Genomic DNA, 288,358 nt, shown 5'->3' on the forward strand with positions numbered 1-288,358 from the left:
GTAAAATTTCCTGAAAGCAGTAGCCTTTGTGAGTGGTCGTTCGACGAATGCACCAGCAGAGGGAGGACCAACAACAACCGAGTTTTTCATCCTCGATTTTGTTGAAAATCCTTCGGATTCCAGCTTTTTCTGTTGAGTTTGATGCTTGTGCATGATTGTGGAGTTCGTCTTCAAGGCAAAAGACCAAACTTAGGTTAATTCTTTGTTTCTATTTGACACGATACGCGATTGCAATCCGGCGTGACTCGATTAGATTCAATGTCTGTTCACTTCGGATCCCGTGTGTTGTTACGTTAACGTGATGCGAATGAACGTGGCTTTACGATGCTTCGCCTCCTCAGCGATCCTGTACTAGTGGATTGGCGTTGTGCGTGTAATGTAACCAAAGCAGAGGCCGAGCTGGTATCATGGTTTCGCACCGACCGTATCGCTATTGTTGAAGGCAAACAGTGAGGATGTTGCCTAGTAACGACACCTCGTTCGTAGTATGGTATTTTTTGAAAAAGTTTTTATGCATAATATTTAGTACATTTTACTACTTGATAAAAATAAAATAGATTTTCGTATTGATTAATATATTTGTATAAATTACGATTGAAAATGATACATATTTTGATTAAAATTGTGAATAAAAACAACAATTACGAACATATAAACAACAGCAGAAGGCGGTACTGTATCTGGCCCAGCGCATGTACGGAGTTAGTAGCCAGTGGATCCGTTGGAGCAAAGATTATTATGGTGGTGGGAGCAGAGAGTAGCCAGTGATATCCATGTGCCATAATAATGCAGGGTAGCTCCTTTCCCTTCATTAATTTATAAATGTGAGCTTAGAGAATGCATTCATCTCTACATTACTAATAGACACAAAATCCGTCTGTCCAGATGATTTTTATAACATGAAAATTTTGATTTTTACGGTCCTCCTTCGGAGGGGACTTCTTGAAGCCAGTCTTTGCGGAACATATCCAAGGGGAACATAACATCGAATTACCGACGACAAGACACCGCAGACTGATCTTTCGGACATTATCAAACAGCTGTCTAAGCGGTCTTGCTATAGGGCCTATAAGTAAAGCAAAATTTCAACTTCAGTTTGCAAAGGGAATGTCTTATTCTTTACATGTTGAAAGATAGAGCTTCTATTTTGTCTTGATAATCGTGATATTTTGTCTTCATTGTAAAACAAGGCAAACAAAAGAAGAGAAGAGAGAAAGACAAAATTAAGTTAAGTGGCATCAGAGTTCACAGATTAAAATCCACAGCGAAAGCTAATTACAATATCAATCTGGTACATAATAACAGCGTACATAGATAGATGATAGATAGATAGATAGATAGATAGATAGATAGATAGATAGATAGATAGATAGGTAGATAGATACGGATAGAAATATTGGCTCAATTCATGATTATGCTCTCTAATGTATCAAGCCATTCTTTACCTAGCACAACGAAACCATAAAATCTGAAACAAAGATTTTTAATTACCCTTCATGATACCGCAAGCATTAAACCTTGTGTAAAAAGCAGACGTGTATCTTCATTATATCTCTGATCACAAGGGAAATGCTTTTTAAGTATTATATTATATATTATATATTACATATTATATAATAATAATAATAATAATAATAATTATTATTATTATTATTATTATTATTATTATTATTATTATTATTATTATTATTATTATTTTGTTGTTGTTATAATCATTATTGTTATTGTTATTCTATTATTATTATTATTATCATTATTATTATTATTGTATGCAGATTTTGTATATAGAAACTAACAGTTCACATGAGATTGATCTTCATGAAAAAAAATATAGATGACACTTTTATATGTTGTGATTAAAACTTCCTTCATCTGTTTCTCTCTATTTGGCCTCGAGACTGAACGAGGAGTGTTTTGTGTGATAACTTCGCACCGAGTATCGATTTTCTCTCCCTCCCTCCCTCCCCCCCCCCCCCCCCCCCTCTCTCTCTCTCTCTCTCTCCGGTGGAGTGCGTATAATCACAATGCAATTAAACTGACACAATACGGAGTATATACAGTTGTAGTGCACACCATGATATGGTTTCTAAAAGGACATTGAAATGTTTTTGTCGTTGTCTCACGGTATTGTTATGACAAAATGCTGACCGTATGCGTGCCTGCATAGGGCATGGTGTTGCGGGGTTGGCGAGGGGGAGGGGATGGACGTGGTCCGGCAGCAGGGTTTACGCGGGATCAGAGGCGCTCCAGACTGGGTCTATACTGTCCCTTACGTAGATGACTTCTCAAGAAATACTACACTGGCAATATTACTTGAAGGAGAATGAAACCCCAAAACATATTATACAAACCTGTTTACTATGTGAATTGAGGGGATGCAGCTTACATATAACATCAGCTAAGCTTGAGGAAAATGGGCGGAAAATCCGTTCAAAGTTATTACACTGGTCTTATTTAAAGCTTCGTACGTTTTCCTCAAATTTCACTCAATATGTGTTTTTCTCACCAACCCCTTTCTCTCACTCTCCCTCTCCTTCTCTTTCTTTCTTCCTCTCTTCCTCTCTCATTCTTTGTTTATCTGTCTCTCTATGTTCTTCAACTTGTTAAGTACATCTTAATGAGTAATCTTTTTCGGATGATGTTCTTGCCGAAGGTTAATTCGTCAATCCGAAAACGCAAAAGCTAAGGTTCGTTATTCCGAAACACACACATTCCGTATGCCGACGTTCGTTAATCCCAAACTGAAATAGGATTTCTTAATCCGCACTATTTTAGTGTTGTTATTACGAAGCTTCGTCATACCGAGGGTTGTGTGTTTATTTGGTTGTTTGCTTTGGGGTGAGCTTTTATTGATTACTACCACAATGTTTCCAAGACTATATCTCACCTGAACTTTTACATCAAAACACACACCCACCCACACACCACACACTCACACACGCGCGCGCGCGCGCACACACACACACACACACACACACACACATTATACACTTTGCTTTGTAGACGATTAGGTATAGACTGTTACAATCATGGTTTATTTTGCATTTTAACTCCACATATTTGGATTTTGATATTGTACATACAGAACGGAACATTTATACATAATCAGTTGTATTTCTTATTGTTTTTGTCCATGACAGCTCTATCTCACATTATTGTGCTTATGTACAGTATCGTAGTGCAGTCTGAACTCCAACCCAAACTTTAAACGCAGTACCAGTGAACAGGGTTGTACCCAAAGGAGGTTGGGTGGGGAGGGAGTAGCAGGGGCAGGTACCAGAACGAGTTTCAGCGGGAATGCCTCTTAAACAATACATGCAGGCAAGTCTAATACTACGTATACACCCACCGTTTATCAAAACAGATACGTCGCATAACGTTATATTAATCAGGTAGCAGAGAAATGTACCACTCTGTTTATCATTATCAGTGTTTCTTTTATTCAGTTCTTAACAGTTTCATGAAGGTATAGAGCAATATAAAGATGTTGTTCCTTTGCTGTTGTTTTTTATTACCTCTTCTGATTGCATAGTTTTCAAATGCTACTTTGCTAATTTAAGTTTATAAAAGATCAAATTGGCAACACAATTAAGATGAAGATGATCACTGTTCGTGCGTCTTTCTCGTCTGACGATTGGATAATTTTAGTGTTTTTCATTCTGACCTTATGCAGATTTTGAAGATAAAATAAGTTCCATCTAATCTCATTCTAAGTGTTAGAAATGCAGTCAACTGATGAGAGTTGTCAATTTAGTGATGACAATTTAATGATAATTTCCAAATTTGAATTTTCAAAAGGACTTGCTGGGTCAGAACATATACATTTAGAAGAGTTATGGCAAGTTTACATTTCCGCCTTTTACAGAAAATTCTATAACGCGTGATGAATATCGTTAAACACCACGAGAAGTAGGCTACTAAGTGTTGTCTATCAATGACATCATGCTTCACACTACAGTTAAGGTTAACTACGTTCAGTACACTTTAAGCACTTGGCAAAAGACATGTAGGGCCTATATGAGATCAACTCGCGAATCGTCCATAATTATGAACATACGACAGTGACATGGAAGGCCCTATTGTACCTTTTACGTCAATTACCAGGTACATCATATCGCCACAATCTTTGTTATTATCAAATGAACACAGAAATTTATACACAATGCTATAGACTGATCCAAGGGCCTCAAAAAGTCACAAAGGAATCACTCATTATCATAAATGGTCACATTCTACACAGAAACATACTAAAACAGCTTCGGATTTCGGTTAACAGAATAATGTCTTGATTTGAAGTAAACATTTTGATTTACCGCCACAGAACAAACTCGAACGAGTACTGAAACATTTTCGTATTGACATTTTTTAATTATATCGTTCGTGCATGCCCAATTAGTACAACATCTAAAGATAAGACCACGTTTAGACCGCCTTTTGTTTGTTTTTTTTTCTTTCTTACAGAGGAGATATATTTGAGTCACACGAATATATTCTATCATGTACTTTTCAGATATCGTTGGAAATATATTGTTTATGCAACTTTGTAACTTCGTCGTACCATTGTTAACCTGCAGCTACTATACGTTCGTCATTCAGCGAATTAGTAGGCTACCATTCACGGCTTTGAAAGAAGTGCAAACTTTAAAGATAAAAAAAAAATATGATAACTTATACTATGCGTATAATTCTATCCGCTTGATTTCTGTTTTGTTGTTGTCGTTGTTGTCCTGCAGCTGACTTGGCATTTTTTGTCGATACTAAATTTTGTTAAAACTGGTCACTTGTCTGTGCTGCTGAATCATTGTATCTTAGGACCCTGAAGAAGAACAACTCATGCTGATCAAGCAACCCTGAATAAATATTGTTTCAGTAAAATGAATAAAACAAAAACGAAATATGGTAAGTCAGGATAGCAATGATATACTGCTACTTAACATTCACTTGAACTTTACGTCTACTACGTGATGAAGTTGTTAATGGCGATGTCCTCAAACATTACACCTCTTTACCGGATACCTCTTATCTCTTGGCGCATGTATCACGAGAGATCGAGAGATAAGAATCCCGCGCAACCTTGGCATTGATACTGATCAAACTGTGAAGCTACAAAGATACAGTGGATCATTAAATTTCAAGTGTCCCACGTTAAAGGCATCAACCTCTATTACATTGCTTGACATGACAAGAACGGTTGGTAGCATGCACGTGTTTGACTGACAGGGCGCTTTATTCACAGCTTCCCGTTTCAACCGAGAGTGACGTAATTAGCACTTTACCGCGATTTTCCCCTGTAATAAGTGACGTTGATTGCTCCTTTTATAATGGATCACTAACCAACTTGATTCTCTACTGCGTTAATAGGATTAGAAGGCTGATCCTTTAAACTTTACATCTGGGGCATAGTTTATACGTTCAGAGGGTGTGGAGCAAAATTAGAAAGAACATGCGAAATCGTGTCAGTCTAAATAGGCCTGCCATCTATTCATATTGTAGCCTATGTAGGCATACCTTATCTTTTACCAAAGTCTTTTCCGGACAACCAGAGTGCTTGCCGGAGGCTTGCCCGACTTAGTGACTTGATGCATATATGTGATATAATATGTTAAAAGCGCAGTTTAGGAGTGGTAACTGTACTTAAAATGCAGCGAATATGTGCAGGGGGCGGGGCAAAGATTTGAACAGATTAGTTTAACAGGTCCATTATTCTACACCCTCACTTGGTCTATTCCACGCCTGGGTAGGCTAGAATACCCCTATAGATAACAATGAAACCATGCACTGCTGAAATTCTCTTTTCAATTATTCCCACTGCGGATAAGCGTAGAATGGCATTATGAATACAATGTGTGATCTATTACTTGTCTTTGTCTGCTCCCAATTCGCCTAATAGCCGTTCAGTCTCAACCCACAAGGTCTAATCCTGTTTCATCTACAACCAGTTCGTCTAATTATTATTTTTTTTTTTGGTTATTTTAGTCCAATAGCCGCTTAGCCTATAGTCATCAGTTCGTCCATACTTCCAGATGGGCTAATACCCACGGTATAGTAGACAAAATGGGGGGGGGGGGGGAGGAAAGTGAGAAACAAGTAGACGAATTGCAATTAGACTATCTGGTCATTAGACGAAATGATGATCAGCCAAACCGGGCATTATACCAAGTGAGGATTGGACCAAACGGGCATTAGACAAAATTGATAGTAGACAAATTAATGGGTTTAGCCGTAGTGACGTTAGAAGAACTGGGAAGTAGACCATCTGGCAGTAGACCAAGTGGCAATCCAGAAACTTTCTTCTCTCAATACGCTGTCTGTCCATGCCGCAGAAGTATATTGTATTGTAACATAGTAATGTAAGTCCATGCCAACATTAAAGCGCGAGGGCCTTTTAAAGGGTCATTTTCAATCAGGGTCGTGCGCGAAAATGCATAGCTCGAACAGCACCCATCTCGGACTCGAAAACCGCCATTCTGTATCCAGCGACATTGATGGACGAGCCCCACCTACGTTGGTCGAGCAAACGTTTCCGAATAATCGTTGCTTCCATTGTTCTCGTTGGAAATCAGTGGTTGCTCCCTCGCTTGGAAGTCACATCGACAAAATAAGTGTCAGCCACTCATTTAAAAAACAAACAGAGAAAGAAACAAACGACAAACTATAACTACTTTTTTTTTCAGAACTGAAGTATAACTTTGTATTTTTGCAAGTATTCATTCTTATGTTTATCGGTTTCATTTATCTTTTGCAAAGTCGAATGTTTATGATTATGATTGTAATTCCTGATTTATTTTGCGTTATGTTTTGTTGGAAAAAGAAGAATGAAAATAATTGAATTGAATTGAATTAAATTGAATTGAATTGAATTGAATTGAACAGAAATGCTACCATGTATGCAAAGACTAGACATTAGTTTTTTTGATGCGGATGTAAAGTTTAAAATCACAACGTCTAGCCTAACTGCAACAATGACGCAAATACATTGTATCGGCATTCTTTTGCGTGTGAGCATATTATATCATGCAAATTAGGGCTAACAACAACCAGTGCAATTATTCTGTGGTGGGAATTCCACCAGCGGACCACTTGTAACTTGCATCATTGCAGCTCAAAAGAGTACATGCAAGACGGATGACAAGTGACTGAAAGGTTGATGCAAACATTTCCATTGGTATACCTGTACAGATGAGTATAACATACACTGCAGGGCCGGCGCAGCCGTGGGGGCCGTGGGGGCTCGGGCCCCCACACTTTTTGTGCACCATACAAAGAAATACATAAGGTGTCATCACTTTGGGCCCCCACACTTTTTTCAACCCGGAAGTACGTAAGTGGCACTAAAATAGAAATAGATAGAGATCTTGAAGTATGGCGGCGGTAAGGTTATGTGTTGTTGTTTTTTTATAACACCCGAAAATGGGAGGGGAGAGAATGAGCTGAGGCCCTTTTTTTTTTTTTTTTTTTTTTGCTTGTCAGCTGAAGAAACCCTGAAGTGGACGGGGAGAGATGAGCTTACGACTTTTTTTTTTTTTTTTTTTTTTTTTTTTTGCTTGTTAGCTCATGAAACCCGGAAGTGGGCCCATAGGCGTACCCAGGATTTTTTAGAGGGGGGTGTTCAGTGGCGTACCGTGGGTCAAGACATGGGGGGGGGGGCGCACCTCATGGAAGCAACATCAGAATTGCATAACTGTACAATTAAATGCGAGCGAGCGGAGCGAGCGAGCTTGAAAATTTTGACATTTTACAGTCCCCAAACTGCCGTTTTTATATGTATATAATTATATATATATATATATATATATATATATATATATATGAAGAGTTTGTTTGCAAAAACCGATAAGTCCATATTTGTCAAATGGAGATATTTACCATTAAAGGTCAAGAAAAATAAAGAGAATAAAAAGAAAATTTCTGCTTCTTTTGACCATAACTTCAAAAATGTACCTTCATAATGTAGTGACCAATATATCATTTAAAAGGTATTATTTTGTACTTTATGGCAGAGACCGTACTTCAAAATCTTCAAAAATGGGCTTACCGGTTTTTGCAAACAAACTCTTCATATATATATATAGTATTTGCTTTGGAAATTAAGGGGGTTGCACCGGGTGCAACTGCTGGCAGTTGCTGGCAGTAACATCAAGAGAATGACATAACGATTAAATGCGAGCGAGCGAAGCGAGCGAGCTTAAAAATTTTGACATTTTAAGTCCCCAAACTGCCGTTGGCAGCTATATTTTTTCGCTTTAGAAATTAAGGGGAGGGGGTGCACCGGGCGCAACTGCTGGCAATTACTGACAGCAACATCAGGAGAATTGCATAACGATAAAATGCGAGCGAGCGAAGCGAGCGAGCTTGAAAATTTTGACATTACCCCGAACTGCCGTTTGTAGCTATATTTTTTCGCTTTAGAAATTAAGGGGATGGGGCGCACCGGGCGCAACTGCTGGCAATTACTGACAACAACATCAGGAGAATTGCATAACGATTAAATGCGAGCGAGCGAAGCGAGCAAGCTTGAAAATTTTGACATTTCACAGTCCCCAAACTGCCGTTTGTAGCTATATATAATAATAATATGTATATATATATATATATATATATATATATATATATTTGCTTTGGAAATTAAGAGGGTTGCACCGGGTGCAACTGCTGGCAGTTGCTGGCGATTAAACGCGAGCGAGCGAAGCGAGCGAGCTTGAAAATTTTGACATTTTAAGTCCCCAAACTGCCGTTGGCAGCTATATTTTTTAGCTTTAGAAATTAAGGGGAGGGGTGCACCGGGCGCAACTGCTGGCAATTACTGACAGCAACATCAGGAGAATTGCATAACGTTAAATGCGAGCGAGCGAAGCGAGCGAGCTTGAAAATTTTGACATTCTACAGTCCCCAAACTGCCGTTTTTATATGTATATAATATATATATATAATGATATAGCATTTGCTTTGGAAATTAAGGGGGTTGCACCGGGTGCAACTGCTGGCAGTTGCTGGCAGTAACATCAGGAGAATGGCATAACGATTAAATGCGAGCGAGCGAAGCGAGCGAGCTTGAAAATTTTGACATTTTAAGTCCCCAAACTGCCGTTGGCAGCTATATTTTTTCGCTTTAGAAATTAAGGGGAGGGGGTGCACCGGGCGCAACTGCTGGCAATTACTGACAGCAACATCAGGAGAATTGCATAACGATAAAATGCGAGCGAGCGAAGCGAGCGAGCTTGAAAATTTTGACATTACCCCAAACTGCCGTTTGTAGCTATATTTTTTCGCCTTAGAAATTAAGGGGAGGGGGCGCACCGGGCGCAACTGCTGGCAATTACTGACAGCAACATCAGGAGAATTACATAACGGTTAAAATGCGAGCGATCGAAGCGAGCGAGCTTGAAAATTTTGACATTTTACAGTCCCGAAACTTCCGTTTGTAGCTATATTTTTTCGCTTTGGAAATTCGGGGGGGGCGCACCGGGTGCAACTGCTGGCAATTACTGACAGTAACATCAGGAGAATGGCATAACGGTTAAAATGCGAGCGAGCGAAGCGAGCGAGCTTGAAAATTTTGACATTTTACCGTCCAAAAACTGTCGTTTGTAGCTACATGTATATATTTTTCGCATTGGAGGGAGGGGACGCCCGGTGCGCCCCCTGGATCTGCCACTGGTAGTCAAGGGTGTCGGTTTATGTTCATGATTTGGGGATCCGGTATGACCAGCGAGGGGGCGTCGAAGTGACCAAGCGGGAGAAGGATGTCCATAATCTGCACTTTATAGAGAGCATCCCCTAATTTGTTTGTGTTTGTGAGTGTGTGTGTTTCATATAGATGGAAAAGTTAGGAAATAGCCAAGGTCAAGTCTTATCATTGGCAATGCAAGGCATAGACTAGTATGTAAAACAACACTGCAAAATCAATGATCAAGCTTTGATAGCATAATAATGTGTACAACCTATCAAACATTGCGCAACATTGCAGCGACTCTTTTTGCCATTCCGATATTCTGAGTACACTGCGCACATCCTGCTTGCATTCAAAATGCCAACCAGGAATCACGCTGAATCACAATCTTTTGTCGTTTCCGGGCTTTTTGAACAATGTTATACCTCTTTAATTATATGGTTAAAAGAAATCTTAGAAAAATATCTTCTTTTTTTTCTTGATCATCCCTTCATATCGATTTCAAAAGCAGTTTACTAACCCGTGAATTACCATTTTCGTAGGTTTTTTCTTTCTTTTTTTTTTTCCTTTTTTCTTAATCAGCGGATAGGGGGGGGGGCACGATGGGGGGGGGGGGGGCACGTAGTTACCCCCGTAGTTACGCCACTGTTCCTAGACCTAGATTTCTAATGAATTTTAGGCGCAATGAAGTCATCCAACCACAATTTGTAGACTCACACTCATTTATCTTTCAGTTTTAACTTTCAGTCATTGAAAAGATTCATATCTACTATTACTAAAGGTTAACCAAGTCCATGTGCTATTACTAATTACATTGAGTAGCAAGTAACTTGCTACTCCCAGAGCTTCCAGAGCTTGCTGCTTCCAGTAGGCTACTTTCTGACTGTACTTGGTATATAGTCAGTGGCGTATCTAGGGAAAACGGCGCCCGTGGCAAGCGCGAAAATTGCGCCCCTAATTTCTGAAAAAGTATTCAACCCCAACCCCATCCCGGTAGGGACTTTAAAAAAGTCCTCATGATAAATGCTTTTTGAAGCACTTAAGAGGGTTCTTTTGAGGGTGATTTAAATGTATAGGCTACCCTAAATTTTGATATATTTTGGCGAGCGAGCGCAGCAAGCGAGCCGAAAATTTTTATATTTCAGCTTTATACATAACATGGAATTCTTGTCATTTTTGGTTATTAAATCTTCGAATTACAATTCTAATCATAGTGACAGCCTTATAGATAACGATTTGTACCAACAGTGTCCAACCCCATCCCGGTAGGGACTTAAAAAAAGTCCACATGATGTGCTTTTTCAAGCACTTATATAGAAGGGGTCTTTTGAGGGTGTTTTAAATGTTATAGATATTGAAGAATTTTGGCGAGCGAGCCGAAAATTTTTGTATTTCACCTTACAAAACATGGAATTCTTGTCATTTATGGTTATTAAACTTCGAATGACAATTCTGATCAAGATATAGTGACGGTCTTATAGATAACGATTTATACCAACAGTGTTCAACCCCAATCCCATCCCGGTAGGGACTTTAAAAAAGTCCACTTGATATGCTTTTTCGAGCACTTAAAAGGTTTTTTTTTAGGGTGATATAAAATCTGATAAATTTTGATAAATTTTGGCGAGCGAGCGCAGCGAGCGAGCCGACAATTTTTGTATTTCACCTTACAAAACATGGAATTCTTGTCATTTTTTGGTTATTAAATCTTACAATATTCTAATCAGGATGTATTGACGGCTTCATAGATAACCACTTTATGCCAACAAACTAAGGACTTGGAAAAATACTCTGAATTACTACGAGTGCCAGTGAGTGAGCCGAAATTTTTATATTTCCACGTCATCATTACGTTTTGTTCTTCTTGATTTGTTTTGTTTTTTTGATAAATTTTGGCGAGCGGGCGCAGCGAGAGAGCCGAAAATGTTTATATTTCAGCGTTACAAAACATGGAATTCATGGAATTCATGTTTTGTTTTTATCTTGTTTGATTTGGTTTTCTGCCCCCCCTTCTCCTTCCCCCCGTCCGGGCGAGATTTTCTATTTTCTTCTTCTTCTTTTTTTCCTCGTTTTTTTTTTTTTTTCACGTGCCCCCTTCCCCCCCCCCCCCCCCATACGCCACTGTTGGTAGTTGATACTACTGACTTAGCATGCAATGTGCATATAATAGGCTGCAGCGCAGCATGCATTGTACACACATAATATTACGCATCATACACAATTTACGGTACCGCGTACGGTATAATACCGGTAAACGGTGATTATTATGCGCAATGTATCTTCGCGATTCGATCAGAAAGCAAAGCAGGGATCGGGAATGTCTACTGTTTGCGCGTCAGCTTCGCGCGCGGTGCAGTAACGTAGTATTAACACGTACTGTACACGAGTTCTTTAGTGCGTATGATATTATGTAACTCCATAATGTATCATCATCCACACAAACAGCTACTACAAACATTAAAACAAGGAAGAGAGAGAGAGAGAAAATGAACGCAAAAGAAAGGAAAGGCGGAATTCAAAACGGAAATAAAAGCGGTAAAGACAGCTTTTCTTTCATTTGTCAACATCTAAGCATTGCTGAAGAGGGGTGTTGAATAGCTCAAACACCTCCCTTTTGCCCAAGGGGGGTGTTTGAACACCTTAAACACCCCCCTTTTGGCAAAGGGGGGTGTTTGAACACCCAAAACACCCCCCCTCGGTACGCCCTTGAGTGGGCCCCCACACTTTTGAAAACACTGCGCCGGCCCTGCATTGTACAATGCAACATTAATTAAACTCTTCTCTTTACAGGAGATATGAAAGAAGATGGAGAGAAAGGAGGAACTATATTCTTCCTCAGCAAGAAATGTAGGATTATGAAATTCAACTTACTCACACTTGTACAGAGATCGCACCATTGCAAATTTGATACCTTCAGCATGTACAGCAAGATACATTAACCATGTTAACAGAGTTCAAATCAAAGTACATTATTTGCCGTTATATAACATTCATAATTAAATAGACACACACAAAGCAGACAGCACATACGTCAGTTCTATCGAAGTGTTCGCTGCTATCCATAATTGGATCGGTCCATTTTGATCGATTTTCTGTAATATAGTCGCACCATGTTTGAGTCCATATGGCTCCAATGCCACGTTGTTGCCATGGTGATCGAACGATAATCTCTCAGCTCAAGAAGATGCTCTTGATCCACACACATCCAGAAAGGGGCTCTTTATTCATTGATCCTACTTCTCCCTTTTAACTTAAAACCTTGTGTTCATCGCATGTTGCAGTCATCAATGATCTAAGCTTCACTTCACATACTCAGAATTCAAATCATCATGGTTGTATAACAGATCCAGTCATCGTCTGATCGTTCCTCCGTGTTATCACCGCTCGCTAAGAGACCCCGCATGTGCTGTCGTTTTTACTTAACTATTGCTACTGTACATGCGCGCGTCGAGCAGATGGATTTGAGCTGTGAATTCCCTTTTCAAGAGGCGCAGGGCCTTGTCATCCACACCATAGTTTACTATCATTGGCAACTGGACGTAGCGATGTATTTCCCATCCACAACCATGATTTGCCGGGGAAAATAAAAGCTAGCGGATGTTTCTTTCAAATAATGTCCTTGGAAGCAGATTTCAAGTTCCTGTAAGAATACGGGCAAGAAGAGTGGATGATGTTAATTGCATAATGTCACATTTTAGCGTACTAGTAATAATTTTCCTACAGAGTCGACATTTTTCGTTCATCATAATTGTTATGACAAACGACTTCATGAGATTATTCAAAAATAAGAACAAGATATCGATTATTATACAAGAGCCAAGACCAACAGTGGTATTTCGACACATTTATTTTGATAATATAGCTCGTATTAACGAAACATGGTATTATTCTATAGAGCTGAAAAAAAAAAACATTGATAAACGCAACAAAAGCGTAATGATAGCAGTTCCTTCGAGTGCAAATAAAAACAAACAGAAATTCCGACTTGAGGCGCACGTAATTCACAACGAATAGTTAACCTTATCTGCTCCTTCCTTTGCACTTTGAGCATTCACACGACAGGATGTAGCGGTAGGTTGCGTACAGCCTCTCGTTGCCCTGGCAACGGAGGAGGACGGCCTTCATGATGGAGACGTGGTCCTGGCAGCTCTGGCAGCGGTACCTGAAGGGGTTCCGGAGGTGGCTCTTGAAACTGACCACGGGGTCGGTCGACGAGGAGGCCTCGCACTGACCGGAGCAGCGAGACATCAGTACGATCTAAAGGTAGGGGGGGGGGGGGGGGGGAGGCGCAGAGAGAGAGGGAGGGAGAGAGAGAGAGAGAGAGAGGGAGAGGGGGGGGGGGTGATGGGAGGGAGAGAGGGAGGGGTCGTGATTGGAGGAAAGGTAAAGAAGAAATACGTGAAGACGTTATGTCAAGAACTCTTGAAAAGTTCAATAATATGTTCATGTTAATTTTGATGATGACGATTATGAAAATGACAACCGTAACGTTGATACAAACAGGCATTCATGATACTTAAAGTAATTTGAAATGATATTTTTATAACAAATAATGACAATTATTATTATTATTATTATTATTATTATTATTATTATTATTATTATTATTATTATTATTATTATTATCATCATTATTACATGTATTAAATTATCATTATCATCATCGTGATCATCATTATATTCACTGTTATCTTCATTATCACATCATTATAATTACCTAATTTGTATTCTCGTTATTTACTTGACTAAGCAGTATTACTGTCATCAGCGTGACAATTATTTGATATCAGTGTCATTGCAAGTGATAACGGGATGATGAAAACTTGACGAAAACGAACACAAAAAACAAAGAAGATGTATACTACGAAGAAAACAAAAATGGCCTGAGACGAGGACGGAATATTATGCAGTGGAAACGTGACACAGAAAAATTAGAATGGAAATCATTCGAGAGATATTTGAGAGACAAAAACCAAGTTGAACACAGAATTTAGCAGTATCAAAGAGAAGAAGAAATAGACTCTTATTGAGTCTAAGGAATTTTTGCCTAGTAAGTGAGAAAAAAAAAACCAAACAAACCAAGCATTTCAAATGAATGATGGAGATGACGCCTGCATGCACGCATCGAAAAGTTAATCGAACTAATTTTCACAGATAAACAGATACACATAGATCCAAAGCCATCCCAAAGATATGTGGACATAATTATGCAATAAATGGATATTGGCTGCAAAGTGTCACCTCAGACATTTTAACAACAGTCCAGACATCGATGCTTGCGACTGTTGCTCGTCAAGTACAATGGCCAACAAGTGGGTTTGACTTGGCGCGAATCCCAGGCGCAGTTAAAATGTGGAAGTTAACAAGAAGCAGCGGAAAAAAAAGAAAGACACAATACACCGCGTGTTTTCCATCCGAGTACTGGATCACCATGAAACAAAGTCAATGGTTTGTGTCTTCGTAAATCATCACTGTCAAACTCGACTCAAAATCCAACAACAAATTATTCCAATAGGCGATGACCTGTAGGCCTACTTGATTTTTTTTTCAGTCCCCCCTCAACCCCCACCCCCTCCTTCAAACTGTTTGGACCACGGTATTCATCTTCTTTTGATGACAATATATAGAATAGTCTGGATTTCTTGCAGTCGTCCACGGTGAGATTAGATTCTACACAGCTAATTGGACCCCAGTGTGAGGATACATCGGCTTAGTCGATGACTTGATCAAATTTGGAAGCGGGAGTATACAGTTTCGCACCATCTACATAAGCACATAATGAGGATACGTGCTTTCGCCGTCTCCTAAGACGGACAAAATGTTTGGAGTCGAAAGTGCATAGACATCTCAACCGCTGGGAGTTCATCCGCTTCTTATGTCTTCCGTCTATACCGACGACGAAAGTAAAAAAAAGAAATGAAACAATGACAAAAAAAGAGAGGAAAATAAATAAAATGCAAACACACGAAATGAGGAAGAAAGGGCAAAAAAAAAAAAAAAAATGCCAGACATTGGCGGCATTCCTTGTAAATTGATTTCTGGCGGTCACCTCATTACCTTGGGCACACAGACGCCCCATGTGTTCCGCCATTTTGTGATGCGTGCACACAATGATTTAAAGGGACAGTTCAGCCCTCTTTTGCATATACTTCCTTTTCATCTATGGACAATCATTTTCACAAATGTAACTGTGATTCAGTTCAGCCACGAAATAAAATGTCTCTTTAGTTTGATTATATTCTTCTGGAAACATTCATGTTCCCCGGGTAAAGATTAAGTAATGTATAACATTTCTCTTTTATTGTATTTGATGTCTTAAACGTATTATTCTTGTTATGTGTGTGTGTGTGGGGGGGGGTTACAGTTTATTTCTTAATCACACTTTTATTTCTCTATCAACAGAACCCTTCTTGTAGGCACTTCTCGAAATATTTATTTCATCCATTTAATTCCTCTTTACCTTTAATGTGTACCGACAAACAAAGGTATTATGAATGAGCAGAAATGAAAGTGAAGGTTTTTTAATCTTATTCTGGCCATTAGCATATTGATCCCGCGGGACCGTCTACTATGGTGGCGATATCCGTACCATTGGTCCATGCGTTTCGTCTCTGAACTGAAAATGTTTGAAAACAGTTTGCGCAAGGGTGGCGATACAACTCAAACGATGTTTCCCCCTTGGCATAAACCCAAGCAATTTCCGATTGTGTTTTCAGCCAGCATCTATGATATTTGATTTGCTTTTTTTTTTCCAAACTGCTCCGAGTTCCCCTTTCTCTTAGCTTGTCACTTTGTTGTTAAACTTTCGTGATGGAATGCGAAAATAAATTGCAATTCGGCAGTAGATTAGTCTTTGGGAATTAATCCGGAAGGGAAACGATGATAAACACGAGGTTGCAAATCAAACACTGATTCATCAAACAAAGGCTCGGTTACCCTCGTCGTGAGGGAAATGAAAAACAGAGAGAGAACGAGAAAAATATGAAATCATTAGCACAGTCAAAGTCATTGGAGCGACATGTTCAACAACTCGCAACGCCAAGGCTCAACAATGCCTGGAGGATATCAAACAGTAGGGGGCGTGATTCAAAGTGACGGGCGACACTGACGCATTGCAGCTATCCTGCCCGGTCGCAAAGTTCACTCAGGGAGGGAGATGGACTGAAACACACACAACAGCAAATAAGTTAAGTACCTTTGTGTGCTTGAACTATATCAAACCGCAACCACGGTAATGTCGTTCCAAAGATTTACTCTTTAAATTGACAACGATCACAGTTCCCTCATTTTCTCCTTTCGACCGTTGGAAAGAAGACGTGACGAACAGCGCTTACCCATCTGAAGAAACAAATTTAAGGCAGAGCGCCACCTGTTGATGACATTCAAAGACACCAGACAACACGTCCTCCCATCACTCGTCTTCAATTTAGCGAACTGACATTTTGACAAATAGGCGTTCTTTTTTTCCCCACACATTGAATGTTTATAATCAAATTTGCTTATTCTTCCCCATCTCCCCTCAAGCGTCTCCGATTACAAATTCACTTTTAGAGACGTCTGTGTCGTGTAAATAACATGATAGAATGTCACGATGACAGTCACACATCAAACTTGTCACTTTTTTGTGTTTTGTATGTCCCTCATTTCGCGCAACAATTTTATCCATTTTAGGTGAACACACCAACACAGACAGACAGACAGAAAGAGACCCTGGAACCGGCACACACACTTACACATACCTACACATATCTATGCACAAACACTAGTAAACTATGGTAATCGAGAAAAACTTGCGTGACGATTCATTACGACTACATAAAGCATGTACAGGAAAGAAATTCTTTCGCTAATTATTCCAGCCTGCCAAAACAGTGAAGGCGATCCTGTCAGTGGCTCGCAGTCTATGGAGGCTTCGAGACTTGATATAAATCATGTGCGTGTCATAAACTTGTCATCACCAGCATCGTTAGTACATTATTGTCTGGAAAATAATGCTCACATGATTAAAACCACTGGTTGACAGAGGCTAACAGAAAGTGGTTACCATCATCGGAATGTAGACGCGAATTCGTAAAGCGTGATCGCAGCGGGTGCGAGCGCAAGTTCGGCAGCGGGATAGTTTTGCGGCGAGATTATTGTCTACACGGTCCTCGCACGGAAAAGAAAGACAATACTTTTTCGTGACAAATCATAGAATTGCCATTGTCGATCTGGGAGGTGGAAAAAGAGAATAATTCCCTGTTGTCAACATTGTCACTGAACTCTGTCCGCAGGAAGTCACGACTGGCTGTCGATGTTTCCATGCAGTTTTGGTTGTTATTTCCTATACGCGAGCACAACCTCGGGTGTCAATGGGGGGGGGGGGGGGGGTAAATTCACGAAGTTTTTTCCCCTCGTGGTTAACGAGTTCATGATGCAATATTTTTGCATTATACACACTGCACGCTTTCCCCTATTGTAGGAGACGGAGTAAGCGCGTAACTTAAAAGCTATTCACATTTTCCGTTCTGCATGCCTATCTATTTTCACTGGAATAAAGTTTATACATCCCTTTGGAAATACGGCCATCCTCACCTAAGTCGACCTCTCACAAGCAGAAAATCTGGCTAGCAAGTCGAAGAAAAATTTTACCCTGATATAGATATAAACATGAGTTTGAATTCTATTATGTAATTCGAAAAACAATGTTACTTTTTCGATATCAGTAATATCGTTGTCAATGTTAGCGTATAATACACGAAATTCCTTCGTAGAAGTATCGCCGCATTTCATCTATAAATAATTATGTAACCATGTATCCAACCATGAACTGTAACTGTTAACCTGTACCTCGGTGAGAAATATTTTGTCATGCCTTACTGATCAGTGATCCAGGTGAACTAACTTTATGTAAGTCTTTAGTGAAAGCAGACATACCTCTCTTTTCCCTTCCTCCTTTCTACTATCCTATCTCTACGTAAGTCATCCCTCCCTCCTTATTTTTTTCTATATAATGTGTATATATTTCTATATATATGTATTATGTACGAGGGCTGCACGCAAATCAAGCCACGCTTAAGCTGTAGCCCTACTATATTATTCGTTGTATACGCTTGTATTACTGATACGTTTCTGCTGTACATTGTGTAAAGGCAATGAAGAAAAAATATTCTGTTAACAAGTGATGATTATGTATATGTATATGGCTCCAACAATGTATGTATACATGTAATACATGTACAATTGTATATGTTCATGTACAATGATAATACAGGAATCAATAAATCAATTCAATTCAATTCAAATCAAATCAAATCAAATCAAATCAAATCAAATCAAATCAAATCAAATCAAATCAAATCAAATCAAATCAAATCAAATTCACGTAAATCGAAGTATTTGATTTTCCCGTTCCTTTGATTTCGACTTAAGCGAGGATGACTGAATTACCATTATCATCATCACAATCATCTCCATCGTTTGGTTGTTATCATCATCATCATCATCATCATCATCATCATCATCTCTCGAATTTCTGTGAAAGCGATAATTGATGTATGATTGTATGTCTGCATGGGCATATGATTTATTGGATGTATACTTTGTATACACTGTGTATTTACATATACCTTTTGTTGGATGGAAGTAAAAGCAACTGAAAACAAATGAATTGAATTGAATTTATACTGATGAATACTCTGTTCTTGTGCTGTTCCAGTGACTGTGCTGTTCCAGTGACTGTACAAACATACACCCATGTATTTCGTATAATTATACACTGCAGTGCGGACTTGCTGAAAAGTAGCTGCAAGCTGAGAGCAAGTGTTATAAATATAAAAATACTAGTAAGCCAAAATAGCTAAACCATAAAACCGAACTCAATAATAATTTCAACTGCACTGCATACAAGAGAAGAATCAAGCAAAGAGATTGATTACAGTGAGTAAAATGTGACATGAAAAAAGTCATAGGATTTTATTAAGTTCTTTATAACATGGTTTCACTGAACGGTGACATAGGTCGTATGCAAATTACATACTAGTATCGTGTGATGCTGTCAGTGCCGACGGAACTCTCCATAAAGAGTTGATTGCAAAACGACTCAACTCCATTCGTATTAATTTGAGATAATGCTTGCGATTAAAACTGCAATGTTAAAAAACAACGGCAAATAATTAGAAAATATGGGATATTCTCACTCATAACTTCAAGAGTTTTCCTTGTTATGTAATAAGTGAGGCATCATTAGAGAGGAAAAGTTTCATTTTGCTCCATCTGGATGGACTTAATGGCATAATACTATAGTGGATAAGACTCCCGACTCCCGACTACCGATCGGAGGACCCGAGTTCGAATCCCGCCCAGTGCTTACGTCCTTGAAAAGATGTTTTTACCCACCATGCCCCTCTCGACCAAGGTCTATAAATGGGTACCTGTGGCTGGCAACGCTAAGGTAATGATAATGGCAGGGCCCTCTGGTAGAGCAGTGGCAACACTCACACTGAAGAGGGTACCCTGGGTAAATAAGACAGTGTCATTATCATTATTATTATTAAAATGTTTAAAAATAATGCTTAACCCGTTTGCGATCGAACTCTTCTTGTGATGAAACGACAAGCGTGTATTTTTTGTCGATAACTTAGGAACTACGACCCCTCCCTTTCAGAAACAAAATCATCATTGCCAAGTTCAATATGCTTTATAGATATTATAAGGGGAAAAGCACAATACAATGCTGCATCATTAGTTATTTGCAGACTTGATTCAGTAAAGATCTGTTTGTAGGTCTATGAGAAACCTCTGAGGCGATGACACAATTATGAAGTCAGTCATTTGATTTACATAAATCTTGTTATATTAACCGATATTACTGTTTTGTGAAAACGGTAGTGAATATTGTATCTCTGGTGTGTGGATTAGTCAGCAGTAACCCTCTTACGTCACAATGGGATGTTGCAACTTTCTCAGAAGATGGATCTCTATAGGTGGGATTCCTGGTGTGGGTTTTCAACTCAATAAAACGTTAATAATGCAGTACTGTTAAGTGTGATGGTTTTTCAGGATACAATTCAATCTTAAGTCAATTCAATTTCAATTCTATTCAACTTATTTCAATAAATAAAAGGAAATATACAAGCTGATAAATACAAGTCATTAACTGTTAAACGTTTTGAAAGAAATACGGTAACTATGGGAACGGAACGGAATGGACTAAACGAAGTCACTGGGGGCGGGGGGGGGGGGTCGCTAATACAGTGTCCGGGATCCGGAGAAAGTTGAACTTCTTATGTTTGATCTTGCACCAATATCACCAATTTTCTTTGGTATGATACTAAAGTAGTTGAATTTACTTTTGCATAATCGTGCCATCATATTAAATAGATTGTAAAAGGTGAACGACGATATCCTATTTCTGGTCTACTCTGTATCTTGTCTCAGATACACCTAACACTTAAATAAAATGATGAGAACTATTTCCTACGCTTTTGAGACGAGGGGAAGGAGTGGGGTATAGGCTTGTCGAAATCATGAGGAATATCACCATCATACTCCTATCACCCCTTCCTACCTCCTACCCCCCCCCCCCCCCACCTCAACAACATCACCACCATCTTGCACTACACAATATTCCCTCCACCCCACTTCCCATCATGCGTGTTTGGCCCGGTCCACCTGTCGTGGCGTGTAACCATTAGCCCGGCTGGATATCGGGCCAGGGTAAGAGACCGGGAAGTCTCATAATAGCGGGGAGTAAAATAAGTCGAGGGAAATGTGAAAGAGTCACATTATATTTCTCTTTCATAGTTCCTTAAAGACTGGAAAATATGAGTGAGACCAACAGCGGGAGTACTAAGAGACAGACGGATAGACATGGGGGAGGGGGTGAACGAACCGTAACAGCTGTTAGGAGAAGAAGAATGTATAATGTAACTTCCGCAGGTATTCTTCACTATTATCCTCCTATATTCGCCATTTAATACTACTAAGGAATAGAATGACGAGTGTACCCTTGCAGGTCTTGTTTGCCTTCTCAAAGTTAGTTTGACGCGATACAAACTTCATGTAGATATTCAAAAAAAAAATAGAAATGTGAGGATGAACATGCGATCATCACGTCATACACTTCAATCTTATAAAAAGTTGACGGGGAAAAAAAGCACAAAGGGTTAAGCGAGGTAAAGTTAGCCATGACTCCTGAAGAAGTACACGTGAAGGCAAGTGTACGAGAAATAGAAATGAAACGCACGAACAAACGAGCAATATCATTCATGTGAAGTAAGATAACGCAACTTGGCAGTTGGGATCCGCATTTGTCAGGTACACTTGCGCTGACTGTTAAAAAGTTCATGTGACAGAATTTGAGGCATTACTCTACTATATAGTCCTAGTTAAGTACATTTCCTCGTAATTTACAAAACATCTAGAAGCCAAGAACACGTATAAAGACATTATAAATATGACTTTGCCTCGATGTGGACGTAATGTTGACGTGAGTTTACATATGCTAGAAAGTGCAGATGGATCCTGATTGAACGCGAAGGTCTAAGATTAGGGAAGCAAAAAGAAGAGAAGGACGCATTTGTCCTCAGTCCCATATATTCTAATCCTCGTCATCTCAAGTCCTTGCTGAGTATTGATTTATGACGAACCGATAATGTCTCTCAGACTTTATTGATGGAGTGAACCCGGGTAGCATTTTGTTTCGGTTTGACTTCTCGGATCAGGGATAAACCAACATTTCAGTTAGGCAAGCATGTTCCATCAATCTCAGTGATGGATGGTACAAACAAGATTCAAAATTACAAGTTATAACAAGGCCCATTCTTTTCCAGAAAATGAGTGTGTGTATAGTCCCGCACAATTTTTTCTTGACCTTTTAGTGCCTGTTTCCTTAAAGGGAACGCAAACCCAAAGAGTAATGTGGATTGAGTGAAAGCAGCAACATTAGTAGAACACATCAGTGAAAGTTTGAAGAAAATCGGACAATCGATGCAAAAGTTATGAATTTTTAAAGTTTCGGTGTTGGAACCGCTGGATGAGGAGACTACTAGAGGTTATGACGTATGAGTGGACAACAATACAAAGAAACTATAAAGAAAATCAACAGAAATTCACTTTTCTAGCATTATGAAAGAGCACTTGACTAGCCGCTTTCACAAAGCAGGGGGAATAATTGCTACCCTTAACATATGTCAGTATCAAGTTGATGGAATTTGTCATTTTCATGAAAAATGATTTTTTGTGGAATTTTCTTTATATTTTCTTTATATTGTTGTCCACTCATACGTCATAAGCTCTAGTAGTCTCTTCATCCAGCGGTTCCAACACCAAAACTTTAAAATTCATAACTTTTGCATCGATTGTCCGATTTTCTTCAAACTTTCACTGATGTGTTCTACTAATGTTGCTGCTTTCACTCAATCCACATTGCTCTTAGGGTTTGCGTTCCCTTTAAATAGAGAAACAAAGGTAATAACAATCCATCGTAATACAAAATGCTGCGTGTTTTCTACAAACACACGTACACACACACACACACACAAAGAATACTGCTAATTATTAATACCACCATACAGTATTAATCATCTAGAGCTATACGCATGCAAGTCTAAGAAAAAACATCTTTTTTATGGAAAGAGATCTTTTAAAATTCGACGATCTTTTAAAATTCGACAAGCATGGTTGAAAGACTATAGTAAATTCTACGATGACATACATCTTGAAAAGGTGCTATGGAACTTATATCATGTGAATGGATTGTTCGATTTTCCTCAAACTTCACTGATTATGTTCTTCCATTTTTTTCTACACTCACTGAATTCACAAAGATGTACGGGTAAGTTTCCCTCTAGGACAGAAACACAGATTAACAAAGAATTATTTTTTTTTTTTCAAACTTGCAGTTATTATTATCATAATGTGTAATGCAAATATCACGAATATGTGTCAATTTCAACAGTGACTTTGTTTGTTTTCATTTGAACTTTATTTCTCACTCCATCGCCTTTTTGTTCTTATAGTTGGTGTAGGTCCTAAATAAATTGTTGGAATTTTAACTTCTTGTAACGAATGTCCAAAACCTCCCATTGATGACAAATACAACATCAACTTTTACGCGTTAAATTATTCACACGCAATCTATACATTGTTACAAGTACCATGTAAGTTATGATATCTCTCGGGTAATTTGAAAAACTATTACGTACCAAAGTGATGATTCACATAGTTTGGGTTGGAACCAGGTGCAAGCCTGGGTTGGAACCAGGTACAAGCCAAGCATGGTTAGCAACAATATAGGGTTCACAGATATTCGGGCCATAAGTGAGGTTGCGTAGAACCAGTGTCCATGACGATGATGACTCACACTTTCAAAGTGGTGAGCCACGCCCCATTATACCTGATTTCGAACGATGAGAACGTGTGCATGATGACCATGGGCGTAAATCCCGGGGGGATGGGGGGGATATATCCCCCCTGAAATGGAGGAGGGGGGGATGGCCTGTACAATCATCCCCCTGAATTTGAGGATAAAAATGGAGGAAGCAGAAATGTGATTGTAAACAATTTTGACATAATTATTGCATGACGTTTGTACGCCGGCCTTCAGACAGGTAACATAGCTGAACAGTATTCTATCTTGTAGGAAAATGTATACATAATTTTCTCAAGCGCTCGCTCGCTTCGCTCGCTCGCGAAGAAAGTAACATCGACATACAGTCACTGTAAGGTATGGCTCAGACGTTGACAACGTCAAATAGTATAGGCCTACATGTAAACATGCTATGACGCGAGTAACTGGGGACCATCTGCAAAATATGTACGAAAAACAAACAAACAAACAAACAAACAATAACAAAAAACTATATCGTCATAATTGAACCCCCTCCATTTCCTGAATCATTCCTGAGAAACGACAGTGACTGATTATTCAGTCAGGATACATCTATGGGCATTCCCAGGGAAGATCATGGGGCGTCAAATCTATCTCGGGGGGGGGGGGGGGGGGCAAGGGCATGTGCCCCGCCCCTTTGGAAGTGTTTAGGCAGACAAATCATTTATCCCCCCAAGCAATTCCCGAGATGAGGACAAATCTCGAACCTTTCTTAATGGAAATTGTCCAAATATCCCCAGAACTATGCACCAGATCGTTGTATTGCAATCATAAGCATGCAAAAGCTCCGCTATACAGGATCCCTCTCGATAAACTTTGTACACTTTTGACATTGACGTATATATCCCTAATTCATAATGCATGCAGCAGATCTTTCACTTAACAAAAGCACCCTCATATGCAGAGGCGTCGATCGGGGGGGGGGGGATGGTTCTCCCATAAAAGCGGGACAAACAAAAGCGAAAAATATAGCTACAAACGGCAGTTTTTGGAGTGTAAAATATCAAAATTTTAAAGCTCGCTCGCTCCGTTCGCTCGCATTCAACCATATGCCATTCTCCTGATGTTGCTGCCAGTGACTGACAGCAATTTTCGGCCGGTGCGCCCCCCTCAATTTCCAAAGCGAAAAATATAGCTACGAACGGCAGTTTTGAGACTGTAAAATGTGAAAATTTTGAAGCTAGCTCGCATTCAATCATTATGCCATTCTCCTGATGTGCTGCCAGTGATTGACAGCAGTTGCCCCCTTAATTTCCAAATCGAAAATGTAGCTACGAACGGTAGTTTTGGGACTGTAAAATGTGAAAATTTTGAAGCTCGCTCGCTTCGCTCGCTCGCATTTAATCATTATGCCATTCTCCTGATGTTGCTGCCAGTAATTGCCAACAGTTTTCGCCCGGTGCGCTCCCCTTTATTTCCAAAGTGAAATAATACAGCCACAAACGGCAGTCTTTTGACTGTAAAATGTCAAAATTTTCAAGCTCGCTCGCTCCGCTCGCTCGCATTTAACCGCTATGCCATTCTCCTGATGTTGCTGCCAGTGATTGCCAGCAGTTGCGCCCGGTGCGGCTCCCCTTAATTTTTAAAGCGAAAAAGTATAGCTACAAACGGCAGTTTTTAGACTCTAAAATGTCAGAATTTTCAAGCTCGCTCGCTCCGCTCGCTCGCATTTAATCGCTATGCCATTCTCCTGATGTTGCTGCCAGTGATTGACAGCAGTTGCGCCCGGTGGCGGTCCCCCTTAATTTCCAAAGCGAGTATAGTTATACGAACGGTAGTTTTTGACTGTAAAATGTGAAAAATTTTGAAGCTCGCTCGCTTCGCTCGCTCGCATTTAATCATTATGCCATTCTCCTGATGTTGCTGCCAGTAATTGCCAGCAGTTTTCGCCCGGTGCGCCCCTTTATTTCCCAAGCGAAAAAATACAGCCACAAAGGACAGTTTGGGGGACTGTAAAATATCAAAATTTTCAAGCTCACTCGCTTCGCTCGCTCGCATTTATTCGTTATGCTATTCTCCTGATGTTGCTGCCAGTAATTGCCGGCAGTTTTGCCCGGTGTGTCCCCCTTAATTTCCAAAGCGAAAAAATACACCACAAACGGCAGCCTTTGGACTGTAAAATGTCAAAACTTTTAAGCTCGCTCGCTCCGCTCGCTCGCATGTGACCGCTATGCCATTCTCCTGATGTTGCTGCCAGTGATTGACACCAGTTGCGCCCGGCGCGGCCCCCTTAATTTCCAAAGCGAAAAAGTATAGCTACAAACGGCAGTTTTTAGACTGTAGAATGTCAAAATTTTCAAGCTCGCTCGCATTTAATCGCTGTCAAATAGCGGCCATTCTCCTGATGTTGCTGCCAGTGATTGACAGCAGTTGCACCCGGTGTGCCCCCTTAATTTCCAAAGCGAAAATATAGCTACAAACGGCAGTTTTTGGACTGTAAAATGTCAAAATTTTCAATGCAAAAAGATTTATACCCCCCCCCCCCGTTGCTTCGCTCCCTCACATAACCGCTCCTCCTATAGGTCAAATCCTGTCTACGCCGGTGATAGGCCCCATTATTTAGTAGGCCTTCACAGTGATGTCGCACAGGCGGAGCAAGAGCTGAAATACCACGATTTAGTCTTTCATATTATTATTGTGAATATTTCATTTTCTTATTTTTCTTTTAAGAAAAGAAAAGAAAATTTTCACCAAAAGTGTGCACCAGCTAGATCGCTGAATTTCAGGTCTGAAAATGCAAAATCTTCCTCGTGTGGGAGAGGGATACCCCCCCCCCCTACACACCCTCCCCCCGTTCGGTCGCTCCGCTCCCTCTCACAGATATTTAAAAAACAAAAAAAAAAAATGTCTTCATACTTTTAAGGTCTGATTTTCCGCGAAAGTCATCTGACAAGCAAAAAAAAAAGGCAACAAGAACAAAAAGTCTTCATATTTTTGCTGCCACTTTCTTCCACTTTATGTTTCATGCAAAAGAGTGGACATCCGGTCCCTGTAAAGTGTGTGTGTGTGGGGGGGGGGGGCACCAAGCTGCTTCCCCCCCCCCCCCCCCCCCCGTCCGGTTATGGGCTTGTAATCGTGGTGATGGTGACCATCCCCCCCACTCCTCAGTACGGATTTACGCCGTTGATGATGACAGATAGAATCTGACTGTTCGTCACGAAACCTACACTATAACCGTTCCTATATTGATATCATCTTTCTACTGTATAAATGGCCGATTTATGCTATTGTTGCTGATCAGTGATTTTCTATAAGATATTTGGTTCATTACGGTTTGGCGAATGATAAACGATGACCTCTCAACGTTACGACCAAGATGACCGGAAGTGATTGAGGAACGCGATGTAGAGCAGTAACTTGGTATGTGTTTTTTTTTTTTTGTGTGTGTGTGTGTGTGTTCATTGCGGTTTGTTTGTTTTTATTGTTCCATAGTATTCCACATCTTACAAGTAGGCCTAAATCAGGAACATAATAAGAATTGAATCGGCAAATTGTTGAATACAACAACAATTAAGAGAATTAATACAGTCATGTGAAAAATGAGGAATCTACCTAGAAGCATTTGCTGTACTTGTAGTGCTACAGATTCCCAGGAGCTTATGTGAAGATTCCCAGGAGCTTATGTGAAGACTAATTGAAACTTTTTTTTTATTTATGTTTTATTGAAAAATTATACAAAATCACACTATTTACAACATTTATACGATTAAAATAAAACAATCACGGAACAATGTAGAGTAATTGTTTAAAAAAGGCAGAACTATAAGATACGAATCAGATCTTGTTCAACGGCGAAGTTCCGAGATGGGGAAGGAAAATAATAAAAAACAAACAAACAAACTGAAGAGTGACCAATTATACTAGTTGAAACTTAATTCGAGACTTACTTTTATGCACACTTAAACTGTACACTTAAATTGTCGAACATTGATTGTTCGATTTTGTTGAGTATTCAACTGTTGTTTGATATTGTTAAGATATCCCTTGTACTGATGAAAGGACAGATTTCTACTGAAGGGATTTATCTCAACACAGTAGGAGTATACCTGTAAGTCTTAAAATAAAGGTGTGACTGCATGTGCTAAACTTCGAAACACCTGCAACAAGACTAACGGCTTGCTCCCTCGGAGAGTTTACGAGAGTTATCAATATAACCCCGGAAAGTGCAAAAGCATAAATCGGCGAGATTTCTATGGCAGTAGACACTATATAGATGACGGATCACAGGAAGACATAAATATGACTATTTGTCAACAGAGACTGCAGATGCTGTTGTTTATCGAAATATATCTTTTCCGTACGTTCTGGTGACTTCTGTTCACCTGTTTGGGGGGGGGGGGGGGTAAGAATGCTCCCTTCGAGTAACCTAGAGGATTACCGTAAATTTCTAGAAAGATAATACATATAGTTTAAACGATTCCACGTTGATTATGTTTAAAGAAAATTTAGCTCGTTATTTACGGTTTCACTGATCTCTCTGCGTTCGCTAAACCCTTGTAGGACTATATTTGAGAAAGCCTTGAGCTCTTTTCATTCCTCACTTCTACTAGCCTTTTGTCAAGGCCCTCTCGCTGTATGGTGAAGAGAGCCCAGCTGAGTGGGGTTGCGCGAGCCTCGCGCTGGCGCGCTCTGCTGGGCTCGCTTCGCTCGCCCATTACAGCGAGAGGGCCTTGACAAAAGGCTACACTTCTACCAAGTTCCTCAAAAAAGGGAAACTTGGCGTCATGTGAATTTGACTTGAATGATAGGAGTCCATAAGTCCCATAGACAGGACAGTGGCAGAGCATAATTCAGACAAGTAATAAAATATTAATATTGATTCCCCCCCCCTCCCCTCCCTGGCCCGGGAACAATATAGCTCGCTTTAGGCCTTCGACGCGAACGCTAAGACGACGTCTCCTCCGGTGGGGTTGGACAATGAGAAACAGCTGTCATGTATATAGCGCATGTGCAGAACACTTTCCCCCCACCTAATAGCGTCGTCTTAGGGCTCACACCTGTAAATAAAATGGAATGTCCCAGACCCCTTCACAAATTCGTACCAAAGATACCAAAATAAATGAAGAGAAAAATTTATTAAAAAATCAGTGATGCAGTTTGGCAAAAGAAAAAACTGAATAGCTGTAGATACTGAGTATGAATTCCTCTATACAAACTGCATTTTGGTTGGAAAATGAAAGCTTTTCTGATGGAATTTGAGGGGACTATATTTCATTGGCTGCGTGTACCGAAAATAGGTGATTTTTTTGAGTGACGAGAACTCGTAGTCTGGCTTTGCGGACCCTTGGACAGAGTTTGAGCCGGAGAACCTGCCTTGAAAATTTGATGGATGAAAGGGTATATCTCACTTATTCAGGTTAGTGAATATAAAACACCTCATTTCTCCCAGCTATTTTACAGATTTTTTTTTTTTTGGAAATTTGAATTTTAACACACGTCTCTATGGGGAATTATTTACCCGTGTGAGCCCCTTAGCGTTCGCGCCGCAGATCTAAAGCTCTCTAATGATATCGCGAAGAGAGCCACTTCAAATGAGATATGATGATATATGTCATAGCTGAATCACAACTTTTCAACCGGAATGCGCATGAAAACTTCCTAAAAAGTCATTTCGGGGATCAGAAAAGCAGGGCAACTCACGACTATTTATTCCTTCAAAGAAAATCATCAATTCTAATCCAGTATTAAATGTTCTACTACAGAATGAGCTAAGTATAGTCATCACTTAAAAAGTTTCACACTGAACCGTACACAAACCTGCACTGAATTTCCTTTTTTGTCATGAAATCAAAACGAACAAGCTGTATCATTTGCATCAAATCATCGCAATCTTGTAATAATCAAGGGATGATGACTGCCAGGGGAAAGGAAATTGCAGTTGCCAAATCATCGATCAGAAAAACATGACTGTAATCATGTTTTGGGTACATATCAGCAAAGAATGGCGCGGTGCTGATGACACCATTATACGTTGACTCTTTCAAATTGCGTGTACGTATTCGATGAAAACAAGTGCAAATTAAGTGAAATCCCATGACGTTCTAGTCACGTGTCCAATTTTTGTGAAACTTCCGTCAGTCAGTTCGTCATAATATCTATACCTCCTACAGGTTAAAGGTCTTGTTTACCTTTGGGAGCAGTGATTTAAAACAAAAATATTTAAGATATCACTTTTGATGCATATGTGTAGGTCAGTTGTATCACAAAACATCCTACCACTTTAAATTTTTGCAATGAAGTCTAAAATATAAGGAGATATTACTATTTTTCTTATTAAACCATAACTGTAGACGGCTTAGTCTGGAAACATTTTTATTATAACTATTGTTCACATTTTGTATATTTTGTATCAAAATTTTACATTGGTTGTTTCTATTCCTAACTCACATTCTAGAACTATATTTTGAAGCACTAATGCTGGGTTTTTGTTTCATCTGCAAATGGTAAATTATGCCTTTAAGGTCAAAATTCAAAACGATTTGGAGTAACGCTTTCTTAAATTACACTGAGAGTGATGTGGTCACAAAGAACATTCACATGTAAATGACATGTGAGATGAGTGAAATCCTTCAACTATATTAGCCAGTTCACAATTAGCTCATGTGCACTTTGGTACAAATCAGGACTACTTTCTTTCTCAGTTGGTTAGGCACTTCACTCGTTTTGAAAGCGGCATAATGCATAGTTTGTCAAACTTATTTATAGAATTCAAACTCATTTATAGAATCCATTTCCAAACAAAGAGTGAGCTACATAATTATAGACCAGATTTGTTTTGTTTGTTCATTTCCATCTGAGAGATGGTTGGATAGCCCATATATATATTCAGCTACGTTAAGCTGGTCTTCCATGGGGTCCAGTTGGATGTGAGGTGGGACCACTTCACCGGGTTAAACCAGGGAGGTGGAAGAAAGGTTCCACCTCCCTGGTTAAACCAAGGAGGTACTATAGCATCTGCCTAGTACCTCCTTGACACCCTGCTCTTTGCGATGAATGAATGAGGCGGGATCTTTTACGTGCATGAGTTGTTACTCTCTCATACATGGGACCTCCATTTTATGTCCTATCCGAGGGAAAGAATGTTTTGCCTCTTGCTAGAGGGGACGGTATGCTTACACACAACATTGCTCAGTCCAGATTCGGGTTCGAACCCGGGCCGCGTGATCGTGAGCAGACGCGCTACCGACTGAGCCATCTCACCGCCAGAATGGTCCTTTTGTTGTCATTTCGACAGGCGACCACTTTCATTGTTTTGCACTGAATGCATCAACAACCCTTTTCATTTGATATTGCTAGCCAAGCTGCCATGTGGACGTGCTGACAAATAATCAACACATCACAGATTATCTCAAGCCCTGTTTAAACAGACACTACCCAAAAATGTCGAGACAACGTCCGGAGAACAAAATGCCTCGCCTTGGGTAATAAAACCACAGGGGTATCGTTCTAACATCAGACACACACCAAAAACCTTCTCCGGGTAGGTTTCCATGAACAACCTTCCCGTTCATGCGCGAGGTGCTGTGGTTACAATCCATGCAGATGATCGGCGAGTGGTTTGTTTGGACTTTTGAGCATGCGTGTTGAGTGTATGAAAGGAATGTGAACAGAAGATTTTGTCGGAGTAATGTCGAGGTAACGTCGGGGTACTACCCTATAGCTGGCTAGAACACCTCGACTTTGGCAAAGTTACCGCGACAGCGTCAGAGCAACATTTTGCGGGGATGGTTAAAAAAAACAGAAAGGAGATGGTTCGGACGTTGTCGCTGTAACTCTGGTTTGAAATTCTCTGTTAAAACGGGGCTATGGGTGAATTTAAAAACCAACATGCCTGATCGTACAAACGATTCCTTTCTTCATCTGCTCATGCGCAAAGCCGAACTGTGAACTGGGTTGTTGAAATCAGAACTCAACGACAGATGTGAAAGAAGTGTGTCTTTGCATAATTATTACAATTACCATCGCACATATGCAATTGTGTATAATACACACACACACATATCCACACACACACACACACACACACATATCCACACACACGAACAAACAAGCCCTGTTAGTGTGTTCGCTGTCAGCGGCAGAGTTTATCAAAGGTGATAATTCAGCTTGAAAGGGAATCTCTTTAAAACGAACTGGATTCTTGAAGAAGTATATATTAGTGTTTGTTTGTTCATGTTCTTTGTGTGTGTTTCTTATACATGTCCCTGTAATTGACTTAAGCCATGTTAGCAGTTGATGAAGCAAACACTCAATAGATTTTAGCTTCTCAGTGTTACAACCGAAACGTTGGCCTGATAAAGTGGGATCTTTTTGCCTTATAGGCCTTATATCACATTCACAAAATTGCATATGTCGCCACTCAGCCCACTTAAAGAGCTAGAAATGCACATGCATTACACTGATACAAAGCGTAATTTTCACACAAAATGATTGGTGATAACTTGGAAGGATTGCACATGAGAGCAGCAGGACAGAATGTGAAGAGATGCGGGAGTCGGTTTGTGATGTTAAGGAAAGCTCATTTTCCCCACTAAGTGAAAAGCACAATAAATGAAAAACAGATACTGCGCGATTATATCATTCCGTTTGATATTTCAATTCAATTCAAATGCTTTTATTTTCATATAAAGTAACACAACAAGGTAATATACACAACGCTTACATGAATAAAAAAAAATCCACATAAATTTCAATAATACATAATACAATCATAGTAGTTTTGTCTTTATATTTCGATAAATGAACTAAGTAAGCAAATAAAGTTATATTGTTTAGAGCTGTATCATGGAAAAGAGGTATCCACAACAGAAGCGAGGCTTGTAAATGTTGTGAATTACTCTGGAAGATAAGAAAGGGCATCTCAAGTTCAGTATTTAAACACTCCCATAGATTTGCAGTTCCATAAAATGGCATCATTGTAGAAGAAAAAAAATATATGAAAATAAGCAAACCTATAAAAGATGGCAAAAGTAAGTCTAAAAACAACACTGCAAATGGCAAAATGAGTTTTTCTGGTTTAATAAAAGTTGTATTTGCTGGGTGCACCATATTCCAGAAGTTCATAGCCAACCACGTTGTACGATCCATCTCTCTCTGTTCCCTCTTTGTGTTAGACTTGACAACGGTTCAGGAAAAATAGTTCACGTCACCCTCCCCTCCACCGCGATTTACTGGCGTCTCCGGAAGCTATACCGAGGCACTTGGGGGAAAATTAATCTCAGGGAGTTGTCTTGCGTGCTGGGTTTTTGAGACGACAGTTAACATCATACAAACCATGTGTCTCCCTCCTGTATGATATTGCTCGCAATAATGCAACGATTCGACAGGCGTAACGACAACAAATTTAAAATCGACAATAAGAGCAGCCCCCTCACTTGTGTCAATAAAACCTCCAAATCAATAAAAGGCAGTATTAGAGTGATATTACCCGTACTCCGCCCATTTTGAGCATTTGCTGATCCGCAAAATGATGTCTCGCGCACACGCTGCCTGTCAAATTGAGACAAATGGACGGGACTAACCACGATAAAACGATGTGAACGTGGAAATCCCTGCACTGCGTAAACCCGTAAATGTACCAATGTGGCTCGATGGATGGATGCCTGGCTCTCAGGGAAAATGGCGCAGGGGCGCTCGTGGCACAATCTGCAACCTCGCCCAGAATGCGCCACAGATAAAACTACACGTAATTCCTAAATTCATCTTCTATACGACCTCGTTAATGTACATGCCCGTGTCTGCACTATCCAACATCCTATACAATTGTCGTTTGTCTTTTTTGTTCTCAATGTCACCAAAACTTCCCTAAATAAAATCATGGCATAAGATGTTAGTTCTCAAAAGAGAAACACAAATTAAAGGACGACAAGAGTACATCGCAGTGAAAGATTTGGGGGACGAAATGACGATAAAATCCAGCTGCGATCTTACTTCGTGAGCTTTCAATGAACGCATCGCTTTTTATGACATATATGCAGGTTTCACTAAACATATAGATAAAAGAAAGAAAATAGAGACGGGGAGATATAAGATTATAACTGAAATAGGAATCGTTCCAAGCTTTGGAGGTTAGTCTGCCATGGAATGTTTCAAAGTATAAAGGTCTGACGTCATGGTGGCACATTTTGTTCCCCTTCGTACTACCAACTTCTCAGTCATCCACAAATTCTTGTTTGAAATGTATTATATTATGAAAATAAATATGACAGCACATTTTAGTGTATGTACTCTGTAACTCTTATTTTTTTTTCTTGACTGATCTTTTTTAATGTTTTGCGTCAATTACTTCATAGCTATAAATAACCTTAACATTTTTTCCATATTTGTGTTGACTTTTCAAGACAAAGTTAGAATAAGAAGATTGGAAGAATTCAAACATACACTATTTCAACGAAAGACAAAGTCACTAAAAGTTGGTAAACTATATGTCTTGAACAAGGAATGTATTGTTACCATTCTCATCATTTAATACATTTTCACTCGTGATTGCTGTCAAAATATTCAAAATATTCTAATTAGCCGAGGATCCCATTGGCTGCTTGCAACTCTTCATATAAATATACTTCTCAATAAATACATCATTTTCAACAACAAAAAATATAAATGCATAAACATGATATTATGCAAACAAAAACAACAATATACATAATCTAAATATAGGTCTGAATCATACTCACAATATTGTAGCTGTATAAAAGCAAAGATGCGTGATATGTATATATATGTATACAATATATATAATATGAGAATGTGATAAAAAAGGGTTTTTTTATCACATTCTCATATTATATTATGTATATATTGTATACATATATATATATATATATATATATATATATACATATATATAAGACTATAGAATATTCTTTCTTATGATAACTTTTAAATAGAAAGTTCTCTATATGGATAAAAGTTGTAATGTAATAACTAATATGACCTTTAAGATAGGGATTATTAGTTACTGGATAAATCATCGACAAATAGTTAAAACATACATGTAGGCCTACTTTGGTGACAGCCTCACCTTCACACGATACAGTGTCCCATCTCTGAAGATCTTAAAAATTAGGTTTGCATTTGTGCCTTTGTGTTTGTGTGTGTGTGTGTGTGTGTGTGTGTGTGTGTGTGTGTGTGTGTGTGTGTGTGTGTGTGTATGTGTTGATCTATATCTACAACGGATTACTTTATTAATGTATGATTTGAATCAAATAAGGAGGTCAAGGGGGAAAGTGTGTAATATATCGCAACAACATGAACACACGTGGGTACCCTAATAGATTGATTACAGCGTACTGAATGAAATGCCCCAAAATCGACCATGAAACTATAAATTGTGCATGGTCCGAGATCGTTTAGCAAAACACGCGATAAAAAAAAAAAATACATAGCGCACCAAAAGACATACAAAAAAAGCATGTTTCACCCACTGAACTCATGCACTCTCCCGATGCCTCGATGATGACAGAAAGTTGGAACAAGGAGGTATACCTCCTTGGTTGGAATAAAATCCTGTCAGGTCCACCACCTGAAAACTGCTACAAGTATATTCAATCTTAGTTAAAGGAATATAAACTTTACATGGACATGTGATGTATGCATATCGAATAGAAGACCGAAGATAATTCGATGAGTTGTTTTCATTATCACCAGTGTTTTCGTTGCAGTGGATTGTCAAGTTTATGTATAATCACACAGGCCCCTATGTCTAAGTGTATGCGTACGTGTTATATATATATATATATATATATATATATATATATATATATATATATATATATATATATATATATATACATATATATATATATATATATATATATATATATATATATATATATATATATATATCGGGCCTATATTTTTTAGATTTATTAATCTATTGGTCTTAACGCATTTTGAATCAACTGTCAGTCGAAAAAAATTTTGTTCCCGTCAAGTTTCCCAGATACTCAGCCGCGTTCTCGGAGCAAAACGTCTGACGCCCTACATATTTGTCAAAACGAAAATAATTGTTTACATCAAACTTTTCGAGAAAACTCTATATAGCTTGCATTCAAAATGTCGCGAAGATGTTCCTGACGAGAGCTTCGGCACGTTGTCATCACCGCCTCGCCAGTCGAGCCGGCCGGTTATAGGCAGACCGTCAGCATCAGCATGCGACGCACTCGCTCAACCCGCCTCAGCTCACGGACGTCCGAAAATAAACACGCGGATCAACCTCGTGTATTGTTATTGTTATCCGTGACGAAGGCTTCAATGTCTAGAGCTAATATCAGGGGCATTATTTTGGCAAGAGAAACATCGAGAGAAAAAGAAATACCACAGAGGAGATGAGCGAATTGAAACCCCGGGCGATCGATGATACATGACTTTGTTATCACACGCTCGAGTAGAGTGACAGACGACGATTGATGGTTACTGATGTCGCGATATGTCGGATACTCGATACTGCGATATTACAAGTAGGGCCAGTTCGTAATGATCAACAATTATACCGTGATGTTATTACGCACAGTGATTGTACCAATTCTTCACAGAAACATTGAATTTGTCAAGACATTTAAGATGCAGAGAGCAGATGAAATACTCGCAATTCCCTCAAAGTTTCTATCAAGATTCCTTGTACAGTATATACGTAAGTGATTGCACTCAAACGATCAAGGGCGTGTTCATCGCAGCGTGAGTTGAACGTTTGTTGAATCGTGACGTCATCTACACAACTGTTGGAACAAAGATGTTCCTTCAATCTATGACATACGAACGTTATCTTCGCAAGTTCAGAGCATGGCGCTTGGAGTTTCTGTTATAGTTAAGATGCCTCAAATGTTGATTTGACTTGATTTGATTTGAATTCCCATTTAAGAGTTGAAATGATTAGCTTTTGAACATGAAAACAGATCACCTCGCAACTCTACCAATGATTTCCACTTCAAAAAACAAAGCTTCACTAGATTCTCTGTCCAGAACTGAAAGAAAAACAAGAATGCAGCATTCTTCTCACCAATACAGCGCGTACGAGTCATATAGCACTGATGCGTTGACATTACATGTGAATTAATTACTAAAACATCGATTTTAAGTGTCGTGTTTGATAAACCAATGGGTGAGTTGTGAGGTGATGACATCATCGTGTTGTGTTTGATAAACCAATGGGCGAGTTGTCAGATGATTACATCATCACCTCATACCCAAGTTTGAAAATGTAATAGGCTAGTTGCGATCAGTATCGTTCTTTCGTGCATATCGCCTGCATCAGCAACTTTAAAGTGATGGTACAGTTTCGGATGAGATGGGACTTCAGATTTCCAACTTTTTTGATGAGGATTTTTTTAGATAATGAGAAACCTTTTATGAAATTTGAAAGGGCATACATTATTCTAAGAGGAATTCAAATATTATATGATAAAAATTGGTTTTGAAATGGCTGAAATATCCCCTCCCCCCAAAAAAAAATAAAAAATAAAATAAAAGATCGTAATAAAATGTGGGACCCTTCTTTCATTTGGATCGCTTTGTTTTACGTTGTTTTGGATATCTCAGCGATTTTCAAAACTTATTTTCATCAAATAAACTTTGAATTCCTCTTAAAATTGTATGCACTTTAACATTTCATAAAGTGGTTTCTAAGTATCTCACAAAAATATTATGCTATCCCTCTAAACTGTTTTGTTTTGAATGAAACCTTTCTCCCTGTTTACTTTATATCCATACGACTTTAACAGGGGATATGATGGAGTTATGACCAACCCACTTTTGTTAATATTTTACGAGTAACTCTGATTAAGAGTTGGTAGCTTAAGAACAGTGTTGGGGGCTGGGTGGCACAGAAGTTTAACATAATAGGGAGCTTTAGATTTTAGACGCGCGGACGTTCAAAGAGAAAAAAACATGGTCTGAGCGTGCGCAGTAACTTGACGTGCGCTACTGCGCACGCTCAGACCATGTTTTTTTTTCCCTTTGGACGTCCGCGCGTCTAAAATCTAAAGCTCCCTAATAATGCAGTGGATACACCGGCGGGCATGTCAAGATTAAAATAATAAGAATGATTTTATGTCGAAATCAATGGAGGAACATGCAATACAGAACCATTCTAATACTTTGTCATTATAAGAGGCAGTTTATTTCTCCCCCGATTTCTGCACAATCTAATCCGACATTCATCAATAATTATGACACACACACACACACACATACACACACACACACACACACACACACACACACACCCACAAAACACACATAATATATGAGATTAAAACCTAAAATGGCATTATTATATATATATATATATATATATATATATATATATATATATATATATACACATATACACATATACATACATACATACATATACAGACACACACATATTATTTGTGCATTTGAAATTACGACACTTCCTTTGACTCGAACCTGTGTTACATCATTACGAATCAAATAAATCAAAAACCTCTGGACTGCAGTAAGTATTATCAAATGTTCATGTGCGTGAAAACATGCGTGAAAACCTCCCATGTAGCGGAAGTTTGGAGAAAATTGCTGTTTGAGTAACAATTCGTGACTCCCGCCGTTTCGGTGAACATAGACAGTAAAAATCATACCAAGATATCATTTCCTGGGTATGTTCAAACGCAAATTGATGTGACACAGTGTGAATCTAGGATAGCTGCACCACTCTCTTCCCATTTGAAAGGTGCTTCCTACTTTTCGTCATTCGCATCTTTGTCATTGTTCGACAAAATTTGTGACTGAAATCATTCATGACGGGCCGATGTTCCCAAAGGAATACTGACACATTACAGAATCGTATGTTGCGGTGACAGTGTAAGACGGTGTATTGACTATTCATAGGCCCGAAACTTGCTGGTACACTGTATCTAACGATCTGTGACAGTGGTGTCGTATAAAAACAATCCACGTTGTTTGTTTGTTTTTTTTTTTTTCTATTGCCAAAGAAACAATCAAAATATCAGAAAAAAACATACGAAGTTCAGTTGAACTTTATAATTGGACAAAAGCCCGAGCTATGGCATTTTAAAGTTTGAAGTCAGTCATATTTTCAATTTTCGCATGGTATCGGGTGTAACCACACATTCAAAATAGATTAGGATATTCTTTTAGGTGTAGTTGCTTCACATCCCTTTACTTTACTTGTTCGAAAACAGCAAAAAGCAAAACAAAACATACTGTGGCAACTACAATCAATAAGTCTTGAAAGTGATAGTTGCTACGCTATTCAAGAAAAAAAATATATGCCTATACAAGTCGTTCGCTTGCTTATCATTTCAAAGCATTTGTTTGTATTAGGTCATGAATATTCAGAGCATGTTTTAGTTACACAAGTTTTATTCAAGCCAAATGTCCCAAAAAGAGAACTAAATATTATGTAAACACCCCACAGGCAGAGATATGTGATGAATATGCTGAGAATATTTTAGTTTCACCACTCTTATTCAAACCAAATGTCCGTAAAGAACTGGTATAATGTAAACACATCAAAGCAATATCTCTGATTCTAAAGCAATTTGAGAGCACGTCTCTGACAAAATGATGTTCCGAAGCAATTGATAACAGACCCTAGTTACTTAGTAAGCCGATGTTATATACTTGTACATATCTATTTTGTTGTACCGGTATGTTTAAACATTTGCATAACTTATGAAGCTGTGCATATATACACGGTTTACACTCTAAATGAATTTCCTTTTGTGTGCTGCAAGTGAAAACAAACGAAACAAACGATAACAATCTCATTTCGGTTTGTATCAGACACAGCTACACATACATACATACATCCACACACACAGACACACACAGACACACACACACATATGTTTATCATGTGTTTATATCATATTGTTATTCGTCAATATGTCTTTTTACAATTCAATTCAAGTGATTTTATTTGCATATAAAGTAATACAAAGCAATATACACAACGCCTACATGAGTACATAATACTTTACGGAAACTTTGAATCACATTTTTTAGAGATGTCTAATGCAAAAGAGTCTCATGTTTATTACTATTATTGTTAACAGCATAGGTAGGAGTTATCATTTCGGATAATCATGGAATAGTACAAACAAAATCATTCATTACAAGCCACCATAAACACAAATAAAATGTCAATTAACTGAAATATTCATACAATCAGCACACATTGTGCATTTTTATGTGTCGATCTTTCTCTGTACAGTATTTATAACGTGATATCATCACTTTGTAAACAAGATATAAGTCATACAAGTCGGTATAATACTGATTACCTTTTTTTAACTCTTTACCAGTGAAAGTGGGGAAAAAAGTCATTCTGATTATGCAAATCTGATTAGATTCATTTTATGCTACGTGCGAATTGATTTTTTTTTGTGTGTGTGTCTAATTTCTTTACACATTAGTTCCATTAAGATAATATGGTATGATTTGTTTGATTTCTTTCTTTGTTCTTGTTGTCAATTTCAATGTCAAATTTGTCAATGAAATACTTTTCCTCATAAGACATTTAAATCTATGTCCAAAGTTTCTCCATACGTACTGTCAGTCTATTGACTGACGTATTTGAGTGCATGTAGACTGTTTGAGTGATAGTGGTGTGCGTTTTCAGGGAATGCATCGTAGTTTACTGTCACTGTTATCATTTTATCATGGTAATCATTATTTTATCAGGGAAAGTGAAAATTTAAAATAAAAATCAATCGTACCTTTGATTGACACGCCTTCCTCGGATGCGATATCCTCTCCGTGTGGTAGTACCTCATGCACTTGGGACGATCTCCCGTCGACGACGACACCGCTGACGACGGCGTGTGCGACGTCGTTGCGGAGATGAGGGAGAGGATGACGATGGCGAGGGAAATGAAGTAGTACGTTGCCATGGTAACGCTGCGGGAAAATTTCGGACGAAGGAGACGTCTGCAGTGTTCCATGGCACTGTTCATGTGATGGGTCGATTAGTCAGTGTGTCATCGGCAGTGATCGATATCTCTCGATAGACATTTAGATTTATTGCGAATGCATTTGCAGATGGGCAAGAGGTGTCAAGGAGTTCGTCAATCAGGCGATTAGATAATCAAGGGCACGGCTCCAAATCGTTTCTCCCTGACTGCTTGAACTGTAGTCGCGCCCGTTACTATGGTAGACCAGAAAATCGCCAATAAATGAGTTGCAATATTTTATGTACGGTGACTTTGTAGTTTGACGACGTAACTTGGCGCAAAGTTGGAAATATCAGGAAAAGTCACATCTCAATCATTGTAGCAAAGACCACACTCTTGCGGGATGCCGTGGCGAAAACTATCGTAGACATTTCGGCGGACGCATAACAAAAGCAGGAATTAGCACCTCGAAGCAGCGCCGGCGGAAAGTCGGACTGGTCGTCGGGAACACGTGTGGTATGATCTTTAAGACTTCTGCGACATTTACATAATTATGTCTGCGTTCTCCCTCAAATCTCTTTTATCCTCTCCTCTCTACTGTCAAATGTGGCGCGTCAAAAGGACTTCTCTATTTCGATAGCAATCGCGGCGTACTCTCTCCGGATGGCAGAGCGAAGTTTTCGTGACAACGTTCTTGCGTTCTTGGCCTTCTTACCGGGAGAGTGTCAGTCGGTTGACGGCGCAAGGTCGAAACGGTGCCTGGTTCGACCACCGCCTGTGCTCATTCCGGTGGAATGACGAGAACTTGTCCCTTTATATACGCAGGGAGATGCAGAAGAAGAGAGAGTGTGTGCGTAAGAGTGAGTGTGTGTAAGAGGAAGAGGGGAAAGGGAAGGAGAGAAGAAAAACAATAACAACAACAACAGAAAGCAAGAAAAGTGTTTCTGACTGTAGTCTTGTATAGAATAGGGAGTATTCCGGGGACTACCTTTCCCAAGTTACGGTATAAGGGAGTGGGGAATAGAAAAGACAAATCGTGGCAGCTGATTGTCGGATTTGAGTGGGGAGAGATAAAGACGTTCACATTCTTCGAGAGTTTTCCTGGGCAGCCGAAGAATTTTGGCTGTTGTCGAGAGAGTTTAGGACGAAGAAACGGGAGCGAGGACCACAATCCGACGTGTAGCTGAGATGAAATGATGCGAGCAATTTCTCCTGACAGTTTGCTATGACTGAAGAAGGAGGGGGATTCAAGCTTCCGGATCCCTGGCTCGCACGCACAGTTGCGCACGTACACACAAACACACAAGTGCGCAGACAACGATGTCATCTCACGTATACGCAAGTTCATTTGGCACGATCGTAGGTATTTATCTTTGACATAGTTCTACCACAACGCCATCCTAACCATCATCATCATCATCATCATCACCACCATCACTATCACCATCATCATCACCATCAATCATCATCATCACCATCATCACCATCATCATCACCATCATCATCATCATCATCATCATCATCATCATCATCATCATCAATCATCACAATCACAATAACCATCGTCATCATCATCGCCATCACTATCATGATCCTCACCACATAATCATCATCAATATCGTCGCCATCATCATAATCATCATCATTTTCATCTTCATCATCATTATCATCATAATCAAAGATACCATAGATACCTTACATAGTTTGGCTTACTACACGACTGCACATTTTGATTTGATTTGTTTTGATTTGATTTTCTGCAACGTACACATAATCATGCTTTGATAAGTGTTAACCTACAAAACTGCATATGACATCATAAATCAAGGGAACACTATCATAATAATAATGTTTATTTTGAAAATACAAGTGATTTTACCCTTGCCCTGATATGCTCACGCAAGCAAAACATGCATGGAATGTTTAACCAAACCTCTAGTGCCTTTGTGAACTTTTTAAGTGTTTTTTTTTATCCTACATTTGGGACACAACTGTTGCTGGTGTTCTTCGTCGTAAACACAACATGTCTGTCACGTTTTGTTCCCAAATCTGCTATCAACACCACTCACACTCGAACTCCCCTCTCTCCATCCCTCTCTACCTCTTTCCCTTTCTGATATTGCATCATTATTATAAAAAAAAAAATAACTCATCGCAAATCCCCATGAGAGCATGACCTGTCTGGCAGAATCGAAGTTTGGTTTGTGACATAATTCGACAAAGTTTTAAAAAGTTCTTTCACGAGACCATAACATTTATGTAACCATTTTTTTTTTTCGACCTTAAACAAGGGCCTTTTATATGAATGAGCAGGCGACAATACAATATATCAAAACATAAATGTAAATAATGTTGCACATAATCATCTTTGTAATGTTCCCTTCTCCATTCCTCAACCACAGTCCAATGATAAGAGCCTATCGTCTTTATCATAAACTTTGACCACTGATAATGCTATGTTTTTAGAGTTTTCTATTTTATCTTCAATGAAATTGACATCAAATTACACCATCAATTTTCACAATCGATTATTGCTTGGTCAATTTTAAGTCATCATCTAGATTTCTTTCCCTTTGTTCAGAGCAGTTTACGCCAGTAAAAAATATGCATAATATGTACACATAAGATGTATTCATCTTGGGTGTCTGCCAAATAAACTTTTCTCTTGATTCCATGCGGATGAAATGTCAAGGATCCCATTGGCAATGGTGACCCTTAAAGTAGTCATCTTTGTAAAATTACTGTATCTATCGGGTCTCTATATAAATCATAATTATCTGGAAGCATTCCAACATAATCGCGTTGCAACGCGTGTCTTGTAAGCATATAAGAACCCCTTTCACACTGGTAAAATAAGTTGGAGCTCATCGTAGCCATGCTGTGCGTCCTACCGGACGTTTCCTGACTGCGCGCAAGCGCAACACAACTTCACCTCGAGATCTGATCACTGTTAGATAAGAATAGCAACCCATAGATATTCTTATTATCAATAGTTTCCAAATGAAAAAAAAAAAACATTCGAAGAATTTTATACAAACCTTCCTATTGGGGCAATGATTTAAGAGATACGCGATGAAAATTGAATAGCGTTCATGCAAAGATCCACGCTTATCTTCCGCATGTGACAGACGTCGAAGTCACATTCGCGCCTTTTTTTTTCTCTCGGGGACAGACGAGTAACTGAGTTGGGTGACGAAGGAAGTGGAAGGCGTGTGGGAAAGGATATTAAATCAAGTTGACCGACAGCTGATGGTAGAACGGTCGTCTGCTTGACGATTGGAATCGACGTTGGCAGAAAAAAAAAAAACCCAAAACAAAACCTTAAAGATATCGACCCTTCTGGTGCAAGACAACAAAATAAATGTGTATACGTGTGTGTGTGCCAGCTGGAATGAAGAAGGAAATGGGTGGGTGTCCCGGAATTTGGACATGTTCTTACAGTAGAATGACATTCATTGCATTGAACTCGAGATGAAGTCTGGTAATAACTTCCCCAAAATGAATCATAATTATGTTCACTCTCTGCCAATATGTTGCTGGAAGTAGGTAAAGAAATTACATATGGGAATTAAGCATATGTGATTCGAACAAAAATTGAAACTTTGTGTTATCTGTGCAAAGAATCTCAGTCCCAGATGCCATATGCAGCAAAACCCCACTTTTTATCACATTTTCACCTGTAGAGGGCGGTTGCCTTAAAAAGAAGAATTTTGTCTGTCGAACGAGGGGAAGAAACTGCTTGGAAAAAACTATAAACACTTGCCGTCATACTCTAAGATTTAACCAAAAAAAAAAACCCAACAAACATTCAAACTAAAAACTGCTTCCTTCTTAAAAATACACTTTCATTTCAGTCGACTTAATGATTAAAATATCATTGTTGCAACTTGCGAGATTAAGAAAAAAAAATGGAAAAGGGTTTCATAAATTTGCCTGTAATATTTTGTTTTTTAATGAAAAATATGCATCATAATAGTCAAATCATTTATATGATTTTGATACTGATTTGATTATCGTGATCAAATAATGTTGTGTATAACCAAACAAAGAGAACAAATAACTTTGCAAAATCTATAATTTATAAACTAACAGACAAAGACCCTCCCTACACACAATAATGTACAATCGTATTAATTTTTATTTGTCAAAACTAACAGGAAGTCACTGCACGTACATTAAGGCGAGGGGATGCAGTTTTCCTTTCATGGCAATGTAATGCTTTGCCAAAGTTAGAGGCAGCAATACCCCCTTAAGATGACATTGTACGAAAAGAGACAATCCGAATTCGAGCGGATGAATCTAACTTGCTGTTTACTTCATTGTCTGGCCAAACTTCCCGCAGACAGCTGTAGGCCCTAATACATGGGGAGTCAGTAATGCGCAAGACGGAATTAAAAAAAAAAAGTGCGACAGAAACAGGGAGAGATTTTATCTTCTTTTTTTTTTTTTTTGGGGGGGGGGTACTCCAAGAAAGAGCGTTGCGTCGATCTGTCATCAAAACTATGACATGTTGTTTGGGGATAAAGCCGAATTATGTAGGTAATCTTGGCAACTGCTTCATGAGAGGAAAAGGTATGACATTCCCTAAATTCTATTAATCTTGAATATTTAACATTTATTGATACACACTCTGGTACCGTAGGCGCAAATAAAAGGATCCATAATATTATACATGTATAAAGCTTACATATCATAACACAACGTGATATCAAAGATTACTAAATCTTTGAACCATGCTGATGCATGGAGTAAATTCACCAATCTGAGAAGAGCGTCTAATACATGCAGCATAAAAATGAGTATGATCACTTTGAGTTACCCTGTGCCCGCCACTGTACGTGGTCCTGTCACAGATTTTTCAATTTAATTTCCTATTTCCCTCAAACAAAAGGCGATAGACCCCACTGAAGATGAGAAAACTCTCTTGGGTTATTGAATTATTAGTTCATGATCATACCCCCTTATTGCATTGATCATGGTTACCTATCAAACCCCTTACTCGCGATGAGAGTGTCGCTAGTGGCCGTTTGACCTCACCACTCCCCCTCCCCCCTCCCCCCTCCCCCCTCCCCCCCCCCCCCTCCCCCCTCCCCCCCCCCCCCCACACACACACACACACCAATAACGACATTACAAGATGGGCCTCATGCCCTAAACGCCTGTTCCAAAGGCTAGATTTATTTTCCGTGAGTTGTGTGGACTGACCGGTGCGGTGGGCTGCGTCGTAAACTAATATTTCATGCTTTGTGTTGCCATCACAAAGTCTGATTTATTCTCTTTTTTAGTCAATATGGCAGCTCATCTCAAGAAACGTGCGTACGAAGAGTTCAGCCAAATTATACAGGTAAATTAGCAGGACTTTACAAGGAGCAACCATAACAAATAATTTACACCACTGCACTCACAAGCACTACAATACTCTATAAGGGTCCCACATATTATGATTGGTGTTAGTTACTTTTAGCATGCAGTAATGTGAGATTAAGATAGTCTTATTCCTTTAATATGTGTAAATCGTTGATGCTACCTGTGCACGTGAGAAGACTCTAGATAAAGTGATACACCTCAGCTAGAGCCAATTTACCTTTGTTTCATGATGAAAATATTGTAAAATTAAATTATCTACTGTTTTCACCTTCAAACATACGTCAAACGTGACCAAGCAAAAATAACCTTGCGTCCTTGACCTTGGCCTTGTCCTTGTCCTTGCCCAGTGCCCAACAATCAAATCAAAACTCTTTCCACTAGAAACCCCCCTCACCAACAGTGCTCTCGAATTCACTTACGGCTCTACGCGCCCTCTCCCAGTCAGCGGGAAATTTCGAGCTTTCGTCACAGCCGTCAACAAGCGCCTTGTGGAAGCTCAGTTCCATGTTGTGCCCGGACACTCATACTCAACATCTCTTCTGAGTTTCAACACAGCATTTGCACTCGGACTCATGAGATTCCATGAGTAGCTCTCACAGCAAACAGTTTCAGCTTGTCACCTGCAGAACAGACAATATGATACAGGGGGTCATCTTTTCTACCGAGGCTCATAAAGCTTATAAGGACTGGAAGTTGGAACAGCCTTCCAGAGGAAGTAGTGGCTGCTCCAACCCTTATTTCCTTATTTTAATATTGATGCATTTTGATCTAGAGGGGGTCTATATGTTTATCAAGGATCAGCAAGTAACAAACCATCTTTGCCATTTATTGGGCACTTTCTTTTTTAAAAAGAAAAAGAAAAAAAAATAATTTGTACAATGTAAATATCAGTTTAGAAGGTCAATGCAAGACAGGTCAGGTTTGGTCTGCATCCCTAGTGCAGTGCCATGATAATCAACCTATTGATTGTGGGCATCTTTGGCAAGACCAGACAAGACAACATGATGGTAATAAATTGGTATGATGGCCATTGCATACCACATCCTGATCCACGTCCACATATGCCATAGCCACGTGATCCAGCCATGAACATTTATTATGAACCACCTGGAATTGTTTAAATTTTAAAATCTACAGTAAATTCATAGTGATATAGATCTAGTATCACACATCCCACTTGTGATTTATAAATCACATACTAGCTCTAGGTGTTCCAGATGGCAACTTGCTTGTGTTTGCTTGGAATAGATAAGGCCTAGATGAGGGTTGGTGTGAATCTGAATTTTATTTACTCAAATGCCATAAATGCATCAAATCTAATTAAATGTACAGGAGGAACCCAAACCACCACCCATCAAAGTGAGACTGGTGACCCGTCCACAAACTAGTCCAGTACTTCTCGATCTGCAGAGGGCCGGCAGCTCCCGGGAGGCTCTCAATCAGCTCTTGGAATTTGAGAATCAGTTACCAGTCTCTGCTGAAGAAGCAGGTAGGAGAAACTATGTTGCTAGCTAGACAGATACAGTTGAATCAACATCAATTTTGAAAGGTGATTAAATCTTTTTATCCCCGTGCATTCAGCTTAACTTGCCAGGCTTTTTCATCTACATCCATTAAAGGGTGTGTACAGTTCTGGTTGAGGTGATGATTTAGCTTTCAACATTTTGTGAGATATTCAGAAACCACTCTATGAGATGTCAAAGAGCATGCAGTTCTAAGGGGTATCAAAAGTTTAGAAAATCGGTTTTGAAATGGCTGAGATATCCAAAAACAAGGTGAAACAAAGAGATCCTAATAAAAGGCGTGGCATGTTGCCTTTTATTATTATCACTTTTTTGGATATCTCAGCTATTTGAAACCCAATTTTCGTCAAATAGATGTTGAATCCTAAAAATTATATGCTCTTTCATATTTCACAAGAGGTTTCTCATTATCTCACTTAGGAATGTTCAAAACATGAACCCCCACCTCAACCAGTACTGTATAGTCCTTTTAATGCATCCAAACTTGACCTAGTAGTGAATTTAGCAAGCCTGTGCACTGAGGTGTTGCAATGTTTCTGAGTTCTACAGGAAGGCCAGGGTGACACAAAAGGGATTAGGTAATCTCTATTCATTGACAGTTCATTCCCAGATATCTGTGCCAATGGTGGAAAATACCACTTGAGCGTGTGTGGTGATCGGTGACAAAAGGCAAAGTAAAGGTTAGAATTAGTGGAAAGCAGATGCTAATGCTAGCATTTTAAAAAAAAAATCTTTTATGACTGATCAAACTGATCTCTTTCCTAACATGCAGAGAGTGTCATTAACACGCTATTTGAACACTACAACAAAGAGGAAGGAACCCATGTCAGGTCAAAGATCGTCGCCCTCCTTGGTCACATCGCCAGGCTACCAGGGGTCAACGCCCTGCGCATAGCCAATGACCTGATGACGCTTCTCTCCTCGGAAGGTTTGCACGCTTTCTCTTGGAAGTTTTTGTAACTTACAGTGTAAGACTGCAGGAAACTTGTTTCCATGGATACATATTCAAGCTTACTGGTGATGGAGATGATGATGCTATTGATGATGGTCATCACAATGGAGATGGAAAATGATCATGTTAAGTTGTGTTAGTTTTTATTGTTAATTAGTTTCATGATTATTATGATATGATAAGAATGACATTGATGGGGGATGCTATGACAATGATTACAACAATGATGATGATGATGAAGTGTTGAGATGCCTGCAATGAAACATGTTCATAGTGAAATTCGTATTCTTGTGCTAGCAATTCCGGATTCGACATGTCATAGATAACACATGTCATCTTACCCATCAACTCATACTGCATTCTTGAGCTTGATCTGAGGTATGACTTTGCCATTTATTGTCTCATATCATATATGAAATGCAGCTCAGTGCATTGTAGAATAATGACAGAAATAGAAACAAATAACCACCTAGGTCCCCCCCCCCATCAAAAAAGAAAAGAAAAGAAAAAAAGAGATATGTATACAAAACAAAAGATTCAGAAAACCTTGTTTCCATAACAAATCATTCAGATTTATTTTCATTCTATTTCAGAAATGAATCATGATGTATATTCTTTCTTTGTTATGTGTTTACTTTTAGCATCCCACAAGGTGAAAGGTCAAATATTCACCACCTTGACTGTGATTGGACGGGCATTACCCTTGACCTCGGAGCTTCATCGTCAACTTGTGCAGCTTGCGCAGAAAGTGAGGGAAAACCTAATTCAAACTGTTCTCAATGCTTGTTTCTCTCTGATCCATTCGACACAAGATCGGCCAGAAAGATGATTTATTAAATTTTTGAAAAAGGATTAGTGAAACAAAATTGAATTGTATGAATCCTTTCTAGAAAAACAGATACTGGTAAATGTATTTGCAAGTACATTTGTTATTACCATGGAGTATATGATGGTCATCTACCTCTCCCATGCAATCTTATTGACACCAACATTTATTAAATTTGATCATATATTATGTTTGTAAAGCTTTGGTTTCATATGACAAATTTTGCATACTAAAGGACAAAGATGTGGCTAGTCCTGAATATTTACAACAGAATTGACCTCTGTACTTTGAATGATATGTAAGAATCTAATGCCCTACAAATGACAATTAACAAGACCATGCAAAAATCAGAATCAGGGTACACATCATTTAAAGGTTATCGCGTAACGCAAGTTCTTTTCAATATGTCAAATATTCTTTTTTTGCAAATGGCATTCAGCAGTGCCACTGGTAGTCAATATATTCCATTTGGTAGATACAGTAGATACTTTGGATACCTCGACGTCGGATAAGCCGAATATCACTTACCTCGGGGGCAAAATGAAAGTCCCGATTGTTCCTATGGAGTTTCCGTGTATTCGCGTAGCTCGAAGAAATAACTCGAAGTTCGGTTACCTCGAAGTGAAATCTACTGTCCCGATCTTAATTAACTTATTGTTTTTCCCAGCATGTAGCTCGAATCGAATTGCAACATCACTCAGCATCTCCGATTAAGCGCGCGTGGACAGCGAAAAAGATATGTCACACAAATCTTTTCACACTCGACTGTAAATATTCCCGACCAGAACAATCGCGCGCCCACAGAAATACCCGGTACACAGCTGACAAGAAAAATCCCCAACACCTACCTACACACGTACATGGTATGCACATAGCACCCTTGCCAATGGAATGCTTACGATAGCACTACGCTCTGCCCATCATCTTCTCTTCTTTAACCACTGTGTTTTAATTCTTGATCATGATAGTCATACCGCGCGCGTAGATTTCTAAACCGTCGTGGCGCACCTGCGTAGGTGTTGGGTGTTGACAGTTTTATCTTTGGCATTAATCACGGTCCACTGTCCAAACATCAATCTCCTGCGTAGTGCCTTTTTTGAACTTTTTTTTTTTTGCCTTTCACGAAGTATGTTTCATTTATTCTTCCCCGAGAACGCAAGCACTGATTTTTTTTTTTTTTTCAGCAATGCGATTATGAAAATATTGTGGAATATGATGTGGAAGTATAGGCCGAGCATAATAAAGAATAGAATAGACAGGGCTCCAAACTAACTTTTATCGGGCCACCAGTATCACTGATCTTTATTTTTTGGTGGTCGAATTTACTCGAAATTAAAATTAGAAAATCCAATCATCTTATTTTGTGTTTTAAGATTTAGCAAATATGGCGTATAGATTATTATAAAAGTTGATGCCTAAAAATTTAGGTCAAAACTTACGTTTGAAATGAAAAAGTGGGAGCATTTGCCGACATCTGTTAGCATCCGGCATTTGTTTTAGCATTGTAAAGAGCCGAAAGTTACCGTTATTCATTTCTTATTGTAAAAGCAATCATCCAACATTTATTAGTCTGTTAGCACCTTACGGAGCCGAATATTGCCGTTAATCATTTTTAAATGTAAAAGCAAACAACCGACATTCATTTTAGCATCTTACGGAGCTGAATGCTATCCTTATCCATTTCCAAACGTGAAAGCAAACATCCGCTATTTGTTTCAGCATCTAACTGAGCGGATTAATACCGTTAATCATTTCCAAATGTAAAAGCAACAATCTGTCATTTATTTTTTGCATCGTACGAAGCAGAATATTACCGTGATTCATTTCAAACATACGACATTTTGTTTTATCATCGTACGGAGCCGAATTTTACTGCTGTCCACTTCCGAAAGTGAAATGAATCATCTGACAATATTATTTTATCATCGTACGGAGCCGAATGTTACTGTTTTTCATTTTTAAACGTCGAAGCTGACATCAGACGTTTATTTTACCATCAAACGTAGCTGAATATTACTGTTATTCATTTCGAAATGTAATAGCAAATATCCAATACTTTTTTTTTAGCATCATATGGGGCAGAATATTACTGCTATTCACTTTCAAACATGCCAAACGTAAAAGCAATCATTCGAGATGTATTTTAGCATCTTCCGGAGCTGAATGTTATTGCCATTTACTTTCGATCGTAAAAGCAAACATCCAGCATTTATTTTATCATCGTAAGGAGTTGAATGTTATTGTTACTCATTTCCGAACGTCAAAGCAAACATCAAACATTAATTTTACCATTGAAAGCAGCTGAATGTTACTGTTATTCATTTCGAAATTTAAAAGCAAACATCAGACAGTTATTTTAGCATCGTATGGAGCAGAATGTTATTGGAACTTCCGAACATAAAAGCGATCATCTGACATTTATTTCAGCATCTTCCGGAGCCGAATTTTATTGCTATTTCCTTTCGAAAGTATAAGGAAACATCCGACACTTATCTAACCGTCGTACGGAGTTGAATATTGTTCTTCATTTCCGAACGTCAAAGCAAAATTAATATTCGACATTTATTTCAGCGTCTTCCGGAGCCGAATGTTGTCCTTAATCATTTCCGAACGCAAAATCAAATATCTGACATTAGTTTTAGCACCATACGGTGCTGAGTCTTATCGTTTTTCATTTCCAAAAGTATGAGCAAACATCCGACATTTATTTTAGTATCTTACGGAGCCGATTGTTACCGCTATTCATTTTCAAAAGTAAAGGCAAACATCCGACTTTTTTGGTGGCGCGATAGGGCCACCAAAATCTTCATTTCTGATATTCTGATTTCTATTCCGATTTTCATTCAATTCATTCATATAAAATATCGATTCAATTCCAATTGATAAGCATGCAAACAATCGGTAGGCACTGTAACAGATACCATGTTGAACATCGATAAACGTCGGATAAGTCGAAGAAAATTCGACGTACGTACGCGTATCTCGAATTTCGCGTATCTCGAATTTCACGTACCTCGAACCATTTTCTTCAGTCCCGACGAATTCAAGGTATCCGAAGTTGACTGTACATATTTTCATATCTCATGTGTAGAAATTGGAAAAGATTATGATCCCGTGCCTGTGTGCTTGGTAGAGGAATGTAGTGCATATCATTATGTGTTTGCTAACAAACAAGACGTAAATTGTATTTTTTCTGGGATGTGCAATTGTTGCAAAATATTTCATTTCAATTTTGACAAATCAAAAGTAACATATATTCACCACATAGATTGAACCATTTAGCAACTTTAACATTTCAATACAATACAGGTAACTTGTATGTGTCTTCATGAAATATTCTGTCGTGTATACCATGTACATTTACACAATGTCACAACTTCTTTTGCTCCATGTAGCACTTGTCAGATCAGAATCATGCTGTTCGCTGCGCAAGCCTCAGTCTGATTGGTCAGCTAGGGATGTTTGACAGCAAGTCAGCCAGCTCCTCGGGCAAGAGCAGCAAGGAGCGGCGGAAAGGCCAGCTGCAAAGGATGTTGGGAGAGTTCACGAGCGACCGAGACGCGAGGGTCAGAGAGGCTGCCCTTCAGGCAATGGTATGTAGCAGAGGACTGCCATGGGAAATGTTTGTAGGAATGCTTCTTATTCTTTCCAAGGATTTAATCTCCATTAATTATCAAAAGCAAAGACTAATATTGCTACATTGATTTAAATCTCTATATAGTCAAATGCATCAGATGTAGCTATCAATACTGTTACTGATTGCTCTTTTTGGTGTCTTGTGATGTAGTATGGTAGTATGTCATTCTCAGGTGTTTGCAGAATTTATGACTTGATTGTTGGTAAATTCTGAACAAATGAAAACAGTGACATCAAAATGATAAAATGATGAAATGATCAAAGCCCTTTCAGTTGCACACCCAAATTAAAACAGTGTGTCTGCGAGATTGAAACTTTTATACAGTAGTGCAAAGGTTGGTGAATTTTATGTCACCAATCGCTTTAGATATGAAAATTGCTAGATTCTCTGTGCAAAAAGTACAAGATCTGATGGCAATCTAAAAATATGTCTCTAACCAACAATTGTCAAATCTGTGATGCTAGGAAGAAGTAATATGACTATGAGAATGCAAACTCTGTAATGGGCATGAAAACTTTTTTTTTTATTGACAGTTGTCATTGCATCAGCGTGGCCAGAAGCTAGAGCTTGACCTCTATCAGCAGGCAGTCAGATCTCTGGCTGATGACCACGAGGGGGTTCGCCTCGTGGCCCTGAAGCTGGTCTGGGTCCTGGGACAGGTCTACCCAGACGAGTCGGTGTCAGCGCCAGGATCCAACGAAGAGACGCTGCGACTTGTCGACGATGGCTTTGCCAAGATTTGCGAGATGGTGAGCGGATGATGCTGTAAAACCAGAAACTTTTGTGGCATGACACTTTTGTGAATTGGGGCTGACGACCTTTTTCCCAGCATGAAACTTTCCCAATGCAATTGTGTGAATTAAACCTTTTACATGTACTTTACTTGTGCAAATCTTGGCTTCTCACAAAATTTTTGAAAGGTTCATGCACACATTTTTTTTTTTTTTTTTTTTTTTTTTTGTGTGAATTTGGGCCGATGGCCTTTCCCGGCATGAAACTTTCCCAATGCCATTGTGTAGATATAAAACTTTCTCATGCACTTTACTTTCCCAAATCTTGGCTGCTCACAAATTTTGCGAAAGTTTTCATACACACAAAAATTTATGGTTTTACAGTAATCACATTCAATCAGACTTTGTCTGTGGCACACACTCAAGGAAAACAGAAAATGTGACCATCTTAAAGAGAAAGAATGTACAAGGCATGAAGCATTTTGAGAAATTCTGTTGTCTGTAAGATCTTGTATATCTTAATGCAATATATTTAGAGCTGTTTTCGCTTTTGGAATTCTGTGTGCCAACTGATCTTACACAGAGTTAGCACACACACACACACACACACACACACACATGAGATACTAAAGTCCCACCTATTCATTTTGCTGTTACTCTCTAGGTCACAGACCTGTCCTTGAAGGTGAGAGCTGAGGCTGCAGGGCTGCTCGGGTCACTTCACTCAGTCAGCACCAAGTTCCTGGAGCAGACCCTGGACAAGAAGCTGATGTCGGGCTTGAGGGTAACGCCAACCTTTAGCATCTCATGTGTCAAAAGTTATGATGAGACATTGCTTTGTTTACTTTGGTTCAATTATTTGTTAAGGATCATCAATTGCAACCACAGTGGAATGAAAATGATGAGGGCTGGTATTTGTCTTTTGGACATTTGTATTAGTCCTGGGGTCCATTTCATGATGTCATCACATAAAAGTCTTTATATAAATCTCAGAATTGCTAAAGTCATTCATATGAAGCTTATGAGACATTCACATCAATTTAATGAAATCTGTCTTATAAGTGTGTCTTATGAACAAAAAGTCTTTATGAAATGGACCCCAGCATACCTTGCTGTAAGTGATTGTTAATACAAGCCTGATAAGACCCGGTTGTTCAATTATTCAACTTTAGATGAATAACAGCTCTAAAAGGTCTTATGCAGAGTTTGTTTGTTTGTTTTTGTTGTTGTTGTTTTTTTTTTAAATCGACTTGAAATTCAGTTTTGAATACTACCCAGTGATAGTGCATCGAATCTATCCAGTAGACATTTTCAGCATAGGCTAGCGTAATTTCATTGATTCCTTTCATGCAGACAGCAAAAATACAAACAAAAGCTCTACCCCATCCTCGCCACTCACATCTCGCTTAAGCTCTGGCAATCCAAATGTGAAACAGGACAGTAGTGGTTATCTGCTGTCTTGTACATTTCTCTGAATAGTATTCCTTGGTATGTCACATTGAGCAATCTTTGAGAGCATAGAGATGCAATCAATGGCAGTAATAATTATGTGCTGTAAAAGCATTGTATTATGATCACTCCCGGGTCAGAAACTAAAACAATGCCAAAAGAATAGTCAAGCAAGCTATGGCTAAATGCATAGACATTGAAAGTATGAAGAAGAATGAGAAAAATTTCTTTTAGTTTGATTTTCCGTCTTGCATAGACAAAAAAAAGTCTGCAAAATGATCCTTATCGTTTTCATGTGAAGTGAACATTTTGTCTTTACTCTGAGAATTGTCATTTTAAACTATCTTTGTAGAAACAAAATGTTTCCCAGAAGGCTGTAAATACTGTGTTTCCTCCTTCTTATGTAGAAAAAGAAATCTTCCCATGAGAGGCAGAAGGAGCAGTACGTCTCCGGCGAGTGGTCGACGGGGAAAAAGTGGGCCGACGATGCCCCCCAGGAGGACGTTAATCCAGAGACCGTCAGTCTGATCAACTCCGGAGCGTGCGGGGCGTTTGTTCACGGCCTGGAGGACGAGTATCTAGGTGAGATGAGAACACCCCCTATAGTAGGAATTCTCCTTGACCTTTGACCTTGCTGTATTTTGTTCTAAAGCCTTTCAAGTGCCACAGTTATGTAAGTGCAAAGTGCAAAGGTCATGTACACTTGCATAGACAGGAGTGTCATGTTTATGAATACTTGTGTGGTATATATGTATTTTTTTAGAATCATACACTGTAGCTAACATAGTGTGCACAATATGCAAAAAAAAAATGCACAGGTGAGAGTGGGTGTAATAATGATGATGCAATGCATTTGAGGGTATTTACATGTGCATAGCATTATGAATACCTGAGAGTGTGCTGCATCTTCACTAAACCTGTGCATTATTTGTTTTATAAAATGAGTCCATGAACTATCACATCAGCTGGTAAGATTTTGTATGCAGACAATGGTGTGAGTCAAAGTGAATGTTTGGGTTCGTGCCATGTGCATATCTAGCTTGCTGCATAGAGCAATCGCTAATCTGCCAAAGAATAACACACAGTGCGGTATTTTTTATTTCATTTATTTATTTATTTATTTTTTTTGCTGCACACTTTGAGCACTCCATTGCATTTAGGGAAAAAAAAGAAAAGAAGAGAGCATATGCGACTCATTTCAGTGCTTCTGATAGGCTACATTTTAAAAGTCATTTTATGATATGATATATGAATGATTATGAGCATGCTTTGTGCAAGAGAGGCAGTGGGAGGAACTTCATGCCATTGGTTGAGCTTTTGCTAAAAGTCTAAACGGGGTGGGGGGGGGTGAGCATCTTATCACTGTCTTTATAGAGCATGCGGCATTAAAGATTCTGTTTTCTGTCACAATATATTGAAACTAATTTCTAATTTCCTTGCTGTGCTCTGTTATGAGTGCCATATATGTTTCTTCTATGGGGTGACAAAAGTTTGTATCTCAAATTTTGGTGAAAATCCAGTTTTTTTTTTGTTCTCTCTTTTGATTAATTGTCAGACAATCAGTTCAGTGATGTCTTGTCCAAATCTCAGCTGTCTTGCCCCAAAACTGAAGTCCCCATGGCATGTAAAAGGGGGAAGGTGATCCCATTTATTATAGTGCTTTGACTGCCATGTTTTTTCACTCTCCTGAACATATGACAGCTTTGAGATATGAGGTTTTGTCGCCCCAACAGCGATATGCTTGTATAAGCAATGCTTTGGCAAGGAGCAAAAATTCTTGTGCAAGATCTGTAAGTCTTCCAATATATTTTGGATCCACTAGAGGTGAGATCGGCAGCCCTCGATTCCCTGTGCGAACTCGCGGCCCAGTCCCCATCCTTCGCCATCCTCTCCCTCGACTTCCTCGTCGACATGTTCAATGACGAGATCGAGACCGTGCGGCTCAACGCCATCCACAGCTTGCGGAAGATCAACCACCACATCAAGCTCAGGGAGGACCAGCTTGAAATCATTCTTAACGTGCTCGATGTAAGTCATGGATGTTGCCTCGGGCTCTGGGATCTTGTTGCTTGGTTTAGCCCCTGGACAATTATCCCAGACCCTTGCCCCAATCCTAACTCTATCCTAATTTTGAACCCAAATCCTGACCCTAACCTATATTCAAGCCCTAATCCTAATCATAACTAATCCTTAACCTAATCGGTTATCCTATCACTAACCAGTTTTAGCCTGGTGGGGGGGGGGGGGGGGGGGGGAGTGGGGGTTAATTTCCTGATATGTGTTTCCCATCTGAAGATTTCACAAATTAAAGAACCCAGTGGTGTGAGGATTCATGGGTGGCCTGATTCATTCGCTCTCCACCGGCGTACATTTGAAAACCACAAATGGCACTTGTCAGTGAATATGTGCATATGTGCATCAAAGCGTATGCTCATTGGTAACGGTCAACTCCAGTCAAGATTCTTCCGCTTTGTGTGTACTTACAAAGAGATCAGTGATAAAATTGTACACAATTTGTTGCAGGGATTCTTGAATATATCCGAGCTGGGTCAGAGTCATTCCATGGTATCCCCATGCCAACAGGTCTTTAGGAAATCCGGATACAAGATTTATGAGTTCACAGTAATAATATGAAACTTGTTCCTCCTCTTCCATCTCCTTCACTTCTCTTTCTTCTCCCCCCCCCCCCCCCCCCCCCTTCATGAGACTGGAACACTACATGTGCCTGTTGCTTCTTTCTCCTTTTTTTTTCTTTCTTAGTGTTTTCTCATATGACATAAGATGATGTACTTAAGCTACATTGATAGACATTGATAGTAATGACCCGCATTCATTTCAAGACAGACTGCACACTGTAGACACTGAACATGTTTTTCAGTTTGTATAACCATGTCTAGGCTAAGGCCATGACCGCTGTAGTGTTACGGTTAGTGTTTTGAACAAAAATGAATTCAATAAAACTAGGGAAAATATCCACCTCAAGGCTAGTCCAATCATAACACGATTGTTCGTTCATGTGACACCCCTGACTGTTCTCTCCATTGCTCCACTGTGGCAGGATTCGTCCAAAGAGATTCGGGAGGCGCTCCATGAGCTGCTGTCCTCCGTCTCCATGGAGACCAAGTCCTGTCTCCACAAGGCCATGATGTTCCTCATCAGGAACCTGAACAAGTATCCGACCGACAGACTCTCCATCTGGAAGTAAGACCATCTACTGCTTCACCTACTTTATATCTCAGAATGATTTTGAGCTGTTTCTGTTTTTTGTTTGTTTGTTTGTTTCTCAATTTTGGTTTGCCGTAATTCATTGGGGCTCACATTTGTTCAGTATGAGAAAGTGGAGGGCCTCTGTGTTGATATTATCATTTTATCTTGGCATGTCATGAGCAAAACATTGAAGTTTTTAGTGACGAGCAGTGCACATATTGATAGCATGTCTGTACAGTTTCTTTATCAGTCTGAGCGGCCAGACAGCAGAAACAGTTAACCTAACATTTGTGATGACTTAGTAGCTTCATTTGGTTTGTTTCAAAATAAAACAAATGTGATAGCATTTCCCTAGATATTGAATGAAGGAGGTGCTTCACATTTCTTATCTCATCAATTTTGTAAGAACATTTACCACTTGATATATATATATAGAACAGACTCAGAGAAGAATTATTTTTCAGGAAAATTATAGAAGCTAGTAAAATTTGGAATAAAAAGGGAAGGAAGGAGTTGGCAACCACTTCAGCAGCCACTGCACTGTTACAAATCACTGTGGAGCCAATGATATGTTCCATAAAATGTTTTTCCTGCAAGTCAAATGGCTGTAAATCTCTATATAGAACTTATGATTTTTTTTTTTGAATGCAATTTCACTACTCTAATCTTATATTTACTTTCATATGATATATTTCTTCTGGAATAGATTGTTCCTGAGTGAAAACTTATCCAAAGAGTTGATTGTATTTGACACCCCCACAGATGTCACTAACATTCAATTGTACTTTGCTCATGCAAATCTATAAATGTTTCTTATTTCTCGTGTTCCATGAATGTGTTTAAATATATGAAATTATGTTTAGACCATCCTAAAGACAATCTGTTCCCATGTTTTTTTAGTCAAATGTTGCGATGTTTTTATTCACTTTCGTTTTGCTCTTGTTTCTTGCTTTTATTTTGTTCTTACTTTGTATGACTGTCAGCCTTTGAACTTTTCTCCAATTTTCTGTCTCAGTTGCCTGAAGAATTTGGGAAAGGCTAATCCAGATCTCACACTGGCCCTGGTCCCAGAACTCTTGGGGACGCATCCTTACTTTGACACCCCGGAACCAGACATGGACGACCCAGCTTGTATCCTTGATCAATCTGTTTATTGAGCTTATGGTTCATTGGTGGCATACCTGCCTTCATATAGTACATTCCTTAACCTTTACAATGTATTGTATCCTCTCTAAATCACCATAAATGGCAATTTTGCAGTGCTCTTTGCAAGCTAGAAGAACATTGTATACCATATCACCTACAATCATGACTTACAGCCCATGTCAATGCCTGCTTCAGGACAGTAGTGATGAACTTTACTGTTGTAAGTTGTAGCCCAAATATTTTTCACCATTCTCATCTGCCTACCTTTGTAGTTTGTCTCTTTCATCTGTGGATAATGTCATATTTGTTTTGTGCTGTCAGTGGTCTGTTTTGTCATTGGGCAAATTAAAGATAGAAAACAATAACTAGAACTATCTTCTTTGGCTGGGAGTAATCTTATCCTGTGATGATAATGTTGTATCATACATTCTTGTACAGTACAAAGCATTTTAAGTTACAGGACGAGAATATCAAAAAAGATCTGTCCTCCATTTTATGCTGGCAGTGAAATGGAGCGTGTGACTGCTCTGCTACTACTTCTTCATGAAGAACTCCCTTCCCAAACTATAGTTAACCCCTTGCAAATCAAGCTCGAGATGAGCCCTTCTTAAAGAGACATCGCAAAGGGAGTCTCACATCCGAAGGGTTAACCTGTATGAAGTGACGGAAGCATCACTGGTATTATATGTTTCCTTAGCTTGCGTTTGATCACCAGACATTGCCGTGATGATCATGATCCTGAATTCTGCAGTGAACTCGCCGACCATGTCAGCTCTCTTTCCGGAGTACACCTTCAGACACTACGGGTACCTCAGGGACTCCCTCCCTCATCTCGTCCCAGAGGTCGAGGTGAGGATTTTATTAATTAATTTTTTTTTTGGGGGGGGGGAGGGGGGCTTAGATTAGGGAATTAATGATGAAGTTGGGAGATGTTCAAAAATTGAAGAAGTTGATTAACAAGCTTCTTTTGTAACTTGCATTGATGGTGATGGTGACGATGATGATGGTAGTGATGATGATAGTGATGACGATGATGATCATGGCGATGATGATGATGATGATGATGATGATGATGGTGGGGGTGATGGTGATGATGGTGGTGATAATGATGATGGTGGTGTTGATAATGATGACATTGCTATTGGTTATGGTATCTTTGACTATCATTATGATGATGACAATGATTATGAAAAAGATGATGATGATGATGATGATGCAAGCAGTGAGAAAAATGGCGATGATCAACAGGTATAATCATAAAAACGATAAATTTGACATAAAATAGCTAAAACCATGCTTTATTTGGGCCTTGGGCTTTGCCTATCGTCAGTTCTCTTCATAGTGTGAACTCTTGACAATTAATGATGATAGTGGTTTTGTGTCAAATTGATTGATCATTTACATCTCCATCACAATGTTGGTATGATGATAGAATTCAGTTGAACAGGTCTTTATATCATGTAGTACTTTTTGGCCCAAATTCATGAAGGTGGTGTAAACGTCTTTAAACTTAAACCATGGTACAAATTTAGACCATGGTCTAAAATAAGCGTGAAATAGGCGTACCTTTGACATGTGCGTATCAATGCGTGTTTGTTATTGGACGTCTGTTGGTGTACGCAATCTGTCAGTCGTATTCACGCAGAAGAAATTTGCAGAAACCGTGGTTTGAATTTGTACCACCTTCGTGAGTTCGGGCCTTTGAGTCAACCATGCAAAGAGATATATGAAAACACTGGAGTAGGTATAGATATTACACTATTTCTTCTGATGTAATGATTTGTAAAACTCTTGGCTTTGCAACAAGCATCATAAAAGACTATCCTACATAATCACTCAATATTTAGCATCTGATGGCAGCTGGGAGGAGGGGTGTCCACGGCAACAGAAGCCCACCCGCAGAGGAGGAGACAAATCCCCAAGACTTCCTCAGTCAGACTCTGGAGAAGCTGAAAGGTCTCGACAGCCTTCCCAACGCCACAGCCATCAACGTCATGCAGCTCACCATAAGGTAGGGGGCGACCTTTGACCCCTGTGCCATTGTTACTCAATCCTTCCTGAATATGACTGCGATAATGCACTCGAACCTGCTGCGTTTTAGGAGTCAGAAGTGACTATCCTGATGTTATGATCGCCCTGTTTCGCAAGAGAGAAAGGAAAATTAATTTATCAATAACAGTCTCTTCAGTTGTCATGGAAACAGGGTACACTAGATGCTTCCTTCATAATATCTGCAAAGTTGTATCTAATGCATTTGGGCCCTGGCAGCAATAATGCGTCTCAGGTTTGATGATTTCTTTTTTGTGTGTGTGTGTGATGAGGGAATATCGTTGGTTGAGAATGATGAGTGCATTAAGTTGCCTCTAGAGCCATAGTGTTTGAGGCAACTTAATGCCCTTCTCATTCTCACCCAACGATATGTACATATGAATCCACGCAGATTGTTTGAATTAGGGAAGAATACATGGAAAGCATCTGGAAAATTTGTCACATCTAGTGTGCGAGGTATGTTTTGAATTTACTCCATTCCAACCTTGAAGAAGTTTGATCACAGACTGAAGAATGTTCACTTTTTGTCATTGTACGCATGAAGTTTATTGAACTTGAGGGGATGTTGAAGGCAGAAGGAAATCCCAAAGTTTCTACAGCTTAGTCATGTTATGAAGGGTTGAAGTGGGGATCTAACATTTGCAGGGCTGTGATTCTGAAGTATATCGACGGGATGTTTTGTTCTCCATTCACAGAGATCTGCAAAGGATAAGTGAGCTTGAACCAAGGCTAACAGCCACAGCAGAATTCTACTCTATGTACATTGAGTGCCAGCTTACACTTGCCAAGGTAAGAAATACACAATATCTATCTATGTTTCTTGTATATTCTTTTCTTTCATTGTATTTGAATATCCAATAGAGTGATGACGTGGAATACCTATGATGGATTGATAGAGAACAGACCCTACTTCTTCATATTTCTCCAAGATTGAACCAGTCGAATCCTTTTCTAAATCCCTGACTTTCGAGCTTTTACCACTCATCAACACTTTTGCTGTCCCTCAAGTAAGACAACAACAACAACAACAACAACAACAACAACAACAACAACAACATGAACAACAACAGCAAAATATGTAACACTATTGTTGGTGCCGAGATCATTATCGGTGTTGGTTTTGACACACAACACCACAATTCCACCTTGCCACAGGCCCTAGGTTGTATTACTAACCTCGACAATCAGCAGGGTGTAGGAAGTACTGTAAGTTTGGCATCCATTGTGCACCCTCCAAATATCATCTCATCCATGTGCCTAATTTCATCCTTTTTTAGCTCTGTGTATGCCATCTACATAGTGATCTCTAGTGTTATTATATGGGGGACTGTGTAGAGGAACTTTTGGTGCAACTGTTGTGGAGATGTGAATATTCATGATACATTTGAATAAAATCCATGTAGAACTTTATATCCAGATAAATAGTGCAAACTGGCAATGAGTTTTGTTAAAATCTTTTATTGTTCTCTATTTATCAAAGAGTGATTTGTCGTGGAATATGATGCTACATGCATCATACCCAAAATGCAAACTTGTGACTCCCACGATTCTTTTCTCTGTAGGCTTTGAGCGGAGACCACTGGAATGTGCCCGCCATGCTCTGCCCACAGCAGAGTGCAGAGACCGCCCTCGCAGCCGCCGAGAGGGTAAGGTTCAAAGATGATGGGAAGTTTGTGATACTCTTGTCTGACTTCATATTGGAGTGAAACACTTCGTTAGTTTTACAATGTGAAGCACATAATTTTTTTTTTTTTTCTAAAGAAAGCTTTACACATTGGAAAATGCATTATACATAGTTTTTTGTTGTTGTTTTCTTATTCAAATCTGATTACCTCACCATGACAATTCATACAGTACAAGAGTAAGTGAGTTGTGGATCTACGAGGTAACCACACGTGTGAGCTGGTCCGCCGACCCACTATCCAAACAAGGAGATGAAAACCATGAGAGAACAGAACATACAAAGACAAAATATAACTTTGTATGTTTAATTTAGAAGCCTGTATTATTTCAACTTATTTTATCTGAATAATATGTTTGTATGCTTATCTACACTTATGCGCTACATCCATGGGTATGCCTTATTGAATTTCTATAGTAATGCTATCCAGGTTCCTGCAATATTTCTTGTATAAATCTGTTAATTTGGACACATTTGAATAAAATAAATAGATATGTTTTGTTGTTTGGACAATATGATTGACACACATGTTCAAATACAATGCCATGAGACACATACAAGTGGTATGGATGCATGTTTGTCTTTTAGCTTTAACCTCTGACCTTTGACATGTCACCCGTGCAGGTCATCGACCTCAGCTACCGGCTGCAGCACTTGTACCTGGGCTGCAGCGAGTCGGAGCTGGCCCAGGTGCAGCAGCTGAGGCTGCGGGCCTGGGCCCTGCAGCTGGTGGTTCAGCTGAGAGGCAGCGGGGGCAGTGGCAGCGGTGGAGCATCGGCCAGTAAACTGACCCAGCGGTTCCTCAACAGGGCCTCTGCCATGCAGGAGTGAGTTTCCATGGCAACCGCCTCACCAGAGTCTAATTGATGCATTTTGTTGATGTTTTATTCCCCAGTAAAATGATGCAGGCTGTCTAATGGGGAAAGCTGCAGTGCAGCTTTTAAAAACCTGTGCAACTCTGCATGTGACATGTAGTAACATAAATTAAAGGCATTATTTACCATTTGTAGATGAAACAAAAACCCAGCTTTCAGTGCTTCAAAATAGTTCTAAACTGTGAGTTAGGGATAGAAACAACCAATTTACAATTGTAATCAGTATAATCAGTTTAAGTTTACTTGTTGAGTATACAAAATGTAAACAAAAGTTATGATAAAATTGCTTCTAAAAAAAAAAAAAAAACGTCTGCAGTTATGGTTTAATTGAAAAGTAAGAGAAAAATAGTGATATCTCCTTATATTTAGGCTTCATTGCAAAATTTTTATATGGTAGGATGTTTTGTGATACAACTGACCTACACATATGCATCAAATGTGATAACTCGAAAAAGTTTTTGAATCACTGTGCCCAATGGTAAATAGTACCTTTAACATAATCTGTAGAATATCATTCAATTCACAGCTTCAAAATGTTAACCAAACAAGACTTTTAATTACCCAAATATTATGAAGAGGCTTATGACACACACACACCAGGCATTCATCCATGTGAAAGAATAGTTTGTATATTGCCTTAAAAGGGAGCCATAAAGAATGGTTGAGTATGTCATTTGCCAGGAATGTAGATGAAATTTCGTGAAAGGTGGGATGGCTTACAAAAGAGCAGACATCCTGAAAAGTTTTGGAAGTGCACAAGTTTGGTCCTTTTGGGCTAGGATATGCGAAAACTCAGCATATATATCAAGATTTGCTTGATCCTTCCCAGAACATGAAATTGACCCGTGGCATAAACATGTGAGAGGTGCAGACATTGCCTGTAAAACATAGACAGACATCCCGATATCGAGTTGCCAATTTTGTGATCACTCCCATAGTCTTTACATTGCATGATGAAGACTTGCATTAGGCACAGAAAATCAGTTACTAATAATCATAATTATCTTTATATGCCGTGGTGGTGGTACTGTTAATTCAAGTTTGTCCTCGCTAAATTTTCAGTGCTACATATCAAATTACACCAGCATGATTTATGAATATACAAACGTGAGCTCTCATCCATGTAGTTAAGTATTAGTGTTTTAATGTGGTCATGGCATTTTCCGCAGGCATTTCATATCAGCCGGCATCTCCCCCGACTCCTTCACGAGGGCGGTGTTCTCCCAGGTGCTAAAGTTATCGGCAGCCCGCCATGCCATCCTCACCAAGTTCCTCCAGCCCCTCCTCCTCCACAACCGTGCCCCGCCGCTCTCCCTCGCCAACACCCTCAGCCTGGTCGCAGCCGACATCCACGAGCCCACGGGGGGCAGCGACAACCCCATGCGCTTCACGGCCGGCCTGACGCTCGGCGTCTTCCTCGACGCCAGCCTGCGCAACGTCAGGGATCTGGAGCGGATCCGCATTGAGGTATGGCATTTCCATAGCAACAGTCTTTCAGAGTCACGTCATACATTACAGTACACGTGCATATGCCATGTATTTAACCAGCCTGTAATTTCTCACCAATTGTGACTTCCCGACAATTTTGTGTGTTGTTGAATTCGCGATCATTGAGAAATGTATGCATGCTCTTCACTCCTATGTCGGGATCAGAGTTAATGCTTTTGTGTTTTGTAAAATTTTCAAATGGCACCTGACTTGTGAAATTCGTAAAGATAAAAGCCCCTTGACATACTGTATATGGTGTATACAGTATATCAATGAATGTAGCAATTATAGACATTCTTTTGTTTCTCTACCTCAGACAAGGAGATTGGCATATATAAGTATGTCAGTTGAGGAGCAGAAGGTCATTAATGCAGTTGATTGTGTGCAGTTATTAACATCCTTCTGCCAGAAGTGAAGAAAAAAAATTCTTGCTGGTCTTCTTCTTCATATCATACACTTTATGTTTTTGCATTAACCGGGACAAAGCACAATGGTTAATATTATTCTTCTGTTTTCAGAGTGTGTGTGCATGTATGTGTCTGTCTGTGTGTTTTTTCAGTGTTTCACTGTGATATATTGCACATTGATCAGTTTGTTTTGGATTACTCAGCTGATTTATGTGAAACGATGGACATGAAATGACTGATTTATTTTCTCTGTGCATACTAGATTTGTAAAAGGTTAATCTGCTTTTATATTAAATTGTATTACTGGTATGATAATTATGGGTCTAGGGCAATTACCCCCTGGGCAATTACCCCGCACCCTTCCCCTGGCCCTAATCCTAATCCTAATCCTGAACCTAATCCTATCCCTAACTCAAACTCCTAACCCTAACCCTAACCCTAATCGTTACTCTAAGCTTACCACTATCCAGTATTTAGCCGGGGGGTAATTGCCCTCTCGGGGTAATTGCCCGGATACGAATAATTATATGAAATAAAACCAAAACTTAGTGGGAAAAAAAAGGTGTGTTTGTGTATTGTGTGTGCTGGGGGAGGGATGTTGGATTAACCATGTTGTTATTTACAATACACTCATTCAAAGACACACACACACACACACACACACACACACACACACACACAAACACAATGTATGCATGCATTTAACAAGTAAATGCAAAATTAAAGGCATAATTTACCATTTGCAGACGAAACAAAAACCCAGCATTAGTGCTTTAAATAGTTGTAAAATGTGAGTTACGGATAGAAACAGCCTCTGTCAAAATTTGAATCCATATAATTGATGTTAAGTGTTGTTAAATACACAAAATGTGAACAATAGTTATAATAAAAATGTTTCCAGACTAAACCGTATACAGTTACGGTTTATTGAGAAAAACCCTGATATCTCCTTATATTTTAGGTTTTATTGCAAATATTTCATATGGTAGGATGTTTTATGATACAACAGACCTACACATATGCATCAAATGTGATATCTTGAACATTTTTGAAATCACTGCTCCCAAAGGTAAACTGGACCTTTAACATGTGGAATTGACTGTCTCTCATTACACACAGGTGAAATTTCCAGACTTCCAGACCCAGGTCTTCATGCCGAGAGCCAGCGACTTCAGGGTCCTGAATGATCTGCGACATCGAATGATGACAGAGATCTATCTATCTCACAGCCTGTGGTCAGGTAAAAATGATAGCTAGGATATCCAAACTTTCTTTCAGACTTTGCTGTTAGAGCACTTCTGTCCATATTAGAGGGAATTGCCTCCAAATAGCATTCTGTTATTAGTCCACGACTCTTCCATAGCTTTCATCTATTTGTTCATTTTTTATTTCAGGTTGTGAATCGTGTTTACTACATACAAATTTTCCGAGCACCAAAAAAAGAAAAAAAAAAAGAAAGAAAAAATTGTTTTGATGTGATATCGTTGTACTGTTAAATTTCTTTTTGTTTACACTCTAACTTTTATCTATTTATTTATTCAGTCTTATTTAAAAAGTGGGTAGTCTTTTCAGAGCCAAAAGGCCTGCTTTAAAAAATGAGCCCTGTTAACATGAATATACAATACAGATCGGAATCTGTTATTGAAAGGTTACAACAAGAGTATGAAAATGTTGACTTCAGAACAGACCTGTTTAACTTTATTCTCCTCAAGATGTGCAGTGGACATTCATAGATGATGAGAACCAATCTCAATTTTACTTGTGTCGTCTTGTTTTTCTTCATTTTCCCCTCAGAGCCATGTCAGGTGGAGATCAGCATCGTTATGACCTATGACCCCAACGTGTTGGGCCCTTCCACTTCATCGTCCTCCAGCAGCGGAGGGACCCTGGCCCTGAGTAAACCCGTCAAAGTTTACCTGATGCCCAAGCCTTCAAAAAGATAGTGAAGCATCGGGCTCATATTTTGGACAGATTGCAAGTGATATGTTCAGGGGGGTGTTTCATGAAACTTTTTGTCTGTGATTTACACCGACAACTGTTAAAAGCTACTGAAATCCTTGCGTCTGATTGGCTGATAGCAAATTTGTCGGTGAAAACCTCCGACGAACTCGTTGATGAAACGCCCCCCTGATGTAATTTGGAGAGACTATTGTACAGAAGAATGTCGCTTGATCGTTTCTGTGCATTTCCTCAAAATTTGCTGGTCTGCGATTGTCAATATTAGCCACCTGCATACCGTCTCCTAACGCCCCAGTCAGCATCAGCATCAGCCAATCACAGAGTGGACGTGTTTGAAGAGGACCCTGTCGTCATGGCGACATGAACAGGAATGGCCATCTCCTTTTTGTGCTTGAAATAGCTGTGTTAGAGCCGGATTTCTTACAGTATTGCAGGAATGAGTACTTGGTATTTCCTACTTGCAGCAGACACTGCTACCAGAGTAGATGAGCTGAGAATGGATAGCACTAATAGTTGAACATTTTGTAGTCACACTCTTCACTGAGACCTAGAGGCTGCAATACAGTGAAACGAGGATTGTTCATGTGCATTTTAATTTTGTGAATTTCGCGAGAGCCAAGATTTGTGAAATGAAAATGCATGCGAAAGTTTTTGTCTGAACTTTATATGTTGAATGCCAGTGACAATTCACAAGGATTTCATGCCACAAAAAAGACCATCAGCTCCAATTTGCAAAAATTTCATGTCACGAAAAAATCTTGCTTTACAGTATTGAGTATATTGGTGATGGAGTTGTAGGAAGGTTGGGGAGTTTCCAGTTTCTCATTTTTTTTTTCTATAAATCAGCAAGTGAAAACTGGGTCATCTTCCCAAGCTGCAAAGCAGGGTATATAGGAGTCTATGGTGCAAGTTCATGCATGCACAAATCGAATGATGTGTGTGTCGGCCACTATCTGTGTTCAATGTCTTTAATCGCATTAGACATTGTGGACTTCTGCCTCAAAGGCCCTCTTGCACTGAGTGCTGCCTACAAGTCTTACACAATGTTGATGGACTTTTGGGATGTTGGATTAATCCAAGACATAACCTTTGATACACAAACATGTGGTGTAACAATGGACCATAATATTGTGTTTAAAGGATGTTAGTAATGGTTTCTCTGTGAGCCAAGGATATGTTTTACACACCAAAGTGTAAGAATCACCTGATGAGGGTTACTGATGTGCACGACTTCTGTTGTCCTACACTTTAATTACACAACACTCTACACCAGTCCCGACACCCTTTACCAACATCGACATTCATCCTCTACACCTTCAACACCTCCAGCCCTTATACTCACATACATGTCCTCTTTCAATTTGCAAACTCACCTACATGTACTACACAAACACCATCAACATCCCCAATCCCTGTACTCATATACACCTCTTCTTTCAATCTACACACTTACTCGATACTCAAACACACAACACCGATTCCACTTACACTTTACCAGTACCAAAAATGAACATCAGAAATAAACTGAAATGAGTTTGAGCTATGTTATCATCAAGCAAAGCTAACATGAGCTTTACTGCACCAGAGTTTGTGCAGTACCCAATGTTCCCCATGTTTTCCCCCATTGTGTCTGCATAATTATACCAATCGTTATATGAAACATGTTCTGATTATGTGTCATCTGAAAAAATGACAGAAACTATTCTTTGCTACAGTGTGTACTGTACAATGTGGGAATGTCATGTGCAGATTGTATCAATTGTAGGCATTTACACATGCAGAGTGTAAATTTTGTCAGCAAATAAATTCTGTAACACCAAAACCACCTTTTGTGTCCTATTTCCATTGTTTGCGACTTTAAATTGGCCAGCATCATGCTTAAGATGAGAAAGAGTGAAGTCTGGGTCAGAAAAGCTAGATGTAAGTTGACTGCCTCTAAGCTGACGATTTGGCATAGCCGAATTGATATAAAAGTATTTACTGCATTTTTTTTCTTTGTTCCGATTACCATGTGTAGTGGCTACTATAAAGTTTCCTCTCTAACAAAATAACAATGACATGAAAACAGAATTAAATCCCACTTCCATCATTGCAATGAAATGTATCACAAAGACATTTGTAAAATTTGACTTTCATTATTATTTTTTCATGTTTTGTTGGTGTTTTTATGTAGGCAGTATTTTAACTCCACAATGACAATACAAGTGTATCCAGATTCCGAGAGAAAATGTTACTTTTTTTTAATACCCTGGTTGCGTACAATTGGATAAACCCATTTGCATTCAATAAGCATCCACGTAACACACAGGCACATTCATTTAAAAAAAAAGAGGAAAAGTTGTAGTCAACTTATAATCACAAGTAAAGTACTTCAACTTGGCACAAGTGCAGGTAATGACAATAATAGATTTATTATTACAAACCTAAAAAACAAAAAAAACAAAACTTATGACAAGAAAAGAGTATGGTGTTCCTGGGGTCAAGGTGAAACGGTCATGGTCAGCGTTTGATATGCTGTGTCACAATTTTGATGAAGTAAAGGTGAATCTTTGACAAGAAATTTGATACCAGGTAAAGAGATAATGAACACAAAAAGGAATGAAATGCATGTATAGTCCATGCATAATTTTGTAAAGTTATGATGCCTTGTATTATGATTTGTATTCATCTGGCTGCCAAGGAAGTAATGAATGAATGAATGAAGTAACCAAGGTAGTAACATCTTTTACTGCCCTCTGAAGAACTAGACTTTGAAGATAAAGTGCCTTGCCTAGGGGCACTACTGCCACATTCGAACCTCGGATCTCAGCTTGACAGTCATTTGTCTATTCCACTGAGCCATGACAGCTCCTCCTCTCCCCCCCCCCCCCCCCCACCCCTGCTCATTTGCAAAATGCTGTACATCTTGAATAGCTGACAGCAATTCTTTCGATGCTCATCCTCCAAGTTTAGTCAAATCTGCAGCATAATGCATTTGGGTCAAATGCTGGAGACATGCCATGGCACTATACTTGACACTGTGACATCATTGACACTTACATAATAGTACAAACGAACATCATAGGTAACATTTGACGCATGTAGCCCTAAATGATAAAAATGCTTGGAATGTTCTTTAATTCAAAAAGGTTTTCAAGGTGATATGATGACCATCCACACAATTCCACATATCGAGTTATGTAGTACCCTAAAAAAAAAAAATAGAGAAATTAATAATAATCTTGATATCTTTTTAAAACATGATATTTACAGTCAATGCAAGAAATCACACAAATAAAATAAATAACAGTTGAAAAAATACGGAAGCAACACTGCACATGAATCGACTGGCCCAAGAATAGCCACAGGGAAATTACTAGAAATTTCTAACTCAGGTTATTTTCCTCCAGTATCTTAATGATCCTAATTGAATTTCAAGATGAATGGCTTTGTGCTGACTGTATCCTGTGTGGAGTCCTGGACAAAATGTTTTGAAAGAAAAAGTGAAAGTAGTGATACATCATTTAACCCTAAAAGGGCCAGGGGGGGGGGGGGGGGCGGAATCCGCCCCCCCCTCGACGTTTCGCGTTATAATTCTGTAACGCGAGAAGGCCTCATCGCGAGGCTTCTTGACTTTCTTCGTTCAAGTCTCACGCAACTTTTGAGACCAAATTTGCAACGTCCGCGCATACTTTTGCGAAGCCACGCCCATTTTTGTAACGGAATGTCGCTCCAAAACGGGCACAATTTTGTGATTTTGTGTACATTTCCTATGGAAAACAGTGCTCTTTCATGAAAGGCATAAAACCTGATTATTTTTACAATTAATCACTTTCATTGATTAATTTTGTGCTAATTATGGTAGAAAAGTGGTCAGTGACAATTTCCAATGAAAAAAACAAAGAAAAAACAAAAGTTGAAAAACAAGGAAATACATAAGAAATTCTGAAAACAATAAAATACATAAGAATTGAAATGAGTTTTGGAAGCTTTTGTGATGTACAATTGTTGAATATGCTAAAACAGATTTACAGATCAAAAATTAGACTCTCAATGCTTTTAATTAAGCTAAAATATCACCTTGAGCTTAATTTGCATAATTAATTAATTAAAATTAGAAATTGAATGTTTCAAAAAATCTTATAACACAATCTTGTAGATTATGACGCGGGTCTCACGCATGCAAAATTTCATCGCGATCGCACCATCGATGGCCGAGATCTCGGGGGGGGGGGGGGGGGGGGGGGGGGGGGGGGGGGGGGGCGGAATCCGCCCCCCCCCCCCCCCCCCCCCCCGGTCTGAGCATAGCCAAAAAAGCCCGGCCCCTTTAGGGTTAAGGGGAAAAAAACAGCTGAGGAGTACTGTGGAAGAGGCAACACACACCACATAAGGCATTTTCACATCAGCCCGATAAAAATCCAAGCTCGAGATATTTTCTGCGATTGCAAATTAGCGCGCTATTTCATTTCCTATTCACATCAGCCCGAAGAGAATTAGCTCAAAATTTCTTCGAGCTAATTCGACAGCTGAGCATGCATTAACAGTGTCGGGTATACCAGTAGAGCGCGCGCTTTCAAAAAAAATTACCCGCGTGATCGCCATCACACACACTAGGCATGGTAATTTCTTGAGGTGATTTCACATTATCAATAGCGCGCTAGTTCGCAAATTATCCCGCTATTTCTGAAATCTCCCGAGTTGGACTCGAGAAATGCTCTCGATCAGAGCGATAAAATTAGCGCGCTAATTTGTATCACATTATCAAATAGCACGCTATTTTGTGATCGCGTTAATTTCCCAAGTCAGAAAATAGCGTGCTATTTCGAAACATCGGGCTGATGTGAAAACACCTATAGTAACTGCTGATTTGAGCAGCCCAGTGGAAATATGTTTGATATTTTATTTACCGACCATCAACAAAAAAGATATACTAGACACTGGGGGAAGAACCGTGTGAATGCAAATTCACATTCCAAAATAAATGCTTTTCATTGCAACTAGTCTTCTCTCAGTAACTGCATATGTGCTTTCTTAGCTGATTTTAAAATCACAGAAACTCTGACCCACATGAAGTGAGATGCTATTCTGGAGGAAATGTGAGGCTACATCAGGAAATAAGCCAGTTCCTAATCTCATGTACACATTGATACAAATGACCTTTCTTTTTTTTTCTCAATTGGTTAGGCACTTCACTCATTTTCAAAATGGCATAATGTACAAGCTTGCCCGATGAAAACAATTCATGGAATTTATGTTCAAGCAAAGAATTAATTTGTGTTGAGACCAGGTGACCAGAATAGTCCATCAGTTGACAAAATAGCAGGCATCCATATTGTTTTGTACTGAATGCAATAACAACCTTTTTCTTTCGGTACATATTGCCAAATACCAGGCTTGCTGTCAGGTGGATGTGCTGGCAAGCACCATTTAGATAAGGATCACAGGAATAATCACCACCTCACAGATGCTTATCTCAGTGAATTTAACAAACCAAAATGCCTGTTGGTACATATAACCTTTTTCTGCTAATGCGCAAAGTGGAATTACAAACTGGTCTATACAAGGGAGTCCTTCCTTCTCTCTTGCAGGTTCTGCATGTGCAGACTTGTAGTTTTTCCTTCTTGCCACTCATACTACTTGGAGCTTACTCTCTCATAATGTATCCTGTAACACAAGGCATTACTGCAATACCTCACAAGGTGTATTACGCTTGTATTGCAATACCCCAAAATACATCTCAAAAGATTTCCAATCACGACAGAATTTCCATCTGAATGTCACATCGGCATCTGGAGAACCAGGGGTGGGGCTGTCATCATGTGAAGATGCCGCTGCCAAAGAGGTGGTAGAAGACAGTGACATGGCGCTTCAGGGGGTCGATGACGAAGTACGCAAACGTCTGGCGGTGGTCTTTGTCGCTGGGGTAGAACTGGTAATCATCTTTGTCCTGAACAGAAGAAAAACCACACATTTTTTTTTTTTTTTTGGTTTTAATTGATTAAAATGATAAGATAAACACATTGGGCTCTGATCTAGAACCTGAGGAGAGTATGATCGGGTATGTGACATAAGCATGTGATAAATATGTTATAATGTCCCAGAATTTAACCTAGCATTTGAATGCTGTAGATTCCCAATTAATATTAATATCAGATGAAATTTATAAATGAAAAAAACTTATGCAAATGCAAAAAACAAAACAAAAAACAAAGTATGTATGGTCATATTCCTTGGCACAACACTAGAAATGCATAATTGTGATAGAAATATATATGTTTGAAAATATTGGTTCAAGAATAATATTCTTGAATTGTGAAGAAAATTATTATAATTATTTTGAAACAAGACCCAAAATGTTGCTTTGACGGTGCATCTATCTTCAATTCATCCAGTGACTTTCACATGAAATGAAGCCCAGTATACAAAGAACTACACAACATATTTCATACTCATATTGTCTGGGGGTGTACAAATTGGAACAATACAAAAACATAATGAAAACTCTGAACCAGTGGCGTATCTAGGGGGGGGGGGGGGCAAGGGGGGCACGTGCCCCGGGCGCCACTCCTTGGGGGCGCAAAAAAACGCAAAAAAAAAACGAAGAAGAAGAAGAAAAAAAAAGGAGAAGAAGAAGAAAAAAAGAAAAGAAGAAGAAGAGGGGAAAAAAAAAAACTCGCCGGGAAGGTGGGAGCAGAAAACCAAATCAAACAAGATAAAAACTAAACATAATGATGACGCGGACAAAATGACAATGTTTATTGTGTTCACACAAAAATTCCATGTTCTGTGAGCTGAAATACAAAAATTTTCGGCTCGCTCGCTACGCTCGCTCGCCAAAATTTATATAAAAAAGAAGGTAAGAACAAAACATGATGATGACAAAATGACAGTGTCTATTGTGTTCACACATGTAATTTCATATTTAGCAGGCAAAATGTTTCACGGAGCAGCGGCTGCAATTTCTTTCGTTCTGAAGCGATCGCCAATTGGATCAAAGTAAGGCGCCAACGGTTTTGAACATACGGGGTGGGGGGCGCAAAAAACCCGAATCAAACAAGATAATAACAAAACGCAATGATGAAATATACAAATTTCGGCTCACTCGCTCGTACTAATTTAGATTATTTTTTCAAGTCCTCGGTTTATTGGTATAAATCGTTATCTATAAGGCCGTCACTATTATCTTGATTAGAATTGTAAGATTTAATAAGCAAAAAATGACAAAAGTTTCATGATTTGTAAGCTGAAATACAAAAATTTTCGGCTCGCTCGCTGCGCTCGCTCGCCAAAATTTGTATAAAAAAGAGAAGAAGATAAGAACAAAACGTGACGACGACGCGGACAAAATGACAATGTCTATTGTGTTCACTCATGTCATTTTATATTTAGTAGGAAAAATGTTATACGGAGCAGCGTCTGCAATTTCATTCGTTCTGAAGCGATCGCCGATTTTATCAAAAGAGGACGCCAACGGTTCGAACATACAGGGGAGGGGGGCGCAAAAAAAATCAAAAAAGATAAGAAAAAACCGCAATGATGACACAGAAATATACAAATTTCCGCTCACTCGCTCGTACTAATTTAGAGTATTTTCTCAAGTCCTCAATTTATTGGTATAAATCCTTATCTATAAGGTTGTCACTATAATTGTGAGATTTAATAAGCAAAAAAATGACAAGAATTCCATGTTTTGTAAGCTGAAATACAAAAATTTTCGGCTCGCTCGCTCCGCTCGCTCGCCAAAATTTATATTAAAAAAGATAAGAACAATACGTGATGATGACGAGGACATATACAAATTTCAGCTCACTCGCGCGTACTAATGTAGAGTATTTTTTAAAGTCCTCAGTTTTTTGGTATAAATCGTTACCTATAAGGCCGTCACTATATCTTGTTTAGAATTGTAAGATTTGGTAAGCAAAAAATGACAAGAATTCCATGTTTTGTAAGCTGAAATACAAAAATTTTCGGCTCGCTCGCTGCGCTCGCTCGCCAAAATCTATCAAAATTCATTACATTTAAATCACCCTCAAAAGATCCCTTTTAAGTGCTTGAAAAAGCATCATGTGGACCTTGTTTAAAGTCCCTACCGGGATGGGGTTGGGGTTGAACACTTTTTCAGAAATTAGGGGCGCAATTTTCGTGCTTGCCCCGGGCACCATTTTCCCTAGATACGCCACTGCTCTGAACATTGCATATACAAGGCTTACAATGTCAAACCATGCAAGCACATACACAAAGAAAAAAACAGCAAATGTGGACTTACCCAAGCTTTCACTTTGAAAACACTGGATGTTATTCTCAACTCTTTTGTAGAGGGATCCTTCTGCACACTGTGGGGTAGAACAAATAACACTTGGCAGGGTAGGAAGCTATCGTTAGCAGAAATTATAAAGTTTATGTAAAAGCTGTACAAAGTAATTTTCTTCAAAGCAGAGAACACGAGCATGAATACTAACCACACCACAGGGAGAGGGAGAACACATGGAGTTTTTTTGAAGACTTATTTTTTCAGCAGCAGGGAGGCAAATGTACTTATGAATAAAATAATTTTCCTTTGATTAGCATGGTCAGAGCTCTGATAGTGGAAGTTTGCCCCCCCCCCCCCAAAAAAAAAATAAATAAATAAATGCAGGTACATACATCAAAAGAGTGCAGATTTTCACTCTTAGAACTTGATGTGTGTTGAAATTATAGCTATATCTTTTGTAGTTTCATGTAACATTCATTTTAAAACTTGGCAATTGACAAACACTTTGGCACTGTGTCATCAAGAAACTTCTTTCAGTTACCATTGCCAATCAAAAAAAAACAAAACAACCTCAACAAAACAAAACAAAAAACCTACAAACAAACAAAAACAAAACGAAAACTCACAGTTGATAGGTTGCTGTCTATCTGTTGCCAGATAAGCTGCAGGTTATCTATAGATGTTTTTATGAATAGTATGAGCTTTATAAGACAGGAGACTGGGAGTGAGTCTACAAGAGACACAACCCTTGACCTACCTAACGAGTTCTTTGTACAGCGACTTGGTGGTGTCCAGGTAAGGCGTGATGCTGTCCTCGTACTGGCACACAGCTCCTCCCAGACACAGGTGCTGGAAGAGAAGGAAGAGGAACTGCTCTCGCTCCGTGTCGGAGTAAATCTCGTAGTTATCCGAGTCCTCCAGCAGTATCATCTGAGCAGCAAGGAAGAGGAATAAAAGAAATCATCTCTGAGTGAATGATTGCACAATAAAGGAAAAGTAAATAATGAAAGTAATTTACATAGCAAAACATACATTGCTGAACAATAAGAGTATGGATTATTATTGAGGAGACCAAAAATTGAAAATAATGAAATATACATTTTGTAAGAGATGTTATAAACAGACAGGAAAGATATGAATGTTAGGTTTGAGAAAAATTAGTGCAAGAGAAGAGTAAGCAAATTCAGCAGATTTGTTTAAGAATTATGCAAAAATATGAGAAAAAATGAAAACAATATACATGACTGTCAACACACAATTTTTTTTTTAATATAGTGTCTGATAATATCAACATTTATAAAAAATGTTTACAGCAATGATAACCGTATAGCAAATATATACCCTCATCAAATGGGATGGGGCATCCAAGCAAGATGTAAGCAAAAAAATTAAAAAAATTAAAAAAATGCTCAAACATAAAAATGCTTTTGGCACAGAATTTCATACACCTGACATCAGAGAATGTTAACTCGTCAGATGTTTGATCACTGCAATGTCTTTACATGATTTTTGCTTAATACTAGCTTCATTGATTGGCTATTTAAGTTGTTGTTGTTTTGTTTTTTTCATCTACAAGGATGACATCAAAGCAAGCAATCTGAGGTATGAGAGGTGGTTTGATGAAGGTGATGATGAAGATGAAGATAATGATGATGATGAAGATGATGATGAAGATGATAATAATGATGAACAGCATTTTTACAGCACCATATATCTGTGAAACATTCAAAGGCACCTGGCTCTCAAAATCACATATTCACAAAGTTGCTGGGGATGAAAAAAAAAGACGAAAAAATTACACAGGGGTAACATGAGTTTAACAGGGGTTCATAACGGTAACAGTCAACAGAAAATATTTCTTCACCTTTCGAACTTCATCTGATATGGTGAAGTCTTCGTAGAACTCGTCGAAGCACTTGACGATCCTGCCCCCCTCTCTCACAAGCCCCTCCTCCTCAAGGCGGTCAAAAAAGTTCATAGAGGTCACGGAACACGGAATGGGCGTGGCTTCGACTTTTTCAGCGGTAAAACCTATTAGCAGCAAGAAGAATGAGAGAAGAGAGATATATGAAGCAGAGGATGAAGATAATAATATCTCAGTTGTCAGGAAAAAGATTTTGATGGTATGAACATGCATTTTGAAAATTAAAATAAAGTTTAATAGAAAATTCAGCATCACCAAGACTTTTGGTGCATACAACAACAAATTCTGTACAATCAATCTTTAGTTTGAGTGGCAATGGGTAATACATAATATAAATATTGATAGCAAGTATAACGTAATATTACAGGCAGTCAACAATATACATGATTATAACATTTAAGATTTGTATTCACCTGTTGGTCCCCAGGTACCACTGTCTGACAAGACTTGGAGTGTTGCCATGACAACAGGGTCTTGGAAGAAATCCTGCAAGACAAGCAAAGAGAAAACAAAATATATAAAAAAATAAAAAACAAACAACAACAAATGAACGACTTACAGCTAGATAACCACAACTATTCCCACATAAATGGCAACAGTATGCACTGGTAAACCTTTACATCATAAGAGGAGTAGGCACCTACCGTACCAAATATGCATACAATTGCCTCCTTCCATTGATGATGGAAGGTTCGAATAGCAACAAAACATGCACTCTGTACAGGTTTGAAAATGACGGCCATCTGTTGTAAGCAGAAAGTTCATAGTGCCTTCATATCACTTTTGAGATCTGCTGAAAGCACATCCATTCTGCAAATGAATGTTTCACAGGGGCGGATTCAGGAATTCCGTGAAGGGGAGGCGCAAATATTATTTCTGGTGCTACTTCTGGGTTTCATCTCCTTTTTTTTTTCTTTTTATTTCTTTTGTTTTAACAGCAAATAAAGAGGGGGCGCCCCCCCCCCCATACACCCCTCTCTGGATCCGCCAGTGTTTCACGTGCATCATAGACTTTCAATTCCTACAAATTTCTGTACATGCAAAATGCTTATAAGAATTAATGTTGTACATGCATAATTGATTAAATGCTGGTGGTGCCCCTGGATAATCATGGAGATAGGGTTCCATGTTTCATCTTTTCGCTTGATCTTGCCAGAGTTTGGTCTCTGTGAAGATGATGAGCTGATGAGCGCTCCCTTACCAGCATGAAGTCATCCTTCTGATAGACTTGGAAGAGCTGGTCGTAGCTGAAATACTGCACACAATATCGCCCCTTCATTCCCCTGTGTTAGAGATTTGAGAGAAGATCATTGGAGGGCAGAACAAAGATGCAATTAAACTAAAAGGTCTTTCTTAGGACAATTAGTGTAGAACAGTTCCAACCTCTATCCACATTTATAAGTAAAGCAAAGGACTATAATAGTATTAGGAAACATTCTCTTTTTCCAATCACACTTGAAACATTCTATTCACTTCACAGGACTCTTTCAGGACAAGCTCCAGCCAAAAGACAGCAGACAAGAAGGAAAAAAAAAAAAAAACCCAAACAATTTAGGGTCTATACATCTTGTGAAATGTGAGACATCATGAACAGTTATGTTCGATTTCCCAAATAAATCATAGGCCTAGTGTCTTGTTTTCCATGTTTTAACAACTGGTATGGTTGAGGGGTCTAGATATCGCGCACGAAAATTTGAAATGCTCTTATAATAGAAGTTATTCCATAATCGTACCTGAATTTCTCAGTGAATATCACGAAAATACAGAAAATTCACCTCCCAGAATCTCCTGATGATACGATGACGGAGTAGTGCGCTGTCGCCGTTTGTATGTCGGACTTTTTTTTATGCGTTCAATTTCTCGGGGTATGTGAAGATCGCGCAGCTGCCCTCTGTAGTTTCATGCGTGAAAGTGTCTGCCCTAGTCCCTCTGCGGCTGTAACGTGCGCAAGTTTTCGTAGAATATTTTTTCACTTGATATCAAATTTGTCCCTGTTAAGCAACAGCAGTTTTACCTAACTTGTGTATATTATTGTTATTATTATTATATGTGTTATTACTATCATTACTATTATTAGGCCTATATGTGTTATTATTATTATTGTTATTATTATTATTATCATTTTTACTATTATCACCACCACCATCATCGATCATCATAATCATCATCATCATTATCATTTTCATTATTATTATCACTTCCACCACCATCATTTTATCATTCTTATTATCATTATTTTTATCATTGATATTTTCATAATCGTTACTGATTTTCATTTATAAAGTTTTCTTACAATATTTCTAATCACTAAAACCAATAATATACACGTAATATAAAATGGAAAAAAGTAAAATATGAACATATATTTTGTGTGTGTGTGTGTTTGTGTGTGTGCTCACCCATTCGTCACCCTCTCATTTTCGTCACCCATTTGTCACACTCTCATCTAATTTGTCTTCTTCAGTATCATTATGGCCCTCCCCTGTCACAAATATATCACAAGTTAGCGCAAGAAATCACAAGCAAATTCAAATTGAAATCACACTTCAACTTCGATAGACTGAAATATTTATTCCTTTGCAATATTATAATCGTTGTGTTAAAATTTGACTTAAAACAACAGTTATTAACAGTATTTCAGCGTAGCTGGCAGTATACATTGTTCTTGTGTATGATGACGTCACGTGGTAAACGATCGATCGAACAAATTACGAATTCTATCAACTACGAACGAGACAAGCGAGACGACACGTCTAGGCTACAACATCCTTAGAACAGATTTTAAGGGAAGGTAGGTTTCCCCAAGGTAAAAAATTGGAAATTTAGTGGAAATTTTGTTGGAAATTAAAATTTCTTACCTGCTTCCTTCTCATGTTGAGCGGTAAGTCAGGTATGTTTATTCCATGGGCGTATCGGCAAATTTTGCGCTTAGTCCTACGCGTAATATCGCTTGCTATACGCAGTTACGCTATGCGCGATCATTAGGTCCCTGCGCGAGACCTAGTACCCTTACTATACTCATGAGTTATGGTTGTGTATCTCTGCATATTACCAATGCTGCTACTTTAAATCATGAATCGTTAGGAAATGGAGGAGATTTTGATTTCTCTTTACACTATAAAAAGAAAAAAAAAACCTGCACCAAGTTTCGACCTCCCATGACAAAATCTGGTCAAATTAGTCAATAAATGCGAGGCATTTATTTTACTTATTAGCTTTGGCCTCTCATTTAAGTAGATATCTACGAACAACAAGTTACCTTGAATAACAATAACATCCACCATTTATATTCACCAAAATTAATTACAGAGGCAAATAATTACCACTTCATCAGTAGGTCTTTCACGTCTGCGTTCTTCAGTGTCTGGCACTCCTTCGCATCGATGTTCATAAAGTTGAACTTTTTCTCTCGTTTATTCACGTCGCTGGAAGCCATATTGCTCGCGATTACATTAGACTTGGAGATCTCCCGATAAATCTGAACACACTTGCACTCGAATGAGTTACGAAGTGAAGGAAACAGAAAAATATCGGAGGCAAACAGAGTGAAAAGATCTGGCCAACCCTGCTGTCTGTGCTGGGTGTACTGCCGTGAAACTAGGGACGCTATCCAACGTAAACATCAACGCTCCGCCCGCCGGTACGCAGGCGGTAAATGCCGGAGCTGTCACCGTTGCATTCTCGATCCCGCTGCATGCAAGACACATGCATGCATGTGTCTTGCGGATCTCGCGGATCTCGCGGACGGTCGTTGCGTTGTGTCGAGTTGCAACAGCGCCATCTTGTGGTAAAATAGGTGGTAACAACGAAATAGAAAAATCAACTTTATAGATTGCTAAAAATTGAGAAAACGAAATTTCGACATGCCAGCTCTTGTCCAAACAGGTGGTGTTTTCCTGAAGGTTGCTGGAATATCAGGAGCTCTAGCTGTTGCTCTTGGAGCATATGGAGCCCATGGTAAGTAGTCTGTGCGATTTGCGAATCCTCCTTTCCTCGGTCCCACACGTTGCTCTTTGTGTGATGTCAATTATGGTTGCTCACATTTATGCGTGTGTTTGTGCGTGCATCCGTAAAATTACTAAATTCTAACCCCGGGCCGGCGCCGGGGTGCTCCTTGTACACAGTTGTCGCGTTCGGGCTGGTTGCATTTACATCCGTACATAAGCTAAACGGTAACATGTAACAGGGGCAGGGTAGATTTCTAGATCTACTATTTGTACTAATCACTGCTAACATGGCTAATGACAGTGTCAGTAGTAATCAGTAATAATAGAGCAATGTCAATTTCAGGATCAGGCAATAGTGACCAATGGCAATGCTCCAGTCCAAGCAACATATTTTTTATGAATGGCCTGAATAAACCCTGATGACAATCAAATTCAAAACTTGTGCAAATGAATGAATGAAATGGACTGATAATGATATTGAATATGGTATTGGTAGATGCACCCGTTTTAATGTTAGGGTTCGGAAGCCAGTTCGGAGTTAGCCCATAGCATCGGCACTTTGGTCTGAATGACCTTTCTTTGTTCTCACTATCTCAGTCGGTTAGGGGCACTTCACTCGTTTTCAGAGCGACATAAACAGCTTTACGTAACGATTTATGGTATTTGTTAATCCTGCTCTAACAAAAAATGAACTTACATTAACCAGACGACCAGAATTGCAGAATGATCCGTCATTTAACACTTGGGAAAGGATCCATTTCATTATCTTGCATTGAATGTATTAACAATCTCTTTGGATTGGACTTGGATTTGGATTTATTTATTCAATACTTCATAAAAACTATACAAACAGAGAAAATACACAACACACAAGTACAAATACATATACATTAAAATTCACGTCGTCGAGTGTGCATAAACTGACATGTCTGCAATGGATACAAAATATAAACATCAACATAAAGAATTATGAAGCATTAGGAACTTGACAGGAAGGCGGAGCCTTATATGAAGCCAAGTCCTGTAACATGTACCAGATGGATAACATATTAATTACAAAATTACAAACAGCAGCACAAAAAAAAAATAGACACACAAACACATTAAACAAAAATATATATATGTATAAATAATCTTATAATAAACATTTTCTACACTTGTACGATACATTTATTCTAAAGATTGTCTGTCACTCAAATACTGCTTCAATCTTTTTCGAAAGATGGGTTTTAAAAATCGTAAAAGTCCGACCTGATTTTATTTTCTCTGGTCACTCATTCCATATTTTTGGTCCATTATAGAATATTGACTTTTGATAAGAGCTTAATCTTACAAATGGCAAGTGATAATTAAAAAAGTTTCTTGTTACACATGTATGTACCATGGCTATTGAGCTTATAAAGTAATTTGTTAATAATACAGGAAGCATATTATGAGAACATGAAAACATAAATATTGCACTTTGATATATATATATACATATAAATATTAAGAATTTTCAAATGATCAAATATCGGCATTGTATGAGCACAGCAATCGCTATGAGATACAATTCTGATTGCTTTCTTCTGTAATTTAATAAGCCTCCACATATTTTGTTCACTACAGTTTACCCAGATTTGTATACAATAATTCAAATAAGGCAAAATTAGAGAATTATACAATAATACTAAAACTTCTTTTGGATACGAATGAAATCTATACAATAAACCAATATTTTCTTAGTTTGTTGCAGATACCATCAATGTGCTGGTTCCAAGACGGCTTTTCATCAATTATTACACCCAAAAACTTAACATATGGAACACATTTGATAAAAACATTGTTGATTTTAATAGAAACAAAATCATCATGTACTTTTTTGTTTGAAAATAACATAAAATTTGTTTTATTTATATTATTAGGAATGAGCTTATTTATGTCTAACCAATAAACCATCTTTTTTAATTCACTTGCAAATTGTTCCTGTAATATTTGTATATCAGAATTGGACATGAATACACTGGTGTCATCTGCATAATAAACTTTAAACAATCAGACACATTGCATCATTAATGTACAGAATAAATAGTAAAGGGCCTAATATAGACCCTTGTGGAAAACCACACTTAATTGTCTTTTGTTGAGAGTTATGACCGTTAATTGATACATATTGTTTACAATTGTCCAAATAACTTTGAAACCATTTATATACAACACCTCTCATATCATAACAATGAAGTTTATCTAAAAGAATGTGGTGATCAAGGGAATCAGAAGTCTTACCTAGATCTAAAAATAATCCGATTGTTATTTGTGTTTCTTCGAATGCATTCCATACTTTGTAAAGAAAGTCAAGTAATGCATAAGAATACACAATACTTTGGCCTAAACTTTCTAGTGATCTTTCTAATCTTTCTATTGATATTGCCAAATACCACTTTTGCTGTCAGGTGGATTTGCATGCTGGCAAGCAGCATTTATAAGGATTACATGAATAATCATTATATGATAATTACAATTAACACAGATGCTTATCGCAGTGAATTTAAAAACCAACATGCATGTTGGTCTGAATTTGCTTTTTTCTGCTCATGTGCAAAGTGGAACTGCGAACTGGCTTATATGACAGATATTTTAGAGTTCAATGCTTTTCTATATTCAGATAAAAATGAGGTGGTAAATGCAAAGGACACTAAACACCTTATGAAGAATCACGACAACATTGCTGCTTGCTGGTTAGGTATGGTAATGTCACTACAGTACTATTAAATGTAGTTTTATATCCAAGCAAATGGATTTGCTTGGATTGCATTTTTGCTCAGAACAATAACAGCATGCACATGGTGGGTTGAAAGAGAATTTGTCATAGTACCCACGTCATACCAACAGCAAGGTTCTGCACTTATTGTATCGCACTTTGACTCTAAATGATCAAACCAGAATCAACACTCAGTGATTTGGTATTCAAATTTACTTGAGTGATTTGATCTGAGTGGTTAGAATGTTATAGCTTGTGCAGTTTTGAAGCAGTATGCTCCATCTTGACTTTAAATCTTTGCTTGGATACTGCATTTTAGTGCTGGCAACATATTATGAATATGAAGAGGTCTAAAGTGTTATACATTTTTGTCTTCCATTCTTGATGATTATTACAGGACACTCGTATCTGTCAACAACATGTACCATTTATCCAGATGTATATCGTCACTGGGGCGACAAGACCTCGTATATACAAAATGTCAAATGTTCAGGAGAGCCAAAAAATCATGGCAGCCAAAGCACTGTAGCGAATGGGATATCCTTTCCTTTGCCATGCCGTGGTGGCTTCATCTTTGGAGTAAGACAGTTGGGATTTGTACAGGACATCACTTAACCCATTATTTGACCATTGATCAAAAAAAGCTATTTTCACCAAAATTGCAGATACAAGGTCTTGTCACTTCAGCGACGATATGTTGCCGCAGAAGTTGTTTACACATGTTTTGAATCAGTACTTTTAACTACAACTTCAGCATGTATGAGCGCTTTTTGGCTCTATTCATAGTTTGAATATAAATTTCCTGATCTAATTTTCTCACCAGGAATGAAGGGACAATCTCCTGACGTGAAGCATGTAAGTTTGTGAGACATCCATAGTAAGGAATTTTGTTTAAATTCTCTCACAATTTTCAGTAGGAAATTCAGATACCAAAAAATAAAGGAGTTGATATGATCTTGTGGTACATTATTGACTTTTTTGTCTTACTGTATGTCTGTGTTTTACGAATACAGTGGCAACTCCATCTGATATAACAAAATACCTGATGTAATTTCTCCGTTCTCAATGAATTCATTTCCTTGTTTTGTATTATTTATTGACTACTGATACATGTATAACAAAATATACAGGAAAAAAAAATGAATTGGTCCCAAGAATCTTGTTATACCGAGTTTCCACTATGACCAGATGTCAAAAACATTGCCATATTATGTCTTTTACAAAAGTAAATCCAAGTATTTCATTTGCATATCAAATGACCAATCCGAATAGTTGATTTGATATTCGTTAAGCCATATACATGTAGGCCCTAATCATTTTTTGCGACATTGAAGTGTTCTATATTTTTATGCCTCCGCCACGAAGTGGTGCCGGAGGCATTATGTTTTCGGGTTGTCCGTCCGTCCGTCCGTCCGTCCGTCCGTCCGTCCGTCCGTCCGTCCGTCCTTCCGTCCGTCCGTAATGAATTTTGGGCAATTCCATAAATTCGGATGTACATTTTGAACACATTAATAAGCTGCCAAACATACAAAGATTGAGAATTCATATGAAACTTTTTTCTGGCCATGATATGACAAGTGATTAGTAGAAAACAATTAACTATGAAAAAATTATGTCAAGACCTCAGTGACCTTGGAATGATTAAAAAATAGCATGTGTTCGGACGTACACAGAAAAAGTGAATTTTCTGACTTCATAAGTTCAGTCACAAAGTTCTGTGAAGTATGCAATATTTTTCTAAAAATTCACATTATATCAGTTAAAGTAGATGTGAAATGATGTAGAAATGTAAAAAGAATTAGCAATTTAAACAATTAACATGGAAATTATTATGTTTGTTTTTTGTTTCGGACGTACAGTTTCGGACGTACATGACCGCCGTTTCGGACGTACACTATGTACACCCTCAACAACACTTATAATAAATGCAAAAAGAAATTTGTTACATAACTATTATTCATCCTAGGCCCTTCTCAGATGATAGCACTTGTCTATCATGTCAGCATTACCAGTGTAAATGAATAAAACCTCTTCAGAACATGAAAAATACTGTATACATAGGGTCTGTGCATTATCAGCTGCCTTAATACATGTAACAATATTCAGGCATGATAAGTACATCATGTATATATGTACTTGTATTACAGAACCAGAATTCTAATATCAAACTTTGTGATTATAACACAAAATACAGCCTAAAAACTTACTGGCCAGAACAACAGAAACACATGTGTTGCAATCTGTAGGTAACCAATTACTATATTAACTATAGACACATTATATTTCTGTTTTTGTTTTTTTTTTCACAATGTGATAAAGGTACAAAATAATGTACGGTCAACGAAGTACTGTACCAGATGCATTTATTTACAAATAAGAGTAAAAAAATAGGCCTGTTTTGCCAATATTAGAATTAAACCCTAGTCTATATTAAAGCATAATGCAGTTAGTAAACAACGACCTTTACAAATATGGAAAAAATAATAATCAAAAGAAACCATTTGCTGATTACTTTATGTTGATTCAACAGTTAGTACATGTATTGGACCAGAATATTTTACATGAATTGTTACTCTGTTCTCAAGACTCTCTGAACTTACAATAAAAAGAGCAAAGCAAAAATTGCAAGGTCACATTCAATTTATGAGTGATTTATGTATAATTGAACACAACATTCAGTGTAATTTAAACATTATGGGTTCCTTTTTGTGAGACAAGCTCACAGAAACATGCATGGTAATGTACAAAATGTATGAAGAAAGTAACATATGGGACAGTTTTGCATTAGGCTTGGAATATTCTGGTAATCAAAGGCCTTTTGATGTTGTTTTTTATATAGAATATTAGATTGAGTGAAATGCTATTGAGTACCTGCTAAACAATGGGCTCTATGCAGTGTACTTTTGTTGCATAATTTATTTCATGGAAAAATCTTATTCACTCTGAAATACTTTATTATTATAAATCACTAACACTATAATAACCATTTTTATGGCATGACCTGCTCCAGTACTCCTTCAGCAGCAACATCAGTCTGTAATTTTCAAATGAATGGTTAAAGCGCATGAAGGTAAATCACAAATTAGACAGGGCTGCACACTAACCCATTTTTTCTACTGGTCGGACTGGTCTGTCAGACCAGTAGGTACCCAGTTTTTCCATCTTTTACTGGTTCATTCCTTTAAAAAATTACTGGTCCGACAGTAATTTTTACTTGTCCTGGAGACCATCGGACCAGTGCCAGTGTGCAGCATTGAATTAAATCATTAAATTAAAAAAATATGATATGACATAGATACAGTAGACCATGAAACCGATTTTGAAAGAAGACAGGATATACATCATAGCTTTGTCAAGAAAATTGACAAAAGGTTTAGGAACTAACCAAAGTGAATTGAACATTGTATGTCTATGAGGTCTTAGGTCGTAACGATGTATATCATATTGTTGTCTAAATTGCAGGCTGTGTGTCCATTAATCTGTAATCAAAATGCATGAAGATGCAGATGATAACGTTATGTTACAAGATTAGGATTGTAAACACCAGCTGACAAAAATGGTAGGAAACTACATTGTAGTATTGCAATGTGAACGCAAGGTGATAAGAAGCTGAAATACTCAGTCTTAGCCAAAATAGGAGGGTATTTCATACAACAAGCCACCTTCTCTGCTCTATGTCCCACAAGTAAGCAAGTAATCAATATCTGTCCTTGTAAAGACACATTGCCTAAACAATGTTCTCAGAATTTTGTACTACGATGACATAAATGGTACCCTGGGGTACCAGAAAAAAATCGGCCATTTTAGGGCTGTACCCTGGGTTACCAAAAAGTGGAAAATTAATTTTTTTGTGTGTGATTAATTCTTCAACATTCAATTATGGCCATTGTTCTTGTAAAAAAAACCCTCTTCATCCTGTAGTTTTCTCAATTAATCCCTGAGCCAGCAGGGTCATAATAATGCCATCTGCCTCCGCCTTATCCCAGGTGTCACTGGCCTTCTGAAACACCTCCAGAACATCGGCGGCCCCTTCCTTCCCCAACTTCCGAGTGGCGCGAAGCCTCGCGTTTTCCAGCCTCTCCTCTCTGGAAATTTTCCTTCTTTTCCGGCCCTTTCCTTTCAGTGCGGCATAGCCCCCATCACCTGCTGGCATTTTTGCAGCTTGATCCTAATTGCGAAAGGATATTTTGTTCGGCACAAAGTGCACAAAGCTTACAAAATTACGGGATCGAAACTACGTCTACGAGATCGTAACTTTGGCACAGCTAGCGGGCTATTATAATAGTGCATGTAGTCAGTGCATGAAGCACTATACTGAGTATCGCACCGTACCACGGGTCAGTACAGTGCGCATACGTAACGCAGTAACTCTGCGGTTGTACTCGAGTGAACGTGAGATGGCGCTACACAACGTGGTACCCCGGGTTACTACGATACCCCGGGGTAGCGCGTGGTGCATCATATGACCATTCCCTACTGTTGGTGGTTTTCATACATTCCACAGTAGGCAACTTCAAACCACGCTTTCCGTTCAGCCTAACTTGTTTGTGTGCACACATACATGGACAGAATTTGTTTATTTAATAAATAATTAAATTTTATTGAATATTAATTATAAACCTACTTATACAAGAGGATTAGACACAGAAATGTATTCCTTAAACATTTAAGCTCAATAGGATTGTTTTCAATGGGTTCCAGAGCACAGTAAGAAGTCAACATGAAAAGTGTTTCGGACGTACATAAAAGTTGTTTCGGACGTACATAAAAAAGTGTACGTCCGAACACATATTTTTTCATTAATTAGAGATAATTACAAAATTCTAAAGTTACACATTTGAAAAGCAACAAAAACTTGCTTTGCACTGAGATTTTGTAGTTTACTAGCATTCAAGTTTTTATGTAAGATTAAAAAAAGGTGTTTTTTTGTTTCGGACGTACATTGAAATAATGCATAAAATAAGAGTAAAGAAGACAACATAAATTGTCACTTTCACATTCCCTACCCTATGGATATGGAAAAAGTGATTCATTACCTTCATATTTAATGATGTAGTGAGTTGAAAAGTTTTCTTTTCCTTCACATAAAATATCAAATGAAACAGTGGATTATAAAAGTGGTTCCAGAGCAGTTGTTAAATGGCTTCATTGAAATCACTCCTGTGACCTTGACCTTGGTTAAGTGCATTTCTAATTTACATTTTTGAACAGTTTAAACAATTCCCATCAAAATGATATATAATTTGTGCTGATAATTTCATTTTGAAAAATTGACCCTCTGGTTGACAAATTTATGGAATTGCCCTTTTATGGACAAGGTAACTATCGAAACTTGTTGAGGTATCCTAATGAAACTTGGCATGTATGTGTATTAGGGGGTGAAGTTGTGCCTATCAACTTTTGGGTGCACATGCTCAAGGTCAAAGGTCAAAAGGTCAAGGTCAAATACATAAAATTTCACTATTTCCACCATATCTATTGAATGCCTGAAGATATTTTCTTGAAACTTAGTGTATACATGTATTACCCAATTAAGATTCTCTGGTGAAAGTTTGGGTCATGAGGTCAAAGGTCAAAGGTCAAAAGGTCAGGGTCAAATACATAAAATTTCACTATTTCCACCATATCTATTGAATGCCTGAAGAGATTTTCTTGAAACTTAGTGTATACATGTATTACCCAATTAAGATTCTCTGGTGAAAGTTTGGGTCATGAGGTCAAAGGTCAAAGGTCAAAAGGTCAAGTAAAAATATTAAAACTTCTTTTTTTTCTCAGTACCTTGGAAAATTGTTCAAGGTATCTTCATGGGACATAGTATATACATGTACTGACTGGAAGTGATTATCTAGAGAATGTAGGGTTCATGGGGTCAAAGGTCAGGGGTCAAAGGTCAAGTGCAAGACTTCAAAATTTTACTATTACCCTCATATTTATGCAATGCCAGCAGGGTTATTTTTTTTTACACTTGGTGTATGCGTATAGACCTATTGGGAAAAATCATGCATTATGGCGGAGGCATACCAGTCGCCAAAGCGACATTTCTAGTCCAAAATTGAATCGAGAATGAATTCATGTAAGAAGGATAGAATGCGAACCAAAAACAACAGAAGACATAGCCTCTGTATAGGCAAATGACCATAGAAAAAAAAAATGTTTGCCATGGACTATGAGAAGGTGTACCATCAATACTGTAAAACCAGAAATACATGTATTCAAGGCATGAAATTTTCACAAACTGGGGCCAACTGCCTTTTTGGCGGAATGAAATTTTCACAAATTGCCACTAGCATTCAATGCATAACCAACGCCAAGTGCAGACAAGAACTTTTGCGAATCTTGGCTCTCACAATATTGGCGAAATTAAAATGCACAGGAAAAATTTCTGGTTTTACAGTACTTGTACTGGTACACAAAAGGTGCACAGTCAAAAAGGCTGGGAAGGAATTCTTAGATCAGTATTGCTAGTTCATACATGTGTATTTCAATAAAGTTCAAAAGGTGCACAGTCAAAAAGGCTGGGAAGGAATTCTGAGATCAGTATTACTAGTTCATGTGTATTTCAATAAAGTTGGACTGTATTGACCAATTTGATGTTTCATCTCTTCCCCCATTTTAATCTCTGGACATCTCAGACATTTGACACAGGGAACCGCTACCATTTCCTGCACACACTGGCACTGTTGGCTGTTCCCATGTCAAGGAACCCAACTCTTGTGAGTGAGATACAAAGTACAGTACTTGTATTAGCTTGATATGTTGTGATTTCATACCAAGTCTATGATATAGTGGACTCCCGTTATAACGAAGTCCTCGGGACCGGCAGTTTTCTTTCGTTATATCGAAATTTCGTCATAACAGAACAAATAAACGATTAAAAACATAGAGTAGATAATGTTGTGGTCTGAATTTTTATTTTGTTGTAACCGGAAGTTCATTATAGCCATTTTTGTTATAACAGGAGTACACTGTAATGACCTTGTGAGTGAGACTGCTTCAGCTAGGTATAGATATACACATACTTTTATTTTAATGCAAAGTCTTACTTGCACATATAGGAAAGAAGGCATTTACGTACCGGTATAATGGAACATGTTTCAGAGAGAAACAGCGGAGAAAATAATTCAGCTGAACACACACTCCCACACATCTGATCGGTGGATGGATGAATAAACTGTAGATGGATGGATTTGATATAAACAGGAAGAGAGAGACAGGCTGTGTGAAGAAGGAACGGGAGATTTGAACACATTTCCCTTTGCAGACATTGACAGGAAAATGTGTTATGATTGATGAAGACGTGGACATGTTTGTTGATTTTGAATTGAGGTGTATAACAACCCATTTGCCATTAAAGGACAAGTTCACCTTCATTAACATAAGGATTGAGAGAATGTAGCAATATTAGTAGAACACATCATTGAAAGTTTGAGGAAAATCGGACAATCCGTTCAAAAGTTATGAATTTTTGAAGTTTTTGTGCGGTCACCGCTGGATGAGAAGACTACTGCAGTGTATGATGTCACATGCGTACAACAATATAAGAAAAATATAAAGAGAATTTCACAAAATTTCATCTTTTGAAAAAAGTACACTTTCCCTTGACTCGTTACTGACATATGTTATGGGTAATATTATTCCCATTGTCTTTAGAAGGAGGCAAGTCAAGTGCTCTTTTATTATACGAAAAAAGTGAAAATATGTTGAATTTTCTTTACATTTTCTTTATACTGTTGTACTCATATGACATCACGAGCCTTAGTAGTCTTCTCATCCAGCGGTTCCAACACAAAAGTTTTAAAAATTCATAACTTTTGAACAGATTGTCCAATTTTCCTCAAACTTTCACTGATGTGTTCTACTAATATTGAAGCATTCTCTCAATCCTTATGTTAATGAAGGTGAACTTGTCCTTTAATTACAGTGTAGAAAACTCGTATCATCGTAATAAGCTCCCTGGGAGGAAGACCCTTCAAAAACTTTTTTGATTGCATCAAGATTTTGTCACATCCAGGTGATAACAACAACAGAGAGCAATTTTGGACTTCTCAACTACATTGTATAGTAGAACTTTAATGTGTCATGGTGAGAGGCTTATGTACATTGTACAATCACTGTTCCTTACAATGAGTCTACTATACACTGTGGCCCGAATTCACGAAGGTGGTACAAACAAAACCATGGTCTAAACCATGGACAAAAACCATGGAGCGCCAAGTGTCGCACGGAATATTTCGTTACGAAATTGGTCATTTCGTCGACAAAATGACTGTTTTCGTTAACGAAATTATCATTTCGTGGACGAAATGTTCATTTAGTTACAAAATGTTGTCATTTCTTTACAAAATAATCATTTCATCAACGAAATGACTGATTTCGTAGCAAAATATTCCATGCGACACTTGGCGCTCCATGGTTTTTGTCCATGGTTTAGACCATGGTTTCATTTGTACCACCTTCGTGAATTCGGGCCTGTATGTGTATATTAAAGGACAAGTTCACCTTCATAGACATGTGGGTTGAGTGAATGTAGCAAGATTAATAGAACACATCAGTGAGAGTTTCAGGAAAATTGGACAACCCGTTCAAAAGTTATGAATTTTTGAAGTTTCTGCTCAGTCACGGCTGGATGAGAAGACTACTATAGGTTGTGATGTCACTTGAGTACAACGATACAAAGAAAGTATAAAGAAAATTCAACATATTTTTCACTTTTCTCGCGTAACAAAAGAATACTCGACTTCTCTCTTTCAGAAGGCAAGGGGAATAATATTTCCCTTAATATTTGTCAGCAACGAGTCGAAGAAATGTGCGCTTTATTAAAAAAGTAAAGTTTGGTGAAATTCTCTATTTATTTTCCTTATATCGTTGTACGCATGTGACATTACCGCCTATAGTAGTCTTCTCATCCAGCCGTGACTGAGCAGGAACTTCAAAAATTCATAACTTTTTAACGGATTGTCCGATTTTCCTCAAACTCTTAGTGATGTGCTCTACTGATATTGCTGCACTCACTCAACTCACATGTACATGTATATGAAGGTGGACTTGTCCTTTAATAAGGTTCCAGCACGTTGTTGAAAGGTGTGGAGTATCCTGAAAAATGAAAAATCTTATTGCTGGATCACTAGTTAGTTTGTCGCTCTCATGTAAACATTGCACAATTGGAATCTCATGATGACAGACTCATTGGAATTGGAGAAATCACCTTGTTAAATCAAAATTTTGTTCTACCTTGGTTTGAAAACTAATAGAATACACAAATATTTACTGTGGGGCAAGAAATATACAATATGTAATAAACATTGTCATGTACAATGTAGTTTACTTTTACACAGTAAAGAATGCACCTTTCTTGTTTTGCTCTCACCAAAACATCACTTTGTCCTATAAAGATTTTGTCATATCTTGGTTTGTAGAGGGCTAAAATACAAAAAATACTTTAAGGTTTGGGCATGAAGAATTACATTTTTGCAACACAGTGGACTCCCATTATAACGAAGTCCTCGGTACTGGCAGTTTTCTTTCGTTATATCGAAATTTTGTTATAACTGAACAAATAAACAATAAAAAGACATAGAGCCAATGATATTGCAACCTGGATTTTTATTTCATTGTGACCGGAATTTCTTTATAATCGTGTTCGTTATAACGGCAGTGCACTCCGTCTGTAATTCTCATATCATTTTTCTTTTACAATGTATAATGAGAGTGGACTGTTGAGAAATGCTATTTCCTTCTTTTATACTTTCCTCCCAATGCATCAGACTGGAAGTCTCATCTCAATAGGGATGCTCCTATTCTCCGGTACCTGCTACTTTTCAGCGTTGACAGGAAGCACAGCCCTGAACAGACTAGCTCCTATTGGTGGTCTAACTCTGATTGCAGGGTGGGCTTCCATGGCTCTCTGAATGCTCCACCAAAGTTGGCCGTTTTATTTCCACTTTAAGGTCATTCAAGCCGGAAAATAACTGCACGTTCAATCGCCATTGCTTTTTCAAGGGTCTATGCCTCATTCTGGTGTATGAATTTCATCTGTTTTTCAGGGGCGATGGTGTTGTATCTTTGAAGCAAGTCATGTAGCAGTGCGTTCAGTCACTCAGAACCATTTGTGTGTTTCAACAGATTTTATGCACATTACATGTATTTCAAAACTAATTTACCAATAAATTCTGTGCAAAGATAGGAAAATGAAAAAACAAACAAACAAACCCCTTTACTTTGTCTGATTCAGTACAGTGTATCCATGACCACATTAAGAAATGCAGTGGTATTTGAAACAAGTATTGCAACGTAGATACTTGTATCACTATAGGAATAAGTGGCCCAGACCAGTTACACAGCACTCTTACACTAGCAAGTGTTCATAAGTACACTGTGGGTGGCATGTGATCAATTGAAGTACATACACTGTATATGTACATGTACATGTACATGTACATGTAATAATATACTCAGCAAGTGTTTTCTGCTGAACCCATACTTGTATTTTAGATGAACTGCAATGGTGTCATTCTCCTTTCAAAACGAGTGTGATGGACAGTTTATCCCCATGCATATGCCAGATCATCTTCACGAATATGTAATCGTTGATGAGTGCATAAACCATTGTTATGTAGACCATCATCAGCCTGCTCAAAGCAAGCTCTTGAGATGTTATAGACTTTATCATCAGTGTGTTCTTGTTGATCTGAAATGTAGATGTAGATAAAGACTTTTCTTTGAAATTATAACACTTTGGTATGGGCCGAGATCCAAGACTTTGTGTGTGAATCAAGCTGTCATCTCAAGCAGAAATATCCCTGTGTCCTTTGGATGTTTTCTTTACGCAGAACTGACATGTGAAATGTCTGCTTGGTGAAGAGGGGGAGGGGAGTTGATCGACTGAAAATGTGTTATTGTAGAACACATCCAGCTGAGAAAAATAGTTTTTACGTTGAAGACATCCATCTCAGAAAAGCAGTGTTTGCGCTCTGTGAATGTTTTACAAAGATGATTTCAAAATACATGTACTGTATGTTTGTAAACAAATCTGCAGCACTTTGGTTGTTGCTGTTCTTTTGAGAAAAGAAAAAGAAAATAAATTCTGTTGTGAGCCAATGGCTGCTGCTATTGAAGATAAATGGCTGACAGCATGTTGTTACACAATTACATGTATTACTTTCTGTTTAGAATGAGGTGTTTAACAGCTATATCATAATAGATCATTCAAAAATGAAAAACCAATTATTTATAATTATCCCCTTCCAATCCAGTTACAGCTGTGGTGACAATATTTTTTTTTTTCCTTTTGAAAGAAATTGTACTTATAAGACTTTTTTTTTTTTAAAATAAAAGAAATGTGTTTATTTTGCAGACTCACACACATCACAATAACTTGCCAAAGATCTTGGTGGTGAAAACAATATGACAGGTTGGTTTTGTTGAAGCAAGTAGAGTGTAAATGTAACACCAGAATCATTGTTCTTTTTAATGAAGAACTCAATGTTTGTTTTAGCAATACAACTGTCAAATGTTTCTATCTGAAAGCTGTGTAATCTATACTGACGTTTAATTTGTAGTTTTGCTTTGTTTTTAGGAGAGCAACAATCATTTTTCACCCGATTGTTTCTCATAACTACATGACTGTAAGCTGTAAGATACATGTAATACAGAATACCAGTGTGAAGCTGTAATGAGTTACCCTATGATGCCGAGTAGCTAAAATTGTATGTCCTTTTCTCCATGAAGCTAATTTCCTTATACAGTACAAGTACAGCTGTATTTACAGACTTCTAAAGGAGTCAAGGACATTTTTTTAAAAAAACAAACCCGCTTTTGGTGTTTCCAAGTACATGTATTTCAATCAACTGTAAGCAAGTTCTGTTTGGATTGGGTGGATTTAACCTCACACTCCTGTTGTAATTTAGGTCATAGATACACTGTATCTTCAGTGATCATCTTGTACAACTAGAATGCCTCAACTTCTGGCCCAAATTCCTAATACTGATTGTATAGCAATTGAAATGACTGTTTATTACATGTACCTGTCATGTTAGGCACTTGACCACTTGGTTGGAAAAGTATAATTTTATGATTTACTTCCGATATTGTACCATGTTTACTAGTGTACCATGTTAAGAACAGTATTATGTGTTTTGTAATGACATTGCAATTTATTCCTAATAAAATGTTTTATCAAATGTTAAATTTGTCATCGTCTTGCTTTTGTTTGTTTTTTATTTTTGCTCTGACATTCACTTAAAAATTAGTGTACACTTACGTACAAGTTACTGTACAGTACTGGGGAAAAAGGTAAAGATACGAGATTGAACACACAAGCTCAAACAGTATGCACATACAGTGGAAACTCTATAGAAAGAGATCTGATGCAACATGGCACCTGATATAAACAAACTAATTTCTGTGGTCCCCAAGAAAATTTTTGCTTTATTTTGTATTGTTTATTGTCAACTGATATAACAAAATATCTGATAAAACAAACAAAATTTTTTTTTGTCCCAAGGACCTCGTTATAAACGAATGTCCACTGTATGTAGTTTTACATTCACACATCTGAATCAATTTATTACACACACACTCACACATGCATCAATTCAATCAAGTAAACTTTCTCTCACCACACTACAGTATATCGTCTATTGAGAATGATAAGGGCGTTAAGTTGTCACTAAACCCATAGTGTTCAAGACAACTTAACGCCCTTCTCATTCTCAGCCGACGATATTGTATTGTTAAAGGGATGGTACAGTATTGGTGGATATGAGGATTGGGCTTTTAAATTTATGCAAGATAACGAAGAAACCACACAATGATGTAATACAGAGCATAGCATTTTAACAGGAATTCAAGTTTATACATTTGATGAAAATCGGTTTTGGAATGGCCGAGACATCCAAACACAAAGTAAAACAAAGTGATCCTAATAAAAGATGGGTCCCATCTTTGTACATGTACGTGTATTAGGATTGCTCTGTTTTGGATATCTCGGCCATTTCAATACCAATTTTCATCAAATACATGTTGAATCCCTCCTGGAATTACATCCTCTTTTATGTTTCATGAGAGGTTTCTTGTAATCAGAATTCTCACCAAATAAATGTTAGAAACCTGAAATTACATCTCAACCAAAACTATATTACCTCTTTGAAGGCATTTAAACTGTAAATATAGTGTACTTCCATTATAACAAACATAGTTTCAACAAAATTCTCATTAAAATGAAGTAAAAATTCAGGTCCCAAAATTATCATCGATGTGTATCTTGATGAACTCTACTATTCGCTTGTCATGAAATTTTGATACACCTGTACATATAATGTACGTCTGCATATTAAAACAGCCCTGAGGGTATTGTTATAATGGGTGTGCACTGTATCATCTTTTGCCTTTTTGTTACAACTTTGGTACTTGTATGATTTCATTCACATTAACTGATTTTTTTTCTTAATCTTGTATATTTCAATCAAAATATTGACATGTCATTGAGGCAAGTCTTTAATACTCTATTGTTTTCTCTGTATTCTGTGACATCGCCTTGTTCATTTTCCAGCAACACAGACTAATAAATTATACCATCACTGATTAAACAACCTGTAATACATGCTGTATCTTAAAATGTAGAAGTCCCACTTACAGTGAACACATAAACATGAACAATGTATTCAACAAAAACACTTGATTTGTTTGGCATTGTGTGGTCACAATGTAAAGACATGGGCATTGCCAATTTTATTAAAGAAACATACAAATCAAAAAACAGAAACACACTGATCATCATTCTTGCTTCTCCCTCATTCTCTATTATCCAATCATCACGTTAAAATCAATGTGTAAAAACCATAATGACTTTGTTCAGTCAACCTTGCAACCATGCCTAAACTAATCTATTTGGACTGAAGAAATAGCTTCAACTTAGAGAAAATTTGACTTCAATGAGGGATTAAAATCAACAATATAAAAAGATGGCTTGAAAAGACATTTGACTTGGGCAACTATTCGACTTATGTGATGTCAACTTAATAAACAAGGGTGACTGTAATTCAAGTTTGTTTTCATGATTTCTTTTTTATTTTTCTTTAGTCACAAGAAGATATCTTGCAGCATGTGTCCAAGTACATTTGTAGGTTTAAGAAAACAAAAACTGTTCATAAAACTGACAATTGTGCATTACACTGTATATTGTACACTGTATGATCACATAGGATAATAGTGTGCCTACTGTCCCAGACTGACTTAAGTCAAAGTAAGTGCCTTTTTCCATGTATTCATTTTTAATGATGAAGTTAACCTGGTCTCTGATGTGAACCAAAAATATACAATCGAAGAGTTTGACTGCAGAAATGAAATAACTCCATTCTTGTTTATTTGAGATATTTGCTATTAAAAAAATTTGTGTGTACCTTCAAAAATGATCCTTGTTTATGTAACAAGGGTATATTTTGCTTGATCTAATGATGAAATTATGTTAATTAAAAATTTTAAAATATGGTGTTAATTCCATTTTGCGATCAAACTCTTAATTTCAAGAAGCTGATATTTACTTTGGAATGTTAGCTTTCAGATAACATTGATGACAATCAGAGATGTAATTACCATCTTTACATTCACAAAAGATGAGTGCTTCAATTCCATGCAGTGGATTAAGGACTTAACACACAGGCTGCAGGAGACTGCCAAAACATTACTGTAAAAGTGGAAATTTTTAGCGCATTTGGCATGACCAGATAACAAGTGCAAAAATAAAAGCATGCAAATACTTTCACTTGTTGTATTTACCACTACATGTATGTAATATCTTGATTCTGCCAAAATACAAATATGCAAAATTGATCTCACTTGGCAGAGTGCAGAAAACCATGTTTTACAGTACATGTTACCTGTCACTACACAGGCCTTTTAAAGTCACTGAACACCCACTCACTGGGCCACGTATTACAAAGCATTGTTATCAATCATAACTCTCCCAATCAATAGCAAGTTTGCAACTGATTTCAATTCCATCTTTAAAACCAACAAGAATTGCAATTGATATCACCACAGACTGTTGGGACTCAACTGATTGCAAATACAAATGTCAAAAGCTGTGATTTATTCTAAATAAATCGCAGGAAATAAAAAATGAATTGCAAATTTTCAATTGCTTTTGGATTTGCAATCAATCAGTCTTTTTTCCCATCAAAGAGGGTATCATTTGATAGAAGAGATAAAACTCTTTACCATTGAGGTAATTTCAAGTCAACTGGGAATTCAGATTTGTAATACATGTACAAAATTACCAAACTTTGGTATAATGAATTGAGTGCCCTTGGTAAGCTTTACAGAAGGGCATACATACCGGTAATCTTTTCCTCTCAAAATGTGCAGAATCTATATCTTATCCTTATTAACGTTCACAATTTCCATGACCACTATGATTGAAGCAGATAGAGATAGGACTCACAGAACAGCATAGGTGGGACTAAATTCTGATCATTGCAAGATGATATTCTGTGATACCCCATAACGAATATGACAAAGAGTTTTTCATTTTCCTTTCAAACTAATTTTTATCACAGGTACTACTTGATTTGGGTGTACAGTTCTTTCCACCTGCGGCATGGAAAAACATCAAATTCAAAACCACAGGAAAACAAGGTCTTGACTACAGTGCTGTAATGATAGCAATTCTGTTGTGTCAACACAAGCAAGTCCTGTTTTTGAAGCAGTAAGAACTTACTGTAAAACCAGAACCATTTGCGACATGAAACTTTCGTGAGTCAGAGCTTATGGCCTTATCCCCAGCACAAAATTTTCGTGAGTTGTCAATAGCACCCGATGCATTGTGTAGAAAAAAAAAAAACCTTTTATGTGCATTTAACCTCCGCGAATCTGGGCTCCATGCAAAATTTGCAACACTTTCATGTATAAAAAAACTAGAAATGTCGCTTTGGCGACTGGTATGCCTCCGCCATAATGCATGATTTTCCCAATAGGTCTAGATAGTACATGTGGACAATGTGTGATTACATTTTCACAAAAATAGGAGAGCATGTATCTAGGGATTTAAGGACTTTAACTCGACTTTGACCCATTCATACATTTAGGCATTGAGTAATTTTCAAGGTACAGGTGTGGAGAAAAAGTGCAATTTCTGAATTGAATAGTAAATTGTTAACATTTTCATCTGGCCCTTGACCCTAAAATTCATAAGATAATCACTTTCAGGTAGAACATGCATAATATGTACTAAGTTTCAAGATAACTTGAGCCACTTCCGAGATATGGAGGAAAAAGTTAGTTCAGCACTTTCACTTGATCTTTGACCTTTTGACCTTTGAGGCAAAAAAAAGAAGAAAAAAAAAACTTTCCAGAGAATTTCTATTAGGTTACACATGTATGCATACACCAAGTGTTAAAAAAAATAACCCTGCTGGCATTGCATGATAGGAGGGAAAAAGTAAAAATTTGAAGTGTTGCACTTGACCTTTGACCCCTGAACTTTGACCCCATGAACCCTACATTCTCTAGATAATCACTTCCAGTCAGTATATGTATATACTATGTTCCATGAAGATACCTTGAACAATTTTCCAAGGTATGGAGAAAAAAAAGAGGTTTTAATATTTTTACTTGACCTTTTGACCTTTGACCTCATGACCCAAACTTTCACCAGAGAATCTTAATTGGGTAATACATGTATACACTAAGTTTCAAGAAAATATCTTCAGGCATTCAATAGAGATGGTGGAAATAGTGAAATTTTATGCATTTGACCCTGACCTTTTGACCTTTGACCTCATGACCCAAACTTTCACCAGAGAGTCTTAATTGGGTAATACATGTATACACTAAGTTTCAAGAAAATATCTTCAGGCATTCAATAGATATGGTGGAAATAGTGAAATTTTATGTATTTGACCTTGACCTTTTGACCTTTGACCTTGAGCATGTGCACCCAAAAGTTGATAGGCACAACTTCACCCCCTAATACACATACATGCCAAGTTTCATTAGGATACCTCAACAGGTTTTGATAGTTACCTTGTCCACAAAATTCATTACGGACGGACGGAAGGACGGACGGACGGACGGAAGGACGGACGGACGGACGGACGGACGGACGGAAGGACGGACGTACGGACAACCCGAAAACATAATGCCTCCGGCACCACTTCGTGGCGGAGGCATAAAAACTGTGGTTTTACTCTACTTAGCTGGAAGTCAAAGGAACACTTGGGCTTGAATTGTAAATAACCGGAGAAAAAAATCTAAAGCAACTGCGAAGTCTGATGTATCTCTCTTCAAGTGACAACTGCCACACAACAGCCTCAAAACTTCTCTCAGAAAACACGATACTGTTCTCACAAGTATGGTTGCTCAGGTGTCTGCTTGCAACGGTTGATAGTAACGTTTTGCGAGCTCACCCACCAGAAAGGATTCGTAGCTGTCGAGCTCTTTGTGCAGGTCCGGAGGCTGGCCGCGAGTTTTGGCGTTGAAGAGGCGAATGACGTTGACCGCCTTGAAGGCTTCTTCAAGAGTTGGAGAGTCCTGAGTCGTGTTCCATTCAAGCTCGCCATCATCTGAATCCCCATTCACAGACTGAGAGTCATAGGGGCTCTGTCTTTGGTGACACTCATCATCATTGTCCACTATGATGTACTCCTCCAAGGGTGGAAGACAGGGATGCAAGTTGGACAGCTTGTCCCACAAAATTCTGAAGTCCCTGAGCTGTGCTACCTTCTTATCCAATTTGGGGTCCGTGTGGGGAGCTTCCTCATCTGGTGCAGCAGGGGCTGTGGCTGCAAATCCCGCACTTCCGAAGACCTCAACGATTGCCTGGGTGCTGATTTTGGCCCAGGAAGATCTAAGGGCAAGGACTGCATCAAGGAGGTCCCAATGGAAATGTTTCTTGCTCTCTGTAGCCACAAGGAGTCTGGAAGAAAGAATGAGCCTGTAATTCAGCTTCAGCGTGTGAATTATTCCCTTGTTCATTGGCAGAAATTCAGCCGTCAGGCAGTCTGGCAGTAGGACCAATTCAATGTTCTGGAGTTCTTCTACCATATGCACCGGACAAGAGGCTAACACCATGGCAATTTTGCGGTCCTGGCTACCCATAGCACTGTCCATTTTGTACAGCCACTCTCGGAAGAAGGTTTTAGTCATCACAGCTTTCTGGTATGCCTTGTAATCAACGGGAAGAGATTGTACATTCCTGAATGAAGAGGGGTTCAGTGTCTTCCCGATGACATACAGTGGCATCTTGTCAGTGCCGGCCATGTTTGCACACATCAGAATAGTGATGCGCTTTCTGGCTTTCTTGTTTCCATTGGGACTCCTCTTGCGATTACAGTACTTCCCTGGTAGCAGTTTCCAATAGAGACAAGTCTCCTCGCAACAGTAGATATCAGGTGGGTTGTAACGTTTGAATAAGTCCTTAAGGACTTCTTCATTCCAAGCAATGACATCTTCGTCCTTACTTTCATCCTCTGTGCTTGCACAGCTTGGGGTTAAGATACCGTATCTTTTCATGAAGCGCTTTACCCACGCAGGGCTTGGCCAAGTCTTGTGTCCAAACTCCTGTGCGAAGACCTTGGCCTGGGCCTGCAGTGCTTCGCCTTGTGGGGACGCACCTGTGAACAACTCCTGCTGGCGGACCCACATTATGAGGACTTCAGCCACATCATCATACACCCCAGTCTTCACCCTCATACGGGTCCCTTGCCATGCCTCATCCGTATTTTCAAAGGTCTTGATTATTTTGTCCCTCTTCTTAATAATATCTGCCAGGGAACTTTGTTTCAGATCAAATCTGGCTGCAACGTCCTTCCTCTTTGCATGGGGGTTTGCCTCCATAAATTTTATGATGTCATATTTCTCCTTATAGGACCTTGACGTGATCCGTCTGGGAGCCATCTCGGCTCTCACTGTTTAATACGTTGGAAGTAAAATTCAGTATGGTAGAAAACTCAAGATTCTCTTTTCAGTTCTGTGTACTATCACTAAACCACACCTATGTTGGTAACTTGCAAAATCCTATTCCTGTCATGAAAGGGGGGGGGGGGATATCTGCTAGAGTCCACTGACTATGGGGCCACTCATGTCCTTGCCTTGGGCCCAATTTTTGAGACCTTTTACCTTTTAGAACAATGACGCTCTAAATTATCAAAATGTCCCAAACATCAGTAAAGAAAGAACATCTCAGAACTTTTGCACATTTCTTGCACTCTTTGGGACCAGATCCTGCTTAAGAACAAAACAAATTAAACTAGAATAGACACTCAGATATATGAAAGAAGGAAAGGCACAATATACAGATAAACGAATATTTGACACAGTTCAATCAAAACATGATCAAGTTAAACTCTCTTTGAGTGTAGACAGCAACTTTCTGGAATACTTTGTGCTCTGATAATCTGTTCAATTTGTGGCAACTTTAAACCCCCTTCTTCCCGTTGGGATCATCTACCACCAGTTCTCCGGCTGAGAGTCAATCCCTCTTCTGAGTTCGGGTTGGATTGTACTGCAACAGACGATACATTGACACAATGCCAAAGAGGAGAGTGAAGATGAACCACTTAGTCCTAGCTGATCCTGAGATTCCTTTCATCCTGTGGAAAATAAAAAGACACAAATAACCGGTCACCATGAAGCAGGTTATTCTATAGACTGCAGAACCCTGAGGCTACGAGATATAAAGTTTTTATGTCACCTATGAAATAGAAATACTACTTGTAACAATTCTGATGGGCAAGACTTCAGATGAATACGACAAGTGAAGATAAATGTCTGAATTTCACATGTACTGAAAGTGTCTCGAAAAAAATTTGCGCTGAATGTAATATGAGAACTTTTATTCCAGTAGTGTAACCATCCTACTTGTGAAACCCTTCTATTATAGCAGTAGGGATATGAAATTTGGGGAAAGGATCAGAAAATGAATTCAACCTGTGTAATTTCATTTATGCAACACATTACTGATAATTCTCAAGAATACATGAATACATCACATGTGGAAATAAAGCTCACTCATGCACACACACACACACATACACACGCACTGCATATAACATGTTAATATATGGCTGTGACTTTCTTCTTCATATGAGGATTTGTCTCCATGAAAATATGGCAGATATAAATGCAGCCTTGTTTAGTCATACTTCTGGGCCATCTTAACCTTCAACATATACTTTGGAAATATGTGAATAAACATACACACTGTACACATCACAATAAAAGCATAATATATTGCTTCTTACCCCGCCAAGTAGTAGGCATAGCAACCTTCCAGGACATGCATAAATATTGCTGTATAGCATCTATAGAGAAAAGGAGAAAGAACAATATGAGCACTAGAAAGCATAAAATTATTAAACACAAGCGCAAACTTCAAAATGAGTGGCTGAATTGTAAGAAATGTTGAATAGTTGAATCATGTCCCACATAATCAAAGTATATGTATTCAAGAGCATCACAAGAAATACAAAATAACAAAAAATATACATTAATTATCAATTATCTTCAGAGGAAATTCATTGTCATACTTGTTGAAAATTTGTCATTTAAATGGAAACATACTGCTTTCACTTTAGAATAAGGATGACATGAGCAGAAAAAACAATACTCAGAAAAACATAAAACATAATACATGTACATTATACACTGAACAACGATGAGCACATAGCAGGCTCAGATATCCCAATTACGCAGCAATGTAATTCCCTTACAATACCACTTGCTCAACAACTTCACCTAGAGCTATAGAATCTGACTGCTTTCTTCTTTTGATCTGCTTTCTTTGAGCACCAAATCACACTGTATACGCCAAATATTTCGCGAGGTTTTTATTTTCACGAATTTCGCGTGTCAGCTGCTATTCGCGAAATTCAAAACACGTGAAAATATTGACTCTGATGCCGATATGAATGTGACGTATGCTTACACATTTCTCCGTTCAGTACAGGACTCCACGATCGCGACTTTTAAACCACTCGCGAAATTGTCGGGCAGACCAGATTCGCGAAAATTTAGACTCGCGAAATATATGGCGTATACAGTACATTCTTATGTGTAGCTGCTATATTATCGTTCTTGTTCATTGTGATTTTGTATGAATTTTGAAAACGGTCTTTACGCATCACCCCAATCACTATAAATTCTGAAACTGTGTACACAGTATGGTCAATTTACAACTCTAGGTAAAAAAAGCACTCTGCATCCTTGAGGCTCTGTAAAAATAACATGAAGTCCAGAGGAAGAGATTTTGCTCACATTGCTCGCATCACAACCGGTTGCTTGTAGGCAAGGAAGTACGCCAACTCACTGATAGGACCCAGGTAGTCATATGGCACGATATCTCGTTTGAAGGTACACAGCTGCACAAATAATACAGGGGTTTTAAAAGTGAAACTGATCAACATAGCCATTGTTCATGTTTCTACACTGATCTTGTATGTATGCATGCATCCTGCTTTGAATCATTTACATCACTTCACTTCTTAAGACTCTTTTGTCATAAGGATATAATATTATAAGCTTCAACGTTCAACTCAAAATTCCTACAGTGCTGTAAATCTAAGCACAAGATGATCTTTCATACAAAGACAAAAACATATTTTCTGGCTAGAGTAGAAAACATGGACATAGAACCACTCGTATTTCGGAGTAGTAGAATCTAGTAGTAGTAGTACCCCGTAGTAGTAGTAGTAGTAGTAGTAGTAGTAGTATCAGTATTTGTGATCAGATTATTCTTTATCGCTAGTTATTTTTAAAAATGGCATCTGGTCAGGTAATAGACCAATCATCATGCCTAGCTTGTTTGGTGGTCTCTCGACCTGTTTTCACTGTGACGTACAGTCGGTGATGTACAGTCGGTAATAGGGTCAACTGACCATACTTGTCATTACATAAATACATGTACTACCAACCGTACTGTTTATAATAATAAGAGGCTAGAGGTCACGGAACAGGAGGCAAAACTATCGGTCTAGTCAGACGTCAGGTGATGGTCAGACGAAAGAAGTATTTAAGAGTCTACTACTTGTCTAGTGTCTTCAGAAACTGTAGAAAAGCCCACAAAACCTGACATTTATCCCCAGTATGGCTGCAGTACTGACCCATAAACACACGGACAGTAGAGTCGAGAGAACTAACAGTATACACAAACAGTAGATGAGATCGATAGTGCAGATTTGCAGATATTTTGACATACATTGTATAAATTAAACTTCTTCTTCTTCTTCCTGGTGAGTGACTGCAATGAACATGCTGATTATTTCGTCACTTTGTCAGGTAGGCAGGTAGGTGGACATTGCACGGTGCAGTAGATTTTGAGTACCTAATAGATAATCCCAAGAAATTATAAAGGTTCATTCATTGAAATACACTGTAACTTTAATTTAAGAAACAAGTCAACTGAAGGTGAACATTACGATATAATTTAACTCATTAAATTTTGTAAGATAAGTTTACGAGAACATCATTATTCTTCATAGTTCTATCGTTAGGTGCTCGACAAGACAGGTGCATACAGGTACAACTACAAAATTGTAATCATAAATACACTCAGGGTCTAGTAACTAGGCCCTATCCTATTCTGGTGGGAATTAATGGTAGGGGCCTAAAATCTGAGGATCCGAGCTGAATAAGTTTAATTCAACAAAAAAATTACAAACATATCTGCCTAACCGTCGCTTAGCTTACCACAGTTAGAAGGAGACCTAATGTAACTGCAATCATACCAATTACATTCGGATATACAAAGTAGTTTGTCTGCTTTACTGACGGCATTTTGTCGATCAATTTGTTGGTGGACTGTTCGGAGTAAGAACTTATCAAATAGAACTCACGGCAAAGGAAATACGTCGGACTGAGAGGAGTGAGACGTGGGACAGAATGAGGTGGTTCGAGATCTAGCTAGGTGCGTACCGTGGCTTCTGACCGAACAGCACGGGGCAGCGACTCCACGCCGGAAGTTTCCATGAAATGCTAGCCTACGTGTACGTACGTACTTGTTGCTTGTAGTATATGGACAAAAGCTGCACTTGCAGTGAGCGCGCCTATTTTCCACTGCACGCTCAGCTTTGAAGTTCTAGTGCCCGCGAAAAGGCTGTTTCTATGTCCGTTTGATTAAGAAATAATAAATAAAAGAAAAATATATTAATAGAGCAGTGTCTGGCTTAAATATTCTGGTTGTTAAAGAGAATGGAAAACGCCACTAAGCACAAATCAGCAACAACAACATTTGATTGTTTTTGTTTTATATCTAAAGTTGTACTTTCTTTCTTCTTCTCCTCCTCCTTCTTGATCTTCTTCTAATTCTTCTTGTAAATCGCATTGCCCTTTTTCATGTCGATTTTTTTTTCGATTTTTCAAATGTTTTTTTTTTCTTTAACCCTTCATTTTCCCCACAACTCCGGCGTTTCCCTGTTAAAAAAAAAAGAAGATATATATATATATATATATATATATATATATATATATATATATATATACATTCCCATAATGATATTTTAAAGTAAACATTGTCAATCATAATTGCATGCTTTGTGCAGGACATGCTGCCTATAGGCACAAAATCAAGAAATATCTGAAGAATACCGGATGTCGTTTGAGCTATAAAAAAAAAAAAAGAAAAGAAGAGAAAATTATGGAAAAGGAGGATCTATACAAACCGTCTTCTCTTCGATCGACAAACAAAATTTGACTTCAATGTAAAGTGTTAGGCTGTGTATATACGCCATATTTCGTGAGTCAAAATTTTCGCGAATCGGGAATTTCCGACAATTTCGCGATTATCTAGTCCTATACTGAACAGAGAAGTGTACGCGCGTTGCGTCACATTCACATCGGGATCAGAGTCAATATTTTCGCGTGTCTTTAATTTCGCGAATAGCACCTGATTCACGAGCTTCGCGAAAATAAAAACCTCGCGAAATATTCGCCGTATACAGTATATCCATGAGCCTTTACAATTTTCAAGCAAGCAAAGAAGCTGCTAATTCTATTTGGAAATTGTAAAACTCAACTTAAAGGAATAGTTTTGGTTAAGATGGGGCTTCAGATTATTTTTATCTTTTATGAAATAATGTGAAACTACAAGTATAAACATTTGGCAGAGCGTACAATTCTAAAAGGAAATCAAAGTTTGTTTTTTAAAAAAAAAAATTGGGTTTTGAAATGGCTGAAATATCCAAACATAAAAGACGCAAGGTCCTAATAAAAGTTGGACCCAAACTTTCAAGACCAGTTTGTTTTCGAATATTCGATTTTCATTGAAACCGATTTTCATTGAAACTTTGAATTCCTCTTAGAATTGTATGTGCTTTCATATTTTACGAGTGCCGGGTTTCTCATTATCTTTATATAGGCTTATACCAAAAAGTTAAAAACCTGAAGCCCCATCTCAAACTATCCCTTTAAGTTCACTAAGTGGCACTTCTGTAAAAAGGTTTGTCAGTTTCATTAGCGTGGAAGCTACAATGATACCTGCCTGGAAAACGATAATACTGATCAGATATCATCTAGACAACACTGGTGTTCGGTGACCCGGGGCCACTAAAACTGGATGTTGGGGCAAGAAATTTCCAGAATTTAAAGGCTCACTTTGGTGGTCAGATATCGGGCGCCTAGATTCAAAATGGATTTTCATGTTTTCGTTTATTTCAGATAACTCCGTTTCTTTTTCGGGCCACAATTATATTCCAAAATCATAAGGTCTTATAGTGGCCGGAACCACCTGAGAGAGAGAGAGAGAGAGAGAGAGAGAGAGAGAGATAGAGAGAGGGGGGGGGGTAGCAGCCCTGAATATACGCAGTATATGGGGGAACTATTGCCCTTCGTCAACCCTGATACTAAATTAAAGCCCTAACATCAAAGGCCTATAGGCACCTATACAACTTACATAAGATACTGAAACTTCCAAACACATTATACTGTACAGGTTTACATTATCACTAGACTCCAAGTCTTGACTGAGATTTTCTTGAGTTCTAGAAATTCATTATTTTTATAAAATTTATTTAATCATTTTTACTTATGTGTATGCATCATTTAATTTATTCACTCATGTATTCATAATTATCTTTATATGTGCACTTCAGTGATCCATTAATCACTTCATGTATTCATTCATTCAATCCATCAGTCAGTCTTTGTTTGTTTGATTTTCTGTTTGTTTGTTTGTTTGTTAATGTTGTTGTTTTGTGGGTGCTTTTTTTTTTGGGGGGGGGGAGTGGTAGGCCTATTGGTTTTCCAAAGGAAAGGGCTTGTATATCGGGATGTCGTAACGTACTAAGGGATCGTATAGTTTGGTTGAAACCTAATTTCAGGTTTCTAACATTTTTATTTATTTATTTATTTTTTGTGAGAAAATGAGAAACCTCTCATAAAATATGAAGGAGCATGTAATTCCATGAGGAATTCAATGTTTAAGCCCTATTCATTTTGATGAAAATTAGTTTTGAAAGGCTGAGAAATATCCAAAACTATGGGACCCACCCTTTCATTCATTACGATCGCTTTGTTTTATTCTGTTGTTGGATGTTTTAGTTGTTCCAAACTCGATTTTCATCAAATAAACTTTGAATTCTTCATAAAATGGTATGTTCTGTACTATTTCATAAGTGTTTTCTTGGTATCTCGCAAAAACCTTAAAACCCAATTCTAATCTCTACCAATAATGTACTATTCTTTTAAATCAAATACAAAAAGGTCTTGTGTAAATGTTCCTTTGTTTTTAGGTGTGTTTGATTTTGTTATGTCCATTACTGGAGTAAAATCACTGAAAAAAAAAGTCTTTTCAGGTTTGAAGTCCATCAAATAACAGAAAATTTTTATTCGCCGGGCAACGAGTTATTCTATAGATGGCCGGACGATGCATCTCACTAGGGAGTAGATATATAATAAAGTCTGAAACAAGTTCCGATACATTTGCTGCCTACGCACGTGAAGTACCTACATACGGAGTATGCGACAAAGACTACACATGAGATATGTGACCGCACAAAATCGTCCAATCACGTTGCTCCGTGAACGTGCATTCACAAACAAAGTTACGCTACCACATCAAGACGCGTCGAATTTGAAAGCTCGAGTGAAGTCGCAATCCAGAAAATGTTGCGGAGTCCATGTTTCCTGCGGAAATTAACCTTCTAAACCTCAGAAACGTGATACTTCGTCATCTGAGGTAGGTATACACACGCTTACTCTGTGAATGTTTAATCTTAAAAGCTCAGTCTGCCATAGTTTATGTCGTATGTTGTGACTAACATTCACAGAGTTGAAACCCATTAGTAATTTACGTGTCAATACCCTACTACACATGTTGTACGTGCAGTTAACTACCAAGACGACAGTAGCAGTACAATTGCAATGGCAATGCCCCTCGCCCTCTGTGATCCCACGCGTACAATACAGTTCATGTAGGGCCTGACAGTAGGCCTACATCAGTAGCACTCAATACTGTCACGGGTCGTAGAGTATAGTGTGAACGCCACGGTAGACATCACATGATGACAGGGTCACACTGCATTGTATTTTTTGTTGTACAGACAGAGCAGAACATTGTATGGTCAGCCCTTCTAAATCGAGGGCTGACCATTGACAATATGTCCCAAAGTCTCAGCTCAGAAGTCAGATAAGTCTCCATGACACTAAAGTCAGAAGCTTAAAAGCCCACCACCATCCATGGCGTGATGCGTGAAGAGACGGGGGATACCATCGCATTGGTCTACCACTCTACCACTCAACCAGTACGGTATACGCGGTGGGCCTAACGTTAGGCCTTTACAAGTGCTGGAGAAGAGTGGTGAGGCCCTCGCTTCGGCCCGGGATGCTCATGGAAGCCTCCTCTTCTGACTTCACTTCTCATCAATCTCACAATAGCATCTGACATATAGGGGTCTAATTATAAATAAGCAAAGAAAAGATCATCCCGGCCCGGGACCGCTCACTTGATTGGGGGGGGGGGGGGGGGGGGCGCTCCTCCTGCTCCGGAATCCTAGTCCTAAATAAGGTCAAGATCCCTCTTCCTCGTGAGCACCCACATGTTTTTCCCAGCCATGCTCTTGACGGACTTGACCAAAAGATCGGTCTGTATCTGTCCGTCGGGGAATGGTCTCTGGTCTCGCGGAGACTGCGTCTGGCTTCACGGATCCCCTCCGTGGACAGCGTTAATGGCAAAATATAAAAGAGTCCTCCGGACAGACGGATCTTTCTGTCTATTGTGATTGACGGACATCCCATCCCCTGCCTGTTCACTTCTGATCCATCTCACATCTGACTTATATTATTAATTGCCACAAGTTCGTGTGAGAATTTTTAGTTTGCACACACATGCCCAGTCTCCATGCTGATAGAAAAGAGTAAACAATTCTGTTTGTTTGTTTTGACAAAAATCAAGTTTTAATCAGCTGATGTGCACCGACCCACCGAGCATAGGCGCCAGCTGGTTTGCTCAATGCCGAGGTGCTGCCTGATCTGACTCCAAATTTTCATGCTTTTTTCTGCGACTCTCACCTCTTCACCCACAAATCAGCCCCATAAAACTGAGTGAAGTTCGACATTTTATAAATATTCATAAGGAGAAAATTAAAATCAAAAGTAACCCGTTCTTTTGTACTGGTATTCCAAATTACTATTCCACACCAAGGGTGATAGTGTAGAGTCTAGTTTGGTACTCAAATTTGTCAGCAAACTAAAACACTTTGTAGACACATTACAGGTTACAGGTTTCTTCATGAATTCTGCCATCCACCAGCCTATTGATCTACTGTAAAAATGGATATTTTTGCGCGACTAATTTTTCACGCTCAGCTGGGTAAGATGAGTTTTGCATGATTTTAATTCTGTGGAATAAGTGGTGGGATTGATGATTTTGATTGGTATCACTTGCATTAATCTGACTCTGTATTGGAGCTTGATTTAAGGCAGTTATTTGGGAGATTCCGATAGCACTAGCACCAAAGTTGAAATCACCCAATGTTACATGCAGTTTGTTTAGATGTGAGTAACACACACATGCTATGAAATAAACTGGCATTGTATTATCTTTCATATAAATTATCACATCTCTTATAGCAAGACTTGTATATTTTCATCATTTTGATACCAGTTTTCCTTTAAATTGCTGTTTCGCAGCAAAACTCCTTTCAAACTGTCGAGTAGAAGCAACTTTCAAGAATGTTTTTGTCCATGTACGATATATTATATGTTGTAACATCATAGTCATAGCACTTTATAGCAGTAACCTTGGGACCGCAAATCAACTTTTCCCTATTTTTTCTTTCTATGACAGCATTGACTTGAGGTATTGGAGGCAGTTTGTAACTTCTCACAAAGGTAACAACCTGGTGGTTGAAATCGCATCTTGCTAGCGTCTAGAAGGTCACCTTCATCATGCCACTCATGAGGAGAAATGGAGGGGGAGTGTCTGCACAGGTAAACCTACTGACCAGTGCAACTTCTTTCCATGTTCAAGGTAGCTTTAACCCATTGCGGACGAGTCCCGAGTATACTCGGGCAGGTGTCTATGGGAAATGCATGTTGTAGCAAAATCAGTCCGTCCTCAACAGGTTAATGAGTTAAGGCACAAACCGGAACATGACCAAGAAAGTTTCATAAAAAATTTGATTTGAACTGTAAAGAGATGGTATAGTTTTGGTTGAGACCTAACCCCCAGGCGCTCCTTGTACACAGTTATATAACGCTTCATGTTCGGGCTGGTCGCAGTTAGTTGAGTCCTGGCTTCAGGTTTCTAACTCTTTTGATGAGATAATGTGAAACCTCTTATGAAATGTGAAAAGGCATGTAATTCTAAGGGGAATTCAATGTTTATTTGATGAAAATTGGTTTTGAAATGGCTGAGATATCTGAATTAAAGCAATCATTAAATCCTAATAAAAGGTGAGATCAACCTTTAGTTAGGATCCCTTCGCTTTGTTTTACTTTGTTTTCTGGATATCTCAGCCATTTAGAAACCAATTTTCTTCAAATAAATGTTGAATTCCACATAGAATAGTATGCTCTGTAATATTTCAGAGACGGTTTCTTCGTATCGCACAAAAAGTTAAAAGCTCAATCCCCATCTTAACTAATACTGTATCCTCCCTTTATTGAAGGCAGAAATAGACATGGGTACTTTAAGTCTAGGCCGTGGTTCCCATGGATTATGTAAATTTTGAATGGGTAACATCGATGCACATGCCAAACAAACACCCAATACTGAACGTTCACGATTTACACCCTCATGTGCAGGGTATGCGTATTTTGCTCTTGTTTGAGACCATATGTACTGAAATCAAACCATACATAGTTTGGATATGAATTTCCTTTGTGAAGTCAAGTCTAAAAGTTCCACATGTTTTTGCAAGGTGAGTATTTATAGGATCTCATACACAAATGAACAATTTTTCACATACCATGTATCGTTCATTCTGATGTTATTTCCATTACATTTGCTTCTGCGACAGTTGCTCCCATGAAATATCTGCATACTAAGCCAAACATACATTGTAAATTATACCAAAACACATAGTCCTAATCCTAATCCTTACATCAAACTAAACTTAAAACACTATCCCAACCCTAACCCTAAGTGCTTGGAAAAAAATAAGACCAGAGCAATTGTCACAGGAGCAAATGTCGTGTCACCGTTATTTGCTTATAAGTATGTAATTATTTCTGTCATATTTCTGTCAAAGTGTCCTTGCATCTAATATTAAAATATGTATTATATTTGACCCTTCAGATTCGGGAAGACAAGACACAGATGGTCACTCGAGCCAAGAGGAAATCAAGCGAATTGGGCCATAACTTCCAGGCACCGAATAAGAAGAGGGCAGCCTTTGGTGACATCACTAATGTAAGTTATGATTTTAGGGAATCCAGCATTACAGCATAGCATGTGAATGGATTTCTGTCGGTGTCAAAGTCACGATTACCTGTCAACGTTCTGTGACATTGTATGTGGGGAAAAAAAAGCCATGCTTTGTTGATAACTGCAATTGAGCCTGTATTAGGGACATACCATGATCTACTCACATTTACAGTTCATATGTATTGGAGAATTCTATATTGTGTGTATGAACCAGAAGTAGACATCATGTGGAACTGAATGGCACTGGGCACCGTTCTTCAAAGTTGTCAGCCCTGACAAGTTGTCATTCTCTGACAATTACCGTGGTAATAGTCATTGACCAGAGCTTCTCAGCCAATCAAAACAAAGGATTTTGCTGACACTCTAAAAGAATGACAACTGGTAGTAATCTCTGGGGTACCATTATTGAATATCCTGCAAGCTTTAAGAGTAAGAATGTGAGTACAATGAGTTACCATGACAACTAAAAGTCTGAGAGTGTGAAACAACTTAGTGCATTGCATTTCGCAGCCACTTTCCGGAAGGTTTGTGCATCTGTGCATGTGTGTATGTGTTTGTGCCACGAATTCATGTGTATGACTGTCTGTCCGTTTATCTGTGTGCAGGCGTTAACAAGCAAGAATGTGCTCGGGCCGGCCAAGAAGGCGTTGACCAAGAAACCTCCGATCAAGTCCTCCATTCCCGTGAAGGCATCGTCCAAGCTGAAGGAGAATGCCACCTCGAGGGAGCAGCGTATCCAGGAGGAGACACAGCGGGCAGTCAAGGAGATTCTGCCTGAAAGTGACAAGCCAGAAACGAGGTAAGATAGAGATGTCTGTACAGGCATCTGCGAGCAGGAGGCATGTAGAATACTCTGAGGTCAAATACCAAAAACCTGCATGAGACAGCTATTTATATTGTGTGAGACCTGAAGATGTGTGACAACACAATTTGTTCACATGCTTGCTTTGAAACTGTCAGTACACCATTGTGAAAGAGTCTTTTCTGAAATTGAGAGTCACATTCTATCTGATTGTTCCAATCGTAGGTGGCAAACACTGAAAGTTCATCATATAGGTGACACAGTATTTGCTCTGCGACAATTGCTACGGCCTTATACAATTGTTACAGCCTTGTTTTATCCAAAGACTTAGGGTTAGGGCAGGGCCGCACACTAACCCATTTTTTCCACTGGTCCGGCCTGTCAGTCGGACCAGCAAGTACCCGGTTTTTCAATTTTTTACTCACTGACCACTCCCATTTCTGAAAAAGTTACTGGTCTGACAGTGATTTTTACTTATCAGAACCATCAAACCAGTGCCAGTGTACAGCGTTGGTTAGGGTTAGAGTTGTGATGGGATTTTAGGTCTAGTGTGACGTGAGGTTTAAAATTAGGGTTATGTTTGTAGAAAGGTTAGTTGCCTTTATTAGCATGCAGATATTACATGAGAGCAATTGTCACCAGAGCAAATGCCATGGAACCAATTTTATACTTCACGGGTGTAAATATTGGAATGAGACCATACACGTTCTTGTGTAATTACAACATTACTTTTGCTCTTGTCTGTAGAAGTTTTCATTTTGTGCAAGCTTGGCTCGATGAAATTCAATGCATTACTGGTTTTTCACGCATTTAGCAAATTGCCAATGTCATATCTACTTGCTTCTCTTGAGAGTTGTGAATGATTACTACGGCATACCTCCCATCACTCTCCTTCTTCAAATTGACTTTCAGCTCTGGAAGTTCTCTCTCTGTGGAGGAACTGAATAAGAAGAATCTAGCTCAGGAGTCTCCAGCTACAGAAATCAAAGATGCGGTAAGTAATTTTTGTCTGCCATGTCACTCTTGACTTATGGATATGTTGTATACACCATGTAGTTAGCGAGTCTAAATTTTCGCGAATCAGGAATTCCCAACGATTTCGGAGTGTTTAAATTGGCAATTGAGGAGTACAGTACAGTGAAACCCCGTTATAACGAGTTCGGTTATAACGAGAAACCGCTTTGAACGAGGTGATCGCGTCGGTCCCGTTTTCCTTTGCATGCAAACCTATGGCAGAACGAATCGGTTATAACGAGTTCGGTTATAACGAGATTCCGGTTATAACGAGGACAATTTCGGTGCATCATGATAAAGAAAAACATAAGCAATTTGATCGGATATAACGAGGTTCCATTTCTTGACTAAATTGTCGCTTTCAAACACGCGACAAACGAAACATTGAAAACCGAATTCACGCTATCCACGTCTTTTTCCCGTTTTGCAGAGAACCGTTCCTTCCATTTTTTCTTCTAAACCACGCAATAAGACACAAGAATGCCTTCCGATGTTCCTACTGAATTATCAAACATAATCATTCGATTTTCTTTTTCGCGAGATACGCGTGCGTGATGAGGCGAAAAAAAGATAACGCATTCAAAAACTTTTCATGTAGCGACACCTGTGGCCAAAAATGGACAATTGAAATGCGTGTGCAACTCATCATTATATCCTTTCCGTTTTTAGTTCCGAATTCCAGTTCTTTTGCTGGTTAGCAAATATGAGTGTGTATATGATTAAAGCCGAAATAATTAATGAAATCATCGCGATCCCGCCGAGTGACAGTAGCGTAAAATTACTAAAATTTTTTGAATAACGCATGTTAACCTACTTAATCGGTGTTCAGAAAAAGAAACAAACGCATTTATTTACTATTTAGTATTTATCTGATAATTCAAATATGAGTGTGTATGATTGAGGCCGAAATAACTGGTGAAATCATCGCAATCTCTCCGGGTGACCGTAGCGTAAAAGATAGTTGTTCGGAAATAGAAACAAACGCATTTAACAGTTCAAGAACGGAATCGATGTAAAAATCGCGAAAAGATTTACGGAAGAAATTAAAGAACGCATTTTTAATCCCTTTGGGCGCAACGATCATACATTGTACAAAATTACAGCCGAAATGATTCATGAAATTGTCGCATTCCCGCTGGGCACTAACAGCGTAAAATACCTCACAAGTTAACGGTAAACACCGCATGTATGTTACCCTGAAATCATCGCGATCTCGCTAGGTGAAAGTAGCGTAAAAAAGTTGAATGACGCATGTTAACCTAAATCAGAAAAAGAAACCAATGCATTTATTAGTTTGAATAGATCTGGGTTTGTTCATTATTACAATTTTAACGCTGCACTTCACAAAGACGACTTTTCTTTCTTTCAGAAAGGTCTACCAGGTAAAGATTTGCGTAAAAAGGATCACAACCTTCCACATTCAATCCTGTCGCATATTTTTCAAGAACGGATGTACAAAACGCAAAGAGATTTTTGGGAAGAAAATAGAGAACGCATTTTTAAGCCCTTCGGGCGCAACGATCATACGTTGTACAAGATAACAGCCGAAATGATTAATTAAATCATCGCATTCCTGCTGGGCACAAACAGCGTAAAAATACCTCGCAAGTTACGGTTAAAACAAGGCCTGTATGTTACTCTATCTGCGCTGGTGTTTAGAAAAACTTCACAAACAAGAATTATTACAATTAAGATTTAACTCATTTCAGCCCCTACTTTTTCGTCTAATTCACAAATAATTTCCCTTTATTCTCTCAATAATAATGATCCATAATTGTGTAATAACAACGCAAAGGATGTCCTTAGGTTTCATTTATGGGTATATGATGTCGTGCTTATGTTTTTCTTTGTTTTTTATACGTACGGATATAATGAGGTACCGGTTATAACGAGGTAATATCGCCGGTCCCACGGACCTCGTTGTAACGGGGTTTCACTGTATACTACATGGAGGAATGTATGAGTGCACGTCACATTCATGTCAGGATCAGAATCAATATTTTCGCATGTCTTTAAGTACGCAAATAGCATCTGACTCATGAAATTTGCAAAAATAAAACCTCGCGAAATATTCAGCATATACAGTAGATGACAGTTGAAATGCCGATCTTCCATTACAGTACTGCACGTGTTCAAAGCATCTTTACAACATGACCATCTGATAATGATCAATGTTTCCATGTCATGTCTTTACCACTGAGTTGTTACAGAGTTACATACCTCCAGACTTTGCACAATGTATCTGTACAAGTATAATCTAGCATAAGACTATAATCTACATGTTGAACGGATACTGCTGAAGTCATTATTTTCTTCTTCTTTTTTTTTTTTTCATCAAGTACAGTTTGATGTTTATAGGACATAATCATCACTATTCTACAGACAGAACTGAAACAAGTAACTTTTTTCCGCGAGTCACAAAGTTCACAAGGATTGTTGTCTTTGGTAACTTCATCAGTGCCTTCAAGCTAGATGAGATAATCTTCTACCAAAGTGTGTATTCCTGTTGATTCTTCACCCACCAGGTGGCAGCCATCTCCCTGGACTCCAGGGAGACCGATGCGGACGAAGATGACGAGGAGAAGGACTACGTCGACATCGATGCAGAAAATGAAGGGGACCCACATCTCGCCCCGACGTACGCAGCACACATCTTCAAGTACCTCAAAGAAAAAGAGGTTGGTCTCTGTCACCTACCCTAGTGACTCCCAATGTGTCTTCAGGCATGGCAGCATTATGTCCTCATTGTTACAAATATTTCCTCCGTTTTACTTCCTGAAGATCAAATGAAACATTTAAGTGCCAGTGCAGTATTGGTAACAAGATTGCTATTCGTTTCCACCAAATATTGTAGCAGGAGAGTTTGTACCGACAGTATCCAAACAACTGTATTTTGTTGACACCGACAGACCAGGAAACTATGAACAAAATGCCCAATGTTTTGTAGCAGCCATTTATTCTGAATAATTCAACAGAGATGTGGATATATTGAGCCAATAATATGGCAGTCCTTTTACTCTACTGTAAAAGTGGAAATTTTCACAATATGGAAATTTTTGGCATTTTGCACAACCAGAAGCTAGTGCGAAAGTAAAAGCATGCAAATATTTTTGCATACCATATGTTCCAGTGATTAATGTTCTGATTTTGCAGAATTAAAACTCACGAAATTCATCTCAGCCCAGCCGAGCATGAAAAATTACTCACGCAAAAATATCCACTCCTACAGTATTCCAGAAATAAATGCACAAAAAAAAGTATTCAGTAGCCTTGGCACTTCTTGTCTCATTCACCTCAAGGAATCAAATAAGATCGAAGACTACTTTGACCGCCAGACGGACATATCCCGTCACATGAGGGCGGTGCTTGTGGACTGGCTGGTCGAGGTGCAGGAGAACTTCGAGCTGAATCACGAGACACTCTACCTGGCAGTCAAGCTGACCGACATGTACCTGGCCAGGGCCACGATATCCAAGGACCTTCTGCAGCTTCTTGGCGCTACCTCACTCTTCATCGCCTGCAAATATGATGTAAGTCCACAGGGTAATCGTCATGTCCAAGGATGGAGTACCTGTGTGTTGCTCTACAGGGGTAGTCTTGTAGATGAGTTTATTTAATGACTAAGTTTCTAAAATGAATTGACAACACAAAGATCACTCTTCCTGTACAACATGGTGGTCATGTAAAATTTCTCCTGTGATTCGCAACTCTATGGCCCGTATTCTGCTAAAAACTTAGACTCGAGTTTAAACCCACGCCTGGGTCTAAAGTGGGTTTTGGGGGTTTAAACCTGGGTTTAAACCACCAGTTTAGACCCAGGTTTAAACCAAGGTTTAATTGGTATTCTGCTAAGTCCAGCTGTGGTCTAAATAGGGTTTAAATTAAACCTACCCAGGAGGAGGTTTATTTCGAGTTTAAATCGAGTCTACTTACGATGACTGGTAAAGGTACCAGCACACAGATCAATGCCAATGGCACAAAACGAGTGGCTGGCTGGATACAGCAGCAGCTGCCTGCAGCTAGCTTGCCGGCCACACGTGTGTACACACGAGATACGCCTAAGAGACTACGTACTAGATCTAGTACTTGTACACTTAGAAGAGACTCGAATGTTAGAAATACTAGTCCTAGTACTCCCTGTACTAATAAGTATACGTTAGTCTAGACTTTACGATGAAAATAACCTGAAGACTAGACCAAGAACTCAATGTAGGACTAGAGCAGAGGGTAGAGCCCGAGGTCGATTTGGCATAGATAATCTAGATAGATTAGATCGAGAACCTAGATCGTAGGACTAACGTTAGGACTAACTGTTAGGAGTAGGGTCCTACTAACGTTAGTAGAACCTATTCGAATAACTAGAGTACATTATTGTAACGTTAGGACTAATGTTAGATCTATTAAAAGTTTAGGTTAGTGTGGTACGGTAGGTAAAATCTACTTCTAATAATGATATCGAGACAGGGTTGATATAGGCCTAGATCTATTTCTAAATTTTAGAATGGTTTCCATTTTTATAAACTGACAATCTTAAGAGAAAAGCTTTTATTCAATTTCCTACCTCAAAGCCCTGGTTTGATCAATCGCCAATCCATTCCGAACTCACGATTCAATCGACATAAAAAGCCATGTCCCATCCAGCGCACACAGCAACCGTGCCGCCGGCCGGCACGGCGCGATGGCTCTGCTGGTACTGAGCATTCAAAGCTAGCTAGCCAGGAATATAATAGCGCTACGCTATACGCTTATCATGTATCCTGTGATGTGCGTCGCACACGTACACAAACTGTACAGTAATGTACAGTGCTTCACGAGTCGTCGCAAGCAAAAATACAGCATGCCCTTATTCGACATAAATACCCGTAAAAACTATTCAAAATCCAAGAAATTCACGCTCATGTGGCTGATACACTGCCAATAATATATTTAAGTGGATTTGTGGAGAGAAAAGTACTCAGAGAGGGAGAATTTCTTCTTCCATTGAGGGCACCATGGTGGCTTGACCAAAGATTATTTCGGGTTTAATTTAAACCCGAAATAGACTTGGGTTTAACTAAACCTCGCTAGCAGAATACAAAATTAAACCTCGGGTCTAGCTAAACCATAGGTGAGTCTAAAATGGGTTTAAACCTTGGTCTACAGTAGAATACGGGCCTTTGAGTCATGTTCTGATTTGATTTTCATTTGAATGACTTTGTGGCCTACAGTTTATCATGGTAGGGTTCACTTTTCTAGCTGATTTGCAGAGGGCAATAAAATATGGAGTCTGATTTATTTGGAATGAGGTATCTTCAACTGCAATTTCAATTTATGTCTCATATTTGTAAAAAAAAAATAGAAAAAGACATTGCTAGTAATGTTACCCTGCATTAAAGTACATGGAAAAATGTACACAATGTATCTTGCAAGCAGTTCCTGTATATGCTTATTGCCATATTTTTTATTTTTATGCCTCCGCCAACGAAGTGGCCGGAGGCATTATGTTTTCGGGTCGTCCGTCCGTACGTCCATCCGTACGTCCGTCCCGTTTTGTTTTTGTCGATATCTCAAGAACCGTGTGGTGGTTTTACATCAAACTTGGTATGAGGGTATATCCTGGGGGATAATACTTTGCTTGGATTTTAGGGTCACAAGGTCAAAGGTCAAGGGTCAAAGGTCAAGTGAAAATGTTAAAATTTAACTTTTTATACCCCCGCCAAACGAAGTTTGAAGGGGGTATATAGGAATCAGCGGACGGTCGGGCGGTTGGTCCGTTGCAAATCTTGCGTCGCGAACTACTTCCTCAGTTTTCAACCGATTCCCATAAAACTTGGCACAGATGTGTGCCTTGGGTTGTAGATGTGCAAGATGTATTTTTTGACAGTACCCAAAAGTATGTTGCCATGGTAACGGCATATTATGGGCAAAAATGGGTACAAATCTTGCGTCGCGAACTCCTCCCACAGTTTTTGATCAATTTTTATGAAATTAGGTACAGATGTTCATCTGAATATGTTAATGTGCAAGACACATATTTCCGCAGTGGCAAAAAGTGCGTTGCCATGGTAACGGCATGTTATTGGTGAAATATAGGGCAAAATGCTTCATGGCAAAACTGCTTCATCAGTGTTCTTCCAATTCTCATGGAATTCATATTGAATGTTTGTCTTAGGATATAGGTCAGCATGACACATTTCTTAACAGTGACAAAAAGTATGTTGCCATGGTAACAGCTCACATATTATGAGCCAAAATGATGGAAAATTTTGTGTTGCAAACTACTTCCTCAGTTTTTGCCCAATTTCCATGAAACTTGGTACAGATGTGTGCCTTTGGTTGTAGATGTGCAAGACGCATTTTTTGACAGTACCCGAAAGTACGTTGCCATGGTAACGGCATATTGATGGCAGAAGGTCAAGGAAAGATCTTGCGGATTTAACTACTTCAATCCTCAGTTTTTTGACCAAAGCTTATGAAATGTGGCACACACCTTGATCTTGGTGGGAAGATGTGGAAGACATATTTTTCGGACGTGTCGGAAGCTGCGTTGCCATGGTAATGGCATATAAATGGCAGAAGATCAAGGAAAGATCTTGCGGATTGAACTACTTCCTCTGTATTCGACTGAAGCTCATGAAATGTGGCACACACATAGGTCTTGGTGGGAAGATGTGCAAGACATATTTTTTGGACGTGTCGGAAGCTGCGTTGCCATGGTAATGGCATATTAATGGCGGAAGATCAAGGAAAGATCTTGTGGATTGAACTACTTCCTCAGTTTTTGACAAAAGCTTATGAAATGTGGCACACACAATAGTCTTGGTGGGAAGATATGCAAGACATATTTTTTGGACGTGTCGGAAGCTACGTTGCCATGGTAACGGCATTTAAATGGCAGAAGATCAAGGAAAGATCATTCCTTGGGTAAGACTGTCGTCACGGGGCGGGGGTATTAATCACCTTCAGTGATATTTCTAGTTTCTCCATATTTCACAAATATTTCAAGATATATCTTCATGGAACTTAATGCATGTACTGACTGACAGTGATCATTTAGGGTATTTATAGGTCATGGGTCAAAGGTCAGGGGGTCAAAGGTCGAGGCCAACTCATCAAATTGTCATTATTTCCCTCTCATCTATGCAATGCCTGTAGAATTTTTCCTTGAAACTTAGTGTATGCATGTATTACCCAATACAGATTCTCTTGGAAGTTTCTTGTCAAAAGGTCAAAGGCCAAAAGGTCAAAGGTCAAGAGAAAGTGCTAAATTTCACTTCTTCTTTAAACTTATAAAAGGGTCAAAAGTTGGGTACAAATCCCTAAATACCTGCACTCTTATTAGACAGTATAGCCATTCATCCTAATAAATTACCTAGTTCAAGGAAAGTGAACATTCAATGCATTTGTGACAAACCTGTCATTTTTAATATTTTGCCAGTTATGTGAAACTGTCATCACACATTGTCAAGACATTGCGCTATAGGCCTATTCAGAGAACCATGCATTATGGCGGAGGCATACCAGTCGCCATAGCGACATTTGTAGTTCTTTATTAATTTGTCTGCTTCCAGGAGCGAATTCCTCCAGCCTTGGATGACTTCCTGTACATCTGTGATGATGCCTACTCCAGGGACCAGTTCACCAGCATGGAGAGAAAAATCCTCAAGACCGTTAACTTCAACCTGGGCGTACCCCTCTCGTACCGCTTCCTCAGGAGATACGCAAAGGTACCCACCAGAGAGGCTACTGAGCAATGCCTTTTTACGTTGTGAAGATTTTGTCTGACCAGTTTAAAAAAAAAAAAAAAAAAAAAAAAAATTTTCATGGAATGCGTAATTTGGCATGATGAAAAGTCAGCAGAGTACAATATTCTTAGATGATTACATGACTCAATTTTTATGTTATAATTCCTTCTAAAAATCTAACAATAGTCTTATTTCAAAGAGGGTTTCTTAATGAAAACAGTTATAACTTACAAGTTGGGTTGACATTCCTGTTGTCTATTTTGTTTCTTTGTTGATTCTTCCAGAAAATGGACAAATCAGTATGTGAATGAAGTAAATGAAGTGACTGTTTGTACATTGATTCAAACATACAAATATTTCCTGAGGACTGTACCCTCTATCAGGTTCCACTTGTATATAGAGGTAGAAAAAATGATATGGTTTTTTTTTTGACACTGCCCTCGTGGGGAATCTCAGCTGGAGATTAACATTCACAGTGAGTGTACAATTTGGCGCATGTACATATGTATGCGCTTTTTGGAATGTCCCTCATTTTGAAAAATGAATGTTTGCAACAGTGTTCAGTGACTTTAATGACTGAAGTACCGGTATTTCATTGTTTGGTTCCGCCCTGCCCCGCCCTTCTCCCCCAGTGTGCTCACACTACCCTCGAGACCCTGACCCTGGCCCGTTTCATCCTGGAGACATCCCTCATGGACAGCACCTTCATCACGGTAGCAGACTCCCTCCTGGCTGCCTCGGCCCTGCGACTCGCATTCCACATGAAGGGCAGCGGAGAGTGGGTATGTATGGCAGATGCTCTTTTGGCTGTAGAGAGGACCCCATTTCATAAAACTTGTTATCGGTGACAAATTGTCATAGTTGTTATAAGCTAATGATATCCTTACATCTGATTGGCTGAGAGCAAATTTGTCACATAAATGTGGCAGTTGTCACTGATAACAAGTTTTATGAAACGGGACCTAGAGGTGTGCAGGTATGAGGTTTCTTGGTTGCCGATGTGGCAGCATTGATAGTTTTGGAAAAGTTTCAGTACACTACAATTAAATTTTTGTAGTTTGGTTATTTTTCTTTTTCTTTGTAAGTACATACAATCAAGGAGTTATGGAAATTTGCATGATCAGATGCTGAGAAGAAATTCAATCAGTTTTTCTTGATATAGAATTACACAAAATAAAATACATGTACTGTTAAAAATGAAAATGTTCACGTGAGTAATATTTCACACTCGGCAGTGTAAGGAGAATTTGACATCAAGATCTGAGCTATGAATACATAGCAAGCAAAAATGTTTGCGCAAGTTGCGCATCGCGTGAAATGCATAGAAATTTCTACACCGCAAAAATTTCCATGTTTACGGTGGCATCGTGTGAAATGCATGAGAATTTTTACACTGAAATAATTTCTACATTTCCAGTGCACAAACTGATTTGATTAAGATGTATCGTTTGACCATATCTCATGTCTTGCCATCTGCCCATCTGACAGGACTCCACCCTGATCCACTACTCTGGCTACCAGGAGGAGGACCTCAAGCAGACCATTTTCCAGCTCAACTCGATGCTCCAACGATCAGCCAACAAACAACTTGCCACCATTCGCAACAAATACTCACACCCGTAAGTATTCCTCAGCCCTTCTCTCCTTTGCCTCACACAACAAACAAACAAAATCCTCTGTGTTTGTTTTTGTTCGTTTGTCTTCATTCTCCATCTGACAAGATGGCAGGATAGCCCATATTCAGCTGCACTCGCTGGTCTTCCGTGGGGACAGTTGGATGTGAGACGGGATCACTTCACTGGGTTATGCACCCTGCTGTTCACGATGAATGAATGAAGCAGGATCTGTTACATGCATAGTTGAGTTGAACAAAACTTGAGCAGTGGAATCGTATGAAGTAAAAAGCTTATTTGCCATATTGTTAAAATCAAGAATATAGAAATAGAGATGGATTTAATAAAAAAATACCAATACCTTCATGCTGGAAATAGCACCAATCATCTTTTTTTTTTTAGTGTTTGATTCATTGTTTTTTTATTTATTTATTTATTTTTTTTACAATCACCTGTACTACAAATCATATGAACAAGAAAATAGACAAGAAAAGGAAGAAATTATTGACAACAGAACTGTCTGGTATGAATATGATTTCTGAATGACACAAGTAGGTGACAGGAGGTCTATTCTTTGATATAATGTATGAGAGGTTTTGCTTTCTACCATAGTTTCTTTCTCTTTCGTTCAAACGTCTGTGAAATGTTTCCTGTCTATGAGGATGTGGAGTTTCCCATTGTAAAGTATGTTTCCTTTGTCTGTCAGTCAGCTGTCTTGTTCTTTTCTTTACTTATATCTCCTAATCTGTCACATCCTGTTATGTTCTTCCTCCTCCAGCACCAAGTTTGTTTTCTGTATACTTGTCTCGAGTGTGTGGCTGTCTACCAACCCTGGGCGTAGTAGATCGAGGGCCATTAACCCTAACTAGGCCGGGCTATTTAGGTAGTTGATAGAGCCGGGGGGGGGGGGGGGGGGGGCCTGGGCCGGGGGCCTGGGCCCCCCTCCAGATCTCGGCCGTCGACCGCACAATCACGGCGAAAATTGGCACACACATTGCCTAAGATGTAATCTAAAATACCTTGAAGTTAATTTTAAAAAAAAGATTATCATTTATGCTAAATTATGCTAATTTTTTTTTTAATATTAATTAATGCATAATGCATGAAATTAGACTTTGGTATAAATCATAAGATAAAGCTCAAAACAGGCACATTTTTTGTGTAAATATTCTTTTTAGTGTCCTTAGCAAATGTAATAAAAAAAATTGTGATATCAGAAAAAATTCTGAAGTATTTTATTGTTTTTTGAATTTCTTATATATTTCCTTGTTTTTCGACTTTATGTTTTTCATTGTTTTTTCGATGAAATTTGTCCGCGACATCACTCCAAACAAGAAAATATGTTATTCATTGATTTTAATCAGTAAAACACCAAAATAATCATGCTTTTATGAAATTTGCCTGTAAGCACAGTTTGCATTGGAATTGTACACGAATTCACGTTTTTGAGCAATTTTTGGTCTGACATGCATGTACATATTTATGCGTAACTTCGGAACCGCATGCCCGGGCGTCGCAAATTTGGTGTCAAAACATGCGGGAGACTCGAAAGAAAAAAGTCACGAAACGTCGCGGCGATAGCTTTTTGCGATTGCGATACATCGCGCGGAACGTCGAGGGGGGCCTCGGAGGCCCCCCCCCCCCCCCCCTCGGCCTAGTTAGGGTTAAGAACCATTGGATCTTTCCTTTTAGCCTTTTGTCAAGGCCCTCTCGCTGTAATGGGCAAGCGAAGCGAGCCCAGCTAAAGCGAGCCCAGCTGAGCGCGACTCCGTGAGGGCCTTTTGATATCTGCTTCACACATTATCATTCAAGACACATGAACCCAACTGAATAGTCACAGTAACAGGTTCCGGTGGACCAATGGAATGATGCGCTCCCCACATTCTTTGTCTTGGCGTTGTCCGGCCTGTTCGCATGCATCACAGACCACCAGTGGAGATCTGTCCCAGGTCGAAATTCCCATAGAAACCAGTAGAGCTAAAACCAGTAGAATTCTACTGGTTTGTACGGGTTCAGTGGAGACCGATTTTCTACTGGTTTCAATATGGAAAGTGAAATAAAACCAGTAGAAAACCAGTAGGAAATTTGTACTGGAACCAGTAGCAGACCAGTAAGAATTCTTATTGGAACCAGTAGAAACCAGTAGAAATGCTTGATTTAAACCAATAGAATCCAGTGGAGACCAATGAAAACTCTCATTGAAACCAGTAGAAATCTCAACAAAACCAGTAGAAAACCAGTAGGATTTTTTTACTGGAACCAGTAAAAATCTCAACAAAACCAGTAGAAATCTCAACAAAACCAGTAGAAATCTCAACAAAACCAGTAGAAATCTTAACAAAACCAGTAGAAAACCAGTAGAAACCAGCAGGATTTCTTACTGGAACCAGTAGAAATCTCAACAAAACCAGTAGAAATCTTAACAAAACCAGTAGAAAACCAGTAGAAACCAGCAGGATTTCTTACTGGAACCAGTAGAAACCAGCAGGATTTCTTACTGGAACCAGTAGAAACCAGCAGGATTTCTTTCTGGAACCAGTAGAAACCAGCTGAATTTCTTACTGGAACCAGTAGAAACCAGCATGATTTCCTACTGGAACCAGTAGAAACCAGCAGGATTTCTTTCTGGAACCAGTAGAAACCAGCAGGATTTCTTCTGGAACCAGTAGAAACCAGCAGGATTTCTTACTGGAACCAGTAAAAACCAGCAGGATTTCTTACTGGAGCCAGCAGAAACCAGCAGGATTTCTTACTGGAACCAGTAGAAACCAGTAGGAATTTCTACTGGAACCAGAAGAATACCAGTAGATGCCTTACTGAAACCAGAAGAAACCAACAGAATACCAGTAGATGTTGTACTGGCCCCAGTAGAAACCAGAAGAAATTCCTACTGAACCAGTAACAGCATGTACCAATGCATTTGGAAGAAGAACTTGCACTTCAAGTGACTCCCATTATAACGACATCTTCAGGACCGACAGTTTTCTTTTTGTTACATTAAAATGTTGTTACCGCTCAACAATGCCAGAAAGAACATTGTAAATGTACACTAGTAGTACAGTTGTAAATACAGATAATAATTTAAGGACGTGATTTTTTACTTTTTTGATACATTGCAAAAAAGTTTCCATAGAACCATGTCCATTATAATGGATGTGCGCCAGTAGTACAAATTCTTCTTCAAATCAGCAACAAAAAAAACCAAACAAACAAACAAACAAACAGACAAAAAACCTATTTGTAATGGTGCCACCAGATGATCAACTAATGTACAGTACTAACCAATTTTCGACTGAACGAGACATACAGTACCTGAATGTTCAAAATTAAGAATGCACACATGTACACAACACATGCCACACAAATTCACACTGCATTTGTATGCATACATTGATCAAAACATGAGACTTCTATCACACACTGTAAGTCTGGAGTAAATACAGTCTTAAGTTGAGGAAATTTTATTACAGGTCAACGGATGATAATCATATTACATGAGTACATTACATTTGTATTCATTATTCAGATTACTTTTTTTTTCACCATGTTGTTTTGCCAAGCCAAAGAATTTTTATTTCAGTTAACAATTTTGTTCAACTGATTATGTGACAGGAATTTATTTTTTTGAAAGACAAATAAGGCCTCGACAGGTATTTGAAAAAAAAAGCCAAAAACATGTAAATTTGTATTACATCAAAAATACAAGGTTTACATTCCCGTCATTGAGCACTTTCCATATGCCCCATTTGTTTGTTAAAGCGATAACATAAAGATGATTACCCTAATCATAGAAAATGTTCATCTGAAAGGATGCAAAACTCATACGTACACAAACAAACTTAATAATAAAGATATTAAACTGATGGCATGACAAACAAACCTTCACTTGACAAAACAAAATACAGCATTGGTGGTTGGCAAAGAATAGATGTTCATAATTATGTATGTAAAATAAACCATGCTGTCTTGCTGGCATCATCCAAGTACATGGTACATCTACTGTACATACACAGATAACACTAACAGCATCGATCATAGATAGTGCTAAAAAAAGCGGCACCAAAATGGGATTGGATATTGTAAGAGGCAATGAGTAAAAAAAAAAAGAAGAGGAAAATAAACAAATAAACAAATTCATAGTCACATCTGAATGTAAGTTTACAGAATAGATTTCAATTACCAAAATGATCACGCATGCTTGGCAGCTCATTTTATGTTAGTTAATAGCCTTTTAAAAACATGAGAACCTCATTATGTCAAGGACCAAAATACGATTCACCTGTAATTACCTTGTTTGAGTGTATATCACCTTTCTTACTATATTGTAAATATACACAGCCCTGTCCCTTTGCTGCACACAGCATTTGGTTGGGCTAGTTTCTTTCTATAATAGGTCCTTATTCTGTCAGCTGGAAAGTGGTATGCACAATCTGTGAGGTTTAATCAATGTCTAATAGTAGTCATAGATTTTTCACAATAAGTCAAGTGTCTTCACCTGGGACCTGATAAAATCATCCATTATCATTTGCAAACTGGCAGGTCTGTAAGTTGCAAGGTTACACTAATTTAATTTTTTTTTAAAGAAAGAAAATGCATCAAACTGAACATTACCCATTTGACCATTTAAAATAAAAAAGAAAAAAATACAGCGTACACCGTTGCATGATTCAATTACACAACTTTGAGCACAAACAACACAGCATGGACGCGGAAGGTTTTGCACTTCAGGCTCACACCCATAAGTCTTTTTATCCGATAGCAAGTACAGCTATACCTTTGCCATCAGTACAGCGCAGGAATCTTCCCCTCCTCTACCAGCACAGCAACTCTCTTGTGCAAAATCAAAATACTGTACATGAACTAAGTATATGCTGACTTTCTTGCAGTTTATACTTGTACCCATCATGAATGTAAAGATACACTGTAGCACAGAAGATCACCCAAGCCCAGTCATCTGGTTTTGACATACATGTATGTACTAAACTTGTACATTGTACATTACGGTACTGTACAAGTATTTCCTCATTTACGCTGTCACCAGTGATGGAATAACACAGGACATAGTGACACTCCTTTTCCTCCAGTCAATCTTTAAAGTACATTGTCGCTAACAAATCTCTGCACTGATGATGATGAGTCTGGCTGAATATGATGGTTCTCTCAGTTTTACATTTCTTTCGCTCACATAATTCTTTCACTAATGTGAAAATATCTTGAAATTTTCCTGAAGTGACAAGCTGACAACATACACTTTTTGTAACAGCAAATATTTGGCCAGGCCTCCCTGGTTGGGCCCATCTGGTGCTTGTATGACGATTTCAAAATGCTGAAGGCCCAAACTCTCAGTGAGGTCATCATTCTCTGAAGGCAAGGGAAGATGTAGGGCCCACTCGTGGCAGTCAAAATACCAGGTACGTGGCATAACGGAGCTCCGCAAGTCGACCTTAGCTGGCTTCTTCTAGTCTTCATCGTCTCCTAATACTTACAGACAAAACAAACAGAAAGAGAACTTCGAGTAATCAATCAATTTTCAATATTTGATGTTAAAGTGATATATTGTACTACGTAAATCTTGCCAAATTGAGAACATTTGTTTAATAAAATCAGCACATTTTTCTTCTTCATTGGAGATCAACATTCAACAATCGTATCATTACATAGGTCAACTAGTGTTTCAGTTTGAACTCTTTATACATATGTACAACATATGTTACGTTTGCACGCCTGACTCTGTTAAGGGCATGTTATAGTTAACTTCACATATTCTACTCAATGCACAAACCCGCACCCACCGATCGATAAATCACTAGCACAGGGTAGACAGTGTTTCTGGCAATTCCATTTCTCTCACTTACAATGTACCGGGTAACCGGTAAAGCCTGTATTTTACTTGGTGATTGACTAGCAAGCGGTGTTCCCTACGAACTGTTGTTATGAATTGTATACTGGCTTTTTGTACCCTTAAATGGTCACAGATTTGTCATACAATTTACAAACACACATGAAATAAGCAAAGCTTGGCATTTTTTTCTACAACTTTGCTCACTGCATGTCCAAAATACGATTCAACATAAATCTACAAGTTAAATACATGTAGATGAGAAAAAATGAATGTACATGTATTCTCAAATCATCACTATTTTGTTGGTGTCTAATGTGGCAAACAGAATGTTTCCATCATGGCACACAAACTGATATTGAGTGATATAAAGAGCTAACTTAAATCTAACTTTGTAGTTAGCGTTAATAATACTTTAAATCTAGGCTAACAAGAGGTCTAAGGCAAAACACTCACTAACCTTCTAACTGGCCAACACTGGTGCTCGGTTTGTCTCAGTCGGGTTCCTCATACACTTGCACTGCAGACGATCGAGTACAGCATGGCTATGCACATCAGTGAACCTACTGCGTACTGGTGGCTGTAGCTGTTCCAGTGTCTCACAGTCCATTATCGGGCATTGTCAGTCTCCGACACGTACCACCACCACAACGGTAGTACCAGATACAGTTTGGATTCACAGTGGATTGTTTCGTCAATTTTCACGATGTCACTAGCTCGCACATTTCAAATCGTTTGAACATACATGTAGTATGGTGTACGACATTTCTGAAACATACCGTAGGGCGTACTAGTACACCGAAAAAAACGTAGCGTTCAAACGCACGGCTTCGATTCCGATCGTCATCTAGTATGATCAGCTATGGTTGAATACGGCCTGGAAGCAAACTCGACATCAAAGTCACTCTCAAATGAAATAAAACGTCAATGTTTACCGCTAACTAAACCTTAGATTTCCTGAGCTCATTGAAGATTCTCATTCCGAAACACAAATGCAATCGTAAGTGGAGTTTTCTCGGTATAATTGGCTGCTGGATGACAGAGTTGAACGGATTGCGATGGGTGCGTTGATGTGTGTACGACAGCACAGTATGACGTACAGCTCAAATATGAATGCGGTGGCGGTCGGCCGGCCAGCCAGCCAGCGCAGGGCCGGGGAGCGGACGGCGGATTGCGCTGCCCGCCAAAAGTAGCTCGTTTGCATAACGGCTAGCTGCGCGGTAGAATATGACGTCATGTTGCCGTTTGAGTCCCAGGGATTCATTGATGAGCATACTCGAGTAACGAGTTTAAAGACAATTAGGTTATAACAATTACATAAGTATAATTTTATTTCAAAATATATGACTTATATTTTTATTTTTTTTTTGCAATTGTTAATATCCCCATGATAACAAAATTAACAAAATTTTCCGTAAAAGTTGTTCATTGTAACGACGTTCTGTTGTTTGACAACTTCCAGTAGAATCCACCGGTTTCTATTGGTTTCTGCAGGCACTCGGTTGGTTTCTACTGGTTTGACTTGTTAGAAGTATTTTGACACCCCATTTTAAACCAGTAGAATCTACTGATTTCTGTCGGTTTCTAATGGTATTACTTCACAATTTTACAACCATCTTCAAACCAGTAGACTCTACAGGTACTCGTTGGTTTCCGCTGGTTTGACTTGATATTTTTACATCCCATTTCAAGCCAGTGGAATCTACTGGTTTCTGTCGGTTTCTACTGGTATAACTCCACACTTCTACAACTCTCTTCAAACCAGTAGACTATCTACAGGTACCTGTTGGTTTCTACTGGTTTGACTTGTTTGTTTTTACATGTATAGGAGATGACTGGTTTGTACTGGTTACCACTGGTTTGACATGATATTTCGACAGCCCATTTCAAGCCAGTGGAATCTACTGGTTTCTGTCAGTTTCTACTGGTATAACTTCACACTTCTACTAATCCTCTTCAAACCAGTAGACTATCTACAGGTACCTGTTGGTTTCTACTGGTTTGACTTATTTGTTTTTCCATGTATAGGAGATTGACTGGTTTGTACTGGTTACCACTGGTTTGACTTGATATTTTGACACCCCATTTTAAAGCCAGTGGAATCTACTGGTTTCTGTCGGTTTCTGCTGGTATAACTTCACACTTCTACAACCCTCTTCAAACCAGTAGACTATCTACAGGTACCTGTTGGTTTCTACTGGTTTGACTTATTTGTTTTACATGTATAGGAGATTGACTGGTTTGTACTGGTTACCACTGGTTTGACTTGATATTTCGACACCCCCATTTTAAGCCAGTAGAATATTCTGGTTCCTATTGGTTTATGCTGGTCATTACTTCATCACAATTGTATGACCCTCTTCAAGCCATTACTACTGGTACCTGTTGGTTTCTACTGGTTTGACTTAATTCTTGTTTATACATGCAGAAAAGTGACTGGTTTATACTGGTTCATACTGGTTTTCCCTTCTTTTAAAGCCATCTTCAAACCAGTAGGCTGCACGGGTACCTGTTGGTTTTTACTGGTTGACAAGTAATGTCTTAACATGTATTTTAAAAAATGCTGGTTTGTATTGGTTTCTACTGGTCTGACTTGTCTTTTTTCAACCCGGTTTTGAAACCAGTCGACTCTTCTGGTTTGTACTGTTCTCTACAGGTTTCCCTCTCCACTTGAAACCATTAAACAGTACTGATTTCTTCTGGATTCTACTGGTCTAACTTTAAATTTAACACTCCATTTGAAAACCAGTAGACTCTACTGGTTTTTATTGGTTTGTTCTGGTCTTTTGACCAGTTGAATCTATTGGTCTCTATGGGAATCCTACTGGAACCCTCTGGAAATTCCCATAGAAACCACTCAAATCCGGAAACCATTAAAAACCAGTAGAAGGTCTCTACTGGTTTCTACTGGTTTCTATGGGAATTTCGACCTGGGGTTACATGCATTTGCCGTATGCAAATTGGGCTCGGGCAGACAGACACACAGATAGATTGACTTTTGCTCCTGAAATCAGGGAGCTAAAGTTGGTAATTCAAAGGGCTAACAAAAGGATGCAAAGCAGATCTCAAAACGCCCTTGCACAACCCCACTTGGCTAGGCTCTCTTCACCATACAGTGAGAGGGCCTTGACAAAAGGCTACTTCTCTTTCTGATCTAGTAATGGGAAATTAGAGATAAGGGTCCTGTTCCGGAAAAGGCATCCCCATCTCAAGTTGCATGTGATGTCACAATGAAAACTTACGTGGAATATCCCGAAAGCTGACCAGCTGTTACCATGGAGTTGCATTTATTGAATGTTGTTTGCATTGCAAGTCATTGGAGCAACTGAGCCATGGGCCTTGTATTCAGTGTTCTGTTTGTATGTGAGTGATAGTTAATAGACAATGTGTGATTTTGGTATGAAAACAGTGGAAAATATTTCAGGATATCCATGTCAGCAACTTGCTCCATCTAGAAATTAAATATGCAGTGAGGCCAGGGCAATCAACTTAACCCTAATCAGGCTGGGCTTTTTTGGCTATGCTATATCTGGGGGGGTGCCCCCCCTTCAGCTCTCGCCTATGGAACGCGTGATCGCGCCGAAAATCGGCACACGCGACGCCCGGGACGTATACTATCAAAATGTACTGTTGCTTTCTCCGAAAAATTGTTCTTATATTTTATATTAATTAATTATTGTAATTTATGCAAAAAATCAGTTTGGGGCTCTAAATCACTTATTAATGCTCTAATTAAGCTAATTTCTTTTTTAAAATGTTTCTTGTATCATTCTCCTGAGACATAGGATAAAAAAAAATCTGATTCGAAATTAATTTCTTATGTATTTGATTGTTTTTTGAATTTCTTATGTATTTTTTGTTTTTCGACCTTTTGTTTTTGTTTTTCGACCTTTTGTTTTTGTTTGTTTTTTGGCCAAGATTTGTCACAGACATTTTTCGAAGCTTTATTATGCTAAAGTAAATTAATTTCGTCCATTCTAAGTCAAGATATGAATTTTTATGTGAATTAATTGAAAAAACACAATTTGCATTGGATTTGTACACAAAATCACGTTTTGGAGCAATTTTGGGGTTGACAAATTTTTTTCGAACGGGCGTCGTGTCAAAACGGTACGTGCGGGCGCAACAATTTTGGTCTCAAAAGTTGCGCGATACTTGAAAGAAAAAAGTCATGAAACATTTGACATTCCTGTCAAATCAGAAATGTTCGCATACATTTTAATTTTGCATCAGCCAAGATTCGCGAAATTAAAATGCATGCGAAAGTGGAGGTGGAGGTGTCGTGGCTGAGTGGATAAGAGCGCTCGTCTGTGAACGACATGAGCGTGGTATGGTTCGTGGGTGCGAGCCCATGCCAAGCCCGACACGTTTGCCCTTCAGCAAGGCACTTTATCCACATTGCTGCTCTCCACCCAGGAGTATAAATGGGTACCCGGTAGGATGAGAAAGCTTATGTTGGTTGATCAGCATGTGCGCGCCTGTAAAATGGCTGCGACTGGCTGGAATGCTCCCCAGGGAGTGGAGAATGAGCACTGTTAGTGCTGGTTGGAACTAATGTATCCAGTGACCGGGGTAATAATAGTCTGTAAAGCGCATTGAAACCCTGAAGTGTGTGAAATGCGCTATATAAAAACCAGGTATTATTATTATTATTATTAAGTTCTTGTTTACACTATATGATTGAATGCCAATGGAAATTCGCAAAAATTTCACGCTGCGAAAAAAGCCATCGGCTCCAATCAGTGAAAATTTCATGCCGCGAATATTTCTTGCTTTGCAGTAATGACAAATGGTGTATTCTTTTCACTCCTCCATTGCAGTCTGTTCTATGAAGTGGCAAAGATCCCGGCCGTCGACACGCTGGAGCTATGATCCCAGCAGCTGTGAGAGTTCTTCCTCAAACCTAACGCCATAAGCGTCACCGTCTCTGTCATATACGCGTGGGATTTAGTCAGCTACTGCCCGCATTGATCTAAAGCCAAAAAAGAAAATCGCAATGATGGTGCTTGGAGAAGGAGAAACCATGACAGGGCCCTGAGGCATTCAGAAGTTGTGCAAGTTAGAAAATTTGATCAGCTAAGTCACAATTCTCCATGTAATCAGTTGGCGGTTGATTGTCATTTCATGCTGGAAAGGAATCTTTTCTAGGCATGTGTGGTTCTCAGACAAAATGCATAATGCATGATTGCCTTGATAAACTTTTCTTGTCTGGTGTTGTGTCATCAGAGACTTAGAAGCAGTTGCTCTTTCTTCCCCCCCCCCCCCCCCCCCAAAGAATATGCCACTTTACTTCATCAAATGTGACCCTTGACCGTTTGGATGTTTAGAAAGTTCAGAACTTTGGTAGCTGTACTATCATTTTGAAGAACTGTTGTCATGGAGATTGCAATTACACCATGCATGTGTCTGTGTAAAAATCTTTTGTTTTTAGGGCAAGTCTGTGAGAAAATTGATTTTAAGAAATAATTCGTTGCATGTTTCCTTGCCCTCCCAATTTTCCCACTTTTAGTCCTATTTCCATTCAATGTTATGATTTTTGTATATTTTGATGAAATACTGAGCACAAATTTGAAAGTAACTTCATCATGAACTTTAAAATTTATAAGCCAAGTATTTTGTCACATGCCATTTGTTTTTATAAAGATCATGATAAATTGAGTTAAGACATCATGTCGTAATAATATTGATGTAATTTATCGTGTGCTATGATTTATTTTATCGGCGAAAGCAATCATAGCCTGATATTTTGGGGTTGTTATTCTGTTTTGCATTTGCAGGTGGATTATTATTGTTAGTTTTTTTTTTATCTTGTAAAACACAGTGCAAAGAAGACATTGATCCTTTGCTATCATGGTTTCATCGCCACAACTACTCCATATACCACATGCTTCCTAACTTTCATTCATAAGCTACAAGATTGCCTCTATATATTATTCTTTATGACAATGGCATATTTTGGCAGCCAGCTGTTACTAAGGTTTTTCAGAATAATGGAGATGATTGTAATAGAAAGTTGGTCGTGTGCATCACATTTCAAACTTTGTCTTTTAATCGTTAACCAACTTGTGGTCTATGTGCACTTATGAATGAATTATTTCATCCTGACACTTTTGAATGAATTGGTGACATCAGACAAGAAATTGTTAATCATAGTAGCTAGTGTTTGTGGGTTCTATCGTCAACCATCTTTTTCAAATTTATTATGTCTCCTGACAAAACTTTCCTGGTTGAAACAGAGATGGGCCAGTGTTAGAACTGGAATGTTTGCTTCTAACACTGGCCCCGTATTGGTGGAGAACACGGAGATACTTGAACAACAATTGCATTCATCAAATGTTGAGAAATTATTTTATCTTTTCACCTAGCGTGGCAGAAACTTGTGTGTACCTGTATATATGTAATTTTGTGGTGTGCAAAGCTGTTTTAGAAATTAAGTGGCTATACACTTGTAGATGTCATGGAAAAATACCGAAGTTTTGTAAAACACTGTATATCCTCAAACACAAGATAGTATTTTATGAGATAGCCTCATGTGTCAAGAAAGTATTTTGTATATATTCTTTAATTGTGTACAACTTTGCCATGATTGAATGGTCTGCCTGGAAAAAGGACTGAACTGCACAACATCCAAAAGGATTTTCACTAAACTCATAGATTATTGCAAACACACTTTTAACATTGTGTTCCATACAGACAATCCAACTGGAATAGGGAAGTATAGTTTGCATAGACCCTTTTTCACAGGTAACAGTTCTGCCTCAGCCTGCTTTGCATGACACGCTACATTGTCAGTGCAGGTGTTACAAACACACTACTGTACGAGCTGAAATTTTTGCGGTGGTGTTATTTTCGCGAATCGCCTTTGAACTGCGAAAATAACAATGCGCGAATAACTAAGTTCAGTAAGACCCTCGCAACCACGAAATTAAAATATCTGTACGCGAAAATTTCAGCTCGTACAGTATGTTCTTCACTGTGCACCTGACGTTATCAGTGCTCTGTGTGCTACATCTTGGTGCAACCTGCTCCAGTGTAGGTCCTCATGTACAGCATCATATAATACTGGAGACTTTCACAAATGTAAATCATGTACATATGTACGATATTGAAGACCTATGTAGCTAGAGGTTGGATGTAAATGTGTCACTGACAGTAAGGCTATGTATCAGATACATCGGTATGCATATTTTCAATGAATATCATTGTGAAATCTCAAACCCATGCAGCTAATGTTATGATGACTTTAAATTAAAAACAACAACAACAACTACAACAACAACAACAATGTGATCCCCAATGCATGGAGAGATTTAAGATCAATTTTTTATGTCCATTACTTGACACTGAATTAAAATACAGATGATGTAAGTAAATTCAGTTTTAAAACAACAACAACAGCAACAAAAATCTTTCCTGGGCATAATTTCTGTTGCAACTTTAATCCATTGTACCAGGTACCCATTATGCCTGTGATATGTCCAATCTGTTATGTTTTTCTGAGTGAAAGTGTACCCTCACAAACTGGACTATTACATTGGTAGAATGTGTGATCTGTTGTTTGGCCCAATTTCATATCGGAAATTGCTCGTTTAGCAGAATGATATCATTTGTCCATGGTCTATATTGCCCGTATAGTGTATTTTAAGTGGAACCCTGATGTGAAACAATACTACTGGTATTCTGTCATATAATCTCCGGCTCCCCATCACAAATCATTTTTTCGGCTGTTTTATGTTTCAGAAGAAGAGTCCATAGAATATGGGTTTTACTTCGCAGCTCAACAAAGGGCCACCACTTTTGTATCTTTTATCATCTGCAGTGGTGCAAGTCACCAACTGTTACGCAATGTTCTTGTACATAAATCTCGTTTTCACTTTTTCCAATCTCTTTGCCCAAAAGTAACCCCCAAATTTTTCAAGCAAGAGCTACACAACTTTTTGAGTAAACGATCAAGCCAAGAAAGTTGTGTGAAAACTGCACATACGTGACTCACAATTACCAATCATGAGCAAAATCTGTGCCTTTCTTCCGAGGCAAAAAATGAGTGATGCCAACATAGGTTCCTTAGTATTTCATTAAGAATTCTCATTCACACAAACAATCTACTTTAAATGAAAAAAAAAGGAAAAAAAAACCTAAATGGCACAAAAAGCCTCTGAAAACAAAAGCCAAACCACAGAATTTCACTGGTGACATTGTTTCACTATGTATTTACATCCAAACAATGAAAAAAAAAAGAAAAAAAAAAGCATAACCAAAGAAATTGGAATTCTATCCCACAAATGTAATGAGGTACCCCTATTGTTTCTTCCGAAGCAAAACCTAAATGAGTTATGAAGTGCCAAATGCAACAAACTGTCAGTATCTCATAATACCAGAAGTTTTGCGAGGAATTCGTAATCACAAGCCCTGACGTTGACTCGCAAGCATTTTCTTTTTATACACATGCAACTTTTTTTATTGTTTTTTTATGGAAAACAGTCAAAGTGAATAAATTATCTGATACCACTGGATATTTTTTTTTCACATTGTTTGATGTAACTGTCTTTGTGCATTTTGATGTGATCATTATGTTTGTGTGTGCAAGCACTGTGCACGAGATAAGTTGCTGACTCTGTAAGTTTACAATACTGTAAAAGTGGATATTTTCGCGCGACTAATTTTTCGCGCTCGGCGGGGTAAGAAGAGTTTTGCGTGTTTTTAATTCCGTGGAATCGAGACATCAACTACTGGAACATAATATCATAATGGCAAGCAAAAATATTCGTGTGCTTTTATTTTCGCGCTAGTTTCGGGTTGCGCGAAATGCGTGAAAATTTCAACACCGCGAAATTTTCCACTTTTACAGTACATATTGTACACTCCAGTCATCCTCACCAAAGTTGACCTTGCTCAAGTAAAAAAATTGGCTATATTGTGGAAAAATTCGACCAGATTGATATAAACGGTTTATATTTTATTGTTTTGACCGAAGTTCACACAATTCAAAGAATTTTCTCTGAAACCTTTAGATTCGACTCAGGCAAGTTGCCTCATTCATGGAAGATACCCCTCCCTTATGTTTGTGTGTAACTTTGTATGTGTGTGTGTGTGTGTGTGTGTGTGTGTCTGCCAACATTGTCCTAGATTGCTGAAATGTTGAAGACTTGTAGGAAATTGGCCAAAGAATTCAAGGTTTTTTTTATGCCTCCGCCACGAAGTGGTGCCGGAGGCATTATGTTTTCGGGTTGTCCGTCCGTCCGTCCGTCCGTCCGTCCGTCCGTCCGTCCGTCCTTCCGTCCGTCCGTCCTTCCGTCCGTCCGTAATGAATTTTGTGGACAAGGTAACTATCGAAACCTGTAGAGGTATCCTAATGAAACTTGGCATGTATGTGTATTAGGGGGTGAAGTTGTGCCTATCAACTTTTGGGTGCACATGCTCAAGGTCAAAGGTCAAAAGGTCAAGGTCAAATACATAAAATTTCACTATTTCTACCATATCTATTGAATGCCTGAAGAGATTTTCTTGAAACTTAGTGTATACATGTATTACCCAATTAAGATTCTCTGGTGAAAGTTTGGGTCATGAGGTCATAGGTCAAAGGTCACAAGGTCAGGGTCAAATACATAAAATTTCACTATTTCCACCATATCTATTGAATGCCTGAAGAGATTTTCTTGAAACTTAGTGTATACATGTATTACCCAATTAAGATTCTCTGGTGAAAGTTTGGGTCATGAGGTCAAAGGTCAAAGGTCAAAAGGTCAAGTAAAAATATTAAAACTTCTTTTTTTTCTCCGTACCTTGGAAAATTGTTCAAGGTATCTTCATGGAACATAGTATATACATGTACTGACTGGAAGTGATTATCTAGAGAATGTAGGGTTCATGGGGTCAAAGGTCACGGGTCAAAGGTCAAGTGCAAGACTTCAAAATTTTACTATTACCCTCATATTTATGCAATGCCAGCAGGGTTATTTTTTTTACACTTGGTGTATGCGTGTGTAACCTAATAGAAATTCTCTGGAAAGTTTTTTTTTTCTTCTTTTTTTGCCTCAAAGGTCAAAAGGTCAAAGATCAAGTGAAAGTGCTGAACTAACTTTTTCCTCCATATCTCGGAAGTGGCTCAAGTTATCTTGAAACTTAGTACATATTATGCATGTTCTACCTGAAAGTAATTATCTTATGAATTTTAGGGTCAAGGGCCAGATGAAAATGGTAACAATTTACTATTCAATTCAGAAATTGCACTTTTTCTCCACACCTGTACCTTGAAAATTACTCAATGCCTAAATGTATGAATGGGTCAAAGTCAAGTTAAAGTCCTTAAATCCCTAGATACATGCTCTCCTATTCATCCAATTCAACCTAGGTCAAGGAAGGTGAACATTCAACACATTTGTGACAAACTTGTCATTTCAATATTTTGCCAATTTTGTGAAAATGTAATCACACATTGTCCACATGTACTATCTAGACCTATTGGGAAAATCATGCATTATGGCGGAGGCATACCAGTCGCCAAAGCGACATTTCTAGTTGTTTTTTGTTTTTTTTTGCATTGGTAATCTAATAAGATTCTTAAAGGTGCATGGTCCCGGTGTTTTAGTCAAATGCATACGCGTGCGCACGGCGCAAGTTTCCTATAGAGACCTATGCTATCATCTCCTCTTTGGCGCTTACGCTTTGGCCCACTTCCCCGAGTCCGAAGCAGTCCGATCCACTGTAGTCAGTGGTCGGATCACAGTTCGGCTCATGATTCAGCTGAGGGGGATGACAGCTTTAGCAAACTTCTTTTGTGATGTCATAATAAGAAGCACATATGCACGCACCCTGGCATTATACTACAGACCGCATGATGCGCAGAGAAGACAACGAAGGCAATGTTACTTAGCAACACCTACGCGCTTTACTCTTGATGACAGCTCAACTTCGGTAATCTTCGTATCAATGCTCACGGTGATCGGCAGTATCATCAACAGCGCCCTTTACACTACCGGGACTATGCACCTTTAAAGGGGAAGTCCATCCTGCAAATTAGTTTTGTGTGAATTGAATCATAAAATGAGAGGAAAAGGACAGTGTAATTTTGAGAAAATTCTTATCAAAACTGGGAAAGTTTTGATTTTTCTCAAGTCTTCATCAATCAAGCACAAATTGGCAACTCTGTTACGTAGCTTGTGAGCTCACTTTCCAGTTGCTTTGCACATCATATTCCGTCAAATCTTGCATTGTGCATGCGAGGATCACGTATAAAAATACTTTTACAGTGATTGTGTAACAGGTTCATGTACAACTGGAAATTCATTCAATGGGCCGGCATTATTATTATTTTTTTAATAGACAGAGCAAATGACAATTTGATTGGTCACAACTTTAGAAAAAAAAAAATAACAACTTTCTCAGTTTTCATCAGAATTTTTTTCAGTTTTCTATTGTCCTGTTCCTCTTTTTCTGCTTCTATTCAGTCAAATTTGGTACTTTTTAGGGACTTCCTTTTTTTAGATCATATCACAATAGGTACATATCAGGCGTGACAGAGAATTGTTCTATCTTGGTTCAGCCTGGATATAAGTTGCCAAGAGTGGTTGAGTTTTTCATAATTTCTTAGCAGGTTGCTACAACTGCACCAGACATAGCAGGGCTGGATACCATAACTATTTAGCCATTGTTTGTCCAATTACTGTGAATAAATGGCTTTGACTACGGGATACCGGTACGTTTACATTAATGTTTTTAATATCTTTGTCATGCACGACGTGTAAAAAATTTTTGAAACTGAATTTTGTCCACAATAAAGTACAGGGTACAACTTGAGTACTATGAAATGAAGAGTTTGTTTGCAAAAACCAATAAATCCATATTTGTCAAATGGAGATATTTGCGATTAAATGTCAAGAAAAATAAAGAGAATAATAAGAAAATTTTGCTTCTTTTGACCATAACTTCAAAAATGTACCTTTATATGTAATGACCAATATATCATTTAAAAGGTATTATTTTGTACTTTATGACAGAGACCGTACTTTAAAATCGTCAAAAATGGACTTATTGGTTTTTGCAAACAAACTCTTCAAATATATGCATACGCGCAAACAGCAACAGTAATCTTAATGACATTGTTTACTAAGCAATTTTTCAAGTTTTTCGAGTTTTCAATCATTGAGTCACTTTGGGCATGGCTTCTTTCATCATTTAGAAAATTAATATGAAAATGCAGCTCGATTCCTGACTTAGCATGCCATCAGTATCTGATATGACTGCGTGACATGCTGATGTGAGTTCATTCTGGTGCTATCTTAAAAAAAAAAAAAGAAAGAAAAGATAAGTGATAATGGTTTATTTTGATTATCACCCTGTACAGCTGTGCTTATGTGAATGATGTTAATTATGTTGACTCTGATTTAGGGCTTAGTTATACCGCCCTCTTCCGGTACATTTGTGTACCAGAAATTATGACTGTGTATGACTCGCTCGTATAGTGGTGAGAGAAAGTAGACGCCCAACCCTAATCAGCTGGGAGAGTTCTCGGGATAATATTACGGATTTTCCCTTCTATAACGTCGACAATATTTCTTACCAGGTTTGTATATTCTTATGATATTTTAACGTTTTGAGTTAAATCGTGTTGTTGTTTGCTACAGCGAGAACAATGTTCCGGAACGAACTAGCTTCTGTCGTTCCGTTTGTGTGGTAGTCGGTGACTGGCTGCAGGCGCCCATGGCCCACAGGATGTCTGACTGTGCCACTGTGTCAAACGAAGGAAGCCTCAGCGATATGCACAACACATGTGTGCATTGACAATGGCGATTTCATATAACAAACGAGCCAGTGTATATCGTGTCGGATATTTCTACACGAACAATTGTGTTTTGCTTCATGTTACGCTCGGTTCTTTGTTGAATTTTGATTCCCTATCAAGGGATTACAACAACTTACGAGTCTGAATGATGTTTGTAGTTTTTATTCCTGAATATGTTAGCAGTAAACTGTCCATAACTGGTGCTCCAACTTTTTTATCATTCGGGTGTGTGTGTGTGTCCAGTGCTGCATGTTGTTCCTTGGACAGAAAGATCCATCTGTCCGGAGGAGTCTTTTATTTTTTTGACGTTATCGCTCTCCTCCGCAGACAAGGAGGGGATCCATGAAGCCAGATGCAGTCTCCGCGGAACATTTCCCCGACGACCAGATACAGACCGATCTTTCGGTCAAGTTGCTAGTTGTTTCCTTTGCTTTGCCGGAGCGGAGCACATTTTTGACCTTCCAGTAAAATAGATATAAACAACGCACTGCTAGTTCTTCGTGAATAGACTCTAGTTGAAACTTTAGCATTGAAAATATATTATTCATAACAAAAAGCTTATATGCCATAGATCTATTTTTAACCTCGAATTTAATTAAGTGAAAGAGAAATAGAAAGTGGTACGTGTGCTGAAAAGAGCACCAAGTTAATGAATCATAATTGGCCAGGGGGGTCGCTCTCACACAAATGTGCTGTGCTACCAGTTTCCAAACACGTCAGAAATGGACCATAATGGATTATTATCTGATTATGGCACTTCAGATTTGCACCCCTCACAGGGATGCCAAGTTCAAAAAAATTTTATGAGTGAGATTTTCGTGACTCGACATCTCAGCGAGTGAATGTGCGTGCGAGCGAGGGTGTGGGAGGGGTTTTTTTTCCCTGTGGCCTCCCACGGTAGGGAGCTTTTTTCAATTCTTAGCTCTTAATGGTGCGATCAGGTGCATACTTACACTGTAAGTGACTATTTTTTACTTATTTTGAAAGACAAAAGGAAAATATACCGTCAATTGCAACTATCACTCTAATCCTTTGAGATATGCTCCTTATTATAGGCCCAAGTTGATGCGTGAGAAAAATGGGTGCCATGCGTGAGATCGTGAGACGGCCCCTAAATGCTTGAGTCTCACGCAGAATGCGTGAGACTTGGTAGCTCTGCCCTCAGTGCCGACAATGGCCGTGGCATCACGCCTGTAAACATACCATAGTAATACATACAGTTGTATCTGACTGTCACCAGTGTCAGGATGTCCTGATCATATATGCATGCACCTTAAATCTATATGAAAAGGGCATAGGGCCTACAATGTATTTTGTTGAAGAGCAAACTTGTACCTAGTATAAATGCACTACAAATACAATCACAGCCAATGGCATTTTGAAGAAAACTGCCTCGTGCTCAACATTCAGATGTGTAGAACCCAAGATTAGAATGCAGGGGTGTATCCAGGATTTTTTCTGGGGGGGTCGTAATCACAATTTTTGGACCTTTACCTTTGCAAGGGAGCGGAGCGACCGAGCCGGGGGGGGGGGGGGGGGGGAGGGTGTGGGAGGGGGGTGTCCCCCCTCCCACGGTAGGGAGTTTTTGAATTTTATGTCTTAAAATGGGGCCATTTGGTGCATACAAAGGTGCATGTCTTTTACAAAAAGTGGACCTTTTGAAAATTTGGGGGGGTCGTACGACCCTCCCGACCCCCCCTTGCATACACCCATGGAATGTACATCACTCAAAATTTAAAAGGTGTTATAAGGCATTGATTATGAATTTCTTTGATTACATAGTGGTGATTATTATACTTTGGGGGGATTTTTATTATTTTTTTGTTACTAAAAGTGGTGGTGGGACCAGCTAACATGTCAGGAAGGTTTGCTAAAATTATGGAAGAATGTTCCGGAAATTGCGATATTAATCTTCAAAGTGCATGTAAACACTGTTTAACATGATTCTGTTCATAGCTTACTTTCTCAATCTCCTGCAGTCTTTCTTTTATGTGTCAGCAGTAATTATGTAACAAAAATTATATGATTTATTAGTGGAAAAATGAGCAAAGAAAATTCCATCAGGATATCCCATTTTTTTTTTTGTGCTCATTTTTCCACTAATACTAATAAATTGTATTCGTTTCTGGTCAGTTTCCTTCTGTTTGCGTTTGTTAAAAATTAAAAATTGCATGAACTGAGAACTTGCTGTGACGCTGTAAAAAGACAGCTTCTCGCAGACTGATTGACCGAACTCAAATGATATTCATGATAACGAGGCAGTTGAATACAAATGGTGTGTTGGCTACTGCTGCAGCAATTGTTGGTATGCTCTTTTCTGGATGAAGCAGTCAGGAATACATTACTACACTACTTAACAAATGCTGGAGTATTCACAAGCATGACATACAGAATTGGAATCGGAATACAATGCTTGGCTATTCAGTTTCAGGGCAGCATGCAACCTACTGTACAGTGTGTACAGTATGCAGTAACAGTAGACCACTAAAAGCTGTTGTACAGGTACAATGAAGCTGTTACATTTAGAAATAATGTGCGCCAATGGGTAGTTGTGTGCACTTTGACTGCACATCTGCAAAAAGTTTGTAGCTACACTTTGTACCGGTATGCTATAAAACCACCATTTTGCTGCTGCTTAGCTGCTGTACAGCATTGCATTATAAAAGTCTTGTTGCACTACAATCTTTGTAACATTCAAGACACTAGAAGTTCAAGACATCTTGTTTAAACGGTTTATTTAGGGCATTCAAAGAAAATCTCTCAAAATGGGTCTACTAGTGTATGTTGCATGCGTACAGTGTACATTTGATAAAAGCAAGGAGCAGTACTGTCCTAAAAATTCATCATGTAAATGTTGATTCTGAAAAGTGTTAATTCTTTAAATCAGGTTTTCCTAGAAAGTCAAGTATATCATATAATCTGGCTATATATTGGTAATGTAGGGAGATATAAAAAAAACAAATGATGTTTTACACAAATTCACTGTGGGACCATACTGACACATTAAATATGAGATCAAGTTAGCTCACTTATAGCACTTGAATACACATAGATTTATACATATCCTATGGTACATACACGTAATATATGTACTCATCTTGTTTGTGCTTTCTAGGAAGCTGCTAGTGCCCGGAGTCCAAAACTGAAACAAGTTTTTCTAGGACCTACCCATTTTGTGGCAGTGGACTGTGCAACGAAAGACTGTACCTCAAAAAACAGGACAGGAAGACGACCTCGGTGCATTGGCTGTTTGCTTCAGGGAAGAGCGTGGATTTTTCACTTGAAGGTAATGGTTGCAAAGGATAGCTGCTGGTGCACTTTAAGGAGCTCTGAGTACTTTAAAACTGTGCAAATTTTTGTGCAAGTAATTTTTTTTTGCGCTCTGCCGAGTAAGATGGGTTTTTGGGTGTTTTAATTCCGCTGAATCGAGACATTACATACATGTACATGTAGTGGTACATATCATTACCAAGCAAAAATATTTGCGTGCATTAACTTCGCATTTTAGTTTCTGGTTGCGCAAAATGTGTGAAAATTTCTGCACCGCAAAAACATCCACTTTTTACAGTACCGGTATTCTGTTTTGATTGCACTGTGGAAGGATCATTTTAACTGATGCACTTAAACCAGGTGTATCCTCGTTAATGAGCAAATGCTGAGTCATGATTTTGCGGAATCCATGTACATTTACAATGTATCTCAAATTTTGGCCAATTATAGATTCTCAGCTTTTCCCTAAACAACACTATTAATATATATATAAAGGCCTTTGCTTATCATTTTATTTTCATGTTGCAGGTCGTCATTTGCAAGCTTGCATTGTGTTTTTTATGTGCTTCCCACCTCCAGACAGTAGGCACAATGAAAACAGTTCATCTGCCAGCAAAGTTCCACAGAAAAATAAGCACTGTGTACAGTGTAAACACAAAACAACAAGTGTGCCATAGACTTCCTGTTCTGTAGACACATTCAGTCAAGGCAAGCCAATGGTCAATGAATCAATGATTGCAATAGAAGGGCAGAGAGTGACTGTATACATTGCCAACATTTTCATTTGAGAAAGCGATAGAATCCAGGCTGCCCATGCGACTCGCGAGCAGCGCGAGCTTGAAATCTCTCAAAAGCAGTAGTCTACTCCAAAAGCGGTAGAGTTGGCAAGTATGTGATTGATCAATTCAAAAGAGTATTTTGTGATATGATATGTTGTGCTTTTCCTCTAAGGTCAAATTCAGTTGTAATATGTATAACCACTTCATGCTCAGATTAGTAGGCTTTGTACACAGGAAAAGAATCGTGGCATTGAATGTGGTTCTGCACTTTGACACTTCACGCCCCCGTGAATATCACATTTCGTATTGCGTAGAATTACATGGCATGCGTATTTGTCATATCATGTGAAGCTTTAGAGATTGTTCTACTTTACAAGGGGAATTTATATGTGTGTCAGTGCGGTCTGGAAGCAATACAGAGCAAGCTGTACAATGAAATAAAAAGTCATCGCGTTGTGATTCACTTTAGTAAGATGTACAGAACTGTCACAAGATTTTGACTTTATACTTGTAGAATTATTAATCAGGGCTCCTTACATCATTTTTCCCACAATTGCCCAAAGAAACTACAAGCGCGTGTGTGTAGATCGGTGCAATGCACAGTCGGTAGGCCTTCATACAATGTAAGTGTTTAAAGGACAAGTGCACCCAAATATGTGTGGATTGAGTGATTGCAACAACATCAGTAGAATACATCACTCATGGTGAAAATTTGAGGAAAATCAGACAATCCGTTCAAAAGCCATGAAGTTTTTGTGCAACAACCATGGCTGGATGTGAAGACTTGTACAGTTTGTGATGTCACATACATGTCTTCTACGAAGAATGGTGTTTAAAAAAGGAAATTCAATACATTTTCATTTTTCTAGCATACAAAGGGCTTGTCTTGCCTCTTTCAGAAAGCAGGGGGAATGATTGTAATTACCCTTAACATACAACTACATGTACAGTTGAACCTCTCGTATCCAGACAAGTCGGGACCGGGGCTCATCCGGATAAGGGATTTGGCCGGATACGGGAGACTCAATGCTTTATACATGGTACATATACATACACATACTGTATGTACTGATGTAGCCCATTGTAGTACCACATGTAGTAATGTGTATACTGCAACCTTTTCATTGTTACACTTAGTAACAGACCCCAAAATAGAGGTGTATGTTAATGTTGGAAGTAATATGTAATTCATGTGTGTTTGTGTAGGAGTTCTCAAGGAGTTGGGAATCCCCCTTTCCTCCCGTAATTATTTAAAAAAAAAAAATCACGGCGAGATTGCGTCCATATAATAGAGAGATCCGGATAAAGGGAGGCCGGATAAGAGAGGTTCAACTGTACATGTATTTTGTATGCCAGTAACCCAGGGCTTGACACTAACGGTAGCCCAGTGGCCCGGGGCCACCAAAATTTCAGAAATGAAGAATTTGATGGCCTGATTGGGCCACCAAAAAAGGTCGGATGTTTGCCTTTGGGCCACCAAAAATAAAAGTTAGTGTGGAGCCCTGAAGTAACACATCAAGGGAATGTGTAATTTTCATTAAAAAAGGAAATTTGTGGAATTCTCCTAATATTTTCTTTTGATTATCGATACATGTGTGTGACATCATAAACTGTAGTCTTCTCATCCAGCTGTAGCGGCACTGAAACTTTTAAAATTCATAACTTTTGAATGGATTGTATGATTTCTCTCAAACTTGTACTGATGTGGTCTACTACATGTAATATTGCTGCATTCCCTGAATCAACGCACATTTGGGTGAGCCTGTCCCTTAAATAACCACTTTTCCATCATCGTCGAAAAGTATACTTTGTACATTTTGGACACTCTGTGGTCAGTTGGCTAAGTGTCAAGTTCGATCCCATTGTACGCTAGCTCAATTAGACTATCCCATGCTCTTGATCAGGCCTATCACCAGCTTCTGACTGAGCTCAAGATGGTAAAATTTAATGGCAGGTCATGTTCCCAAGTCAGAGCCTTGACCAACGCCAATGCCGGGAGTTCAGGAAGCTGCAGGAATCTGCAGGAATCTGCAAGTTTCCTGTCGTTCCTGGGTTATTGTGACAACCCAGATCGTGTCCAGACTCTTTTTGTTCAGGCAGTGGTTGTCCTTTCCACTCAGTAAGGCTCTCAAGATCTTTTCCTCTTTTTTTTTTTTTTTTTTTTTTCTAATGTATTGTGATTTATATAGGCCTACTGTGCAGTGTAGATCAAAATCTGGTCCAAAAGGCATAGTGTGCATGATATATGGATGTATGATCCCAACATTTGTCTTGAGTTCTTTGATGAGAAACCAAAAAGTACAAACAAAACAGCGAGAGGAAATGATCATGCATGATACACAAATGGGGAGTAAGAGTGCTTTGCATACAGTACAATGTCTATCATTTTCACTTCTGAACAAAGATAAAATAAGGGCACTTGCACTCATTATGAAACCAAGTGTCACATATATTGTGCTCATATTCACATTTGTTTTGTTTTGTCTTTTGTACCCACATCAACTTTCACAAGTTCTTGTATTACAGTGCACTGTGTATATGGTCAATATTGCTTCAAGAACGTGATCCATACATTCTACATACAATGTAGCATGCAGACTGTTGCCAAATGTAAAAATGAGGAAATATATAATTTTCAAACATTGCATTCATTTCAAAAACTTTCCAGTCCATTGAAGCTCTCAGCTCTGGATTGCAGGTTATAATCCCAATGAAAATTGGATAAATGTTTATGGATGTGTCCTTACACCAAGAAAAGCATGCATTACCGTTTTCCATTTCCTCACACAGGAAAGGATAGTATTACAGGGGTGTATCACACTTGTCCAATTAACGTGGATTCCGTTGTACTTTCAAAGACAAGTATATTGTACACAGTTGATGGTGACTGTGACTATTCTCATTTCTTTGTGACTGGAAAGTTTGAAGCCTCCACAAGGTGACATAATTTTGCCATCAGAGATTCAACTGAAATATTTTGTAACTGCCTACACGTGTACATCAATGACCATGCTTTGATTGATATGGGGGGGGGGGGAGGGATGAGGCTTGTTTTATTCCACTTTGAGACTACATGTACATAAAAAAAAACATTGAAAATCTTGATTTACTCTTGAAGTATAAAGTAAATTACATGATGATGACAGTCATCATTTCATTTCATTTATTTACAGTTGTAATTTCTAACAACACAAATCATTTACATTCATATTTAGGAACACAAAATCAGTATGATTTCATAACAAAGGGGAATACAGTGCACTCCAGTTTTAATGAACATGGTTGTAATGAAATTTGGGATACAAGGAAGTAGGATTTAGGGCCCAACATTGTCAGTAAAGGTGCGTCCGAGCGCTCTAAAGCGAACCAAAGCGAACTGAACCAAAGCGTATCGTACCGAACTGTGCCAGATTTGAAGCGTTTGAGCGCTTTGTCGAGAAAGCGTACCTCACAAGTTATTTTTAGAAAAGGTCACGCATTTTGTAGCAAGAATGTCATCCACCTGACGCTTGTACTACTTGCAGCTGTCCCGAACAAAGAGAATGATGTCTTTGCATCGTGAGGTATGAGATAGCGCATGCTTTACAGCGAAGTTTTGGTACGCTTTGGTACGCTTTTGGAGCACATCGGGAAGTGGTCCACTTTTGGCTCGGTACAATACGGTACGGTACACTTTAGGAGCGTTCGAGCGCTCCTCTGGCGGGGGTACTGTACGGTATGGTACAGTTCGCTTTAGGAGAGCGCTCGAACGCACCCATTAAAAAATACACTTTATTTGTTGGGATATCCATATGGCCACTAAATTTCAATGTAATGAAAGAAAACTGCCGGTCCCGAGGACTTCGTTAACGGGAGTTGCCTATACTGTGAACTACAATGAATGCTGTGACTTTTATGATCATTGAAGCTGCCTGATAAGCAATAAGTACCAAGTTGACAAAAGGGACGTCACGGTTGTTGCAATTCGACGAGTTGGTTTATTGGCAACGGTCCATACCTGTGAAACTGTAAGTGTCACGATACAATACAATATGTTCAGTTTTACATAAAATTATATTGATTTCGAAATTGTTTTTATTTGCCACTGTTCACACATGGCAAGAAAAAAAGAGAAGAAATTATTCAGTTTCAAATGCAGTGCTTTTAATCCCCAAATTGTGCATACCCACACAATATGACCGGAGCCTGACCCTGTGCACCAGAGTGTGTGGATCTACACTGTAGTGTGGCAAGTTACGTGTAAGATTAACAAAATATTAAGGGTTTCGTTGTGGCTGTTCACACACGCCGCATGCGGATAAACAATCAAGAGAGTTAGGGAGAAAAAAATAAAGTGGGACTATTTTCGCATTGCGATTCTTGTGTATCGCAAGAGTGAGCCATTGTTTTTGTCCACACACAAGAATTAACGTTTGCTCATTGCGTTGCAAAAATTGATTGTCAAAAACACTTAATTTGGGGTGATTGTAATGGGAGGGATAAGATTGCTGTTTCACAGACTTGTTGCTTTTCACTTGTCCAGCTCACCTGCTCAACACAGAAAGTGCCTGGCATTCCCAACTGCACCTTAGAGGGCCATTTATATAGCTGACCTTACAGTAGTCTCTATAATCAGATTGATGTGAACAATCACAGTCCTTCTCTATTACCTGGATTTGGGGTTTGATGAATACAGGAAAAAAAAAATAAAAAGGTATAGGAATGTTTCTGGTTGGATGAGCCTGTGCACTGAGCTTCAGACTGGTTTTGAGTCTACACTGTATGTACACTGTACATAGGGTGTATGAAATCTACATAGCAGCAAATATTTCACTCTCGCACCAAGCAAGACCTTTCACTGCTGCAGTATATATGCAGCATCTGATGTGCAATTTAAATGTAGCAAGGACACCTCCATTTTTTAGAATACACTCAGTGATATTAAAGTGTTTTCACCAAATAAGATAGGTACCTCGCAAAGTAAGTTAACACACAGCGTAAGAATATTTAGTACACAGTTCATAGTCTGATGAATGTATGCCTAGTAACTTTGATGTACGAAGAAATTTTCCAATTATCGTTGAAGATTTTCGAACCAAAATATTTGCAATAAAATGTATAGATAATGATTTTTTTAGTGATACTCTCACACACACACACACACACACACATGCACCCCCACCCTCCTCCCCAGAAAATATAACTGTACAGTCAAGTGCACAGATTTGTTCTAGCATTAAATACAGTAAGTGATTTTATTTAAATGTCATTACAAACTATAAAGCTTACATTTTGCATAGTCTGTGGTGTAAAAATCTTCACTAGTTTGCCTAGTTAGAAAGTGCAGATACATTGGAATCACATTTCAGAAACTCTCAAGGGCATGAGCCAAGTATCACTACTCAGTCTGGGTGGTAATAAAGCACATTTGCCCAAATTCATGATGGTGGTTAGATCCTGGTTTAAACCTAGACCATAGTGCAGATTTGGACCATGGCATAAAATAAGCGTGAAATAGGTGTACCTTTGACATGTGCACAATGTGCATTTTCTACTGGACGTCTGTTGGTGTACGCAGTCTGTCAGTCATATTTACATACAGTGTAGAAGAAATTTGCATAAACCATGGTTTAGATTTGTACCACCTTCGTGAATTCAGGCCATTTTGTCCAGATGCAATATCATGAGCAGTGCAATTTTTTGGACTTGCTGCTTTGAATTTGAAACTTCACAGTTTGGGCTACTGCCAATACACAATTTTGCCTCCCAGCCAGCCCCATTTCAGATGCGTTCTTGGATGGCTTGGTAGCAAAGTTGGATCCGGTCTGGGGCTCCATCTCGCTTGCCAGACCAGTGTTGTGAAGGACGATTTTAAAATACAAATTGTATTATACGTACTGGGACGAGTTGGTAGTTAGTTGCTGATGGCACTGGTAATATTAATAAAGATTGTACAGTACCTACCACTCGTACAATGCGATGTCTGCTATTATAGGAGCTCAGGGTGCTACATTATACAGTTCGACCTCGATTATCCGGCCTCCTCTTATCCGGAAATCTCTATTATCCGGACGCTTTCACGCAGTGAAGGACTTTTTTTTTTCATCCCAAAATTGAGAAAAAACAGTGACTTTCATGGATCTATTTCACTTGTTTCATAAGATGTGCATGATAGGTTTCTCAATATCTAATGAGGTAAAACATGTATGATTTTCACATAAAGATATACTTTATTTTTGTGAAGAAGGGACTACAATTTTTCGCAGGCTAGCATAGATTACACCACCGTTGCGGGGTACGCTACCTGCCTAGCTGCCATTAGTGCACTTGTACGGCAGCTTGGACGGCCACTATATACATTAACATTGTGTCTCCCATATCCGGCCAATTCGCTTATCCGGATGAGCGCCGGTCCCGACATGGCCGGATAATCGAGGTCAAGCTGTATACATACCTTTTAATTGCCACTTGCCCAGTCGGGCAGTCAGACTTTCAAATTGTTGCAAAACACTTGCCCAAATAGGAATTTTACTTGCCAAAAAAAGAAAGTTGTTGTTTTTGTCCACACACAAGAATTAACGTTTGCTCATTGCGTTGCAAAAATTGATTGTCAAAAACACTTAATTTGGGGTGATTGTAATGGGAGGGATAAGATTGCTGTTTCACAGACTTGTTGCTTTTCACTTGTCCAGCTCACCTGCTCAACACAGAAAGTGCCTGGCATTCCCAACTGCACCTTAGAGGGCCATTTATATAGCTGACCTTACAGTAGTCTCTATAATCAGATTGATGTGAACAATCACAGTCCTTCTCTATTACCTGGATTTGGGGTTTGATGAATACAGGAAAAAAAAAATAAAAAGGTATAGGAATGTTTCTGGTTGGATGAGCCTGTGCACTGAGCTTCAGACTGGTTTTGAGTCTACACTGTATGTACACTGTACATAGGGTGTATGAAATCTACATAGCAGCAAATATTTCACTCTCGCACCAAGCAAGACCTTTCACTGCTGCAGTATATATGCAGCATCTGATGTGCAATTTAAATGTAGCAAGGACACCTCCATTTTTTAGAATACACTCAGTGATATTAAAGTGTTTTCACCAAATAAGATAGGTACCTCGCAAAGTAAGTTAACACACAGCGTAAGAATATTTAGTACACAGTTCATAGTCTGATGAATGTATGCCTAGTAACTTTGATGTACGAAGAAATTTTCCAATTATCGTTGAAGATTTTCGAACCAAAATATTTGCAATAAAATGTATAGATAATGATTTTTTTAGTGATACTCTCACACACACACACACACACACACATGCACCCCCACCCTCCTCCCCAGAAAATATAACTGTACAGTCAAGTGCACAGATTTGTTCTAGCATTAAATACAGTAAGTGATTTTATTTAAATGTCATTACAAACTATAAAGCTTACATTTTGCATAGTCTGTGGTGTAAAAATCTTCACTAGTTTGCCTAGTTAGAAAGTGCAGATACATTGGAATCACATTTCAGAAACTCTCAAGGGCATGAGCCAAGTATCACTACTCAGTCTGGGTGGTAATAAAGCACATTTGCCCAAATTCATGATGGTGGTTAGATCCTGGTTTAAACCTAGACCATAGTGCAGATTTGGACCATGGCATAAAATAAGCGTGAAATAGGTGTACCTTTGACATGTGCACAATGTGCATTTTCTACTGGACGTCTGTTGGTGTACGCAGTCTGTCAGTCATATTTACATACAGTGTAGAAGAAATTTGCATAAACCATGGTTTAGATTTGTACCACCTTCGTGAATTCAGGCCATTTTGTCCAGATGCAATATCATGAGCAGTGCAACTTTTTGGACTTGCTGCTTTGAATTTGAAACTTCACAGTTTGGGCTACTGCCAATACACAATTTTGCCTCCCAGCCAGCCCCATTTCAGATGCGTTCTTGGATGGCTTGGTAGCAAAGTTGGATCCGGTCTGGGGCTCCATCTCGCTTGCCAGACCAGTGTTGTGAAGGACGATTTTAAAATACAAATTGTATTATACGTACTGGGACGAGTTGGTAGTTAGTTGCTGATGGCACTGGTAATATTAATAAAGATTGTACAGTACCTACCACTCGTACAATGCGATGTCTGCTATTATAGGAGCTCAGGGTGCTACATTATACAGTTCGACCTCGATTATCCGGCCTCCTCTTATCCGGAAATCTCTATTATCCGGACGCTTTCACGCAGTGAAGGACTTTTTTTTTTCATCCCAAAATTGAGAAAAAACAGTGACTTTCATGGATCTATTTCACTTGTTTCATAAGATGTGCATGATAGGTTTCTCAATATCTAATGAGGTAAAACATGTATGATTTTCACATAAAGATATACTTTATTTTTGTGAAGAAGGGACTACAATTTTTCGCAGGCTAGCATAGATTACACCACCGTTGCGGGGTACGCTACCTGCCTAGCTGCCATTAGTGCACTTGTACGGCAGCTTGGACGGCCACTATATACATTAACATTGTGTCTCCCATATCCGGCCAATTCGCTTATCCGGATGAGCGCCGGTCCCGACATGGCCGGATAATCGAGGTCAAGCTGTATACATACCTTTTAATTGCCACTTGCCCAGTCGGGCAGTCAGACTTTCAAATTGTTGCAAAACACTTGCCCAAATAGGAATTTTACTTGCCAAAAAAAGAAAGTCCAAGAATTGAAGAAAATGATATACTGTATACGCCGAATATTTCGCGAGGTTTTTATTTTTGCGAATTTCGCAAGTAAGCTGCTGTTCGCGGAATTAAAAACACGCGAAAATATTGACTCTGATCCTGATATGAATGTGACGTATGTGTACACATTTCTCCGTTCAGTACACGACTCCATGATCACGAAATTAACCACTCACGAAATCGTCGGGAAGTCTTTGATTTGCAAAAATTTAGACTCGCGAAATATATGGCATATACAGTAGATCATCACTGGTAAGTCAAGGGCTTGATAAAACAATCACAATGTATTTTAAACATGGTTCAATCTAGTGTTGTTACATTGTAGTGGGATTTCTTCACGCATGTATGTGTTGGAAAGATGCTGAAATGAAGTTCTAAGTGCATTATCACTACACAGTCATGATGATAGGCTTCTGTATGGTTGACTTCATGGGTTTGAAGGGGGAAAAGTGAAAAAAAGGGTGGCTTCAAAACTTTTTGCTTGCCCATTCCAAAATACCTGTCTGACTTCCGAGTTTCACTTGCCCTGGGCAATCGGGCAAGTGCTTACGTAGCACTCTCTAGCTGCCAAAGCTTGTATTACGCTGCATGCTGTAATGGTGCAGTGACATTGACTGCTTTTATGCAGCATCCACAGTCCTAGATTCGATAAGTGCTTTCAGTCAGAAGAGTGCATTTCAAATACTTTGTAGGTATGTGTGTGAAGTGAGCCGCATGTTACGTGCACTACTTCACTTCATTTGCAAGTCTTTTAGGCATGCTCGATTCTAAAGTGCATTCGTGTATCGAAGCTACAGCTTTTTACCTTGGTACTCTATATAGCTCTCAGCCCACAGCAAATCAAGGAATGCTTCCCCCATTTTGAATAGCCATGGATAATATAATACAATGGAGAGTTTGTATTCAGCTGTGGGAGCTTGTAATTTCCGCAGTTGTCACACACGTTGTAGGCATGTTCAAGATGGTTTTCCAATATCCTGTCCTTTCTGTATTGAAATAAAATAGTCAACACATATCAGTACATGTGGTTTTAAGATTATTACCAAGGCACTTGACTTATTCACTGTACAGGTATCAGAAGAGTATTCCATGCACTGAGCTACAAAATACCTTACTACAAACTGTACATGCTGTACATGTTACACATTGATGGTGTTTATGCACTATAGATTAAAGGGATCGTATAGTTTTGGTTGAGACCTAATATCAGATTTCTAAAATTTTTTGGTGAGATAATGAGAAACCTCTAAATGAAATATGGAAGAGCATGCAATTCCATGAGGAATTCAATGTTTATTTGATGAAAATTGGCTTTGAAATGGCTGAGATATCAAAAACAGAGCGATTCTAATAAGTGTGGGACCCACACTTTTTTTTACGATCGCTTTGTTTTACTTTGTTTTTGGATGTTTCAGTAATGCCAAACCCGATTTTCATCAAATAAACTTTGAATTCCTCTTAAAATGGTATGCTCTGTACTATTTCATAATTGCTTTCTTGTTTTCTCACAAAAAGTTAGAAGGCAAATCCTCATCTCCACCAATACTGTACCATCCCTTTAAACACTGTTTTGAACATTTAAGGACAAGTACACCTTTATAAACATAAGGATTGAGAGAATGCAGCAATATTAGTAGAACACATTAGTGAAAGTTTGAGGAAAATTGGACAATCGATGCAAAAGTTATGAATTTTAAAAATGTTTGTGTTGGAACCGCTGGATGAGGAGACTACTAAGGCTTGTGATGTCATATGAGTACAACGGTACAAAGGAAATGTAAAGAAAATTCAACATATTTTCACTTTTTTCGCATAATAAAAGAGCACTTGACTTGCCTCTTTCTAAAGGCAATGGGAATAATATTACCCATAACATATGTCAGTAACGAGTCAAGGGAATGTGCACTTTTTTCAAAAGATGAAATTTTGTGAAATTCTCTTTATATTTTCCTTATATTGTTATACGCATGTGACATCATACACTGCAGTAGTCTTCTCATCCAGCGGTGACTGCACAAAAACTTCAAAAATTCATAACTTTTGAACGGATTGTCCGATTTTCCTCAAACTTTCAATGTTGTGTTCTACAAATATTGCTATATCTCTCAATCCTTATGTTAATGAAGGTGAACTTGTCCTTTAAGTTCATACTGTACATGGTATTCTCCTGTAAAAGACTTCTGGGAATCAGTATGTGCTGCAATCAACCAGGCCGATTTTCCCCATCAATCTTCATCGCATGTGCAGGAATTGCTAGCTTTCTTTGACAGGTCAATTTTGATTCGTCGGATGATCGATCACAAGCGCTACTGGCAGTACTACACGTAGCTGTGCTGACTCCTTACAGATTGAGCAATTCCCACCTCCCTTGTACCTCCATTGCCCTCCCCCCTTCAAACGACACACCCAAGGTATAAGGCACCGGAGTCTCGGGTCTCAACAATGGAGGAAACTGCCATGGTGCACTCATGACGCCATTGTTAGCCGAAGGTCATGGGTGTAAAATTGAGAGGGCCGGTGCGGCTATTGTTTGGGAGAAACATAACTGTGAGCTCAATATCTTTGCCCTCCATTGTGCAGTTGTGTCTAGTGCAATTTGTGTAGGTGTCAAAAGCAAATTAGAAGTTCAGTAATTTGGGGAATAGCCTTTACGTACACCCCCTCCCCCACCCCACCCAGGAAGTGAATGTTAGGATTAAAGTTCACCCAATAAGTGTGTATTGAGTGAATGCAACAATATTTATAGTAGGACATATCGGTGAAGTCTGAGGAAAATTGGACAATCAGTTGAAAAGTTATAAATCTTTAAAATCACAGTGCAGCCATCGCTGGATGAGCAGACTACAACCGTTTTTGACATGACTGCCAGACAACAGCATATAAAGAAAATATTAAGGAAAACATGTACAGATTTCGTATGTAAACAGAAAATCAATGCTTATTTCAATGAGTGATATTAAGAACGTACATGCATCCGTCATGGATGTTTTGTTGTACAGGCATTCAGATGTTTACAAGAATGTAATGTAGCAAAAAAGGCTGCTGAAAACTGCTTATCCAATTAAAGTGAGCCAATGGAGTAAAATGGAGTCAAAAGGGGCCTGAGCTTTCGATCCTAGCAGAATCTTCGTCAGAGGCAAAATGACAAACATGCAGGGAAAGCAATCACATATAAGGACTTCACACAACAAGAACAGACAGGGACAAGCTGGGTACACAGAACAAAGAAAACAAAGGAGAGGGTGGGAGGTCATGGGCAAGGAGCCCAACAGGTAAAGGGATAAATAATATAATAATAAAGACTTTATTATTACTGTGTGTATATGTATACACTTTGATATGTTTGATTTCTTCCCTTTGTTGCCTCCTCCTGGCCTGGTACACCTTTTAGGGCTCACTGTTTGCCCAGCCCCCCCCCCCCCCCTCCCTTCCTTTTACTGTTGTTTTTTTCACTCTTTCCCTTTCTTTATCCCTCTGGTGTTCCCTATCTTCTTTGATGTTGCCTCCCTATTCATCCTTTTCCTTCATTGGTTGCCTCCTTGATCCTCATGATCATCACTGACCCCCCTCTGCCTTTTGTCTGTCCCCTCTCCTCTGCCTTGTGTCTGTCCACCCTCCTGCTTTAATCCCCCTCCCTTTACCTGTTGGGCTCCTTGCCCATGACCTCCCACCCTCTCCTTTGTTTTCTTTGTTCTGTGTACCCAGCTTGTCCCTGTCTGTTCTTGTTGTGTGAAGTCCTTATATGTGATTGCTTTCCCTGCATGTTTGTCATTTTGCCTCTGACGAAGATTCTGCTAGGATCGAAAGCTCAGGCCCCTTTTGACTCCAAGAATGTAATGTAACAGTATTTAATAAATTGAAACAAGCATTTCTAGTTTGAATGCGGGAAGGGGAGTTTTTCAAGGAGTTCAGCCGTTACTGGTGTATGAAAATTGAATATGTTTGGTTGAGACATGTGATACAAAAAGACTACAAGAGCATCTCCCCTCCAATAGGTGTTGTTCTACACATACTGTGCTCTTACTTCCACATTTGTCTGCATGTACTGTATGTGCAGGTGTAGCTGTATGTTCAAAGTCTGAAAACTCAACAAATGATACTTAGCTCTTTATATAGAGGAAAAAGACAGATGATGTGATTTTTCTACCATGGAAGTAAGTACAGCACATTTCATTAAATTGCATGTGCAATTCTGCGTGATTGATTGCTCCTATTGTTGTACAATTGACAAACCATAATTTCAGATAATATTTGTCCGTGCTAGTCCATAAAGTTCTTGCGAGCAAGCGATACCGTTGCTTTTTATCAGTTTCGAGCCTGTGCCCAACACTGCCGGCGACACTCCCCGGTGAAGAGGAAGTTGTCGAGTTTTGTTGGCAACATTTGAAACGGGAAATAATCGATCGCTAACCTTGATATTCAGACGTGATGGTAGCCCTCATGTGTTTTATGAGACTTGTACTACAGCAGGGCTGCACACCAACCCACTTTTTACCCAACCTGTCTGTTGGACCAGTAGGTACCCAGTTTTTCTATTTTTACTGGTCCATTCCTGAAAATGTTACTGACCCAACAGTAATTGACCAGTGCCAATGTGCAGCACTGACTATTGTACATGATATACACTGTATCTCCAGAGTCTGAATGGAGGAAAAAAACTCAAATGATCAGTTACAGGGATGGTATAGTTTTGGTTGAGATATGGTTCAGGTTTCCAACCTTTTTTTTTTTTTTTTTTTTTTTTGATAATGGGAAACGTATGAAACATGAAAGAGCATGTAATTCTAAGTGTGATTCAAAGTTCATCGACTTGATGAAAATTGGTTTTGAAATGATTGAGACATCCAAAACAAGAGATCAAAATAAAAGGTGGAGCTCACCATTTACGAGCATTGATTTGTTTCACTTTCTTTTGGGATATCTAATAATAATAATAATACATTACATTTGTAATGCGCTTAATACAATGTTTCTAAGCGCACAGGGAAGAGACGAAAGGAAAGATGAAAATGAGGGAAAACAGACAGGTCAAAATATAAGTAAGAATAACATGACATAAATCAAATGTGTACCAGTAATTAAACACATACAATAATTGAATTACACTCAACACATTAACTTAGGAAAGGAATCAATATGGGAAAAGATAAGTTTTAAGTAGTGCCTTAAATGATTCTACTGATGGGGCTTGTCTTATATGAATGGGTAAATTGTTCCAAAGCTTGGGTGCAATAACTGCGAATGAGCGATCTCCGTAGCGTGTCTTAGTGCGAGGTCCGGGTAACAGTTGAAGATGGGCAGTAGCATGGGAGTGCAGACGTCTAGATGCAGACATCTCAGCCATGTCAAAACCGAATTTCATCAATGAACTTTTAATTCCTTGTAGAATTGCATGCTCTTTGATATTCTTCTTGTGGTTTCTATATATTGCAAAAAGTTAAAACCTGTATCCCCATCTCAACCAAAACTAAATGTATCCACCCCATTCTCCTTCCCACCACACCTCCATACCCCTTTCAAACCCCTTTCACCCTAGTGAGTACCTTCTCACGCCAGGGAAACTTTTACCGAGAGCACCTGTACCGGTTACATTGGTCATTTCCTTTGTGTGTGAGATACATTTTGTAAGTGTATAAAAATGTATGATTGATGCTGATTTCTCAGCATCTTGCAGGAAACAGTTCTTCAAGATTCTCTGCTCAAGGGCAGGGATGCTTTGTCAAAGGCTCCCTCACTGAAAGAGAAGCGAGCGGAGGATTTTTCGCATGAGATGGTGTCAAAACCGCCAGCGATCGGCAGGCCCCGAGCGTGAGGGGCTTGCAAGACCCATCCCAAATTTCTTGGCTCACAGCGTTTAATTCATGCTGAATTTTGCCATCGGCATTTCTTGATGAAAATTAATCACAGCCAATCAGCGGGGCTCAGTTCAAAGAACGATTCTCACCGAATGCTCCTGCGCAAATCTAACAATTTCTGTGGTCAAAGCGACAAACTGAATCATTCAGTGACGGAATAATTTAGTACGGGTGGTACGCCAGTTCAGCCGCTGCTCGACTCATGAATAATAATCACGTCTTTGCAGATCCGCAAACTGCCTTCATATTGATGCTCTCCGCTTTGACTTCTTTCGCCTGCAATGGTTGGCGCCAACAACGGGGTGAAGGCTTTTGACTGAGGCTGAGCTGTTCTCATGCAAACTGACAAATTTGTATTAGGAACTTGTATTTAATTGAAGCCCTCCAGCGGACTTGAAGAAAAGTCATATTGGTCATTTTGAATGTTACGTGAAGGTGATGAGGATTAAACGTGTTAAGAGCAAGATAACATCCATCTGACCTAGCGTTGTTTTACTGGGAGATCTAAATTATGGAACATTTAGATGATGAGTTGTTTACATTCATATACATGTATAACATGACTTCCTTGTTATTAAAGGACAAGTCCACCTTCATAGACATGTGAATTGAGTGAATGCAGCAATATCAGTAGAACACATCAGTGAGAGTTTGAGGAAAATTGGACAATCCATTCAAAAGTTATGAATTTTTGAAGTTTCTGCTCAGACACTGCGGGATTAGAAGACTTCTGCAGCTTGTGAGGTCACGTGTGTAGAACGATACACTGTATAAAGAAAATATAAAGAAAATTCAACATATTTTAACTTTTTTTGCATAATAAAAAATGCTTGACTTGCCTCTTTCAGAAGGCAGGGGGAATAAAACAACCCATAACCATGTATATCAGTGAAATGTTGAGGAAATGTGCATTTTTTGCAAAAAAATAAAATTTTGCGAAATTCTCTTTATATTTTCCTTATATTGTTCTAGCATGTGACTTCATACACTGTAGTAGTCTTCTCATCCAGCAGTAACTGCGCAGATACATGTACTTTAAAAATTCATAATTTTGGAATACACATGTAGATTGGCCAAATTTTCCCAACTTTCAATGATGTATTCTCCTGCTGCATTCACTCTATTCACATGTATATGAAGGTGGACTTGTCCTTTAATGACCAATTTTCTCTAGTCATTACTGGTCTCATAAATTCAAATCTGACTTCTTTCGAAGCAACTGTTTAGTTTAGGATGTTAATTCTTATTTGATGAAATATATTCAAAAGAAAAAAAAAAACTCTTGCAGAAAAGTCATGTTTGTTTTCCACCAAGGTGTATTTATTTAAGCATAATACTCCGCTGCACTGATTTGTGCGTGGAAACATGCAAGTAGGAGAATGTTGTAACCAAATAGTCTGCAATACTTTTGAAAGTTGTTCTTGTGGCTGATTGTTGTTGGGTTTGTACACTGTCAAAACAGAAGGAAGTACGGGATTCAAATTTTTTTGATCATAGAGAGCTGTTCTGTGCCGAAGTCTGCCTTTCGATTTAGGTGAACGTGCAATTTGATTTGTGCGTGTAATCAGCGACAAGGAAGTGATTGAAATGTGAGAAGTGTGAAACTTTCCTCGGCCACTTGTAGAAATGAGCATACTTTTTGAGGGCATCTCCAGAGCTGCAAGGTTTCAGTGGAAGTGCCAAACAACTTATTGCACAACTGTGCTTTGTCATCGCGGTTAAAGGTCCCATTTACCTTTGGGAACAGTGATTTAAAAAATTTTCAAGATACATTGTATGACATCTTATGCATATGTGTAGGTCTGTTGTACCACAAAACATCCTATCATATACAATTTATGCGATAAAGCCTAAAATAAAGGAGATATCTGTATTTTTCTCAATAAACTGTAAATGTAGATGGTTTAGTCTGGAAACATTTTTATTATAGCTATTGTTCACATTTTGTATATTTAACAATACTTACATCGATTATACTGGTTCAAACTTTTACATTTGTTTCTATCCCTAACTCACATATAGAGCTATTTTGAAGCATTGATGCTGGGTTTTTGTTTCATCTGAAAATGGTAAATCATGCCTTTAAGACCGATATACTGTTTATAGCTATACCTTTCGATTTAGAAGTGTTTATGAGTGAACAGAAAATAGCAACTAAGTGTAACACAGACAATGAAGTTGGAAAGTCTGATGCAAGTTCATCACCATTCGAGTGGTTTGTATCACTTATATACTTGTTTTGTTTCTTGGTTTCAATAAGCAAGGCTTTTGTATCCGACATTGCATTTCCATTGTCAGGAAGAATGACCCAGTTAATGTTCATTTTTTGGCTGTAGAAGTGATTACTTTCTATACTCACTCACTTGAAATCAGTAGTTACGTTCAGACGGGAGCCCTTAACCTCGAGGTTAGGAAACTTCGAGGTTAGAGCTTGTAGTTAGGGACCGTGAAGACGCACTTGTAGTTAGCAAACCTCGAGGTTTGCTCGATGTTTTGAGCCATGAGAAATCTTATGGTTAGCGCTCTAACTACGAGCCGCGGGGGGTCCCCACTCGTAGTTAAAGGCCCGGTCCCACTGGCCGACGGACACAAAGCGTATGCAGAAAGGACACAGCGGACGAGCAAAATTTCGGGGATGGCTTCATCCGCTTTCATCCGCTCCAGAAATTGACAAAATTGGCGAAAATTGGCGGTAACAGAACGGAAATAGAACGGACGTGGGTAGTATGTAGCGGGGATGTTAAACGGATGTTCACCGGAAGCCTAGCGGATGAAAGCGGATGGAAGGGGATGACAGCTCCGAAGGGGTTACCGGAGATAATTGCGAAACGGACGCTTAGCAGAAAAAGCGGATGCAGAGTGGATGCAGAGCGGATGCAGAGCGGATGTAGAGGGGATGCTTTCGAAATGCTTTATATACGAGATGCATACGCTTACATCCTTTCTATTAACGTGCTATTAACGATGTGAAGACGTTCCACGTACCATATCTTTCCTCCCTCTTTCCGTTTTTAGCTGCAGCGGATGTGAGTTGCGAGGATGCCCAGAGGATGCAGAGAGGATGCAGCGGACGTTTAAGGGATGCCGCACGGACATACAACGTTTGTTGCTCGTATGTCGCGGATTTACATCGTACACAGCGGAAAGTTCATCCGTTCTAGAAGTTTTAAGCAGCTTAAAACTTTTTGCGCGGATGAAATCACAGTGGACGGATGCTCGATGGATAGAGCGGATGAAACACGTATGCGATGGGTACACAGCGGATTCGTAGCGTTTTCCAACGGACGGCAAGATTTTTTGTACGCTTTACATCCTCTTTGCATCCGTAAGTGCAGTGGGACCGGGCCTTAAGCACCGTGTGGACACAAAAAACAACGAACTCGAAGTTAAGAGTGACCTCGCCGTGAACTCCAGCCCCCACAATTTCCCTCTGCTTCCGGGTCAACCTCCCAAACGTACTCCACTGTACACTACACGTGCGCCCGAGGTGAAAAACCTATGACGCACATCACAACAACATCATCTTTTCTTCCCATGCGCTTGATCTCTGAAACTGAACACGTCGAACTCGCTACTGTATTCTATATTCTTCTGCGACGCTAAAAAATTGTTTTCGATGAATATCTTCATAAAGCATAAAGTAATCAGTGCAGTGCTATCTCTGCATACCATGACAGAGGAAGCTGGTGCCGCTGGTGGGAAAAAGAGTACCGGTAAGCGAGTCTGACAGGGTTGGACTAAAGAAGAAATAGACGCCTTGTTAGCAGTGTGGGATGAAACTTCTGGTTTTGTGGGTTTAACATCGAGTGGGACCCACTCGTAGTTACGGGGGGGGGGGGGGGGGGGGGGGGGGGGGGGGGGGGGGGGGAGAAGCTTAACCTCGAGGTTTCGTAACCTCGAGGTTAAGATTCGTCGTGTGGACACACGTCGTAGTTAGAGAGCAAGAGCTAAACCTCAAGGTTTCCTAACCTCGAGGTTAGGGCCTGCCGTCTGAACGTAACTAGTATGTTTAAAAGTGTTGAATGTGTTGAAATTCACCATCTTTTGGTCAATGATGATCACTTTATAATTGCTATTATTATTATCATTATTTTTTTGATGGGTAGAAGCCAGGTTTGGTATGTGAGGTCAGAGAGTGAAACTCAAACTCTTTCCAATAATTGCAACTGACAATATATGCCGATACCACAGCACTGACTAAAATGCTCTCGTTTTGATTGATAGTAAATTGTAAGTTTGTTGACCAGCTGCCATCCAAGTGGCAGCAAATTTCATACAACAATGCAGTTTTGTCAACTTTTGCATTAAACAGAAGAATTGTATTATTGGTCACCACCTGAACATCTTTTCTTTTTTCTTCTTCTTCTTCTTTGTTTGTTTGTTTGTTTGTTTGTTGTTGTTTTTTTTTTTTGGGGGGGGGCAGGGAATGGTTTGTGTTCATTGTTGAAATGAAAAACCCCCAAACGCTCAAATCCCAGTACCTGCGAAACAGAAGGTCTACATTGTCACATCTGCAGAATCGATATCATCTCACGCATTTGATATTATTCTGAGAAAAAGAAAATGCCCCATGTGATCTCAAAGCAATTTTTTTTTATTGTTCTTTTTTTTCCTTTGTGTCCATTTGTCAACCAAGATGAAAGGAAGTAAAAGATGCTCCATTAATGGGGGGTGATTCCGTACACCTGCCACGAAAATATTTAAATTGGATTCTGCCTTTGTGACTGATCTCCATTGTTATCTATTGTGAGACAAGTTCACTCCGAGTTTTAGTCTGTCCATTAGGAAGCAATGGCGTGACATTCATATCACAAGAGCTACATTGTAGTGTGAATGAGGAGAGAAGGGTAACATCTTTCTATGATTCTTGGTGTTCTGCGAGTCCCCGCCCCTCTCCCCCCCTCCCCTGAAAAAAGAATGCCTTTTCATGGATGTCATCTGCTTTTACTGTTTGTGTATTGGAGCGTGTGGCTCACTAGTGACATCTATACAGATGGTTGGCGAGGTACTACAGTTTCCTTTGCTCCAGTGGTTAAATTGGAGTTTGTCAGTACATGTATTATCTGTATTCTAAAGGGCGCACGCACACACACATACACACACACTAGCACTCACGCAAACTTACAAGGGGGTGGGGTGGGGGAGGGTAGATGACTTGATGTACAAGATTATGTATGTGAATCATCTTGTACAGTAGTCTTTCTATGGTAGCTGCAATTGCACCACAGAAATTGACTCACACGATTACTCGCATTACTCACGAGTGTATGGAAAAGAGATCTTTAGTAGCAAGAGAGGGATGGTAGAATGTCGTGTGAACGCTATCCTGGATCATAATGAACGTCTGATCTGATTGATCTGTGTGACACTCTCCTTATAGCGTTACTCTTAATTGCCTGATAGACTATACATATTATTGTTATTTTAATTTAAAGGCATGTATCATTCATTTATGAATATTTACGCCTATCTACATTTACTTCTGTAGATAGGCTAGTTTCAAGACTTTTTTTTTTTTTTTTTTGCTGCCAATGAATAAATCTCCTATAATAGCCAGGTACAGTAATAGATCCTACTCCTGATTGATATCTGTGTGGGTTTTTTTTTTTTTTTTTTTGTTGCTTTTGTAACACCCTTGTTAGTCTACACCTACATGATACCTCTTGAGTTATTTCTCAACATCTGTACAGTTAGAATTTGACTGAAGGACAGCCATGAATCATGAATGCAAACTTCAGTGTTATTTCTTAGAACTACTGTAGCAGATGAAGTTCCACAAGAACACCTATGTAAATCACCTATTTGTTTGCATCTCCCCCCCCCCCACCCCATGACAAATCATTTGGGCTTTCGCATTCACATGTATTCATACATGTGTGATGTTTGCCTTGTACATTGTGTGTGCACTGCTGTGAAATTCTCTTTTTATTTTCCTCATATCGTTCTATGCATGTGACATCATACACTGTAGTAGTCTTCTCATCCAGCAGTGACTTCGCAGATACTTAAAAAATTCATAACTTTTGAATGGATTTTCCGATTCCCCCCAAACTTTCCCTGATGTGTTCTGCTAATATTGAATTCACTCAATCCACATGCATATGAAGGTGGACTTGTCCTTTAAGTAATGCCTTTTTTTTTTGCAGCTGTGATACTGCAAAGTACATGTAATTTTTAACCCCACCAATCAAAAGGATGTATCTCATACAAATGTGACTGGCCACATGTCTAATGGAGCCACCTGCCATCTTAACCCATTGAGGACGAGCTTATCTTGCTATAACACACATTTCCCATAGACAATTGCCGAAGTATACTCTGGAATAGTCTTCAACGGGTTGATAGTGCCTACCAAATCCCCTTAGACAAATTCCATGAGGCTGAACTACATGTGTGTAGAGTGCCAAGTGCCTTGTTGCCAAAAAAATTTGATTGATTTGAACCTGACATGTCAAATGAAGTTATTATGGTGACAGCTAGACCCATGGCACAACAGCTAATTGGTTTGATATTGATATGTTAGATTATTGCAGGAAGTTATTTCAGTTATGAGTCTCTTGATCAGAGTACAGAGCTATATGTCTGTTGGGAACATGCCACAAACATGATTTAGTACAGAGGTCTCGTATTGGCAGCTGAGGACTTAAAAAAAGATTGGCCCTGTTCACGAGCATGCTTGGATGAGTAAGATAAGTTGCGGCCGCCACCGTTATGTGACGTTCTCGTGGCAACTGCCAGCAACTGCAGTAATCGCTGCCGAGGCGACTGACTCCAATTATGCCGAATGATTACCGCAGCGAGGTTATTGAACCGATGTGGGTATCGCATGCACGCGTCATGTTCATTCGCGGGGATTACCGCCGCGTCTGTCGAATCCCCGTAGGTTGTAAATTGTGCTACCCCTACCAGTGCACAGGCATCGCCAGTTGAGAACCATTTGAGGTATTGGGCTTCATTTGGCAGGGGGGCTAGTATTACAAGTGATGTTATGTGCAAGATACATTGTACATATACATGTACATACATACCTTGCTTGTGACTTCTAACTGAATGCAATATTGGCAGTTCTAGTGCATAAGGGCTGTAACTCCATGCACAGGCACACATGTAACTGAGTTTTAAGAAGCCCTTGTACTTCTCAACTGATTAAATATAGACAATGACACATCAAGGTCATATTTTGTCAAGGGCATATTTTGTCAAGGGCATCACTTTGCCTGTAAGTCATTTATGGATAGCGTATCATAGTTTAAATGAAGGTCATTAAATTCCCAATGCAGACTTTGATTGCCAACATTGTGTTTTGAAAGGAATGTGCTCGTTTTTATTCTGAATTATTATTTTCAATTGAAAAATACTTGTGAATTTTATTTCATCAGGATGTGCAATAGAGTTGCAAAATTCACCAAATGACTAAGCAGCTATTTTTTTAAACAAGAAAAATAATCAGCATTGTGTTTGCTACAATGTATGTGAGACCAGGGGGCATTTCATGATGCGTTTTGTCGGACTAATTTGCTCTCGGCAAGGATTTCTGTAGCTTATATGAGTTTGTCAGGAAAAAAAAAAAGAAGAGAAAAATATACACCTGTATCTGACAAAGTGTTTCATGAAATGCCCCCAGAACCAGTGTAATTAAATTATATACTAAGCTTTATCATCAATTCCTTCATCCAGAGTTCGGTCCTCCAGGATTTCCCTGTGTAAACTCTATTCTCCATGTGTCATGTTTTGTGATACAGGTACAAGTACCTTCTTTCCTGTAACCATGGAGCTACTAATAATAGTAGCTCCATGCTGTAACCATGCATACCATAACTTATTTTCCATGTGGCAATTTTGTAAAATTTATCAGATCACAGGGATTATTTTTCATTGACGGTCTATACACAGTCTTGAAACAAGGCTACATGTATGGATATTAACCCACAGACCTAAAGCGATGTAGTGAAAACAGAGACAGAGAGAGAGAGAGGGGGAGGAAACTAACAGGTGGCTGGATGAAATTGTAGTAATAAAAGATGGGTGGATACATGTAATAAAGATGTGCAGGGACTGGAATACAACATATTTCCTGGTTGATGTCATGAGAAACAAGTTGTGGGGGGAGAAAGGAAATTTGCAGTTTCAGAACTTTCTCCAATTTCTCTCAAAGATACAGTGTAAAGCACAAAGTCTATTGAGTGTCCTTGTATTATTATTGTCATTTTTTTTTTTTTTTGGGGGGGGGGGTCGGGGGGAAGTAGTATGGAACCAATTTCTTCGTATAAATTCCAGCTTGATGACCGTTTCGTGTGCCTGTACCAGTATGCTTTGTTCAGTTTTCATTGATGAAAGGGGCCCTTAAGGAAGACTACTTGAATGTGCCTGCAGTGCACTTGGTGATGTATGCATTACTAGTTGATGAACGAAAGGACTGGATGATTCAAAATTTTTCTGTCTCAATGCAGACAGTACCACGAATGTAGTAATTGTTTAATATTGAATTTCATGTGGTATTGTGTGTGTGTGTGGGGGGGGGGGGAGGGGTAGGGTATGGGTTAGGGTTAGGATTGTTGGCATGCTGGAAGGTAGGCTAGGAATAATCATGCTCATGAATACAGAAAACTTGTAACACAAAAAATGTGTTTCTCACTGTTTTTCAACAATTTGTGTCATCCAAGATATAGGAGCATTTAGAAAAAAAAATGAATCAACGGTTTATGCTTCTGTTTATAGCTTTGGTATTATTAGTAAGATGTGAGTGGAATGATCTACATATAAAAATGCATTCTTCCATAAAATCCAACCCCCATCATTTCTGATGCAGACACACACAAAACATATATTATATGCACATTTTTAGAGACGTCGAGACTTAGCTTGGATTAATAAGGCTACTAAAGCAAAGCAAAAATAAAAAAAAACAAACAAACAAACGAAACAAACCCACCAAAGTGAAACGAGACACAACAAATGTCTGCCTTGCTGTACTATTAGGCCCGTTCACAAACAACGAAAATCGAAATTTCAATCGCGATCCAAATTTCGATTTTTTTTCCGACCGTTCATACACAGGGAAAAATCGCACTTCGCAGCAAGGAAAGAACGATCAGTGGCCAAACTGCGCATGCGCGAATCTTGCATGACCGAAGACTGACCCCGCCGCAGTCCCAATAGAGTTTCGCACGCGCTACGAACGATGGGATTAAAAATACCGATTTCCGAATCTCGATCGCGCTCACACACACAACGCTTGGCAAAATAATCGCGATTATTCTGAAAAATCGCACTAATAGTGCGAGTTGGATCGCGATAAGGATCGCGGTAATTAGTGAAATTTTTCTGTCCACACTGGAAAAAATTTCGAAATTTTGATCGCGATAAGAAAATCGATTTTTAAATCGCACTTTTTCCCTTGTGTGTGAACGGGCCTATTCTTTCATAAGTGGAACCATGATCATTGCACTTTGATTCCAGTGACAGGGGCAGTGACACCGCTTCAAAGTCCCTTAGTACCAGGATAAAGACGAGCATTTGATTCTATTTTCAGTACATGAGGATGTGACCAGTATGATTACTAGAAAGGTCGTAACCAATCCTGATCATATTACATGTTTTATGTTTACCTTTGCAGACCATTACAAAGGATATATAGGGCCTACATGTATATAAGACCTACGGCTACAATGTACATGTACAATTTGTCTACTTGCATGAATAGGCATTCGGGCAGACTTCTTGTACTTTTGACATCAAAGTACCCAGACATATTGCCCGTCAGTGAGTTTGTTTGTTGCTCATATGCATGTTCATTTATTAACTTTTCTACAATTTTGTATGTACATTATATACATAGATCAAACAGTAGTAACAAAAATGCTAAAATCCCATGTTGTATAAGAGAATAAACTTTACATAATAATCAAAGTTGTAAGACACACTTTACAGTGTACAGTCAATAGCCGTAAGTTGGTCTGTAGAGTATGTCATATTCATCAGATTTCAAATAATGTGTGGGAGTACCTATAGAAAAGCAGATGCTTGTGGGGGTAGGTTCTGAGAAAAGAAGTTGACACACACTCACATCTATCCCCACACACACATTTAAGGATATTTGCAGATGAAACAAAAACCCAGCATTAGTGCTTTAAAATAGTTCTAAGATGTGAGTTAGGGATAGAAACAACCAATGTAAAAATATGAATCAGTAAAATTGATGTTAAATATTGTTAAATAGGTTGTACAAAATGTGAACAATAGTTATAATAAAAATGTTTCCAGACTAAACCATCTACAGTTATGGTTTATTGAAAAAAATACTGATACAACTGTATCTCCTTATATTTTAGTCTTTATTGCGAAAATTTATTATGGGAGGATGTTTTGTGGTAAAACAAACCTACGCATATGCATCAAATGTGATATCTTGAACATTCATAAAATCACTGCTTCCAAATGTAAACAGGACCTTTAAGTTGCCTCAGGCCCCAGTCGTTCATGTAGTACAGTTCTCGAGGTTTGAAGCACCCTATTAGTACTTTGAAAGCAAATAAATAGGTCATTAACCCCTTTCTGTACCAGGGACTTTGGACAGTATGTGCAATGCTATGGGGTTTTCTGAGCCAATTTGCACTCACAGCACACAAAGAGTTAACACCTGTCAGAAGGAGTCGAAAGTTGACATTAGACCTGAGGTTAGACTTCTCTTGAGAGTGGTGGGACTTTATAGCTGGGAATGTGTGATCTTCTCATGAGAGTAGACTACTAGTAGTCAGCGCTTCTCTTTCCCCTCCCTCCTCCCTTTGGCCCGAATTCACAAATGTGGTACAGTTGAAACCATGGTTTAACCATGGACAATTTTAATGGAGCGCCAAGTGTTGCATAGTTACGAAATCGGTCATTTCGTCATCGAAATGATCATTCTGTAATGAAATGACAACATTTCATCAACGAAATGGTCATTTTGTTGATGAAATGACTAATGCCCACACCAACAACTGACAACTATCGTGTATACATCTCCTCTCCTTGGGTCAAACTGCGCAATGGAGCTGCTCTGTGACAAGTCCTCCCAATTGACTCACGACAGAGATGATAAATACAACAACTCATACGACCTGAAAGGCCTTTACAAACACGTTTTGATAGTGGGTAATGGGGTAATGAAACACGTTTCAAACAGGGAAACATGATAAATGTAGTCTTTATTTTTCTTCCTCTCTCTCTCTCCCTCCCTATCTTTCCCTGTCTCTCTCTCCTTCCCCCTCTCTCTCTTCTATTTCATCTTCCCTCCCTCTTTCCATCTATCCTTCCATCTCTTTCTTTCCTCCTCCCCTTTCTCTTTATCTATCTATCTATCCATCTTTCTATCTATCTATCTATCTATATATCTATCTATCCATCTATCTATCTATCTATCTATCCATCTATCTATCCATCTTTCTATCTATCTATCTATCCATCCATCCATCTATCTATCTATCTATCCATCCATCCATCCATCCATCTATCTATCTATCTATCTATCTATCTATCTATCTATCTGTTCGTCTATCTCCCTCTCCTCCTCTGTGTGTGTTTGTGTGTGTATGTGTGTGTTTGTGTGTGTATGTGTGTGTCTCTTCCTGTCTCGCATCGTCTCTCACTGTGTCTGCGTCACGGATGAGTCAGGGGTGTTCCCACAGGTGTGACATGACAGCAGTCTGGCCTGCCGTTCCAGACAGCCAGCGCAGCGAGCGAACGAGCGGGAGAAAGTGAATATGGGCAGCAATCAAGGCTGATGCGCGGGACGGATGAGTTCGATATGCTCTGGGGAACTCATTTTGGATGCGTGTATGCAAGTTGCTTACTCATGCCAGGACCTGCCACATTTGCCCTCGCTTGACGAGAGAAGTTTAGTTTTTTTTTTCATAAATTATTGATGCGAGTTTTGCTGTATTTCTGAACAGAATGCATACGATGTGTATGTGTGTTTGTGAGTATTTTTGTGTGTTTGTATTTTTGTGTTGTTACAGCTGACAGGTGTAAGCCAGCCGCAACATGACAGGAAACAGTGTCTGAGCAGTAGACTACATGGATGCTGTATGTGTTTTCAAGGCATTGTATTTACAAGCAAGTTCACAAATTTGTGATGTCAATAATAGGGGCCAGACGAGAGCTGGTAATTGATCTGGAGCCGAGTTTTCCTCATGCAATTTCCTCTTTTTATTCATTTTTTTTTTTTTTTTTAGCTAGCAGGTTGTAAACCTTGTAGACTTCCGAATTGTACCTGCTAGGAGCTACACTCTAGTCACATTCATTTGTGTGTTCCACTCATAAAACAATATCATATTCACTTTAATATAGATCAAACAAGATAGTCCAGAAACTTTGCTTTTTTCCTAGTTACACTGACTGCTGAATTAACCTAAGGCAGGTTCCGCCGTCTGCTCAACCAAATATTTCCGTGTTGGCAGAGTTTTATCAAAGTATTCACAGCAGTTGTTGATGTGATCAACTGTTTTCATTGTTATTATTTGTCCTCTGGCCTCATTGTCATAATGAATGAGTTGTTTGTGTGCTGGTCTAATTTACGTTTTACCACCAGGGCTCAAAGGGGCTACCCCTTTTGTTGCATCAGGAAATACGTTTTTCCCATGTGCCAGAATGTACAGTGGATTCACACAATTTAAGAACCCCATACATTTAACCGACACTCATATTACATGTTTACATGTATATCTTTACCAATGTATCACTTAAATATTACACGCCAATTCGTGTTACTTGCCCCATCAGCAAGTATCAGTTGCCCCGAGCAAGCTACAACCATGTGTGTTTGTAGCACCCAATCACGATCTTTTCTACTGTATCGTTCTGTTCAAGTGAACATTATGAAGTAGTTCTAAAGGATATTTCCAATTTCTATGGGTGACTTTGATATTGTATGCAAATTCAACATGACTTTATACAGTATTTCTCGAGATAGAGCTCACTTCCTGTGGTCATGTCAATCAGAAAAAAAAAAAAAAAAGATTAAAGGGATCGTATAGTTTATGTTGAGACCTAACTTCAGGTTCCTAACATTTTTTGGTGAGAAAATGAGAAACCTCTTAGAAAATTATGAATGAGCTTGTAATTCCAAGAGGGATTCAACATTTATGTGATAAAAATTGGTTTTGAAATGGCCAACATATCCAAAACAGAGCAATCCTAATAAAAGGTGGGACCTACCTTTTATTAGGTTCCTTTTTTTTCCCCTTGTTTTTGGACATCTCAGCCATGCCAAAACCGATTTTCACAGGCAACATTGAACTTCTCCTGGAATTGTATGCTCTTTCATATTTCCTAAGAGGCTTCTCACTACCTCACACAAAAGTTGGAAACATGAAGCCTCATCTCAACCAAAACTATACCATCCCTTTCAATAAACATGAGGTTCAATTTGTGTGCACAATCCTGACTATCCAGGGTAGTGTGATAACTCCTTGATTTGAACATAGTCATGTATATAAGACGCAATAACCACCATGCATACTCTGAGATTCTACTCCTCAGTGATTAAGAAAAAAAAAGAATTTTTTAAATAAAAAAAAGGTAACGGTAATAACAATGCATCATGGGTTTTCCCCTTTGAGATAAAACATCACAAAGGGAAGTTCTTGACAACGATATCAAGTGATAAATAAACAATGGCAGAGAAAGGGTTTTTATGCACCTTACAAACAATATGAGGAGTGGCACGATCTCATATTGCAAATTAGACTTTGTTCAGACCCCAGCCGTTATATCTGATTGTGCTATGATATAAAAGGGATCAAAGATCGTCTATGAAACTGTAGATCAACTCTCTCATTTTCAAAGGATCTGTAAAACTCCATTTTAATACAGGACACTTACAGCTCTCCAGGAGAGCTCCAGAAGCACTCTAAAACTCTGTATGAACAAACAATCACACCCTGACGCGCTCTTGAAGTTACACCCCTCTTGAAGCTCAAAACTCTGTATACAGCGGTCACCGACGTTTAGAGTGCTGCTGAGGCCGCGACCCAGTCGAGTTGAAGACGCATGCACAATATGTGTGCACTGAAATGGCTTGGGCGCAATTGCGAAATTATGGGCTGTCAATCAGATTGCATGAAGAGAAGACATGTTATCAATTACAAATATAATAGAGCTCTGTAAATGTACTGCGAGCTGCAGCATACACATTTTTGAAGTTTCCACATGTGTTACGATTACCATAACAGTTATGCCCCTCTCGGTCATTCCATGCTTGGTCAGCAAATTAAATTCAAACAAATATCATTACGTAAATACAGTTTGTACTTGATACCACTTGTACGTGTGTAATGCCGTATAATGCTGCAGACAACTTGATTGAACCCTGTTTTCCTTGTGTTCGAAGAAAGTGCTATCTGCTTTCAGACTGCACAAAATTCATGTTTTTAATCACATTTCTAGTTGGCGCATCAAATTGTGTTCAAAGTTACACAGCTCATTTATAAACTCTGAAATGAGTGTTCCAGTAAACCACGAACTTCACGTGACATACTGTAATTATACTGTAGCTGTGTGTCACAATTTTTATGGCTCGCCTGTCAACATGCACCTCCACGTACACATGGATGCAAGAGTACCATACACACCACATGCACACACATCTACAGAACTTTATGTATGTACATGTACACAGGATATTCTTGTATCAAAGAGTTTGCTATTTGTTGGCGTAAGTGAGTGGTGGTTTTGTTTTGTTTTGTTTTTTCTAACTATTACCTTCTCAAGCATGTATATGAGAGGTCAAACTTCGTAAAAATTGATATTTTGTGCATTTCGCCTGACCAGGAACTAGCATAAAAATAAAAGCATGTTGGCAGTTTTGCTTGTTATATGAAACATTACATAATGTTTTAATATCGCGGAATTAAAAACATGTTATAAATTCATCTCACGAGGCCGAGTGCAAGAAATTTCTCCTGCAAAAATTTCCATTTTTACAGTATTCAGACTATGAATGGGCATTGAGCAAACTTGATTGGAAAGTACCTCTGGACCATGGTTGGCCATACGTTTACGCAACACATTATTCAGGTTTGCTCTCGAACTTACAAATATTACGCGATTAGCACGTAGCATGTGTCAAGATTCTTGTGCCAATGAGTTCTTATTCATGTAAAGTGAGAAACCCCTCAAGATCTACCGGCAGTTCGCCTGACCACGGGTGACATCAGTTCCCTGTCGAGCAAGAGAGATGGAGAGAGCAATGCTTGCTTGCTGCACACTGTACACTGGCCAGCTGTTCACATATTGCTGCTGCCCACTAATGGAAGATGTGGGGGAGTGGGGGGGGGGGGGAGGGGCAGGAATAAGTTTACGTACTGCATGTAGGTCAAAGTTGGTCAGAATTTCCTTGGCGCAATACTGTAAAATATGAGTCTTGGTAGTAAATAAGCTGAAGTGACTTTACGATTGATTTCGGGGTCACAGTGACTCCGACAACCCTTATTTTGTGTCAATGAAAAAAAAGGCAAATGGTGTTCTAAGGCATTACACACGTAGGCAGGGTATTGTTCTAAAAGACCGATTTACATAATTTTTCAAGTGGTATTCATACTACTGTGACATACATGTAGGATGCTCCCTATCCCAGAAGTCTCGTGGGGCTTGCCTAACATAGCAAGAGCTCATGCATGCCAATTGGAATCCCTATGTCGAAGTAGCTAAATAGTATACAAATAGTGAATGGTCACGAGTGCAATGGTACGAGATTTCGCACGAGGTGAAAGATAGAGGCGCTCTATTCAACGAGGCGAAGCCGAGTTGAATAGTGCGCCTCATCTTTCACCGAGTGCGAAATCTCGTTCCATTGCACGAGTAAAGACCATACACTATTTGATTTATACAACGTCCAAGTAGATCTTTTTGGTCTAAGTAGGCCTAGAAGTCTATGTATATGTATGAAAAATATAGCCATACTTACATGTGGATCCACTGCGATTCTCTTTCTGGCTTGTGCAATCAGCGTAGTATACTGTTACAGGTCACAGCTATACTAGCGCTCATACACGTACACTAGCACTACGTAGGCCTACGTACGCGCATGCATGTACCGCACACGTACCTGCGCTAACTGCATGCGATCCCCAATATGCAACACACAGTACACGCAGTACCGTACAATTTCTCGAACCGTGGAATAGAACGAAAAAATTGAACCAAGTTGCACGCAAAAATAGAACGAAAAAATTGCACGGCGCGTTGAATGGTTAATATCACGTCACCAACAATCCTCCAATCAAATTACAAGGATCTACTTGGACGTTGTATAAAATTGAATAGTGAATGGGATGAGTGGTTGCCAGATCGTTATGGAGATATTTTCACTCATTGATATGATTATGACTACATAGAGTCCTTTATGCAGTTTTAGTAACACACACTTGAAATTATTTGTCACACAGACTTTTGTTCCCCATTACCTCTTCCACGACCACTGCTGTATACACTGTTGTTTTTGCGTACAGAAATTTTCGCAAATGGGGAGGTCACAGACATTTTTGTGAAGTGTTGTTTTCACGAATTGATACAGAGGCCATCATGAGCGCGCTATTACCTCAGCGCATCAATGGTGACATTTTCGTCTGTTGTTATATTCGCAGTCCAACAGTGATTCGCGAAATTTGTGAAAATTGAACCCTGGCGAAAATAACAACTTATACAGTACTTTAAGATACAAATGCACCATTGATTTCTTATATTGTAGTTTAGAGTTGTAGAGTTCAAGAGTTGAATGTGATTTTAATCAGTAGGTGATTGCTGACTACTATTAAATCAGGTTATCTAATTACCAATCTAGAGAGTGATGCCTAGTTACTGTGACTCATTCTTTGACACCACACAAATAACTCAAAGTCATATCTTTCATTTATATCTTCATTCTCGGCCATCGATTTCCACCCTCTAGTCTAACCAGTCTAGACCTTTGGTCTGTTAGATTATGTTTGTCTGTTAGTTATTGAAGGAAGGCATAAGAATATTTCCTGCTTTTACTTTCAGGCACTTCTTCCTTCCCGCAAATGGATCAGATTAGTGAATCTATCGAAGCGTTGCTGGTAACTTTTCTGTATTCTCAGTTTATGTTCAAGTTGAGTAAGGAAATGGGAATCATTAAAAAGCTATTTAAAGCCATATGATACGGCACACTCGATGTACGTTTGAAAGTATCCATTAGTTTATACAACCCGGTCACTTTCTATAGGGCTTTTTACACCTGTGTTTCTTAACCCCGGACTTTCTCTGACCCAGGACTATCGTTAGTCCCGTACCAATTTTTTCAGCTTTTTACACTCGCCAATTAGTCCCGTACTATCTCTTGTCCGGGGCTAGGGAGAAAACTGACCTTTTTACACTCGTATTTCTTAGCCCCGGACTTTCCAAACCACATGAATATTCATAATTACGCTGTGTACTGTACACGTACACGCACGCACCGGCAGCACTTGATTACCTCGTTTCTGATTGGTCAGTGAGGGTCGGACTTCGTCTCCGTCGCTTAGCCCAGGATTATTTTTTCGTTCTGTTTACACTCACTTGCTTGGCACCGCAATTGTGGTGCTAACGCCTGCTATTTTGCAGGGCCAGATAGTACCGTACTATCGGTGGGGCTAGCCCACTTTGGCAAAAACGAGTGTAAACAGAAAGTGGGCTAAGGATAGTCCCGTACCAACGGTGGGGCTAAGGCCCCCCCCCCCCCCCCCCTTAGCCCCATCGTTGGTCCGGGGCTAAGCAAAAATTTACAAGTGTAAAAAGCCCTTATGAGACTTGATAGTTGCAGCATGTCATATGGGTTTGGAATATTCGAATTACAGATTTATAGCAATTTAATTTGAAGTGGTATTTCCTCTGATAGGGTAATTTATCTCCCGAGAGTGTGTTCTCGAAAGACTTCACTGTTTTAATATGTGGACTGTCCCCTCCCTCTGTAAGGTTGAAGGTTAGAAGCAGTGTCTATACAGCTACACTACATGTACATTGTTTGCGCTGTAAAGATCTTGTTAAGTACTATAAGTGTATAGTGTAATGTTTTGGCATGTGAGAAATTAAAGTATACTGCCCAGCATGGGAACTCCATTACATATCTTATACAGATTAGAAAAGAAGGAATATTTTTTATGTTTCATGCCTATAATGTCTTTATGACCTGTCCAAAATATTTCTTTGTTATTAAAAAAAAAAAACACACACACATACACAACATAGAGGTACCTGTGGTAATGCTTTGCTCTGAATAAAATAGGCCAATTACACAAGGCAAGGTGTAGGCCTACAGTTGTATGTTCACTTTTTATGCGTCCGCCACGAAGTGTCGCCGGAGGCATCATTCAAACGTATGTTGTACTTTGCATGATCAACTTTTGGGTGGCCGTAAAGCTATTTTGAGGTTTGCAGGGGCTTGCCTAACATAGCAGCAACTAATGAAGACAAGTTGAAGACATTCTACCTTTGAAAGTGGACACTTACAAGAACTGACATTGCATCGTTGAAATACATGTTGGGGCTGAAAAACCATGAGTGAGAATACATACGTACAATGTAAATGCACAAGCATAACATTTCCCAGGTTTGATAATATACCACTCTACAGTGTTTCATAGCCTGCGCAACACAATTTTGTTTCTTTGTTTCTTTTTATTTTGATGTGCCATTAGTTTGTGTATACAGGCAGTATAATTTTTCTATTCCACACCATTTAACAAGAGCAAACCAACTAGAATAATGCTTTGTGGTGAATAGAATATTGTTGCGTGCATGATGGTCTGTTCACTAGTCATTCCAAGGTGACAATAAGCTAGGATTCAGTTAGTCAGCATATTGTAATGATATATTCCATGGCAAGAACATGCCGGAGATCAACTATAAAATTGATCACTCTGTAACACTTTGGGTTGATGCCAGGTGGCAAATATTTGAGATGCCATTATGAACAGAACTTTTCAATCATGTGTGAGGTGGTAGTCTCTACATTAAAAACAAAACAAAACAAAAAAACAAAAACACTTTGCCTTGCCTGCGTATGTGTCAGAAGTGGAGAACAGTGCATACCTGCTCCAAATGACATTTACGCATGTATTTGACATAATAGTTTATGCCTTTGCCCTTCAATTGAAAGGCAGTGAGTGCCACAGTCTAACAGCCAATACAGTGTAACCATGGAATTCCATTTTTTCATAAATAAAACAAGTGATATGGTGATAAAGACATCTTCAACATGTAGAGTTTATGTTTGATATGGCTCCATTATTGCTGATTGTTATGTTTCTACAGCAAATAAAAGAAACCTTTAGCTTTTTTCTTCTTCTTCAGGCAAAAGTTCCTTCTGAAGTTGCTACAACTTGTAGGTGCAGTTGTACAATACATGTACAACTGCATTTGTATGCAGTATGTGTATTTATTTCTTCATGTTGGAACAGATTATTTTTGTGTTTATTTCAGCAATCACTTCTAGGCTTTCTTTCTCTATAAAAAGTGTAGTAATGATGATGATGATAAAACTAAGATGTCAGATACATAGTAGTTTTACCTGTAGGGTCCCCCTAAATATTGTAGTCCTGCTGTTACCCTTACAATGTTAGGCCTGCATGTACATCCATTTCTTTACTTACAACAATGTTGCAGAACTTGCTACCCGTGGACCACTTGTCTGACAGGAAAAGGGAAGTTGCTTCATGAGAGACACATTGTGTCTGGTTTCCTCCATCAATCCGTACAATGTTCAAGGAAGCACAAGCTGTGGGGGAGGGAAAATGTGAAGAACAAGAGCCTTGACTTAAGACTATTGAATATTCATCCACTGTAGTATACTGTATATTCTCCATAGAGCGTCTTTTTCGCAGAAGCAATGCCCTGGGATAGGAAGTCTCCATGCAACTATGTGGCTAAGGACTCCTTCACACATTATGTGCTGAAAGGGAGTGGTTCCACATGACTGCAGAAACTGTTGATTTATGTTATAAATGAACACATAGGCATAAGAAATATGTGAAATAATGCTGTTATGACTTCCTCTATTTCAGTTGGGTAATGACAAAAATGCAAAATATTACCCCAAAAAGGTATGCTGGAAGTAATGCAATCTCACAGTATACCCAAAAATTTGGTTGCTACAGTAACTGCATGTGATGTTTTGTACTCAATGACAAGTACATCATTTCAAATATATTGGGCTACAGCAGTATCCATAGCACAAGAGCTCAGCTCGTTAGCGCCATGTCATTCAATAGTGCTGCTAAGGTACAATTCCATTATCACATACTTGCAGCATTATACACGTACCCACTACTGAACAAGGAGGGCGCTTCAGGAATAAAAGGAGGGTACCCCGACTTTTATTATTTCACACTTTTGATCTCAAAGTACTCCAAAACAACTCATTATCCAGGCAAATTGCATCTGGCTGACAAGTTTCTTTGTACAATGTAGAGCCTTCTAATATATTACAAGCAAATTCTAAACAACGGAAGATTAATTTTGAACCCTTCTGAGAACTATATTTTAGCTTTAACCCATATCGGGTCAACGCACTTGTGTAAACAAACACCGCAGTGGCCCAGCACCGTTTGCACACACATGGCGACAGGCAGACAACTCTCCAAACAATCGCTCTTCATTAGCAAACAGTAAACAAAACGTAGACAAGTTATATATCATTTGAAAGAGGATAAAATTCCCTTTTAAATGATATATGACATGCTGCCATTCAATGCACAATGCAGTCATAGCACTCAGCAGAAGTGAAGTACAGTTATCCAAGTTACAAAATCAATTTGTTTGTTTGCTTTCATTCATGGATTAAAAATAGCAAATGCTGTAATTTTACACATCCAGTACCGGAAATGAAATGATCAGAGTGTCAGCTCTCTGGACATATAAATATCATGACCATTGATACAATAATTGCAGGTTTATGTTTATATTTATGACGATGAAGCCATTGCGAGTGCATGGGAAATCGATAGTATAATGTGTGCATCCTATAGTTTCTTGAAGCGAAACTCGTCACGATAGATACAGCTACAGCTTTTCAGGTTCGGCTGAATTATACAATTATTGTACATACATGTGGATGTACATGTGGGACTATTATCACAGTCAAATCATCGCCCTGCAAGTGTCCAAACCTCCTCAAAAACTGCTGCAGAAAATCCAGAATCGAGCACTCCGTACAGCTGTACATAGTACCCACTGACACTTCGTGGTTATTCCCGTTATTCCATGTAAACACACATTTTTTCCGATGATTTTTACGATTTTGTTGGTGTTCCACTGACAAAACCTTCTTGAATTATCGCAGACAGTGTAGCAAAGCATTCTGGGATATGTTGTCAAAGGTTAGAAGGTGAAAGAACTTTGGAATGACGTCGTTTATATGTCATCTCATTCACTACGGGATATTCCGTATGTGGCCCCTGCGGCGTTTGAACGAACTACGGAATATCCCGTAGTTGGCCCGATGTGGGTTAAGTACAATTTGTAGCTTGCCAGCACAATGTACAGAATTGTACAAGAATGCACAAATGACGGCAGAGTTGTAGACCCACTGATGATGCATGCAGTCTCCTTTCCTTGACCCTTTTAAAAGCGATGATGTCACTGGAATTATAGGATGTGGTCATACCTAGTGCATTGTATATTATTACAATGGTTACTGCATTGAGTAGAATGAATCACAATAGCTGTGGGTACCTCCATGCTCCTGTGACTGCTGCTGGTGATTCTGAGCTACTGCTGGTTGCGAAATATGAATGACATTGTGATATTGATAGGCATTGCAGTGGTAGTAGCAGAAGTAATAGTAGTAAGGGTGGTACTGTAGTAGTAGTAGTAGTAGTAGTAGTGGTGGTGGTGGTGGTGGTGGTAGTGGTGGTAGTAGTAGTAGTAGTTGTAATAATAGTAGTAGTAGTAATAGTAGTAGTAGTAGTAATAGTAGTAGTAATAATAGTAGTACAGTTGAACCTCTATTATCCGGCCTCCCTTTATCCGGATCTCTCTATTATCCGGACGCAATCTCGCCGTGATTTTTTTATCTTTTTTTTATAATTACGGGAGGAAAGGGGGATTCCCAACTCCTTGAGAACTCCTACACAAACACACATGAATTACATATACTTGATACATTTCTTAATAATCATTTAGGTAAATCATCCCAAGAATTTATAAAAGAAAATGATTTCATTCTTGCAAACACGAACCTCTATTTTGGGGTCTGTTACTGAGTGTAACAATGAAAAGGTTGCAGTATACACATTACTACATGTGGTACTACAATGGGCTACATCAGTACATGTGTATGTATATGTACATGTATAAAGCATTGAGTCTCCTGTATCCGGCCAAATCCCTTATCCGGATGAGCCCCGGTCCCGACTTCTCCGGATACGAGAGGTTCAACTGTAGTAATAGTAATTGTTGTTGTTGTTGTTGTTAGAAGTAGTAGTAGTAGTGGCAGTAGTAGCATAAGTAGTAGTGGCAGGTGTGACAAGTTTAATAGCTTATAATTTTGCATTTGCATCATAACTCACATTTGCCAGCAATGTAACAATGTGATACTTATACCTTTAAATTGGAAGTCATTTGTGACCCGCTGCAACAAAACGATCCAAAATTCGGGGAGGACAATTTTCTGAAAATGACATGACATTATTCCCTTACTCTTCCACTTTAATGTCATATATAACATGACTCATAAAAGTACTCGGATGCGGAGATATCGATGATTTTATTAGCGCATGTCGAGTGGTTTAGAAAATCAGCGTTTCGAAAACCACTTTCAAAGTTTCCCTTCCGACGCTATCATGATCAAGGGGAAGCAAGACAGTTTTCACTATTTGACAATAGAAGGTACGCTCCTAGCAACCTCCACGATGTTCATTCAAGCTTAGCGCCAGCGGTCTACGCACGACCAATCAGTAGCAAGGATGCAACGCACTGACCAGTGAGATCACTCCCTTGTTGCTAGGGGCGGAGTCTAGCTGCAGCGGCGCCAAATCCAAATCCACGTTTCTGTTCTGTTGAAAGTCTGAAAATCATGGCCCAGAAAAACGCTATTTTCCTGCCTTTCCTTTTATCATTTAGCTTCGAGATTTCGGCAGATGATAGAAGATACATTAGACAACAAAATTATCTCAAAAATAGAAATCCGAAAGTTTTGACCTATTTTGATAATCTGACTTCAAACTCAATTTTCTCTGCTCACCCGTCAGTGACTTTAGGATCCTTTTGTTGTAGCGGGTCACATTTTCTTTTCTTTCTTTTTTTATGAAGCACACAGCTGTGTGATAACGTACAATTTTCATTATGGCTGAGAAAAAAAAAATGTTGAAGTACTGCCAGATAAGTCTTATACATTCTAAAGGAAAATGGAGGAGGGGGGGGGGGACTATGATGCAAACAATGTACCATGTACAGATATGAAATGTTTACATAACTGCCTTCCTGCTTTGAGATAGTGCTCTATCACAGAGAATCAGGCCGTTCACACCTGCGACGTGATAGCTATTGGGGCCTCGGTCGGTGACAAAGTGCACGGTGCGAACAGGAGATGTTGCCTGTTTTCTAAATAGAGTGGTGACACATTGCGCACTTGAGATAACTAATAGTGTGTTTATTAATCATACAATTTTCGGGAGATTCTAACCCCGGTCCTCAGCCGAGTCTAAACAAACATTTTTGCGGTGAGAGGATTTGAGGACTCACAGCGGTTTGCCCCACCCATCTTGCGTTCACTCTGGAAAGTGACATTCACTTTATATCATGATTAATGTTAAACCACACCTTTCTCGGCAAATAACCCTCAAGTGTACTTTAGACACTTGCCCTGTCTCGTAGTCAAGGAAATAAGCTCAATATGTGGTTTTTTTTTTCTTCAGAGCACTGAACTCTAAGCCCAGACTTTCTGTAGCAGGGACTTTGGACAGTGTATACAATGCTATGGAGTTTTCTGTGCCAATTGGTGCTCAAAGCACTCAAAGGGTTTACTGTAAAACACAATATTTTCGGGGCCTGAAATTTTCGCGAATTGGGGCCACAACGGCCTTTTTGGCGGCATGAAATATTCTCAAGTTGCCTCTAACATTCGATGCTTATAGTGTAGACAAGAACTTTGGTGTGCATTTAAATTTCGCGAATCTTGGCTCTCGCGAAATTTGTGAAATTAAAATGCACGCGAACATTCCTCGTTTTACACTACTCTCCCCTTCCATTCAAACAGACAAAATAGAAAAGCCCTTTTAACACTGGTGATATGTTCCACATTGAGATGAAAACAGTTTTTCCAAGAAGAAACAGTAGGGAGTCAACTTTTCTGAGTATTGAAAGGTAAAAATGGGGGAGAGGTTTTGAATTTTTCTTATTTAAAGCTTAAAGGACAAGTTCACCTTCATAAGCATAAGGATTTAGAGAATGTAGCAATATTAGTAGAACACATCACTGAAAGTTTGAGGAAAATCGGACATTCCGTTCAAAAGTTATGAATTTTTTAAGTTTTTGTGCAGTAACCGCTGGATGAGAAGACTACTGCAATGTATGAATAACTTAGATGTCACATGCGTACAACAATATAAGGAAAATATAAAGAGAATTTCACAAAATTTCATCTTTTGATAAAAGTACACATTCCCTTGACTTGTTACTGACATAAGTTAGGGGTAATATTATTCCCCCTGCCTTTAGAAAGAGGCAAGTAAAGTGCTCTTTTATTATTTGAAAAAAAGTGAAAATATGTTGAATTTTCTTTACATTTTCTTTATACTGTTGTACGCATATGACTCACAAGCCGTAGTAGTCTCCTCATCCAGCGGTTCCAACACAAAAATTTTAAAAATTCATAACTTTTGCATCGATTGTCCAATTTTCCTCAAACTTTCACTGATGTGTTCTACTAATATTGCTGCATTTTCTCAATCCTTATGTTTATGAAGGTGAACTTGTCCTTTAAAGATATGCAATGTCCATCTCAGCTGTCAGAATTTGGAGGCAAATTTATATATGATTTATTGATGGGTCCAGACTCAGCATATTTTGGTAGTCTGAATCTAAAGACTACTCACAATACAATGGAATATATTATGTACAATGTATATGGTACTGTTTGCTGTAACTATGGTACATTTACGTTATGTTTGATGTTGCTGGTATAGACCGATCTGACTTGGCAAAATGTCCGCCATTACTATGTATGCTGACTGCATGATATAAATTGCACTGGGTATGAGCCAGTCGCAATATTTATCATGCAATGGCATACAATGCGTACAGGCATGGAACACCGGAGTAATGGTGGATTTTGTTGCCAGGTCGGAGCAGTCTACACTGTATATTGCTGTAACTGTAGTGATTTCCAAATCTGTGATACTTGTACAAGACTTTAGATACAGAATACAAAGAGTGCTTTAGAATAAAAACAAACATACATTGTAGCACATTGTAGGCTATTATAAATACAGTTTCCGGTAGAAAATAGGAATGAAATTTGGCTATATCCCCCGTGACAACTTTTTGGTAACATCCCCATTTGTAGCGTGGCCAGTCCCATGTGTTTGGAGAACATTTCCTGCGACTGTCCGTGGAGAGTCATGTTTTTCCCATGCAGCATTTTGAAGACACGGCTCACACAATGATGAGCGACAATACGTAAGCAAACTTGCATTCAAGGCCAATCACTTTAGGGCAAGATATTAACAATAACTTGTAAAATGCTTTCATTGTCCCAAAACTGTCATTGAGATTTCCTAGGGAGCTGACAAAAGCCAAAGACGAGAATAATAGTTTCTACACTGGAGATGTTGTTTCATAAAAGAAAGCATATAATGAGCTGCCATTAGTTTTGACGAGCAGCTCATAAAGGAAGTGACTACATTGTGCAAGTTGTGGCAGGATATCACACAGTCCCACGTATAAGATGAGGTGTTTGCGCCCTGAAATACGATATGGAGCTCAAATGTCAAAATGTACCTTTTATGGTAGGATATTGTATTGCAAACTCATCTTTCTTGTCCTCCTGGCAACTGTGGAATCATATTGTAAAATGTATATCCAGGAAATGTGTGAAGATAGTCAAGGACACCAATCTCAATTTATTCATCTGCTGCCTCGAGTGACCTAAAACTGTATATTGTTCTCGTTGCAGTTGCCATTATCTTCAACAATAGAGGATTTAAAGTACATTGTATTGGGGGGGGGGATCCATATAGATTTATAATGGATGGTGCAGACAATTTTGTAAATGAATTGAAATGGGAAATTAGAAAGCCATGGGATTGAGGTCCCATACCTCGACTTGAGTCATTACCCCTGTGCAACCTGTTTTATATAGGCAATTGATATTGATGGCAAATTTTCTGAGATGGCGGGCCCGAAAGGGTTAAACGAGGACAGTGTGATGTCATCGCAGCAGATGAGTCATTGGATGGTGAGGTCAGAACCAATCAAGTGTAGACTCACCATGCAGTAGATCTCACCCTCCCCTCCCGAGGGGTCGGTCGTCTGCCTTAGCCTTCTCACCAGCCACAGCTGCCTATTTTTTTGTTGTGTATCGCTCCTCCCAAAGATAACTTCTCATGACAACATTTGCCAGATGTAGGACTCTCTCTTGTATTGTCCTTGGTATTGTTTGAGAGGGCTTGGATAGAAATATCAGCTTAGTAGCTCTGTAAGTCACAAGTCCAATGATTGCTTCAATTGAAAAAGAAAAAAGAAATCCATTTATGGCATTTTTAATCTCCTTACCCCCCCCCCCCCCCCCCCCCCGTAAAACATAAAGACTCTTTCGAACTTTAAAAATGAAATTAAGTAAAAGTTGAATTCCATTGGAATGATAGAAAACTGATTGATGAAGGGGGGGGGGGGAGGAGGAGAGCAGGATAAGACATTTTTCCCTCCCCCCTCCAAAAAATGAAAAGAGTTCTGTGACATGGGCTGATGTGGTACTTGGCCAGAATTGGCTGGCATCAGAGAGAAAATGATGCTGACGTTACTAGTACTCTTATTGTCAGTTTACCAACATTCAGATCCTTGCAACATTGCTGAGATTTATCCAGCTTTGCTAAATGATTTGCCACCCTGTAATGTCTGTTTTGCTGCTCACATCTGAAATATCTTTCTCTGTACAGTAGATTCAACTTTATTAAAAGATGTAGCACTTCTTCTACAAGCCTTATTTCAGAATACTCCACCTTCCTTCTCAAACGGACAGTGAATGTGAGAGTAGCAAAGTGGTCAAATTGAGTGTAAATTGTTCTCAGCTTGAAGCGAGTATGGGTGCTCTTTCAGGCGTCCTTATTCACAGTATTGTGTGAATTTTTCCTCCCGCTTTCGTAGAATGTTGACTGTGTCTTGCGCTTGATGTGCGATGATGGTTGGCGCCGGGAGTGAATACCATTTCCTTGTGACGTTACGTCAAATGAGCAGTGGTGCTGTGGTCAAATGAGCAGTGGTGCTGTGGTCAAATGAGCAGTGGTGCTGTGGTCAAATGAGCAGTGGTGCTGTGGTCAAATGTGGCAGTGGTTATTTTCAGCAACAAACACAATTCTCATTACTGGTGTTTCTCCCTGCCACACCCTATACCATCTCACCCCGCCCTGCCACATCTTGCCCTATTTTGCCCAACCCTCCTGATACTTTTTTGACACAGTTCGTCACCAATGCGCTATATTTACATGTTCAGTGTATTATGTGCAAAACCCATTCCTATGGTGTCTTTGAGAAATCAATTCATGCAGAAAACCTGCTTTTTTTATCTGTTCTGAGAAGGGCGTCAACTCGTATGAAGAGGATTTTAATTTGTTGTTACAAGAGAGTTAACTTGGATCACTCGATAACAAAATTCCTTTACATTTCTGTGCCTGGTTTGCTTGGTGGAGATGCATGGCTATTAATAATGTGTTTCGTATATTATTAAAGGCATCGCTTTATTGTGGATACTGGTAGGCGTGTTGTGAAGATGCAAATATTTGTGCAGAGCTTACGTAGATTTATGACTCACTTCGTATGTTTACTCCACACCAGCATAGAGTGAAGTATAGGGACGATGATTCTTTGTAGTTCAATCAGAGACTCTATATAATATGCTGCAGGTCCCCCTCTTGTTGTTGTTTTGTGTTTTTAGAAATCACCTATGTACCTTTGCAAAATTATCCCCTTAAAGTGCTGCCGAATGCATCAATGCAAATCCCATGTAGTGCAAAGTCACATGATCACTAGTCATTAAAGTTAGTATTTCTGTTCAGCAAAACATCACAAAGGGGTGTGGTCCACTATCTTCTAGATGTCTCGAGAGAGAAGTTTTAGAGACAACAGTCTGCAAGTTGTCAGATTTTGTGGTCTGTTTGTGTCTTTGTTGTCATATTTTCTTGATTTTTATGCTGTTTGTTTGTTTGGCTGATTCATCATGATATGTGTAATGGTATGAGAATGCATTTGTCTGCAATCATGGCCAAATGTTTAGGATGGAAGTCATGTGTACATAAACTTTATGAAGATGTTTTCAGCATTCACACATTCACAGTTTGCTACCTTTTTTTTTTACACCAGAATTACATATTTTATATGCATTCCTTATAAAATATCTGAAGAATTTCCTGTTTTGCAACTCACATGTGCACTCAGCTGACTGGTTGTTGCCCTGAAGTTGCTGTTGTAGAGCAGTTTTGCTCTTGGTCCCAACTATTGCTCACGTGAGCTACACTTGTACCTAAAGGTACTGTATTGGGAGCAGTGATTTAAACAATATTTGATCACATTTGATGCACATGTGTGGGTCAGTTGTATCACAAAACATCCCACCATATAAAAAACATTTGCAATAAAGCCTAAAATATAATGAGATATTACTATTTTACTCATTAAACCATAACTGTAGATGGTTTAGTCTAGCAACACTTTTATTATAGCTGTTGTTCACATTTTGTATATTTTACAGTACTTAACATTGATTATACTGATTAACTTTTTTTTCTTTTTTTTTCTTTTTTACACTGGTTGTTTCTATCCCTAACTCACATTTCAGAACTATTTTGAAGCGTGCACTAAAGCTGGGTTTGGTTTTTGTTTTTGTTTTTTCATCTGCAAATGGTAAACAATGCCTTTAACAAAACAAAATAGGGCATTAGAGGTTCTGGCTGTATGATGTACATGTAGTGCTGGAATAGGTCGCAAGCTTGGTATCTATTCACATACAAATGTGCATGCGATCACATGGCTAATCATGCGACGAACAAACCTATTCAATGAATATTACAAACCATAGCAAACATGCAGCTTAGCAGTGGGTAGAGCTCTGAACACTCAGTTGTACATATTCTATAGAGGTGCAGTTTTTATTGTACATTGTAGTTGGTACTGAAAGGAAAATAACAGATTCCTGCGAAATTCTAATTATTATTTGAATGGATATTGTTGTGGTTTGTATGTTTGTTCTGTTTGGAAAATGAGCAAAGTAAATGGGATTCCATCGGGATGGAATCCCATTTTCGCATACAAAAGAATATTTCAGTTAGTGTCGGTCTTGTGTCTATTTCCAGACAAACATTTGTTCTTTGTTTTTTACAACTGGACAAAATTTGCACCACTCTGACTATAAAAAGTCACACTGGGGTAAATTCTCATATTCATACCAAAAGGACTGATATTTAAACTTTCTACTCTGTTAAGGTTTATTACCATAGGCATTAATTTGAGGGAAATTATACAGTGGCTTCACATACCAGGAGTAGAACGGCATTAAAGGGATCATATAGTTTTGGTTGAGACCTAATTTCAGGTTTTCAACATTTTTTGGTGAGATAATGAGAGGCCTCTTATGAAATATGAAAGAGCATGTAAGTCTATGAGGAATTCAACATTTATTTGATGAAAATTGGTTTTGAAATGGCTGAGATATCCAAAAAAGAGCAATTCTAATAAAGTGTGGGACCCACACTTTATTGCGATCGCTTTGTTTTAATTTGTTTTTGGATGTTTCAGTCATTCCTAACCCGATTTTCATCAAATAAACTTTGAATTCCTCTTAAAATGGTATGTTCTGTACTATATCATAAGTGTTTTCTTGGTATCTCGCAAAAAGTTAAAAGCCCAATTCTCTTCTCCACCATTACTGTATCATCCCTTTAATTCTGTCCACTTGATAGGTACCCCATCAGTAATAAACATGAGACGCACAAAGGCATTGCTTCCATAGACTTGATGTGTGGGAAGTGCACGCAAGAGGAAGAAAGATATCAATTGATATTGTCAACTTTGAACAGATGCTGTACAATCTGTACCTTGACTAGCAGAAAGACAGAAATCTCATGCTGGTATATCAAATATATGTTACATATGATATGCTATTTACAGTGCATCAGTAATATGCTTGAGAACAAGCAGGCCATTGAGCTTGTGGACTTTGAATAGTTCAAGATTTTATGGCACAGGAGATGAATTATGTCAATAGACTTTGAACGTTGATATGACCCATTCAAATGTTGAACGACATATTAATCGCAATAAAAAAAAAACATAAATAATGTCCTGGCTACATATTGAATCACTGAGAGCAGAGTTAATCTTAAAGGGAAGCTACAGTATTGGTCGAGATGAGAATTGGGCTCTTAGTTTTTTTGTGAGATACCAAGAAAACACTTACAAAAATAGTACAGAGCATACCATTCTATTCAAGGAATTCAAAGTTTATTTGATGAAAATCGGTTTTGTAATGGCTGAAACATCCAAAAACTAAGTAAAACAAATGATCGTAATAAAAGGTGGGCCCCACCTTTTATTAGAATGGCTCTGTTTTGGATATCTCAGCCATTTCAAAACCAGTTTCCATCAAATAAACATTAAATTCCTCATGGACTTAATGCTCTTTCATACGATCTCTCATAAGAGGTTTCTCATTATCTCACTCAAAAGTGTTAGAAACCTGAAGTCAGGTCTCAACCAAAACTATACTATCCCTTTAAGTTGTAGGAAACACTGTCAGTAATAATACCTCATTGAAACTGTTGATAGCTGTGATCACATGAGTACCGATGATGGTGATTATATCTGACTATACTGATGACAACAATATGGATACCGATATGCAATACAATGTATCAACAATTGATTTATTTACGTAATTGTCATGTTCATGTAATCTCTGTCACTCATATATGCTATTACCTTCCTTTAATTAGTCTCTCATCCCCTAAAATCAAAGGTTACGCTCAATGACCGAGTATTACTGTCACAAGCTTTAGCTTTATGGTCACTAATGTCCCAGACATTAACAATTCTCTGAAACTTTTCAATCACAAATTAAATACTTGAAACATCTCTTTGTAAAGCAAGTTTTCAAGTAGTACTGTTCTGTTCATGCTGGTGTTAATTGATGTACATGTAAATGCACGCTTCACTTGTATTGTCTGCAATTACCCCCTGGGCAATTACCCCAGACCCGTCCCCTGACTCCTAACCCTAATATTAATCTTGAATCTAATCCTAACCCTAAGCCAAACTGTAACTCTAAATCTTCCCAACCCTAATCTTTACTCTCATCTTATAATACTAAATCACTAAACGGTATTTAGCTGAGGGGTAATTGTCCGGGGGGGGGGGGGGGGGGGGGGGGGGGAGTTAGGTTTATTCTAATATGGTTTGTATCTTTATTATCTTATTACATAGAGAAAAAATGACGATATCCCCTGAAAATTCTGAATGGTAGTGTGTAGTGATGATGACCTCAAGGTGACAATATCGGTGGAAGTCAGACAGATATTATTAGGACAATTGTTCCCTTTTGTCGCTGAATCAATGAGACATGTCACGCCTTGCACTCCCGCACGCATGATCTGCCAAATGACATTGCCGCGCATTATTCAGCGGAGAGCATTTTCTTCGACAGCCTCATAAACTGACTGTAATGCCCTCGGCGGCCTTGGAATCCTGTGAAGAGGGATTGCGTGTCGGACCATCGGTGTTGGCATTGCATACGGTTTTACTCGCCATACTTCACTGCTCGGATGAGTTTACTGCCAAGTATGACACAGTGTGTTTGATTTAATAATGAGTCACATGCCTCTCTGTAGCATTAAGATGACAGCTTGTATGCATCAGTTTCAAGAACAACACACAAAAAATGAAAGCTCTTCTTAGAGATTGTTTTGTAGTAAGTCATAATACAGACTGGATGTCATCAATTTTGATACCAATTTTATATGAACCTGTACGTCGGTAATCCCTTTCTCTTTTTCTGTCTCTTTTCCTCTAATCATTGAACACATTGGCCATTCTCTAATTAATGAGTGTGATGTTCGTTTGGACTTGGTCGGTAATACTCTTGATTTGAATCCAGAGATATTAATTTGATGACAAAATTGTTTCTCCAGTTAAATTCAGAGTTGCCAATTTAATAACAAGATGATTATTTCTGCAAGAAAATTCAGAGTTGACAATATGATAAGGTTGGGGGTTTTTTTTCTGCAGCAAAATTCACAGTTGCCAATTTAATGACAAGATGATGATTTCTACAGAGTTGCCAATTTAATGACAAGATGATTATATCTGCAGCAAAATTCAGAGTTGCCAACTTCATGATGTCAAGATGATGACTTTTGTACCAAAATTCAGAGTTGCCAATTTAATGATAACAAGATTATATTTTCTGCAGCAAAATTTAGAGTTGCCAATTTAATAATTTCAAGATGATAACTTCTGTAGCAATATTCTGAGTTGCCAATTTAATGATAGGATGATTATTTCTGCTGCAAAAGCCCCAGGATTCAATGGGTTTAACTGTCTCCTGTCCAGACTGTATCTGCTGCTTTTCTGTGTACAGTGCATCTACGTAATGCACACTGGATTAAATCTGACAGTAACCAGGAACGTGTACAGTCAGAGCCAGAAAATGATATCCAGTTGCACTGATTTCATGCCCAAGATCATCTCTCAAAACACGGAGATTTATGCCCCGCAACATACCTCGATGCGGCATGATTTACAAATACACACCCACATACATGTACACACATTGATATTCAACTGTTCTTTAGGTGTGTTTGTCCCAAATGACGGAAGCAGAAACCCCTTTTAGCCGCAGCAGACACCGATTCATGAGGTCGAGCATAGTAAGCAGAGCTGCCGCCCACTTTATCATAGTACTAAAGTGCTAGAAACAGCTACCCTGATATCTTAGCAAATTTCACTCTCTGGAGTCCTCAAGATACAACACTTGAGGCGAACGTACGTGTGGCCCGATAATATCAATACCACTGACATGCTTCCAATACAGGCTGTTATCATCAGAGAGGTTTCATTTTGCATAGTGAACATACGTCTTCCCGCAATCCTGATGTACCTAGTCAGACCTAAACATAAAAACTAAGTGCACATAGGTAAAGTGAGTCATTTTACATGTATGTATGTCTCGGCCTTATCAGACATAAGTCACTGAAAAGAGCGAACGAAAGAAGAGAATGCACTCATGCACCTATTCTGAATGTCTCTTCCTCGCACTGTAGAATAGGAGAATCTAGTCAGTGACAAAGGGCTTTCTTATGACATGTGCAATAAATTGTGAGACGTACTGACATTTACCACAATGCTCTGAGCATGATAGCAGAGCTGTTCAGTGTTGGTATTGTATGTTTTGACACTCGACTGTGATCTTTGCTTGTTCCTTTGTGCGCTGGGCGTGGAAGTGGTCTGTGTTTCAACGTATCGGTTGTCATTCCATGCACAGTGGGTGTCCCCGCAGTCACATGTGTGCAAAGGCGCAAAATTGATACCGAAACCTGCTCGCCGGGGAATTGAATTTAAAGAGAAAGGGGTTGGGAGAGGATGCGAGTAGAAAGTGAGAGAGGAAGAGATCGAGTTACGCTCGAGTGCCAGGTCCCCCGAAACAAAAGGAGCAGGCCTGGATGAAATGTGACTCGCGATTGGGCGTACATGGGCGTACATGGAATGCGAGAAAAACAAGGGGGAAACTTTCTCACCGTTGCCGTGTGTCGAGTCGAGCGGCCGGAGATATGGGACAGTCCCATGCCGTCTGTCACTGTTAGGAGCTATGACATCAGACCCCAGTGATCATGTGACTTGTCTTGAAGTAGGTCTATGTGCTTAGCAACCCGCGGAGGTCTGCCACTTAGCAAAACCAGAAACACTTGTCCACGAACTGTCATACCCTATCTTCATCTATCTTGACTGTCTGTCTATCTATCCAATATATAGATCTATCTATCTATCTATCTGCTTACCTACCTTTCTATCTATACATCTATCTATCTAGTTATCTACTTATTTATCTGTCTGTCTTATCTGTCTGTTAGTCTGTCTGTCTTTAGAGAGACAGAGAGAGAGTTGTTTGTTTGTCTGTTTGTTTGTGACGGAGGATTGGTAGGGAGATATTCCCACAGGAAAAAGACATGGAATATGTACAAAGAATATTTCATTTGTACTGCTAATGGCGCTAGTTTGTTTGACATCTTTTAATCTATCCAACTGTAGTTGCATGCTTGGAGCGTAAGCTCTCTCTCTCTCAAAAAAAAAAAAAAAATGTACTGACGAATATGTTCCCACTGAGTTGAAGTATGCCATTTTGTACCATGTGATTTTGACAATTGGTTACTGTGGCAACAAGCTTGCTGCAAAGAATGCTTTACAAAAAATTATGTATAGCTTCAATACTTCATTGTGTATGTTGTGATGAAATCTCATAGTACAGGATGAAAGCCGATCCACATCACATACTGCTGCCCGTGTATGACACATGTTCCTTATCGTTCTTTGAGATGTGGTTCTAACATTAGAAACTATGACATCACTTTGTGTCGTCCTAATGACTGTGTTTTCTCTCTCTCTCTCTCTCTCTTTCTATTTCTTTTTCAACTATATCCAGGTACTAGGACACAGCTTTTATGGAAACAGGAGGTAAGAAAATAATCAGCTATACAAGAGTTTTCTAAGTTTAAAGGGATGATACAATTTGGGTTGAGATGGGACTTGATGTTTCTAACATTTTTAGATGATTGTATTTTGACACACTGAGAGACCTCTTATGGAGCAAATAATTCTAAAATGAATTCAAAGTTTATTCGATGAAAATCAGTTTTGAAATAGCTGAGATAGCCAAAATAAAGCCATCCCAATATAAGGTAGGACACGCCTTGTATTAGGACCACTTTGTTTTATTTTATTTTTTGATACCTTGGCCATTTCCAAACGATTTTCACCAAATAAACTTTGAATTCCTCTTGAAATTGTATGCTTTTCAGCATTTCATGAAGTGGTTTTTAAGTATCTCGCAAAAAAAAAAAAAAAAAAGTTAAAAGCTGAATTCTCAACTCGACCCAATACTATATCATCCCTTTAAAGGACTTAAAACAAGAAAAGAAAAGAATGAAAGCACAGCTTTATTTGCTGTGCTGTGATTTCGATTCCCCGAGGCTTGTCGTGGTGTGCTTTAATTTTGGTTTCATGTTTACCTTAGCATTGTAGTGTGTGGGAAGAGTCTACAATGTAAGATCATCTTGATATGCTATTGTTTTAAAGTCTGCACATGTATGTTTGCCAAAAGTGTCTGTCTGGCATTTAAAGTGTTACACATCGGAGAAACAGATATGGTATTTCCTCAAAAGCACCTGTTGGTTTAATAGACGTATTACTTTCCAAGAGATTATGTCTTTTCCTGGAAGTTAGCATGGTGAGAGGCTCAAACTCCATTCAGTTATGGTCCACCTTCTACATGTATACTCCTCTGTTAGTGTTACAAGTTGTAGTTCTAAAGTGGATCTTCTGAGACCTATACATTGTGATTGGTGCATCCCAGCACATTGTGCCGAAGGTCTGACTGAAATGTGAAATGGGATAGCCCATTTCAGGAATATTACTCATCAAAAAAAAAAAAAAAAAAAAAACCCATTATTTAGATGTATCTCTTAGAGTTGCTTTCATTCATTTAGATGAATTAAAAGTGCAACATTTGATTTTCTTTTGGGATTGACATGCCAGTTTTGAACAGGTAGAATGAGAATGTGGCTTTACTTGAGAACCAGAAAGGCATTAATACCATATGAAGCCCATGGAGGTAATGCCCTTTGCTTGTCAAATGATGGTATAGTGTAATGAAACATTATGATTTTATAGTAATATGATAGAAAAATTGTCATATTGCAACCTAAAATGATAGCTGCCGTTTAAGTGTAACATGGCATTCAAAGAAGAAAAAGAAAATAGTCCAAAAAGTTAAAATTATTTGTGTTTATGCCCAAACCATTCATATTTGATATGTACCAATTAGAAATTCATTTACATTCCTTGTGCTGGATTGTAATGGACTGAAAGTTAAAGGGTGTGTACAGTTCTGGTCGAGGTGAGGATTTAGCTTTTAACGTTTTGCAAGATATTCAGAAACCACTCTATGAGATGTCAAAGAGCATGCAGTTCTAAGGGGTATCAAAAGTTTATTCGATGAAAATCGGTTTTGAAATGGCTGAGATGTCCAAAAACAAGGTGAAACAAAGAGATCCTAATAAAGTTGTGGCATGTCGCCTTTTATTATTAGCACTTTTTTTGGATATCTCGGCCATTTGAAAACCAATTTTCATCAAATAAACGTTGAATCCTTCTTAGAATTACATGCTCTTTCATATTTCATAAGAGGCTTTTCATTATCTCACTTAGGAATGTTCAAAACATGAATCCCCACCTCAACCAGTACTGTACAGTCCCTTTAAGTTATGTTGGATTTCAACTGTAACTTTGTATGTAGCCGGGATCATTCACAAGTTCAATGCATCATGTGATACTGGGTATTGTATACCTGAGATCACATAAAGACAAATATTCATACCGAAGATGCTTGAGGCCCATTGGCCAAGGCAAAGGTCTTAAATCTTTTGTAGAGTTCTAAATCCTTCATTCTTTGGTTTTCTTCTCATCCTTCTTTTCTTGTCGCCTAGGTAACGGAGAGGGGCTGAACTGCTCCAATGCGAGGGCAGTCAAGCTGGTGGTAGTCGGGGACGGAGCTGTCGGCAAGACCTGCATGCTCTGGTCATACACGCGCAATGCATTCCCCAAAGAGTATATACCCACAGTGTAAGTCTCAGTCCCATTCAAAAGGAAACGTGTAGTGTTACGGCCAAGTTCCCCCAGTAGATGGGACAAACATTTGACTACCATATCCAGTCCATGCACAAGAAGATAACAATGTACGAAAAATTATATAATGTATCCCAATTCTTGAACCATGTGTGCTTTTTGAAGTGCTGCCAACAGCATTCTTAATGCAACTGATTGACAAAATGATGATTTCATGAATTTGAATAACAGCATTCTGTCAGTCGCCAAAGATGAGTTGTCCAGTCCGCACCCCTGTATTCAAATGGAATATTCCTCATCAACAGCATAGGAATTTCATGAAATTCTATAAACCCTATTTGGAATGAATTTGAGACTGAGATTAGTAAATCTTCTACTATCTAATTTGCTCAGAAAGAATATACATGATAGAATCAATGCAGTTAGTATCACCCTATGGTATAAATCCACCAAATTTAGCAGAAGGCTTTGACTTACAGATATGTAGTGATAAGACGTAGATAAATCTGGAAACGATGAGCATGATTGTATGGTTATGTGGATTTTTACAGCTGTTCTGTAGAAAGCTGCCATATAATGTTTGATCATCAGATGCATTCATGAGGTGTACAGAATACATTATTTGTTCATTGCGCATTCCAGCGACATACTCTTATAATGACAGGTATTTTAGATAATGCCTTCAGGCGTTTTGCCCCACAAATAAATTGCAGAATGTTATAATCATCAAGAATACTGATCTTAAAGAAACAAACAAACAAACAAGTTATTGTGTAGCCAAGCTATTTTCTCAACGCGACATCATCTTTATGCATAAAACAGATTTATTGTGCTCAATGAATAGCAAAATATGACTGTACAGCGAGCTACTGAGTTCCACTCAATAGCATATGAATACACCCATATACACTTCTGTGTACTATTAATAGATGTCCTAGATGGTGTATGCCAATGCAACAAAGTAATTTCACTGGTCCAATTGAGTTTTCAAATGAGAGTCTAGCTGCAGTATTAAGTATGGCATTTTGATTGCTTCATTGATGACCCTTAATCTTCGTACTGAAATCCCATTTGATACCTATCGCCTTCTTCACTCTCCCTCCCCCGTTCCCTCTCCACCCCCACACACACTGCTTGTCCAGGTTTGACAATTTCTCTCAGCTGATGACAGTCAACGACCAGAAGGTGAATCTAGGATTATGGGATACGGCTGGGCAGGAAGACTACGACAGACTGCGACCGCTCTCGTACCCACAGGTAGGGCCAGACGTTGGATGAGTAGTCTCAGTTGGTCCAGCCACTTTCTCCAATTCTCTGGTGGCCTGGGCTTCACTCATGACGTCCATTTAGTAGTCAATTCTGTTGGTCCAGATGGAGGCAGCTTTGCAATTTTGCAATAAAGCGATTATAGCTCATTTATTAGAGAAAATTTTTAATGGGCATGAGGGCATTCCATTCTGTTTTATAATGAAAATAATCAATTTATATTTTCTGTAAGTCTGTATGATAATGAATACATTATTTGTATTGTCCGAACACTCAATTTCATATTGCAGTGGGAGTCAAGACTTACTGTACGTCCATACAGGAGATTAGCGATATAATTTTCGGTAAATTTATTAAATTATGAATACATTTATATTATCTGAGCACACTCAAATCACAAACTACAGTGGGGGCCAAATCTTACTGTATTGGAGTTTTATTATTATCATTTTCTGTAGGGCTGTATTTCTGAATACATTTGTAGAGTCTGAATACACTCTAATCACAAACTGCAGTTTGAGTTTGGTCAGACTGTAAGTCCATATACATGCAGATTACTCAATATCATTTTCTGCAAAGTCTATATGATTATGAAGACATTCATGTTGTCTAAACACACTCTCATCACGAACTGCAGTTGGGGTCAAGTCTTACTGTAAGTCCATATAGGAGATAAATCATTTTTTTTTTTCTGTAATTCTATATGATTATGAAGACATTCACATTGTGTGAACATACTCTGATCACAATTAACTGCAGTTTGGGTCAAGTTTGACTGTAAGTCCACAAATGAGTAACTTTCCCCACAGTCAGGTAACCCTCCCCGGGGCTTAATGCAAGTTTGTGCAATTTTATTTGTTTTTAGACATGATAGGCCTTCATAGCTGTTTTCCACAAATACAGATGCCCCAAGAAAATAATCAAGCAAGCAAACAAACAAACAATGGGCGTGGCATTTAGTGGTAGACAACACATGTCCTGTTTGCAGTATGCTGTGCTATCTTTACATCACACACAATACCCATTCAAAACCAGTCATTTAGTCAAGAGTCAATAAATACAATGGTGTTTTAATAGTCACACCCATTTCTGTTATGGAGGTAGAAGAGGTTTGGTCATAATCACATTGTGAGGAATAAAGAGGTACCAAAGAAGACATAGTCCTCAATGGGCTTCCATTTCTCTGCCCATCATTATCCTATTTTTTCTATGTCATTGTTGCTCTTTTGTAACTGATTTGAGCAAAAACATCATAGAACTAGAAAAGCACTCTGAGAGCGCAGACCTCCGCCAAGCATGCAGCTCATTTCCACCACTGATCTTGTTCTTCCATAGAGATATCAGTGATTTCCACCCATACGTACTTATAGCATTGTGTGCTGAAAGTCGCCCGATTTCCCAATATAGAAGCCTTTGTTACATCATAAACCCTCAGCTGCACAGTGCGCCTCGCCCTAGCAGAAACTAGAGCACGCACTTTAGTGCGCACATGCAAACCTCAAATACGCGCAGCCTGAACTCCCAAGTTCATTGACCCTACCTGCCAAAATATAAAAAATCCTTCATAAATTCCCCAAAAATTCTCGGATTACTACCAAAAGTTAATCGTTAATTACTTGTGCCATTCTCAACTTTTCCTGCAAGTTTCATCCCAATCTGTTAACTACTTTTTGAGTTATTTTGCACATGGTCAAACAAACAAACGAACAAACAAACCAACGGTAACGAAAACATGACCTCCTCCCTTGGCTGAGGTAATGAAGTAGCTTCCAAAGCGAGTAGCAAGTGTAAATATTGTTAAAATTCCACTCTCTGTTATCCTATTTTTTATGTCATTATATTAAACTCTTTGTGACTGATTTGAGCAACAAAAATGTAAGAATTGAATAGCCACCAAAGTGAGTAGCAAGTGTAGATATTGTTAAAATTCTGCTACATTGTCTTACCATCTTCAGAGCACACTCAGTTTATGTCTCCTTCATCACTGTGATGTGTTCCATCTATTGTTATCTCCATATATTAACTCAAATGTAATATTTTGCAAACTAGGACTCGTATGACAATTTTGAGAGTGGTTTAATTCATGATCGAGACTCACAGTTACAAATTAGAAATAAGCATTATCCCTGTAAAAGAGAAAGGTTTAGTAATTTCTGACCCTTACAGACGATATGTCAAATTTCACATATTTCTTTATACATTCTGTCGTTAAAAAAAAGTGAAAATAAAGTTTGAATTGAATTGAATTGAATTGAACTTAATTGAATTGAATTGAATTGACATGTGTCTTATGGAAGGCACTATTTACATGAGTTGCTAATTTTACAAATATCAACCCACTTGCAAAAAGCAGGAAAACAAAAGCATTGTGAAATACAACTCATATACTGCCATAAGGATATTAAACTGTTGATGTTTTTGTGATTTTTGTCATGCAGAAAAACTAAATTAATACGTCTGATTGTGTTCTTTTTCCAATTTTCTCTCTCCCTGCATTTCTTTCTCCCTTTGCAGACAGATATATTCCTTGTATGTTACAGTATAACCAGTCATCCGTCAGAATCCAACGTCTCCACGAAATGGATACCGGAGCTGCAACACCACGCACAGGGCGTCCCATTCATCCTAGTCGGTGAGTAGTAGATGAGATGTGGGGATGCAGCGGTCTGATCGACCAGTCAGGTTGATCGTCTTCAAGGGGATAGAGCTCCAGCAGGACCCCAACTTTTGAAGGTCAAAGAGAAGGGCCATAGTTTGCATCATCTTTGCATACCTCTTCCCCGCCTCCTCCTCCCTTGTTCAGTTTACCACAAACTTTAATGAGCTAATGTCATAATTCTAACTTTTCAACTTGTAGATGAGACGTGGGGATTTGGCAGTCTGATTGACTAGTAGAACAGTCGGTTAGATCGATCAGTCTCAGATAGGTCAGTCAGATCGACCATCTTCAAGGGGACAGAGCTTGAGCAGGACTTTACTGTAAAGGCCAAAGAGAAGGGCCAAAAATTGAATCATCTTTGCATACCTCTTACCTGCCCTTCCCCTCCCCCCTTTCAGTTTACCACAAACATAAGAGTTAATGAGTTAATATCAATTTCTACACACAACTTTGTGACAAGAAACAAAAACAAAGACATTCCTCTAATCTAAGAGAGTATGCAGACTCAAGTCCGTGGTTGTCAAATATCAAAATCACGTAGGAATATTCAGAGTGAGACTAGATTCAAGGTAGTTTCTCTCGAGCGATTTCTGCACAACAACTATGCAGACTCAAGTCAGTGGTATTCAAATATCAAAATCACGTTGGAATAGTCAGAGTGGGACTAGATTCAAGGTAGTTTCTCTTGAGCGATATCTGCACCACAACTTAAACGGTGGGATCGAGAGTCGCGTTTCTTGGCATCCCCCTGCCAGCCGTGTGCTCTCAGAGCGTGCCTTGTGAAACTCACTCTTCATTTTACAGCCAGCAGAAGAACGCCTGAAAGTGAAATGAAGCAGTTTTGTAGCGGCTCAAGAGGTTTCCTGCTTCAGATCAGCCCCTCTTCTAATCTCTCCTAGGGGTTCTTATTTTTAACAGGATTGTAAACCACTCAGTGCTTTTCCGCGAAGAGATGCTGTTCTCGTGGCAAAGTGTTTGGATGAGGGCTCTCGTTGCCTGGATGCTGGGAGAAAACAAACGCAAGACTTGAGTCCGAGGATGATGACACTTATTTCTGTGATGAGACAGAGAGGAAATAAACAGATGCAAAACTGATCTCAGTGAATTCTTGAAACATGACCTTTTCCATGTCTAGACTTCCCCAGAAACGTGTCCTTGTTAAGTCTGTTGTTACTACCACTGGTTGCAATACATTAGATGCACAGTTGTATTTCTGATACTGTAAAACCAAAAATATTCAAAGCATGAAATATTCGCAAATTTGAGGTGACTGCCTTTTTTCGCGCCATGAAATTTTTGCAAATTGCCGCTGTAATTCCAAATTGAACCTATTTGTATTTTCCAATATGTATTCTAAAATTGACATGTATGTATGAGAATATATACTATACCTTTGCAGTGTGAGGATAATTAACAGGAAATTGCTAGTGCATCAACAGATTTCTTTATCATTTAGCACTGGATTCTTCTTAAACATAAGAAAAATGGGATTGCTGAAGAATTTCGTTCTTACAGGATCAGTTGTCATGATGTACTATCTTTATTGAGCTAGGCTAATAATCACACCAAGATGGTGGTTGCTTTATTTCTACCTTGTATAGATTTTACATCTACTTTTTGTTTCCCAAATAGAGTTGTTCTCATGTGGTTTGGGATATTTTTGGTCCCCTTCCCCTCTTGTTCCTTTCTGCTGCCTCCCAAGGTACCAAAATTGACCTGCGGGAAAACCCCACGCCAGAGGAGCTGAAGAAGTTAAAGGACAAGCAGCCGTTCAAGAAGGAGCATGGGGTGCAGCTGGCCAAGAAGCTGGGAGCAGTAGCCTACATGGAGTGCTCGGCATTAACGCAAAAAGGCCTTAAAGAAGTAAGTATTGGGACCGACGTTCCAAGAAAAAGTTTATGCGATGTCATCCGTCAGTCGCTGCAAAATTAATGATATGATGAACAAAAGAGATTGCTTGGAAACATTCAAGTTATGCTCAGTCTAGGGGAATGGCGCATTCCAATGTCTTTTGTTAATCATATTAGTACTTTACCAGTGATTGACAGATGATGTCATCAAGATAATCTTGGTTTGGAAGGGTTTTTTTTTTTGGGGGGGGGGGGAGAGGAGGGGAGGTATATCCAAGTAATAAAAAAAAATAGAAAAATTATTTTGAAAATATATGGCACATTTTAAGATATGCTCTGGCCACATAGGCAATAATCTGGGTATTATAGATCAATGCAAGTCAACATGCATTTCTGTTGCATGGGTCCGTTAATAATGGATTATCCCAATCTGTCTTCAAAAAGATAGCATTGGATCTTTACTCCTTGATCCTGAACTGGGGCAACACCCAAGAAAAGAAAGAAAAACGTCAAACCCTTTTTATGCATGAATGAATGAACGAATGTAAATTGCATATTATCGCTGTCAGTGTAGACTGGGCTGAACACTAGCACTTTCACAGGGAAAGTCAAATTGTGTGTCGGGGAAGTGAATACTGTGTATAGAAATACTAAAAGTTACATGCCTGATCTGAGGAGGAAAACTTTTGACTTCTGAAAATCTGAAGCTCTTCAAGTCAATTGATACATTGGCACTATTTTGGGGGCAAGTGCATTTGCTTTCAGGCAAGTAAAAATGTGAAAATTGGTGATTTTACAGGAAAAGTTAATGTTGGGCTCTGGGGTCTGTTTCAAGAAAGTATTATGAGAGACTTCATTAAATGGATTTTACTTCTCTTTGAAAGTCCGAGACAGCTACATATTTTGGCTATTCAGAGATGTATGTGAAGACTTTTTAATATGTGATGACTTCATGAAATGGACCCCTGGTTGTGGATATCTCCCTTGTTATGCCTGGTAGACCATAAAGTCTACCTCAATTCACATTTTCTGTCCTTCCTTTTTCACCCCCCCCCCCCCCTTACCCCTCCCTTCACTGGGAAATTCTTTGACTGTTACAAATTATGTCTTGCAAGCTTTTAAGTGTACACAATGTTTTTAAATGGAATTTGATTTTGTGTCTATTTATTTAGTTTTTGGGCCGGGGCAGATGAGCCAACTCCTCGCGAGCAGTCCCTAAATCAAAAGCCCTCCCCGACAAAATAGGGTTAAACCAACAGGGTATAATCACTTGCACGCTGTTTTGCGTGATGGTTGCTCACAAAACATTGTTCAATGTGTACAAGATTTCATTCCTGTGCTTTTTAGACAACATGATGACTTGCTAAGTAGGGGGTTGCCCACTTCAACCAGTTTCTTCCGAGATTCTGCTCCGAGATTTTCTCCAAGTTTTCCTTGTTAATCTTACTGACGTGCACAAACCACACTTTTTATTTACTGGAGTAGTCTTATTACTTTGTGTTTTCCCTTGATGACAGTTTTATGCTCGTATTCTTTTTTTTTTTTTCGTCTTCTTCTTTAAAAAAGAGATGTTGTAAAAAAGAGAGAATACTGCCATTTGAACATTCATTTTACATCATATTGCATGACTTTGTGAGATAAAAGATGTTGTTTTAGATATTATCTTTGTCGTGTATTCATTGCAAATTCTGTTTGCAATTGTCACTCCATGTTCACCCATCATCTATGACTTGCACGAAAAAGAGCTTTGTATAGTCATTCACGTACCATTTATAAATGTTTTTAGTGTCTTGTATGTGTATCATTTTGAGACAGCAAACCGTAGAAAAAAACAAGTTTAGATATTTACAAGAAGGAAAAGATTTGGAAGCATGTTAATTTCATAAGATGGATAAATTATAGTCCCATCTTCCGTTTTTATGTTTGAGCTTTGCTTTTATCAGATTTGAGTTTGCATACATGGTTTCCCTGAATGTTTTTTTCTGTTGTGTTACTGTTTGATTTGATTTTGCAGGTTTTTGAAAAAGCAGTGATGACCGTTCTGGACCCACCCAAGCAAAAACCCCGTAGGACTCACAAATGCACTCTTGTTTGAAGCACGGCGCCGTGTGGGCGTCGCCCTCCTCTCCTCCCGCCAGTCCCGTTTGTGTGACCACCATTCTCATCTCCGCCCCGCTGCTTTTTACCCGTGCCCTCTGTGTTCCTCTCCTGGTTTGGTGAAGATTATATTAACTCCTGATCTACACTTTCAAAGACATTTGCCCAACAGTCTATATATTCTTCTCTTCTTCTTTTTTTGTCCCTTGTTTTTTCCGCATCTTACTTTTTCTCACTCATATCCAGGTGTTTGAAAGGGCTGTCCAAACCGTGCTGAATCCCCCCAAGCAAAAAGAAAACAAAAGGAAGGTTTGCAAAATTGTTTGAGAGTCCAGTCAGGCGCCGCTGCTGCTGTTGCCGCCGCCGCCGACTGGCCCAAAGTCTGTACAGTTTTATCATTCTAAGATAATTCAGCTGTTAGAGCTGCGATCCATTTCATTTATTTCAAGTCGTCAAACGTCATGGCAACTGTTGCTACGATGGCGGGGACTTTGGATGCTTGCAAGCACCCGTGGAGGAACAGCAGCGGGAGAAAAAAAAAAGAAAGAAAGAAAATTCCAGCAATTTACAATTTCTGTGCACTGCTTATGAGGAAGAGATACCGAAGATATTGTAAGTTCCGGTAATTCAGAAATGTGGTCATAACTTGAAAATGTGAATAGATATCTTTAATCCACAAAGTGTCATTATGTGTTGGTAGTAAGAAGTATGTATAGAATACCATTTTGTATATTCATGAATTTTTTTTCAATATCTCTTCTCTCTTTTTTTTTTATGGATATAACCTCTCTTTGATCACTGTACATAATTTATTTGAAATACTTGACTGAGATATCTTATGGCCCTTAAAGTTGAAGTAATGCATCGGATGTAAGTTATTTTGCATTTCACCGATCTTGCAGGTTGTAGCGTGTAGGGATCTGAATATGTTTTCACGATGACATGCGGAAATCTGGTAAATCGGTCACTCAGCTGGTTCAGATGAATACTTGCCCAAAGAAAATCCAGTATGTAGTGTCGATATGTTGATGGCTATGCAAACCCGGTATATTTGCATTTTGTCGGCGCTGCGACTGTTTGACAGATGTGCTGTCCGAAACATGTCAATGATTTTTTTTATCAAGATTTTTCTACGTTCCTGATATGCACAATCTTCCACAAGTTTCCTCTTTTTCTCTCTCTGTTTTTTTTTTTCCAAGGACAATTCATCTGTGAACATTGAGTGAATGACGTTGCTTTATGTGTATTTGGACGACAATTTGATGCATATCTGTGATTGACTAAAATTTACGCGAAAACTTTTTCTCGTTACTGACTGGGAGCACGAGTGTTTGGAGGCTATCACTGTGAGGGAGATTGGTGTCGAGAGTACTGGAAACTGCAATTTTTGTAGAGCTGCAGCCCCGTGCACAGCCACTGGCAAAGGGAGCAAAGCCAAATCTTTTGGTGCACTGCAAATTAATGATCAGCCTGGCCCTGGGCACTCTGCCAGAGCTCTGATCAGATTGATGATACATCTGACTCAGTGCCCCCCCCCCCTGAAAAACAAAACAAAACAACAAAACAGATAATGATATGTAGGTAAATAACCTGTAAGAAAATTGGCATGCTTAGCTTCTCCTCCTTAATTACTTGAATTTATCCTTTCCCTTCTTCACCCTCCCCCACCATTTCTGTCCAATGCAATATCAACAAACCACTCGGCTACACAAATCTCGATGTGTGGGACTACATTTTTGGTGATTGTAGTGCTGTAAGACATAGCTCCCTAAAGTTGCTCGTTCCTTGTCACTATTGGGGCTTAATCTGCTTATAAAATTCGTCAAAACTGGCTCTTTTGTTTGTTTGTTTGTTTGTTTTTTAAGGAGGAGGAAATAGTATGCACTGAAATAGCTACTGTATGAAATGGATTACGAGAACCAAGGAGAACATGGACCGCTCACTTTATCGGCTGGTAGCGCATTGAGTTGCGAATCCAGTACACTGCCTCTACTTGTAGAGATAAGGAGACACTCTGCCCTACTTTGAAGCAGCAAATCCCATTTGTGGAGCATCACTAGATACCATTGATGTTAACGATTTAAAGAATCCGATAAACGTCTCACGGGGGTGTGGTTTTGGATATGCCAAAATCTTCAACAGTTACTTGGGAGGATAACATATTATTTTAAAACCAGTTCACAGTTTCATAAATTTGGGGGAAACACCCCTTCAAAAAAGAAATATACATATATGTATATATGTTTTTGTGTATATATCTGTCTTCGGCAAACTATATAACTCATTTCCCCCTTCTTAGTTATAAATGCACTTTTTCATACCAGCTGTGCAGAATAATTTTCTGGGCATGTGGAATGTCGAAGGTTTCTGACATCAAACACATTAAAAGGACTTCTTTTCAGAGGTGCACGGTGTGTTCATCTGTGGCGGTAAAAGTGCAATGAACTTGGGGCAGTCACCGATCCGTTTTCAATCTCTGACTCAGGCAAGCATTATAATGCTCTCTCTCTCTCTCTCTGCAAAGTTTTGAAAATTTGAGGTGTATGTAATTTCTGCAGCGACTTTGCATCCTGTTGATAGTCCCAGCCCTCCTCCCCACACCCCTCATACATTTGCAAAAAAATCTCATTTCAAACCCATCTCCCACTAGTTGACAAACACTCTAACCAAGGTCAATTAACACCTTTCTTATATGTAATCCATAGGTGTACAGACAAGCATATTTCGTATTCTGACTACTCTGTAATTTCATTATCACTAGCTCCTTTTTTTTTCTTGTGTGTGTGTATTTTTCTTCTTTTTTTTCTTTTTTTTAGCCATGGTTCACTGTATTGTCTTTGGGTAAATTAAAACCACTTTTGTGTACATATATGCAAAGCGAAAAATTCTGAACAACATGTGGATGTGAGATTTGGACCATTGTATTCTGAATGTTTTGACAACTGTGCCTCTTTTTTTGACAATTAAGGAAGATCTGGAGAATTATCTGCATTTCTCCTTCTCTTGTTCATGAACTGAGTTTCACGTGATAGCAAGACAGAATAGCAAACACTGTATAGCAGAATAGCAGAGATCTCATGGATTTGAGCAGACGTAGAACCTTTCCCGTCCTGTTTTTGGTATAACCGTTTCACCGCATTTTGCCATGTGAAAAATGAGGAGGACCATCCAGTGATTGTGCGTTACATGGTGGAGGTTGCGTAGGATAGGCAGAGATGCTAAGGATGGCGTACGCTACAGTGTAGAAGGAATTCTTAAACGTTGATGCCCGGGTGATGCAGTGGGGGTCACCACTCACTGAATTCAAAATGAGGGTGATGGGGGATAGGGTTCCACTCCCCCCCCCCCCCCCCCCCCTCTCCCCAATCATATCAAGACCATTATCTTACCTAATCATCGGTCCGTCTTAACACTTTATTTGGTTCTGGGCACAAGTTTGTACTTCTTTTGGGTAGGAAGATATACTTTACATAATGCAGTCTAGAGATTTGGGTGGATTTTTTTTTTTTCATTTGTTTCTTAAAATGCTACATTTTGTGGTAATGACGGAATTTGATAGGATAAAATGTCTGATGTGTAATAGCACCGTGGGACTGGTAAGCAAATCGCCTAGTCATCAAAAGGGTCACAATGCACAAGTGACAGCAATGATGTATTGGTGCATAAGAGATACAGGGTCAGGTCGGTTGCTACCTGGCAAGTCTCCACCCCCCCCCCCCCCCCAAATTGATCATGTGACTGACATCTGATTGTGTACTAGATGTTCGATGAAAGCTCTCCTTCGTGTTATTGCTGTTACAACTTTCAGCACAAGTGATGTGATGTTAGTGTTTCTTTTGGTCATTCTGTACAAAGGAATGAAGTGACAGTGAGTAATTTATTTGGGGTGGGGGCAATGGGGGAGAGGGACAGAGAATTGGGCTTCGAAAATGGCTTGACCCTTGCCTCGACAGAGTCCAAGTTGCGCGTTAAGCATCCATGCGTTGATAGGCCGATAGCCATTCGGGACATCACTCATTCTTATCTTGCCATCCGGCCAAAATTTAGAGATGTCCGAGGTTACACCGCACCATCAGGCTTGCCGTAAGGAGTCTGCACACACAGAGTGACCGAATGTTGGCGGTCAAAGCCCAAATGCCAGTGTTAAAAACATTGGTCAGCTCTTGTCATGGATGAAAAAAAAAAAAAAATCCTGATCACAACTTCTATACCAGAACTCATTGTTATACAGAGTGGCAGTTTGATGTTGTTGTTGTTGTTGATTTGCCTGTTTGCATTTTCCGGATTCTCGTAGCTCCAGACTATTGCTATTGTGGTGGCGGTTGTGGGGAAGGTATCGCTGCGGTGAATGATCAGTCTATTTGTGATTTATCTGCAATATGTCCTCAAAATATGACACTCTTTGCAAAGTAGATTTTGAGCGACTACCGTCTTGATCTTTCTCGCTGCTCTTCTCTTCCGATATGTAGTATTATGGCGGTATGTAACATCAAGAGTTCCAAGTGTAATAGATGCCTGAATGCTTTTACGGCAGTAGCGACACTGTACGAGTGTGAACAAGACTAATGCTCATGTGCATTAACTGTATGTGATTTCATCTAAACAGAATGGTGAGAGCAAATCTAGCCACAATTCTTGCAAATCCCAATGGATGTATACATGCATGTATATTTGTATGGCAACAGAAAATTTGCCAGAGGTTGCACAATACTCGGTTTATTTTATAGCTGCATCATTAGAAAAATTAAGATGGTAAACTGAAAACAGGCAGACTTTTCAGGCCCCATCAAGCATTCAAATGAAGTTGTACGTATTGGCATCACCACACTGATTGCCAAATCGACTAGGGAAGTTTTGGGGCACCAATTTTTATAATACGCATGTTTTCCAGTGATGTTTGCCAGTGTTGATAAGTTGCAACGATTGCGGTTACCATGGCAACATCTTTTATGCTTGCATCCGATTGCTCGCTTCCTGGCCACTGCCATAAGAACTGTATCCACCACGACTTGTAATCGCAAACCTCGTCACAAAGTTGGCACCAGGATAATGAAATGCTCACCACCGGTAATCCATCTCGTCACTGTTTTATCCTTTGGCTCTGACTGTTTCTGCTCTCTACTGCACATCTAGGGAGCCCCAATCCAAGTCACACGTTAGTTTTCATCTCCGTCAAGGAGGTTAAGTTTTTGCCCCATTAGTTTGTCTGCAAAATAACTCAAAAAGATGTCTTGGATAAAACGTATCAGAAAAGTTGATAATGACATAAGGAACAGGTGATTAGATTTTGGAAGTGGTTTTGACCAGCATCTGGATGCAGGAATTTTTTTTTTTTTTTTTTTGAAATAAAGGATTATCATTGGCAAGTAGGTCCAACAAACGAGGGAGTTCAAGCTGTGCTTATTAGAGGTGTGCATACATGCACGCTTCAGGCGCAGCTTGCAAAATGCTGATGAGGTGGACTCTGAGGCACGAAAGACTTTTTTATCATTGGGAAATTGGGCGATTTTCAGCATGCATGTATGGGCGGAAATGAGCTGCTTGACAGATGTCTTTGTTCTCGGAATGATTTTCCTGTTACGGTCATGTTTTTCATCATACCATATTACCCATTTCTTCCACAAAATACCCAGGTCGATAGTTTGTTGTAGAACACTGTCAGATTCCTGCATTTGTATCTTGACAGACTCACAGCTGTATGTAGCTTTTTGTGCACATCTGCACATTTGTGCATTCTACAAAGTAAGATGTTATGGCGTGATTTAAATGTATGATTTCAATTGTTTGTGTTTTGCTAAAGGTGTAGGATGTGTCATATGATTTGAAACAATGATGAAAGTGTTGTCATTCCAGAAGTATGATTTTTATTTCTATTTGCAAAATTTATAAATGTGATCCGAAGATGAAGAAACACTGTGTACACTCTGCATAGAAAATGAACTACCAAAAAAATGGAGGATTATTTGAAGTATTTTGTGCGATATGAAATTCAGTAGTGTGTAACTGGATATGTTAAGGTGTATGTGTATTGTCATGGTGAGTCCTAACTTTATATTGTGTGTATAAACCCCTGGTCATAACCACATGTGCATATGAATTTAATTGACATTCATTTTAATACAGGTGTGAGCACTGGTGCAGTAGATGTTGTATGTTTGGGATGTCCGTCCATTAGTTTGAGATTTCTCCTTGGCAGAACAACTTTGTGAAGACGTTGGGTAATCTTTGAATTAAATACAATTCAGGATTTTCATTGGGCTACTCATAGCTCGCTCATGTGTACATAATGTGTAGCCAAGTAAAGATGGACTGATGTGATGGTTGGGTTCAAAGGGCACAGGTCATGGTACATACCTAAAAGTTTGTGACATTTCAGAAGTCCTCCTGCTTTATAGAATAACTCATTGAATTTCATTCAAATTCACCATGATTTGGTGATACAAATGATAAGCTCTTGAGGTTGGTTGTGGTGGAAAAATCAAGCCAAAAGTCTGCTTTTTCATCAAATTTGTAATAACTGAAGAAATGATCAATGAATTTGATGTTGACACTCCAAGAATCTAACACAACAGAATCAGCAGGTTAATGGATTTGAATGAAGTGGGAAAGGCAGATGTTACAAAATTGCATATACACTGTTTTGACTAAATTGTATCAGTTTTTTCTTCTAAATATTGTAGCAGTTTTGACAGGGCCATAACATAGGATTGTTGTATTTGTAGATTGTGGTTGCAAATCATATTCCATACCATGGCAAGCCTTGAAACAACACAATGTATATTTTTTGTTTGAGTTTTTGTTCTTTTTATTCTAAAGTTCATTTGAACCTGTAGACAGAGTGCTGGCCATTTTGCTTTATTGAATACTTGATAGTGGTTAAAGGAGAGACTATACATTGTACATCCCAGCCTGGGCTTCAAGATCTGCTCAAAACTTACACACGCAGCATACCGCACACATCCATTGTTGGATTATGACTTCTTCTTGAGTCCAGAAGGGGAATTAGAGAATTAGAATTTACAGTAGTGTTCTTTAGTTACAATGCGAGGTGCAAGTGTTTACCACTTTTCGATTGAGAAACACTAGAGGGCGCTATTGTAGGCATACAAGCTGCTGTGTACTCGTACACATAAATGTATCCAAGCCCTTGGATGGTCCCAACATGGTTGCATCTGCACTATATCAGTAATGGGTAATATGTACTGTCATATTTAATTGACGTTGATTTCCAACATTTACTCCAGCATTTTTTTCTTTTCCCAGTGGATGATACAATCTGAGATGACCGATCAATTTCTGTTTCTGTTTAAAAAAAAAAATCACAAAAAGTTCTTCCACTCTATTGATTTCTTTGTTTCGATTTGTTCTGTGTAGGTCTGTGAATATTTATGCACCTCCGATTTTGATTGACATGGAATACTGAAAGATGTTGGTATGTGTAGTCCCCTTATTGCCTCCTTCTTCCTGTTCATTCTCAGCTAAAAGATGTTGGCTCGAGTGCAGTATGGTGTATGTTTGGAATAAATATGCTCCCTCAGTATGATTTGCCAACTTCCTCAATGGATAATTATTCAAGAAATTTCACATTCAGACTGTAAAGTAATGTAGTTTGGAGAGGGCCTAACTTTTTAGTGGTGTAATGGTTTGACTGTGAGGACTCCTCTCTTCTTTTTTTTTTCAACTGTTTTTGCCAAGCGAGGGCATCAGCAGCTTATGATGTGAGAATAGCAAACGTCCCGTGGTTGTGGTCAGTTTCCTGGTCCGAGGATGACTGACCACCACCTGGGAGTGCGTACCAGTACTGTGCTTGACCCATTACTGATGATGTTAACCAGCTATTCAAATACGGGAGTGGAACCTTGTTATGAAGAGGTCAGATGTAGACAAGGTGATTTAGCAGGTCCAAATTTATATTTCTTTGTTTTTAGTAACCTGATATAGTGAGAAATCTGATGTAACAAGGTAATTGTCATGGTTTTCAGGTCCTCGTTTTAACCAGGTTTCCCCTGTACATGTAGAAGGAAGAAGGTTGTGATGTGTAAAGAAATCTCAGAGTAAATGGACCATGTTTGTTTGTTTGTTTGTTTGTTTGTTTGTTTGTTTGAGACACAAAGATATGGACGAAAGTCTTATAGGATTGCTCTGCTGCGAATGGAGTGATTTTTTTTTTGATTTTTTCAGCCATTTCTCTGATCATCTCTTGCAATCATGTACAATGAGGGAGGTCGGTATGAATGCACCGTACCTGTTTGCTTTAAGTTTTGTCTGGCCTTTTTTTCCCCGGCCAGTGTAACCCGTAATGCGGCCGAATATTGCTAAAACTGTGGCACCAATGTATGAAATGTATCTCCAAATTTGACTGTGTGAGTAGCTCACGTTGGCATCTTGAAATGACGACTGTAAATATATAAAATGCGAGCAGAGACGAGTGTGAAAGGAATTAAAGCATGTGACATATTACATTATGATGGTGCTTTTTTTCTGATGATTTTTTTTTTCCTGAAATTTCTTTCCTTTTTTTTTTTATGGGGTAAAGCTACAATAATGTATTGGTGTTGGGCATATTCTATCATTTTTGGCTTTCCTGGAAGTATACCGTGAATGGTAACTGAAGTGGCTGATGTTTTAATTTTGTATGTGGATAGTAAAAATGCCTGTGATCTTACGCAGGATCGATTATGGAAATTGGAAACAGAATTACAAGTGTCTCGACGTCTCGTTCTTCATTGTTGTTGTCGTTTTTGTACAGAAAATACTTGAGCAGATACCAAATGTCTTGGTTGAGAAAGGCAGAGAAAGAGAGAGAGAAGAAAGCGATGGAGAGGGGAAAAAGAATGACATGTCATTTCGAGGACAAAATAGTTGAAGGATAATTCCAGACCAGTTAAAGGGTGTGTACAGTTCTGGTCGAGGTGAGGATTTAGCTTTTAACGTTTTGCGAGATATTCAGAAACCACTCTATGAGATGTCAAAGAGCATGCAGTTCTAAGGGGTATCAAAAGTTTATTTGATGAAAATCGGTTTTGAAATGGGTGAGATATCCAGAAACACGGTGAAACAAAAGACCCTAATAAATTCGCCTTTTATTATTAGCACTTTTTTGGATATCTCGGCCATTTGAAAACCAATTTTCATCAAATAAATGTTGAATCCTTCTTAAAATTACATGCTCTTTCATATTTCATAAGAGGCTTTTCATTATCTCACTTAGGAATGTTCAAAACATGAATCCCCACCTCAACCAGTACTGTACAGTCACTTAAAACTTGACTTTTCTGAAAAGAAACAGTAAAATTCTCTAAGCACAACAGCAAAAATTTGATAAAAATTAGATAAACCTTAGGAAAGTTATACAATTGTGAAGTTACCTAATTTTTGCAAAACAGTTTTTGAACAGTTGATATGAATATGCAATGATGAGCTGATGATGTCATCACCTCACAATTTTGCAAAGAAACTGACAAAAATTCAATTTTTCTGCAACCAAAGTATAAAATGTGATTTTATCCCTGGCTAAAAAAAGTCAAAAATAATGATCAGTCAGATGAAATAGGATTTGAGACTGGGGCACAATTGTATTTGATCAAAAAACTTTTGGTACAAACTATATGGCAAGCTGTGAGGCGATGACATTACCAACTCACTCATTTGCATATTCATATTGACTATTGAAGAATTGTTTGGTGAAAATTAGTGAAACTTCACTATTTCATGACTTCCTCAATTTTCATGCGATATATGACAGCATTTTCACTGTTGTGTCTTAATACATGCATTAAACTCTACCCTTTCTTATTCAAATTTCCACTGATTTGCAAAGAAAAGAGAAATGAAGAAAACAATGTATGCCAAGGAATGGTGTAATGTTAGTTGAGAAAGAGTGTGGGACTGCTACTTGTATACAAACGATAGATGGGATTGTAGAGAGACAGACACACACATACACACACAAACACATTCTCACAGATTGTAAAATTGTAAGCACACTTCTAAGGCAGGTTAATTTGAAAGTAAGAGGTCAAAATCAGTGTGGGTATCTTATGGGGTTACAGCAGAGAGATGCAAAATAAATATTGTTGATTTAAAAAAAAAAAGAAGGTACATAACAGAATAGTGAGAAAGAACAGGGGAATGGTGTAGACTCGATAGGAAGAGAAGAATTATTGGAGAAATTATTATCAATATAGCTATCTATCTCACCTGTTAATCTTTATCTATCCATCTATACATACATATCTATTAATCTATCTGTATATCTATCTGGCTATCCATCCATCTATATATCTGTACATATATTTATCTATCCATCGACCTATCTATCTATCCATCTATATATGTTGGTATCCAGCTAGCTATAGCTAGCTCACTATCTATGCATCTATCTATCTATCTACAGTTCGACCTCGATTATCCGGCCATGTCGGTACCGGCGCTCATCCGGATATGCGAATTGGCCGGATATGGGAGACACAATGTTAGTGTATATAGCTGCCGTCCAAGCTGCCGTCCCAGTGCACTGGCAGCTAGGCAGGTAGCGTACCCCGCAACGGTGGTGTAATCTATGCTAGCTTGCGCAAAATTGTAGTCCCTTCTTCACAAAAATAAAGTATATCTTTATGTGAAAATCATACATGTTTTACCTCATTAGATATTGAGAAACATATCATGCACATCTTATGAAACTAATGAAATAGATCCATGAAAGTCACTATTTTTTTCTCAATTTCTGGATGAAAAAAACAAAGTCCTTCACTGCGTGAACGCGTCCGGATAATAGAGATTTCCGGATAAAAGGAGGCCGGATAATCGAGGTCGAACTGTATATCTATCTATCTATCTATCTATCTATCTATCTATCTATCTATCTATCTATCTATCTATCTATCTATCTATTTATCTATCTATCTATCTATCTATCCATCCATGAATCTATACTACTATCCATCCATCTATATATCTATCTACATAATTATTTGCATCTTTTCATTTATTGATATGGATAGAGGTCGGTAATGGGGATAGACGAACAGATGCATGCAACAGTGATCAGATTTTGAATCTGATATGGGGGTAATTGTCCGGATACGATCATAATTATACCAGTATGTGTAACTCTGTTCAATAGGTGGAAGATCAAATGAGCAGGCATGAAAAAGAGAGAGAGAGAGAGAGTAATATATTTAATATTATGTTCTGCATGTCATCCATCTATGGATTCATTAGTTTGTTAATGAATTTAAAGTATTTATTTATTTATCTATATCTATCCATTTATTTATCTATATATCTAGTTATCTATCTATCTATCTATCTATCTATTTATCTATCTATCTAGTTATCTATCTATCTATCTATTTATATATGCATCTATCTATCTAGTTATATATCTATCTATCTACCTATATAGTTATCTGTCTATCTATCTCTCTATCTATCTCTCTATCTATCTATCTATCTATCTATCTATCTATCTATCTAGTTATCTATCTATTATATCTATCTATCTAGTTATCTATCTATCTATCTACCTATATAGTTATCTATCTATCTATCTATCTATCTATCTATCTACCTATATAGTTATCTATCTATCTAGTTATCTATCTATCTTTCTATCTATATAGTTATCTATCTATCTATCTATATAGTTATCTATCTATCTATCTATCTATCCATCTATTTATCTATTTATATATCTATCTATCTATCTGAAGACAAGGGGAGAGACTTGTAGAAGTTTCTCGATGCCCAAGTCAGGGTTGCGCTATCAAGAAAACCCAGTGAAGAGGGGGAGCGATCAGCAGTCGACGAATGTACCAATAGCAGTGGGATGTCCCAAGTCAAAATGTCGGGCCCCCTTCAATATCCGTAGTTTGTCTCTCCAAATGTATCCCTTCATTAATGATGCGATTACACATCGCAGATGCCTGCCACGCGTATTTTCAGAACTGGTAATTAACTTGCACATTCACCCCGTTTGAATCTCTGGCCGAGTGGGCGATGCTGTTCGGTCGTGACGGGTTATTGCTCCTTTGTGGGGGAACATCGTTTATTTTCTATTCTCTTTTCTGCCATTATTTATTTATGCACACACGCACACACACACACACACACACACACACACACACACACACACACACACACACATTGTAAGAGATTTCAGAAGGAGGTATGATTGCTCAAAATAACGGGCATATTTCATTATTTGTTTCTGAAAACCCCCCACACATTTTCGTTTTGATAAAATGAATAATTGAAATAGAAAATCATCAAATTTAGTATCATAATTCAGTTTAGTTACAAACACACATACACGCAAACACCCTCTTCAACTCTCTTCCTCTCTCTCTCTGACTTTTTTCTATAATTATATAGTTATAGTTTTGTTCATTCCCTCAACTAACCGCTCCTCACTGTTCAGCTTACACAATAAGCAAATAATTTACTTATACTCGAAGAAGAAAGAGCATTCAAAATGTACTTACACTTCTACACCTAACTGCTACTGATTACTCAGTATATCACTGACACCTTTACTACACCTTATCTTCCATACTTCTATTATATACCGGATGCCTGATATCACTGTTGTACACTCGTCACTTCTACTACCATGTACTACCTCTTCCAGGCAAACACTGTTGCTGTTGCTACAGCAACTGAGAACAAAATTCTTGTTTGCGCATTAAGGGGAATTCCAGCGCAGTTGAAAGTTAGTCTAAAAAGAAGGAGTAGAATTTTCCTGACGCAACAATTAAAATTTGATCAGAATCGTATGGAAAATGAGGAAGTTATGATAATTGGAAGTTTTGCTAATTTTTCAGGAATCGATTCTTGAACAGTCAATATGAATATACAAATAGTGGAGTGATGATAATGTTATCCCCACAACTTACCATTTTGTTTGTACATGAAATGTTCAGTTTTTCATTCAAACGCAATTACTCCCCAGTCTCAAATCCTGGTACATGTATAACAGATAATCATTCTGATGTTATTCAGCTAAAGGAATAGTTTTACACTTTAATAAAAGAAACATTTAATTTTCAATATTTTTTTTTTTGTACGATCGATGGAAAATTATGAGGTGATGACGTCATCAGCCCACTCATTTGCATATTTATATCAACTTGTGGAAATTATAGCGAAACTTCACAATTTCATAACTTTCCTAATTTTTATCCGGTTTTGATCAAAGTTTACTGTTCTGCTCGTAAGATTTTACCCTTTCTTGTCAGACTAACTTGTAAGTGGACTGGAATTCCTCTTTAAGCTGTCATCTTCTTCGTTTCACCTTCCTCTTCTTCTTCATTTTCTTTTTCTTTTCTTTTTTTCTTCTTCTTCTACTACTACTGCTACTTCTTCTTCTTTCCTCCTCCTCCTCCTCCAGATCCCTTTCTATTGTTCGTTCCTCTCCTTCCTTCTCACTTACCATGTTTACTTCTTGTCCTCCATCTCATTTTCCTCCGCTCCTCCTCCTTTCTATTCCCCTCATTCTCATTGTTCTCCTTCTCCTCCTCCTCCTCCTCCTCCTCCTTCTCCTCCTCTCCCTTCCTCCTCCTCCTCCTCCTCTTCCTCCTCCTCCTCCTCCTCCTCTTCCTCCTCCCCTTCCCCCTCCTCCTCCTCCTCCCCTTCCTCCTCCTCCTCCTCCTCTTCCTCCTCCTCCTCCTCCTCCTCCTCCTCCTTCTCCTCCTCCCCTTCCTCCTCCCCTTCCCCCCTCCTCCTCCTCCTCCCCTTCCTCCTCCTCCTCCTCCTCTTCTTCCTCCTCCTCCTCCTCCTCCTCCTCCTTCTCCTCCTCCTCCTCCTCCTCCTCCTCCTCCTCTCCCTTCCTCCTCCTCCTCCTCTTCCTCCTCCTCCTAATTCTACTTTTACTTCATCCGCATCTTGGTTTTCGTTTCCTTTGGATGAGAGCCGGGTTCGTGACTCGATCCCCTATAACAGTATATCTACACGCGCCTTGCATTATTCTGAACGCTCTTTTCGCTTCCTCTACAAAATATTATAGGAGCTATAGAACAACATTTCCCCCCACCCCTATCGAAACATTCATGTTGGATGTTTCTCCGTTCCAGTTCTTGCTTCTGCATAGCTCACACTTTCAGCAAACTGCAATCAAGTCTGATCGCAGTCCTAAATGTCACCTACTGCATAACCAGCACATGTCTTATAACTACCCTACCCTGGGTGATCAGTCATCGGTCCTCATTTATTAATGGCTTGTCGGATTCATGTTCCTCCCATTCTCTCTTCACTTTCTCATCTTGGCACGTTACTTTATATTGCACCTCCTTTCCAAGCACGTAAACCCTGCTACTCCAACATATCGAACATTTTAAAGGGAGGATGTCACTCCGGCAAATCAAATTGACGTTGAAAAATAAAGTGACATAAAAACGAATGAAACGGTAGAACGTCCCATTGAGTCAGGCCTTCATAAATGATCAGCGTTCACGTTATGAGACACTGTTTCATTGATATAGAAGTTTTTGATTATCATACATTACGGGAACATGCTATCCACACTTATTGCTTTTACATACTCTTCATAACAATAATCATTTATTGATGAAATTATCTATTGATGGCATATAAAACAAACAGCATATTATGCATAATCAATGACTATATAGAACATTACCCCCTCAATCACTAACCTCATTTTTTATCTCCCCACTCTTAGTCCTAGAGCACACCACAGCCATACCTTACCATGGTGCTCACTCACGCACATACACACAGACACCTACTAACCAAACACATACAACAACCACACAACAAAAATGCATGGCAAAATGGTATATAGCTATAAATATCGAGTGAAATATTACCGTGTTATTATCCGTTTGAAAATTGATTCCATTTCCTGTTGTGCAAAGTCAGCGCACCTCGCTTCATTGATAATATCTTTCCTCTTCTAACCCATCTAACATTCTTTCCTTTATTTCCACGACCAATCTGGGCGTATTCTTTTTCTTGGAAATTTCAAATATCATTAGTTCATTGAATTAAGAATATCGAATGATTTATGGAGTTGCCCTTTTCCCAAAGTCATGCATTTAAGTACATACCATTGCCTACATGAACGGAGTACCAATCTAAATTCTGAATCCGTGATGGGATAAAACCATACCTTGACTGCACAATTTCCAAAGATGATTAACTTTCGTGCGGTAAAAACAAACAAACAAACAAACAAACAAATGTTCACAGGTTTCAACTTCAGCGTAGCAAAACGTACATAGATTGTCTCCTGTAAATAAAATCAATCTTTTAATATATTCTTGCTACCATTTTGCATGATCATTGTGTGGTTGTTAACGTTTTTGTTAGACAGGATTAGGAAAGGTTGGGAAGCAAATTATGACATTTATGCGATATTTTGGTCTCGACCAAAATTCGGACAAGAAAACTTTTCCCTCTCCCGAAGGTGCGGAAACGCCCGGAAGTGTTTAGGAATGGTAAAGACAGTGAAAAACAAAAATATTTCAGGAACATTTGGAGAGGTTGCAGAATGGATGCAGGTTTACCTAATGTGCGTTCCGCGTCTAGTTCACGCCATGATAAATAATAAACGCCACATTTAAACGGCTAGTTGAAGCGCTAGTAGTTTGGATGTTGTAATGGAATGACATGTCAAAATTCAAAAAGCAGTATATTATCCTCCTCAACATTTGCCAGATTTCATTCTATAAAAAGACACACCAAACAATCCAGAAATTTGTTGAGATGTATAGCTTCTGTTTCAGTGTGCTGTTGCAAAATTGGTTACAGTTCGTTATTCCGAAGGTTCTTTAGTCCGAAGGTTCGTTAATCCGAAGGTTTGTTATTCCGAAGATTCGTTATTTCGAAGGTTCGTTATTCCGCAGATTCGTTATTCCGAAGGTTCGTTATTCCGAAGGTTCGTTAATCCGAAAATGTGATAAGGTTTGTTATTCCGAAGGTTCTTTAATCCGAAAATGAAATAAGGTTCGTTATTCCGAAGGTTTGTTAATCCGAAAATGAAACAAAGCTCGTTATTTCAAAGGTTCGTTACGGACCATGTTTCACTGTCTTATCAACGAACCTTCGGAATAACGAACCCTATTTCATTTTCGGATTAACGAACCTTCGGAATAACGAACCCTATTTCATTTTCGGATAAACGAGCCCTCGGAATAGCGAACCCTATTTCATTTTCGGATTAACGAACCTTCGGAATAACGGACCTTCGGAATTAACGCTACAAATATTCGGATTAACGAACCCTTTTTTATTTTCGGATTAACGAACCTCTAGGTATAGGGAATTTGTGTGTTTCGGATTAACGAACCTTTGGAATAACGAACCTTCGAAATAACGAACAGCACAACATAGTACATTTCTTTCCCCAGATGTTCATAAGTCTCTTGAGCTCCTTGTAACCATGGTAACAGAAACGGGAATTGGTATTGACTCTTTCTAAAGATTAACACTTGCTTAATAAAGGACAAGTTCTCCTTCATTAACATAAGGATTGAGAAAATGTAGCAATATTAGTAGAACACATCATTGAAAGTTTGAGGAAAATCGGACAATCCGTTCAAAAGTTATGAATTTTTGAAGTTTTTGTGCAGTCACGCTTGGATGAGAAGACTACTGCAGTGTATGATGTCACATGCGTACAACAACATAAGGAAAATATAAAGAGAATTTCACAAAATTTAATCTTTTGAAAAAAGTACACATTCCCTTGACTCGTTACTGACATAATATGTTATGGGTAATATTATTCCCATTGCCTTTAGAAAGAGGCAAGTCAAGTGCTCTTTTATTATGCCAAAAAAGTGAAGACAATATGTTGAATTTTCTTCACATTTTCTTTATACTGTTGCACTCATATGACATCATGAGCCTTAGTAGTCTTCTCATCCAGCGGTTCCAACACAAAAATTTTAAAAATTCATAACTTTTGCATCGATTGTCCAATTTCCTCAAACTTTCACTGATGTGTTCTAGTTAAATATTGCTGCATTCTCTCAATCCTTATGTTTATAAAGGTGAACTTGTCCTTTAATAAACGAGTCCTTTAATCTTCTTCAAGGCAGTATTCAAGGCATACTTTGGCAATTAATAAAAATGAGCTTACAGCCGACCGGCAAAAGTTACTTTTCCAGGTTTGCAAACGTGAGCATGTCACCCCGATTACGCTCAATAGAATCGTGATGTGATAGGAGGAGAGTTAAACTCCAGATACTTATGCGCTTGTCTGCAAGTGTTTCCGTCACGAGTCACTTTTTTTTTTTTATTTGTGTATTCATCTCATCGCATCGCAATTCCAGACCAGTCCCGGGGAGCCCCGTTTCATAAAAGGTTGGTATGATAGCAACTCTTGCTGGGATGGCAATTGTCATGGTAACGACAAGAATCCAGCTTCCTGATTGGCTGTTGCTATTGGAAGTTGCCATTCCACCAAGAGTTGCTATCCTATATAACATCTTTTATGAAATGGGGCCCAGGTCTTCAATCCAGCTTTGATTCATCCTGTGACGTATGCCTTTATGTCATAATGCCCTCATTTTCATTATCATCATTATTTTTTTTTTTGGTGGTTGATGGGCGCTAATCGAAGGTTTGCTAATCCGAAAATGAAATATGGGTTGTTATTCCGATGGTTCGTTATTCCGAAACACACAAATTCCCTTTACCTATGATGTTCGTTAATCAGAAAATGAATAAAGTTTGCTAATCCGAACATTTGTGGCGCTATTCCGAAGTTTTGTTTTTCCGAAGGTTCGTAATTCCATAAATTATATATGATAAGGTTCGTTATTTCGAATGGTTGTTAATCCGAATATGAAATAAAGTTCTTTAATCCGAAAATGAAAACAAGTTTCGTACTAACGAACTTTTCGGAATTATAAACCTGATTTCGTTTTCGGATTAACGAACCTTTGGAATAACAAACTTTATTTTCATTTTCGGAATTACGAACCTTCGGAATAACAATCTCCCATCCGTATAGAGCTCCATCTACAGAAACACGTAAGAGTCTTAAAACCCGTCATTAACTGATTTCAAAGTTCCAGATTATACTATTTGTGTTGTTCTCACCAGTAAGTTCTGATATTTTTGTGCTTGTTGATTTAGGTTTATTCCTATTTTTGGTCAAGTTATGTCACTTCTATTATTAATTCTGTAAAGCGTCGTGCAATTCTTTGTTGTTCTAGTTTCTAGCGCTGTATAAATATCCGTTATATATTATTACAAAAAAATAAATATATAAACAGGTCCCTCGTTTCTCGTGTGCATATTCTATCGTCAAGAGTAAAATCTTGTGTTTCCCTACGCTACACGACTCCCCGAAATTGAAGATACATACAGTGGCCATGATTCGTTCCCTCTCCCAAAATTAGTATCATTTCAGAGACGATGGTTTCTTCATCATTAAATTCCCCACACGCACACCTGTTCTGTGAACGTTATATTTACATCAGCCTTCAAAGAAAGTCACGGCTTGCCCGACCTGGCAATAAAATTTAGAAGTTATTATAGAAAGAGAATATTGATGCAGAAGGGGAAGATGTGCTGTGGGAGATTGTTGTCACTATCTTGTCATCCTCTGCAACTGCGGCTTGCCGATCTATTTTTTTTTTTAAACAAACATGTGAAACTCGAACCTGTCATCTATACCGCTTTTCGGCCAGCGACGTTACCACTAGGCCATCCGGCGTTGACCAGGTAAATTTGGAACAAATACCCAAGCCCCGAAATTCCGACTTTGTTATGCGTCCATCGTCCAAAATTTTGTCAGCAAGACACTATAATTCCTCGTGCAAAACGCGAAATACCGAGAGCTGTCTGATTAAATTTGGTTAAATATAGTTTCACACCGCGTATTCGTAACAGAAAATAGCTCTTTTTGAATACGATATCTTATCGTCCTTTCGTAACATTGCACTCTTTCAAATAAGTTTACGTCTTAAAAAGATGCAAGATTTTTCATGTCTATTCAAGATCCTGAAATGATAAAGAACATTGGTAACCCCAGCATTCAGCGGCCTCACACGACGTGATGTGTTTGTGTATACCAACAATAAGACGCCATGATTGAAGATGCAACGTCAACGTCCTCCTCTCCTTTATACAACCATCCCACAACACATCAAAGCTAGATCTTTCATATACGATCTACGCACGTACCTCAGTTTAAAAAACATAAAGCTCGGTTTCAATTGACTTTCAATCAGATCTTTTGGATGACAAGTAATCAGCTTTGTGTTTCCAAGGAAATACTGGCGCAGTGTTTTGCTTTGTTTTTGTGTTTCATCACCATGCCCCCTTCCTCTCCCCCCCCCCCCATCTTTGTTGACCTCCAGGAAAAACGGATACTTCGGAAGATTTCATCTTTATGACTAACACGAAGGAACAAAGACAATGAGATAGGCGTCTTCATAACTTACACGAAGGAACACAAAATGTTTAGATTAGAGATTATAAGAAATGGAGGCTGTGTGGACACGGGTGATTCTGACTAATCGGTTAATCTATACCACCACAGTAGTGGTCCAATGCCGGCATGGACTGAATTAATTCCACGCATGCTTAATGTTTGGCGAAGTAATAAATGAATGTGTATAAGTTCGCGTGACCTCCATCATTGTGCAGCTAACAGCTGACGAACGATATGTACTCATGTCAACAAGTCATATGTATTGTCTGTGATTTAGGCACAAAGAGTAAAATTTTGATGAAAGTTTGATCAAAATTGCATAAAGATAAAGAAAAGTTATAAAATTGTAAAGTTGGGCTTATTAAAAAAAAAAAAAAAAAACAGTTCTTGAAGAGGCAACATGAATGAAATGAATGAATAAAACATGAATATGCAAATGAGTGAATTGATGTCATCACCACACAACTTGCCATATATACTGTGTAGTTTGCAAAAAAAAAACAAAAAAAAAAAACAACTACTTGACATTTCTAGGTTGTTATGTTTTTAATCGAATGCAATTTTACTCCAGTCTCATATCTTAATATATCTGACTGATTATCATAAGTTATTCAGCAAGAAATAGCATAATGGTCTACACTTTTATAGCAGAAAAATTATTATCTTTGTCATTTTTTTTTTTTTTTGTACACAATCAAAGTACATTGTGTGATGATGACACCATCAGCTCACACATTCAAATCAAACATATCAACTGTTTGAGAACTTCTTTGCAAAAACTGGCACAACATCACAATTTCACAACTTCCCTAATTTTTATCCTATTTTGATCAAATTATATTACACACACACAAACACAGTCACACAAAATCAAAACTTTTTTTCAGTCCAATCCACAGGGAAAAAAAAACAATCATGAAGGCTTGGGGAATAGTAGTATTAGTCAATTTTATTACATAATGAAAAAATGCATATAATACAAGAACATTTTAGTACAATTACAATCTTGGTATTTTTTTCTTTGCTTAAAATATGATGTGCTCTATACGGCAACTATCGATATCATAGACTTCTTAAATATCAAGAGTATACAGTCCCCACGCTAACTCTAAAAACATACAAAAACACGTTTCTCACCACGCACAGACTGGCGAATCAAATATGTACAAACTGAAGAAAAGACCGATTCAACCAGTTTCCTCTCTCACGTCAAAATGCCGTTTCCATGGAAACATAAGGAGCATTCACCCACCTACTCATTCAAACCTAGTATTGCTATGAAATTGCTACGTCTATTACAATGCCGTTTTCACGCATTCCTCCTCTCGCCTCACGCGCTCGTGTGTTGGAAAAATACAACACGAATATCGAAACACCTTTGCCGATGTTAGAAGAACAAAGTGCGAAAACGTTATGTTCACACGACTACATTGAAGCTATTCTGGTTATCATTCCCGCAACGCTTTGTGTGCTTTGAGCGCTGATTGGCATAAAACAACCTTATAGCGCCGAGCACACTGTCCAATGTCCCTGGTACAGAAGGGGTCACCTACACAATAAAAGAGTACACAGTACTTCTGACCTTCTGTCACACATGATATTAAAACTGTATAAATTGTGAAAAATATTTCCAAAAAATTGACATAATCACACTGGAGGGAGAGTGCGAGTAGTTCAATTGCGATGACATTTCAGGCAACAGCTTGCCACTGCAGTATTTAAGGTGCAGTGTGAACGCTGCCTGCTCACTCTGCCTCACTATTAACACATTTCTGCTTCACGGTGCAGTCACATCGATGCATTTTATATAATCCTCTCTGGCGCTAGCTGATCTATCATGCGTTTATGCCAACGACATTCTCGATCATAAAACATTGTTATCAAATTCGCCCACACAATTTTGCAAAGCAATGTGTGAATCATGGTTTCATCCACACCTCTGACAACAAGGAGAATTTTCCTCTTTTTTGTGAGGGGGAGGGGGGGATTCCTACTTAATGTGTCATCCCAAACAAACAGCAAGGACTTGAACATGTTCTACCGCTAACACCAATATGTGAGCAAGCTCTCGAAATCTCCCCTCCCAATCCCCCTCCCCCATGAAGATAACTTCTTTCAAAAGAGGATGGGTCAAGACAAGAGCGGTCAGAGTTACTTGGCAGTAGTCTCCTGTTCAGACCTTCAGCAAGAAAAGAGATTTCTAGACAGAGCATTTATTTGCTTTGGGTCTGTGATTGCATCTACTATGCTAAAGGGAACAATCATGCACAACATTAAAAAAAAAAGACAATATAAACATTGCCATCAGATACTGAAAACAAAACTCATTAGATATGAAGGTTGCCAAGTTACAGACTGATTATCAAGTGGACAATGCTTGACCAATACTGGACTGGGGACAACAAGAACATTACATAGAGAATGATGAAATCAGTGACAATAGTTTCCCAGCACCAAATAGGCCAATGTAATACTACTGCTTCTTGACCCTTGACCTCTTGACTTCTTTGACAAAGAAACCTTCAGCGTGTCATAACCATTTGCAACCTTCTTGCACACATTACTGACAGTATTTTAAACGGTGGTCCGCCATGACGGCAGTGATCTTTTTTTTTTTGTCTTTTACTTTACTGTCAAATTACAGAAATGTGTGTGATTATATTCAACAGGACATGACATGAAGAGATGATTAATTCTATACAATGTAGTAGTTATGAAACTACATGTAGGTGATAGCATGTCAGTATGACAATTCAAATCAGAGCAATTCTATTCAAACTAAGTACATCTGGCTGCCTTATTTAGCACCACAAGCCAATTAAGTCATGCTAAAATCTGATGTAGCATAAACTAGTACTTGAGAAATATGTGTGCAAAATGTTGAGTGGAGAAATTTACATCAAACTTTTACAAAAGGCGGGTGATTAAAGCCAAACTCGCATTTTGTGGTACAAGTCTTTATTTTTCTTAAAATACAATAATCAGCGCAAAATTGATCTCATTCTTGTTTTTTCTTGCCAGAAAAATAGATTATGTTGCAGAACATGATTCACATATTTAATCTTTCATACTTTGGGATTGAGTGCGAATATAAAAAATCTATTTGCACTTGTTGCACTGTACAACCTGTAAAAGCTTCTGACATAAATATCGGTACATGGGACTAGATCTATTGTTATATTACAATTATTTTTCACTCATAGAGTGTCATTTCTGTAATTTACAGATAGTAAAAACTAAGTCTTTAGGCAAGCTGGGTTTAAATTTTACCTCAACTTATTAGTTTTCTGTGGTCACTCTATGACCACTGTGTGATATCAAGAGAAACATTTCAGTGTGAATGATTTACTCAAAAAAAAAAAAAAAAAACAACACCCCACAACATTTGATCTTTGTTGTCTATGATTACGATTCTTTTTTTCTTTGAGGGTAACAAGTGCAATCAAAATCACTCACCCTAACCCCTGTTCCTCTTTTTTCTTCCCGAAATTGGCAATGCAAACTTTGAACTCTGTCGAGGTGATAGCACCGGCAGATAGCACAGGATGAAACCAGTTCTAGTAGCACACTCCTAATGAAAACTCATACCCTCTATACGTAGACAAATTAAAGAGATTTACCATGTAGACACCATATCACTACTTACAATGTTGAACCATGCTGGCTTTACACTACCACAGGCAAAATTATAAATTAACAAACAAATATGCATGTATTTAGGTATTGAGCTTTTTTCCAGACTGACAACTTTTACATAACTTTTATGTGCACAGGACTGAAAAAGAAGTAATAAACAATTTAGCTTTGACCTTTGGAGATGGCGACTGAAACTCTTCAAACTAACAAAAACACACATTTGGTTTTGGACGTTCTCACCGCAAGGATACGTACGTCATATCAGAACTATGTCTCCTCTTGTAATTCAACAAAATAATGCTGTATGAATAAATATGCATTCATAAAAGCATGACACATTCTAATTTTTAAGCATGATTTGCCAGAAAGCACACAAAACATCATGCTGGCTACTTGTCCACCCACAAACCATTGTGGCTTTTAAAGATTACAACTATTCAATACTTTCAGGAGCTTTTCTTACTGTTATCTCTACGTATTCAGCTGGTATGGTATGGTAGTACATGATGGTAATGTAAAAACATTCTCCATTTTTTTTTTTTACCACTGTATGTGGTTGCACCATTATTTATCTGCTCATTCAAGAAGACTCGCTCAAGAAAAGTGTGTTGAGACATTCATCTATTTACATACCTAGTGGGGCGTTCAGCAGTTTAAAAACCTGTCAAGTCTGTTTAAAAAAAAAAAAACACACACAAAAAAAAAAAACAAGAAGTATTTTCACAAATAACATACTCAGCAATTCCTGCAGCCCAATATGTAAGCCTGTGTAAGCACACACATTTTAACATTTTGGGTATCAAAAAGCACTCTACTTCAAGCCTGGCATATTGCTACTGCTGAATAATACCAAAAAAAAAAAAATAATAATAATAAAATTAACCCGATGAGGACGGACTGATTTTGCTACAACATAGATTTCCCATAGACACCTGCCCGAGTATACTCGGGACTCGTCCTCAACAGGTTAATAAAAACTGCAGATAACTTCACATACAGAGGGACCAAATCTTAGCTTTTTTGCAAGTTCCCATGTCATTCCTCTTTATTTTCACACATTTCTTTAGCAAGATTTAATGTTAATGATGCTGAATCCTTTTTTACACATTATAGACGTTGTATGCAAATATTTTAATCTAAAGTGGTATAAAAAAAAAGAATTAAGGAATGAAGTGAAATCATGGGAAAAATTTGCTGCCAAAGAGCAGAGCAGCAGGTTTCTGTAGTGCAAAGTTCCGATAAAGACTTTTGCTGGAGTCATTTACTGGTAGGTTAACCTTGGAGGGACTGACACAGGGGCAGAAATGCCCCCCACCTCCACCCCAATTCCTCAATCCCTTGATGTTTATATTAACTTGACAATCACTCCCAGAGTTTTATGTATTCACGAAAACATGGGTATCTTGTTTGATGACATATATTCTCAAAGAAAATCTGCACAGTAACTTGGAAGTGGTCCCACCTCCAACAACACCACATCAATATCAAGTGAAGTGACAGTGTCTGAGATGATATGGGTCCCCCCCCCCCCATTTTTCACAACTTGGACAATTTACATTCGGTGGTTTTACGATCACAGACTGTTACGTGATGATAAGTGCAATGCGGTGATGGAGCAGAGCCATGCAAGAGGAAACCATCACATTCGACAGGTGCCGTTCATCACATCTGCAACCCGTCAAAATATATTTCTCTCAGCTGGCAGTTTCCTAAGTCCCTGAGTGGAGGCAGAAAGATGGTGAAACACACAATATGGTGGACTCACAACTTGGTTGAGCAGTAAACTAACATATAGGATCTTTCTCCCCCCACTGTTTCAGGTTGGAGGATTCTTTGACTGATTGTGCAGTAAATACCCTCTCCTTCCTGGGGTATGATCTGTAACTTTTCACGAAATACATTACGTGACCCAAAACCTTGTAGGATCTGAGATCAACGGGCGTGGCTTTGGTCACACTGTCACGTTTGCGTTTACCGACTCCATCCCACATCGCACAGAATTAGGAGACCTGTCGGAAATAATGCTGCTGGTGTGATGCTCTGATTTGCGAGTCCGCTAAATCCTCAGCACTCCCTAAACTCCTTTGCTGCCTTAAGTACTCTGATTTCTCTCTGCCGTGATTGTCAAATCGAACAAACATTTTATAATTTGGAAAAAATGGGTAAATAAATCAAAACGAGGTAAAAGAGATTTATAGAGACATGGCATGATCAATCACTGTTAAATATAACACATATCATCAGGATGACCGAAGAAATTCATTCAGAACTGGAACTTCATAACCACATTCACTGTCACATATGCAGTTGTACTGCCTAGAGCAGACACCATTTCATATGCATGGGACTGTGGCTTATTAACTTTTTTTTAACTGTATCTAAACGTCTTTTACAATATATAATCAAAACATGGGAAAATAATGACAGAAAATAGGAAAATGGACTTCCTTAAATCATTTGACCATGATAGATAAATGAGTGTTGTTTTAATAGAATGGTAAAAAGATAGTAATGATGATTATTATAATTTTATTTTTTTAAAGGGAGATGAAAATTTTGATTAAAATAGGTGTTCTGCACCAGCTGGCAAATAAATTACTCACGAACTTGAAAGTCTTGTCATAGGATCTATTACATAATACAAACATTGCTACTGAATGCCCCTTGCATGAGAACATCAAATACTAGTACATTCAATCTAATACTTTAACAACCAAAGGTACTGAAGAAAAATTTACACCACTCAGCAAAACTTCTGATAGTATCACTTAATACCAACCACTGCTGAATGAAATATTGAGGCCACCTCTGCTTAGGATTTCTGCAAACATCAAAATGCATCTTTCCCCTTTTTTGTTTTGTTTTGTTGGTTTTGGGTGTTGTTTTTCTTCCCTTTTTTTAATGTGCACCAAACAGATCTCTTAAAATACCTAAAAAAAAAAAAAAAAAAAAAAAAAATACTGAGGAATCTCTTCAGGGAGTTATTTGTTGTATAACATCGTGAAGATACTCACACTTTGGATCAGAGATTACACATGGCAGTGATGACCATAACAGGTGACAGTCCTGAAAACGCAAGTCAAATATTTATATTTCCTGTTGTGTCGAAAAATAACATCATAAATAAACTCCTGATTGTACACAGCAAATTGCAATAAACGTTTGAAATGACTCTGGCAGCATTTACGCAGCAGATGCACATAAAGTGAGATATGGTACACAATTTTTTCCCCCAAACAAGTTTTGAATAACCTGAACAGAAACCTGCTGTCACATTCGATAAGGATTTAGATTAAATCCTTGATGAACCTTTGACTTTAAGACAACCGTCTTTCAAATGAATGCCATGGAGATGGCTTTGTATTGACCAATCACCTGAAAGCAAGCCACCTGGTGTTTATCACGGAGGTTACATCTACTGTTGGAAACCCTTGTAAAAACATGTCTGATGTCTGGCACAAAAGGTCACAAAACCCTTGTTCCAAAAAGTATTAGCAGGGAGAAAACATTTGAGATCTAGAGCGCCAAGAGAAAATATTTCAATTCAAACTTGAGAACCGCTATCAGTTCAGTGTTCAGGCATAACATAACACCAATACACTAAACATCGTCAGTTGAGAAAGATAGGGGCGCTAAGGCTTCACTAACCCTAGGGAGTTATAAAAACGGCCTTATCTTTCTAAACTGATGAAATTGACAAAGAGATATATAAATCATGTAATCACCAGCAGGACATGGCCGCACACATTGTATTCTTTATACAGACGCTTGTTGTGTTAGAATCAGCACTAAGAACTGTTTGATGCCGTATCTTTCTCTCTCTCTCTCTCTCTCTCTCTCTCTCTCTCTCTCTCCATCTCTCTATCTATCTCTCCCTCTTTTTTTTTCTTTTACACAAAACATGATGATGCCCGCATCACTTTTCACAAGCACAACATCCGGCCGTTACCATGGCAACACTGCAAGCACCAGTTTCTCCTTGCTGAATCCCTTGAAGCTTATTGCTAATAGCTTGGGTTCTGCTCAAAAGCCCATGGATGAAATGGAAACACATGATTTTGATATTGTACACTCTCTGGATTTAAGCAGCTTCGTACACGACGTATGTGCACCCAGAATGAGATAACGACAGCTCAGGCTAATAATATCATTCCGTCACTTTTTTCTAGGGTCTGTGGGAATATTTCAATTGGCAAAGACTGATACTTAAAAAGATTCACATTTCCTTCAAAAACATGGTTCATGTGATAGAACACATTACATTGACTTTTACCCAGAAACCACATATTTGTGGCTTGGTGAAGTCTCCCTTGTTTGTTTGATTAAATAATTTCATACATGATTCTGAAAAGGGCAACTCATTATAGAAGATCAAAGCTCTTTTGTTTTGCTTTTTAAGATTGGCAGATTTTTGTAATTTTTTTCCTTATTTTGTGTGGATTTAAAGAATCTAACCTTCTCAATTTAATTTGTCTTCATTTAATAAGTATGAGACACGCTGTGCAGTTCAGAGGTACGGTTTAACACTGACATGATGTATTGTCTGCAGCATATTTTCTACCCGAACTCGTTAAATGAAGCAGATCGTACAAGGAGACCATAAAATCTGCCCCAAGATGTGGCAGCTGAGATGACAACGAAGATAAACATACAGCCACTTGCAAGCTACTGTCTTCTCACAATTTGATTAAGAGATTTTAAAATGCAAACCCAGAAATGCCTGAACATGATCTGAAGTTTGTTTCACCCGTTGGGGACGGGGCTGATATTGCTACAACATACATTTCCAATAGACACCTGCCCGAGTATACTCAGGACTCATCTTCAACGGGTTAAAATATCAAATGTATTCTCAGCACGCCAACATCGGTGCCGGCAATGGTAGATTGATTGGGCAATTGCCTTAATATTTGAGCCAGCATGGTTTCTTAGTTTCATATCAAAAGATAGACAACTCCTAAATATGTATTTACTCTATTTAATAGCAATTTGGGGAAAATCGGCAAAGCAGCAGCACCCATCACTTTTATTTCTAGAGCAAATTTGTTTGCACACGATTACTTCTTTTAAATGCTACCAAGTGTTATCAATGACGAAAAGTTTTTCAAAACAGAGTTTGCACTTATTTTTGTGATTTTGTTTTTCTTTATAATACCATGTGGCAATGCTTGCAGACATATATATGCAATCTTAATATATATTAAATGATCGAGTCCTTTCTTTCTCAGTAGCCTTTTTTTTTGTCACACACAATTAGAGCCTTTTTGGTGCAATTTTGCCAGAGAAATTTAATGTATCTCCCCCCCCCCCCCTACACCACACAAAACCAAACGAAAAACCACACACACTAAAAACATTGATTGTGGAAGAAATTTCAACAAGCTAGAACGGCCTAATACCCTACAATTAGTCACCTCAAGCTCTCATCATCATACACCCTGTCTCACTCCATCACTGATCTCCACAACAGTCACAGGTTGAAAGAAGTTGGCAATGTGTGCATTTTTGTTTTTTCGAAAGTGACTACATGACCTGCTAGGTGACATTAAACGCCACCAGAATGATATTGATTTGGGGGTACATTCTGTGTTTCATCCTATTTCAATATGACAATGAGCACATATAAACTGAAGTAGATTCTTGTGAAAAGTGACAGTGTCAAAAATTTCTGCAACAAAAGACCGCTTCAGCCCCTGTTTAGGTCTTTCAGTGGTTAACAGACAAATTTGACATCTGTGCGAAGATGGTTTGTGCATCAGTAAAGTGCAATGAGGTATGAAACAGCATATAACGAAATGAGAACAGCTTTCACCACAGGGATCACATCTACACTATAATGAGATATATCCTTGATCAAACAGGATTGAGGATCTCCTCTCACTTAAAAATACTTGCGGCATTCTACACTCGGAAAGACAGTCATCTCACGAAAATTTATGCTAACACCAACACCGCACTGACCTCTGCATCTATGCAAATCTCACAGAGCCTTGACAAAAGATGTTGCAGAGCATGGATTAAAAAAAGAAGAGAAAACATCATGTGCATGTATACATCACTTTTTCAAACATCCACAAAAATATTTACATGGAGATAATATCTAGTGTTAGGCACCCGTTTGTGTTCATATAAAAAGAAACAAAAAAACTGTACACTGTATATGATACAGATATCATGTATATAATACACATAGGTGTATAAATATAAATACCCGATTAAATACTATTTTTATCCCCCTTTTTACTGCAGTTTTGGTGTCAATATAAGTATCTTCTGTAACTGCCACTGCTAGCTGATGGGGCTATTTGTTTTCTGGGCTTCCTTTCGCTCAAGGTCCTTCATGTGCTTGTATCGCTGGAAGAACAGGTCCTTGGCAAACGCGTACAGCTCCATGTCCAAGTGGTTCTTGGCCTTGACCAGTTCCAGCTCCCCATCCTGGACGGGCGAGGCGTTGGCGATGGTCAGGTTGTGCTGCATGAGGTCGGCGCGGAACGACATGCGGAAGGTGCGCTCGAAGAGGTACTGGAGTTCGCGCTGGTGGTCCGTCAGGCCAAAGAAGGCCATGCTCTCCAGGTTGGCCTTGGCCGACGCCAGCAGGATGCGCTCGTACTCGGCCGTGGAGAGCCCCGAGTGGTTGTAGCAGCCGACCAGCGTCAGGTCGGCCAGCATGCGGGTCTGTCGGTTGTGGGCCAAGTTGGAAGGGCAGGCCATGAAGTCCTTCAGGGTCACCCCCATCCACGTGGTGCTCGTGAAGCACGGCGGGATCTCCTTCTCCGTGGCCTCGCGTCCTCCGCACATCAGGCGCGACGACTTCCAGGTCGCTCCCCGCTGCGTGTGCCTCCACTCGCTGATGTAGCGATTGACAGGGTTGCGCACTACGGTGATGTAGAAATATCTGGAGATTTCAAAGACACAAGCAAACGAAATTATTCATTATACAAGGAATCATCCATTTAACAATAATGTAACATGATAAGCTGATTTAGAGTGTTCAAAAAATTTGTATAATACTGAAAATCATCCATTGATGGCCTTGACTTGCCAAGCTTGAAGGTTGATGTTGTAGAATGACCAACGTATCATTTTTTTCCCCTACAAGTCACTAAAATTTCCTCCACTATTTTTGCTGGAGGCTTTTCTTGATATCTATGGTAGCATTCACTTCACCTTAGCTTGTGCTTCTTATCTCACGATTAGCTCATGATATAAAGGCCACATTTATCTAATAAATGAACTGATGCTACAAGGAGAAATTATGTAAATGCTGTAATATGCTTACCCATGAAATGACAAGCTAGAGCTTTATCAAGCTCTTTTCTGTTTGAAGAGAAAAAAGTCTACACTCAATATAGGTCGTACAAAGAATATCTATAGCTTGGAAACCTGAACATGAGTTCCTGTATGGGCATAGAGGATCCTATACTATGCTGGCTTCAATACTGTAAAGCTGTTATTTTCACATACAGATGTTTTCACGAATGATGAGGTCAAAAACATTTTTGCAAGATGTTGTTTTTCACAATTTAACACCCAGGCTATCGTAAGCGCACTAATACTTGACCGTTCACTGTGCTAATTTACTGCAACCAAGATCACTGTACTCTCGATCTCGCGCTTGGGTATGAGGTTTGTTGATAAAAGGAGGGATGTAACATTATGATACATAATATGATAATGTAATGTTAGACATACTAACATGCACATATCCTGCCAATCATGGTCCTGGTGATTCAGGAATTTGGCAACCCATTAAACCCTTGTGAAAATAACAGCCTTTACCGTAGTGTAGATTCTCACCTCCTTCGAACTTTGATCTTTTCCTTTCTGTCCATGGCGTCCGGGACGCAGGCGTGGAGCTCCGTCCAGTCAGCATGGAGGCCGCACATCCAGCCGGTGGAGAGGCGGCTGAAGAGCCAAAACTGGTGGCGGCTGGATGGCCGGTAACAGTTGCAGCGCTTCTTGGACTTGCTGCACTCGCAGGGCGAGCTGAGGTCCAGGTCCCGCGTGAGGTGCTTGCCGAACGTCGTCCCGCCTGTCTTCTGCATGTGCAGGAAGACCATGACGTCGTTGCCGTTGATGTTGAAGTCCAGCCGGCGGTCCAGCGAGGACTCCGGGAAGCGGTGGCGGCCGACGTACGAGCTGATGTCGCCGGCGGGGATGTAAGGGGCAGAGTGTCTGTTGTCTGCGATAGGGGCATAGCGCCCTCCCTCCATGGAGCAGCTGTAGAGCACGAAACCCAACGTGAGGATGAGAGTGAGAAGTAAGCCATAACGCCACTTGCGCAGGAGAGCGTGAAATGGAGGCATGACCAGGAAGACAGAAGGCAACCTCTACCACTCAAAGCAACCAACGAGACGTCGAGAAAATAAACTCATTGAGCTCACCCCGATAAGTCTCTTGTGCAAATTACGAAATACACAAAAAGTGGTTTTAAACACACATCTGTCGCTCTCAATATCCAATCTTCTCCCAGAGTTCAATTTACAGCATACACTCTTGCTGATTCTGGAACAATTCCTGCAAGACTATGATTATGATTAGGTTGTGAGGCAGGTATGTATGTATGTATGTACTGTCGGTATATACAGGCATCCGAAGTTCCGTCTTGTCGCCTTCACAAGTAAGCGAAGCTAATCTCGGATCCTGCGATGATTGTTCCTTGCTCGACTACTTTTCGCCTCCTGTGAATCCTTTTTTTCCTTCAAGGCGCGTCCTTCATCCCAATCCGATGAGTTCGTCCATCCACACAAATCCCTTGGCTCTCCGGAAACTGCTGCCGCATCCTTGCAGCGCCATCAACACAGCGGGCAGCTCATGCCACAAAACATCATGTTAGCCTCGTTGTTTTTGCCAAGACGCTCTCTCTCTCTCCTCTCTCCTTCTCCACTGGATGTCTGGTCAGTCTGTCCGGCTCAGCCTCGTACCACGCCCAGCTCCGCTCGTTTCTGGGGGTTTCAGACCTTGGGGGCAGCTGTGGCCGGGTACCCTGGGTAACGAGACAATCAGAGAAATATAAAGTCGGTCTTATTGCTGCAGCACATACGCGTACGAAGAAGAACGCGACGCAATTAAAGAGACTGCAGGTGGTCTTGCTCTGACGTGTCACAGCAAATACAGGCAATACCTAATTATCTTACTTTTACAACTCTCCTACCTCATCGTTTACAGAGCGAGCGTTTCCGAGGCAACAGGAAATGGTGGGAGAGAAGTGGGGATGAGGTTATCTATGCAAATGATGTACAGAATCTCCAAATGGCATCTTCACAAATTAACACAGTATGACACTTTGAGTCTGGTCAATTAGAAGGTGACATTTTTAGTTCATGCTAAAAGTCAATCACTTGTTTCAAGGTAACTAGAGGACACTTTCAGCATTTGAGGAATATGGTAGCAGGATTCATACCAAGCTTTCATTTTCCACCTGTGCTTGTGCAAAGTTTGAGCAAAAAAAAAAAAAAATTACATATCCTACTTCAGTTCTGAGTGAAACCTTCAAACACAATTTGATGCCATTCTAAAAAAGGATGGCAACACTAGGTTTCTGCTAGGACAGGGGAGCTTCTATTTAATCAATTTTTTTTTTTCTTCCTCATATCAAATGAATAGATCAACAGGTGAATAAAAGATGAGATGAAGTTAATGATAACAACAACAATGACCACAAGATATAACAATAGATGGGAAAGTACAGAAGAAATGGTGAAAGTAGCACCTTGTTTCAAACTCAGGGAACTTTTCCTCTCATAGATGTACCTTGCCAAAGTCTGAAAATGCAAGCAGGGCTCGACATTAGCAGTGGCCAAGGGCCACTAAAAATTGATATTGGGACACCAAATTTCCAAAAAGGCTAATATCTTGGTGGCCCGATCAGGCAGCTAACATTTAAACTAGATTTTTTTTTTTTTTTTTAAATCTCTTCATTTCGGGCCACTGTATTTATTTTTCCGGCCTCCAAAATGTCAAATTCAAAGATTTTATTGGCCACCAAAGAAAATTGATAGTGTTGGATACTGGAGACTACCTCCTCTGACGCCCATACCTTCTACATGACTGGCTAACTCCGTGGAAGGGAAATAGTCCTAATTCAAAACAAATGAAGACAGGAATAGTCCACAGTCTGGAAGCAAAGACAATCCGTTGGGGAGTCCAGACCATCTTGACTCTAAAGATTCTCTTCACACATCCACTGGTATTCTTAATTGCAATTCCCCCCCTTTTTGGCTTCCTCAACAGGAAAGTGGTAAAATTACATGTGTCTGTCCACCTTTAATTACTCCAGCCCCTCTGAGAATTACCGCTCTGTATCCTATATATGGCCTTCCGCTCTTAATTGCATCTCGTACCTTTCAATTTGCCCATGCCCCATCCTCCCCCCTGCCCTTACCCCTGGCAACGTGACTCTAGTCCACCTTTACAACTTCTCTTTAACCCTTCTCCTCCATTTTTAAAAATCTGTCTGTCTGTCTGTCTTTCTGTCTCACTGTCTGTCTGTCTGCCTCACTCTCTGTCCATCGGTATCTCTCTGCCTCACTCTCTTTCTGTAGCTTATTACTTTAATAACCAATCGAGTCTTGGGGTCATTTTGCTGCCGAAATCTTCATCGTGCCATCGATCATCAAACTGGCAACTCAAGAGTTTCTCTGCATATCTCATACTGAAGAAACATCATATGGAATTGGTTAAAGCCAAAGAAAACCTGCACAAGTACCGTTATCAAAACAAAAATTATCCCCAGCCCCCCCCCCCCCCAAAAAAATGCCAATTTGAGTATGAAACCAGAAATTGGATTTAATAAGATTGCATTGTCAATTTAAAAATAAGTTACGAATTTAGCAATAAAAGCTTTTCAAAATAATGCCACTGAAACAAAGATTTATAATTTGAACAACAAAGTGCTAAAATTAACATTTAACATTTATTTCAAACTCCACTCTATGAAATGACAATGAGTAGTTCCCTAACAAGTATATTCAAAGGAAAAAAAATGCAGTACCAAAACTGTAAAACGAGGAATGTTCATGTACATTTTAATCTTGCAAATTTCACGAGAGCCAAGATTCATGAAATTTTAATGCACACGAAAGTTCTTGTCTACACTTTATGCACTGAATGCCAATGGCAATATGCGAAAATTTCATGCCGCGAATATATCATGTTTTACAGTATCTGTTGTTTCCGAGAATTTTAGGTTAAACATTTGTTGCATAAGCCCCATGACAGTTGTGACAGACAAACAGCATATGAGATGATTTTAGCCTATGTTATGTTCTCTGTGGTTAGACAATGTATATTTTGCTATTGGTCTAATCTGGATAATCACGGTAATAAGGAGTATATAAATCCAACACAACCAAGTTCAAACAGATTATGTATCTGGGTATGATGTGTATGTCTGCATGATCTTCCTTTCTCTCATTTCCTTCCTGATGTATCCATGGTAACCTTGTCTCTTCCTCTCTCCAATGTCATCCTATGAAGAGTTCAATTGCAAAAGGAGTTAAGTGCCATTTTAAAAAATTTCTATGTAAGTCCATCATCAGATAGAGCATGATAAAACCTTTCCAGCAAAATCTAACTTGTTATGTAACAAGAAATATACTTTGATTTATGATTGAGGATTCTATATTTTCTTATCATTTTCCTTTTTTTTTCACAGCTTTGAGCACAAATATCTAAAATTAACAAGAATGGAGTTAATTCATTTTGCAATCAAATTCTTCCTATGTTCAGATATCAAATAGATTGATTTTGTATGCCATCTCATCTCTTCTAGTTTTCCAACAACCCAGATATACCGTGTTTATATTCTGATGCATGCGCTATGTCTACTCTGTTGACCTAGATCCAGATTCTCTATGACATCAAAAATTAATCTCTCTCTCAGTTACATCTCTGTTCCCTGAATCACATGGCGGACAATTTTTGGACCATTAATTGGCCCGTTCATCTCCTTTCTGGGTCAAATCTTAATATTTTCTTTGCTGTTGCCTGTCTCTTTGTTGTTGTTATCGTTTTCTCTTTCTTTCTTCAAGTAATGATAAAAAAAGTCACGAAATGAGGGCACTGCACTATATCTGCGATGCATGTCATAAATGCCCTGGGGGCAATCGATTGTGATATCCATTACATTGATCTCCGCCGCCATCGATCTACTTTTACATCAGAGTCCGGCATCGTAGCCACCACGTGTGGGGTGGGAGAGGGGGGTGGGGAGGGAGTGGGGAAGAGGGAGATTTATGCTTGTTGTTATTTCACACACTGCAAACCCTTCTTTGCTGTGCAAAAGGAAAGGAGATGCCATGGTATAACACAGACATCTGAAGTATCTAAATAATCAAAATGTCACCCCAAAACTTGTACGACTCAACGGTTCATCCACACAGTCCACACACAGCTGCAATGTTTAAACTTTCTGGGCATCTAAACCACTCGGTCAAACATCTACTGCAGATGTGCCTGACTACACCGTGTGAAAGTCCAGGCTCCGTTTGATATTCTAATAACATCAAAGCAGCAAGTTAGCACAAATTATAGTTCTTTCACTTTCATATGCAAGATGATTCAATACAACAAACAAGTGGGGTGCTCAGAAGGGCATATGACCCGTAGCTCTTATTCTCCTTCAGAGAAGAAACATTTTCACAACTAAAATCACTGGCAAATACCAGGATACATTCTGACCTAAAAAAGAAAGAAAAAAAAACCAAACATGTCATCACTGGTCTAGATACCCAAAGCTGAACTGGCAGATGAACTTCAACATGACTAATTACATTTCAATTTCTCTTTTCCTCTGTAATCATAAAGATCATAGAAACATGACAATTAACACGGTCAATCCAGTGTGATGGGCACGGCTACAACAGACGGGTGGCTGACAGCATCAATATAATACCAGTTTCATGACGAATGCATAACTTAGATGTTGATTTGCATAAAAAATTTACTGAAAAACAGCATGCACTAAGCCATAACTAACTTCTCTAAAGCAGTCATACATATTTGTTGTAGAAAACAAAGTAATAATTTCTCATGAAGACCAGGTCATATTTCACTGAGGTTGCTGAACAGAGACAAAAACGGAGAATGCCAGAGGGACGCATACCCCTTTTCCACACATGACTTCCATACATCAATGTTGTTTCATTAACTTTTTGCCGTTCTGTCAATCCTAATAAGATTTTGCCCATCCATCCCATTACTCTTTCATTCAAATGTCCAACACTGCTACTCATCTCTGTTTTATCATTCATCCATCCGCTTTTTGTTCTTTCACCAAAATCATCAATTTATGTATCTGTGCTTTCCTCTGGAACAAGGAATATATATGCACTATATGTTCCATCTATACATCCATATCCATCAATCTACTCATGTAATCATTCATTCATTCCTGAAATGAAGCTTAATAATGTCTTGAAATAAATTGTGAACTTTCTCACCCTTTCCACTACATTCCTTTTATATGTTCTACCCGATCACATGCAAAATAATCACTTACTAAATCATCCTCCTATTCATTAAGTCTTTAAATCTTTTAAATTTCTACATTCAGTTTGGAGCTATTGAGTATAGGCGAAATCATGAGGAAGGAAAAAAAGAGGATGGTAAAGATTGTACCATCAATCTAAATGTGGCCTGTGAATAGATTTGGAAAAAAAAAAAACCCAAAACAACACACACATTATCTGAGTAATGTCTCATGGCTGGGAATCTGTTATACTTATTTGCAAGCAAAAAGAGTTCCAGATATCATACACAAGACATGTAGGTCCATTGGGAGATTATTTGCCACCTGATTTGTGTCAGTAAATCTGTGGTTCTGAAAGTTGAATTGAGTGTGAAAGAGGCAACTGGTTTGCAGTTGTTTTTGTGGGGCCCTGTTCACACCTGATAATCTAGACAGATTCAGGTGAGAACGGAGCATACCAACTTCCCCGAGCACCTTTCTATTCCCGTGTTATTTTCTGCATTAATTTCTAAAACTCATCTGTTGTGTCCCCACTGAAATGGCTGCAAACTGACTTGCCAATTTGGGCCCCCTTTCATCCTCTACGGGATTTATCAAAAAAACAAAATAGATTGAGGAGGAAAAAAAAAACACGGAAATTTGTCTGTCAGGCAAATTAACTTTTGCGACCATGCATGTTGATTTATTTGTATCCTGCTAATGAATCTCTAGGGTAAAGACAACGTCAGTATCACCAAGCTCATTACTGTCATCTTTTCTCCTCCTCCTCCTCCTCTTCCTCCTCCTCTGCCTCCTCCTCCTCTCTCGGTTTCTAAATCTTGATGAGATGAAACTAGCCCAAGCGTTGTTGTCAGATATGAGGGAGCAGTATCTACAGGAATCCATGGTTGGTTGGTATTTCTACCTCTTGTGATAGTGACTGGATCTTACGATCCAAAACTTCTTTGATTTACTACTTCGAAGAGATCTCCCTTTTCATCCTATTTCTCTTCCAATTCCCTCAACAACCCCCCCCCCCCCAAACCCCCCCCCCCCAAAACCCAGCAAGACTGTGTCTACTTTAGGAGAAGAGAGGCATAGCAAATTCCAAAATTTTCTCACCATCAGAGAATATGGAAAGGGTGTGCATGCTTCTTTCATCATCATGACTAGATGGAAGATATTACAAAAGAGTACAAAAACAGTGCAATTTGTAACAATTCATACCCGTTTATTATATATCCGATAATGGAAGGCGAGCGGGACAGTCTGGTCAGTGTACATGTGATCTGGAGAGCAAAAACAGTGTAGGCCTACTGTATACGACATATATTTAGCCAGTCTAAATTTTCGTAAATCTGGACTTACAGACGATTTCGTGAGTGAAATTCGCAATCGTGGAGTACTGTACTGAACAGAGAAATGTATGTGTGTGCTTCACATTCACATTGGGATCAGAGTCATTATTTTCGAGTGTCTATAATTTCACGAATAGCACCTGACTCGCGAAAATTCACAAAAAAAAAAAAACACCTCGCAAAATATTTGGTGTATACAGTATTTGTGACGCAATTCGACTTGCCCTTTTTCAGTGTGTATGAATGGACCAACTGAACAGGATCTGTTCAAGCAAACGGACTGCATCAACGTAGGGTTTGAAACATTTTACCCCACGAGCGAGAGTGGCGTGTCGCAGCGGACCACTCTCACCCTAATTCCAACCGACAGACTGGATCTTGGGGCCATCAATCGGATGAGATTCCAGGACCCATCCAAAATAATCACTCTCCTCTTATCCACTTGCTCTCTCAACACCCCCAAGATACCGCATCACTTTTTATTTCATCTCCCTCCCTCCCTCCATCCATCCTGTTCTCTCAACATCCTGAAGATACCACATCACCTTATTTCTTCACTCTTTCTTTCTGCCCTTCTCTCCCTCTGTCTGGCATGTTTCTCTACTCTATCATTTCATGACCACACTACTATCCCAATCGCACCTTTTGGCTACACTTCTTGGGGAATGGAATCCTATTTCTGACATCAACACGCCAGCGAGATGCTGCTATGTACATCAGGCCTCCGGAAAAAAAAAAAAAACGGAAATGTCTAAATTGCTACTTGCATGCTGCTAACTTCCATATTCTCAATGTCATTGATTATAGAGTACAAGCAGACCAACAGAAATACAGACATTTTGACAAAACCAGACACGGAATCAGGAAATTTATGGAATTCTACAGCAATTAACAGAAATGCTTGACTACTTCTAAGGATCCATGGACCACATCAGTCATAGAACCCATGACTAGTTGGCATGCTTCATCTTTAAAAGTTTCTCTGCGTTTCAGAGTACACATTCGTGAGTAGTCCGCTAATGAGATCAATATACCTCTCTTCTGCTACGTTCATCTGACACTGTAAGCACAGCACATGCTCTTTCTCTCTCCTCAGATATAAAAGCCACTTAGACAAAGAATTCTGATAAATTATGGAAAGAAATTCTGGCAGCTGTTCCGTGATTATTTACACTAATGAGACTGCCGGTATGAATGGGGAAGGAGGAGCCCTAGCTTTCGCAACGTCGCAGGACGATTATTCAAACACTTCAGTGTCGGATACGGATACACCAATCACTCCCGACTTTCATGGGTGACTGATCCTCTCGGGATGACCATTTTCGGCGTGTCAAAGGCATTCCATCCCTAAAATAAAAAGTATTTTACACGCCACAGTAATTCATCCTGGTCTTGAGAGGATCGCTACCTCCCAGACGCCATCACTCTCACTAAACTCAATTATTCATGTTGGTTAGCCATTTGTACAAATACATCAATAGCATTTTGTTGTTGTTGTTGTTGTTGTTGTTGTTGTTGTTGTTGTTGTTGTTGTTGTTGATGATGGTGGCGCTCTGAAGTGGCGTAACTGTGGAGAATGGTCATGAAGACTTCTTTTATATCTAGCACATTTAGAAAGGTATATGCAGTCTATAGTCCAAGATGATGACATATCCAATTTGTAAAATGCAAATTTTGAATCGTTCTCTCAAAATAATTTTTTCCCTTCCAACACCAAAAAGTAAAGCACATGTCAAAGTCCAACATAAGAATACACTACAGCATGACTGTATCTAAAGAAAGAAAAAAAAAGAAACAAGTAAATCAGGGGAAATTTGACTATGTATTTCCAAGAAGAAGATGAAAATGTGAAAATTGGGCCCCAACTTTCAATTCATGCAATTCGTACATTTATTCAGTAATAAAAATCGTTTGGATATATATAAAATGTTTACAAAATGTAGCAGGTACACTTATGAGAAAGTCAGATGCTTGTTAAAAACGAATGTACCCTGAAAAACAAATCATACACATCTTGCAATTTAAATACTGAAAAAAAAAAAAAAAAAACTTGTTCCCTACACATCCAAAACCCCAAACAAACTTCAGTCCGAAATTTCAGTTAAATACCAATACACTAAATCTCAGAGCACTAACTAATCTCGATCACCTCTGGTTCGAGAAAACAAGATTTTTCAAGATTTCGGGGGCTTGCGGGGGGGGGGGGGGGAGGGGTGGGACTTGGTGCCTATTTGAAAAAAAATAAATAAATTGAGATCTTATCACCTATCGGTGAAAATCGATCATGGGGTTTTCAAGAAGCTGAACATCACCTCATAAAGTATAGTTATGACACACAATTGATGCCAGACAATGAATTATAACAGCTAACTCAGGCGAGCCTAAAAGTATTATACAAATCAGATATGATGCCATATTGTCAATGAAGTAGGAGAACTTAAATGGCACAAACAGCCACGAACTGACTTAAATGTCAGACAAACTCTGTCTAGAGAGTTCTGACAAAAATGTCGCGCAGGAAAAAAAAAATATTCAGAGGAAATGCCACACAATGTCATCATGCAAAACAAAACTAAATAAAAAGAGAAAGTTTGACAGTATCCTCCGCTTCCCCCACATGGACAGACGTTGGGAGGTTGTGCGTTGACATCTCAGAATATTAGGGGGGAAACGTTTGCCCGATGGAAGGGTGTCAAAATTCATTACCGCCCCGTCACAATTAGGTCACCGAAGTCAGCGTGGGCATGCCAACTGTACGAGGCGGGCGGATTGGTCCCCAAGTATATATGATGTGTGTGATGTGACGCGAGCCACTTGTGCTAATCTGGTGTCGGCCTAGTGTACGTATCGTCCTGTTTATTCACGCTGTAATCGGCAGCGACAGATGTTCTCATTAGGAGGGCGTCCCCGGCAGTGGCCTGGCATGAATCATACTGTTACCATTTCTAAACTTTGTTTGCCCTCCTTTTATTGTAAATTTTAGATCTCATACAATTTTTGCAAACAGGAAGTTTCAGATTTGTCAGGTCTAGAATTCCAATCTAATCACAAAACCTGTCCTTTTCACTCTTTGCCCCGTGCAATGACGTTTGTCAAAGTCTCGTCGAAATGTCACGTACGACTTTGGTATCCACCGTGCTTGTCTGTCGGCAGAAAGAGACCGGAATTTGTTCAAATATGTTTGACTCTTGCCAGTTGCCAAGAACCTTGAGTGCGCAGTGAAGCATCTTTCATTTAGCATCAATTGATTACTTTTTTTTTTCAATTGGCAGAATGTCATTATTGTTTAATTATTGGGGAAAAAATGAGTTGATACATCTGTAAAACAAAACTTGAGTGATAAATGTATTATTTGATGTCATCGCATGACAATGCTCTCACTGCTTTAAAAAAAAAAATACAATTTGTCATTGCCAATTTAGTAGCCACACTCCCCCCTCCCACATATATAAGTCATCACTGCTAAATTAGTAAAAGCACTATGATTATCTGATGACAAAAACATTTTCGATAGTATATTTTTTATTTCAATTACTGTAAAACCAGAAATGTTCATGTATTGGAGCCAACAGCTGCTTTTTTTTTCTTTTTCTTTTTTGCAGCATGACATTTTTGCGCATTGCCACTGGCATTCAATGCATAAGTGCATAGACAAGAACTTTCGTGTGAATTTTAATATTGTAAATCTTTGCTCCTCATGAAATTTGCCAAATTAAGTGAATGCAAAACTGTTTGGTTTCACAGTAAAAATTAATGCCTCCCACACACTTTGGGTGGAGGCATAAAAAAAAATAGAGAAAGAAATTCAGTACAGAGGTATGTGCACGTAAGAGCATTCTAAAATATTAATATCATAATGTCCATCATTTGTACATGCAATTTTACCCATTGTCACTGTATCCTGAGCTTGTATGACACTTTATATTCAAGGACTTCCTATTTTACATCTAACTCTAATATTTTCAATTTTTTGTTGCTTGAAAAAGTGCTTTCTTCATTACAATTAATTTGTAGATGGAATGGCAATACACGGGGGGGGGGGGGGGGGGGGGATTTCATGGAAAACCATCACAGTAATTGAACTACGCAGACTTTCCTTCAATTCAAGATCATTAATTTAAATCATTTGTGGCATGGAACTTTGCTAATTAAAAGACATCAGGCCAAACAATATAACAAAATGCACACTCAGGTTGCGTTTGAAGTGATGACTTGGGTCATGAAATATGTAACCAGAAAGTACTTTGGCTTGGTGGTATGATCACCGAGAGTGGTTCTAAGCTCATCCTTTGAGGTTCAAACAGTAAACTTATTGCAACAAAGTCTCATCTTGCGACGTGGGTGTCTCATACGGTGCAACTTAAGTGCCATTTGTTCCCTTCTGCGATACCTACTCAAAACCGCTCCGATCTCAGAACATGATTTTTGGATGCCTGCCCAAGAGCCAGATATAATATCTTGAGGGGAGACTAGCGCTGGCATCGCCATGGCGTCTCCCTGGAGACGGAGTCTTCCTGCCACCGCACTCTCCACCAGCTGCAACTCCAGACACGTTCCTATTCTCCTCATCATCCCCCTGTTCCCATCACCCCCCTCTCCTCCTTTACCCCTCGTGCCATGTACACCTCTGCTCTCCTCCACGAAATCCATCTAGCTCTGGCGCTAGCAAGTGCATCACACATCCTCTTCTATTTCTCCATATCCCCATCCCTCCCTCCCACTCTATCTATTCCCAAACACATCTTTGCATCATCACAAGGTATACACACAACACAATGAGTGCCCCCTCCCCCCCCCCCCTCAACCAGGCAGCTTCCTCTGCTCAGTATGCGCTCCACAATGTTGCCAGAGTATACATACGATACAGCATGGTGTTTCTCAGATTTCCCGCCCGATCCACTCCCCCGCCCCTTTGCTCAGTCATGGCAGCATATCATTATATCACATCCAATTATAAACTACGTCTCCCTTATTTCCCCTACCCAAACCATCATCACAAGACATGTGGAATGGCTCATATATCTGTCTCCTTCGCTTCTCTCTCCATCTCCCCAACACCTCTTCTTTTTCCCCCTTTCCAACTCCCCCCCCCCCCACCATGTCAACATACAAACACACCATGCACTTACTATTCTTTCTTTCATTACCCCCACCTCCCCTCTCGATCTCTCCCACCCCACCGCCCCCCCCCCCCAATAAAAAAAAAAGACGAATGCCTTGGTACTCTGGTATACATAGCACATCGCTTGCCTCACAGAATTCATCCTCTTTCTCCCCCTTTTCTACCCATCACAACCTTAACATTAACAACGTAAACAGTATTCTATTATACTGTAAAACAAGAAATGTTCTCGCATGCATGAAACTTTTGCAAATTTTGGCTACGAGCCAAGATTTGTGAAAGTAGAATGTGTGCGAAAAAGGCCGTCAGCTCCAATTCGCAAAAGTTTCATGCCAGAAACGTTTCTGCTTTTATAGCACACACGTCAAAGCCATGCTCCTACCCTCTCGTTTTATTCTCACCCCACTCTCATTATCATTTCAGCAGAGTGTATACACTAAAATATTATGCATTATCTTTCCTTCTCTCTTTCTCTCTGTTTCAATATCTTCCTCTTGTCTGTTGATTTGTCTTTCCCTGTCCCACTGTGCCCTAACCTAGGTAGGCGATAGAGAGCTGAACAAAAGCCTGCAAAAAACAACAACAAAAATTCCCTCAAAAAATTAAGAATGCATTACATAAGGGTAATTCCATGAAGTTGGGGCAGTGTCCATGTAGCATTGTGATATTTAAAAAATACATTTCAGCATACCTCAATATTAATTATGCTATACATTTATTGTTTGTAGGCTTTACATTTGCATTGAGGCCACACATTTTCCTGGAAATTTTGTGCCATTCAGACTCAATTTTGATGAAGTTATTAAACAATATGTAACAGTGTCCTGTAGCAGCGTGACGTGTCCATGTAGCATCGTGATATTTTAAAATTTGGTCCTGAGAGACAAAATATGGCAATTAGCTTGACCAAAATTTGATGCAATATGCATTTACAAGATATGAATGAGATAGCTAAATATCTCAAATTTCCTGTACACAGTTTTAATTTCAAAAGAAAATTACAAAATGTATCACGATGCTATGCGGTGTCCTTTTTTGTTACATTTGGTGGACACCGCGTAGCATAGTGACACATTGTGTAATTTTCTTGTAAAAGTAAAACTGTGGAAAGGAGAGTTAAGATATTTAGTTATCTGACTAATCTAGTAATTATGCATATTATATCAAATTTCGGTCAAGCTAATTGCATTAATTTGTCTTTTAGGACCAGATTTTAACTATCACGATGCTACAGGACACCGTTACATATTGTTTTAATAACTTCATCAAAATTGAGTCTGAATGGCACAAAATTTTCAGGAAAATGTATGGTCTCAATACAAATGTAAAGCCTATAAACAATATATGTATAGCATAATTAGTATTGAGTTATGCTAAAATGTAACACTTTGTGCCCCAACTTCACGGAATTACCCACAAATAAACTATTCATATACAACCTATAGATAAACTAAGTTTTTGGCCTGCAGATAAGAGAAGGATGAAGAATATTTGCAATATAAAAGTTTCTTGCAGGAAAATACCTTCTACCCCCCCCCCCCCTCACTACTCCAAGAAAAAAAATCATATAGCTACTACACACTTAAAATCAAATGGCAAGGCACTCAAAACAAATAAACAAACATGTAGTCATCTACAAAAAGTACTGTAAAAGTTGACAGTTACAAGTTCACATACAAGTACTGAAAAAGTTGATATTTTTGCATTGAGTAATTTTTTGCGCTCGCCCGGATAAGAAGAATTTCACATGTCTTTAATTCTGCGGAATCAAGCCGCGGATGGGGCATCCACACCATCATCATCATCATCACAGTAGTCATAGTCGTAGTCGTGGGCGTGGTCGTGATCGTGGTTGTGGTCATGGTCGTGGTCATGGTCATAGTAATAGTAACAATGACAGTGACAGTGATAGTGATAGTGACAGTAATAGTAGTAGTAGTAGTAGTTAGTAATAATAATAATGATAATAATAATAGTAATAATACTACTATTACTAATAAATAACAACAAAAACAAGTTATTCCTTGCTTTGGTGAACAACATACACAGATGCTAATAGCAAATGACAATATTATACTGAATAGCTATAAGAAAATATAAAAAAAAAATTGAAAATAGCTTAACAAATTATTACACACTGAAAGCAAGTTGATGATACTTTAACACCATTTTGAACATGTTCACATGAATTTTAATGATCCATTGCATTTACATATTACCCATCAAAATATGAACAGTCTTATTATTTTTGTTTTGAGGCTAAATTCGCCAATGGAAATAGTAACTGGGGCAATACATCTAATCTACCAATCTATCTATCTTTAAACTAGTTCATCTCGATCAATTCCATAATTCATTCACTGCTAACTTATTCATCTGGCCAATTATTTGTCCAATTACCTTTCTACCCAACCCTGTTGCAGCTTTTCTCTCGCTAGGGAGTTGTGGAAATGAACTTTTTAGGCTCTAGCTGAGATGGCGTAGGAGTAGCCTACGCAATGCGCATACAGTTTGCACTGCAGCTGGCTTCGCTGAAGCGCCCACGTTTCGTTGGATTTATTTTTGTGCAAGCCATCAGGGGGAAGTGGGTTGATTGTGTTTGGAGAATAAACACCGGTATAGCTTGATAGGGGCGTGTCCGTAGGGGAGAGAAGACGAGAGACAGATGGAGATGGGCGCAGGAGGAGGATGAGATTGAGACGGAAGTTGATAAGAGTGCATCCCAAGGAAAAGATGAGGGAGGGAGAAGGAGGTGCTTGTGCAGGAGGAGGAGGAGGAAGAGGAGGAAGGGGAGAGAAGAAGGAAAAAGTAAAGAAAAGAAGGAAGAAGATGAGGAAGAGGAAAAGGAAGAAGAGGAAAAAGAGGAGGAAGAGGAGAGGAAGAGGAGAGGAAGAAAAGGAGGAAGAGGAGGAAGAGGAGATGAAGAGATGGAAGAGGAGGAGGAAGAAGAGGAGAAGGAGGTGAAGAGGAAGAGAAGGAAGAGAAGGGGGAGGGGAGGAGGAGGAGGGGAGGAAAAGAAAGAGGATGGAGAAGACAAGGGGAGAAAAAAGGACGGTGAGGAGGAAGAGGAGGAGGAAGCGAGGAACATGAGGAGGAAAGAAGGAAGAAGAGGAAAAAGAGGAGGAGGTGGAGGAAGAGTAGAGGAAGAAAAGGAGGAGGAAGAGAAAGAATAGGAGGAAGAGGAGGAGAAGAAGATGAAGAAGATGAGAAGGAAGAGGAAGAGGAGGATGAGGGGAAGGATGAGGGAAAGAGGATGAGGGGAGGAGGAGGAGGACAAGAATGAGGAGAACAAGGAGGACACAGATGAAAGGAAGAGGAAGAGCCTCATAATGTTGTATCTTAAGGAAGAAGATGACAGCGAGGAAATAGCGATGTTGAAGGATGAAGTGGAGAAGGAACTTGAAATGGTTGTGTATATATACAATCATAAGTACCTGACAGACAGACAGATAGATAGATAGATAGATAGAGACAGATAGATAGATAGATAGATAGATCGATAAACACTTTGGAGGATGAGATTAACTGTGATAGCACTAAAAATATGAAAAATATAAGAAATGAACATGAATGATGGTTGGGAAGAAGCTTGACAAGGTGTGTGTGAAAATATGAAATAACGGGAGGCACACACGCATGAAGACGGGGAAGAGAAAGAGCTTGATGAGTTTGTCAGGAGAAGATGAACACGTACAGGAAGATGGTGAAAAGGAAGAGACTGACATATAGGAGGAGAGGCGGAAGAATCGCAAGTACACACACACACACACACACACACACACACACACACACACATACAAATTTGACCAAAAACATCGAGAAACACAACAGAACCAAAAATAGAAAGGTAGAGAAGACGAGATGCGACGGAGGCTGGATTGATGGGGGACGTTACGGCAGCCTCCCTGGTAGCCCGAGGGTGAACGAATCTGAACTAGATTAGACCAGGCAAAGTAGGTTAGGGATACGTGTGGTGGAATTTGTTCAGTCTTCGCACCTTTCCATGCCCTCAAGTTTATTCGCGGATACACATTCTCACGAACTAACTCAAATTTACAACCACCAAACACTTGCTGAAAAATATATATTTGACTATTATGTTTGATCTCATAAGATTTATCAACCATCAAGCATGATGATTTTATTATAATTTTCACTATTTTTGTTTTCAATTCAGTGCATAAATATTCGGTTAATTTGACTGAAATGAGCATTCTACAATTTATAGCATCAAGACAGATGATTGTTTTTCTTCTTCGTTTAATGTGAAAAGGGACTGATCATTGCCGCTAATCATGTAACATCACACATCACAATATTTTTTAGATTTTAAAACCAGATGTGGTTATTTTGGACTATGGACCACTAATCATAGTTTGTTGTTGACAAAAAAAAGTCTGTGTTTTTATCATGGAACTTGAAGGAGTTCTTGACAAAAATATAATTAATAAAAAAATCATCATGCAACTCATGCAACGATCATGACACAAGCTCCAGACATTTTGCAGCAAAATGGTGCAATTTTCATTTGTGAATCTTGGCTCTCGCAAAATTCACAAAATTGAAATGCATGCGATCATTTCTGGTTTTACAGTAACTGTTGTTCCTCTCTATCAGACGTAAATATGCTTTAAATTTGATGGTCACATTTTTGTCTGCGAGTGATTTTCTAGCTCGCCCCTTTAACGAACACATGTAATTGTTTTCTGTCACAACGATGAGAAGTTTTGCAAGAAACTTTGCACAGCAGTTTATCTCTGACAGGACTCATGCTTTCATGACATTCAGTAATGTCTCTATACATTGTTGCAACAAGAAAGATAAGGTGAAGGGCAGGCTGCAATTTCCCTATTTTCCTCTTTTTTTTCTCCTTCACATTTCAGGATGTGGGCTTTCCACTGGAGGACACTACTTCCTCCAGATGGCTGTAGAAGTTAACCCCATAGGGACCACACCCATGCTGATACCATTCCCTCAATACACTACTCTTGCAGTCATGGTGCGGGAAGGGTTAATACCCCGAGGAGGCATCACGGTCGGTCGGGTCGGAACTCATTGCATGTGGTTTCGAGGGGTCTGGAGTCTGCTGCTGATTAATTCCGGATTGGATGTGGCATGTGTGTGTTCTGAATGTCATCCTCGCATGTCATGTTTATTGTACCCCAGAGGTGAAACTTGTCATACTCGGTTAACAGTGGCGGATCCAGAGGGAGGTGCACCCAGAGGGAGGTGCACCGGGCACACACCCCATCTTTATTTTCTTTTTGGGTTAAAATAAAAGAAATAATAGAAAAATGAAGGGTGCATGCACCCCCCTTTAATTTTGAAAAGGTGCCGCCCCTTTGTGGAATTCCTGGATCCGCCCCTACCCAATGCTCATGTCAAAAAATTGGTAAATTCTAACCATGATAAATTGATGGCATTACGGCATACTTCATTTTTTTTTTTAATCTACTTTTGAGGAGCATCAAAAGAGTACTTGGCAAAGCTCCTTCAGGAGGCTCAGAGAATAAAATTCGACTTCAGATATCTCAAAACCTGTGTAGGCAATTTACATAACAAAAGAAAATTAGTGAAATACTGCTTGCATTTACTTTGTATAATTCTGCAAATGTGACCTCACACATTGTTGCAGAATTCAAATCTGGAGAGAAAGGCAGATGGAATTAAAAACAACTGTAAAAATTTGGGAATATTGAATGGATTGTCCAACTTTGGTTACTCTCTCACAGAGTGAAACAGTAATCTTTGTTAATTCCCTACATTTGTGCACACTTGGGGAAACTCCCCCTTTAACCCACTGAAGACAGGTCCCGAGTATACTTGGGCCAGTGTCTATAGGAAATGCGTGTTGTAGTAAAATCAGCCTGTCCTCAATGGGTTAAAGCGTTTAGGTGGGGTCGAGGAGATGGAAGAATAAACAGGTACCAGTATTTCGCTAGTGACTGATACCTGAATGTTTCCTCATAGGCCATACTTGTAAACAATACTGTACTGTAGTGATGCCACAATGGTACTCATATACTGTTGGCTGCTATGTTGGTATACTGAGATTTCTGAATGTCTAGGTGGGTAAAAGTACAAAACCAGACATATCACTTGAAGTGAATATCATTTCCTACCTCTGTTCTTTCTATGTTTTAAAATTATCCTCGAGTCACCCTCCCCCTCAAAAAAAAGGAGGTCTTTCATATTTATTGCCTGATTTTACAATTCTAGCTGTGATGCAGTCTGTAAAATTTGCTGAAAAGAGAATCTAAAAATAACTTGTTTCTTCCTCTCTCTCAAAATATCCAGATTACTTGCAGCTGCAGCTTACGGCATCACAATGAATCTAATCATTCTATACAGATTTGTTTCATGGTATCCATGGAAAAACATTATCAAAGGTCTCAGAGTCTTGCATGAAGGCTAGCTGCTAGCACCATGGCTATTGCAGAGGCAAGTGGCGAGACACTCTGCTAAGGCGCGAAGCCCAACTCGTCTCTCGGAGCGCGCTCAAGTGTTCACGGATCTCGCCTCTTGATCCACCCCGAGTGTTTACGCGCCGAATTAGATACACCAGAATCCTCAAGGACACAGCGGGTTGTGTCTACAAGATTTCACGGACCGTTGGCACCCTCAAGAAGAAGCTGCCCGCCTGTCATGGTGGGTTACATCAAGTCAGTGGTGAGCAAGGGTGGGTAAGGGGGACAGAATGTAAATTTGATAACGCTTGCTTTACTGGAGCGTGCACAATCTGAAAACGGCGGATATCGGTAAACAATTGGGGTGATGATTTACTCTGCTGATATTGATAGGTGTCTTATGGATACAGACACATAAAAACATATCTATATTTACACAATGATTACTTTATATTGTAGATAGCAGTAAGTTGTGGTATGTATACAGTGTATATAAATTGATAAATATTCACACATGGGATACCATATATATATCAGGGGCCCGTTTCATTAAACTTGTCATCAATGACAAGTTGTCATAGATGTGACAAGCTACTGAAATCCTTGCATCTGATTGGTTGAGAGGAAATGTGTCATAGAAATGTGGCAGTTGTCACTGATGACAAGTTTTATGAAACAGGCCCCAGGTTGATAAAATCTATGAAAAAAAAAAATAGGAAAACAAAATTTGTTCAGAACATACTCTGAATGAAAGGAGAGGAAGGATGAGGAATATAAAAAGTTTCAATAGCACCCGAGAAGAATACCTAAAGGTATATTCTAATTTTCATAACTTATCATGTCCGGATGATATTACAACTTCTTTCCCTTTTGGCAATTAATTTGCAGAGGAATGAAACAAAAAAAAGTGTTCATCTTCAATTGTTCTATCAGTATTCATACAAATCTTTCAACAGTGAAACATGGTCAGGAGAAACCAAAGACAAAATGAAAAAGAAAACATTCAAAACACACAGAATAAAATGTTCTCCTCCTCTCTGTGTAAACAAACAAAAGTATGTTCTACAACAAAACTTGCAATAGCGCCCTCAGCAGTTGGCTATGAGCAGTTTCAAGAAAACAGATCTGAATACTGCATGGTGCATGAAACTAAACAAACATATCACAGGTATTGTATGCAAATTTTTTGTTTAAAAATAAGCAAATTTGATAAAAAAATTCATATCCTTTCCTGCCAATTCATCATGCAACCTTGCATTCACCAAAAAAAAAAAAAAAAAATGATCACAATAAAATTCTATTTTTGTTTGTATCAAGAAATAAAATGGTCCAATACAGCATTGCTTCTGCTTCAGGTGCATACATCATTTTGTGCAGAGCAAGACACTATATGCCTTCATAATGTATAAAGCACATATCACAACAATACTGAACATGTTTATGAGAAAAGACATCCAATAATTTTCAGCCAGTTTTTTTGAATCGTGAGTTCTGAAAATGAAACAGGAAACAAAACTGTGATAAAAACGCAGCAAAAGCCAACGACAAAGTACATGAATAACAGATTTAGTGCCAAGAAACATCCATGAACAGCTGAAAGATACATTACAATGGGCATCAAATTATCTGCTACACAAGTTCACAGGAGTAATCAGCAGATATATAAATAAATCTGCCATTTCCTCTCGATTCATTATTGATGCCAGTTTGCATCGAAATGCCATGTTTTCATCTGCAAACAAGGAAATGAGATGATTCTGACATTACTTGCAGCAACACTGTAACAAGAAAACAAAAAATATACAAATCCAATGCCAACACACACAATTCTCCTCCAGATTAAACCTCCAACACCAAGGGGCGGGGAAGGGAATTCGATACAGAGAAAGCTTGCCGTCACGCGGAAGCTGCGAGTCCATTTCTAATCCCGTTTCCGAAATGCCACTTGAAAGAGGCGCCGACAATGCATCTGATGACATTTGGAAACGGTTAACGGAGTCCTACAACCTGCTCGGGCTCTCCTGGTATTGGTGGAAATGGGAGAGGAAGAGAGAGGAACAGGGTGGAGAAGGAGAGAGGGGGGATTAATATGTGAAGCTATTTGCAGGTGTCTTGCGCTGCCAATATTGGATTACACACAAGCCTAATCAAATTCCCGCTAATCCCTGGGCGGACGGTAAACACGACTGGCAGGCCGCTTTCTCGGCTTTCACAGCGGCAGACAACTGGCGGACGCGATCGTGGCGCGCTCCCCGCAATTACGCCGAAATTAAGTAGCATTAACCTGGCATCGATACACACATTTGTCAGGTTGGAGGGAGCCAGGGAAAACCGGAGGAGTGGACGGGAGACAACGGGAGCATGAAGAAGTAGGATTAGGATGAGGAGTGGAGGAAGAGGAAGAATGGAGGATGAGGAGCAGAAAAGGATGATGGACTGATGAAGATGATGAGATAGATGAGAAAGCTCCCAGGAAGAAGAAAATATATACCATCTATAAAAACAACAGTGTGGCAACACTTAGACACCGATGAGGACTGGAAAAGAGATAAACTCTTTGCATCCAATTATGCCAAAAGGTTTTAAAGGGACTGCATAGTACTGGTTGAGGTGGGGATTCATGTTTTGAACATTCCTAAGTGAGATAATGAGAAACCTCTTATAAAATATGAAACAGCACGTAATTTTAAGAAGGATTCAATGTTTATTTGATGAAAATTGGTTTTCAAATGGCTGAGATATCCCAAAAAGTGATAATAATAAAAGGCGACAGGCCACGCCTTTTATTACGATCTCTTTGTTTCACGTTGTTTTTGGATATCTCAGCCATTTCAAAACCGATTTTCATCAAATAAACTTTTGATACCCCTTAGAATTGCATGCCCTTTGACATATTATAGAGTGGTTTCTGAATATCGCGCAAAACGTTAAAAGCTAAGTCCTCACCTCAACCAGAACTGTACACACCCTTTAACTGCATAGTGGTAGCTCTGAGTTTCGGGGTGCATGCAGCCGAGCCTCTAATATGCACCTATGATTCTCTCAGGATGCGTGAATAAAATCTGTCCAAAGTCATTTTCCTGCACGCATCTTCTCCGGCGCTGCCATAAAACACAGAATATTGCCACCTTTTCGATGACTTTTGATTAGAACAAAAAGAAAATAAAAATAAACCACTACAAAAAGGACAAATCTATGCTTTGAATAAACATGAAGAAGTTCTGTTCCTGTCCAACTCCCTTGAGGTATATTGGAAAACTTCCTTGATATCTTTAACCTGGTGAAGACTGGTCCCAAGTATACTCGGGCAAGTGTCTATGAGAAATGCGTGTTGTAGCAAAATCAGCCCGTCCTCAACGGGTTAATGCACACTTACAACATAAGATCATATTTTGCAATGAACATCGTCATTATTGTATTCATTACAGTCAGATCGACACAGGAAGCAAGAGGTTTGAAAAATATATTTACATATATCTATGAATCAAGAGATTTTTTTTTCTCTCATTCTTTATTCTATCCTTCCCAACAATCCCACAAAATCTCAGGACAATGCACTTCAGTGATATTAGAGCCGCTGGGTGTCTAACACGTGGTGTAAGATGATAATAACGAGGCTTGACATTCGTCGCGACTACGACCACAACACTGCAGGGGGCCTGAAATAAAAATAGCTGCGGCTGCAGGACACTGTCATATGTGCAGAAAATACAACATGTATGATTCATGTGCATGGCGTGACATTTTACATCATGATATGTCAAACATTTTCACCTTAAGAAGGAGAAATTACAGTACGCAAAAGAGGCAGATACCTTGAAGAAAGGCGCAAAGAGAAACAAAAAAATAAACACTGAACAACAGCATGACAAATCTATACATCAGTGAAGTCACCAGAAAACATGTTGGCCCCTAACAGTTCAGAATTCTAGTGTAGTTTCCATAGCTGATGTCACTTGCATATCATTTGTCATTTGATTAATGTATGCACTGTCACTAGTTTCATGAAACTTTTGCAAATTGGATCCAACGGCCTATTTTGTAGCATGAAACTTTCAGAACTGCTGACCATTCAAAAAAAAAAAAAAAAAAAGAGCACACAGTATGTAATAGCTGGCATTCATTGCATTATGTAAACAAAAACTTTGGCATGCATTTTACTTTTGCAAATCTCTGCTCCTCAAGAAATTCTTTAAAGTTTCATGCACGTGAAAATATCCGGTTTTACAGTAATGGAGACTGATTAGTTGCTTAGATATTACTGCTTTTAAATAAAAGGTATTGTTAACCATTGGGAGCAGTGATTTAAAAAATGTTCAAGTTAATCACATTTGATACACATGTGTAGATCATTTGTATCACTATCACAAAACATCCTGCTATATAAATTTTGCAATAAAGCCTAAAATACAAGAAAGATGTCACTATTTTTCTTAATAAACCATAACTGTAGATGGTTTAGTCTGGAAATAATTTTATTATAACTATTGTTCACTTTTTGTATATTTAAGAATACTTAACACTGATTATACTGGTTAACATTTTTAAATTGTTTGTTTCTACCCCTAACTCACATTTTAGAACTATTTTGAAGCACTTAAGGTGGGTTTTTGTTTCGTCTGCAAATGGTAAATAATGCCTTTAAATTTTTACTACCAACATTCTAAATGGAGTAATTCCTACCCACCACATAACACTGCAGGCACTCAGAGGTAATTAGAATAAAACAGCGATTAAAAAAAAAGATGTTCCACAAATTACTTTTTTTTTTTTTACTGAATATAGCAGTAAATTGATAAAAAATTTGGATGCATGCCACTGGCAATTACTATCGACATTCTTGCCCCCTATGTGAAGAGGGCAAAGCTTTTCATTTGACTCCAACCAAGCAAATGATTTGTAATTCACATGTAAGCATACATTATGCAGAACCTACTTGGGGGGGGGGGGGGGTAGATAGATAAGGGGTATCAAGTGTGTACATTGCATTTTTCCTCGTCTCTCCCTCTCTCTCTCTCTCTTCTGGTAGTGAACTCGGCAATATTGATTGACACTTGATCGACCGACGTGGGATTAGGCGGCAGATTCCGGATGCAATACAGGGGACGTCCTAGGGATGCGCGTTAAAGGGGCGAGTCAGGAGGAGCGCAAAACCGCTGGTAGCATGGCATAGGGCTTTTTGTCTCTTCGCATTGTCGACTGGAAGGATTTTCTGATAGGGCTATGGATACCTTAAAGTGGGATGGGACATGGGCGGGTTTGGGGTGGGGGTGGTTCAGCAAGATGTTGTGGAAGTATACCCCTGCTGCATTCACATGATCCAACCAAACTCCTTAAAAGTGACGTAGCAGTAATCAACTTTAAAGGTAGGGATTCCCATTTGCATGCCTTAAATGAAGAGTTGTATAAATACAGTGGTATGTTGAAGAGAGTATCATTTTAGAAACTCCCATAAAGTATTGAAAGTGGAAGGTAACATTTAGTGCATTTTTATTGACCGTTAGATTTTGAACTGAATTTTTTTCGGGGCTCACCGTAAATTCCAGTACATTACTAGGCTACCTTTGCAGACCCATGCACTGCATGTGTGTCTATCATGTATATTTTGTGAAGAAAGTTCATCAAAACTTATAAACATTTCTATATACATTCTTGCCACACACTCTATATGTTATTACATCAGCACTTATTCTTTTAGATTTGTGTTTATAGATAAAAGATACAGAAGACTGCAACAAAAAGGCTTAAGTGTGGCTGACACACAGAACTACTGAGTAGTTGAGTTTTGTGCATTATTCAAATTGTAGATAACTGTTGACTTCCAAATTTCTCAGCAGTGGCCTAAACAAGTCCCCTGAGGTTCATATTTAATGTTTTGCTGCATTTTGGGAGGTCTGTAAAACGTATCCCCTACCTTTAACTCAAACTATGTAATTTCTTTTTTTCATGGGGCAGGCTAGCAGGCTGTGAAGGCATTCTCTGATTATTTGTATCAGTTTGTCCTGATGGCATTTAGTTTCTGCAAATTAGGCTGCGTTCATGTGAAACTAGAATTGCGTTTCTAAACACGATTAGTCGCTAAACGTGTTTAGTCGCGTTGCGTTCATGCGATTTTTCCATTTAAACGCGTTTCAAAACGCCGATCTGAAACGCGGAAAAAAGGGCGTTTTGAATCATGATTCTGCCAGAATCACGATCGCAGAAGCCGCATGAACGCAACCGTGGTTTCAATCATGATTCTATGACGTCATTGTGCGCATGCATGTCTCATGGGGTATCCCACAGCTTCTTGTTATGTTCGCGCGCTTGTGTACGTCTTATGAATCGTGTGTTTCGGTACCATACTTGCATTTGTTGGTTTACATCAACGCCATACACCGATTCTATGCTAGTATCTAGCTGTTTGATATAATGATACATGTAATTACTCTCCGATTGAGTTGATAATAGTAATTATGGCTACAGCGCTGTGTCTACCAAGGGAAAAAATTGGAGAGACGTAGAATTAAGATTTTTCGCTCTGTGGGCAGAGCCTGAATGCCACAGCTTATTGGAAAGTATTCACCGAAATAAAAACGTAAAGGCCTGTAATAAACTGACTGATCAGTTGGCATAAGGTGGTCTGGCTAGAGTTGCAGAGACAAGGTCAAACTGCGCAGTTTGCTGCGCAATGGCAAAGAATGAGCAGAGCCAAAATCAGCGTTGCGAAAGCCCGCATGAACGCTCTTCCGCTGAGACCGTGATTTGAAACGCCGTTTTGAATCATGATTCATGTTTGTGATTCTGGCTATGAAATTCGCATGAACGCGGCCTTAATCTCTACTGGGATTGAAATGTGTACCCATTTCCTGTCACACAAATGTCACATTACTGATTCAAATGAAATGCTGCTATATTTCCCCTTTCCACGTGGACCATAATACAATCCGGCATTCGAATCAGCCAGATACTGAGTACACACTCTACAACACTTCCCAAATGAACGATCATGTTTAAAAAGTTCTTTGACCAATCTTTGTATACCACTTAATCTCTTCAATAAAAAGCAAACAAAATAACAGCACAAAGTGTACAACAGAAAAACAGGAGGCAGATGGCATTAAAAGCATTCCATAGTCTGATTTGGCAACAAAACAAAATAATTTTTCCAAAATATTCCTCATTATTCCTACTTGCTTTTAACCCTCCTGAGCCTTACTCTTGTTTTTTTTTTCAAGCCATTTTTTAAAATACTTTTTTTAATTTATTTATTTTTTGCCGTTAGATTTTGTCTAGAAAGTTTAAATATTTGAATGTTTCATTGATATACGTAAAACATTAATTGCTATCTATCATTGATACCTCTGTCAAGGGCAATGTTAGCTGCATTCGGTCATTATCTTCAGCTGAATGCCAGAAACCTAGTGCCTCAATATTGTGCTCCTTGCAATGTTTTCTAATCTGAGAATGGGGGGGGGGGGGGGAGGGTAAGGGCGAAGGGGATATTTCTAGCACCCCAAATAACATACACATGTGAAACCTGCCTTTGATTCGGTCCCTACAGATAAAAATATCGGACTCGGGGTGGAGGACATTTTGACCTTTCACCATCCGCTGCCCTACATTTCCTCTCCTATTTGTTTTCACTCCAGGGAAAAACGCTCCACACTCACAGGGCTTCTAAATGTCTGCATTCCTTACCTTGATCTGGCCTACGAGGGAGCTAGCACACAGCAGCACTGAATTACGCCCGCTGTTAATGTTTTACATATAATGAGCACACTGAGCATGAAATGGAATATCATAAGATTGCCATGCCAGGACACTGGAGAGAAATAGTTTTCTCTTCCAAAGCATTTATTTAAATAAATATATGAAAACAAATTAAAACAAAAGTAATAACATTTCTTGATTATTAAGGCATTAAGTGCTTTTTTTCCCCAAAGTATCAGACATGCAAGTCAGGTTTGAGGAAAATACTTTTGTTTTGTTTTCAAGCAATAAAAAGAAGGGGAAGTTGTCTCAAGTTATGCTAACATTAAATCAGTGGTAAATGAAAATATATTGGGGGGGGGGGGGAGTTGCCCCATACCAGGTGCTGTTCTAAATTACAGGAAATGTAGAGATGTGATAAGAGATGTCCATCCTTACTGCTCAATGCACGAACAGTTTGAACAAACTTATGGAACACACTCTTTACAAACCACGCATTATCTCACAATCAAATCATCATCATTACTTGGAAATATGATTTTAAAAAGGGCATTTATCGGATTAAACGGATATGATTTTGCAAGCGATGCCTACTGGTAGATTTGAAAATAACAATGACCATCCAAAATCAAAGTGAGACTTAAAGGTGAAACCGCCGATTCAATTCCTTTCCTTACCAAAGCTGTGGCACTCATCACTCAGACCCAGAACTAGCAATCAGCAATGGTGCTTCATATAGTAAACAGTGTTCCACCCCATCTTGGGTCTGGAGTACCCATCTTGGGTCTGGAGTACGTAGACTAGCCCCACTGAGGTGCACCTACAGCATGCATGCACGCCAGTGTTTTATTCGGGGGAATATATGCAAAATCACATGGAGGCTCGCACTGCACGTAATTGCATTTGAAATTGTATCACATTATGATCGTTCCTTGTCTCTCTGTGCTCATAAGGACCGGAGTGATATCACATTCATTACACGCTCAGGGACGACCAGGAATCGAAATTACACTGACCTGCCCTGTCACTGCACGGCGACGCGAAATGAGCCGCGTGACCTCCTTCTCAAAGATATTCAAAAGCGACAGAGCCTAGACATGCAGGGACCCCCACCCCTACCTTGTTTCGTTTCCCAGTGCCTATCAACCCATCACGTCCTGGGAAAAATCTTGCTACAGAAATTATCATTATATCCTCATCAAATTGGCCACTCTGAATCATCTCACGCATCCTACACTGAAAGATTAGATGAAATTGGTTAAGTTCATTATATCTGCACAAAATTAGACAAGATAATAACTGAAATTATTTTATAGATAGGCCTAATAACTGAAATTATTCAATTAGAAAGAGAAAAAATTTGCAGTGCCAATAAATTCAATAAAAGATGAAGGATAGAGAGGCTTTTGAAAATTCTGCAGCCAAACAATCATAAACAGTGAACGACAAAGAACTCAAATGAAAGAAACTTTTAGAACTCTCTCTTTTTCTTTTCATGTAACACTAGCAACAAATATTTAAAATAAGGTACAGCACCAAATTGGAGAAATTAGGTTTCTGAGAATTGAACGGTATTTTCAAAGCCTAGCTTTTAGTCAATCTTTTGTCAGCATCTTGACACAAACACAGGTAAAAATCCTGCCAATCTCATCACATCCGTCTCTTCATGATATTGCCCGATATATATCAGGTTCATATACAGGATAAAGATCTTACACACCAATAAAGAGAAAACCCAAGAGACAAATCAGGTGTTCAAGAGAGAATCAATACGGGCCAAGTGCAGGAAATTATTGAGAGAGGTCAGGTATCTACGCTTGGACCGGATTTCCTTCTTCGTGATGGGATTTCATGGATAGCCATTAAAAGAAATAAAAAAAATGAATGCATAAAATAGCCAGTCAAATAATCCCAACAACTGAATCAAGGCCAACCTATAAGTGTATGCCTATCCATTCATGGCTTCTTGCTATAGACAAAAAAAAAAAAAAAATACAGCAAAACCATACATTGCAAATTTGGATAATATGACTCAGAAACCTTTTTCAACATCAAGTTACAAAAATGAATGAATAAAATAGCCAGTCAAATAATCCCAACAACTGAATCAAGGCCAACCTATAAGTGTATGCCTATCCATTCATGGCTTCTTGCTATAGACAAACACAAAAAATACAGCAAAACCATACATTGCAAATTTGGATAATATGACTATATCAGAAACCTTTTTCAACATCAAGTTACAAGCTGCATAATTTATTACTAGGCAATAAATGGTAGAATAAAAATGAAGTGTTCCTCTTCATAGATTTGGCTGCTATGAATGGGAGGTGACAGGGATACTCGCTTTATAATAGGCCCGTTCACAAACAACGAAAATCGAAATTTCAATCGCGATCCAAATTTCGATTTTCTTTTCGACCGTTCATACACAGGGAAAAATCGCACTTCGCAGCAAGGAAAGAACGATCAGTGGCCAAACTGCGCATGCGCGAAACTTGCATGACCGAAGACTGACCCCGCCCGCAGTCCCAATAGAGTTTCGCACGCGCTACGAACGATGGGATTAAAAATACCGATTTCCGAATCTCGATCGCGCTCACACACACGACGCTTGGCAAAATAATCGCGATTATTCTGAAAAATCGCACTAATAGTGCGAGTTGGATCGCGATAAGGATCGCGGTAATTAGTGAGATTTTTCTGTCCACACTGGAAAAAATTTCGAAATTTTGATCGCGATAAGAAAATCGATTTTTAAATCGCACTTTTTCCCTTGTGTGTGAACGGGCCTAATGTTGAATCCCCCAGACCACAACCCCATCTCATTTGAGACAGAGGAAAAAAAATTGGGAATGAGAAAGCACCCAGGACCTGATCCAATCAGTTGGTTGCAGGAGACCTGATTAGGGTGGACAATCATGTGATCTCAGATGGGCATCCAGCAGCCAGGGAGAGAGAGAGAGAGAGGGGGGGGGGGAGGAGAGAGGGGACGGCAGACAAATTGAGCAAAATGAGTTTGTGAACCCGATTCACGGACGACATGAGGCAACATAGGGGACGCCACACCGAGGTGAGTTGGACAACAGAGATGACACGGGGCCATTTACACTGCCACCAAAAAATTGCAGTTGTTTTGCACATTCCCATATATTATTTCATCAAAAGTTGCTGGGCAACCAGAAAGATTCCAGGCTTTACTGCACATGCACATTTCCTGCCGAAAAACTGTAATGATTTTGGCTTTATGGCTGTGTAAATGGTACTGCGAAAACAATGGTTTCCTATTCAATTTCTCTTTTTTTCGCCAGTGTAAATGCCCCCATTGTAATCAGAAAAGAAGAGGTCGGGGTGGGAAGGGCATAGGGGTTGGTGGGGGAGGGGGGAGAGTGGGGTGGGAAGGGGTAGGGGGTCGGTGGGGGAGAGAGCGGAGAAGATGGTATTTACAGGCAGAGCGTGTGTGTGTGTGTGTGTGTGTGTGTGTGTGTGTGTGTGTGTGTGTGTAGGTGTAGTGGAGTCAGCCATAATGGTTTGTGCAAATGTGACGGCCCACTTTGCCTATTTACAGGGAGGTTAGACCCAAATCATGCTGGCCTTTCCAATTTCCCCCAAACTTCGCCCCCACGGACTCGGCAATTAGCATCTGGGTTACATCAGTTCAGGTCATCTGCCTCACGTTTGGATATTAAAAAAGCAAAAAATGACAATGAATTCATGGCCTTTCTCTACTTGTTTCATCAGAGCTTGATAGAGATGGTCCTTCCCCGAGGTCATAAGGTCACAACACTGAAATTCTCATCTAATTGGCAATCAGGACTGTGGAGGAGCGTTCTCACGATTCTTCAATCTCAACAACCAGGAAACCTTGTTCTGTAACAGAGCATCCCTTGAAACTAACTTCTCCCTACTCTGCATCAACAACCAGCAGGTCCTTTCACGGACATAGAGTACAGTATGTCCAACAAAAAATTACAATCAGATTTTCACATCAGTAACTTCCAATATGATTTAACCATCTAAATGCAACTTCAAGGTCTTAAAATATAACATCTTAGCTATATCATGCAGAAAACTCCATTCAATTTGGTTGAGTTGTCACAGAGATATATGGATCATCGTAACGCATGTCATCCTCCAAATTAGGCACTTGGATGCTCTTGGAACTCCATAATGTGTGAAAACAATGGACAAAATTTGGAGGACATGCTCTACAAAACTCCTCATTTCTCTTTTACCCCTTTCAGGTAATCGTGGATGCGGATAATAGGAGGACAAGTCGTAAAATTTCGATTACATGAACGGGAGAGGACTAGAAAAGTGCGCATTATTTTTATGCTGCTATTATGCGCATAATTGCAGCATGAGGATCAGATCGAGAATACATGAACGCGTTTTACGACTTATCCGCACTAACATTCCACAGTTCGGTCAAAGGTCACTCGATTTCCCGCACAACCGCTGATTGCTGAGCTTGAGCGCGCGAGAGGTGTGCATACACGTGAGGATATTCACCGGAAACATTACGTCATTATAGAGGCGTGCGCAGTAACCATGACAAATAACTCGCACAAATAACTCGCACCATTATATGAACGGGTGCTCGTAAAAGTAGTGCGCACTTCATGGGATATATGAACGCGATTTTGACTACTTCATCCGCATTATTTGGATGCGGATAATTGAACCGCGATTACCTGAAAGGGGTATTAGACCACTGAAGCAAATCAGACAGGGTTTTCAGTAAGATGTGGGTAATAAGTTATAGTTTAAAGGGATCGTACAGTTTTGGTTGGGACCTAATTTCAGGTTTCTAACATTTTTGGTGAGATAATGAGAAACCTCTTATGAAATATGAAAGAGCATGTAATTCTATGAGGAATTCAACGTTTATTTGATGAAAATTGGTTTTGAAATGGCTGAGATGTCCAAAAAAGAGCGATTCTAATAAAGTGTGGGACCCACACTTTATCACGATCGCTTTGTTTTACTTTGTTTTTGGATGTTTCAGTCATTCCAAACCCGATTTTCATCAAATAAACTTAAAATCCTCTTAAAATGGTATGCTCTGTACTATATCATGAGTGTTTTCTTGGTATCTCGCAAAAAAGTTAAAAGCCCAATTTAAATCTCCACCAATACTGTACCATCCCTATACCCTGAAATTGTATTTGGATTGATTCACTACTTCTAGAGAATATCATTGTGGAGGGTCCTGTTGTAAATTTTTTTTTTTTTGGAAATACGGTATACAGAAACATCACCTCCATGTTTCTTTATTTGTGTGGTTTTTTTTTTTTTTTAAATTAAGTGTTTAACGAGAACAATGTTCCCCCTCCTTTTCAAATCCGTTTGATTTCATATATTATTGCTTCACTCTCTTTAGTTATACTTACCTACGCTGAACATTCACAATCACTTGCATATAAGTCAATAAAATGAACAGAACGCACAAGTTAATAATTAGTATTCATTGAAAACAAGAAGCATAATTACTTCAGTAAACCTGAAGAGAAATGTTCATGCCTCATGAAGTGCAAGTTCTAACACACACTCATCTAATTCTGCCACTGGCTTTTGAGGACAGGAGCTATTATTCATTGAAAAGTCTATGTTGTCGATATTGTTGTAGAGCAAGAGCCAAAATAAAATGGTTGTACACTGTATCATAAATGAAAAGTTAAAATTGTATGGAGAACAGAATTATTTCGAAATGAGAATAATCTTGTGAAAGAGTTCTCTGGAAAATAAATGTACAATGTAGGTTTCACTAAAGATGAAGTCACATTAAACCCAACAGTGTCTACACAAGCAAAAAAAAGAAAACCTAACAAAGAAAAAGCAAAAAAAAAAAAAAAAAATCAAAACAAAACAAAACCCACAAACAAACGAACAAACAAGTAGTTTTGGACGAGGGCAGTTCCCACCCCCTCCCCCCTTCACAGAAATAATCTATGCTGAGAGTGTTACTTCAAACTTGTAGAAATTTTGTTCTAACTTTCTAATTGTAATGCCATTCAAGTCTGTTATCTAATACTTCTTGGCGGGCACCACTTTATATCCAGAAAACCTTAATACCATCAAGCTATCTCATACATTGACTGTCTCTGAAAGATGCACAGTATCCAGCCCTGTATTACTCTTTTAAAGGTCCTGTTTACCTTCGGGAGCAGTGATTTTAAAAAATGTTCAAAATCTCACTTTTGATGCATATGCATAGGTTAGTTTTATCACAAAACATCCCACCATATAAATTTTTTGCAATAAAGGGTAAAATATAAAGATATATATGTCTAATTTTCTCATTAAACCATAACTGCAGAAGGTTTAGTCTGGAAACAATTTTATTATGACTACTGTTCACATTCTGTATATTCAACTATGCTTAACATTGATTATTGTTGTTTCTATCCCTAACTCAAACTTTAGAACTATTTTGAAGCACTAAAGCTGGGATTTTGTTTCATCTGCAAATGGTAAACAATACCTTTAATGCCATCAAGCCCTCTCATACATTGAATGTCTCTGTAAGACACACAGTATCCCGCCCTGTGTTTATACCCTTTTAAGTGTAAAACGATACTGCCATCTAGCCTCGCCCAGAATCTGATCATTTGATACGGTCTCATCTATAAGTCAAGTGGACTGAAGCCATATGTAGCACCCTCAAGAATTACCACCAAAATTTATCAATGGGTTTACTCATTATGAACAAGCACACACACACACACACATACACACACACACACACACAAAAACTTCATGAATACTATTCCCATGAAAATGCACAAACACAGGCACTAAGATAAAACATGCCATACTGTTGCCATGGTTTGCAGGAGTTCAAATTCAGCAACATACCTTTTACTGCAAAAATATAGTGTGTTGCATATAGTCAATTCAGTCATTCATTTCTTGTGCATTTTACAGAGGCATAAGACTAATAAGTGTTGGACCAAACTACTCAAGAGAAATAAAAATATACAGATAGATAGATAGATAGATAGATAGATAGATAGATAGATAGACAGATAGATAGATAGATAGATAGATAGTGATAGGTAGATAGATAGATAGATAGATAGATAGATAGATAGATAGATAGATATAGATAGAGATCGATAGAGATAGATAGAGATGGATAGATAGGTAGAGATAGATAGACAGATACACAGATAGATACATAGATAGATAGATAGATAGACAGACAGATAGATAGACAGACAGATAGATAGATAGATAGATAGATAGATAGATAGATAGATAGATAGATAGATAGATAGATACAATGTAGACAGAAGCAAAGTCAAATTTTCCTCTTCAAAACATGAAAGGAAATATACCGAAAATGTTCTGGAAAAGCACTTGGAGGCAGGATAATTGACGTGGGAAAACATGGATAGAATTAAGAATGCAGTAGAGAGAGAGGAAAGCACAGAGAAATAATGACACAAGGAGGTAAATGTGTTGTCCTGACGCAACACCACCAGAAGTGTGAAAATGCGGAATCTCAAGGAATCATCCCAGAAAGCAGCAAAAAACGAAAAAGCAGAAAGACGGACAGCCAGCTCTCGTAGGAATTTGTGGGTCTTCATCAATATGGATGGTCTGGGATTCACCGAAATCAATGGCGGAGGAGTCAAGTTCGAGGACATTTTTCCCACGGCAAACACTCAAGTCTTTGACCCACATTTTATGTAGTATTAAAGCTGCACCCCAGTTCTGTTGAAATTGATTTCATGGGAAAACAGTCCCCCCCCCCCCCCCCCCCGCCCTGCAACTTTTCTGGCAGAAAGTCATTTCTGTGCTAGACTATATTGACCCAAAAGAGAATCAAATATATATAACAAAGAATTTGGCTTGAGAGATCGACTTCACAAATTAAGTTGAAATAACTCTCCACACAAAAAGTAAATCCACATAAATGATGTAATCAAGCTTTTTTTTTGGGGGGGGGGGTGGTAGTAGTGGTTGTAGTAGCAGTAGTAGTAGTAGTAGTAATAGTAGTAGTAGTAGTAGTAGTAGTAGTAGTAGTAGTAGTAGTAGTAGTAGTAGTAGTAGTAGTAGTAGTAGTAGCAACAACAGTACTAGCAGTGGAAAAAAAGAAGTGGAGGTATTAAATCTAGTAATGATCATCATAAAACAACACATTTGTGAATAGCCTTTTGCTTCAAAAGCAGTTGTAAGTTACATCCCCCCCCCCCCCTCCTCTCTCTTTGAGTTGAATATCTCCAGATTTTCAGAACTCTTCATTACTTTTGCTACTTCAATTCATAAAAATTAACAACCCTGGTAGGGTACCCCCAACAACTGATCTGGGCACTGTTTCATCAAATGATATGATCGATTATAAATTTCCTTACCACACAGGCTGCCATAGACTTATCATAGAAATCAACTATATAATCAATTATATCTCTTCATAAAACAGGGCCCAGAACGACTGAAACTCACCACTGGGCAAGTACAATGCAAGAGATTTCTCATCTGCAAAATGAATTGAATAACTGCCCTAACTGGTTTGGATGACTAAAAATAGTTATGTTCAGTAACTGCCTGCCCTAGTGGTAAATTGTTTTAATGGCATCATCACGCGGAAACACACTAGTTCAACCACTACGTTTGATTGCAACCTTGGAAATTGAATTATTGATGAGCATGTTAAAGCATACTGTTCACCGGCAAAGTGGCACAAGTAAGTGCATGTATAGGAACCGCAACGATGGATGCGAGGGGATTTTTGATATGTTAATAGGGGGGGGGGTAGGGGAGATAACTGTGGCTGCACCCCTTTCACACTGAAAAAACTTAATTGGATGACAGATCCGATCCAGCCTAGGGTGATAGCCTGAGCTAACTATCCAATATGCCTTCCCAATCGTTGGGTCTTCCACAGCATACACTGTTGACAAGTTTCATTCTTGATGTGATAAATTGCCCACTTCAGCAACGTCTTGTCAATTCGATAAATCTCCCCCCCCCCCAAAAAAAAATAAATAAATAAATAATGATAATAACAACGAACTAACAAAATGCTGGGCTAGACTAAAAAAACATTGTAATAAATCATATAATGAACTATTTTTTCCTGATATGTCTCTTTAAAGAGAGTATTGTACATACATCATCCTGCTCAAATTCAGCTAGTCAATGCTATTACTATTGCTGAAACCATAATCCTACAGAACAGGCAGTGTACACTTTTGCCTCATCTCTGGATTGAGAAAATGCCCAGCTATCTTGACAACCTCATGGTAATTAAAGGACAAGTTCACCTTCATAGACATGTGGGTTGAGTGAATGCAGCAATATTAGTAGCACAATTCAATGAGAATTTGAGGAAAATCAGACAATCCGTTCAAAAATTATGAATTTTTGAAGTTTCTGCTTAGTCACGGCTGGATGAGAAGACTACTATAGCTTGTGATGTCACTTGCGTACAACGATACAAAGAAAGTATAAAGAAAATTCGACATATTTTCACTTTTCTCACATAACAAAAGAACACTCGACTTCTCTCTTTCAGAAGGCAGCGGGGGGAATAATATTACCCTTAACATACGTTAGTGACAAGTCAAAGAAATTTGTACTTTATTCAAAAAGTAAGGTTTTGTGAAATTCTCTTTTCATTTTCCTAATATCGTTGTACGCATGTGACATCATACGCTATTGTAGTCTTCTCATCCAGCAGTGAATGCACCGATACTTTAAGAATCCATAACTTTTGAACGGATTGTCGGATTTTCCCCAAACTTTCACTGATGTGTTCTACTAATATTGCTGCATTCTCTCAATCCTTATGTTTATGAAGGTGAACTTGTCCTTTAAAGACTCTTCTGGTACAGGTCTGATATAAGAGGTCATAAAAAGCTAGAAAATGGTTAGAAGGTACTCACGGGGAAGGTAGGTTTCGGTCAACTCTAATATGACTTCCTCAGATGTCCTGGTATCACCATACCTAAAAGACATAATGAATACGACACAGAAAAGGGAAATAAAAATTACATATCAATGCACATTGAAAGCAGTGTATTATATTTTGTGGATATCACCACGCTCACATGGAAATGTTTCACACATTATCTCTGACCATCACATATCTAGAAAACCATGGGCAAGTTGGGTTAATCCCTCGAAGAATAAAACCTTTAATAATGACGTTAGTGACATGTCATTTTCGAGCATGAAACAAAAAATAGTGACAGTATCAAACAAACATACCTTTAATCATGACCATAAGCAAGTTTTCCATAATTCTTGTCTCCTCTGTGCTTGACATGATACGAAAAAAAGCAACATGAAAATGACGATGGTGGAAAGGAAAGAGGAGCTCTTGCTAGACCTGATTAACCTTTTCAGACCCGACACCTATTAAATATTGTAACTTTTACGCCAGTAATTTTTCGCACTATGCTGAATGAGATGAATTTTGCATGTTTTCAATTTCGCGGGCGGTTCACGACTATTCATGAGCACACACTTCAAACAGCTCACCACTGCAAAAACAGCTAAGGGCTTTGCAGTACATACTAAGGTAAAACATGACTTAAGAGGACCAGCAAATATAAATAACTTCACAGTTTTACCCCTTCAATATGCCTACCCTGGGAGCAAAAATATGAAATGATATAAAATATAACACGCAAAAGAAATGCACACTTTCACTTTTGCGCCAGTTTCACGTTGCCCAAAATTAGCTATTAAACATTTCCACTTTTACAGTAACAGGTGAATACTAACAGACAATGAGATGCAACATTTAATTGGGGAAAACACCACACAAACACATACACACATGTACACACACACACACACACACACAAACACACAATCAGTTATTACATATACATACAGCAGCATGATACCTCTGCCGCCCAAGGAGCAGAAAAAAAAACATGAAAAGATTCTTTTTGAGTTCTTATTGCCACTTCACAGGAGGGAAACTTTGGCTTCAAATTTCACTCTTGACATCCTCTGGGGTAGAGCTCTAAAAATAGACATTGTTCGAGGGCATACACATGCAATAATATCCTCAAAATGATAAAGACACAAGTTCGTACTGCAGAAACGTCCAGTCTGAGCAACTTTTTTTTTGGGGGGGGGGGGGGGGGGAAGGGTGGGGATTAATTGCTCAATTAGTAATATTGCGCTTCATTATGAACATCGGGCTGATCATGCACAAGAAAAGCTTTTTGTACTATTGTATGAAATTCGACATTCACAGTGTGAATCGAGTAAATCAAGTGCATATGAAATATATTGAGAGAAGCAATAATTACAACAGCAGGTACGGCTAAAGAATAACGATCATGAAAATAATGCCTCCGGCGACACTTCATGGCAGAAGCATAGAAATTGCATTCAAGTTTCATGGAGCTTGGAAAAGTAGTCTAGCTTATTAATCCATTTTTTTTTTTCAATTTCATTTTATAATTCTAATTCTACCAAAATATCCTATCTTACGCCAAATAATTTTATCCTCCTCTTATGTTGGTGTCTTCAGCAACCAGCAGAACAAACACAATATGATTATTCAAATTCACGAAATTCTTTCACTGAGTTGTTTTTTATCGCAACTGATAGACGAATAGCTGAAGAATAATTGCAATAACCGATCATCATCGGAAATCCTCTACAGCCACCGCTTCATCAGTCTACTATTAAAAGGAAATCAGAAGACCCTTGGACACACCCAAATCGTTCTGCAAATAGGAACTCTTTGTCACAGCGGAGGAACATAATGATTTTCCCATTCAATCACACATTCAAGTTGAATGAACTCCCATCTAGATCCTCTCTGCAGAGTTACAGTTCAAACTTTATGGTGGCAGAAGAAGGCAGCCCATCTTTTCACATCTCACGCATCTGAGGGTCGATGTCTACAACTCACTGGTTGTTGAACTCAGAATATTCACACTTACACTTTAATGTTGCGGACGGCTCTCGCAATAAACATCACTTCAGCTGATATAGACTGATTCCTCATTCCCCTGATTCCTCATTCCCCTCATGAAATTGGAAATTTCCAAGACTTCGCAATTAATCTTCCAAATGATAACTTGCAGACAATAATTATAAATGAAAAAATGATTAATCTGAAGAAGGGGACAAAATCCATGCAGACCAAAAAATCAACAGTGATAAGTAATTGAGTACTTTATCTTGTCTTTTTTTTTTTACACTCACTACAATAAGATCATGTGAGATTGGTGCCATAACAGTGAGAATCTTCTTTACTTAACTAGCCTATATCTAGTGTAGTAATGGAACATCATTTTTAAAACATACGTCATAAGTTCAAAGTTTTATTTTTGATGTACTGTTATCACAGGATTCTTTGAAAGAATGTTATATTTCTCAGATGCGCAAAGCTTTGTATACAAAGTGATGACACACTTCCAAATTAAACAACAGAAATTGATATTTTATCCTACATAAACTCAGATTTGTTTGCATTTTTAAAATCTTCAGAGCATGAAAGGAAAGTAGATTTCTAGAGTGAGATAATACCTATTTGTCATTGCCGTGCTGTGGTACTTGACTGCATTATTGTCTTATGATTTCGGCAAAGCAAAATAGTATGCTTGCAAAATATATGATACAATGTATAGTAGATTAAAGACATCCCACCTAATAATCATGATAATAATTGTCCTATTTATCTAGGGTAGCATCTTCAGTATCAGCACTGTTCTTCCCAAAGACTTTACCATTAAAGGGGCATAGTCCCGGTAGTGTAGAGGGCGCTGTTGATGATACTGCCGATGTGATACGAAGATTACCGAAGTTGAGCTGTCCTCAAGAGTAAAGTGCGTAGGTGTTGCTAAGTAACGTTGCCTTCGTTGTCTTCTCTGCGCATCGCGCAGTCTGTAGTAATGCCAGGGTGCGTGCATATGAGCTTGTTATTATGACATCACAAAGGAAGTTTGCTAAAGCTGTCATCCCCCTCAGCCGAATCATGAGCCGAACTGTGATCCGACCACTGACTACAGTGAATCGAACTTCTTCGGAATCGGGGAAGTGGGCCAAAGCGTAAGCGCTAAAGAGGGGTCGATAGCATAGGTCTCTATAGGAAACCTGCGCCGTGCGCCCGCGTACGCATTTGACTAAAACACCGGGACCATGCACCTTTAATATGTAAGGGACGGTACAGTTTTGGTTGAAATGGGGCTTCTGCAGGTATCCAACTTTTTTTGTGAGATAATGAGAAACCTCTTACAAACTTTGAATGCCTCTTAGACTTGTATGCCCTTTCATATTTCGTATAAGTGGTTTGTAATCATCTTGCTGATAGTCAAAATCGGAATCCCCAATCACAACCAAAACTATACTATCCCTTTAATATACAATCTGTACCCCCAGCAATGCCACACTGCAAAAAGTCCGGTGTTAAATATGAAACACCGAGCTGGTGTTAAATTTCCGGTGCTCATTCATGGTGTTAGATTAACACCTCCGGGTGTCATTTCAAAATCTAAAATTGTTTTTTGAATAGTTTCTTAGTTACTGCACTTCTTGTTAATTTTGAACTTCAACAAGACGATAAAGAATTTTCCGATAAAGTACTTGATTTTTGGAAAAATGCGTAAACACATTTACACCACAGTAACACCAGTTGGTGTGGTTCCCTATTGAAGCTGGACGGGTGTTATACCATTGAAATTAACACCACCAATATCAAATCAACACCATGCAGTGTCATTATAGAATTAACTCTAGCGCAGTGTCAAAAATATCACCAGCCACAGTGTCAAATTAACACCACGACGTGCTCGGTGAACACTTTTTAACACCGTCACAATACATTTTCTACACCTGTGGGTGTGGTCCTCTACTGAAGTTAGATCGGTGTTAGATTTAACACCTATGGTGTTAAATCTAACACCGATGTTTTTACAGTGCAGATACATATTTATACACCTTGGTCCAGAAGAACATGGTGATGGGTAAAAAGATCTCATCAAACATGAGCACTTGGCAGAAGACTCAAACTCGGGACCTCCACTTCAAAGTCAAGAGTCATTTCCACTATACCACAGAGCCCCTACTTGATCTCCTAAACTACATGTGACAGGAGTCATCAGGGTAAAACTTGTCCTTTCGTTACCCACACACACACAAAAATAGATGTATGTAGGCCCGTGCACACACAACGAACATCGAAATTACAATCGCGATCCAAATTTCGATTTTTTTTTTTCGACCGTTCATACACAAGGAAAAATCGCACTTCGCAGCAAGGAAAGGACGATCAGTGGCCAAATTGCGCATGCGCGAAACTTGCATGATCGAATCTGACCCCGCGGTCCCAATAATGTTGACGTTTACACGCTACGAACGATGGGATTAAAAATACCGATTTCCGAATCTCGATCGGGCTCACACACATGATGCTTGGCAAAATAATTGCGATCATTCTGAAAAATCGCACTAATAGTGCGAGTTGGAATGCGATTAGGATCGCGAAAATTAGTGAAATTTTTCTGTCCACACAGGAAAAAATTTCGAAATTTTGATCGCGATAAGAAAATCGATTTTTAAATCGCACTTTTTCCCTTGTGTGTGAACGGGCCTTGTGTCACTTGCAAACAAATATTGAGCTAGCCACTGGCATTCAAAAAATAAATCAACTTGTTTCGACATATTTTCGAAAGACACCACACTTGCAAGGTGATGCGCTCAGGTATCACAAAAGCCACAAATTATGCATCGAGTGCATCGGCTGTCTGCTCTCTGCTATCTATCACTGCAAGGAGCCCCTCCTTCAGACTGGGAAATGATGATAGTGGGTAGAGGGATGAGCACCATTTGAGAGGGGGAGGAGGGAGGGAGGGGGTGATATATGATTAACCCCGGTCAGATCGATCAATATTCTCCCCATGCTGCTTCACACGTACACACATGCAAACCTGCTTCCCACCTCCCCAGCCCCCATTCTCCCCGAACACATGTTGAACTGAGGAGCCAACAATTCCAGCCGAAAAAGATCCAGAGTAAAAAAAAAAAAGTCTCGATAAGAGTTTGATGGATGGGCAGGGCACTTAGAATTTTTCAAAACAGTTTCAGCGCGCTCCCAGTGTTTAGACGCATTCAAAATAATGTCAGCGAAACGGTTTACACGAAGAGGAATCAGGAGAAAAGGGATGGACCCCCTCGGAGGCTAAATGCAGACTTGTCACAGACTCCAATGCCACTACAGCACAGATCTAAAGGCTTGGGGAAAAAAAAGAGGGGGACGCTCTCGCGCCCTGCCACCAGCCCTTGGGACGGGCTGACAGGAGAGAATTCCCCCTTGACCTTGAGGGGTCAGCTGGGGTTGGATACAGGCAGGGGACACCTGTGGGAGACTTCTTCCCATATAAGGACATCGTCAGGTCACTCTCTCTGGCTGAGGAGTTGAGACCGACTGTGGCAAGAAAGAAGAGGAGGTAGAAGAAGGAAGATGGAGGAGGAGGAGGAGGAATGGAAAGTGAAGATTGTTCATGCAAACATCTTTTCCCCCAACTATTTTTCACTGAACTGCAAACAGGCTACAAGCACATGATGTGCTCCACTAACTGGAAATCCTGGACAATTGGTTTGTCACTAACAGTTTGTCATCATCATTATCATCATTTATCAAAGGTCATTTTTGTCAACTAAATCAATGATACCATTGTTGGAAATGACCAGATGAGAAGGGCTGTGATTACCACATACTGCAAAACCAGAAACATTTGTGGCATAAAAACTTTGGAAAATTGGAGCTGCCAGCCTCTTTTTTTTTTTTTTTTTTTTTTTTTTTGCTGCATAAAACTTTTGCCAATTGCCACTGGCATTCAATGAATTGTGTATAAATAAAGACAACAACTTTCGCATGCCTTTGGCTTTTGCAAATCTTGGCTCCTGGCAAAAGTTTCACGAAGGCGAAAATTTCTGGTTTTAAAGTACAACAGATAGTAGCAGTCTAGGATTTCTCAACTTGAACACCACATATATACAATGCTTTTGTGATATGTGAGCCAATATTGTTGCTAGTTGTCAATTCTGCAAATATAACAACACTCAAAATCGGCAAAAAAAATGCTGCAAAATACACCACAGTATTGTAAACACAGATTTGAGCAGCCTAGTGTGACAATCAGGACACTCCCCATATACATACTAGGATTCAGAATGCACACACTGAAACTTACTGAGCCTCCTCAATAGACAGCAAATAGATAAGATAATGGCATAAATGAATAAAGGTCCTATACAAATCCTCAGCATCCAACTAAATGTGAGATATTTCAGGGATTCCGAAAGCATCTTTTATACCTGAGGTTTGACGCATCCATACTAATCAAATGTTGACATACTACAACTGCACAGAGTAATTTCTGATTAACTTCAGTCAGAAAAAGATAAACAACGAAGAAGGTACACATTGGCGCATCTGCAAGCAATCTCCCACATTAGTCAATGCGTCACAAAGTAAACAGAAACAAATTCTTTGACTGTTCGTTCCACATATATGCCATTCAAGTATTGAAACAGTGAGAGAACAACTCCAGAGAGCCACCGATACACGTATATAAATAGCTCACTTTGGATGACAAATAAACAGTCGAAAATCTTTCTGCTTTAGAAAGGAGTTACAACTGTGCAAATCCAGCTCGGCTCATGGCTCCAGGGAAGAAGAAGTGACAGCCGAGTGGGCATGGTCAAGGTATGCTCGAAAGTTCAAGTACGGGTCAGTTTACTCATGGTGGGGGGGGGGGGGGGGAGGGGGTGGGGGGGGGCAGATGGGGGACTTGGATCTGCGGAGAGTGGAGTGAGTGGTATTAACTGGTCAAACTCATTCCTTCTAATAGAGAGGTACGGATCCAGGCTGACAGACGGTCTAAGCTGGTCTGGGGCGGTGGAGTTTGTGGTCCATTAATCGATACCAACTCTAAGCCCAAGAATTAGACCAGAGTCCATGGATGAATCTCTGTCATCTCACGCCCTGCAGGTGCTGCAGTCGCAGAGATTTTAGCGTGGGGGAGAGTGTTCAAAGTCTTTTGGAATTTTTGACGGGAGAGAGTACAGTGAGAAAAGACACGTGTCCCATGGTGACATTAATATAAAAGCAGCAGGTGAATGGAGGTTTTAGCAGATTTGGATGAAGACATATTTTAAGGATGTCAAGCAAAGGAGAGACGCTACCTTTAAAGGAAAATTTTGATTGCCTCATCTCCAACGTGAATGTGACATGATGAGCATGACTGAAATGTTGCAGTCTACATGTACTTCACTGGTCTGTCAGTCCAAGTTCCCTGCCTTCGTGAGTATGAAGATCCTATGGTGACTCGTAAGAAGAAATCCACCATCACAGGTAAAGCATCTGCACAATATGAGAACAACACTGGCAGATGCCCCACTTATTCAGCCCATCAACTGCCGACGCCGTGGCCCTCCACACGCAAATGAACACCGTTTAATAACTCATACGTGAGGCCGGTCACATTGCTCCAAATCAATGCGATGCATCGCTGCACAGCGCTGGCTGCGACATCTGTTTCGGAGACTGGTATTTCGCAAAATGTTGACACTCCTGTTGTGCTTGGATGGATCTCGCAACTCGCGTGTGCGCATCACTGCTCCGTCCTCACACGCATCGCTTACTTCCCCGCCAAGCATCAAATTTCTAGAACAAACAGGCGATGTTGACATGTCTTTGAGCAGTAATTAGTAGTCGGCGATGCGGAGGCATATTTGATGACTACGGCTTGTTATCATGTCTCCGGATATTAACTCATATCTGGATTTTTATCTACCATGTTAATTTCTCGAGACAAGCACCACCCACCAAGTATCTGTTTACTGGAGTGTACACATTATTTGTTTGAATCACAGACATGACATATACCTGACTCCCTCTTCTAAATGCCACGCAGACATTATCTTGATTAGTATGAATCCGAGACACCGCCACTTGCTATCAAACCTGGACGCAAATCCTCTCCCCGCATGCCGTCCCCCGGTGACACGACCCCACCACGCAGAAATTTCCGAGATGCAAAGGTTCAACCCAGCAAACTCTTGCGATATACTACGACAGTCATTATGAGAAGCGGCGTGTGAATGTGCATCGCTCAGGAACAGTTTGAGGCACGAGGAAAGAATTAAATCATGCACACACAATAATTTCTCCCTACTCTCCAACTCCTTCTCGTTCTCTGTTTTGATTAGTCCTTTGGGTCGTCACAATGTGTACCCTCAGAAAACAGTCTGCTCAAAATCAGAATACAGCCAATTTCTCCTCTTTTTTTTTTCTCTCCCACTGCTGCAGTAAGTCGACTTATGAGCCACATTTTATTTTCTTTCTCCGAGTGATTTGCAATATATGTGATGTTTTGCTGGATGTAATAACGTGGAGGTAAGTGCAGTCTGATAGGAACATAGGAAATACAAGGAAGAGAGGGGAAAAAATATCATTATGAGATTTTTTCCCCCCTCTACACCAGGATGAATCACAAGGCATTATTTCTCTGTTTGACTCTTGGTTGTGCAGGCGGGGTACACAGACATATGAAAGGACGAGGGTTACTCGAGAAAATGCTGGTAGAAATTCTCCGCTCCACGCAAAGAGTCGCCCGCCCGTGATTCACATCTGCTCTCAATTTTCTTCATCGCCGCGACTCCAAAGGCAATTTAGCCGTAACTGAAATTGACCATGGTCGCCCAGAGTTAATGCACGGGCAGACAGAGGCTCGTTCACATTCAGAGGATTCATAAACATTGGATCCGTTCACACCGGCACTGTGTCAACATCACGGGGTACACTGCAGTGTTTCCATATTAGGGCAAACTTGCACATAAACTTCAATATTGGGCATAGCAGTCTAATCACCACCAGAAATGGTATAGTTGAAATTTTCCTCTTTGGAAATTTAAAAGAGAATAGTCTTGTATAAAGCAACAAATGAGGAGAAATTTCAAAGAAGATTTGAGGAAACATTCCAAAAGTCTCGACTGTAACATCATCAGTTAGTCATAACATGTAGTGGGGACCAAAAAAAATAGTTAATATGGTCGGGTGACTAATATGCCAATAGAAAAGCACTTATCATCTTATCTCTTTTTTTCTTTCTCCATGTCTGTCTGAAATGTCACAATTTCAAATATGCTTCAAAGAAAAAATTCCTGCTTTTTTTCCTTCTTATTCTTTGTATGATGAATCATGTTCTGGCATAATTTTCTTTATACTCAATGCCATTTCAGACCAAGCCAGCAGAAATATATCTGATGTGTTTCACATTTGGAGGATATCACTACAATTGCCAAATGACCCGAGACATCAGAAAAGCATAAAATGTGTTTCCTATTGTGAATGTTTCTAGGATTGCTTAATGAGCTGAATCATACTGAAAGCTCATGAAGAGCATTTTCAGTCATTGCTTTGACACTCATATACTCCATTGTTGTTGTTGTTCTTTTTTTTCTTCTTCCCTAAGCTCCTGTTTGCTCCTTCAGTTATGTGTCATCCAATGGAATAAGTCTACCGATCCTATCAGATTTAGTCTCTGGCTAGACTAATATCAAAGAGTTACTGCATTGGACAAGATAAAACACATATAGAGAGACGGAGAAAAAACAGCAAAGAGTCTGGAGATGAGGCTAGGGCATTCACCGCAAGGCCTCTGGCAGCGGTTCCCTTCTCAAGGCTCTGACTGTTTCTGATTGGAAGTTAAACTTGTTAGTTAACATAGCTAGAGATGCATTAATCAAACAACTTTTGTCGTAAAACTGACAGCAAACTTGAAATGCATTTCTCCATGGCACATTTCTTGATATAATGTATGGTTAATTTGTGGTCCCATTCCAGTTTCACTCAATTTTGGTGTACACTTTCAGTCTTTAATGATTTGGCCTATTCAATAAAAGGTATTAATTACTATTTGCAGATGATACAAAAAACCAGCTTTAGTGGTTCAAAATAGTTATAAAATGTGAGTTAGGGATAGAAACAACCAATGTGAAAATGTTCATCAGTATAATCAATGTTAAGTACTTTTAATTATACAAAATGTGACCAATAGTTACCCCTAAAATTGTTTCTAGAATAAACCGTCTACAGTTATGGTTTGTTGAGAAAAATAGTAATATCTCCTTATATTTTAGGCTTCATTGCATGATTTGTACATGGTTAAGATATTTTGTGATACAACTCGACCTGCACATACATCAACTGTGATAACTTGGTGAAACATTTTTAAATCATTGCTCCTAATGGTAAACAGTGCCTCTAAAGGTACACGACCCAGGATTCTTGAGAGTGCTGTTGAATGGCTTGATGATCGCTGCCATCTTCATTACGAAGATTGACGATAAGCTAGATAACTATCAACCAAAGTAGATAACACATTTACACACAAGTTTCCGCAGCTCACTAGCAAACATACATTATGTTTAACTTGTTGAGGAAAAGTCCCGAGAATACTCGGGCAGGTGTCTATGGGAAAAGCGGGTTGTCGCAAAATCAGCCTGTCCTCAACAAGTTAAAGGATCTGTATGTTGTAGAAGGAACCAGCCAGCAAAATGGCCAAATCAGGACACAGACAGAGATTGACTTTCTTTTGACCACTTTTGCCGTTACTAACTGTACGAATCAGTTTTATTCAGACACAGGGAACATGGCAGATGCGTAAGCGTGGTGTCCATACAACAGCGCCCTCTCGAAAATTTTGTGTACCTTTAACAGGAAAAACAAGGCTGAACCAACTGGATTCACTTGTATTGTAAAAGCGGAAATTTTTGCTGTGTTGTAATCTTTGTGCAGTTCATGCAACCAGAAACTAGTGCAAAAATAAAAGCACACAAATATTTTTGTTCAAATTCATGACATTCTTCTATCAAGATGTTTTCATTGCAACTGATTGACAAATTGCCCTCCACTGACGTAAATAAGCACTGAATTGATCAGAGTTTTAGTAGTAGCCATGATAAAAGAAATCATGGGTGCACGTACTCGAGCAGGATTCGAACCTACGACCTCTAAGGATATGATTTCTTTTATCATGGCTACTACTTAAACACTGATCAATTCAGTGCTTATTCACGTCCATGTAGGGAAATTTGTCAATCAGTTGCAATATATTTGTTTGCCATATGTTCCAGTAGTTGATGTTTTGACTACGCGGAATTAAAAACATGTGAAACTCATCTTTACTCAGCTGAGCATGAAAAATTACTCACACAAAAACATCCACGTTTACAGTAATCACTTCCACCCTTGTGCATGTATCTGCATCACTGTGTAGGTAAAATAATTGTGCCCTTGCATATGTATAGCACAGCTAGAGATGCCACTTTGATTGACATGTAGCCATGGAATTTGTGACTAAAGCTATAGTATGGATTGTCATTACTGTAATCACATGGTGATCTATGGGTTCCTGAACATAGATAGGCCCCATGGCTCAGACAACAATGGACAATGAACTGACCAACACCCACACTGACCACTAACACCAGCATTACATAAACCACAAAAAGTCATTTACTCACCAAGAAAACCTACACAGATGGTCTAGTTCCAAGTACTAAGTGATCAAGGAGATTGGACAATGCCACAACTTTATCATTAACAACAATAGGATGGGCGGGGCTTATACAGATAGAAAAAATACAAAAGAATGCAGTACGTAGCTCCAAAAGTTTATGATACTGAACTCTGCAAACTTTTACAGACTTTAGAAAAAAAAAAGTTTTTACGTTTCTCATAGATAAAGATTACTCACACTTCTAAATCCCATATCAGCACAGAAAATAAAACACAAACAAAAATATCCCCATAATAGAGAAAAAAATCTTGCTGAACTGATTTTAAAACAACAGACACAGTGGGTCTAGTGCTCACCCAAGTATCATAAGTTCATCTTCCATGCATTCTTGTAGACTATCACCAAAAGAATTACCAAGACTTGACTGAGGTCATTTTTCTTCTTTGTTGTTTTTTTTTTTTCATCGAAAAAAAGAAAAGAATCAGATAAACAGATGCTTAGGATGTGAGGAAAAAACCCTTAGTCCACTGGAGAATGATAGTGACCATTTGAACAAATACAACTTTTATGTTAGAATACCTTAGAGTAGAAGCTCATCTGTATTGAAAATTCAATTGAAACAGAGCAATCATTTAGGACCAGATTTCTTGAACACAGACACCCCGGCTCCACCTCCAACACATCCACATTGAATCGCCAGGCCATCACATGGACCTGGAGAAGGTGGAGGTTCTAGACCGGGATCCTCAATACTTTCAAAGGGCAGTTAAGGAAGCAATGTACATCAATGCCTACTAACCTTCTCTCAACAAAAATGGGGGGGGGGGGGGGGGGCAGTACAAACTCCAGATAGTCTATGACCCGCTTATTGACTGTCACATGATCAAGGCACAGACGGGTCATTCCGCCAATGAAGGCTGTAGCGTCAACAGCTGAAAATTCTGGAGGTAGATATCGTGTGTTGAGATTAAAAGTTTAACACCAATTTCATTAGAATACCTGCACAGTTTCGTGAAAATTTAACAATGTGCTCTTTCAAGAAAATTGTAAAATGTGAAAATAAGTTCCCAATTTGAACCCCTCCCCCCCCCCCCCCAACTGGACCCAATGGGAGGGGTCCTTGGATCTGCCATAGGCAAACTTGAAATGACACTTAATATTATAGTACTTCACGACAACATGAATTCATGTAAGTCATTTTTTTTTTCTAGAGAAAATCTTTAAAGCTTCTGAATGTACTTAATTTGAGGGAATTAGGGGGTTCATGGTGGACAATGGTGGACCTTCGACCAAATTGAGATCCTATCACCCTAGAGAAGTTAACTCCCAAGGTGGGTGAAAATCCACTGTGGGTTTCACGAAAGAGATTAAAATGTCGAAATCTTACGCACTTTGGATGCTGGACAATGAGTGATAGCCACAGCTCACTTGTGCCAAGCAAAAACTTTCAAGTGATCAATTTTTTGTTTTTGTCCTCCTCCCACTTTAGTGAATTTCGCTACATTTATAGTTTCGTAGACAGGGATATTCTTGTGCATATTT

At 38.9% G+C, this 288,358-nt stretch overlaps 10 protein-coding genes across 10 annotated transcripts in view; 4 read left to right on the forward strand and 6 right to left on the reverse strand.

Moving 5' to 3' along the window:
* The window catches only part of LOC140244163 (parkin coregulated gene protein-like), a 3,407-nt gene extending 3,035 nt beyond the window's left edge, over nucleotides 1-372 (reverse strand). Inside the window, exon 1 of the mRNA XM_072323793.1 lies at nucleotides 1-372. This exon is cut by the window's left edge and continues 63 nt beyond it. Coding sequence (XP_072179894.1) covers nucleotides 1-153 — 153 coding nt within the window. The 5' untranslated portion in view covers nucleotides 154-372.
* A 13,318-nt stretch (nucleotides 373-13,690) lies between these two features.
* LOC140244526 (norrin-like) lies at nucleotides 13,691-40,981 on the reverse strand. Its single transcript, XM_072324153.1, has 2 exons — nucleotides 40,745-40,981; nucleotides 13,691-13,927 (listed from the first exon to the last, which is right to left on the reverse strand). The coding sequence occupies exons 1-2, from the start codon at nucleotides 40,979-40,981 to the stop codon at nucleotides 13,691-13,693; spliced, it is 474 nt and encodes a 157-aa protein (XP_072180254.1).
* Nucleotides 40,982-46,208: 5,227 nt separating this feature from the next.
* LOC140244431 (integrator complex subunit 4-like) lies at nucleotides 46,209-68,318 on the forward strand. Its single transcript, XM_072324070.1, has 19 exons — nucleotides 46,209-46,262; nucleotides 47,618-47,774; nucleotides 48,581-48,736; nucleotides 49,402-49,508; nucleotides 52,982-53,179; nucleotides 53,757-53,972; nucleotides 54,619-54,738; nucleotides 55,811-55,985; nucleotides 57,226-57,431; nucleotides 58,462-58,604; nucleotides 59,626-59,741; nucleotides 60,472-60,605; nucleotides 61,604-61,767; nucleotides 62,501-62,594; nucleotides 63,368-63,451; nucleotides 64,111-64,313; nucleotides 65,531-65,828; nucleotides 67,376-67,496; nucleotides 68,051-68,318. Exons 1-19 carry the CDS (start codon nucleotides 46,209-46,211, stop codon nucleotides 68,197-68,199), a joined length of 2,895 nt encoding a protein of 964 aa, XP_072180171.1. The 3' UTR covers nucleotides 68,200-68,318.
* A 4,635-nt stretch (nucleotides 68,319-72,953) lies between these two features.
* Nucleotides 72,954-81,805, reverse strand: LOC140244616 (cilia- and flagella-associated protein 300-like). Its single transcript, XM_072324237.1, has 7 exons — nucleotides 81,693-81,805; nucleotides 79,571-79,652; nucleotides 78,783-78,855; nucleotides 78,310-78,476; nucleotides 77,203-77,375; nucleotides 76,461-76,527; nucleotides 72,954-74,141 (listed from the first exon to the last, which is right to left on the reverse strand). Exons 1-7 carry the CDS (start codon nucleotides 81,803-81,805, stop codon nucleotides 74,010-74,012), a joined length of 807 nt encoding a protein of 268 aa, XP_072180338.1. The 3' UTR covers nucleotides 72,954-74,009.
* A 332-nt stretch (nucleotides 81,806-82,137) lies between these two features.
* On the forward strand, nucleotides 82,138-97,242 carry LOC140244154 (transmembrane protein 256 homolog). Its single transcript, XM_072323784.1, has 4 exons — nucleotides 82,138-82,326; nucleotides 85,880-85,911; nucleotides 91,689-91,769; nucleotides 94,821-97,242. The coding sequence occupies exons 1-4, from the start codon at nucleotides 82,233-82,235 to the stop codon at nucleotides 94,962-94,964; spliced, it is 351 nt and encodes a 116-aa protein (XP_072179885.1). The 5' UTR covers nucleotides 82,138-82,232; the 3' UTR covers nucleotides 94,965-97,242.
* Nucleotides 97,243-102,212: 4,970 nt separating this feature from the next.
* On the reverse strand, nucleotides 102,213-104,150 carry LOC140244311 (tigger transposable element-derived protein 4-like). Its single transcript, XM_072323953.1, has one exon. The coding sequence runs from the start codon at nucleotides 103,945-103,947 to the stop codon at nucleotides 102,412-102,414; it is 1,536 nt and encodes a 511-aa protein (XP_072180054.1). The 5' UTR covers nucleotides 103,948-104,150; the 3' UTR covers nucleotides 102,213-102,411.
* Nucleotides 104,151-104,162: 12 nt separating this feature from the next.
* Nucleotides 104,163-107,874, reverse strand: LOC140244312 (transmembrane protein 254-like). Its single transcript, XM_072323954.1, has 4 exons — nucleotides 107,737-107,874; nucleotides 106,306-106,409; nucleotides 105,294-105,353; nucleotides 104,163-104,642 (listed from the first exon to the last, which is right to left on the reverse strand). The coding sequence occupies exons 1-4, from the start codon at nucleotides 107,821-107,823 to the stop codon at nucleotides 104,522-104,524; spliced, it is 372 nt and encodes a 123-aa protein (XP_072180055.1). The 5' UTR covers nucleotides 107,824-107,874; the 3' UTR covers nucleotides 104,163-104,521.
* Nucleotides 107,875-113,430: 5,556 nt separating this feature from the next.
* On the forward strand, nucleotides 113,431-140,415 carry LOC140244432 (G2/mitotic-specific cyclin-B3-like). Its single transcript, XM_072324071.1, has 10 exons — nucleotides 113,431-113,472; nucleotides 114,782-114,895; nucleotides 115,516-115,709; nucleotides 116,625-116,706; nucleotides 119,252-119,404; nucleotides 120,026-120,256; nucleotides 124,277-124,432; nucleotides 125,083-125,232; nucleotides 125,939-126,069; nucleotides 136,723-140,415. Exons 1-10 carry the CDS (start codon nucleotides 113,431-113,433, stop codon nucleotides 136,772-136,774), a joined length of 1,305 nt encoding a protein of 434 aa, XP_072180172.1. The 3' UTR covers nucleotides 136,775-140,415.
* A 3,947-nt stretch (nucleotides 140,416-144,362) lies between these two features.
* Nucleotides 144,363-208,516, forward strand: LOC140244729 (ras-related protein Rac2-like). The gene is made up of 8 exons (XM_072324341.1): nucleotides 144,363-144,464; nucleotides 147,799-147,969; nucleotides 198,165-198,196; nucleotides 200,227-200,362; nucleotides 201,508-201,622; nucleotides 204,146-204,263; nucleotides 205,993-206,153; nucleotides 208,155-208,516. The coding sequence occupies exons 3-8, from the start codon at nucleotides 198,184-198,186 to the stop codon at nucleotides 208,233-208,235; spliced, it is 624 nt and encodes a 207-aa protein (XP_072180442.1). The 5' UTR covers nucleotides 144,363-144,464; nucleotides 147,799-147,969; nucleotides 198,165-198,183; the 3' UTR covers nucleotides 208,236-208,516.
* Nucleotides 208,517-237,255: 28,739 nt separating this feature from the next.
* LOC140244645 (heparan-sulfate 6-O-sulfotransferase 1-A-like) lies at nucleotides 237,256-239,666 on the reverse strand. The gene is made up of 2 exons (XM_072324264.1): nucleotides 239,079-239,666; nucleotides 237,256-238,176 (listed from the first exon to the last, which is right to left on the reverse strand). Exons 1-2 carry the CDS (start codon nucleotides 239,585-239,587, stop codon nucleotides 237,570-237,572), a joined length of 1,116 nt encoding a protein of 371 aa, XP_072180365.1. The 5' UTR covers nucleotides 239,588-239,666; the 3' UTR covers nucleotides 237,256-237,569.
* Between the last annotated feature and the right edge of the window lie 48,692 nt (nucleotides 239,667-288,358).

Source organism: Diadema setosum, chromosome 21 (genome assembly GCF_964275005.1).
Source record: "Diadema setosum chromosome 21, eeDiaSeto1, whole genome shotgun sequence".
Classification (NCBI taxonomy): Eukaryota; Metazoa; Echinodermata; class Echinoidea; order Diadematoida; family Diadematidae; genus Diadema; species Diadema setosum.

Coding starts and splice junctions, on each gene's coding strand:
- LOC140244526 (XM_072324153.1), bottom strand. CDS start 40,981: ATGAACAGTGCCATGGAACACTGCAGACGTCTCCTTCGTCCGAAATTT. Junction 13,928..40,744: donor GGAAGGCGTGTCAATCAAAG/GTACGATTGATT, acceptor CCCTACCTTTAG/ATCGTACTGATGTCTCGCTG.
- LOC140244431 (XM_072324070.1), top strand. CDS start 46,209: ATGGCAGCTCATCTCAAGAAACGTGCGTACGAAGAGTTCAGCCAAATT. Junction 53,180..53,756: donor AGGCTGCCCTTCAGGCAATG/GTATGTAGCAGA, acceptor TTTTATTGACAG/TTGTCATTGCATCAGCGTGG. Junction 63,452..64,110: donor CCCTCGCAGCCGCCGAGAGG/GTAAGGTTCAAA, acceptor TCACCCGTGCAG/GTCATCGACCTCAGCTACCG.
- LOC140244616 (XM_072324237.1), bottom strand. CDS start 81,805: ATGGCTTCCAGCGACGTGAATAAACGAGAGAAAAAGTTCAACTTTATG. Junction 78,856..79,570: donor AGAAGGATGACTTCATGCTG/GTAAGGGAGCGC, acceptor CTTGTCTTGCAG/GATTTCTTCCAAGACCCTGT. Junction 78,477..78,782: donor TGGTACCTGGGGACCAACAG/GTGAATACAAAT, acceptor TGCTGCTAATAG/GTTTTACCGCTGAAAAAGTC.
- LOC140244154 (XM_072323784.1), top strand. CDS start 82,233: ATGCCAGCTCTTGTCCAAACAGGTGGTGTTTTCCTGAAGGTTGCTGGA. Junction 82,327..85,879: donor TGGAGCATATGGAGCCCATG/GTAAGTAGTCTG, acceptor TTTTCTCACCAG/GAATGAAGGGACAATCTCCT. Junction 85,912..91,688: donor AATCTCCTGACGTGAAGCAT/GTAAGTTTGTGA, acceptor TGGACATCTCAG/ACATTTGACACAGGGAACCG.
- LOC140244311 (XM_072323953.1), bottom strand. CDS start 103,947: ATGGCTCCCAGACGGATCACGTCAAGGTCCTATAAGGAGAAATATGAC.
- LOC140244312 (XM_072323954.1), bottom strand. CDS start 107,823: ATGCCGTCAGTAAAGCAGACAAACTACTTTGTATATCCGAATGTAATT. Junction 106,410..107,736: donor TAGGTCTCCTTCTAACTGTG/GTAAGCTAAGCG, acceptor TTATTTGTGCAG/CTGTGTACCTTCAAACGAGA. Junction 105,354..106,305: donor CCGGTTGTGATGCGAGCAAT/GTGAGCAAAATC, acceptor TTTTCTCTATAG/ATGCTATACAGCAATATTTA.
- LOC140244432 (XM_072324071.1), top strand. CDS start 113,431: ATGCCACTCATGAGGAGAAATGGAGGGGGAGTGTCTGCACAG. Junction 125,233..125,938: donor TGAAGGGCAGCGGAGAGTGG/GTATGTATGGCA, acceptor CCCATCTGACAG/GACTCCACCCTGATCCACTA. Junction 126,070..136,722: donor CGCAACAAATACTCACACCC/GTAAGTATTCCT, acceptor CCTCCATTGCAG/TCTGTTCTATGAAGTGGCAA.
- LOC140244729 (XM_072324341.1), top strand. Junction 201,623..204,145: donor GACCGCTCTCGTACCCACAG/GTAGGGCCAGAC, acceptor CTCCCTTTGCAG/ACAGATATATTCCTTGTATG. Junction 206,154..208,154: donor CGCAAAAAGGCCTTAAAGAA/GTAAGTATTGGG, acceptor TTGATTTTGCAG/GTTTTTGAAAAAGCAGTGAT.
- LOC140244645 (XM_072324264.1), bottom strand. CDS start 239,587: ATGCCTCCATTTCACGCTCTCCTGCGCAAGTGGCGTTATGGCTTACTT. Junction 238,177..239,078: donor AAGATCAAAGTTCGAAGGAG/GTGAGAATCTAC, acceptor TGAAATCTCCAG/ATATTTCTACATCACCGTAG.